General features: G+C 50.8%; 9 protein-coding genes and 3 pseudogenes across 18 annotated transcripts; 5 read left to right on the forward strand and 7 right to left on the reverse strand.

Moving 5' to 3' along the window:
* The first annotated feature begins 210 nt into the window (after positions 1-210).
* Positions 211-20612, forward strand: ATP1A3 (ATPase Na+/K+ transporting subunit alpha 3). Of its 2 annotated transcripts, none has more exons than XM_058529448.1 (23): positions 211-336; positions 4603-4731; positions 4838-4897; positions 5223-5426; positions 6604-6717; positions 6829-6963; positions 7364-7481; positions 7605-7873; positions 9620-9818; positions 9895-10004; positions 10086-10220; positions 12594-12786; positions 13056-13231; positions 13318-13454; positions 13926-14076; positions 14203-14371; positions 16965-17119; positions 17196-17319; positions 18085-18230; positions 18793-18923; positions 19320-19421; positions 19800-19891; positions 20232-20612. In XM_058529448.1, exons 1-23 carry the CDS (start codon positions 331-333, stop codon positions 20258-20260), a joined length of 3084 nt encoding a protein of 1027 aa, XP_058385431.1. In that variant the 5' UTR covers positions 211-330; the 3' UTR covers positions 20261-20612. The 2 variants fall into 2 exon arrangements, with proteins under 2 accessions (XP_058385431.1, XP_058385432.1); XM_058529449.1 differs by having other exon boundaries at positions 4642-4731.
* Positions 20613-24416: 3804 nt separating this feature from the next.
* On the forward strand, positions 24417-27083 carry RABAC1 (Rab acceptor 1). Its single transcript, XM_058529462.1, has 5 exons — positions 24417-24562; positions 24860-25072; positions 25373-25470; positions 26655-26756; positions 26831-27083. The coding sequence occupies exons 1-5, from the start codon at positions 24507-24509 to the stop codon at positions 26917-26919; spliced, it is 558 nt and encodes a 185-aa protein (XP_058385445.1). The 5' UTR covers positions 24417-24506; the 3' UTR covers positions 26920-27083.
* Positions 27084-63741: 36658 nt separating this feature from the next.
* On the forward strand, positions 63742-69068 carry ERFL (ETS repressor factor like). The gene is made up of 5 exons (XM_058529468.1): positions 63742-63808; positions 66768-67002; positions 67391-67586; positions 67708-67825; positions 68232-69068. Exons 1-5 carry the CDS (start codon positions 63742-63744, stop codon positions 68678-68680), a joined length of 1065 nt encoding a protein of 354 aa, XP_058385451.1. The 3' UTR covers positions 68681-69068.
* Positions 69069-69462: 394 nt separating this feature from the next.
* ARHGEF1 (Rho guanine nucleotide exchange factor 1) lies at positions 69463-88414 on the reverse strand. Of its 7 annotated transcripts, none has more exons than XM_058529450.1 (30): positions 88392-88414; positions 88210-88299; positions 83785-83827; positions 83614-83697; positions 82979-83092; positions 80929-81027; positions 80635-80677; positions 80194-80461; positions 79747-79776; positions 79365-79464; positions 79121-79217; positions 79000-79035; positions 78651-78788; positions 77738-77843; positions 76027-76172; positions 74407-74553; positions 74037-74119; positions 73698-73823; positions 73478-73592; positions 73258-73358; positions 72944-73021; positions 72643-72718; positions 72393-72560; positions 71700-71787; positions 71476-71562; positions 71092-71159; positions 70919-71005; positions 70304-70467; positions 70127-70228; positions 69724-69807 (listed from the first exon to the last, which is right to left on the reverse strand). In XM_058529450.1, exons 3-29 carry the CDS (start codon positions 83812-83814, stop codon positions 70145-70147), a joined length of 2763 nt encoding a protein of 920 aa, XP_058385433.1. In that variant the 5' UTR covers positions 83815-83827; positions 88210-88299; positions 88392-88414; the 3' UTR covers positions 69724-69807; positions 70127-70144. The 7 variants fall into 7 exon arrangements, with proteins under 7 accessions (XP_058385438.1, XP_058385437.1, XP_058385433.1 ...); XM_058529456.1 differs by lacking the exon at positions 88392-88414 and adding an exon at positions 76469-76636 and having other exon boundaries at positions 80194-80440; XM_058529452.1 differs by lacking the exon at positions 88392-88414 and adding an exon at positions 84930-85108.
* Positions 88415-89552: 1138 nt separating this feature from the next.
* On the reverse strand, positions 89553-94125 carry CD79A (CD79a molecule). The gene is made up of 5 exons (XM_058529461.1): positions 93224-94125; positions 91301-91615; positions 90931-91049; positions 90142-90210; positions 89553-90007 (listed from the first exon to the last, which is right to left on the reverse strand). Exons 1-5 carry the CDS (start codon positions 93300-93302, stop codon positions 89894-89896), a joined length of 696 nt encoding a protein of 231 aa, XP_058385444.1. The 5' UTR covers positions 93303-94125; the 3' UTR covers positions 89553-89893.
* A 2842-nt stretch (positions 94126-96967) lies between these two features.
* Positions 96968-105983, reverse strand: RPS19 (ribosomal protein S19). 2 transcript variants are annotated; one of them, XM_058529463.1, is made up of 7 exons: positions 105920-105983; positions 105390-105460; positions 105012-105112; positions 99752-99814; positions 98914-99097; positions 98342-98396; positions 96968-97032 (listed from the first exon to the last, which is right to left on the reverse strand). In XM_058529463.1, exons 2-7 carry the CDS (start codon positions 105458-105460, stop codon positions 97006-97008), a joined length of 501 nt encoding a protein of 166 aa, XP_058385446.1. In that variant the 5' UTR covers positions 105920-105983; the 3' UTR covers positions 96968-97005. The 2 variants fall into 2 exon arrangements, with proteins under 2 accessions (XP_058385446.1, XP_058385447.1); XM_058529464.1 differs by lacking the exon at positions 99752-99814 and having other exon boundaries at positions 105920-105954.
* Positions 105984-106056: 73 nt separating this feature from the next.
* LYPD4 (LY6/PLAUR domain containing 4) lies at positions 106057-123419 on the forward strand. Its single transcript, XM_058529458.1, has 6 exons — positions 106057-106541; positions 108650-108741; positions 121568-121754; positions 121949-122092; positions 122540-122866; positions 123137-123419. Exons 3-6 carry the CDS (start codon positions 121688-121690, stop codon positions 123337-123339), a joined length of 741 nt encoding a protein of 246 aa, XP_058385441.1. The 5' UTR covers positions 106057-106541; positions 108650-108741; positions 121568-121687; the 3' UTR covers positions 123340-123419.
* On the reverse strand, positions 112685-150381 carry DMRTC2 (DMRT like family C2). Its single transcript, XM_058529467.1, has 12 exons — positions 150352-150381; positions 149310-149362; positions 148972-149003; positions 148502-148543; positions 116495-116722; positions 116255-116412; positions 115897-115973; positions 115470-115650; positions 115188-115314; positions 114098-114158; positions 113766-113940; positions 112685-112818 (listed from the first exon to the last, which is right to left on the reverse strand). Exons 3-12 carry the CDS (start codon positions 148998-149000, stop codon positions 112706-112708), a joined length of 1191 nt encoding a protein of 396 aa, XP_058385450.1. The 5' UTR covers positions 149001-149003; positions 149310-149362; positions 150352-150381; the 3' UTR covers positions 112685-112705.
* Positions 149372-183590, reverse strand: LOC131396937 (carcinoembryonic antigen-related cell adhesion molecule 6-like). Of its 2 annotated transcripts, none has more exons than XM_058529460.1 (4): positions 158140-158308; positions 156843-157202; positions 151408-151686; positions 149372-149486 (listed from the first exon to the last, which is right to left on the reverse strand). In XM_058529460.1, exons 1-4 carry the CDS (start codon positions 158201-158203, stop codon positions 149419-149421), a joined length of 771 nt encoding a protein of 256 aa, XP_058385443.1. In that variant the 5' UTR covers positions 158204-158308; the 3' UTR covers positions 149372-149418. The 2 variants fall into 2 exon arrangements, with proteins under 2 accessions (XP_058385443.1, XP_058385442.1); XM_058529459.1 differs by lacking the exons at positions 149372-149486; positions 158140-158308 and adding exons at positions 150383-150469; positions 183341-183590.
* A 13077-nt stretch (positions 183591-196667) lies between these two features.
* On the reverse strand, positions 196668-202887 carry LOC131398000 (carcinoembryonic antigen-related cell adhesion molecule 21-like; annotated as a pseudogene).
* Positions 202888-222460: 19573 nt separating this feature from the next.
* LOC131396935 (CD177 antigen-like) lies at positions 222461-229838 on the forward strand (annotated as a pseudogene).
* Positions 229839-257771: 27933 nt separating this feature from the next.
* On the reverse strand, positions 257772-263773 carry LOC131396941 (carcinoembryonic antigen-related cell adhesion molecule 3-like; annotated as a pseudogene).
* Positions 263774-281051: the final 17278 nt, after the last annotated feature.

Here is a 281051-nt window from a genome sequence, read left to right on the forward strand (position 1 = left end):
CCCCCTCTCAGTGGCGCCGCCACTTTGCGGAGGCTGGGGGCCGGAGAGGACAGCTGCAGTACCGGGGGCGGGGCCACGGGCCATCCATCAGGACGGCGGCGCCTCTGATTGGCCGGCGCCGGCCCCCCCGCGGGCGCGGGCATATGAGGAGGCGGAGGCGGCGGCCGCCGCAGACTGTGCGGTAGGGCTGCCAGACCGACGGACGGACGCGCGGACCGAGGCGCGGGCGCTGCAGAGGCCCCCAGCTCCAGCCTGCGCCTGAGCCCGCCCTGAGGCCCCTGCCCCGGCCCCCGCCCCGCCTGCCTGCCCCTGTCCCCCGGAGCCGCCAAGATGGGGGTAGGTGTTCGGGCAGGCCGGGCCGTGCGTGTGTGTGACATTGTGGGTCCAGTGACATTGGTTGTTTGCGGAGCGCGGGGGTTCCGGGACCCGCGCGCTCCGGGGCTAGGTCTGCGGGACCCGTGAGCCGGCTGACCCGGCCGGTCTGTGTGGTTGTGTCGCTGGTTGAGTGTGTGCGCGGGGCCGCCTGGGTCGGCGGGGATCTGTGGCGCATGTCGGCGTGTCTTTGTGTGTAGGGTCCGCGGGGGCACGGACCGGCCCTCGGCATCTCTGCCTGGCCTAGTACGGTTGCTTGCTCGATCGTATGTGTGCATGTGTGCGTTGGTGAGCTCCTGGCTCCGTCAGGACCTGCCAGCACCATCTGCCTGCGCTCATGTGGCCCGGGTTATGTCTGCCTGTCTGCAACCATGTCTGGGTGTGTCTGAGAGCTGGTGTTTGTGTCTGGGGTGTTGAAGCCCCTCTGCTTCCCTGGCTGGGTGGGGACAGGTCCAGGCTATGGGATGAACGCCAGATGACCTCTCTTTCTCCTTCCAGGCCTGGATGAGGGGGCTCTGCAGTGCAGTGTGGCCTGGGGCTGTGTGTGTGTCCAGCCCCTAATCTGGGGGAGCAGGCATGGGGAGCTGGGAGGAGCACGAGAGCCATGGTGTGGAGACTGAGTGCCTGGCTGGGGTGCACATGTACGACTGTGTGTCGGGGGGGTGGTATCGTGCATGCTTGGATATGCCCTTGCCTCTGTGTCCGTGTGTCCTTGTCTGTCTGTGAGTCTCTCCAGCAGATGCCGCCTCCTTCCCTGGATGACCACCTGACCCCCTCACAGCCCTGGATTCCTCCTTTCATGTCTAGGGCGGGGCTATGGGGAGTGGGGGGGGGTGGCCTGGGTGGGATGAAGAGAGGGGTGGGGATGGAGAGGCTAATGGAGAGGGAATATGAGGGATGGGGAGAAACATGGCGGATGAAGGCTGATTGGCCCAGGGATGGAGGTGGGGGAGGAGGGATGAGGAAAAGAATTGGGTGGGGAGAGGACTGGGAGAGAGAAGTGGGGAGGTGGGAGTCAGTGATGGCTTCCAGGTAAGTGGAATGGAGGGAACAGAAGCTCTGGACAGATGGAAGGAGAGGACTGAGGCTAAATGCCTTAGAGAAGGTATGAGAGGGAGGGTCTTGGAGGGTCTTAGGAAAAGAAGTGAGGACAAGGGGAGAAGTGAGTTGCTTTAGATAGAGGAGGCAGAGACAGAGAGACAGACATATGGAAAGACAGAGAGAAATGGGCAGAGACAGGGAGAGACATAGATAGAGACAAAGAAAGAGACAGACACAGGCAGAGACATGGACCAGACATAGACATGGAGAGACATGGAGAAACAGAGAAACTGAGGCTGAGATGAGGAGACCCAAGGACAGACATTTCCTGTCCCGAGACAACCAAAGTCAGCCTGAATGATGTGAAGAGGAGGCAGAGGGTAAAAGGGGAGGTCAAGGGAGAGGTGGTCAGAGACGACAGCCCCAGAGACCCTGTGAGGGGGAGGGAGAGGCTGGCCAAGGTGCAAGGCTGCGGGAGCTGGCAGGCATCGGGGAGGCGGACAGCGCGGAAAATGGCAAGGAGCTGCAGAGGCGGGCTGCATCAAGACAAGCGTTATCTCCCACCGTCGGAGGTCCTCCCGCCCCGCAGTGCACCCATCTGGGCCTCCTGCCTTGACTGGGAAAGCCTCGGCTCCCCTCCAACAGATGGAAGCCCGCCCCCAAGGGAGTCTGGTCATAGCACGGGCAAGCAGGAGCCAAGGCTTGCCTGCCAGGGACTGGGGTGACCCAGCCCCCTCCTCCCTCAGACCCAGGAGTCCAGGCCCCAGCCCCTCCTCCCTCAGACCCAGGGGTCCAGGCCCCAGCCCCTCCTCCCTCAGACCCAGGAGTCCGGGCCCCCAGCCCCTCCTCCCTCAGACCCAGGGGTCCGGGCCCCCAGCCCCTCCTCCCTCAGACCCAGGGGTCCGGGCCCCCAGCCCCCTCCTCCCTCAGACCCAGGGGTCCGGGCCCCCAGCCCCTCCTCCCTCAGACCCAGGAGTCCGGGCCCCAGCCCCTCCTCCCTCAGACCCAGGAGTCCCAGCTCCTCCTCCCTCAGACCCAGGAGTACAGGCCCCCAGCCCTTCCTCCCTCAGACCCAGGAGTCCAGGCCCCCAGCTCCTCCTCCTCAGACCCAGCAGTCTGGGACCCAGGAGCCCAGGGGCCCGCCCCTAGGCCTCACAGGGACCCAAGCATCAGCTCCCCAGCCTTTCCTAAGGTTTCAGGGGCGAGCAGCTGATTTTCTCCCCCACTCCTGCTAGACCCCCGTTTCTCTACCTTGACCCCATGACCTTATTTCTCTACGTCTCTCTGTCCAGGGGTCCACTCCTTTGGGGAGGCTGAGACTGCTCCTGATGCAGGGGTTGGAGGAGTGTCCTCCCTGTCCCCCAAGCCTCCATGCTTCCGTGTCAGACGCAGTGCTGCTGCAGGGCTGGCCCAGGGCCAAGCCTCCCTCCCACCTGCTGCAACCCTCTTAGAGGTTCCCAGGCTTCCAGGCTGCAGCCCCTCCCAGTAGCCCCCAGGGCTCAGCCTCCAGGTCTGGGGGCAGCCAGCAGGCAGCTCAACCCTCCACAAGGTCACGAGGGGATTAGCGCTGAGCTGCGCTGAGCTGAGGATCTCTGCTTGGCCCTGGGCCCGCAGGATCTGTCAGCAGCCCTCCACCAGCACCAGGCCTCACCCCACCCCTCCTGCCAGCCTCCGAGGACACTGCCCTCCCCATGTGCCCAGGCCCCCAAACTGGAACTTCAGTCACTCCCCCTCACACCACATCCTGTTCCAGCCAGGCCCAGGGCCTCTGCCTCCTACTCTTCTGCACCCCAAATCCAGGCCAGCTCCTAGTCTGTCCTTCAGAGACCTGACCATGCCCACCCCTTATTCAAACCTGTCCCTGGCTCCTACCAGCCTCCAGGAGAGAGGCCAGGACCCACAGCTTGTTGGTCAAGGTCCTCAGGACTGGTTGCATGTCTACCATCCCTGTCCACAGCAGGCTGCCTCCTGGGCTTCTGTCCCAGCTGTGCCCAAAACCTAGAGTGCCCTTTCTTCTCCATGGCTGCCAGGCCTGAGGGGTCTTCCATGATTTGCTGGGTCCTTTGAGAGACAGAGACTGAGACATCCATGGGGCCGGCAAGAGAGGTCCAGGAAAAGAGCCAGGCAGAGAATACAGGGAGAGTGACATACAAGGAGATCTGGAGCTGGAAAGACAGAAATGTGAAGATGGACCCAAAGAGAAACAGACACAGGGATAGAGAGGAAGATCGCAGGGTGAGACAGTGAGAAATGGACAAACCAGATGGTTGAAACAGGAGAAACAGACAGGGAGAGACACCCCAAGCACTACAGAGAAGATAGCTTGACAGATGAAGACAGAGACTCAAGGACAGAGAGAGGCAGAGATAAGGATGGAGAAAAACATAGAGACAGAAAATACTGACACTTTTGAGGCCGTCTGAGATCCCAACACACTGACTCAGAGAGACACAGGAACCCAGAGAGACAGACTCAGGGAGAGAGAGTTCAGGAGGTGGAAACAGAGAGATGTAAAGAGCCAGAGATCAGAGAGAGACAAAATCATAGAGACACACACAGACAGACTCAGAGACAGAAAGAAAGAGAGACAACGTAAAGTGATAAAGGAGAGAGAGGTCAGGGAGAGAAATAGCCACAGAGAGAGACAGATACACACAGAGTACAGAGATGGAGAGGTGAAGAGGCAGAAGGGGACGGAGAGAGACAAAACAGAACAATAAGACACAGAGACCTGGACAGATTGAGAGAGAGAGACACAGACAGAAAAAGAGAGAGAGAAACAGAGACACTCAAGAAGGTTGGACAGGCCCAGGGAGAGGGAGAAAGAGACAGAAAGAGACACACAGAGATAAAAAGACATAAACTGAAGGGGAGAGACCTACCGAGATGGGCACAGAAGCAGAGAGAGAGACGCACAGACAGACCCTGACAGAGAGCCTCAGGGACAGAGACTCAGAGACACATGGAACCAGAGATGGTGAGGCCAATCAGAAGAGACGAGACTCATGGGTTCTGAGAGACCCAGAACCAGAGGGAAAATTCACCCAGAGGCACTGGGCAGAGACAGGGAGGCGCAGGTGAGCCCCAAGCCAGCCCCTGCCCAGAGACGCAGATATGCGCAGATGCAGGCCAGGGTGAGAGCGGGGCATAGAGGGCCGGTGTCCCCCTGTAACCCCTTCTCGCCCACAGTCTGGTGGCTCTGACAGCTATCGTGTCGCCACCTCGCAGGACAAGAAAGATGACAAGGGCTCGCCCAAGAAGAGCAAGGGCACTAAGGAGCGCCGGGACTTGGACGACCTCAAGAAGGAGGTGGCTATGGTAAGCCCTACCCTCTGCACCCACACACCCTCCCGGAGCAGGCCCCACCCCGCCCCCTGAAAGGCCTCCACACTCACCCGCCTCCCCTCAAATTCCTGTTCTTCAGACAGAGCACAAGATGTCAGTGGAAGAGGTCTGCCGGAAATACAACACAGACTGTGTGCAGGTGCGGCAGGGCCCGAGGGAGGAGGGGCTAAGGGAGGAGGGGCTGGGGGCCTGGACTCCTGGATCTGAGGGAGGAGGAGCTGGGGGTCTGGACTCCTGGGTCTGAGGGAGGAGGGGGCTGGGGGCCTAGACTCCTGGGTCTGAGGGAGGAGGGGCTGGGGGCCTGGACCCCTGGGTCTGAGGGAGGAGGGGCTGGATCCTGGACCCCTAGGTCTGAGGGAGGAAAGCCTGGGGGCTGGGACCCCTGGGTGCCTGGGGATGCTCGTGAAATGTTGGGGTGCCAGGGTTGTTGAGGGAGGGTTCTGTGTGAGTCCTTTGTCCCCCAGGGTCTGACCCACAGCAAAGCCCAGGAGATCCTGGCCCGAGATGGGCCTAACGCACTCACACCGCCGCCTACCACCCCAGAGTGGGTCAAGTTCTGCCGCCAGCTCTTCGGGGGCTTCTCAATCCTACTGTGGATTGGGGCCATCCTCTGTTTCCTGGCCTACGGCATCCAGGCAGGCACTGAAGACGATCCCTCTGGTGACAATGTGAGTGCCTTCCACCCTGCCCTACACAAAGTCCCTGCACATTTAGGGACACACATGCATGCCCCACTTTTTCCTGTCCCTTTAGACTTTTCAAAGGCCACTCCTGAACTTTTTCTCATCCCTCTTGCACAATAACCCAGTGAAAGAACCAGAGAAAGTACAGGGAAAACTGAGGCTCAGAAACACCAAGTAACTTGTCCAAGGTCACACAGCAGGACACGTGAGCTGTTATCCCAAGGCTATGTGACTTCAGTGACCTTGGGGACAGAAACCACCAGGTGGTCATGGCCTGAAAGATACCCGAAGAGTGAGTGCACTCATGTTGAGACCCAGGCACACCCTCCTGCTAATATGTTAGGACCCATCCACCCAACACAGGGGACACAGTCTCAGCAGACGCCATGCCTGTAGACACAGACCCACATGCTGACTACATAGAGATCCTTGCCTGCACGCACGCACACACACACACACACACACACAGAGGCATGCATGCACAGATACACGTGCAGAGCGTCAACGCACACAGTCACACTTGGACACAGATTCAAACACGGCCGTCTAGTTCAGACACAGGCACAGACAGACACAGACATGGACTCATAGACAGACGCAGGAACTCAAACACACAGAGTTGCAGGCCTAACCTGGTGACAGACGGACATGGGAATCGAGCACAGTGTTCTCAGAAATTAAAACCTAAACAGGCAGACAGACAGACGCAGAGTCTCAGACCCAGGCTGACCAACAGAGAGGGACAGAGATCCACATACAGAGACTCAAACACAAACAGTCCCATAAATTTAAAGCCAGGCATGCAGACAGACAGACAGATACACTGACCTAAGCATAGACAGACACATGGACAGACAATAGTATACACTCAGATTCTCTAACACAGGCAGAAGACAGACAGATAGACATGCAAAACAGAGATGGACAGACCAGAGCCACAAACACACCATGTTCAGAAAGAGGGACTCATACATGGACAGGCAGACAGACACACAGGCAAGAGAGACTCAGACACACAGACTCTCAAGTGGACACAACCTGGGATCAGACACACAAACACAGCCCCATTGACTCAAAGCTCCCTTCCCAGACTCCAGGAATCTCGGGGTGGGGCTGGTGGGGAGCAGCTCTGGGGCTGCCATGACCCTGCACCTCCCCGCAGCTGTACCTGGGCATCGTGCTGGCGGCCGTGGTCATCATCACCGGCTGCTTCTCTTACTACCAGGAGGCCAAGAGCTCCAAGATCATGGAGTCCTTCAAGAACATGGTTCCCCAGGTGAGGGGTGCCCAGGAAGGGCCAGGTGGGGGCACACAGGTGGGAGAGGCTGGGCCAAGTGACCCCAGGCAGAGGGGGTCAGGAAGTGACTCTTCTCCATCCCACCCTCAGCAAGCCCTGGTGATCCGGGAAGGTGAGAAGATGCAGGTGAACGCTGAGGAGGTGGTGGTCGGGGACCTAGTGGAGATCAAGGGCGGAGACCGAGTCCCGGCCGACCTGCGCATCATCTCAGCCCACGGCTGCAAGGTGGGCCTGGAGCCTGGGGCCCAGCTCTACCCTTCCTGGAGTGGCCCAGGAGTCCAGGCCCCCAGCCCCTCCTCCCCCGGGACCAGGAGTCCAGGCCCCCAGCCCCTCCTCCCCCAGGACCAGGAGTCCAGGCCCCCAGCGCCCAACCCTCAGACCTGCGGGTACCTTAGACCTGGGCAAGCTGTGTACCCTCCCCACCTTCAAGAGCCCAACCTCTGCCCTCCTAGACACCGCCCACCCACACAGGCACCCAGACTTCTAGCTGTGACCTCCAGGGACACAGGCTTCAGCTTCATGAACACAGGGCCTCATTATCTAGACGTTTTCTCTAGACAGATGCCCTCTAGTCCCAGGTCCCTGGCTGAGCCCTTTCTCCTTTGCACGCCCCCCCCCCCCACAGGTGGACAACTCCTCCCTGACCGGTGAATCCGAACCCCAGACCCGCTCTCCTGACTGCACGCATGACAACCCCTTGGAGACTCGGAACATCACCTTCTTCTCTACCAACTGCGTGGAAGGTGAGGCGGGGTGTGGTGGGGGCACCCAAGTTGGGGCAGAGCTGGTCTAGACAGAGGGACGTGCATCAGGGGCTCGGGTCCCTCGGAATGCCCACGACAGCCTGATCCCCTCTGGCCCCACAGGCACGGCTCGGGGCGTGGTGGTGGCCACGGGTGATCGCACTGTCATGGGCCGCATTGCCACCCTGGCTTCAGGCCTGGAGGTGGGCAAGACGCCCATCGCCATTGAGATTGAGCACTTTATCCAACTCATCACTGGCGTGGCTGTCTTCCTGGGTGTGTCTTTCTTCATCCTCTCCCTCATCCTCGGATACACCTGGCTCGAGGCTGTCATCTTCCTCATCGGCATCATCGTGGCCAATGTCCCAGAGGGCCTGCTGGCCACTGTCACGGTAAGGCCCTGGGTCTGAAGGAGGTGGGGGCTGGGGGCCTGGAGTCCTGGGTCTGACGGGGGAGGGGCTGGGGGCCTGGACTCCTGGGTCTGAAGGAGGAGGGGCTGGGGGCCCGGGTTGGAATGTTCTTTTTTTTTTTTTTTTTGTGAGGAAGATCAGCCCTGAGCTAACATCCATGCCAATCCTCTTTTTGCTGAGGAAGACCAGCCCTGAGCTAACATCTATTGCCAATCCTCCTCCTTTTTCTCCCCAAAGCCCCAGTGGATAGTTGTATGTCATAGTTGCACATCCTTCTAGTTGCTGTATGTGGGACGCGGCCTCAGCATGGCCGGACAAGTGGTGGTGGTGTGCGCCCAGGATCTGAACCCGGGCCGCCAGTAGCGGAGCGCACGCACTTAACCGCTGAGCCACGGGGCCGGCCCCTGGAATGTTCTTTTTTTTTTTTTAAAGATTTTATTTATTTATTTTTTTCCCCCCAAAGCCCCAGTAGATAGTTGTGTGTCATAGCTGCACATCCTTCTAGTTGCTGTATGTGGGATGCGGCCTCAGCGTGGCCGGAGAAGCAGCGCGTCGGTGCGAGCCCGGGATCCGAACCCGGGTCGCCAGCAGTGGAGCGCACGCACTTAACCACTAAGCCACGGGGCCGGCCCCTGGAGTGTTCTTGATGAAGGCAACTTGGGCATTGAGAGCTGAGCCTCCTGGATCTGGAATGAGGAAGGTTCTGGGACTCAGAAGGCCTCATTAACAAAACAAACAAACAAAAGTCTTGAGAAACACTGCAAGGCAGAAAGGAGTAACAATCCTATCACTTTTTAAGTTAACTTACAAACTTAAGAAGTACACCCTCATGGTAAAAAGTCTAAAGAACATGTGAAAATGGCTAAAAAATAAAATAATGGTCCCGCTCCTGTTGCCCAGCCATCAGTACTGCTCCAGAAGGACGCCCTCCACACTGTTCCCCCGGCAGAGGAGGGCGTAGTGCAGCCTGTATATGGAATGTTGTTTTCACGGTACCTAGAAGGGACCGTCCTAGGAATACCGTTTTGCTCATTGATCCTTTTACTTAATATATCCTGCACAGTTGCCCATATTAGCATATTCAAAGCTACTCTAGGTCAAAAGCTCTTTATTGACATACAACATACATAAAAAGGGTTGCACGTATGAATGTAAAGCCTGATGAGTGGGGTAAACTGAACATACCCCGTGTCAGCTGCACCCAGATCAAGTTCCCCAGAAGCCCCCTTAAGACCTTATCCAGCCCTGACCACCCAACCCAAGGGAACCCCTATCCTGGCTTCTAACAGTATATTCCATTGATAGGGAGTAATTCAGTATGGACTCTTGTTTCTGCTGATGCTTTTTGCTGAGTATCATGTTTTTGAACTTCGTCCATGCAGTTGTGGGCAGCAATAGCTTGTTCTTTTTCACCACTGTATAGTATTCCATTATTTATTCCACAATTTCTATATCCTTTCTGCTGTTAGTGGGCATTGGGTTGTTTCCAGTTTGGGACTATTATAAATGCCGCTGCTAAGAACATTCAAGCACATGTTTTTTGGGGTGCATCTGAACCCATTTCTGTTGGTTTGTACCTCTGGGTGGGATTGCTGGGTGACATTCTATTCATTGCAGGACACCAGGATTCTCTCTGGGCTGGGTAGTTGGGTTGTTGGCACTCATGTTGCTGGTCCAGCCCTGCCGTCAGGCTCTATCTGTCACTTGCCTGTCCTTGCATGCCCCCAGGTATGTCTGACGCTGACTGCCAAGCGCATGGCTCGGAAGAACTGCCTGGTGAAAAACCTGGAGGCTGTAGAGACCCTGGGCTCCACCTCCACCATCTGCTCGGACAAGACAGGGACCCTTACCCAGAACCGCATGACAGTCGCCCACATGTGGTTCGACAACCAGATCCACGAGGCCGACACCACTGAGGACCAGTCAGGTGAGGGTGGGGTCTGGGCAGGACCGAGGAGGCCTGGCCCCAAGGCGCCCCCGGCCGTGACACATGTCTCCTTCAGGAACCTCGTTCGACAAGAGCTCGCACACCTGGGTGGCCCTGTCCCACATCGCCGGACTCTGCAATCGTGCCGTCTTCAAGGGTGGCCAGGACAACATCCCTGTGCTCAAGGTGGGTCTGGCCGCCCGCCTTCCCTTGGCCCCGCCCATCCCACCCCCCGCGTCTCTGCTCTTGACAGCCCTCTCCCCCCAGAGGGATGTGGCCGGGGATGCCTCTGAGTCCGCCCTGCTCAAGTGCATCGAGTTGTCCTCCGGCTCCGTGAAGCTGATGCGCGAACGCAACAAGAAAGTGGCCGAGATTCCCTTCAACTCCACCAACAAATACCAGGTACTCTGGGCCCCCCGGGAGAGCCAGCCTGGACCTCAGTTTCTCTAGGGTGCCCGTAAGCGGTCACCTCGGCCCCACTGCCCTCCTGCTTTGGGCAAGTTACTACTCCTCCCAGAGCCTCAGTTTCCTCATCTGTAGAATGGGAATGAGAGTATCCACCCAGTGGGGAGAGGAAAAGGCAGATGGGGAGCGAAAGCAAGGTCTGTGATGGAGTGGGAGGCAGGGGAGTAAAGATCTTCCTGCAGCAGAGTGGACCAGCCAGAGATCTCTTTCGTTCGTTCAACAGGTATTTTTCTGAGCAGCCACTGTGTGTCAGGCATGTGTTTGAGGTGCCGGGGACACATATGGCAGTGAGCGAAACAGTGAAGTCCCTCCTCTCGTGGAACTTACTCTCTAGTGCTAAAAGACAGAGAGTGACAAAGGCAGGAGGAAATACGGAATATGTCGGCTGGTTATCATGCTGAGGGAGGAGCCCTGCAGGTGTCTAGGGGAAGAGTGTTCCAGACAGCGGGCACAGCATGTGCAAAGGTCCTGAGGCAGGAGTGTGTTGATGTGTCTGAAGAACAGCCAGGCAGCCAATGTGGTAAAGCAGTGAGCCAGGGAGTGTGGTGGGAGGTGAGGGCAGTGGACACTTGGCCAGGTCCCATTGAGCTCCTGGGTGACGGAGAGGACTTAGGTGTAACTCTGAGGGAGACATGAGGCATGGGAGTACTCTGAGCAGAGGAGAGATGGGACCTGACTCACATTTCTTTAAACAGCTTTATTAAGATATAATTCACATACCATAGATCACCCATTGAAAGTATATAAGTCAAGGGGCTGGCCCGGTGGCGCAGCGGTTAAGTTCGCACACTCCGCTTCAGCGGCCCAGGGTTCACAGGTTCGTATCCCAGGCGCACACCGACGCACTGCTTGTCCAGCGATGCTGTGGTGGCGTCCCATATAAAGTAGAGGAAGATGGGCATGGATGTTAGCCCAGGGCCAATCTTCCTCGGCAAAAAGAGGAGGATTGGCATCGGATGTTAGCTCAGGGCTGATCTTCCTCACAAAAAAAAAAGTATATAACTCAATAGTTTTAGTATATTCACAGATATGTGCAATAATCTACCCATTTTCATCATCTCAGAAAGAAACCCCAGGGGCCGGCCCTGTGGCATAGTGGTTAAGTTCACGCACTCTGCTTCAGTGGCCCGGGGTTCGCAGGTTAGGATTCTGGGTGTGGACCTACACACCACTTATTAAGCCATGTTGTGGCAGGTGTCCCACATGTAAAGTAGAGGAAGATGGGCACAGATGTTAGCCCAGGGCCAATCTTCCTCACCAAAAAACAAAACAAAAAAAAGACACCCCACACTCCTTAGCTTTTGTCCCCTTCCTCCCCCATCCCTGCTAGCCCTAAGCAACCACTAATCTGCTTTCTGTCTCTATGAATTTGCCTATTCTGGACATTTCTTATAAATGGAATCACACAATGTGTGGGGTTTTGTGGCCAGCTTCTTTCACTCAGAAGAATGTCTTAAGCTTCATCCATGTTGTGGCCTGAATCAGTACTCCATCCCTCTTCATGGCTGAATAATATTCCATTGTATAGGTAGTCCCCATTTTGTCTTTCCAGTCATCTGTCGATGGACATTTGGGCTGTTTATACCTTTTGGCTACTATAAATAATGCTGCCGTGAACATTCACATACAAGTTTTTGTGTAGACATAGTTTGCATGTCTCCTGGGTATAGACCTGGGAATTGCTAGGTCGTACGGTAACTCTAAATTTGATGTTTTAGGGAACTGCCAGACTGTTTTCCAAAGTGGCTGCACCACTTTCCACTGACTCACATATTTTGAGGAAGACCCTTGGCTGCCGTGGGGAGGAAATACTGTGGGTGGGGAGGGCAGAGACGGAGACTCAGTGTGGAGGCTGCTGCAATATCCTATATGAGAGATGGTGGTGGCCAGCTGGGGTGCAGGGGGGTGAGGGGAAGAGGGCGAAATCTGGGTGTATTTCAGAGGTGAGCTGACCAGATTCCGTGATGGGTCAGATGTGGGATGAGGAGGAAATGGGCGAGGCAGAGAGAGACACATATCGGAAGGACGGCCCAGATTTCTGTGAGCGACAAAGAGGGGCAAAAACATCTGTGACACAGAGAGACAGAAGCGGGCAGGGGATGAGCAGAAATCTCTGTGAGAGGGTCTGAGAAACAGATGAAGATCTCTCTGGTGGAGGTGTGGGCTGCGCCCTCTGGGGAGCCCGGGGGTGGTCTGTCCTGGCACCCACGGCTCTGGGTGGCGTGGGGGCGGTTCTCTCCCCCAGCCAGGTGCGGGCAGCCTCCAGGTCGCTGTGAGGCTCAGGCACGCCACCCTCTGCTCTGTCCACAGCTCTCCATCCACGAGACCGAGGACCCCAACGACAACCGGTACCTGCTGGTGATGAAGGGTGCCCCCGAGCGCATCCTGGACCGCTGCTCCACCATCCTGCTGCAGGGCAAGGAGCAGCCGCTGGACGAGGAGATGAAGGAGGCCTTCCAGAACGCCTACCTGGAGCTCGGTGGCCTGGGCGAGCGTGTGCTTGGTGCGCATCACGGTGGGGCAGAGTTGGGGCAGGGGCTGGGCCAGCTCTGGGGGCCCCTTGCGGGTAAGGAGGGGCATGATGCTGCGCAGAGCCTGGCTCAGAATACGGCCTCCCAGAATGCACTGTGAAAGAATGAATGAATGACTGAGCGAGAGAGGAAGGCATCTTTAGGAAATAAATTTTGGCCGACTGGGGAGATTGACTGCAGGGACCCGGACAGCCGGGAGCTGTGGGGATGGAGACATGCCCCACGCTGTCCCTGCCACCAGGTTTCTGCCACTATTACCTGCCTGAGGAGCAGTTCCCCAAGGGCTTTGCCTTCGACTGCGACGACGTGAACTTCACCACCGACAACCTCTGCTTCGTGGGCCTCATGTCCATGATTGACCCACCCCGGGCAGCCGTCCCCGATGCAGTGGGCAAGTGTCGCAGCGCAGGCATCAAGGTGTGGCCTGGGGCAGCTCAGGGAGGCAGGGCCAGGGCCCCAGGGGCCAGCGGTGAGGCTGGACCATCCTCAAACAATGCCCGCAGGTCATCATGGTCACGGGCGATCACCCCATCACAGCAAAGGCCATTGCCAAGGGCGTGGGCATCATCTCCGAGGGCAACGAGACTGTGGAGGACATCGCCGCCCGGCTCAACATTCCCGTCAGCCAGGTCAACCCCCGGTGAGCCCCGCCCGCCCGGCTCAGGGTTCTGTCCCCACCCGGCTTCCCTCTGGGACTGCTGGTCCCTGGGCCTTCGGGGCCTCTGCTGTTGACTTAGCACCTGGGTCCTGTTCCTCCTCCACGTGTGAGGATGGGCATCCTGGTGTAGGTTCTCGTCCCAGCTTAGCCACCCTCAGGCTGTGTGACCTCGGCCTCCTTGAGACTGCTTCCCCCTCTCTCTGTGTCTGTCTCCCTTTCCTGGTTGTCTGCATATCTGTCCTTCTACATCCACTATCCCAAAGTCCTTCCTAAGGTCTGCCCTTGCTCCCTCCTGCTGCAGCCCCCCTCCTCCCCAGTTTTGCTTTGTCTCTGACCCCTAGAGACCCCATCCCTCTCTCAGAGCCTGGTCCTCTGCCTCTCCTGGCTGTGAGTCTGTTCCTCAGGCATCGCTCACCTCTCCCCACATGTCCTGATCACTCTCTGCTCTTCCAGAGATGCCAAGGCCTGTGTGATCCATGGCACTGACCTCAAGGACTTCACTTCTGAGCAAATCGACGAGATCCTGCAAAACCACACTGAGATCGTCTTCGCCCGCACATCCCCTCAGCAGAAGCTCATCATTGTGGAAGGCTGTCAGAGACAGGTGGGCTTGGGCTGGGGTCCCTTGGAGGAGGGGGCCCAGGGCCTGGACTCCTGGTCCTTGATGAGGAGGGGGCTTGGGCCAGACTGCTGTCTTGTCAGACATCATCCACGCCCTGTCTCCCTCCAGGGAGCAATCGTGGCTGTGACTGGGGATGGTGTGAACGACTCCCCTGCTTTGAAAAAGGCCGACATCGGGGTGGCCATGGGCATTGCTGGCTCTGACGTCTCCAAGCAGGCAGCGGACATGATTTTGCTGGACGACAACTTTGCCTCCATCGTCACGGGTGTGGAGGAGGGTGAGTTGGCCAGGAGTGGCCCTGGAGACTGGGGTCCCAGCGTGAAGCCCAAGAAGGGCAAGGGGAACAGGCCAGGGCTGCAGCAGGATGCATGGCAGGGAGACCATGGAACCCCACTGGGCCCTGGGGGAGTCTGAACTTGTCCTTTCCGGTCTTTAGTCTCCCTCCCCCACGGGGCTGGGGCGCCCTGGGGACAGGACTGAGCTGACACACTTCCGAGTCCCAGCGTCACCCAGCGCAGGCCCAGTCTGGTGGGCGAAGCAGACTTGGAAGCATTTTTAAAATACTCATAAATGCAATGGGGAAACAGAGGGTCCTGCGGGAGCCCTCAGGAGGCCCCTCACCCAGCCTGGGGTCAGGGCCAGGGAAGCTTCCAGTGTTATCAAGGCTCATGCACCGAGTCCTGAGGGCCATGTTGGAATTTTCATGTATGTGGTGCCAGGGAAGGGAGTTACAGGCAGAGGAAACTGAGTGTGCAAAAGCAAGGCGATGTGAAGAAGCCAGTGTGTGAGGCGGGGATGCCAGGAGCCCAGGCCGCAGAGCCGACGGGCACTGCCACCTGATGGGCCTCGATGCGGCCACGGATGGGGCTTGTGCACATATAATTTTATTCCTTTTTTTGTGTGTGTGTGAGGAAGATAAGCCCTGAGCTAACATCCATGCCAATCCTCCTCTTTTTGCTGAGGAAGACTGGCCCTGGGCTAACATCTGTGCCCTTTTTCTTCCACTTTATATGGGACGTCACCACAGCATGGCCTGACAAGTGGTGTATCAGTGTGCGCCCGGGATCCGAACCGGGGCCACCAGCTGCGGAGCGCGTGCACTTAACTGCTACGCCTAATTTTGTTCTTATCATCAAAGTAATTCATGATAATTATAGAAAATGAAGAAAAGCATTCAGAAGAAAATTGGAATCACCCATAACCTCACCATCCAGAAATAATCACTGTTCATGCTGTGGTGCATTTTCTTCCAGTTTCTCTCTACCATTTGAAATGTCCCCAGTGTAAAAAATAATTCATGATATAAGAGAATTCAGACAGTAGAGCTAAGACTAAATTGTCAAATTAAATGCCCTTATCCCTTGTCTCTTGAGTCCCAGGACACCACGGTTAACCCTGTCTTACCCCCATGTCATCTTGTGTGCGTAAGCAATGTACACGCTCACAGACACATGCACTCATACCTTCCACACATGTGTTAGGCTTGCACATTATGCTGGGTGCTGGAGATAACAGCTGTGAGTAGAGTAGACATGGTCCCTGCTCTCAAGGAGCTGGGAGAGACAGCCTGAAACAAGTTAACAAACAAACTGTAACATAACAACATAATTACAAATTGTGACAAGTGATAAGAATAAACAAGCAAGGTGCTATGACAGATAATAACAGGGGTCCTTCCTAGACAGGTGGACAAGGAAGGCCTCTCTGAAGTGACAGACACAAAGTTTAACTTCCAGTGGGGGAAACTGCAGGCACACACAAAAGCAGAGCGAATGGCATAGTGAACCCCCATTTCACCATCACCCCGCTCTGACAGTTATCAGCTCACGGCTGATCTTGCTTCAACTCCACCCCCCACGCCCCCATCACACACACTGGATTATCTTGAAGCGTGTTTAAGTCATCATTTCACCCGTAAATATTTTAGGATGAGACACCACTGCAGGGAAAGGGAATAGCAGGAAGAAGACTTATTTTTACATAAAGGTGATCAAACCATCCATACCACCAAGCAGCTTGCCTTTCTGTTCCTTCTTAATAACATACCTTGTGCTCATGCCTCTCAGTACACAGGAGAAGGTGGAGGGAGGGGCTGGCTGGGTTCATCTTCAGTTTGTTTTCATTTTATACACACTGTACTGATTGCATTTTTATTGGGATGTAACATATACAGTAAGTTGGGCAACTTGATGACTTTTTACATGCGTACACACCCATGCAACCACAAGACCCCAATCAAGATAGAGAACATTTCCAGCCCCTCATGAGGGTTTTGTCAGGTTTCCTCCCAGAAATAACCACCATCCTGACTTTTAGTGCCATAGATTAGTTTTGAAACTCATCTATATGGACTATAGTATGAACTTTTTTATACAGTATGAAGCCAGTATGCCTGGCTTTTTTACTCAACATAACATCTGTGAGATTCATCCATGGAGGTGGGTGTGTCAGTAGCTTGTTCCTTTTTCTTGCTGAGCGGTGTTCCATTGTATGGACAGACTACAGTTTATTATCCACTCACCTGTTGATGGACATTGGGGTTGGTTCTGGTTTTGGTTATTATGACTAATGTGACAGTGAACATTCTGGTACTTGCTTTTTGGTGGACATAGCACTCATTCCTCTTGGGTATAAACCTAGGAGTAGGATGACTGGGTCAATAGGTAGGGGGACATTTAACTTTAATAGGAACGTCCCAACAGTCTTCCAGAGTGGTTGTATTTTGAGAATGCTTGAACAGGGGCGACATGGTCAGACGTTTGTGTGGAAAGGTGGCGGGTGGGGGAATGGACCAGAAAGGATGCATGGACGGGCAGGGAAGGGGCAGAGGGAGCGTGGGCACCCGAGGTCTGAGCCTGCCCCTGCTGCAGGCCGCCTGATCTTCGACAACCTGAAGAAGTCCATCGCCTACACCCTGACCAGCAATATCCCTGAGATCACGCCGTTCCTGCTGTTCATCATGGCCAACATCCCGCTGCCTCTGGGCACCATCACCATCCTCTGCATTGACCTTGGCACCGACATGGTGAGCCCCGACCACCCCCGGGCCCCAGGAGGGCAGGGTCCCTGCCTCCCCAGCTCACCTGGCCTCTGCTGTCCAGGTCCCCGCCATCTCATTGGCGTACGAGGCTGCCGAGAGTGACATCATGAAGAGACAGCCCAGGAACCCGCGCACTGACAAGCTGGTCAATGAGAGGCTCATCAGCATGGCCTACGGGCAGATTGGTGAGGATCTGGGGAGCCCCCCCTCGTTTATGGCCCGATGCCCTGGGCCTGCCCTGGGCCTGCAGCAGGGCCTGGCCCACAGTGGGCGCTCAAGAACTGTGTGTTGGATGAGTGGAATAGAAGGCGGGTGTAGTGCTAGAGGTTAGGAAGGAGTGTCTGGTAGATGGGTGCTGGTCACCAAGGTGGGGCTGGCAGAGGTGGACGAAAGGCCTGAGGGGCACATGGCACACTGAGCAGCAGATCAGGGTTGGCCCCAGGCCGCCGACTCCAGAGTCCACTGCTCCACCCGCCTTCATGATGGGGAGGACAAGCCCAGCCTGTGAGCTCTGAGGGCAGGAGTGAGCCCCACCCCTCTGCCTGCTCCTCAACCTGCTGCTGGAGATGAAGCAGAGGCTTCATGGCGGTGGTCAGAGGCCTGGGGAGGTCATTCCCGCATGGGGGGGCTGTCAGACTCAAGCCCGAGGTCCTCAGGGATTTCCTGATGTTCAGGTGGCCTGGCCGGGTGAGGGGAAGCCTCCAAGCTAGCCATCTCAGGAGAGCCCCTCCCTGAGGCTCCTGTCCCAGGTGGCCCATCTCAGGTGTTCACCACCAGGTGGCACCCTCAGGTGGCCCTCTGGGACCCCAGCCCCAGATGATGCTCAGGCAAGTGGATTGGGGTAGCCCACTGACCTCTGGGTGGGGGTCCCAAGGGGCCTCAGAGGGGCACTGGGCTGGCTGCTGGCCCCACCTGAGGCTCTCCTCATTTCCCTTCTCTCCTCCCCGCAGGAATGATCCAGGCTCTCGGCGGCTTCTTCTCCTACTTTGTGATCCTGGCAGAAAACGGCTTCTTGCCTAGCAACCTAGTGGGCATCCGGCTGAACTGGGACGACCGCACGGTCAATGACCTGGAGGACAGTTACGGGCAGCAGTGGGTGAGTGGAGCTGGGCCCCACAGCATGGCGGGGGCCTCCCAGGCAGTGTCCCAGGGCCAGCTGTCCCAGCCATGCACGGGCCGCTTCTACGTTGGCCGCTCTGCCCCAGGGGCGGCATCAAGACCCTGGCCAGGTGTGCAGGGCCTCCAGGCGCCCTTGGCCCAGCCCATTGCGGTCCTCGTGTCCATTGGCCGTGCTCTCTGCCCCGCCAGGTGAGTCGCCTTTGCTGCCTTCTTCCCCACCTCTGTCTGTCCCTTCAAAGCCTGGCTGGTATCCGTCCCCTCAGGAGGCCACGGGGTCCCTGGTCCCTGGCTGACGACTGAGGTCACTGTTAACCTCTCTCCTTCCTTGTACATCTCCTGACTCTCCCTGCGGAGCTATGAGCCAACGAGGGGAGACACGTCTGAGGCCCTGGGGACGCCATCTGGACAGAGTCCCCGCTTTGCCTTGGGGCCCGAAGCAGGGGCACCGACAAGGAGCACGTGGCCGGGGGGCTGGGCGCTGGGTGCTGGGCCGCGGCCTCGCTGACTGCTGACGTGCACGCCCGTCACCCCTCCTGCAGACGTACGAGCAGAGGAAGGTGGTGGAGTTCACGTGCCACACGGCCTTCTTTGTGAGCATAGTGGTCGTCCAGTGGGCCGACCTGATCATCTGCAAGACCCGCAGGAACTCCGTCTTCCAGCAGGGCATGAAGTGAGGGCCGCGGCCTGGCGCCGCTGTCTGTCCCGTCTGTGTGTCTGTCCCTCCCTCCCCTCGTTCTTCGGTTTCGGTTTTTGCCTCCGAGTTGGTGTTCTCTCGAGTGGTCACGTCTCTCTTGGATTCTCTCTCTGTCTCTCTACGTGTGTGGGGGGCGGGGGTGTCCCTGGGTCCCTCTCTAGATCTTTTTGTTCCTCTGCCTGCCTGTGTGTCTGTCAGTGTCTCTGTCTGGCTTTATCTTTCAGTGGCACCATCTCCCTGGATGTTTTTGCTTCTCTGTCTGTTTTTGTCTGTCTCTCTGCGTCTCTCCATCTACCCCTGGGTGTACCTCTGTCTCTGTGGGGCAGGGGTGCGGGGCGGGTTCTCTGGGTCCAGCCCTGCCTGTGCCTCCAGGAACAAGATCTTGATCTTCGGGTTGTTTGAGGAGACGGCCCTCGCCGCCTTCCTGTCCTACTGCCCTGGCATGGACGTGGCCCTGCGCATGTACCCTCTCAAGTGAGTGACCCTCGCTGCCCCCAGGACCTCCACTCCCAGCTCCAGATCCTCTGGGGAGCCTTCCCTGTGGGACGTCCTCCCAGGCCGGGGCCTCCGTCGTGGATCTCAGGCCCCACCGCTCCTGATGTCTCTCTGGTTGCCTCCTCTGTGTCCCCCATTGCAGTCCTTGTTCTGATGCCACCCAGCCTTCCCTGTGGGACATCCTCACAGTGGGGCACTCTGCAGACCCCAGCCCAGCCATGGCCAGGACGTCCCTCAGCTGTGGGCACAAAGGGTCAAGGGAGAGCCCCCTGGGTGCCTCTTCCTGCCCTCTGGGACTCTGCCTGTGTCCGTGTCACGGCCCCACACTGACGCCCTCCTGCTCCCCCGTCTCCGCAGGCCCAGCTGGTGGTTCTGTGCCTTCCCCTACAGCTTCCTCATCTTCGTCTACGATGAAATCCGCAAACTCATCCTGCGCAGGAACCCCGGGGGTGAGGGGGCTCCCGGGGCCGAGGGGGCAGGCTGGGGGGGCAGCGGGGGCAGCTGGAGAGGGAGGCGAGGGAAGCCCTGTGGTGATCGGTCCGAGCTGACCTCACTCTGTCTCCCCCCACATCCCTCTCCTGTGTTGTCGCCCCCTCCCCTTCCATCTCTCCTCTCTTCCTGTCTCTCTGGGCCTCCTCCCCTCTGTCTCCTGCGTGTTTCTGTCTCTGTCCCTTTTGGTTTCTTCCTGTGTCGCTGTCTCTCTCTAACTCTCTCTCTCTGCTGTGTTTCTTTCTCTCCGTGCCTGTCTCTGCCATCTCTGTGTCTTTCGTCCTTTGTCTCTCGCTCCAGGTTGGGTGGAGAAGGAAACCTACTACTGACCTCAACCCACCACATCGCCCGCCTCTTCCCTGCTCCCCCAGCCCAGGACAGCCCCCTCCAGTGTCCCCCATTTTGTATTCGGGGGGAGGGGCCCTCTCTCCCAGTGGCCCCACCTTTGCCTCACCCCTCAAATTATCTCCTGCCTCCCTTCCTCTCCCCCTCTGGCTGGCTTCTCCCTCCCACCCCACCCCCTGCCTCTCTCTTCTCTCTTTTCTGTGTCTCTGTTCCTCTCCCTCTCCTCACCCCTACCTCCCAGCCCCCTCCCTGGGCTCTTTTTTACTCCTTCTCAGCCCCTGGCTGATGCCATCTCTGGTTCTGGACAATTATCAAATATATCAGTGGGGAGAGAGAGGCGGTGTGTCGTGTTTGCTTTCTGAAGCGGGGGTGTGGGCAGGATGGCGTCCCCTGTGCTGGCACACACGGCCGGGTGATTCACACGATCCCAGGAATGTCGCCTGGCACGGGCTTGGCAGTCACAGAATCTCGGAGTCATCGAATCTTGGAATTTTAGACTCACGAAAGTTAGAGTGGAAGCAGCTTGAATTCGCCAGGTGATGGGATTATGGGATCAGAACAGGGGAGAGGGAGGGAGTCAGATCCTCTCACGTTGGAGTAGGACCCCAGGGAGACAATGACAGTGACCATGATGATGATGGTGAGTCACTGAGCGCCCAGTCTGTGCTCTGCTCTCTCTTGAACACTCTATGTGTATTAGCTCTTTTAATCGTTACAAGATGGGAGGCACAGAGAGGGAAAGTGACTTGCTCAAGGTCACACAGCTGAAAGGTGACAAATCCGGGATTTGAACCTAGGCTGTCCAAGCTCTAAGTCACTGTGTTATTCTCTCTTTCTATTGAGAAAAACTTTCATACAGTGAAGTGCACAAGTCTTAAGGGCACAGCTCAATGACTTTAAAAATTACATCCATGTAATCAGCACCCAGATCAAAGTAAAGAACATGTCCATCCATCCAGAAAGTTCCCTCCTGTCCCTTTCCAGTCAGCACCACCCCCCTCAGAGGGAACCACTGATATGATTTCTGTCACCATCCTTTAGTTGTGCCTGTTCTTGGACTTCACATAAATGAAATCTTACAGCATTTTGTCTCATGTGTCTGGCTTCTTGTCCTCAACATCACGTCTGTGATAGTCATTCATGTTACTGCATATATCAGTAACCCATTCTTTTTCATTGCTGCGTAGTATTCCATTGTGTGACTATAGCACAATTTGTTCATTCATTTTCCTGTTGGTGGACATTTAGGTTGTTTCCACTTTGGGGGCCATGACAATTGGTGCTGCTAGGAATAAGAACATTCTAGTAATGTCTTCTGATGATACGTGTATGCATCTCTGTTGGGTACATGCCTAGAAGTGGCATTGCTGGTCAGGGGATGGACTATGTTTAGCTTTAATAGAAACAGCCAGACTCTTTCCAAAGCTCTTGTGTCATTCTGCATTCCTACAGTGTATGAAAATTCCATTTGCTCCATATCCTCGCCAACACTTGGTATTATCAGTCTTTTGAATTTTAGCCATTCGGGTTGGGCAGCTATACCACTTCCCTTGAGGCAGCCTTTCTAACACAGCCCAGAGAAGTGAGTCAGAGGAAGGCCTGGGGCTGGACCTGGCCTGCCTACCTCCCTGCACAGATGTCTGGGATGCTGAGAGCTTGTGTGTGAATGAGTGTGTGCATATGCCCATTGCATTAGGGAGGAGCACCCAAACCTGAGGGGGGAAGGCTGTCAGAAGGCAGGAGCCACGTGCACCAGATATGCTCTTGATGCCCAGGACAGAGCCTGGTCCTAGTAGGGGTTTCATGAGCCTGGACCTCTCCTAGGGAGGCCACAGAAACTACTTTATCAGGTGCAGGGAAAGAAATACCATAGAGGTGGGCAAACTGAGGCCCAGAAACGGCAGAGACTTCCTTGAGGTCACATAGCAGGAATATAACCCAGGTTTCTGATTGTCTATGCTAAGGTCTTCCCACCCTTCCAGCTCCACTTCTCTGGGGATCCTCAAGCTGGAGGGACCACAGGGCCAGAGCTCATCTCCCACAGTCTTCTCAGGTGTCCCCTGCCACCATCCCCCCGTCTCAGGGATCCTCCTATCTCTCACAATATCTCTGCCTGAGGGTCCCCTCTCCCATAATCCCTGTTTCAAGGGGCTCCTCTCCCACAATGCCCTGTGCCAAGGCCCCACCTCCCAAAATCCCCTGAGTCAAAGTTCCCCCCATGTCCTTCTCAGAGGGACCCTCCCCACAATGTCCTTACCTCTGGACCCCACTGCCCACAACTCATGCTGTTCGACACCTCCAGCCCTTTGCCCATTATGTCCTCTGCTCGGAACAAGTCCTGGTAGGTTATGGAGTGAAACTGCTTTGATTGAGTTCCTATAAGGAAACCCAATGGCTCTCATAGCAAAAGTCAAACCCCCAATTTCCAAGGTTGGCCATGGAGGAGGCAAATGGACTTCTGCCTCCAACTCTCTGCTCCCCAAGATTTGTCTTCCTCTTGGGGCCTCTTCTGGTTCCCTCTGCTGCCCCCATCACTCTGAACTCAGTTAATGCTGCTCCCCCATTAACGCTCTGAGCTAACTGCACTCACCACCCTCCTTTGATTTCATGATGCCAGGCGAGACCCAAGAGGGAAACGTGAACAAGATTCTACTAAAAGGCTGACTCTGACAAAGGGGAAATAAAGAGTAACTCGCCAATCTGATCTTCAAAGTGTGGCTCATTCAGCTTCAGCTTGGGACCCCCACAGGGGGCCTCCCCGCCTATTGCTCCACCAGCCCCTTTGGCAGGGCCGTCTTCCCCACCTCCAGCAGGCCTCAAAGCCCAAACCCAAAAGGGATGTTGGGAGAGTTGGGGTTGAGTCATTTGGATATCCCATGTGGATATTCTCCTTCAGCCCCACTCAGCCTTGGAAAATTAGGACCTCAGTCCACGTAAGGGAGCCCAGGCTTCCCGACACTTCCACCCACATTCTTGGGGCCCTGTTCTGGTGCACTCCTTAAGAACTCCAGCTGTTTTCCCACAACTAACTCAGGGGCAGGGGCAAAGACTGAGAGAGAACTACAGCTGTGGGAAGTGGGGAAAAGAAAGCCCTAGGCCTGTGATGCCAGCCACTCTTTGGGACATCCAAGGGGCCAGCAGCTCCTAATATGTTACTGTTAAATTTGAGAAGCCTGAACTCTAGAAATAATCATAACATTCATGATTATGTAGTGGCAATAACATTGACTACCATTTATTGAGCAGTTATAAAGCATCAAGACTCTTTTAAACACTTTACATGGACCATTTAACTGAATCATCAACCTCATGAGTGTGGTACCATCAGGATCCATCCCCACTGTCCCGATGAAGATACTGAGGTTCAAGGAGGTGATGAGATCATCAGCCTGGATTTTCACCTGACTCCAGAGTCCCAGCTCTTTTAATTATAACAACTCTCTTCAAAAAATTCTCAATCCTTTCCGTTTCCCAACTTCCCTCCTTCCCATTCAAACGGGGGAGTCCCTAGGTCTTTAGTCCTAACCCATTCATCCTTGGCAGCCCAAGGGTTGTGCGGGCAGCTTTGCTCCCCACCTCAGATACCCGCTCCAGCAACCATGGCCCTCTCACAAGCCTCTGTCTCTTGAGGAAGAAAGGAAGGAACAGATTCTCGCGAATTCTCTACAGTCTCCCTTCTCAAAATGTGGTCCAGAGGTCAGCAGCTTCAGTATCACCTAGGAACTTGTTACAAATGCAGATTAATGGGCCCCACCCCAGACCTGCTGAATCAGAACATCTGTTTTATCAAACCTTCCAGCTGTTTTTATGCACTTTAGAGTCAGAACGACAGCTCTACACGGTTCCCATTGTATCCTGCACGGGAGAGAGTACACAACGTCTACTTCCGCCTTCAGAGTTCCCATAATGCCTCGATTCTGGACAATCCACCGTCCCCCTACTCCACATACGCCGCTTCTGCAACTACAATTCCCACAATGCCCAGAGGCGCTCACCGGCGCTTTATGCGACAGCATCTCCGAAGGTGTTTTGTGAGCCATCATGGCGCCCACCCTGCCGGACAGCATCAGGACTACAATTCCCACAATGCTCAACGCAGAACTACCGCCCCAAGCGGCTCCCGAGCGGCGCCACGTCGGCTCAGCTGGGTGAGGCCGGGCTCGGGCGGGGCCGGCAGGGTCCGCAGGGCCCGGGGCTCGTTACAGCGGTTCTACCCCTCACCACGCAGACATGGCGGCCGAGAGGGACCAGCAGAAGGATGCCGAGGCGGAAGGGCTGAGCGCCGCGTGAGCAAGCCGGCTGTAGCCCCCTGTAGCCCCCCTGACCGACACTCGGGAGTTCTGGCCCCCGCCCCCTCCTCCCTCGGGCCCCAGGAATCCCGGCCCCCAGACACAGGAGTCCAGGCCCCTGGTCTACTCTTCGGGGACTCTGAAGTCTGGGCCCTCAGCCCCCTTTTGCCCTAGGGTTTAGGAGTCTTAGACCCTTCGCCCGCAGGACCCCAGAGCCCGCCCCCCGCAGCCCCCATCTTGCTCATGAGTCCGGGCTCCCTCCCGGTCCGCCGCTGACCCGGTTCCGCCCACCAGGACCCTGCTGCCGAAACTGATCCCGTCCGGCGTAGGCCGTGAGTGGCTGGAGCGGCGCCGCGCGACCATCCGGCCCTGGGGCTCCTTCGTGGACCAGCGGCGCTTCTCGCGGCCCCGCAACCTGGGCGAGCTGTGCCAGCGCCTCGTGCGCAACGTGGAGTACTACCAGAGCAACTACGTCTTCGTGTTCCTGGGCCTCATCGTATACTGCGTGTGAGTGCCTCTCCGCCCCGCCCTCGCCCTCGCCCTCGCCCCCCGCCCGCCAGGCCCGCCCCACCGAGAGCTCTGGCCGCACTGCTCGGCCCCGCCCCCCGGACGGCTCCGCCAGACCTTTTCACCGAAGGGCCAGGTCCCTACTTCCCCATCAGCCTGGCTGGGACGCACTGTGACCTAACATGACCTAGACTTGCCTGGCCTCAAGGACATAGCCTGTCATCCGCTGGTGTAGACAATCGGGTTCCCTGGCTGGCCCAGCCCCAGCTGCCTGACCGATGCCTCCCTGCCCTTCTCCAGGGTGACGTCCCCTATGCTGCTGGTGGCTCTGGCCGTCTTCTTTGGCGCCTGTTACATCCTCTATCTGCGCACGTTGCAGTCCAAGTTTGTGCTTTTTGGTGAGAGCTCCCTTGCCCAGATGGATCCCTGACGCCTCAAATCCTGGTCTCTTGGAAGGAAAGCCTTAAACCCCAAACCTGTCTGCCCAAGCCTAGATCTACACTAGGTCCCCCAAACCCGATCCCTTAAAATCTCAGACACACCAGGTGCTCCCACCCAGTTTCAGCCCCCCAAATTGCTGTTCCCCAGACCCAGAATGAGATGCCCCAAAACTCACTCTGCACCTATCTCCTGTCCCTTAAAGCTAGCTTCCCCTCTCTCTCCTCCGTCACTTGTGGAAGGCATCAGCTGCAGGTACCCACGTTGGACACCAGGTGGTGATCTTACACTGGCCTAGATCTGTCCCCTGCCTCTGTCCTGCTTCTGGGATGAGACCAGAAAGATCTTGGGACTTCGCAGAGAGGGAAGCTGAGGCTTTTGGCTCTTGTGGTCCCAGACTAGCACCAAGCACCATTGGGAAGAAAGGCCTGAGTCCCCACGCAGGGGAAGCTCAAGGTTTAGAGTAAGGACAGGGAAGAGCTAGGATCAGACAAACAGGGAGACTTGAGACCGAGTTCTTCAGGGGCCTGCAAGTCATGCACATGACAAAGGTGGGCTGGGTGGAGGGACATGTGGGACAAGCACAGGGCATGGAAGGAGCGCCTGGAAAGCACAGCTGTGACTTGGCTTCAGCCACTGCTGCTGCTGGGGTGTGCAGACCTGTCTTCCAGTCTGCCACGAGAAGCCAGAAATCTGTATTGTTATGTGAAGTCATTCAGTTTCTCTGTCAGCCACAAATCAGATTCTTGTGGAACATTGTGCAGACTCAAAAAATACATCCACAGGTCAGACTTGGCCCTTGGGCCACCAGTTTGAGATTCCTGGTCTACCTGAGTGCAGGTTGGAGCAGGAGAGCTCTCATCTGGGGGAGTGGGAGGCTGGGAGCTTCCTAGCAGAAGTGGGGTTGCAGGGCAGAGGGCAGGGGGCTCAGGGAGGTGTGCTCTATGCTGGCAGACAGTGGGGACATTGGAGACGTGGGTGGGGCCAGGACTTCCTTGGCATAAGGAATTTGGATTAGATCCAAATTCTAATCCAGGATTAGCTCCTGGAGCTCGTGACACCAGCCTGTTTGGGGGGCATCAGGGGTGACTGGGAGAGGGCCCGAGTGCCGGAACAGCATGCCCCTATGCCGTCTGCCCCTCAGGCCGAGAGGTGAGCCCAGCCCATCAGTACGCTCTGGCAGGGGCCGTCTCCTTCCCCTTCTTCTGGCTGGCTGGCGCGGGCTCTGCCGTCTTCTGGGTCCTGGGTGAGTACAGGGTCTGGGTGGGCGGTGGGAGCCAGGTGAGAGAGCATGTCCCTAAACTGCCCACTTTCCTGCAGGAGCCACCCTCGTGGTCATTGGCTCCCATGCCGCCTTCCACCTGACGGAGGCCGTAGACGGGGAAGAGCTGCAGATGGAGCCTGTGTGAGGTGTCTTCGAGGATCTGCCAGCCTTCCAAGCCAGCCGCCCCATCCCTGTCCAGCCCTGTCCCGCGCGGCTCTTTTGCTCCGGCCAAAGGCCCCCTTCTCGTCACAAGCCCAGGGAGGGACTCCGGCTTTGGAAATAAAACCGTTACAGTTGTCATTCAGCAAATATTCTCCCAGGGTCCTCTGTGGGTGTGTGCGGAGTGATGCTGGGGATACTGCAGAGACTAAAAGAGAGGGGGCCTGGGTGGAGGAGGGGGGAGACAGTAAGCAAGATAAATAACTAAAATATCATAGGATGGCCGATGGTGATAAGTACCCCGGAGAAGAAAAGGTGTGTTGGGGGGTCCCTGAGACCACCCCCGTGTTCGATGATTTGCTGAGAGGACTCGGCTCAGTATACAGTTGTGCTCACAGCTGTCATTTATTAGCCTGAAAGGTTAGGAAGCAAAATCTGCCAAGAGAAGAGGCACGTTGGGAAGTCCAGAGGACCCAGGGGAGCTCCCCAGAGTCCTCCCACAGTGGACTCACACAGGACATGCTCCAATCCTCCACTGAATTGTGACAACGCATGTGAACTATCTGCCAGGGAAGCTCGTGAGAGACTCAGCGCCCAGGCTTCTTATTGGGGGGAGGCCACATAAGCACCCTCTGTTTAGCATGTACCAAAATTCCAGACTCCCAGAAGGAAAGCAGGTGTTCAGCACAAACAATATTGTTTGCACGCAGTTTAAACACAATGAACCACTCTTACCAGGGAACGGGGAGGACCCTCCAAGGGCCAGCTATGCCAGCAGGCCTCTCCAAGGACAGCAGTCTCGGGCCTGCTATGCTCACTCCTACACAGAGCAAGTTATGGAGGTGAGTTACAGGTTAAAGAAGGCCTCCCTGAGGGCGTTGAGTGAAGATATAAATTGAGTGAGGGAGCAGCCACAGACCCTTTGGAGGAAGAATGTTCTGGGCAGAGGAAGCAGTGGATGCAAAGGTCTGGAGATGTGAGCGGGCCTGGAGGTTTGAGGAACAGCGAGGAGGTGGTGTGGCTGGAGCGGAGGAGCCGAGGGAAAGGGGGAGACTTGCAGGCTTCGGTGAGTGCTCTGGTTTTACCCAGAGAGAGGCGAGAGTGACACCATTTGCTTTTCACTGTAAGGTGAAGACTGCCACATGGGACACTGACAACAGAGAAACATACCTGGGAGGAAAAGCACTAGGCGGCTATGACAACAGTGAGGTGACGGGGAGGGACTGGAAAGCTACTTAGATGGTGCTGGTCTGGGAGGGCTGTCTGAGGAGGTGACATTTCAGTGAGCCCTGAGGATGTGGAGCCAGCCACAGGAAGAGCCATGGGTGGAGTGGCCTCAGTGGGGGGACAGCAGGTGCCAAGGCCTTGCAGGGCAGTCTCCCAGCCTCTCCAGGCTCGTTTCTCGTCACCCAAACTCACCCACTCACCGTTCATTCAGCAAGTGTTTACCGAGCGCCCACGTGTACCCAGCGGTTTTCTGGATTCCTCCTGTCACGTATGGCAGCCCCCAGCCACATGTGGCAGCTGAGCACTTTTCAGCTGGTCCGAATCGAGATGTGCTGCGAGTATAAAGTGCACACCAGATTTCAGAGTCTTAGTAGGAAAACTGTGTGAAATATCTCCATAATTTTTATATTGGTTATGTGTTGGAGGGATATTTTGGACATACTGGGTTAAATGATGATATTCATGTTTTTTTCTTCACTTTTTAAAATGTGATTATGTAGAAAATTTAAAGTTACACCTGAGGCTCATATTCTGTTTGTACTGGACACACGGGCTTAGGTGCTGGGGAAACGGCAGCGCTGCAAACCGACGGGCCCAGCCTCCTCAGAGCTCACAGTCAGTGGCAGAGGCTCGCCAGACACCAGGCAAACAACAACAAACAGGAAACTCGCAGAGTGGTAAGCGCTCTGAAGCCGATAAAACAGGCCTGGGCGAGGCTAGAGAGTACTTGAGGAAGGGGAGTGGCTCGCTTAGAGCGGTGAGGCAGGGCCTTGCTGGGCAATGAAGAGGAGATTGCCCTTTGGATGTCCGGGGGAAGAGTATTCCAGCCAGAAGGAACAGCAAGTGCAAAGGACCTGAGGTCGGACCTGCTCCAAGACAAGGCGGCGCTGTGGCTGGGGTGAAGGGCGTGAGGGGGACAGCCGTAGGAGATGATGGTGGGGAGGATGTTGGGGGTCAGATCACACAGGACCTGCAAGCCATAGTGAAGTCTTTGGATTTTAGCTTAAGGTAATGTGGAACTATGGAAGGGTTTTGAGCAGAGGAGGGACAGGGTCAGGTGTGAATGTTAGAAATATCCCCTTGGGGTTGTATGGGGATGGGCTGGAGGGAATGAGACCAGGGAGGATGAGCCAAGCTGCAGAAGAGGAGGCAGGAACGTGGAATGGAGAGGAGGGACAGGGAAGACAGATTCAGGAGGAGGAGGGTCTGGGCTTGGTGACTGACGTGTGGGAGCTGAGTGGAAGGGAGCAGGCAAGGATGACCCCTAGGTTTCAGGCTTCTGGCAAGATGGGAAGACAGGGGGCCTGGGTGACTGGGTCCACACTGGTCCTGGACAGTCACCAGGGATGCACTTCCAGTGACTGCCACCAGAGGGCAGAAAAGTGCTTCTCTCACACTCGCCAGGGAGTGAGCCAGAGATGGATTGATCTTGGGAGATGGAACCTGGGGTACCTGAGGCCCAGAGTCAGGCACCTGGGTCTGCTCCAAGACCAAGGTCCCAACCCCAATTTTGGGGTGGCAGAGGGCATTTCGTCTGTTGATCCAGATGCCAGTGTTCCCAGGAGAGACTGAGTCTTCATGCCCAGATGGGTGGGTGGTCACTACAGCCAGTTTACGCTGCTGGGCCTGGAGTGAATGTGGTCAAGCTGCCTCTTTTGAGGGACTGAGGCTTGGAGCCAAGGACCTGGGACTGAGGTCCCTGAGGCAAGTGGTCAGCAGTCTGGGGCTGGGGTGGCAGCAGGAGGTTGAGACTCAGTCCAGAGGCCTAATCTGGGGGTGACCGAGTTAGCACAGACCTACTCCACTCACCACACTCACCTAATTCTGATGTTGAGTTATTGAGATGCCGAGACCAGAAGCTTCCATTGGGGGTGGTCAAGACTGGGGGCCCATTCCCCATCGGTCCCTTCCTGAATGACCTTGCGTTGAGAGGTTTGGATTGGCGTAACAGATACTGGGGGCCTTGGGGTCTCATTGAGGGGACAGAGGTCTGGTTGTCTATTTTGGTCACAGACCCTGGGGGTCCAGTTGGCTGGTTGGGAGTGACAGATGGGGAATCTGGTTGTCGACTTTATGATTAAAGAGCCTGTGGGTACAGGTTTGGGGTGATAGGGACAAGGGATCCAATTGTCCAGTGTGGAGTGACATAGCCAGGAGTGCCTGCACCTCATTCTGGGTGTCAGACTGGGCATCTGGTTGTCTCATCTGGGGTGACAGGGTCCAGTTTCTGGTTTGGGGTAATAGAAATTGGGGATCTGTTATCCACTTTGATGTGACAGGGACTGGTGGTCATTTATCTAGCTTGGGGTGACAGAGAAGGGGATTCCTGAGGCCTAGGTGTCTAGTTGGCAAACTTGGGGTGATGACATGGGAAATCCAAGGCCCTAGTTTGGGATGACAAGGTAGAGTGTCCCCTTGACTGGAGGCAACCTGATTGGGGTCTGGTTGTTTCCTTAAGGCAACAGAGACAGGCCACGCTGTCTAGTGGGTGGTGACAGAGCCTGGGGGTCCTGTTGCATAATTTGGGACAAAAGAGATTGGGGGGTTCTCTTTGCCTAGTGTGAAGTGACAGTGGCAGGGGGTCGCATTTTTTAGTTTGGAGAATGTATGCTTGTCTCGTTTTGGGTTAAAAACACAGTAGGTCTAGTTCTCAAATTTTAAGTGACAGATTGGGGACTCTTGTCTGGTTGGGAGTAACAGGGACCAGAGTTGTTTGAGGTGTCAGAGACTGGGGTTCCTTTTTTTTTTTTTTTGCTGAGGAACTCGCCCTGAGCTAACATCCGTTGGCAATCTTGTTCTTTTTTTGCTTGAGGAAGATTAGCCCGGAGCTAACATCTGTGCCAATCTTCCTCTATTTTTTTGTATGTGGGACACCACCACAGCATGGCTGGTGAGTAGAGTAGGTCTGTGCCTGGGATCCGAACCCGTGAACCCATGCCACTGAAGTGGAGCACGCGGAACTTTAACCACTCAGCCACGGGGCCAGGCCCAGAGACTGGGGTTCATGTCAAGGTTGGGGTGATGGGGTCTGGGATTCTAAAGTCTAGTTTGGGGTGACAGACTGGGGGTCTGATTGTTTAGTTTGGGTGACCAAGACTGTGAGTCCTGGAGCTTCCTTAGGGGGATCAGAATCAGGATCTACTCTCTTTTGGGGTGACAGAATGGTAGTCTAGTTGCTAGGTTGAGACAAAATTTTAAGGTTTGGGATGCCAGACTGAGCATTCACTTGCTAGTTTGGAGCAACAGAAATTGAGGGCCTGGTGGGCTCCATCGGGCTGTCTGAGACTTGTGGTCTGATTATCTCATTTGGGGTGCTGAAGACACAAAGCTAATTGTCTAACTCGGGGTTATAGAGATAAAGGACTGGTTATCTAGTTTGGGGTCATGACACTGGGGTTCAGGGCTTTGGTTTGGGGTGAGGGACATTGGGTGGCCACTTGGCTAGCTGAGGCGGCAGACACTACAGGTCCAGTTGCCAAGTTGGGGTGACAGGCTGACTGGGATCCTATTGTTTGGCTTGGAAGGCAGAGGTTAGGGACATGGTTGTCATGATTGGGATTTCAGAGGACCATGGAGTCTCTTTGTCTAGTGTAGTGTGCCAGAGCCTGGGGGTCCAGATGTCTTGTTTGGGACATAAGAAGTGGGGTTCATTTGTCTAGACTGGGGTGGCAGAACCTAGAGGTTCTGGGATTCAGGACCTGGCTTGGGGTGACGGAGACTAGGAAGTTGAGTTTGGAGGTTAGGTGTCTGGTTTGTGACGACAGAGATTAGGGATCAATTGTCCAGTTTGGGGTGAAATGCCTGGGGACCCAGGGTCTAGGGTAGGGTGACATAGAGTGGGAGTTTGCTTGTCTGGTCTGGCATGAGAGGGACCAGGGGTCTGGTCGTCCACTTTAGGATGACAGACTGGAATCTGGTTGACAAGATGGTTAAAGGGGCTGTGGGTCCAGGTCTCTGGTTTGAGGTGACATGTTATGCATCTTGCTCAATGTGGAGTGACAGAGCCTAGAGGCACCACTGTCTTGTTTGGGGTGGCAGTGTCTGGGGGTCAGTTGTCTAGTACTGTGGGACAGAGACTGGGTCCCAAGGTGTGTTTGGGGTGACAGAGACTGAGGGTTTGTTTGTATCCTTTCATGGAGAAGAAACTGGGGTCCTAGGGACCATTCAGGTTGACACACTGGAGGTCTGGTTGCTTAGTTTTGTGGGACAGATTAGCATCCCTGGGCATATTTGGGGTGACAGACTGGGGTCTGGTTGTCTAATGTTGAGTGACAAACTAGGGGCACCAAGGACTATTTGGGGCAAAGATATTGGAAGTTTGGCTGTCTAGTTTTATAGGACAGAGACTGGGGTCCCAGGACACATTTGGAGTGACAGACTGGGGGTCTGGTTGTCTAGTTTTCGGGAACAGAGACTGGGTTTATCTGGAGTGACAGAGAATGGGGGCCTGGTTGTCTAGTTTACCAGGAGAGTGACTGGGATCTCAGAGAGGATTTGGGGTGCAGAGATTGGGGTCTGGGTCTAATTTTGTGTGACAGACACTGAGGTCCTGGGGAGCATTTGGGGTGACAAAGACTGGGATATGGTTTTCTAGTTTTGTGTGTGTGTGTGTGTGTGTGTGTGTGTGTGTGAGGAAGACTGGCTCTGAGCTAACATCTGTTGCCAATCCTCCTCTTTTTGCTGAGGAAGATTGGCCCTGGGCTAACATCTATGCCCCTCTTCCTCCATTTTGTATGTGGGACACTGCCACAGCATGGCTTGATGAGCGGTGCATTGGTCCTCAGCTGGGATTTGAACCTGTGAACCCTGGGCTGCTGAAGCAGAGCGTGTGAACTTAAACACTGCGCCACCAGGCTGGCCCCAGGTTTTCTAGTTTAGTGGGACAGAGACCAGTGTCCCAGGAAGTTTGGGGGGGGTGACAGATTGGTTAAGACTGGAGGTTTGGTTTATAGTCTGGATGAGGGACAGGGTGCTCACTTTGCAAATTCATGGAGACAGTTTGAGTTCTGGTTGTCTGGTTTGATGTGGCACACTTTATTCATCCGCTATCGTGTTTGGGGGTGACAGAAACTATTGGTCTTCTAGTTTGGGGTGACAATGACTGAGGTCCTTTTGTCCAGTTTGAGTTGACAAGTGGGGTTCAGTTGTGCATCTGGAGGAGACAGAGACTGGAACCAGTTGTCTAGTTTGGGGTGATGAGAGCAGATGTCAAGGGCCCCGCTTTGGGGTGACATAGGTGGGGGGATATAGTCGCTCATTTCCAGGTGCAGAGACTGCCTGTCCCTGGGTCTGGGGCCAACTTGTCTGAACGTGGTTCAGTTTAGGGTGATGGAAACTAAGGCTAGTTATCTAGCATGAGATGACAGAGTTGGGGTTCTTGTGATCTAATTGGGGGTGATGGGATGGGGTAACAGAGATTGGGGGTGCTGATGAATAGTTTGAAGGAATTGAGATGGGCAGTTGGCTTGTCTCCTGTGGATGACAAAGACTAGGGCTACCTTTTCGGGGTCTCGGAGACTGGGGTTCTGGTAATCTACTTTGGGGTGACAGACTAGGAGCTCAGTTGTCTAGTTAGGGGAGACACAAAGGGGGTCCAATGGCCCATTTGAGATGACACACAGTGCTGTGGAGACTGGTTATGTTTTCATACCAAGGGTCTGGCGCTGTTTAGGGTGGTGTGACTGGGAGTGTGGGAGCCTAGTTTCATGTGACACAGATTAGGGTCCAGGGCCTAGTTTGGGGCACTAGGCCAGGAGTCCAACTGTGTAGTATGTGGCAACATGAGAGCCAATTGTCTAGCTTGGGGCACAGACACGGGGGTGTGGTTGTATGGAGATGGTGAGACTGAGAAGCACCTTTTTTAGCGTGAAGTGGCGGGAACTGTCATTCCAGTCCTATAGTTGGGGTGCAGATCTTGGGGTCCTGGTGCCTTCTAAATGTGCCTGAGTCTGAGAGCGCTGACGCCTGAGTGTTCCTGGCGTGACTGCGTCAGGGGTTCCCTGCGCCCAGGTGTGGGGAGGTCCCTGGATAAACGTGGACTTCTGACTAAGTGTGGCCAGGGGTGTGGAGCCCTATTTGGGGGTTACTGAAGCTGGAAGTCTGGGAAGACTTTGGGAACTGGGGAGTCAAGAGGTCAGGACCCCAGGGGCCAGCCTGGTGGCGCAAATGGTTAAGTGCATGCGCTCCGCTGCGGCGGCCCGGGGTTCGCCTGTTCGGATCCCAGGCGCGCACCGACGCACCGCTTGTCACACCATGCTGTAAAGTAGAGGAAGATGGGCACAGATGTTAGCTCAGGGCCAATCTTCCTCGGCAAAAAAGAGGAGGATCAGCATCGGATGTTAGCTCAGGACTGCTCTCCCTCACAAAAAAAAAAAAAAAAAAAAAGAGGTCAGGACCCCAGGTCCGAGGGTCCCCTTGAGGAATGCTTGATTGGGTTTGGGAACGTCTGTGACACGAATGGCCCTGGCTTTCAAGGCTGGGGGCATCTGCACACATGAGTGTGGAGGTGATAGACACTGGGAGGCTTGAGGATGGGGCCGAATGCTGGGCTGGGGGGTGTCTGAGGCTGGGGCACAACAAGCTGGGGGGCTTTCTGGCCCAGGGGTCTCGGCCATCTTTATCAGACACAACAGGGTCCCAAGGGCTTAAAGTCTAGTTCAGGGGCAAATGGTTATGGTGGTCAAGATGCGTTGTTGCAGGTGACAAAAACTGGGAACCCAGATCCCTACTTTGGGGAGGTGGATGCTGGGTTTCAGATACTGAATTTGGGGTGACTGGAGTCCCCCCTGCCAAGTTCTGGGTGTTTGTGAGCCCATGTTCCTCGTTTGGGGCGCCTAAAGCTGGGCTCCAGATCTGCAGTAGTGCAGGCCTACATGGGGTAGGAGAGGGGCCACTGAGGCGCGCATTAGTGATGACAGTGTGGGGGCCTGAATGTCCACGTTAGAGGGACCTCCTGCGGAACTTTACCTGTCAAATTTGGGGTGAGTCTGGAGGCTCAGCTGTCCAGTTGAGAGGGACTGGTTAGTAGTGACCATGTTTGGGAGCCCACATGTTCATTTTGGGCTCCTATTGATCACTTTAGGGCTGACTGAAGTTTGGGGCTCACACGCCTAGTTTGGGGATCTCTGAGCCTGGGTGTCCCACACCCTGGTTTTGGGGGTATCTGAACCGGGAGGCTAGAAGCCGAGCTTGTGGACAACTAGCTGTGGGGTTCGGATGCCTATTTTGAGAGTGACTTGCTGTGGCTTTACTGAACGTGGGGCCCTGAAGGTTAATTTAGGCGTGAGACTGTGGTCTGCATTCTAATTTGGGGACAACGCTAGGGCCCTAAATGCCAAATTAGAAGTGACTTACCCTGGCGTCCAGATGGGTATTCTGAGGCTGGGGGCTTAGAGCCCAAGTTTGGGGGTGGCTGAGGCAAGCCACTCAGATGTCTAGTTTAGGGGTGCCTAATCCAGGCTGCCCAGGTGCTGAGGTTGGGATGACCAACTGGGACTCCAAATGCCAGGTTGGTGTGACAGCTGGGGCCCAGACATTGGGTTTGGCAATGACCCCCTAGGTCACCTGTGGTTGACTGTGTCATCAGATGCCTTCCTGGGGCGGTTGTCATTCTTGTGTATCAGAAGCCTAGTTTGGGGGTGCATTTGAGAGGGGGGACCAGCTGCCTAGTTTAGGGGCTCCTGATTAAGAGTTCCTAATACTTACATACAATTTGGGGCTCACTGAGCCTCAAGGCCTAGTTGCTAATGTTTGAAGTGACTGTCACTGGGATCCTTGGACCTGATTCAGGGGTGATGGAATTTGGGGTGTTATTGCCCAGTATGGTGGTGTCTGAGGCTAATCACTTAGGTACCTAGTTAGGGGTGACTGACATAGAGGCTCAGACCTTGGGGAGCCTAGAGTCTTGGATTAGGGGTGGCTTAAGGTGGGGGTGGACTAACCTCGGGGCCCAGATACCAAGTTTAGGTTTCAACAACTAGAGGGGTTCTAACGCTTACTTTATTTTAGGGGTGCTGAGACTGGGGCCCAGCTGCCTCGTTTTGTGGTCAGGTGTCTGTTGAGGCTGTGGCGATGAAGAAGTTGGAGGTTACCACCTAGGGGATCTCAAGGCTCATTTTAATGGTGACGGTGGCTGTGAAGCCACATACGAGCCTTGGGGCTGAATGAGACTCGGGACCTAGTTAACAAATTTGGGGGCAACCGTGGGTCCCTGACGCCGCAATGGTGGGTAACTGGGCTGAGATCCAGAAGCCTGGTCTGGGGAATAGAGGCTAGTTTGGGGCACCTGACTGTGGGGGTCCACATCCCTAGTTTTGGGGGTCACTGAGTTTAGAGGTACAGAAGCTTGGTTTTGGGGGCTGTATTAGTTTCCTGTGGCTGGTAACAAACCCAGTGGCTTAAAACAGCAGAAATTTATTCTCTCGGAGTTCAGGAGGCCAGGAGTCCAAAATCAAGGTGTCAGCAGGACTGCACTCCTCTGAGGCCTCTGGGGAGGATCCTTCCCTGCCTCTTCCAGCTGCTGGTGGTTGCTCACATTCCTTAGTTGGTGGCCCTAGCACTCCTGTCTCTGTCTTCACGTGGCCTCCTCCTCTTCTGTCTGTGCCTCCTCTTCTGTCTCTTATAAAGACACTCATCACTGGATTTAGGGCCCGCCCAGGTAGTCCAGCATGATCTCATCTTGAGATCCTTCACTTGGTTACATCCGCAAAGACCCTTTTCCCAATTAAGGTCACGTTAGCAGGTTCTGGGGTTAACACATGGACATATCTTTTCTTGGGGTGTTTGAGGCAGGCACCCTAAATTCTGAGTTTGAATCTCTCTGATTATAGGGTTCCCAGAGTTTGGTTTAGGATGACTCACCTTGAGGGTCAGCTCCAGATGCCCGATTTGGGGGTTCTTGACTTGATTTGCCTACTTTGGGGCGGTAACAGCCTATGAGGTCCTAATGGTTAGTGTAGGGGTAACTGAAGTTTGGGGACCAGAGGTGTAATTTGGGGATCACTAAGCTTCAGTGTCACAGAATCCTATCTTTGGGGGGGGGTCTAAGGGTGGGAGGCTAGCTGCCTAGTTTGTGGATCAACTTACTGAAGAGTTCCTAACTGCTATCAAAGGGGGTGACTTAGGGGGGAAGCGCAGATGTGTATTTTAAGGGCAGCTGATGCTGGGGTTCTGGATGCCAAGTTGGGGAGCATCTGACCCTGCCTAGGTCAGGGTCACCAATGATCAGGTCCCGATGCAAGGTTTGGGGGTGACAGTAGAGACCTAGATGACTAATGTCAGGGTGACTTGCTGGGGAGTTCCTGATCTTGGTTTGGTGAAACTGAGTCTGGGAGCCAGGTGGCTAGTTTGGGGGAATCTTAAGCAGGGTGGGGCCCAGATCCCAAGTTTGGATTGATTGAGTCTGTGGATCAAGATATGGGTTGCTCAGTTTAGGGGTGACTGAGTTTCAGTCCCATTTCCTAGTGTGTGTTGAGAGTGGGGGTCACATGCTGAGTGAGGTGACAGCAGCTGGGGGTCCATTTGTCTAGATCCTGGGTGACTCATTTCAGGGTCCTGATGTTTCTTTAGGGTTCAATGAGGAAGTTTAGGTGTGCCAACTTTGGGGCCCCTGATGCCTAATTTTGGGGTGATGGAGTCTGGGGAAATAAATGCCTATTTTAGGGGTAACTTGTAGTTACTGGTGCTTATTTTGGGGTGACTGGGCTAAGGCCCATCTCCCTTATCCCATCAGTGTCTTGGGCTAGAGGTTTGGGGTGAATGGGGCTGGGGCCCAGAATCCTCATTTGCGGGTATCTGGGGCTGGGCTGGGGGTACAGTCCTTGGCGTTTCTGAGTCTGGGTTACTATTCAAGAGGCCTGGGGTGAACCAGCTCAAGGCAGACGTCTGATCCCAGGGGTCTCCAGTCTGCTTGGGGTTTCTGAGGGAGGGTGGGGGTTCACATGCCTGGTTTGTGGGTGTCTAGACGCCTCCTTTGGGGGAATGTGAGACTGGGGCCCAGAAGTGCTAGAGACCTAGTCCTCGGGTCTGGGGGGCTCCAGCCCCAGCGCTGCCCCCAAGCCTGGGCCCCTCCTGTGGGTCTTCAGGGGGATAGCCCATTTCAGAGGTGACTGATCTGGGGGTCACGCGCTTGGAATACGTGGTTCTGGTGGGGACTGCGGGGGCCCGGGAAGGGCGGGAGTGGGGGCGCCGCGGGCAGAGGCCGGCTGCGCCCCCAGGCTGGCTGCGGCGGGGGTTCCCGCGGGAAGCAGAGCGCGGCGGGGCAGCCGGCGGCGGGAGGGCGAGCGCCAGAGTGACAGGAGAGGAAGAAAAATGGGCCGAGAAATCAGAGTGGACGCGCGGGGGGCGCGAGTCCGGGAGCGGGCGGCGGCGGCGACGGGCGGGGGCCGCGCCTCTGCCTCGAGGGACGCCGCCCGCGCGCCTTCCCGGGCCCCGCCCTGGAGGCCGGCGATCCGCCCCCCTCCCCAAGTCCAGTCCTGCGCCCCCTACCCCGCGTTCCAGCCCCCCTTCCGCATTCCAGGCCCCCTCTCGCCTTCTAGATGCCCTCTCCCGAGTTCTTCCTTCCTCCAGGGAGTGCTATTTACTTTCTCCACGGCCTAACCCCTCACCACGGTGTTCTTCTCCCCCTCCGCCCGCTTTCTATCTGAGTTGCCCGCGTTCTAAACTCGGCCTCCGCTGCCTAACCCCCTTCCCTCCACGTCCTAGGCCCCCTCCTCCCTTCCTAACTCCGTCCCCGCATTCCAACTCCCTCTTTCTTCAATCTGCCCCCCTGCCCTCTTCCCTCCCCCCCATCCCTTCCGAAGGTTTGGGCGGAAATGGGGCGCGCGGCGGCGGCGGCGGCGGCGGCGGGGGAGGGGCGGGGCGGGGCGGGGGCGGCGGCCAATGGAGCGGGAAGCAGGACAAATGAGGCCCGGCCCGCGCGGCCGACAGGCCCCTCCATCTTCCCATTAGCGCCTAATGGCCCCCCCGCCGCCGCCTGATGAAGATTTATCGGCCCCGGAGCCCCCGCCCCCTCCGCCCCCGGCCTCCCCGCGCCCGGCCTCCCCGCACCGCCGCCCGGACACCTGATGAAGCCGTCAGCCGGCGGGCGGGGCGGCGGAGCGACCCCAGCCGGGCCTCGCGGGCACCGACGAGAGAGCAGAGACACGGGGACTGCGACGAGGAAGTTCTGGGGACGAGTCAGGGACCCAGGGAGGGAGTTGAGGGAAGGGTCTGATCAGCAGCCCAGGGGCCCCCAACAGTGACTCCGTCCTTAGTTCTGTGCCCAAGAGCCAGGGACCGGAGTGGGAGTGGGGGGCTCCAGCCAAGGCTGAACGAGTCACGGCCTTCAGGGGCCTGGGGGAAGATAAAGCTGGGGGGCTGGAAACCTGAGAGAGAAGTGGACTCGGGACCGAACTCTGGGTCCGAGGGAGGAGGAGGTCGGGGACAGGACTCCTGGGTCTGAGGGAGGAGGGGCTGGGGGCCTGGACTTCTGTGTCTGAGGGAGGAGGGGCTGGGGGCCTGGACCCCTGGGTCTGAGGGAGGAGGGGGCTGGGGGCCTGGACCCCTGGGTCTGAGGGAGGAGGGGCTGGGGGCCTGGACCCCTGGGTCTGAGGGAGGAGGGGCTGGGGGCCTGGACCCCTGGGTCCTGGGAGGCAGAGGGGGCTGGGGGCCTGGACCCCTGGGTCCTGGGAGGCAGAGGGGGCTGGGAGCGTGGACTCCTGGGCCCGAGGCTGGGAGCTTGGCATTGGGGGGGCTGGGTTGGGAGGCCCCTGATTGATTTCTGTTTACCGGCTGTCCCCGCAGGCGGAAGAGCGAATCGCGCCCCATCCATCAACAGGCTCGCAGCCTCCCTAATAAAAACATTTTACTCCTAAATGATCTCGAACTAATTAACTCAAAGTGTTAATTAAAGTTTGCGCAGACAGCATTGTCATCAGGGAGGGCGGTGGATCCATCTTCCTGAAAGAGAGACAGGATTTGGGGGGGTATCGGGAGAAGTAGGGAGAGCTGCCCCTCCCACACTGATCCCTGTCCACTATTTGGCCCCAGCTCCCCTGGCAGCCTCCCCTGGCTTCTCTCTTTGCATCTCTGTCTCTGAGTTTCTCTCTGTTGCTCTCTTTACCTCCCTGTGTCTTTTCCATCTCTGTCACTATGTCAGTCTCTGTCTCTGAGTTTCTGCATCTCTCTGTCCCTGTCTCTGGCTATCTCTTGCCAGAACAGTCTCCTCATGTTGCTCCCACCTCCCATTAATGTGGAGCCTTTATCCATGTGTCTGTGTGTGGGGCTATGTGTGTGGATGTGTGTGTCAGAGTTTGTGTGTGCACACGTGTGTTTGACCCCAAGGGCAGGTGTGTGGACATGTAAATGTTGGGGTTTCTGTGTGGGCACATGTGTCTGGATGTGTGTGACCAGAGCCAACAGGCTCTAGCAGGATGTCCCTGAGACAGTATTTGAGGACCTCTGGGGGTAGGGCCTGGGTCCCCCTCCTGTCTCCCTCTGGCACAGGCAGGAGCAGGTCTGCAGGTACACTAGGTAAGTGAGTGACCAGGCGTGAACTCAACTGTGAACCCAGGCGAACTCGTGCACATGTGCGTGTACAGCCCCTCCCTCTGCCCCTCTTCCTCCCCAGCCCTGCTCACCCATCTCCTCTTCCCCCTCTTCCGCACGCAGCCCGCAGCCAGCAGGGCAAGGAAGCTGGGGCCAGGACAGGCCACCAGGCCATGGGCATCCGTGGGGTGGCTGGCTGGGCGGCCCCGGTGTGAGCTCATACATCAGGGCTGACAGGCTCCGAAAGCCCCGGAATTAAAACCTAAATCGAATATTGATCACCCGCTCCGGCCGTGGCGCCCACTACACCCCCCCCAGCTCCCGCACGCTTGCTCCCTGCTCCCCTGCTCTCAGGCATCGCCACTGTCCTGTCTTTCTCCCTGTCTTTCTCGCCTCCTCTCTCCCCAGTTTCTCCCTACCTGGGGCCCACTTCTTCTGGTGTCTTGCCTCTGGCCCCAGCAGATGCCCTCTCAGCCAGAGACAGAGCAACACCGAGAGACTGGGAGAGATAAAGAGACACACAGTCACAGAGATATGTGGATGCACAAAACAGACCCACACATGAAACAGTTAAACGAATGCCTGCAGACAGACCTAGAGCAAGCAACACACAGACACAAACTCAGGCAGGCAGGCAGACACACACAGGGGCATAGGCATCCACAGATGAACACATAGGAAGTCACACATAGTCACGCCCTGAAAGTCACATAAACACAGACACACAAATACTACACATACAAGATGCACATAGTGAAAGTTACCCTCAGACATGGACAGACAGACAGATAGACATCCATAGGCCCAAGGAGTTATAGCCACACACACAGGATCACATAGGCACAGGGGTGGTGACACACAGAGAGACAGGCACAGCCATCAAGCAAATGACAACACAGGCTGAGCGAGACAGACAGACAGAAAGTACAGTCATCTATGCAAGACACACTGAGCTCTGGAGCGGCAGAGAACACACAGACACACTCCCTGTCCCCCCATTTCCACACATCTTGACATAATGGCCACATCCCTCTGAGTCACCCCCCAGATGCCACTGCCACTGCTGGATCCAGAACCCAGAAAGGCACCCTACACAGGGGAGAGGCTCTCAGACCTCATTCTCCCCGCCCCAAACCAACTGAGCAGCCCCTCCATGCCCCAAGATCCTAGGCTGGTCCAGGAGAGGTAGGCCCCAGAGGGGGCAAAAAGGGCTCCCCACCAGAGAGGGGCAGAGATAGGGCCAAGGTCATGCTGCCCAGGCTGGTCCAGGGATCTGGGGTCCCAGTGTCTGAGACCACCTGTGGGATGGAGGCCAGACAGTGGGAAGAACTTCCCTGGGCCATGAGGGCTGGGGCCCCACAGAGTGGGCAGGGGTGCTGCCCCAGCCCCCACCCCCACTCCATGGCTTGTCGGCTGGGGCGGGCAGTGATGGAGGCGGGTGGTGGCGGCTGCCGGGGAGAAGATGAATCTTTCATGAGTGATTTGCGGCCGCCTCTTCTCGTCCTGTGTTGTTTAATGTTTCAATTTGGGCGAAAGCAAAACATTCAATCAGGCGGATTAAGTGCGTAATGCGTCTCATCGCTCAATCTGTCGCCTCCGCCGGGCAGCCCGCCGGGTGGGGGGGGGATTAGGAGGGGGTGACGGGGAGAGACCCCGGCCAGGGGAGCCCCGTCCCCAGCTCCACTCCTAAGCTGTGCCTCAGGAAGCCCCTCAGCCTGGAACGCCCGCCAGACCACAGTCTCCCCCAACCGCAGATCCAGCCTCACCCCCACGTACCACTTTCTGTTCCAGTTCAGGGTGTCCACTTGGCTTTTGGGGACCTGGCTTCTCTGTACCCCTCTGTCTACCTGACTTGCTCTGTCTGCCTGTCTCTCCGTGTGTGTCCACCTGTCTTTCTCTGTCCACCTCTTGTCTTTCTGGGTGTGTCGCCTGTTTCTGTGTGTCCATCTGTCATTCCATGAGTGTCTACCCATCTCTGTCTCTGTCCTCTGTGTGTCCGCCTGTACCTCCTGTATCTCTCTGCTTATCTTCTCTCAGCCTGCTCCCTGGGTTTTCTCTTCTTCTTTACATGTCCCTTCTTTAGATCTATCAGCCATCCCCCTGTCACACTGTCCTGTCTGCACGGCTCCTGTCTCTGTGCAGGAGCCCCCTGTACTATCTGCCCCTGAGCCTTCTCACCAGCCCAGCCTCTCTCTGTCCAACAACAGTCTCTGTCACCCTTACTCTCTGCCCACTGCCTGTGGGCAGACCTCCCTCTGTCTCCCATCTTCCTCTGTCCCTCTCTAATTCGGCCCCTGTCTCCATGTCCTCTCTCTCCCTCTCTTTCTTTTTCAACCAGGTTCTCAATCTTCTGTCTGCCTGACCCTTGCCCCTCTGCCTACTTCTCTGTCCCCTAGTCATCTCTGTCCCTTAGTCATCTCTGTCCCTGTCTGTGTCCACTTGTTTCTCTGTCCATATCATTCTTTCTCTGTCTCTGCTCCCATTTGGGTCTGTCCCTCTGCCTTCCCTTCCCGGAGTTCCTTGACCCGTCAGCTCTCTGTCCCTTGGCTGGCCCAATCTCCATGTCCACTAGGGGGCAGCAGGTACAGGCTTTTCTGGTGGGGAGGCTGACAGGATGGCTGAGGAGCTTCCCAGTCAGCCCCACTGCTGTCTGCGGACCATCCCGTTCATGAGTATCCATGCCAATCAGGCCCCTCCTCCCTCAGACCCAGGGGTCCGGGCCCCAGCCCCTCCTCCCTCAGACCCAGGAGTCCGGGCCCCAGCCCCTCCTCCCTCAGACCCAGGAGTCTGGGCCCCCAGCCCCTCCTCCCTCAGACCCAGGAGTCCAGGCCCCCAACCTCCTCCTCCTTCAGACCCAGGAGTCTGGGTCCCTGGCTCCCTTCTCCCTTAGACCCAGGAGTTGGGGTCCTCAGCCACCTTCTCTCTCAGAACCCAGGGGTCCCATTCTCCAGCCCCTCTCTTTCCTCTTTTCCAGGCAGCCTGTGACCTGCTCAGGGATAAATGGAGATTTCAGCTGGGGGACTGACAGGCACTAACCAGAAATGTTGTCATCACTGCCTGCTGCTGAGGCCCAGGGGGCTGCAAGGCTGGGGACCCAAAGCGGGTGCAGGCGCAGGAACAGGGACACACACAGATGGATTTTAGGGAACACACAAGTAATCACATTCCGTCACAACATGCAAGGGCACACTCAGGCAGAAGTGAACACACGCACACCCCTGCCCGAAACACAACCCCCGTCACACCCCACGAGGCCTGGATCAGACCCCTCACCCCCCAGAGAAGCTCACAGACACACAACACACCCACTCACACTCTGCCTCAACCCAGCCTGCAGCTTGGACTGTGTCTCACACACAGACTCATGCACACACACTTCCCCCCATTCACAGTGACTTGGGGGACAGCACAGGCAGGGCAGGAGGCTCTCCCCAGACCCCCATCTCTGTGTGTGCCCTCAGCCTGGGCCCCTCAGCCTCTGCCCCTCCCCTGGGTGCCCTTGCCCTTGGCCACCCCTCTCCCTTCCTTCCATCTGGCCCCACCCCCCCTCTCATTTCCATTTTCTCTCCTCTTCTCTTGCTCAGCTCCCCTCAGTGTCTCTCTCCCCAGCTCCCTAAGATTCTCCCTCTCCGTCTCTCACTTTTTATGTCTCTTCCATCTCTCTGTCAGTTTCTCCTGCCTCTTTCCCCCTTTTTCTCTTTCTCTGAATTCATTGTCCATTTCTTTGCCCCTCTGTGGCAAGTCTCTAACATCTGCGTTTCTCTCTGAGACACTCTCAATTTGTCTCTCTGTCGCGCCTTCTTAGCCTCTCTCTCTCCGCCTCTCATCCTGTCTCTCTATCTCGGAGGCTCTCTAGGAATGTCTCTCTCAGTCTCTGTCTCCCTCTCTCTAACTCTAGGCTTTACAGTCTCTAAGTTACTCTCTCTGTGTCTCCGTGTCTCTGCATATCTCTGTCTCCTCCCCATCTCTCTGGGCCTCTCTCTCACTGTCTGTCCCTGTCTCTCTGTCTCTGTCTCTGTCTCTCTGTCCATCCATCTCTCTCCTCCCAGCCCCTCCCTCCCTCCCCCTCTCTCCCTCTCTGTCTCACTCTTCGCCTCTCTCTTTTCTCTCTCAAGTGTTTTCAATTTTATTCTGAGTGGAATTAACTACCCCTGATGTCAAATTGCCGCCGAAATCGATAATAATATCTTTACAAAAGAGGATATTCTTCTCTCGGAGAACGGCCTCTGAAAAATGGAAAATTTAGTCGAAATTGATTCATTACTTGACACTTTATAGAACGGCTGCGTATTGATCGCACCTGTCATGTCCCATCTCCCCTAATCGAAGCTGAAGGCCGGCTCCGATGCCTGCTATTTTTCATAATTCCACCGCAGCCGACAGCTCCACAAACACCGCCGCTCGCCCGGCCTCCGCCTCCCCGCTCCGGCCGCCACCGCGCGCGCCCTCGGCCTGGCCCCGGCCTCGCCGGCCGCGCCTGCACGGCCGTCCATCTGTCTGCCAGTTCCTGGGATGTCCTCTGTCTGTCCTCCCCTCACATATGGCCACTCTCCCCTGCTGTCTGTCTGTCCTCTCGGCCCCAACCTCAGGCCCTAAGTCTGTCCGCCGTTTTCCTGGGAACCCCCGGCCCATCTATACACCAGTCTTCTCAACACGCCCCCCGTTGTCTGTGTGTCTGACTCCCACCTCACGCGCACAGCCTAGCTGCCTGCCTCCCCCTGCTTCCCGTCTGCCTGCGTGGCAGTCTGTCTGTCTTTCCCATCATCCCATGCCTGCGTCCTTCCGCCAAGTCCAGAGAGGGTGGGATGGGGGAGGGAGTGGGGGAGGGGCGGGGATGCTGTGTCCGCCCCCCCCCCCCCCCCCCCCCCCCGCCTCCGCAGACTTCACTGCCCTGGCTCTGGATCCCCCTCAGCACTCCCCAACACCCTGGGTGTGGCCTGGCCCAGTGCCAGCCTGCTCCCTCCCTCCCCCGCCCTCCTTCAGCCACCCCCCTAGGAGCCCAGGGCTGCCTGCCCTCCTCCCTGAACCCCTCTTTACTGCTTCTCCCCTCTGCCCCTCCCTGCTCTCTTTAATTTCTTCCTCCTTCCTCCCTTCTCCCCTCCCTCCTTTCTTGGGTCTCCCCAGCTTCCTCTCCCAGTGCCAGGCTCTGCATTCAGTGGGGACTAAGATGAATCAAACACAGGCCCTGCCCTCAGGGAGCCTTGAGCCAGGCAGGGACCCTGGCTAGGGTGGACTCTGCTTGTGGGGGAGGGTGTCAGTCAGAGCTGGAGACTGGAGTCTAATATGTGTGCTGGGGGTAGGGGTGGGGTAGAGATGGGGGTGGGTGTATACTGGGGTGGTAGAACCTAATGGTTAGGAAGAACACAGACTCCCTCCCCCAGGGCCAGGCTGCTTTAGCTCAGATCCCACTTCCAACACTAACTAGCTGTGTAAGAATGGGCAAGTGACTTCGGTGCCTCAGTTTCCTCATCAGTAAAATGGGGATGATGCTAATAATAGCACCTACCTCATAGAGTTGTTGTTATGAGAATTAAATGAGTTAATCTATGTAGAGAGTTTAGAGCAAATACTATTAAAGTGTAAATTGTCATGGCTGTTGTAATTGTGCATGGATACTGTTCAGCCCCGCCCCCCCCCCGCCACACCCATGCATTTCTGGTTCAGGGAGGGCTGTGGTGGGGACTGGGTTAGGGGGATAGATTGTTGGGGTGAAGGGGTCAGCTTACACCCACCCTGGTTTCACCCTCTGTCACTTCAGCGGTGTTCGCTGCACCTGGAGGCCTCTTTCAAGGGTGTTACAAGCATCTAAAGGGCGGTGTTAGCCCTCACAGAGGGGTCCTCTCACTCTTTGGGGGTTTAAAAAGAGTCTAATGGATGTTACAGATCCCAGAGGTGTTCTCTGGGGTAATAAATTCAGTCTACTGGGTGTTACAGGCTGGTGAGCGGGTTCTCTCTCACTCTGTCTTTTTTCCAGGGGACACTAAACAGCCTGAGGGGGTTCCCTCCCAGTGGGGTGTTAACTACAGCCTTGTGCTATTGCAGCCTCCCTGGGGATGTTAACTACTGCTTAATGATCCCCCTCCTGTGAGATGCTTCCTTCAGTCAAGAAGGTGTTGGCAATACTGCTAACAAGTGACTACACAGCCCGTGTGGGTGTCCCCCCCCCCAACGCAGGAATGCTGTACGGCAAGAACACTCCCTTTTATTGAGCACCTACCATGTGCTTACAGGACGTGGCACCACCTTCTCACGAATCCTCCCAATCACCTGGGGCTCAGAGAGGGAACGTAGATTGCCCAAAGATGCACAGCCCAAAAGGCGTTACAGAAATCAAGAAGGTGTCTTCTTTGGGGGTGGGGTGTTCTGAGCAGTCAGATGAGTGTTTTTCACATGCCCATCAGCGTGATGGACAACCTATTAGGTCTTGGCCACTGAGAGCATCAGAGGTCTCCTTGAGGGTCTTCTATACCCTCTGATGGGGCATTGAAGCCCCTCACTGGTGTTACCTACAGTCTAATGGGTGTTTCTGACACCCTGAGACGCTGTCATCTCTCCTAGAGGCAGGGCTTAGGGATAAAGAGTGTGCAAATTCTCTTGGCTGACGCTCTTTGCTGTCTTATGGGTGTCACTAACATTCCAAGGTTGTTCTATTTTCCAGAGGGTGTTGCGTACAGTGTAATAAGCAGTATCTTCCCAGAGGGTGTGCTCTCTTACTGAAGGGTGTTACCTACACTCAACTGAGTTCTTTCTGCTCAGAAGGTGTTCTTTCTCTCTTTTGCACATTTAATGGTCATCAAATACATTCCAGCTGGTGTTCTGGAAGCCCTGATGGTGTTCTAGCTCTCTCCAAGGGTGTCATATCCACCTGGAGGGGGCTGTCTCTCTTCCAAAGGGTGTCACGTGCAGACAAAGGAGTCCTACCCCACAGAGGGTGTTCCAGAACCTCCTCCTTGGCATTCAGAGCCCCACACTGTGAAGGTGCTGGAGGATGTTCTCCACAGTGACGGGGTGTGTATCTCAGAGAGTGGCTGGTGAGCTATCTTCAAGGATGCTGTGTACAGTCCAAGGTTGTTCTAGACACCCAGAGGATCATGGCTCTCCTGAAGGGTCTCAAGTACAGCCTAACGAAGGGTAGAGTGCAAGGGCTTCCTGCCGGCTCCTTGAAAGAGTGTTGTTCCATGTAGAGACAAGTGAGGGGATTCTCGTTTGGAGCCGAGTGTTTTGTATTTTTAATCTAATTATGCTGAAGGAGTAATGCTCAAAGTAAGCGTTTATTTGGTGCTTGGCAGGGTGCCAAGGGCTCCGCACCTAACCACCCCCCCCAACAACCCTAAAAGGTAGTTGTCATTATTGCCCTGTTTTGCAGATGAGGAAACTGAGGCTCCGGAAGTTTAGCGACTTGCCCAAGTGAGTGGTGAGCGGTGGTGGAGCTGGAGCCTGTCTGAAGTTTTCTTCATCCCCCCAGCGCCTGGATCTCAGTCTCAGAGCCTAGGTGTCAGCCGGGCTGGTGAGATCCCCAGTGCATATCCACCTGGGGACTCTTGTCTTGCCCCAGGCCCTTCCCCCTGCTGAGACAGGCGATTCCAGGGGTGTTCCCCTGAGAAGGTGGTATTGGGGCTTAGGGGGCGGAGCCTGACCTGGGAACGAGAGAGAAGAGTGGGGGAGGGAAGCAATAGGGGGAGAAGGAGAAGGGGTGAGGGGAAGGCACAGGGAGGGAATAGGAGGGCAGAGAGTGCGAGTGAGGGCCAGGCTGGGCCAGGAGTCAGAGGGGAGCTGAACTCGGGCTGGGGACTGCTGCTCTCAGGGCCCGGAGGCCAGTGGCTGTTTACTTGTTATTTCAACAGGAGAAGATCCCCTGGGCCTTTCTCTGTCACTGCAGGTGTGAGTGTGTGCTCCTGTGACCACGTGGGCGTGCAAGGGGGAGTGTCAGTGTGCCCACCCTGTGTTCTCCCTTTGATTGTCTGTGTGTCTGTCCACATGCCCTGGGCTCCTGTGTCAGGGACAGTTTGTGTGTCGGGGTGGAGTGCAGCTGTATGTCACCAAAGATCTGTGTGTGTCCGTGTGTCCAGTGGATCAGGGCAGGCTGTGTGTGCAGGCTGTGTGTCCATCTGTCTGTGTATATGCTTCTCTGTGTGTGTCTCCGTGTTTAGGTTGTGCATTTCAACTTTTGGTATTACTGTATCCATGTATATTGCTGGTGCAGACGGTAAGTCTGTGTATCCGTGTGTGTGTGTCTCTGCCTACAGCTGTGTGTCCATGTGCCCACTAGGCTATGTGTCCTGTGTGTGTGTGTTTGTACTGTCTATTACTGTATCCGTGTGTCCCTACATCCGCGTGTCCCTATGTCCGTGTGTCTGTCTGTCTGCTATCCAGGTTGTGTGTGTGTGTCCAGGTCCAGTCTTGCGTGTCCAGCAGGGATCCTGCCCACGTCGTTGCTACCTCCACCTCACGCCTCCGTCCGTTTGTCCGCGCGTCCTCCTTGGGAGGGGCGGGGAGGGGAGGGAAGAGGAGAGGAGGGGGGTCTCTCCGCCTCTCCGCCCACCCCCGCCCCCACCCCCACTCCCTCAGTCCCGGGATCGAACCTTATTTAGAGTCGCGATTCGACATCTGTTTTCAAATTTGATCAGCTCTGAACTTTATTTTCCGAGTTTGAGGAAAATTATATTCCATCGATCGCGCTCCCGCCCCCTCCCCCGCACCGCCCGCCGCCGCCTCCATATATCTGCGCGCCGAGCCGGGCCGGGCGGCCGCGAGGGCGGGAGGCGCGCGGCGCGCCGCGGAGGAGCAGAGGGAGGAGGAGGAGGAGGAGGAAGAGCAGGAGGAGGCTAGGAGGCCGGCCGCCCCCGCGCCCCCCGCCCCGGCCCCGCGGCCCCGCGCCCGCCCGCGCCTCGCTCGCTGCGCTGTCGCCCGCCCGGAGCTCCGTCCCCAGCATCCCGCATCTCCGTCTCTCTTTGCGCATCTCTGTTTCGTGTCACTCTCTGCATCTCCCTGTCTCTGCTCGGCCCCCGTCTGTGTCTCTGGCTGTCTCTGTGTCTGGGTCTGTCTCTGTCCTGGTGTCTCAGTGACTCTCGCTCCCTGCTCGCGCCCCCCCCCCGCTCCGTCCTCCCGGGGCTCAGAGCATCTCCCCTACTACGCCCGCCCTCCACCCCGGTGCCCCCTCCCCAGGACGCCGCGGGGGCCATGGCTGCGGGATCTGAACTTTAAACACTTCTCCCCGGACCGGTGCGGATGCGCAAACCCCAGAAAGTGAGTGCGCGCCGCTGGCCGGCGCAGGGGCGGGGATGCGGGGCGGGGATTCCTGCCCGGGGCGGGGGCCGGGGTGCGGAGGTGCTCCCGAGAGACCTGGGGACTTGGGCTCCCCGAGCCCGAGGCGGGGAGGCGGGTGGGGTCGCCGGCCCCGGCAGTGCGGGCAGTGGGGCTGCGACCAACTTTGGGGAGGGGGAAGGGGAGAGGTTTGGAGATGCGCCCTCGCGGAGGGGGCCGGGGTGCAGGGGCAGGGGAGTGTGTGAGAGCGCGGCAGGAGGGGGGGCCGGGTCACTGGGGTCTGAATATTTGGGAATGGGGGCTAGTGGCCAACCTGAGGGTGGGTCTGGACATTTGGAGTTAGAGTCCTGGTGGGGTTTAGACGCCAGGACTGAGGGCTTGAAATTTGGGACCTGGGTGCTCAGAGCCAAGAGACTGGATATTTGGGGTTGAGAGCTGACTGTTTGGGGCTGGGGGTCAGGACTGGGCCATCGTTATTTGGGGCTAAGGTCAGCATGGGGATTTGGATTGCCGGGCCTGGGAAGTCTGGATTTGGAGCTGGAGTTCAAGGCTGAGGGTCTGCAAATTTGGCTCTGGATATTTGGGGTCTGGGTATTTGGTGTGAGGGGTCACAGGAGCTGTGGGAAGGAGATTTGGGCCAGTTCTGGGGTCTGCACACTTCTGGGCTGGGAGTGCAGGCCTGGCCCTGACCTTGGAGGGGCCGGGTCCTTCTGGGGACAGGTAGCCTACTATGCTGCACACCTTTTCTGTCCCAGTCATTCTGCAACCGTCCTGGGGACATGCTGGACCACCTCTGCCATCTCTTCCCTGACTGGGTCTCTCCGCACTGTCTCTCTGTGTCTGTCTCTTTCAGCACCCCTGTGTCCACCTCTTATTTTCCCAGGATCTATCTCTCTGTCTCTCTGTGACTATCTCTGTCTCTCGCAGCATCTCTCTCTACCTCTTTGGGTCCAACTCTTAGACCATCTCTCAGAATCTCTGTGCCTATCTCTCCCTTCCCATATCTTTCTCAGTATCTCTGTTTCTGTCTCTCTGTCTCTGCCTCTCTCGGTCTCTCACTGTCTCTCTGTCTCTGTCTCTCCCAGTGTCTCTGTCTCTGTCTCCCCCTCGCTGGTTTCCGCTCAGATTAAGCCGGGGACCTAATTCCAGGCCCAGGATCGAATTTTCTGGCAACAAAGGGAAATAGCGAATCGATCGGTCGCTCCGGAGATTAAGAGACAAGCGGCGCGCGGATCTATCACAGCTAAACGGCCCCCCCTCCTGCTCCCTCTGCCCGGCCGGCCCGCCGAGGCCCAGACGCGCTCCGCATCGCCAAGCAGCCTCAGGAGCCCCGGCTGCCTGGCAGGCCCAGCCTCCGAGCCCAGAGCTAACTGCGTGCCCTGCCCAGGGCTGAGCAGTGGGAGGGATGGGAGAGCTGGAACTGGCCCCTGGGGAGGGAAGGAAAGGATAGTGAGTGGGAGGGAGGCGGCGGACCACCCTGAAGAGTCAGGCTGCACACACCTGTGGCCTCAGGTAACACCTTTCACCCACACCTGTCTGTCAACACACCTGTCTCACCGATGTTCCCCCTTCAGTTTCCCACATCTGGACCTCCAGGTAACATTTGTCTTCTTATACCTGTCCCCTTCAGGTAACACCTGTCCCCTACCCCTGTTCCTTCATCTGCCCCTGTAAGTATCACCTATTTCCTCTCACCTGCCCTTCCAGGTAAACTTGTCCCCTTGGAACTTGCCCCAAAGATGCCCATGATCTCTCAGGTAACACATGTCCCCTCTTACCTGCCCCTCCAGGTAGGACCTGTTCTCCAAAATCTGCCCTTTCCACCTGAATCTCTGCATCTGTCTCATTTCATACCACATTGTCCCCTTCCTACCTGCCGCTGCACCATGTCACCTGTCCCCTCTAAACACTTGTTTCTCACATGTGCATATTTCTTCACCTCTGCTTCCCCTCAGGCAGTACCTGTTCCCTGTATCTTCACACACACACACACACACACACACACGCATACACACACCCCTTCCTTGCATGTCAGCGCTCACACGTGCATCCTCTTCATCTGTCCTCAGGTAGCACCTGCCCCCTCCCACTCTCCTAGCTCTCACCCATACTTCTCCCTTTCGATGCTAACTTCGTCCTCCCTCACACCTGGCCTTCCAGAAGAGCTTCCCACACATGTCACCTGAGCACACACCTGCCTCATACCACTCTCTCTGCCTGGACCTAACTCCCTCAGACTCCATTCCTATCATGTTACATGAATACACCTCTTACAGCTGCCTCCCCCATAGCTGTCTTTCTCACCTGTCATTTCAGGTAACTCATGAAACCTGTCTCCCACCTGTCTCCCAACCCCACCTGTCTCCCAACCCCAACACTGCCTGATTGCTCACACATGCCGTGGTTCCCACATATCATGTGTATCCTTCATCCTCGTGGCCTTCCCCTGCCACGATGTCTCCTATGAGCACTTGTCCTCTGAAAGTCACACATGCTGCTCACCTTGTGTCTGGCTGCTTCTCACGGTCTCTGTGCCTCTGCCTGTCTCACTGTCTCTTGCAACACACACCTCTGCACACATACACACGTGTAGACAGGGGATCTGTCCTTGGCCACAGGTATCTGCCTCCCCTATATACCTGTTTCCCCACACCTGTCCCTCAGGTACTATCTATCCACTTCTCTTCTTTTCCCACATACCTAATTTCCTGTGTTTCTCACTTCCGCTTTCCTTGCCACAAGGAAGGAAGGTCACACCAGTATCTCCACACACCTGCCCGTTCCTCACCTGACCTCAGGCACGAGCTGCTCAGGTACCACGTCCCCTCATCTTTTCAGCATAAAGGTACTGACGCATCCACACCCTCCTCCTTAATCTCTCTCTGCTTTACATCTCTTCAACCGGGTCTCTGCCATACCCCTGGCCTCCCCAATCTGTCCCCAAAGGGAACATCTACTCCTGGCTACACTCCTATCCCACAGATGTGCACCTGACTCCCACCACTGGGTCCCCCTCTATCCTTCTCCTCCTCCTGACATCCGGGTAACCCTGGTCCTTTCATAGCCTTTTCAGACATTGTGTACCCACCCCACACCTCTCAACCACCTTGTCTCAGCTGTGCTCATCTTCACCACCTGTTCAGGCCACCTGTCACCCCACACCTTTAGAGCCTAACCTTCAGATCCCTCACACCCGTCTCCAGCCTGCTCCCCTCTGGAAATACCTGTCCCTTTTCATAGAACATGTCACCAGCTCCTCAGGGAACACCTTTCTTGGAGAGCATGAGCAGCACCTGTAGCTTTCGTTAAACACACGTAACAGCTGTCCCCAGCCGCCCACATGCCTGCCCACAGCATCCTACAGAATCCCTTAAGTCAGAGGTTCTCAGATGTCGGTGAGCATCAGAAACACCTGGAGGGCTTGTGGCACCACAGAGGCCTGGGCCTCACTCCAGAGATTCTGGTGCAGCAGTCTGGGGTGCGGCCTGAGACTCTGCATTTCTAACAAGCCCCGGGTGCTTCTGCTGGTCCACGGACCACTCCTTGAGTAGCACCTTCTTATAATGTGTTCCCAGCTACCGCTTAGTCAACCTGTCTCTGTGACAGGCACTGTTCCCAGTTCTTCATATCCATTGTCTCGTTTCATCCTCATGAGACCCTTATGAGGCAGCTACTGACTCTGTCCCCATTTGAGAGAGAAGGAAACTGAGTCCAGAGAAATGGAGTAATTTCTTTGAGGTCTCAGAAACTGGTGGATATTGGAGATTTGAGTCAAACCGAGACCATCTGAACAGTCATCCAGGTGTCCTCGCCTCCCACTCCTGCCTATCAGGTGACCGCCTTCCTCCACAGACACATGTGCCCACCTAGCCACTTTGGCGACACTTGCTTCTCCATCACCTGCCAGCTCTCCCACAGCCCAGCCTCACGTTCTCCCTCGACCCCTGCCCTCAGACTTGCCCCACCTCCCTGCTCACACACCTGTCTCTCTCTGACACTGACTCCCCAGGCCAAGCTTGTCATCTGCATCCTCACTCCCACCTGCCCCCCAAGCCCATGGAGCCCGCACAGCCTGCTGCTGTCACAGACTTGTCTCCCCAGATGCACCTTGGTCTCCAGAACTACCCAAGATTACACACACCTCCTTCCCGGCTTGTGTTTCCTATCTGCTCACTTCTATTCCCTTTCTCTATCTCCATCTCTGCCTCCATCTGCCCATCTCCCCCCCTTACCTATCTCTGAGTCTCTTTGTCTCTCTCTGTCTCTATCTTTTTTCCTCCCTCCTTGTCTCTCTTTGTTCTCTGTATTTCTCCATTTCTGTCTCTCTTTCTCAGTGTCTCTGTATCTCTGCATATCTCTTTATCACTCTCTCTGTTTATTTCTCCCTGTCCTGCACTTTCTGTCTCTGTGTCATCTCTCTCCCTCTCTCCTCTTCTGTCTCTGTCCCTTGCACTCTCCTCTGACAGTGCAGATATTGGGCCTGAAGTCAGACTGACCCACATTTGTGTCCAGGCATCACCACTTCACTCCTGTGGGACTTTGGCCGAGTTACTTTCCCTGTCTGAGCTTCAGTTTCCACATCTGTGAAATGGGCCTCATGGCGGTTGCTGCCTTCCAGGGCATGGTGAGGATGGGGTGCTGAGGGAAGCCAGAGGACTGGGACAGATAGGGGCTGATCTTCCCCCCGTGGGTCCCTCTCTGTTCCTGTCTCTTCCCAAGGGCCGCAGCCCTTCCTGGCTGTCAGTGGGAGTGTGTGTGGTGGGGGAAATGGAGAGAGAGGTGGGCAGAGGCGTCCTGGCTGAGGTCTGGGCATGGGACCTGGTGTGGGGCTGGGGACAGGGATCGATCCGCCTCGGCGGCAGTGCGCGGGCCAGGATTGCATCTTGTCACAATAATTTATTGCTCTCATCCCGTCTGATCGATGGCGCTGAATTAGCACCGCGCGATGCCCCTGGAGCCCTGAGCCTCCCCCAAGCCTGTCCGGACCCTGGCCCGTCTCTGGCCCTTGTGGGATCACCGCAGCCCAGGCACCCAGCTCCAGCCGGCGCAGGCCCACCCCTGCCTGGGCACTGGGCCCTGCCCTCTGTCTCCTGTCCTCGTCCCCGTGTCTCTCTGCCCGCTGTCTGTCCCTCTTTGCCCTCGTGCCCTCGTGTTTGCTTTCTTGGGTCTTTGATCCCATTTCTCTGTTCCTCATTCTCTCTGACCCTTAGTCACCCACTTCTCCTCATTTCTGTTCCCGTTTCCTCACACATTTAATTCCCTGTCCCTCTCTTTTCCTTGTGCCTCAGTCCCCTCTCTCTCTGTCCCTCTGCCCACCTGGCCTCTGGTTCTCTGCTCCATTCCTATCTCCCTGTCTCTCACCCCAGGTCTGGCTGCCCCACTTCCATCTCTGTCCCTTGATCTCTGGCTTTCTGTCCCTTTGGCTCACCATCTCTTGGTCTCTCTGTTTCCCTGCCTTGCTCCGTTTAATCTGAAGCTTTTTTTGTGTGTGTGAGGAGATCAACCCTGTGCTAACATCTGCCAATCCTCCTCTTTTTTTTTTGCTGAGGAAGACTGGCCCTGGGCTAACATCCATGCCCATCTTCCTCCACTTTATATGGGATGCCACCACAGCATGGCCTGCCAAGCAGTGCGTCGGTGCGCGCCTGGGATCCGAACCGGAGAACCCCGGGCCACCACAGCGGAGCGCGCGCACTTAACCGCTTGCGCCACCTGGCTGGCCCCAGCTCCTTTTAATCTGGATTTCATTTAAACAGTATTTCCTTAGCACATACTTGGTGCCAAGCGCCATGAACAAGACACACAGCACTCCTGCCCCTGGGCCATGACAGTCCAGAGGGCTCTCTCCGTCTCTTGGCTCCTGGGATCAGCTGGCCACACTTGCTTTCAGCTGTCTGTCCCTCCACCCCTCCAGCACCACCACATCACAGTCATGGCCCCTCACGTCTGTCACTGTCTCTCTGAGAGAAGGCTTGGGGCCAAAAGGTCCAGCCAAGGCAGTCAGGCAGGGCCTGGGGTGTGGGGATGAGACAGGGGAGGGAGCTGGAAATGAAGAAGGATGTGGCATTGGGAAGAGGTTGGGGTTCAGGATGAGGCAGGAGTTGGGGATGGGGCCAGATGAGGTTGAGGTTGTAGTTGGGATTGGGGATGGGGCCAGCTGGAGGGGAGGAGGAGAAGGGGCGGGCTTTGGAGTTGAGGTGGCAGCCAGGAGCTAGTTCAGGCCCCCGGGGACACTGACCCGCAGGACTGCAGAGGGCTGAGGCGGGCTTCACGGTGGCCATGAACCTGCACTTGCGATCTGCCCGCACAGCAGGACTTCCTGTCCGCCCTAGAGCTCAGGCTCTCCCTCACCCACTCCTTTGCCTTTGCCCTAATCCCTCAATTTTCTGCATCTCTGCCCCCTCCTCTCCTTCCTCCCTGACCCGGGGTCTCCTCCAAGCAGCTCTCTCCCAGTGACCTCCAGCTCTCTAATTCACTTTGTCCAAGTCTCTCTGACTCACTCCCCGTTTCCGGGTTTCCCTAACTTGGATCTCCCCCCTCTGTCTCTTTGTCTCTGACTCTCTCACTCCATCTCTCTGTCTCTCCTCCCTCTCTGTTCTGATTTCTCTCCCTCTGTGTGTCACTGCTTCCCTCTTCTTCTCTCTGTCTCTCTGTTCCCCATCTGTCTCCGCCTCCCCCTTCTCTGTCTCTCTCTCTCTCTGTATCTCTCCCTTTCCCTGTCTCTGTCCCTCCCCGTGTGTCTCTCTCCCTCTCTGCATGTCTCTCCTTCTCTCTCCCCCCACTGCCCCACACACTGTGCTTCCTCCATCTCCCTGGGTCTCTGACAGGAGGGGCAGGGGGCCTCAGGCAGGGGTGGGGGAGTAGCCTGAGCTCTGGGTCGACATCTGCGGTTGTGCCTCCCGCGCTCCCTCTCCCCTCCCCCAGAGCTGTTTGGTAGGCGGGGTGCGTGGCATTGCGGCTCCCACCTCCCCAGGGACGCTCCCTCACCACCCCCCTACTGACACTGTTCCGCGTGCTGGCCGCAGCCCCAGGGACATCCATGCAGAGACCGGGACTCAGAGAGACAGAGACCCAGAGAGACACACTCGGCCCCAGACAGAGACGCCAGCCAGAGGGAGAGACAGGGAGAGGGTGGGTATGGGGTCTCCACCGCTGCCCTGGCTTGGTGCCTCCCAACCAACCCAAACCTGGTGTCACAGACACACCTTCTCCGGGCTGGGAAGCCAGTGCCCCGTTTGTCTACTGATCTGTCCCTCTGTCTGTCTTGCACAGTGTAGCTTCAGCAGAGGTTCCCGCATGCGCACGTGTGTGTGTGTGTATGTGTGTGTATGTGTGCACGAGCCTATCGTGACTGTGTGTGTGTCTGTGGTATGTGACACTGCGTGTGTGTTAGGGGGTTGGGGGTTGGCTGTCTTTTCATGTGACTGTGTGACTTGTGTCACAGCACATGTGAATGTGACATGTGGAGACGTGTGCATTCCTGACGCAGGGGACTAAGTATGGGTGAGACCGTGGGGCTGGGTAAAGCCACATGTGTCGTGTTTGTGAGCACGTCTGTGTGACTTGAGCTGTGAGCATCGGGTGTCACTGTCCAAAGCTCTGGAGTTGTGCCGTGTCTGGAGTTTCCACATCGGGTGGCCACGTGGGGGTGTCTGAGTGACCAGGACAAAACAGCCCTCACCCAAGGAGACCTGGTGGAAACACTGAGTGAGTGCCACCTCGATAGGACCCCAGGGATGGGCTGGTGAGTGTGGGTATGAGGAACATAGCGAAGGAACAGCTGTGGTCACAAAAATCCCCCCAAATCTGTGCATCGGAGACCAGCTGTGTGAGCTTGTGTGGCAGCGCATTTGGTTAAGGGGTTGCTGTTGTGTCTTTGAGCCTGTGGGCTTGTGTCTGAGTCTGGGATCAGAGGTGGATGGTGTTGTGTGTGTGTGTGTGTGTGCATGTGTGTAGTCATTTTGGGGAGCTGAATGTAACAGGCTGGATAAGGAGTATCGGTTTGTAACAATTAAGTGAATGATACTGTGTGTGACCAGCCCTAAAGAGTGGTGGAGGCTGTGTGTGTTTGTGGTTGTGTATTCACGTGTGATTGTTGGATGGTGCATGTGTGTGCTAATTGTGTGAACTGATGCCCAGTGATGTGTGGGGCTGTGTCTCTGTGATGATGTGTGAGCAGACGTGTTTGGTGCCGCTGTGTGTTCTTTGGGTCTGTGTGTTACGTTGACTGTGTGTTTCTGCCCCTGTGTTTTGTGTGCCTATGTGGGGATGAGTCAGCTCTCAAGTGAACCAGCCTGTTGTGGGGATGACACTGTGTGGCCTTGAGAGAAGTAGTGAGGGGTGTGTATGTGTGCGCGCGTGTGTGTGCACCCCAGGCACAGACACACCCCAACCCGAGGTCAGGCCCGGAGCATGAGGTTGATGTGGGCAGAGGTGGGAGTGGGGTGACCTTGGGGGTTGGAGGGCAAGTCCTGGTAGGAAAGCCCCCATCGCCTTCCTGACCCTGTCCTCCCCTGGACAGCCACGGGGTCTCCTCGCTGCCTGTGGTGGGACAGTCCCTGAGCCTGGGTTTGTGTACACACGGACGTGGCCAAAATCTGTATGGACAGGTGTGCGTGTGAGCACGAGCATGTATAGTGTGTGACAGCAAACAGCTGGGCAGTGTGCACCCAGATGGGACAGGGTGTGTGTGGTGTGTGAAGTGTGCCTCCTGGTGGGTTCCAGAGAGAGTGTGTGCGTGGGGGTCCACTGTGTGTCTCTACTGTGTGCATAGATGTGTCCCTACACAGGTGTGTGGCGTAGGGAGGGGTGTGTCCCCACGTCGTGTCTGAATGTGTGGGCACGAGTGGGTGCTGACAGAGTGTCAGGGTGTACGTGTGTGTGTCCGGGCGTGATGTGTGTGCATGTTGGTGTGTGTGTGCATGCGGGGGCGGTGGCAGGAGAAGGGTCTTGGGCCGCGTCTCTCTCCTCTTTAGACAGAGCCCTGGAGAAGATATGAAATTTAAAAAAAAAATCAATTTTCATTCCACTTGTGCAGATTGTGTTAAGGGGAGGTGGGGGGAGCTGGGTGAGGGATGAAGGGGCTGGGGGGGTGTGAGGCCCGAGGCAGCTCCCGAGGCGGCTGGCGCAGCTTAGAGAAATCAAAACAGCTGGTTAAACCCCAGCCCAGGGGGCCAGGGTGATGGGGGGTGAGGAGACAGGGGCGAAGAGACTTGGAGGGACAGAGACGGAGCGAGACAGAGACAAGAAACAGAGACTCTCAGAGACAGAGATATTTGGAGATAGAGGCATATAGAGAGATGGAGCAACAGAGATCCTGAGTGCAGGAGAGAGACACTGATACCCAGAGGGGCCTGAGAGAGGCTGGGACCTGGCCTGAGACACACGAGCACACACACGCAGAGACATGCTTGAGAAGCCCACAGATGGGTGGATGGACAGCCAGACAGCTGGACAGATGGCGGCAGGAGCAATGGGGCCCTGGGGTGGAGTTACCTCTGAGTGCCCACCCCTACCCGGACCCAGCCCCTCACCCAGTTGGCCTGTGGGTCTGAGTGTGCCACTGTGTGGGCTGGTCCGTGTGTGTGTATGACCATGTGCGTTTGCGGTCTGGCAGTGGCTGTCTGTGTTAGTGCAGTGTGTGATCTCTGTCTCCATGCATGATGGAGCACGTGTACACACAGGGTCTCTGGTGCTCGTATGTGTGACTGTGTGCTTTTGTGTTACTTGTGTGTGACTCGCTTGGCTGTGCTGGTGTGTGTATCTCTGTTTCTGTGTGGCATTGTGTCAGTGTGTGCTTGTGTGTCCCTGTGTGCTTGTAGGTCTGTGTGTCTGTATTTGATTGTAAGCCTCAGTGTGTAATTGTGTCTGTGTTAGTGTGTGTCTATAATTTGTGATTGTGTGCCTTTGTGTGGGGGACTGAATTGGTGTGTGTCTTGTGTATCTGTGTACAACTGTATGTTTATGTTTTTCTGTGTGATGATGTGTATGTGACAGTCAAGGTATATGTGACTATTTTGACATGGGTGTCTGTGTGTTGTGTGTGACCTGGTAGTATGTGTGCCTGGGTTGCTGTGTAGGTCTGTGTGTGTGTAGTATGTGTCAATTTGTTGACCTATGTCTGTGTGATGTGTTGTGTATGACAGTGTGGTGTGTGCAACTTTGATGACATGTATCTGTGTGTGACAGTGTGGTGTGTATTGCTTTGTTGACATGTGTCTATGTGATGTGTTGTGTGTGACAGTGTGGTGTGCGTCATTGCTTTGTTGATGTGTGTCTTTGTGACAATGTGATGTGTGTCCCTTTGTTGACGTGTGTCTGTGTGATGTGTGTGACAGTGTGGCATGTGTCGCTTTGTTGACGTGTGTCTGTGTGACAGTGTGGTGTGTGTTGTCGCTTTGTTGATGTGTGTCTCGTGTGCCATGCTGTGTGACAGTGTGGTGTGTGTGCCTGGGTTGGTGTGTGGGTCTGTATAACTGCTTGGCAAGGAGAGGAGGGAGGCAGCCTCTTGCCTGCCCAGCCCCTCTCCACAGTGCTGCGCGCACATGCACACGCGCACACACGTTCTGTGCCATGGCTGCGGGCGGTGGAGATGGGGGGCGGGGGGGGTGGAGGAAGCAAAATAAAATTAAAAATTAAAGCTTGCCCGGAGTCCCCATCCGCACCGCGTGGGCCAGCAGGGAGGGGCGGGGGTTGCAGCAACTCCCCCTCCGCAGCCAGGGGGGCTGGGGCCAGCGGTCTGTCTGTCCAGCCAACCTACCAGGCCCCTGCCCGCCCTGCAGCCCCGGCCCCTGCAGGCCCTGCTCCCTCCTTCAGGTCGATCAGTGATCGATGGGGCCTGGGGGGCGCTAGGGGCAGGGCAAGATCAAAGGGGCCCCAAGAGATGGACACTGGGACGGAAACAGACTCGGAGACGGAGATGTGGAGACAGAGACAGAGATGAGGAGACAGAGACAGAGACGCGGAGAGAGGGGTGGGGGAGGAGAGACATGGAGACCCAGAGACATAAAAACAGGTGTGGAGACATGGAGACGTGGGGACCCAGAAACAGGGAGACATGGGGACCCAGAAATGCGGCGCAGTGGACCCGGACAGTAGCGGCCGAAATGCAGGGAAGGGAGTGAACAGGAGGGAGCTGGGACCCAGTTCCTGGGGGCCTGCCAGGACAGAGGCAGGGGACAGAGCCGGGAGAAGTGGCAGGCAGAGATTGCGAGATGGCAGAGACGTGTGAGAGATGGTGGGGGGAGCGTGGGAGCAGGGCCCGGAGCGCCGATCCCACGGCTCCTCGTTATAACGTGTCCGGAGGAGGCGGCGGGGAGTTGAAAGCGTCGGGAAGAGAAATCAAAACCAACACGGAAATGAGAGGGGCCAAGGGGGGGGGCGGGGGAGGAGGGAGGGGGAACCCAGAGAGGCAGAGAGAGCCAGGGAGGGGGGAGAGGTGCGGGGAGAGGTGCGCGGAGCTGGGGTGATAGAGGGACGGGAGAGAGATGGGGAGACCGGAGGGAGATGAAGAGAGAGACTGAGGGGGGCGGGCTAGGGGCAGAGAGACAGAGAGATGGAGAGAGTAAGAGAGATGCAGAGGGAAGGAGTAAAAGAGACAGATGGTGGAGAGACAGGGAGCGAGAGAGACTGAGGGATGGAAGAACTGGGGAGACAGAGAGAGACAGGAGAAGGGATGGGGGGACAGGGAGAGACAGACAGGGATAAAAGATGGGGGTGGGCGTGGGTGACAGAGAAACAGGAAAAGAGACTGAGTGATGGAGGGAGAGAGACGGAGAGAGCTGGAGAGAGCTGGAGAGGGCCAGAGAGCTGGGGAGACAGCGGGGTGGGGACAGATGGGGAGAGAGACACTATGGGTTGAGGGGAGACAAGGAAAGAAGAGAGAAAAATGGAAAAAAGATGGTGGGAGGAGACCGAGAAGAGAAAAGAGAGACCGAGTGAGGAGAGAGAGACAGAGGTAAAGAGGAAGAGAGCCAGGGAGGGAGATAAACAGAGAAAGTTGGGGAGATGGGGTGAGAGAGATGGAGATGGAGACAGGTGTGGGAATAAAGTGGCCCCGGGCAGGGGAGACCATGGGGGGCAGCTGAGGTGGTGGAGGGGCCTGGGTGCTGGAGGGGAGAGGGTGGGAGAGACTAGACACCTGGCGGTAGGGGGTTGGGGCGAGGGTGTCTGGGGGAGACTGGACAAGTCTGAGGGGAAATGGGCTATCTGACGAATCTTGTCTAGTGTCCGAGGGGTGAGGTGGAGTTTGTGGGGGCACAGAGTGTCTGTGGGTTTCTGAAGGGTGTGGGATCTTTGGGGAGCAGTGGGGTGTCGGAGAGGAATGTGTTTAAGAGTATGTAATGGGGTGGGGTATCTGAGGGCGGTGTGTCTAAAGGAAGGAGTCTGAGGAAAGTGCTCTCTCTCAGAGGTGGGGTCTGAAGGTGTGGAGTGGTGAGGGGCTGAGGTATGGAAGGGGAGGGGTGTCCAAGGTGTGGTGTGTCTGGGGTGGGTGTCTGAGAAGACCAGATGTCTGAGGGTGCGGGTGTCTGAGGGCAGTGTCTGGGGTGGTGGGTTATCTGAGGGGGAGGGGCTGTCAGAAAGGGGAAAGGTTCTGAGAGACAGGGATGAAGAGGGGACGGGGCATCTTAGGGGGATGAAGTATCTGAGGAGAGGGGTATGTGAGGGAGTGGGGGTCTGAAAGGGAAGACTTGAGAGGGGAGCCAATCCAAGGGGGATGGGGTGTCTGAGGAGGGCTTTCTGAGGGGGGAGGCAGATCTGAGGGGGAAGGGGTGTCTGAGGGAGGCTGTCTAAGGGGGGAGGCAGATTTAAGGGGGAAAGAATGTCTGAGGGGGGCTAAGGGAGGAGGCAGATCTAAAGGGGAAAGGGTGTCTGAGGGGCGCTAAGGGGTGGAGGTAGATCTAAGGGGGAAGGGTGTCTGAGGGCGACTGTCTGAGAGAGGGGGCAGATCTAAGGGGGAAAGGGTGTCTGAGGGGGGTTGCCTGGAGGGGGAGGCAAATCTAAGGAGGCAGGGGTGTCTAAGGGGGGGCTACCTGGGGGGAGGCAGATCTAAGAGGAAGGGGGGTCTGAGGGGTGAGCAGTAGGCTTAGGAGGGGCGTCTGTGGGAGCACTCATGCAGGGCGCTGGGGGCTGCTCGGTGGGGTGAGGGAGAAGGGCAGGGGCCCGGCGTGGGGCGGGCGCCTGGTTCTGGCCCGCTCAGGGCCCACAGACGCGAGCAGGGGGCTGCGCAGGAGCTGGATGAGCCAGCCCGGGGGTCAGCTGGGCGGGCCGGCGGTGGGGGCGAGGTTCGGAGCGAGATAAATCCCGGGCAGCCAGAGAGAGAGAGACAGAGGGAGACCCAGAGACGCAGAGACAGACGGAGAGGTCAGGCACGAGCCGAGGGACGGAGAGACGGCGCAGAGACGGTGCGGGGTGGGCGGGCGGCGAGAGCCAGCGAGCGTGAGTGAGTGAGTGAGTGGCGAGGAGCGAGGCAGGAGGCTGGGAGCCCCGGTTAGTGATGATCGAGGAGGCACAGAGTAAGGGGGAGGCTGCGGGAGGAGAGGCTGGGAGGGAAGATTGGGGGCACAGGGCTGGGAGCGGGATGGGAAAGACGGGGACCAGCAGGGCAGAGGGGTCTGCGGGAGGAGGTGGGATGTGGGGGGAGATGGCAGTGGGCATCAGGCTGGGCGGGTCCTGGGTGGAGTGGGGAGCCCCTTGGGCAGCGCCCAACCCCCTGACCCCTGTCTGTCTCTCCCGCCTGCCCCATCCTGTCCCCGTGTGTCTGTCCCGGCCTTTCTGCAGGGCCGGCTCCGCCATGGACTGTAGCTGCGTCTCCGACCTTCTCTTCGCCCCACCCGCCCTGCCGGCTCTCTGGACCCCCGGTAACTGGCCTGACCTCCCACCCACACCTCGGGCCTCCCCAGCGAACTGGTCGCTCCTCTGCAGCTCTCTCTCTCTTCCCCCTGCCTCCCCGGCTCTGCCAGAGTCCCCCCCAAATATAACCCCTTAGTGAAAAACTTGGCTAAAACTTCACAGTCAGATGTCCCTGCCACCTGCCTGCTGGGACAGAGGGTCTTTTGGGGGGTGGGTGAGATATTGAGGTTGGAGAGGGACAAGGATCCGGGGCCTGAGGTCCAGAGGTCTCTACCGCATACATCTCAGCCTGCTCCCACCCAGGACCTGCAGGCAGAGAGAAGCAGGGAGACAAGACAGACAGGCACTAATGGAGCAGGGATGGACCCCGAGGGGGCACTAGGTGAGGCGCTAGTGGACAGATGGACAGATGTGACTACCCAGGCAGGGGGACATGGAGACACCACCCAGCCAGCCAGAGCCCTGGGAGAGAGGACGGCTTGGTTGGAAGTGGACACTCAGAGCTGGGGATGTGGACAATAAGACTGGCTTGGATGTGCATTTAAGTCCAAGTCACACGCCCCGTACATGGGTAGTGTGTGTGTGTGCGTGTGTGTGCGTGTGTGGACTGAGACTCTGTGCCTGGTTATTTGGGGTCTTGGAGTGTGTCTGTGTGTCACACTTCAGTGTTTCTGGAAGAAGGGGGTCACACTGGGAGAGTGTGTGTCTGCACAGCATCTGTCTCGCTGTGAGCTGGCGTGCCTGCTTGTACATGCACAGCGGAGGCTACCTGAATGTCTCTGGGCTGGGTGTGTCTACATTTTAGGAGTGGGGGGGTGTCTGTCAGCTCACCGAGAGTGTACCTGCCTCAGTGGGGTGAAGAGCCTTCGGCTGTCCCTTATGGGTCTGCTGTGTGGTGAGGCATTCCGAATGGATGTCTTGGTGCATTCTGGGCTGTGTGGGTGGGTGCCCCCTGGGCCCCTGTGTTGGGGGCTGTGTCTGTATTGGTGCGTGTGTGTGGGTTCTCACATCTGTGTGTCACTGAGTGTGACTGAGTATTGGGGGCTGTCTGTCACGTGTGTGTCTGTTGCTGAGGTTGCGGGTCCTCTCTCTAGTGGTGTGTGTGTTTCAGCAGGTACAACACATTTGAGGACATGCATCTGAGGACAGGTGGTGTTTCTGGGTTGGGTTGTGTGTCTGCATGTGTGTGCCCAGTTGCACATTGTCATCTTTGGGGTCCTGTGGATGTGTCTGTGATACAGTTGCTTCCCCACTAGGACGTGTTCTGGGTGTGGAATGGGCCAGAGCCCACGTGTTGATGGAGCCCTGTCATCCGAGGTACAACTGAGTTAAGAGAAAAATTCTCCCTTCAGGGAGGAAACTGCCTGGCCTTCTCCAACCTGCAGGCAGGCAGGCAGGCATTAGCACTGCCTTTTATACACCAAGCAGCCTGGACACATCCTGCTCCTCCTTGCCTCCCACTCCTGAAATTCTAATAAGCCAGAGAGGGCAAGGAACTGCTCTGGGATCACACAGCAAGTGGATATGGGGACCTGATCTCCTAGCTCAGCATCCTCCTCCTCCCCAACCTCCTTCCTTCTTGCAGGCTCTTTATAGGCTAATTCTGCCTTCTGTTTTCAAGCCTGGGTCTGGGGTCTCTGAGGTGGGAGAAGGGAACAGAGGATGTGGCACAGGAGTGAGCACAGAAACGGGACCCTAGGTCCAGGGCCTTCTGGATGGGAGGTGAGATTTAGGGGTGGGCAAGACCCCCCCCATTTCCACCCAGCTTCTGGGCATATTCGGACAATGGAGTGCAGGACACCCATGAGTGTGCAATGCGTAATGCTGAGTGAGCTGTGGGTGTTACAGAGTGTGGGTGCCTGCATGGGGTTTGGAAGGCTGTCCTACTGTCATGGTGTCACCCTGTGTGTGCCTTTCTTGGTTGCTTGTGTGTCTTGACAGGTTGACACGTGTGTCTTGATGCTGCACTCACTGTCTCCACCACACTGTGTGTCATTTGGGCCTTTGGGGTGCTGTGTATCTCGTGTCATGGTTGTGTTGTTAGTGGGTCCCAGTTCTGAGGGGCCTGAGATGTGTAATTGTGAGTGTCGGGATGGGTGTGTGATGCTGGGTGTCTGCCGTGTCCACTTTGGTGGCACATTGTGCATGGTGTGTTGTGTTCCAGCAGGAGTGTGGCACTCTGGTGCATCTGTGTCCCCCGGTGTAGCTGGGTGTCCCTCAAGGGTGAGTGGACATCTGTGTGACGTGTGCTGTGGGCATCTGCAGACACACACTGCTCTCAGACCGACACAGCATGGATGCAGGGAGGGGACATGGGGACGTGAAAGGCATGTACATGGAAAGGGCCAGAGACAGGTGCACACAGGCCGTCTCGTCTGGATGTGCCAGGCTGGGTCATCTGGGGGCTTTGGGAAGAGATGGAGCAGGGGGCCAGGGACAGGGAGGAGGGGAGACAGCAAGAGACAGGCATTTCAGAGTGCAGGAGAGACCAGAGACCTCCTGGGGCAGGGGACCTCCCCAGGATTGGGGCACAGTGGGGACAAGGGCTAACCCCTGGGGTTGGGGTGCAGTGGGAAGAAGGGCTAATGCTGTGGAGGGGGTGTCCTTCCCTGCAAGCTGCCCCCTCCCACAGTCAAGAATGCAGGAGACTTGTCCCTCCCACACTCCACCCCAGGACACTGAACCTGGGAGAGTTGTGCCAAGGTAGGGGATCAGGCTGGAAGTGCCAATCCAGGGGCCCCGATGACTGAGTTCTCTCTCACTATTTGGACAATTTGGGGACTAGACACCAAGTAGCGTACAGAGTGGGAACTGGGTCTCTAAAGATGCCTGAGGCTGGGTGGCTGCTCATCAGAGACTGGGTGTTGGGGGAGGGCTGGACGCCTCCTGGTTCCCAAGTCCAAGCAGGACCCAGAGCCCTGGACTTGGCATCCTGACCTGCGGCCACTCCCCTGCTCCTGTCCCCAGGGTTTGCCTTCCCAGATTGGGCCTACAAGCCGGAGTCGTCCCCTGGCTCGAGGCAGATCCAGCTGTGGCACTTTATCCTGGAGCTGCTGCAGAAGGAGGAGTACCAGGGTGTCATCGCCTGGCAGGGGGACTACGGGGAATTCGTCATCAAGGACCCCGACGAGGTGGCTCGGCTCTGGGGCATCCGAAAATGCAAGCCCCACATGAATTATGACAAGCTGAGCCGGGCCCTGCGGTGAGGAGGGGCTGGGGGCCTGGACTCCCACTTTGCCCCTTCTCCCCTCACTGTCCCTCTGGACCCTACTCCCAGGGACTTCCCCTCAACTCCCTGGGGCAGAATGCCAGTGGAACCCACCACACAGGGCGCACAGGGCCGTGGCTCCTCTAATTACTTCCTTGAGAGTAAAAGGAAGGCAACAAGGAGGAATGAGGGGAACCCCGGGCTTTGGAGCCACACAGGCCGGGATCCCAGCCCCGGCCTCACCCCTTCCTTACCCTGGGACCTTGGTCAAGGGACTTCTGCGAGCCTCAGTTGCCTCAGATTGTTGTGTTCTGTGCACTGTGCCTGGCACTGTGTTAGGGGCCCTCCCCAGCATCGCCCCCCATTCTCCCTCTCCCCACAGCTACTACTACAACAAGCGGATTCTCCACAAGACCAAAGGGAAGAGGTTCACCTACAAGTTCAACTTCAGCAAAGTCGTGCTTGTCAATTACCCACTGTTGGACGTGGCGGCAGCCACCACGGGCTCCCCACTCTTGCTGACACCTGGTCCCTTTGGGGGAGGCCCTGGGCCAGATGCTCCACCCCTCACCCCTGAGGTGAGTTAGTTAGGACACGAGGGTCCCAGAATTGGGGCGTTTGGTGCCCCCCCAGCCATGAACCCCCTGGGGAGCGGGCAGCCAGTCTAAGCGGCACTGCCTCCCTCACCTCCCTCTCCAGACCCTGCAGACGCTGTTCTCTGCCCCACGCCTGGGAGAGCCGGGGGCCCGGGCACCCCTGTTCACCCCCGAGACAGACAAGCTGCGTCTGGACAGCCCGTTCCCGTTCCTGGGCTCCGGTAAGGGCCTGGGGGTCCAGGGGTGCCGCCGGGGGGATGCTGCAGGTGTTTGAGGGAAGGGATGAGCAAAGACAGGGAGGACAGACAGGGTGAAGGAAGGAGGCTGCTCGTGTCTGTGTGTATATGTGTGTGTGTGTACATGTATGTGTTTAAAAGCCAGAGAAGGCACGGAGGAGGGAACTGGAGAGGGGGACGGCCTGGGATAAGGGCTCTCAGGGCCACTAAAAGAAAGGGGAGAAGAGTAGGGGAAGTGGAGGAGATAGGGGAAGCCACGTGAGGGTGCGGAGATGCTGTGGGGGGAGAATGGGATGGAACTTGGCAGGGAGGTGGCACCGTTACTAATGCCCAGGCAGGCCCCCCATGGTATAAGTGTGGTCCAGCCTGACCCACCCCCTGTGCCCCCCAGGTGCCACTGGCTACTCCAAGCCCCCTGGCCTGCTGGGTCCTTATGGCCGCGCCTTCCCAGAGTACCCCTGGAACTTTAACCCATACCTCACTGGCCCCTTCCCCAAGTTGCCCCCTTCTCTCTACCCCCCGCACTTCTACCCTAACCCTCTGGCCAGTTCCCTGGGCCACCTGCCCTCAGCAGGGGCAGGGGGAGGCCCCACAGCCCAGCCCCTACTGGCTGCAACAGGGGAGGGCCTGGGCCAGGAGCGTCCCTCAGGCCTGGCAGCAGCCCCCCGCCTGGCACTGCCGGGGGCGGGGGGTCCAGAGGCCACACTGGGCGGGAAGGAGGACAGCGACTCGGAGCTGGAGATTACCGACGTCAGTGGCTGCAGCTCTGACAGTGAGGGTGATGAGGGCCCCCCTGTGCCCCCCAAAGCCAAGGCGGGCAAAGGGGGCGTCGGCAGCTGAGCTGGCATGGGGTGATGGATTCTGCCGAGGGAGGGACCAGGGCAGCCGACTGTGCAGCCTCTTCTGTCTTCTGGACTGCCCTCGATGTCCCGCCCAAGGCCGAGGACCAGCCCTCAGCCCCTCCCAGGGCCGGGGCACATCACTGCCCCAGTCTCCTTCCCCAACCCCAGAATGAGGGTCTCACCTCCCTCTCCAGAGGAGAAGAGGGAATGTGATGGCCTCCAGCCTCCTCCCCAGGTTCCAGTTTGAGGGGGGTCCCTGCCTGGCCCCACTCCCGAAGTGCAATACGGCGCCCAGCCTCCCCTGCCCACACACCCCCTGTGCTGTAACCTGCGTGTTTGTGTGGCCGTGACCCCCCCCTGTGCCGGCTCCAGTCCTGATCCCCCATCACACAGGCCCCCTGGGGACAGGGAGCTCAGAGCAATAACCCCGCCCCCAGCCCCCACCCAGGAGGGCACCCCCCCACAAGCTCCCCACGACCCCCAACAGCCACTTCCAGAGAGTTTACTACAAAAATAAAAGAATGGAAAGGAGCGTGAGATGTGGGGCACCCAGCGTTGTGAGTGATCATGGGGCTTGGGGGTGGGAACTGGGGGGGGGTGTGTGTGGGGGTGCCCGGGGAGTAACTGCTAAAACACAAGAATGAACGAATGAACAACTGAAGAAAGGCAAGAGGCAAAGAGGCAACGTGGTGGGACAGACGCAGGAAGGCAATGCCAGACAGTAACGGAGGGTTCCAGACGCCACAGGGCCCCCGCCCCGCCCTCACAAACACAGACCTCTCCTTAGATAATATATATTAAAAAATAAACCTCCAATTCAGGGTATAAAAACAGAGCAAAGGCACTTGGGGGTGGGGGGTGGCCCCCCCAGGCAATACTGAGATGGCCCGGGAAACTGGGGTCACCGTGGTGCTCCCTCGGAATGAAGCCCTGAGTCTCCCAAGCAGAAGGCAGGAGAGAAGGCCAAGGTCCATGGGAGGTTGGCAGGGCAGTGATCCCAGCTGGGCCCGCCCAGGCGTGGCCCCGGCAGCCCGGCACCCTCTCCTCAGGCCCTTGGGGTTGGAGATGCTGCAGCAGCTGTGCGGTTGGGGGTGGCCCTCACGTCCTCTCCTTCTTGCAAAAGGCCTGGCGGGATGTAGGAGAAGAAGGGAGACAAGGAGAGAGAGACGGGGAGAGGGAGTTGGAGATGGAGAGAAACAAAGAGGGGAGAAGAGAAAAAAGAAAAAAAAAAGGGGGAGAGAAGGGGAGAGAAAGGGAGGGTAGGAGAGAGAGAGACAGCTCACAAGAGCAAGGAACTGACAGAGATGGAGAGACAGGAAGTGGAGTTGGGGAGATTCAGAAAGACAACGATGGAGGGAGAGAAACGGATGGGGCTGTGCAGAGCGGTGCCCATTCTGGTTCTTCCTCCCTGGGCAGCACTCGGACCCCCTGGTCCCTCACTCACCTGCCTGGGGCAGGAGCCTCAGGTACAGCCAGGCTGGGGGATGGTGTTCTCCCCAAGCTGAGACAGAAGGACTCGCAGGCGACAAAATTCCTCCTCCACCTCCTGGTTGGGGGGTCATCAATGAGAGGGGTCCCTCCATTGAGTCAGCCCCTTCCTTCCCCACCCCCAGGCCACCACCTCCAGCTGTTTAATGGTCTCCTCCAGGCTGAGTAGCTCCTCCCGAATTTCCTGGGTCTGTGCCGGGCTCAGGGGGCCACCCCCTGGGACCCCCTCTCCTTCACGGGGAGGCCCCGCCCCGCTGTCTTCCTCCACGGGAAACAGGAGTTGCTTCAGGGACAGCACTGGCCAGGGGCAAGGGGAGAGAGTCAGAGGTGGAGCTGGGGCTGGGATGGGGAATCCAGAGGGGGACAGGTGAGGGGTGAGGGCTGGGAAAGAGGCCAGGGGCCTGCGGGCAGGAGGGGAGGGTGGACGCTGGGCAAGGCTGAGCTTTGGGTTAGCCAGGCCTGCAGATGGGTCTGGGGGATTCAAAAAGTGGTGCAGAGATGAGGCTGGGGCTAGGGTTGGGGAGAGGTGAGAGGGCACCAAGGATAGAAATGGGTCCAGGGAGAGGCTGAACTGAAGGTCAAGGAAGGGACGGAGGCTGCAGAAGGAAAAGGGACTTGGGGCACCAAGGATGGTGGTGCAGCTGGGGCGGTGGGCACGGTGCATTTGTTTCTGGCAGTGGGGCGTGAGGCAAGTTGGAAAGCACCATTTGGGCAGGTGGCGGCCCTGGAGGGGGCGGGACTGGGTTACCTTTCCCAAGGGCCTTGGCAGCGAGCTGGCCCTCAGGGCCGAGTCTGCAGAAGGGCAGGAGGGCGCTGGGGATTCTCTCGATCCGGCCTGGGCGGAGGAGCAGGGAGGGTACTCAGATCCTGCTGGGCTTCCTGTGGACACTCCCGCCCCCACTCGGTGCCCCTCAGGCTCACCATCAGCTGGGGGCATCTCACGGCCACAGCTGCCATTTTCAGAGCTGCTAAGCAGGGGTTCACGGGTGCTGGGGGGAGGAAGAGCTAGGTGACATCACGGCTTGGCCCCGGGGGGCAGCAGGGGCCAGGAGACAGAGAGCTGGGGGTGGGGAGGCCCGGAGACAGAGAGAGAGGTTGAGGCTGGGAGACAGGGAGCCAGAGGCCTGGAGAGGAGCCAGACAGGCAGTGGTGGGGTGACACATGCGCACGTATGCACACGCATGCACTACACACACACGTGCGCGCGCACACACACAGAGACAGGGCTGGACTTCGGGTTCTGGGGATACACAAGGAAGCTGCCCCCGGCCCCCCGGCCCTCCAGTTCCCTCCCTGGCCCCTCACCTGCTTGGGCTGGGCCGGTGTTTGTGGCGGGAAGCAGGGGCAGGCACCTTCAGGGATCCGGCGGTCTCGGTGATGAGGGCACACCAGCTGGGGAGACAGGCCAGCCCCTGGGCAGTCAGAGCCCCTAGAGTCTGTGCCACAGCCCCCCCCCCCCCCCCAGTTCCCGGGGACCCAGGGGCCTGGGCTTCTTTCTCCACCCGCGTTCCAAACCCAGAATCCCTCACTTCTTCCGCTCCGACACTGTCTGTGCCACCAGCTCGTATATCTGAGCCTCCTGGTCCCAGGTAAAGATGACATAGAAGGCTTTGTGATCTGCAGTGGGAGGGAGAGGCGGGGCTCAGAGCCAGGGTCACCCAATGTGCGCCCTCTGTGAGCACCAGCTGGAGGCTGCAAAGCCCTCAGTGATGCTGGTGCCCTCAGGGCCCGCACAACTCAATTTGCCCCTCCTGTGCCCTCCTTCCGGGCCCTCCCTCTCTCACGCCACAAGTCTCCCACCGGCTCCACCTACAGAACCCCTCGAGCCACTCCCACCACCGTGGTCCTGGTGCAGTTTCTTGGCAGCACATTTGCAAATCCCTCCTCACTGGGCTCCCAGCTGCCACCCCTGCTCCCCTACAATCCCCAAGTGGCAGCCAGGGTGTCTTCAAAATACTGATCAGAGCTGGCTCCTCTGTGCAAAAACCTGGGGCAGTTTCCCATCTCACGTAATAAAGCTGACAACCCGGCCTGGACCCTGGTCCTGCCCAGCTCTCAGGCCTCTCTCTCATGGCCTCAGCCTCAGGCCTGCCAAGCCTTCCCGCTTCTCAACCTCTGCAGCGGCCTCCCCTTTGCCAGAACGCGCGTTCCCAGCTCTCAGAGGGTCCTGCTCCCCACTCCTCAGGCAGCTCTGCCCGGGGTCCCCCGGGGCCAGGCCTCACCAGTGGCCACCTCCCGGGTCATGGCGGAGGTGAGCCGCAGCACCGGCCGCAGCATGGTCTTGCCGTCAGGTGTGGGTGTCAGTGTCCGGCTGTGCGACTTGAGTAGCAGCCGCTCGTCCTGGCGCTGGAGCAGCAGCAGCAGGTCGTCCAGCAGCAGCACGTGGACCTCTGCGGGGGGCGAGGCCCGTGCTCAGCACTCCCCACCTGAGGCCCACCCCCTTCAGCCCCCGCTTGCTGCCCTGGCGCTCACCCACAGCCTTGTCCTTTGTCACCCGCCACGTCAGCGGGCCCTCGTGAACCAACTTCTTTTTGGTGATGTCCAGGTTCTGCAGGCAGGAAGGAGTGACGGTTGGCGCAGGCAAGGGCGGGGCAGGGGAGGGTGGGGGTGACCGTGAGGCCAGGTACTGCAGTCAGGGTCAGGATGGGTACCCCAGCTGGGAATGGGGAGGGGGTCAGAGCTGAGGGGACACTCTCCCTCCCTGGGCACATTCTCAGAGAATCCCCTGAGAAAGCAGGGCCAGAGCAAGAGAAGAGAAGAGAAGGGGGGCCACCTTGAACTCGCTCAGCATGGGGTCGCTGCTCTGCCGCAGGTGGGACAAGTCCAGGCGCCGCTGATAATCTTTGAGCCGCTGGAACAGGAAGGGAGTGTCAGGCAACAAGCCAAGGGCTGAGGTTGACCCACAGTGACACTGTGGGGGACAAGCCGAGGGCCGGGCCTGACCTCCAGTGACCCTGAGGGGGAAGAGCTGAGGGCCAGGCCAATCCCTGGACAGGCAATGACCCTGAGGCGGACAGCCCAGGGCCGGGCTGACCCTTGCACACACATGCCCCACTGCCCTAGGCCTCACGCCACACCCAGGCTCACCAGCAGGTCCTCCATGTCACGCACGGCTTGGTTGACATGGTGCAGAATTTCCCGGCAGCACTCAGCCGCCAGCTCCACTTTCTCCCGTTCCGCAGACTGTTCTGTGGGCGAGGGGGAGACCAGCCCCAGTGAACCCCAACCTTCGAAGCTCCTGGTCCTGCAGCCAAGGTTAGAGACAGGAGAGCCGGGGCCCAGCAGGGTGACCCGGGCCCGGCAGTACCTGTGTTCTGCCCGATGCTCTGCAGGAGCAGGGGGTACTTGGTCAGACGCTGCATCTCTGTGGGAATCATGTCCTTCAGCTGCAGGCGGCGGCACCGTGGCCGGCTCTCTGCCTCCTGAGGGGACAGCGGCGCTGAGGTGGCCCACGCTTGGGCTTGCCTTGGGGACCGGGACACCAGTCCCCTCCTCCCGGGGACTCCGGGGCCCACACCCGCGCTCACCTGCACAAAGGCACAGAAGCGAGGCTCCTTGCGCTGTTTAGCTTTGAGCTGCTCTAAGGCAAACGACTGGCGGCTGCAGAAGCGGGAGGAGATTTTCTGGAACCATTTGCCCTCAGCACCATCAAACTACAGCGAGATTCAGGCCAGGGAAGTGTCTCAGGTGGGATTGGGAAGAGCAGGGCCTTGGGGATGGCAGCCTAGACAGGAGGACAGGGCTAGGGGCCTGGACCCCCGGGTCTTGAGGGGGGAAAGGCCTGAGACCTGGCCTTCTGGGGCCTGGATTCCAGGTCCCTGGCTGGGAGGAGGGGATAGGGGCTGGGCTGGGCTGGGCGCCCTCACCCGGGCCAGCAGCACATCTCCGATCTCCTCAATGAGGTAGCCACTGTCCTGCCTCCGCTTCATCAGGTGGTCAAGGAACAGGGCTGCGGGAGCAGAGAGGAAAGGGAGAGCTCTGTCAGGGCCGAGAAGACTGTACATAGAGCTACTCAGGAGCTGGTGGGGTTTGGGCTGAGTCTGATCCAGTGGGCCTGCCCCCTGCCATGCACTTGTTGATGTACCCCCTAGAATGTGAGCTCTGGGGGTCTGGGGCGGGGTTGTCCCCAGTGCTAGAACAGAGGCTGCCCACGCTAGGCTCCAGGTCTAGTTGCCAAAGCCGCGAAGGAGGGAGCTGGCGGTGGGGTGTGCAGTGGGGCCGCGGCCTGGTACTCACAATGCACCTCGATGAGCTCGTCCAGGCTGGGGAAGATGTTCTGTAGCTCCTCCTGGGAGAAGAAGCCCCCTCCCGCCATGGGCTGGTAGAAGAGGTCGTGCAGCACCCGGAGCATGCGCACGTGGGCTGCCTCCGTCACCAGCAGCTCTGCAGGGTCACCAAGCAGGAAGCATGGTTGGGGAGGATGCAAACTAGTGGGGGGCGGGGGGGGGGCGTCTGAGGCAGGCTGAGGGAATGAGAAGGAGGGGACAGGATGGGGACAACTCTCTCTGGGTGGAGTTATTTGCCCCTGAAATAGCCATTGAGGATTCCCTGACGCACTGCTTTTCCCTTTTGGCCATGGCAGACAGCCAGGGTGACCAATGGTTCCAGCTTGCCTGGCACCAGCACTGGTGGGTTTCCCAGGACATGAGATTTTCAGTGCTAAAACTGGGCAAGTCCCAGGTGAGTTGGTCGCACCACCACTAGCAGGCCTGCAGTTGTGTTTATGTCTAACCTTCCAGGAAGTTTCTCAGCCTTGGTTTCTGGCAGAATGATTATTCCCTCTACACACAAGTTGATAGCCTCAGATCCAGAGGTCCCCAGAGGGTGCATGCCTGAGTTCCAGGGTCCCCAGAAGTCCCTGGAGACTAAATGCATGATTCTGTGTGTTATATGTATTTTTCTGGTCAGAGAAATTGCTATGCTGTCCGATGTGGTAGCCACTAGTCATTTGAAGAGCCACTAGCTCTTCAAGTTTTAATTAGTTAAAATGAAATGAAATACAAAATTCAGTTCTCAGTTGTACTCGGCACATTTCAAGCACTCAACAGCTATTAATTGGCTGGTGGTTACCATGTTGGAGAATGCAGATATTGCACATTTCCATCATTCCAGAAAGTTCTGTCCAATAGCACTGCTTATGTTTTGATCTTATCCTTAAAAGGACCTGTGACCCAAAAAGTATTCATCTACTGCCCAAAAAATTCTGAATGAGTACCCTCCTTGCTATTAAGTAATCTGTAAATAAACTTCCAAACAAGCTTCCAGAAAAGTGTTCTACTTTTGCCAAACATTCTCTACACACAATTTGAAATCACAGAAAAGAATCAACATGGGAATGATACTCCCATCATCTCTCTGCCCAAAAGCAAGCACTGCTAATAGATTATCTTCCCAAATGTTTCCCTGGGGAATCCATCTTTCCCTGGAGCAGTTAAGAGCATGGTAACAGCAGCGTTGCATTCAAACGCTCTTACTTTGTGCCCAACCCTTCACGCTAATCATCTCATCTTCATGACATCTTTTGAGGTGGGAACTATTACTGCCCACGTTTCACAAATAAAGAAACAAAGGCTACGCTGGAAATACAATTTTATATACTGTTTCCGGTTCTTAACATCAGCACTGTCCTGTACTACTAAAAATTCTCTGGAAATATCACTTTGCCACCACAAGCCCGTTTCATTGAGGGGCTGTTCTACAATTTAGTAACAAAGGGCCCTCTGTCAGACACAGGCTGTCTTCAAGTTCTGTCTGTTATAAGTGACACCCAGACGGACATCTCCCTGCATCTGCCTCTCTCTCTGCCACAGTGGATTGGGTCCTACGTCACAGTGGGTTGGAGGGGGTGGCACTCACCGCTGATGACCTCTTGCCGCTTCACCTGGCTCTTGGGCAGGCTGTGCAGGGTGTCTGGGGGGACGAGCTCCCGCCAGCCGGGGGGCTCCTCGGGTTCCAGCTCTAGTCCCGACCGCCCTGGCTCCCCCTCATCTCCAGGCTCGGGGCTGTGGGACAGAGGCCTTGTTAGGACCCCAGCTTGGGGTGTCCCAGAGAGGAGCCTTCAACTCCTTAGTGTCCAACCCCCTCTGTGGCCTCAGCATTCGATGCTCCCCAGGTGGCCCATGCTGCAAACCACCCCAAATTTCTAGAAAGAAGCGTCCCCCCCGCCCAGTGACCACAGTTGGCCCTCAGCATCCGATACCCAGTTCTCTTTGACTCTGGCAACAACAACTCCCACCCTGCCGCCATCCTCCCTGACTCTCCAGGCTGCCTCAGCAGATAGGGGGGAGGAGTGACGTACGTGGCTCGTCGGGCAGGGCCAAGCACGGCCGTGGCAGAGCTGGGGTCCATGTCCACGTCACTCCGGGAGCGGCCCCCACCCCGGCCCTTAGCCCCGAGGCTGCCCCGGGAAGGCCGGCGGCGGTCACTCACCCGCAGGCTCTCCGAGCGCCCCAGACGCCCCGATAGCCTGGACCCCGAGGCCAAGAACAGAGTCAGGCAGAGACCAGGACAGAGACAGACAGAGACCAAGACAGAGACAGAGACAGGGAGAGACCCGGACAGAGACAGAGACAGGGAGAGACCAGGACAGGGAGAGATGGGAAGAGACCAGGACAGGGAGAGACAGGGACCAGGACAGGGATACGGGAGACCAGGACAGGGATCAAACATGCAACAGAAGAGAGAGTCAGAAGGAGCAGTGGGATTTAGGGGTGCTGGGGCAGTGGGGGTGGTCAGGAGGGATACTGAAATTTGGTGGGGGAGGGGAGGGGAACCCAGTTTGAGCACAGGACTGACCCCTCCCTTCCCTGAGGCAGGGGGATGGGGCAGAGCTGGGAGTTGAGGTGGGGAAGAGGGATTCAATACTTAGCTCTTCAGCTGGGAGGGTGATGTCCCCACCCACCCCTCGCAGGGGTGAAGGGGAGGGGGTGGCCCATGGGGAGAGGGGAGGGGCTGGGAGAAATGGGGGAGGGGCTAGCCCTCCCCCCACCCAGGGCCCAGGCACCCACCTCTTCCACCTTCTGGGGAGAGAGGGGCACAGGGTCAGAGGTGAACCCAGATGGAACCCAAGTCACCTCCCCACACCCAACAAAGTGCCCCCAAAGCAGCGGCACAAGGACAGGCAGGGGGCAGAGCCTGCCCCCCAACTGTGAGGGGGACAGGGCCCCCAGGCAGGGAGCACAGAGGGTGGGGGATTGAGGGCAGGGGCACCAAGAGGCAGGAGCAAGGCAGCCGGGCTGGAGGCTTAAAAGAGAAGGGAGAACGGTTGCAAAAGTGAAGGGGTGCAGGGAGAGGGGCTGGGAGGAGCTGGGGCTGAAGACAGAGGAAGAGGAAGGAGGAGGAGGAGAAAGGGAGGAAGAAGGAGTGAAAGGGGAGGAAATGAGAAATGAAGAAGTAAAAGAAGGAAAAAGAAGGGAGAGAAGAGGGAGGAGCAGGGCAGAGTGGAGATGGCTCGGAGGCAGGCAAGTGCAAATGGCAGCGCAACCCCCAACACCCCCCACCTCTCACCCCGGCCCAGGAAGCTGGTTCCTGTGCCCAGACCCCCCTGCTGACCCCCGGCCCTGGGCACCTCTCTGTATCAGCACCCTCCTCGGTGCTCTCGGCGGGCGCTGGGAGCTCCAGGCTTGCTGGGCCCTGCGGGGGTGGGTCCCCCAGCTCCAGTGGGCCATCAACACCTGTGGGGGTGGCAGAGGAGAGCAAGGCTGGCTGGAAGGCCCCTGTGGTGGCGAGACCCACACTCTGGGGGCCTCAGTTTCCTCCGCCATGGAATGCAGGGGGGGGGGGGTGGCTAAAGCTGTCCCATGCCTGGCAGACACCAAGTAGCTGCTCTGTTGTTAAGTGGGGGTGATGGACAGATGGAAAGACCACTGAGAACATGGCAGCTGGGACCAGGTGGGTGAAGATGCCACAGAACTAGGGGAGGAGACTGGATGCTCTGCTTGACACCTCCACATCCATCCATTCTCTAGACCCTCAATGGTGACGTGCAGGAAGAGGATATACCCCATTTAGAGAAGAGGAGACAGGCTCAGAAAAGGGAGTGACTTCCAAGATGAAACACAAGTAAGGCACAGAGCCAGGCTTTGAACCCAGGCCTGGTCAAGTAGTTGTCTGAGATCCAAGGGGCTGAGGGCCACAAGGACTGTGAGAAGTGAAGTTAGCCGGGCTGGTGGGCTCATTATCTAAGGGACTCAGAGAGGGTTCTGGGAAATGAAGTCATAGGGGCTCATGGGAAATGCAGTTTAAGGAGGTGAGACACAGGTCACCAGGACAGAGGTCAGAGCCTGGGGGGAAAGCTGAGGAAAGGGTAAACTGAGGGAAGGGGGTGGTTATTAATAACACTGGTGATCAGGAGCAGGGAGGAGCAGATTTGGAGAACCTAGGGGGCAGTTTCGCTGGCCCCAAGTTGATATCTGAGGGGCTGGCAGCACCACTGCCCTGGGACCAGGTCTTCATAGAATCCTGGTCCAGGAAACTCTCACCTGGTTCCCGGTCGGGGCTGTCCCCAGACAGAGGGTGCAGAGAAACTCCGGGGGTGTCCTGCCCAGGAGCCCCGACATTCCGGTCCCGGGAGGGCACCCCCAGGCCTCCCTTCCGTTCTGTAAGGCCTGGCTTCTCAGCTGGGGAGACAGCGAGAAAGAAAGTGGGAAATGAGACTCCAGGGACTCTAATTCACAACGGCCTGGGGGATCCAAAACACTGTGCTCCAGCCCCATCCCCCTATCCCCCCATCATGCAGGAGACACCCCCCCACCTCCCTCAGACCCAGGAGGGCTCCCTCCCTCCCCTCTCAGGTTCCCAGGATGGAAGCTCTGGCTTCAAGATCATTACCATCAGTCTCGACTTTAAGGTGTCGAAAATCCGGGGCTGAAATGAGAGATGGGACTATGAGGTGGGGCTGGTGGGGGACGACATGGGGAAGTTGGGGTGCGGCTGAGGCTGGGCACCTCACCTTGTGGCTCTCCCCGGTTCCAGCGTGCGGCATCTAGCAAGCTGCTCAGTCCTTTCTTGGTCTTGGTCGGCTCGTCTGACCGCCGGTTCCCCATCACCTGCGGGAGGTGGGGGGAGAGGAGAAGGGGCTGGGCATTTCTGAGATGGCAACAAAGTGAAATCGGACCCCAGGGGTGCAGAGTCACGAGGCTCCCCAGGGGGTCTCTGGGGAAGAAAGGGCCAGGTTTGGACACTCAGGGAAGCACCTTTTTTCGGAAGAAATTCCTCCCTGACTTCTTGTCCCCGCTCTTGGTCCGCACTCCAAGGTGCCGCATGTACAGGCCGATGGCGTTGACCACAGCGGCACTGTGGGGAGGGGATGGTGAGGCCCCCAACACACACAGACGCGTACACTCCCATGGATGCACACACTGCTGCCCTCACAGCTTTCCCCTCCGTGCTCGCTTCCCACCCCAATCCCAGAACCACTTCCTGCTGAGTGTCTGAGGAAAGGAGAGAGGGCTCCAGAGGACTGGGCCGGGGATGTTGCTCAAAGCTCAGGCCCCCAAGCCCCTAGGCCCCCAGCCCCTCCTCCCTTGGGCCCAGGAGACTAAACCCCTCTCCCCCTGGCCTCTCTGTTTCCATCACCTCTTTTCTTCATCGGTAGAGATGGTGTGTCTGTAAAGAGAAGGAAGAAGCTTGTGACAAATTTGCTAAGCCTGGGGTCCCTGTCCACCCAGCACAAATATCCATGTTGCTGTTCCCTTCAAAGCTGGGACAGGGAGAGAGAAGAGGCAGAGAGGGGGTAGTGGAAGCAATGGGGAACGAGGATCACAGGAGGGAGGAGACCCTCTCAGCAGGGCAGACGGGGCCCAAGCGCCAGGCTTGAACACAAGACCATGGACAAGACCAGGAAACTACAAGGAAACCCCAAAGATAGAAAGGGAAGATGCAAACCAGATGAACTAAAGTGCCAGGGGGACCCGGAAGTCAGAGGACAAGCCCAAATGCTAGGAAATGAACCCTGAAGCTGCCGAGGGAGCCCAGAAATGGAATGGGGCAGCAGAGGGCACCCCGGCAGCTGGCCCCACTCACTGCATCTCCTCCAGGTGGGTCAGCAGCTGCTCGGCCACATGCCGCTCCCGGGCCTCAAAGCTGGCGCGGTCCCGCCCAACCCAGGCCTCCAGCTGGGCCAGCTCCTGCACCCAGGGAGTCATGCCCATGAGCCGCTTAGAACGGAAGTCCTCCAGCTGCCGGCTGACGGCTGCCTGCTGGCTCTGCACCACCTCCTGCACGAATTGCCGCTGGATGTCCTCAGAGAGGAATTCGGGCCGTGTGCGGTCTGCAGGGACATGGTGAGAGGCTACGGGCCAGTTCCCTGGGGCCCGGCTCCCCACCCACCCTTGGCCTCCAACAGGAAGGAAACTCTGCTGTCCAGGACAGCTTGGGGGTTTGGCCTTCCTCCCTGGGGCTCCTGGGAGGGCTGACCCCAGCTAGGGACCTCTCCCTCATCCTATTGTCCCCTCCTCTCCTTACCAAGTTCAAAGGCGACAGAAGCAGGGACTGGCACCCGCAGAACCTGCTCAGGGGAGAGAATGGAGTAAAAGAGAGGACTCAGGAGTGGTGGGATCAAGCCTGGTGGGAATGATGGTCTGAGGGGAGGGCGTGGTCTAGGGACACCAGGCTGGCCCAGCACAGGGTCTCCTCAAGCCAGCTGCCCTCCACACTGCCCTCCATGCTGCCCTTAGCGGGGCGGAAGCGGGGAGGAGCAGGGTGGCTCTCCAGGGCCAAGGGGAGGGGCGACTGGGGCCCCTCGAAGGTGTCTCTCACCGCGACCTTGTCCAGGAAGCTGTGGTAGAAGTCGAGGAAGGCCTTCTTGACCTCCTTTGGGCCCAGTGAGCCCAGTATGTCCGCGTGCAGGCAGCAGAGCTGGGGAGACAGAGTGGGACCTGTCCTCCCTCCCCTCCCACTCAAACCACACTCCTCCTTGGAAAGCCTCAGGGCTCAAATGCCACCTCCCCTGGGAAGTGCTCCCTGATCTCCATCATCCCCTTCCCGGGGCCACCATGACCATTTGCTAATTTTCTATCCCGTGAAATGGTTCTCTGTGGTTCTGTGTCCTCCCACTACCACCACCACCACCAGCTACGCTAAGAGGGCTAGGAGTATACTAGATGCTGTTCTAAACCCCCTACATGCATTAACCTGTTCATTCATAGAGACTACCGTTATCCAATTTTACAGATGAGAAAACTGAGTTCAAGAAACTTGCTCAAGGTCACACAGCTAGTAAGTGACCAAGTTAGGATGGGAACCCAGGGAGCCTGTCTCCACTATACTCCATTGCTTAGAAATACTGTGCATAGCCTGAGAGTTAATATGTGTGTACGAGGTTCTGATGCATCTAAGTCCCAGACAGGGTCCAGGACACAATGGGTTCTGGGGAAGTATACAAGTGGATAAGTGGGGCTCACTCCTTCACTCATCAAGCGTTGCCTGCGTGTCAGCCTTATGCTGGGTGACACTGGCAATGCAGTGGGGACTCCAACCTGTCCTGGCTCCTGGGTGGCTCTCGTCAGGTAAGGTCTCAGCGTGCTAAGGGCTCACATCAGTGAGGGTGGGACTCTTTCTCTACTGTAAACACTTTCAACAAATCTATGTCTGCCCTATCCTATAAAGGAAAACTCCACAAGAGCAATAGGAAGCAGCCCAGGGGACCACAACTATCTCTAGGCTACTCCCCAGGCCGATGAGGTGAGGGAGTGGCATGAGGACAAGTGTCAAAATACCAGAGGTCATCTGAGTCACTCCAGCCCAGCCCCTGGCCCTCAGTTTCCACATCTGTAAAAAGACACGACAGTCAGCACCATGGCCGAGTTCCAGGAGCCCGAGTTCTAGAAACTCCCAGGATCAGGAGGGGGACCCTCTTGCCCTGACGGCCAGAGCCTCCATGCACCATGGGAGGGGCAGCCACTTTACTGGAGAGAAGGCAATTTCCTATTTTCTTGCCAGTTTCTCTGAAGCTTTGGTGTCAGTCAATGTGCTCTTCTTTCTGTGCCTCCAGGCGTCCCTCCCTGGCATTTTCATCAGTCTCCTTGTTTTCTGGAGGGCTCTGCTATGCATTTCCAGTACAATGCCATGTACTGGGCTAACCCCCATTCGCGGCCTGTGTTGGGCTGCCCTGGGTCTTCTTGGGATAGGACCCTTGTCCACAGAGTCCCCCTCCAGCCAGCGCTGTGACTTCGTCCTTCCTAAAACACCTGCTGGATTCTCTAGACTCTGCAGGTGTGTCCAGCGGCACGGCTCTGCATCTGCACCTCCCAGGAGTTTTCTGCCTGATACAAGAGGTTTCTGGATCATCGATTACATTTTCTCTGCCTTGTGAGCTGCTTGCGGTGGTTCCTTGTTTCTGGACCAGGGCCTCCTGTGCCACCTAGACCTGGGAAGGCTAACTGGCTTTCTCCCAAGCACCAGCCCTAAATGAATGACTAGGGGCACCTGATGAGAATGCATGGAAAAGGATTTGATTTCCAGTCCGTGGGAAAGGGTACTGTCACTGATGGGTGATGCTGCCACAGGCAGGGAAAGGGGGCGGGGGGCGTGGTTTCTGCCAGGCTGCTGGATTCCCTGTTGCTCTCTGCATGGCCCTGCTGTGTGTACTCTCCCGGCCTGTACTCACTGCTCACTGAGATTTATATGGGGCACCTGCAATCTTGTCTAGACCACATGGCAGGCTTTCTGGCTATTTCCAGATCTCATGCTGTGCATTCTGGATCTGTTTTCCAGACGCTCTCGGCTCACCTTCAGTGGTCTCACTCATTGAACGCTGTGGCCTGTCCTAGCCCCAACCCTCCCTGTGCCTACCCAGCCCCGCCCTCACCAGGGGTCCCGGCTCGAACTGCAGGGCCACGTGCTGCAGGAGGGCCATGAGGTGGGCTGGGCGCCGCTTCACCTGCTCCAGGCTCTGGAACTGGCTGTTTTGCTCCTCTGCATTCTGGGGGTGAGGATGGGGGTGGGGGATGAGGTGAGACAGTGGGGAGCAGAGGAAGGGCTTTGGGCTTGACCCTCCCCCTCCGTGGCACTTCCCAAAGGATCCAAGCTGGGAGGAGGGGGATGATGATGTCTATGCTGTAATGGTGGCAGTCATGACAGGTACTGGGGACAGTGGATGAGATTTAATGTTATAAAGGTAGGTGATGAGGACAGACATTAGGAGAGATGAAATGGGGATCTGTGGTGTAATCTGTGCTGTAATTGGGGGGGCAGCGATAAAAATTGGGGTTCGAGTAAAAAGGCTGGGAGTCTGCTGTAATGGGGGGCAGCAAGAATGGGGTGAGGGGACAAGGAAGGAGGTACCGGGAAGGTAAGAGAGAGACAGGCAGGGAGAGGAGGCAGGGGGACAGCAGCTGAAGATGGAGAACTGGACCTAAGGCAGGAGGGGACACTGAGGAGGGGACTTAAGGGCTGGCTCCAGGGGCCTGAGACAGAAGGTATTCCACCCTCCTTCCGCCTCACCGTCTCCAGCTCATTCTCAAAATCCTCGTCCTCAGCCCCGATGATGCTGACGGGCACCAGGCCAGGCCGGGGGTGCCCTGGGGCCTGTGGGAGGGGAGGGGTGGCTTCAGCCAACAGAGCTCCCCACCTCATAGTCCCCCAGTCCCCTCACCCCTCAGCCTCTCCACTCACCGCCCCTCGGGCGACGTCTTCGGCCTCCATGGGCTGTGCAGGGCTGAGGGAAGAGGAGGGGCTGCGGTTAGCGGGGTGGGAGGAGGCAGCAGAGGGCGGTTACTCACAGATTCCTGGCTCAGGTGTGAAGGTGAGTAAACAGCCTCCCCCCACCCTGGCCTCCGCAGCTCAATGGGGCCTCTGTGTGGCGACAAAGAGCTCTTCAGAGCCCTTCAGAGGCCAGCCGGGGCGGGAACCCAAGGACAGGGAGCCTTGTTGGGGGGGAGCTGGAGGCCCAGGAGCCTGGGTCCATGAGAGCTGTGGCCATGAGAGCCTGCAATTTGGGGTCCCTAAGCAGGAGGGGGCTGGGGGCTCAGACTTTTGGATCTGAGGGAAGAGGGGGCTGGGGGCCCGGACTCCTGGGTCTGAGGGAGGAAGGGCTGGGGGCCCGGACTCCTGGGTCTGAGGAGGGAGGGGCTGCGGGCCAGGACTCCTGGGCCTGAGGGAGGAGGGGCTGGGGGCCCGGACTCCTGGGTCTGAGGGCTGGGTCCTGGGGAGACAGGGCATGGAGGAAAGCAGAGTTGGGAAGGTTAAAGGAGAGGTAGGAGGGAGATAAGTGGGGTGTAGGGGGATCTCCTCTGATCTCTGATAGGCTTGGGGCAGGATGTTGCCTCTGAACCCACCAGCCCCACTTCCTGTGACAGGAAATCACAATGGCAAATCCCCCAACCCCCAACTCTCTCCACATAAGAAAACAAAACTCTGAACCCTCCTCCCTCAGAGACCAAGAATCCCGGAACCCCGAAATTCTTTCCCTCAGGGACGTGGTATCTTTCCTGGCTTCCAGTCCCAGACAACAAGGGACTGTCCGCACCCTACATCCACCTATCTTGTCAGCTCTCCTTTCCTCAGACAGCTCTCCCTGGCTGTCTCTCCGTTGAATCTGCTTCATGTCTTTGCCTCTCGTCTCCCTGTTTCCTCATTTTTCTCTCTCCCTTCCTTCAGACTCGTCTCATTTTCCCCACCATCTCTGCTTCCCCTCCCTCCTCCTCCCCCCTCAGCTGCTACACCCCATCTCTGCTTCAGTTGCTCTGTCTTTCCCCCATCTCTCTTCTGTCTTTGCCTCTGTTTTCCCACATCTGGTTTCTGCAGCCACCTTCCTGCACCTCTCCGAGTCGCCGTCTCATGTGCTGTCTCTCATCTCTCTCTCTCTCTCCTCTCTTGCTGTCTCTCCCATCTTGTCTCCCTTAGAGTCTCCACTTCTCCCTGTGTCTTCCCACCAACATCTTCTGTGTCCTTAATCAGTCTGACTAATGCCACGCGAGCCCATGTAGGCAGGAAGGAGCTGTGGAAACAGGGGTGGGGTGGACTAGTGGGGGAGCTCTCCCCACAGCCCAAAGCTATTTATAACCCTAGTCGCCTGAGACCCACCCTTCCCTCTTCCACAGGCCTCCCTCTTCCACAGGCCTCCTCCCTAGCACTCAATAAATGGTAGCTGCGATTTTGATTATGATCATTAAACAATGATGTTCTGCAGTGTCCAAATGCCATCCTATGGGTTCACCCGAGCAGGCATCATTTTTATTCTTTTCCATAAAGTGTATTTGTCCAACATCCAAACTTGGGTAACTTAAGATTTGAGCATTGTTAAATGTTCACATAAATAAATTTGCAAACCAATGCAGAAAAATAACAGTAATTATTTATTATGAGAGCCGGACTTACATAGCACATGCAGGGTGCTGAGGATGGCTCTAAGTGCTTCTCACATAGTAACGCACTTAACCTCACAACCACAAGCACCCTATGCTATTACTATTCCCATCAGAGACGGAAACCTTCACCAGGCCACCAGCTGCAACTTCTGGGCTGGAAAACATGACCACGGACATGGAGGGTCCATGCTTGTCCCGCTCAGGGGTGGAAAGGTTCCACAGAGGTGGGGAGATTCCAAAAGGGCAAAGGAACACACGTTATCCAAGCGAATGCTCAGTGCCAGACAGGCCCCGAATAATGCACTTGACACTATTATCTCCTTTATTCCTCAACACAATAAGATGAAATACTAGCTAACACTTAATATGCCCTAGGTGCCACTTAAACGTATGTTCCAGGCACAGCATTACTGCTTTATAGGTATTAACTTGCTCAATCCTCTCAGTGACCCTGTGAAGTCAGTATTATTATTATTATCCCCATTTTACAGAGGAGGAAACTGAGGCACAGATTATAAGGGACAGAGCCAGGATTCAGACCCAGGCAGTATGGCTCCAGAGTTTACACATTTACCTACTGGAAAGTGCTGCTTCAGAGCATGGGGAACCCCCACCCAATGTTAGGAAACTAAAATCTGAATCAAAGCTGAGCCATATCTGGTCTCCTTATGAGGTCTGGGAAGTCAGGGATATGTGGGCACTGTGGTCTGGGCAGGACGGAAGCTTAGGCTCGGCTGCTCCACAGAGGCCTGCGGCTCAGAGAGGATTTGGAGGGGGAAGGGCGGCTGCTTAGGAGATAGATTCCCCACAAAGGCTGGGGAATTATAGGTTGAAGCTGTCAGATGGATCTATAGGCAACAAGGCCTGTGGTCCAGCAGAGGGGGTGCTGTGTGCATGGGGCTGTGGGGGGTCGGGGCAGGTTTAGAAGGTCGTTAGAGGTGGGGACTCCTAGAGCAAAGCAGGCACATGGGTGGCTGGGTTCCATGCAGGGCTCAGAGTCTATAAGATACTGGGAGGATGGCTCTGGTTTCCAAGAACCTCTGGAAGCCTTAACCTAAAATATAGAGTAGTCAAAGTGCGTCTATCAGGGGCCCTTGGAATGTATAAAGCCCCAAATTCTGGTTGACACATGGTAGGTCTCCAAGGATCCGGGGATCACACAGAACCAGGATTCCATAGGGAAAGTAGCCAGTCTATAGGACCTCTGGAGACTTAAAATGGGACCAGAATTCTATAGAAGCGTGTGGTGGTCCCCGAGACCCAGGATCTACAGGGTCTCGGATTCTAGGGATGCTACTGATCTATGGGGATCCTACGTGTGTAAGGAGCCGGGTCTCCATGGGGGGCTAGTAGGAACCTGGAGGGTCTACACGAGCCCCAAATCATACATGGGACATGGCGGGTCTACACGGGCCCCAAATCCTACAGGGGACGTGACAGTGTGCACGGCTAGGGATGCTGGGGCAGACGTGCGGAGTCAGGGTCTGACGCCCGCCGGGGGCCGCGTCCCTCACCTGCTTCAGGTCGGAGGAGAAGCCACCGCAGCCGCCAGAACCGAGGCCTCCGCGCGCCGGCTCCGGCCTCCCCCACCCCTGCCTGCGAGTCACTCTAGCCGCCCCAGAGTCCACCTTTGCTTCCAGCTCCACTCCTCCCGCCAGCCGCTCTAGCCCGGCCCCTGCCAGGCTCCTGCCCAGGCGACTCTACTCCTCCTGCTGGCCGCTCTAGCTCTCCACCGCGCCACGCTGGCCCGGTAGGGCCGCTCTGGCCTGTCTTGGAGGGCTGGCGTTTCCGTATCTCGACTGCCCCCGAGATTCTCCTGGGCCCCGCCCCCTGCCCCCTGTCCCCCGTCTGGAGGTGGGGATGCTTCCATCCCCTCCGCCAGGGCTCAATCCGAGATCTCGGAATCGCCCCGGCCCTTAGCCCCCGGACTGAGGTTCCCGCCCTATCTGACCTCCCTAACTCGAGGACCAGGTGAATTCCTAACTCTCGTACATTAATTCTCGCCGCACTCCGCACCCCCACCCCCGCACACTTTCCACTGCGGCCGGAAAGCAAAAGTCCTGGGTTCGAGCGTACCTTTCCCTCTGATATGCAGTGTAACCTGGGAAAAGTAATTACTTCTCCCCCGGCCTCAGTCTTCCCATCTGTACAATGGAGGAAGATCTCCAGCTCTGTCTCCTACAACCCATCTCCCAGGGTCTAATTAATGGTGTAGAAAAAGAGCTCTCCAAGAACGCGTTCAAACGCGTTCTGCAATTTGCAGCTTCACCGCGCCCTACGGCGTTGTTATGGTCGTTTTTATTTTTAGGTGGCCCTAAAGCATGCGGGATTGGAGGGCGGCGCTTAGCGGAAAGTACCTGCGAGTTCAAATCCCAGCTCCACTCGGTCTCAAGATGTGTGTGCCCTGTGTGAGTCGGTTCTGCTCCCTGGGCCTCAGTTTCCCCACCCGTATAATAGGGGTGATCATCTGTCCTCTGTTGGACAGTGGGAGGCGGCCTTGACCCCGGCCTCGCACCCCTCATCCCCACTGGGCACTCGGCAAGCATTACTTCTCCGGTCTTTGCCCCCTTTGACAGATGGGAAAACTGAGGCACAGGGAGGGGCGGTCGCGGCTCAGTGGGGCCGCCAGGAGGCCCCTCCGCGGCCGGCAGCGCCCCAGCCCCTCCCTCCTCCCCCCGCTTCCCCTGGCCGCCGAGGGGAGGGAGGCCGGGCGGGGCCGGGGCGGGTGTACCTGGTGTCCGCGCGGGGAGGTGACCGGCGGGGCGCCCGAGGTCGGGCTCGGCGATCCCGGGCCCTGGGTCCCGGCTCCCGCTTCCTGGCTCTGGCGGGGCAGGAAGTTGGGGCGTTTTTCCGGAGGCCCCCGCCCCGCCGCCCCTCCCCGCTTCCTGCCCGCGCCCCGCGCCCGCCCGGCACCTCCGCTTCCTTCCCCTTCTTGCCGGCCGCCCGCCCCTCTGTCCCAGCCCCGCCCGGGACCCGCGGGCACCGGCGCCGCCCCGCCCCGCCCCGCCCCGCCAGACCTCTCCCGGCCTGTCTGTCTGTCGGTCCGCAGGGCGCGGCTCCACGTTTCTCACATCTGCCCGGCGTCCGCCATCGCCTCCCTGGCGGGCCTGGGGGCGAGGCTCGCCCTGCGTCCGCCTCAGTCTGCGCAGCAGCCTCCCCTGCTCTCCGTCTGTGTCTCTTGGTCTTCCTTTCTCTTTGCCTCCCTGTGTGTGTTTCTGCCCGTGTCCGTCTCTCTGGCCCTGGCCCTGTCTCTCTTTCTCGCTCCCCCTTTCTCCGTTGGGGTCTTTCCCTCCCGCTCCCCCGTGTCGCTCCTCCTCTCTGTCACTTTCTGCCTCAGAACCCTTCTCTTCCCATCTCTGGGTCTCTGGGTCTTTCTGCATCTTGCTCACTCTCAGTCATTACCCCAACTGCTGCTTTCCCGAGATTCTCGGGAAAAGGGGGGTCAGCCTCTCCACATCCATTTTTCTATGGACCCTCCTTTCCTTTCTGTCTCTTCCTGCTGTCTCGCAGCATCACTGTCTCTCCGATTCCCTGTCCCCTCATTGTCTTTCTCTTGCTCTGTCTCTCTGTCACTGTATCTGTCTCAGTCTCTCTCCATTCTGTATCTCAGAAACTCCACATCTCTGTCATTGCCCCTGGGTCTCCCCACCGTCCCCAATTAGGGCCACAGACTTTCCAAATCGCTCTGCTAGGGGTCCACTCCCAGAGAACAGGTGTGGCCTGGCTGGAGTCAGAATTCCATACTAGCCCCACCAGACAATCCCCTGTGTTTGTACTTGTGTTTCTGGGACTTAAATACCAGTGAATAAATATGGTCGTCTTACTCCCTCCTGTCACGCCACCCCCCGCCCCCTGCTCAGGGACGTGGCCTGGGGCGGGGCCTTCCCCAAGACACTCCTGTTTCTCTCAGGAGGCAGCCAAGACTGGCTACCTGGTCCCAGGTGTGGGGAGTGGGCAGGGGCTGGGGACTCAGAATCCTGCGTCTGAGGGAGGAAGGGACTGGGGGCCGGGACTCCTGGGTCCCAGAGAAGGAGGGGGCCGATCCCAGTGAGATCCATGACTCCTGCCAAGGTCTGCAGTTGGGAAGGATTTATTATCACTAAGTGGCCATGACAGAGGAGGGAGGGGGAGGTGACACTAACGAGGCTGCTACAATCAGCTCCCCCAGAGGCAGCAATTAAGGGCTCATTACCCGCTGGGGGTTGGGGGGGAGGCTGGGAAAGGCAGCAGGGGGAGGATTGAGTTAGGGTGTGAGCTGGAGATGAGGACAGTCTAGAGGGAAGAAGAGTGGACACTCCTAAGCGGGAAGTTGAGTCAGGACACTCCCAGGAAAGATTGTGAAAAGAGAGCGGGTTCCAGGGATGTGGGGTCAGACACGAGTTGGAAGCACCGCAGACAGGGGCAGCCCAGCTGGGTCACGGCTTCTCCAGCTGGACGTCTCCGATGTGGAGGCTGCCCACGTCCTGGTAGGTGCCCTGGAGGCCCCTGGAGATGTCCTCGTACATGGAACAGTCATCAAGGTTCAGGCCCTGGGGTGGAAACGTGGTGATGGGCCTCAGTGTCCTGATGCCCAGGTCCCTGCCCCCAGCCAACACTGGGGAGGAACCCCATGTGACCTCCCCCCAATGCACCTGACCCTAACCTGTCCCTACCCTCCACTCACCTCATAAAGATTTTCATCTTCATAGTCATCCTGCATATCCGGCCCAAACTTCAAGTTCTGCCATCGTTTCTGTTGGGGGATTGGGAGCCTCAGTGAGGGGGGGATGGAATATGTTTGCAGACCTCTTGGATGCCAGGAGGTGCTTTACCAGAGAGGGTAAGGGACATGCCCAAAGCCACATATCCAGTGAGTGGCAGGTCTCTCTGAGGCCAAGCCAGTGTCCTTTCTGCTGTCTTCACTGCCTTACATGAATAACAACAACAATAATAGTAAACAGCAGTAGTTGCCCTGTGGCCTAAAGAGAGGCTGGTTCAGGTCAGAGACTCTGGGAGGACACCCAGCCACCATCTTCCCTGGCCTGGGCTACATCTGGAGGGCTACAGCACTCTTGGGGGTGGGGAGAGTGAGGCACCTGGCGGGGAAGAGTGAGGCACCTGGTGGGGGAGAGTGAGGCACCTGGAGGGGGAGAGTGAGGCACTCTGGGGGAGGAGAGTGAGGCACCTTTGGGGGGAGAGTGAGGCACCTAGGTGGGGAGAGTGAGGCACCTGGGGGGGGAGAGTGAGGCACCGGGGCGGGGGAGAGTGAGGCACTCTGGGTCGGGGGGAGAGTGTGTACAACCATGAGGGAAGACTGAGCAAGGACGTTCCTCTGGGCCCAGGACCATGTAAACTCCTGTCGTTGTATTAATTCATTTAGTCCTCACAGCCCCTGTGAGGTGAGTGCTGTCATTCTCTCGAGTTTTAAGTGGGGACCCTCAGACTCAGAGAGCTCTGGTCCCCAGTGGCTCACCCTGAACAGCAGCAGCGTCCCAGGCACCACAGCGCAGAACAGCAGGATGATCCCCTCGGCTGTGATGATGTTGTTCTTGGTGCCCTCCGCCATGTCCAGGAAGGGTCTGGGGAGCGGCTCTGTGAGGGGGGTGCTGCTCAGAGCCCTGGCACCTCCGGCCCTCCCTGGCCTCCTGGCCCTCCCCACCCACCGCCCAACCAGGCCCAGGACCACTGAAGCCCCCACTGGGCAGATGTGAAAATCGGTCAGTGTGTGCGAGCCGGAGGTGAGGATGCCCACTACGGCACTGGCCCCATCCCCACGTCACAGATGAGGATGCTGAGCGTCCCCAACTGCAGAGGGACCTCGGGGCCAGGGCCCAGGCACTCACCACGCACGCGGAGGTAGGTGCCGCAGGAGTGCTTCACCTTCTTGTTTTCTTCCACCTGGCACCTGTACATGCCCCCGTGGCTCTTGTTCACCTGTGGGATGATCAGCTCGCCGTTGGTGACCTTGCTGTGCTCCAGGAACACTGAGGGCCACGTGTGGTTCTTCTTTTCGAGGATGAGGATGCGCCACCAGGTGACGTTGACGGAGCTGCCTGGGCTGCTGCTGTTGTATGGGCACGGGAGGCGGGCGTCCTCCCCCACGCTCACTGTCACTGATGGCGGGCCCCCGTGCACCCACAGGGCCTGGCACCCGGGGCCTGCAGAGAGGAGGATGGGTCAGGGGCTGCAGGTAGGGACCAGGCCCAGCCCTGGCCTCTGCAGCTGCAGCACCCCTGGGTGTGTGTGTGTGGGGTGCATATGAGGACACTCCTGGGAGAGGAGAGAGAAGTGCGGGGGAGAGAGGGTGGTGTTAGGAGCAAGGAGTGAAGGTGCCTCTGTGGGGAGAATTAGGATAACGTACACTTGATGGGGGTGAGGAGGAACCTAGAGGAGGAGAGTGAGACACCCTGGGAGGAGAGAGGATGCAACTTGGGGAGAGGTGAGGACATCCTGGGGAGGAGAGTGAGACACGGGGGGGTGGTGACACACCCCTGAGGGTCCCCACTCGCCTCTCCAGTGCTACCACTTGCCACTCGCCCCACACCTGCTCTGTGCTTTGGCCCCACTGAACTCGCTGGTGTCTGGATATTTGGTTCCCTCGTGCTAGAAGTACCCTGCCTAGGCAGCTCCTTTTGGAATCATGGGCATCACCTCCTCCTGAAGGCCCTCCTGGTCTACCCAGCCTGGCCCTGCACCTGGCACTTGATCTTGTGTAATCTTCACAAAACCCTTAAAAGTAGGTTCTCTCACTATCCCCATTTTATAGGTGGGATGGCTGAGGCCCAGGGAGTTGGCTGCCCCGCATCACCAGGGCAGCAGGAGTGGCTGGGGGTTCAAACCCTGGGCCCCCTGGGCCTCTTCCTGCCAATCTTCGGCCTGCTGTGCCCTGTGACCCCAGGCCTGTCCCTTATTCTCTGTGACTTGCGTGTGTCGACCTGGGGGTCAGAGGTGAGTGCATTCAGTGGGCTGGGCAAGGGGTTAGGGGAGGGCTTCAGCAGGGTGGTTGGTGAGAGGCAGCCAGGGGTGGCCCAGGGTGGCTGCTCAGGGAAGCCCCAGCCTCAGCCCTCCCGGGCCTGTCCACATGGCTGGCTCTGCCTTTTCTGGAGGGAGGAGGAGGAGGAGAAGTGAGGTGAAGAAGAGAGGAGGAGGAAGAGGTGGGGAAAGAGGCAGTAACCTCAGGGTCGCGGGCTCCAATCTCAGCTCCTAGTGTGACCTTGAGTGACCGCCCCCCTCTCTGAACTTGTCAGCCAAACAGGGTGGTCACAGCCCCACCAGCTGGTACTGCAAAGGGAGAGGGGAGGGGGGCGGTGTCGATGAGGCGCCCCCTCCCCAGCACTGAGAAGGCGCTCCCTACACAGCAGGGACTGAAATTTAAGGCAGAAAAGGAGATAGCTTCTTCTGCCCTCTGAAGCTGAGTGCTACCGCCAGGTCCCCTTCCTGCCCCCAGCTCTGGAGCTCAGTCAAGGGTGACCTTAGTTCCTTATTTTGACCTGTGCGGATGAGGGGGTGGGGAAGGCGTCTCTCTTTCGCCCCTGCCTCCCTCCATGGGGCTGTGGATGTCCTTCCAACGTCGCTGAGCCCCCTCCAGCCTCTCCTCAGCCAGCTTGGGACAGTCAAGCAGACAGACGCGGCTTCTACAGGGCCTTTCCTGGCTACCCTTCCTGCTGTCCCCCCCCCCCCCAGCGCCCTTCCCTCTGCCTGTGCCCTCTCCAGGCTCCCTAGTCTCCCCACCACCTCCCCCCAGCACCCGCCTGTTAGCCACATACCTGGGCCAGCAGCGGAGAACAAGAAGAGGAGGAAGATGGTGGCAGGCGGGGCTTGGAGGACTCCGGGACCCCCAGGCATCTTCTCCAGTGGGTTGGTCCGTCTGGGTCGCAGCACTCCTGGGGTACCAGATCCCACCTCGGCGGGCCCCAAACCCCGCCCCACTTCCTGCCCAGCCCTGCCGGAGATGGGCTCCACTGGCCCCAATGCTGGGCCCTTCGGCTGCTGGGCAGACCCTGGCAGTACACCACTTCAAGTACGCCGCTTCAGGCCGTGAGTGGAGAGGAACCGCTCCCTGCACCTGCGGTGGCCACAATTCCCCTGAGGGGAGGCTGCTTGGGTGGGAGGAAGAGGCCGGTTCAAGGCCTGGCTCAGCTCAAGCTCATCACTGGCAGAGCCCTGGAAAGGAAGCCCGAGGGAGCCAGAGTTTGAGGTGCCTACCGCACACAGGTGGTCGGGGTGCTGGTTCCGAGCTTGGTTTCTGCCCCTCACTGGCCTTGGGCAAACCTTGTCCTGTCTCTGAGCCTCCATGTCCTCACTTCTTGGGGTTGGAAACGAGAATTTAAAGGAGCTGTGTTTGCACAGCACTGAACACAGGGCCCGGCACACAGTAGGTGCTCCGGAAACATTGGTTACTACTGATGCCCCCAAGGAATAAATGAGGCAGGCCAGCTAGCTCTATGACGAGGTGGTGGCTTCCGTTTCTGAGCCTTGGCATTTTTAATCCAAGAGATGAGGCTGAGAAGATCTCCCTGGTGTTGTGACATGAGATGATGTTTCTGGCCCCCAAGGAGTTAAAGACATGAGGGGCTCTTTCTTGGCGTTCTTTCACTTCCACCGCCCCACATGGAGGCAAGGTAGGCCACCCCCCATCTTACAGAGGAGGAAACTGATGCCCAGAGGAGGGATGCCACTTGCCTGGTTGTTAGGTGGAGCAGAGATTCAAAGTCACTTATGTGTGCCCACGTTCCTTTGAGTATCATTTCAGGTCAAGTGGGAGGGAAATGGGGTCCGTGGGGTGCGGGTGGGGAATGACATGAGGTTGTTGAGATGTTTGTGAGCAGTTAGGGGACCACCACACACAGTGGGGAGACATGTAGGAAAAAAATTTATCACAGGGAGAGTTTTGGTAGCAAAAGCTGGGAAACAAACGAAAAGCCCACTTACAGGAGATTGGATGCATAAATTGTGGTACAACCAGCCAGTGGAGCAATATACAGCAGGAGAACAGGCGGAGGAGCTTCACGTGTCAACAAGGCTGGATCTCAGGAATAACACGAAAATGAGAAAAAAAATATTTTAGCGTGATACAGTTGACTTGTTTTCAAAAGGCGAAACAACACCGTGTGCCGTTAGGGACACATGTGATTGTAGTAAAGGTGTAACCCCAGGCAGGGGAGTGACGCCCAATTCCTGAGAGGGGTTACCTCTAGGGGAAGACAGGGGGTATGACTGGGATGGTACCCAGAAGGCTTTGTCCTTCTTAGTTTTACGTCTTGTTTTACTTCTTAAGCTGGGTGGTGGGTTCATGGGTCTTTGTTACACTACTATGTATTCTGTTTTGCATGCTTGAAGTATTTCCTAATTTTTAAAAATGCAACTGTCACCCACACAGAAGAGCGTAGGCCTCGAGAGTTCAAGATTCCTGGGTTTGAATCTCAGCTCTGCCAACTGACTAGTCGTCTGAGCCTCAGTTTCTCCTCCTGTAATCTTGGCACAATCCCCCGGCCTTATGAGGCTGTAAAAGTATTACACAGTGTGCTTTGCACCGTTCCTAGGACACAGTTCCCCTTCTCTAGCCCCAGGGCCCTCCTCCCTTCCCTCCAGGGACGCAGGTGTTCTGTTGGGCCCTTCGCTATATAGCAGGTCATTAGCCCCTCTGTGCTTCAGTTCCTCCTTGGGACCCCCACCTAGGAAAAGCCTGGTTCCAGAGGCTGCAGCCCTAGGAATTCACCTCTTTTAGCATTCTTCAGTGGCTGAGCCGGTTTCCAGGCCCTCGACTGCCCCCTAGCGGCTGGAGAGGCGCTGCCAGCAGAATGCAGACCCTCTCAGGCGGGGCTGGCCAGTCTGGGCACCTCCACCTCCCTCTTACCCAGAACCGCTGATGTCTGGCTCTGTGCGTGGGAACCAGATGCTTGGTAGTGTTTTCTCATGACAACTCTGGGAAATGTGTTCATCCTCAATCGGCAAAAGAGGAAACTGGAGGCCAGAATGGGGAGTGACTGGCCGAAGGCTATGCCCAGAAGTATAACCCTTTGGGCCTCGTTTTCCTGTTTTCTCACTTCTGAGGGACAGAGCACCGTAGTGGCTAGAGCCTTGGGCTGGAGCCAGGTTGCCTGGGTACAAATGCTGGCTTTGCCACCCCTTAGCTGTGGCATCAGGGGGGCAAATTACCCAATGCACGGCTTACTTTCCCCATCGCCAAAATGCGGGTGCTTTTTGGCACCTACTTCATAGGGTGGTCAGGTGTATTACATGATGTAGTATTTATAAAGTGCCTTGCACGTGGTAGGCTCTAGGCGTTTATTCAGTACAAATCTTCCAGCACCGACAACTTCCGGCCAGCTGGTGGGATGACGCCTTCATTCCTCACCCAGTGTAGGACTCTTTGGTCTACATGGTATCTCCCCAAATCCTGACTCCCTCAGGAGTAAGCAGCATAGACAAGGAGCAGAAGGATCACAGGGGAAGTAAGTTGCTCAGGGTCGCACCGCATTAGGGACAGAGTTGGAATTGGAACCCCATTGTTTGGAGCTGAAAGCCCAGGCTTGGCACTGGAAGGAAATGGGTCTGATCTGAGGACTAATTTGAGCCGTGGGAACCTTGGCCAAGCCAACTCAAGCACAGCATCTTAGTTCTCCCGGACTGAGAAATGATTCTGGTCACGTGGGGCGGTAAGAGGGCCCTTTCGAAGCTCCTCTCTTTGGGGCTCGGCACGTGCCCACTGGGCGCCCTTCGCATCTCCCTCCCCGACTAGGGGTCCAATCACAGGCGGAGCTGCCGCGCCATTCGCGCCCAGAGCCAATCACCGTGCAATACCGTGGAAGCGGCGCCGCGAGCGCCAGGCGAGCTCAACCTCCGCGCCCCTCCCTCGGGGGTGTAGGCGGCCGCCCGGTGCCAGCCTGCTCCGTGCCGCCTCCAGCACTCCACCCCAACTCTGGGACGGTGCGACTGGCTCCATTTCACATTAGGGCCCAAGGCCACTGAAATCCCTCGAGAAGGCTTAGGCAGGACCACCCTGCCGGTGTAGGCCAGCAAGAGGAGGTGCATACTAGATCACCTGGGGCTGGAGGCACTTAAGGGGCCGCCTGGAATCAGGGATGTCTGCCCTTGTGCAGCTCCTTCCAGGGAAGAAGTATCTGAGCCCAGGTGCCCTCCTGCTTTGTTCCAGCAGGGGGCAGTGTCACCTCCGCAGTCAAGGCCCCAGCTGGGGCCACTGCCTAAAACAGCCACTCCTTTCAGTTTCTCATTTTCTGAAAATTGCAAAGGCAGGATGTGGGGGAGGTGCAAGGGCCCCTGGGGCCTGGGCCACCCACCCACCAGCCCAAGCAGGGCATTTTGCCCGCTTGGGGAGGAACTGTTTGAACCAGGAACGCTGGGCCTCAGGCTCTCGCAGCTGCTGGGTGCCACCGCCACCCAGGGACCCCTAGCCCTTCTCTTTCACAAAGGATGGGAAGTGCAGTGCTCCTTCCTCATGCCCCCAAACAGAAAAAGAGCAGCCAATCAAGAGAGATGAAGACCAGGACTACGAATGAGGCAATTTATTAACCCAGCATCATTTGTTCTAATGCTTCTTGTTGGCAGCTGCCACCTGTGGGAAAAGATGGACGAGTAATTAGATCAGTCACAGGGTCTGTGTTCAGGCACTTTGTAATAGCTACCCATGACCCACCAGGCATCCCGATTCATAGTTTCACATGTATTCATCTCATCTAATCCTCACAACCCTAGATGTGTCCCCATTTTACAGAAGCCTACATAAACTGCGACTCAAGGAAAGGGAGTGTTGGAGTGAGATTCCAACCTCTGCTCACTGCCCTTTGTCACCCACACTGATGTTTGTGCCAGGCCCTGCACTGCCCCGGAAGAGCTCACCTTTCTCCTTCCAGATCCACCCCCAACTCCCAGAGAGCTGACATATTCCACATTTTTTCCTGACAGCTAAGTGACTAAACACTCCAAGGCTCCTAGGAGGCCTGAGTGAATGATACAGAAAGAAGAAAACCAACCATGGGTTCATGCCTAACTCTGGGAGCTTTTGCTGCTGTAGCTCACTGAATCCTCACCACCACCCTGTGAGGCAGGCAAGTACAGATCATTCTAGACACAGGGAGACTGGCTCCAGGTGATTCGACTCTGCCCCAAGGTGTCCAGCCAGCCAGTCATCTGGATGGAGACCCAAGTTCTGTGCCAGCTTGCCTCTCCCGTCTCCCCAGCCCCCCATCTCAGGCTGAGTAAGCATGAAGACTAAGGAAACATTGCAGGGCCGGCCCCGTGGCTTGGTGGTTGAGTGCACATGCTCCGCTACTGGTGGCCTGGGTTCAGGTCCCAGGCGCGCACCGACGCACCGCTTCTCCGGCCATGCTGAGGCGGCATCCCACATACGGCAACTAGAAGGATGTGCAACTATGACATACAACTATCTACTGGGGCTTTGGGGGAAAAAAGGAGGAGGACTGGCAATAGATATTAGCTCAGAGCCGGTCTTCCTCAGAAAAAAGAGGAGGATTAGCACGGATGTTAGCTCAGGGCTGATCTTCCTCACAAAAAAAAAAAAAAAAAAAAAAAAAAAGAGGAAACATTGCAGCCAGAATCGGTAAGAAGGCTGACCTGGGAAGAGGGAGTTGTGTGCTGGAACACATTCTATACGAGAAGCTAGCTGAGCTGCACCCTGGGCCTGGGTTCCCCTCACCCTGACACATGCATTTCCAACTAGCTCCGGGAGGCAGTCAGTCAGAAATGTTCTTTCCTCTGCACACGGCCCCCCCCGCCCCCCGGCAGCTCTCTGACCCCCACCAGACTGGCTGCGCCCTCCAGGAAGGAACTCTGATCCGACAAAGCCTGGGCTCTGAAAACGCCCGGGCAGTGACTGAGGAACCCAGCTTGCACTCCCGCCTCACCTGTCCAGCGATTCTGTCTAGATCTCTCTGTCCCTGAGGTGTCAGTTTGCGGCCCCTGAGGAGAGAAGGGTCATGCAGCCCCCAGTGAGTGCTGGCTTTCAACTCCATCCCTGCCAGGCCCCTCCTTGATGTGAGCCAGGCTTCCCAAGAAGGCACCTGGTCACAGGACCACATGACGCCAGCCAAGTCCCATTGAGGGCCCCAGTCGGCTGCATTCTAACGAGCTGGGGGCAGGAGTGGGAGCCCCCCTGGGAGCTGACGGGGTGTCGTCTGTGCAAGGATTAGATCAAAAGCCCCGAAAAATCAATTGGGAAAAGTTAACGAGCAGGCTAATGAAAGCAGACAGTCGCTAAATTACCTTCCTGGAGCCCAGGGTAGTCAGCCAGAGAGGTCGGGGTGAGGCCCCTTGCTGTTTGCTTTTTTGCAGAATCCCTTGCCTGCCTGATGGGCAGGTGCAGCCCGTGCAGGACAAACCTAGCACCTCTGCATGGGGGGAGTGGGATCGCCCTTGACAACTTCATTGTAGGTTATCTGGCCCCAAGGCTCCTGCATCACCCCCCTCCCTTGCTTACCCATCTTGGTCCTTTTCCACCATTTTCAGCCCCTCCAGGGCTTGGAGGACCCTGCGGGCCACGCTCTTGGAGCCTCTGCTAAAGTGGCTGGGCATGACACCGTTTCTCTGACGTCCCCCATAGATCTTGGTCATGGAGCCAACTCCAGCGCCGCCCCGGAGGTACAGGTGCCGTGCTGTGGAAGCTGGGTGGGGCGCAAGGGAGAGACTTGAAGAACCTTCTCAGGCGGAGAAACTCCTCTCCACAGCTGAGGCAGGCTGAGCAAAGGGCCTGGCTCAAACTCACACACATACAATTCTCTGTGTGCCAGCTAATTCTCACCTTTTGATAGCCAGAGGGAATGAGCACACACACCAAGACGCAGTACCTGACCCCCACCTCCAGCTCTCTCACAAACTGCCCTGCACCCTAGGCCCAGCCTAGGAGACGGGACACACAGGCAGTGGAGGGACTGCCATAGCATGTGACTGGGCAGGGAACCCGCCTCCCCAGGATCGACTTTCTTAGCTGCTACAGCCCTAGCCGTGTTGCTGTGAGGCTGGACCTGAGGTTCTGCGGGTAGAGCCTAGCAAGTGTTTAAGCCACGACTGTCCGTCTCCATGTGCCCCGGCCTGAGAGGCAGGAGAGTGGAGAAGGGACCTACTGCCACCCAAGTGCAGAGGCCCCTCAGCCCCGGAGAGCTCGGGGTAACAGTGGTCCAGGACAGGGGCGATGCCTCACGCGGTGGATGTTCCCAACCCGGAACGTGCATTACCCCCTCTGTGATCACAAGGATTTTTGTCCCTAGACTGGCAAGTCCCTGGTCCATTTCGGCCAGCCTCTTTGGAAATGAGCTCACATTTCTGTTCACCTGGAGCACCCATGTGCCAGGCCCTGTGCCATCTGCTTTCCAGCTTTTCTCCTATGAGGTAATAAGATGGCCTTAGGAGCTGGCTTGACGGTGTGGCCTTGGCAAGTCACCTACATTCATCTGAGAACCAGGAGAAACAGTCCCTCAGATGAGGGTTACTGTGAGGATCCCATGGGTGTCTGTCAAGTGCTAGTCTTCTTCACAGAAAAGGAAACAGGCTCCAGGGGCCGGCCCCGTGGCGTAGCGGTTAAGTGCGTGCGCTCTGCTGCTGGCGGCCCGGGTTTGGATCCGGGTGCGCGCTGATGCACTGGCTTGTCAGGCCATGCTGTGACAGCGACCCACATAAAATAGAGGAAGATAGGCACAGATGTTAGCTCAGAGCTATCTTCCTCACAAAAAAGGAAAAAAAAAAAAAAAAAAAAGGAAACAGGCTCCAGAGGGTACTCACTGGCCTTACGTCACACAGCTCTGGACGGACAGCCCCTCCAGACTGCTCTGGTTTTTTACCTTAGGGGGCCACTGAGATTTGAAGGAATTGGAGCCCAAGGTACTTCAGCCATCACAGGCCCTACTTGGCTGGGAGCTCAAGGGCAGAGACTCCAGGTCACCCCAGGGCCCTGAGAAACCAGCACGTTAGGTTTTGCCCAAGTGACTACTCTTAGTCCTGAAGACCGGCAAGGCAATCAAGGATTCATTCCTTCAATAACTACTTACTGCTGAGAGCCGAGCACCCGGCCACATCCATGACCCTCCAGTGTTGTGAACCGGGGGTGGGTGGGACTGACCAGGTGAGGTGGGCTCCTCCTCCCCTCCAGCTGCTCCTCCCAGAGCAGTTCTTCCACACCACTTGTTCCCAGGACCCTCCTGCCCCTAAGATTGTCTCCTGATACAGCAATGGGCTTCTAGGGGCCAAAAGCACAGCCCAAACCCTCACCACCTGTCCAGGACCACTGTGCAGCCTCTCCCCGGTCTCACTGCCTCCAGCCTCTGCTCATTTTAAAACGACTCCTTGGGTCTTTTTGTCCTCCACCTACCCCCTACACCATTGCTCTGCCCCTCTTTCAGGCATCAAGCTGCCCACCCTCTGCCAGAAGCCACCCCCACAATCTTTGTGTCAGTAAAGTGACATCATTGGAAGATTCCACCCTTTAAGACCAGCTCAAATGCCTAATGGCGACTGCCATCCCTCCCGCACCTGTACCTGGCCATGCCCTGGCTCTGGGTGGAGCTCTGCTCTCCCACTCGGGCTGTACCCAGGGCTGGGGAAAGTAGGACAACCTCAGGAAAGGGGTAAGATGGACACCACGAAGCACGCAGATGTCCAGAAGTGCTTCGCACCAGACACAGGATGCCTAACCTCTGTCTTACCAAACCAGGACCAGTGCTCAGCCCAGTCCACCTGGGCTCGGGATGGAAAGGGGTGGCCAAGCCCTGAGCTGTCCGGTATTGAATCCCAACACTGCTCCCCATCAGCTGTGACAAAGTCCACCCCCACCTCAGGTAGTCCGTGCAGCGGCACTAAAGGGGACGGCTCACTTAAATCCTGAGCAGGGACTGGCAGAGAATACGCTCTGATGAAGTCCAACTATTAGTTTCTTCAAGGGGGGGATGGGTTTAAATTTTTTTTTTAACACCATGTAAAACCATCTGGTGTGGTGTCAAGATATTATAAGGTCCTCTCCGCCACCCTAGTGTGTGATAATTATTTTCCTGACCCATTAGAAGGAAGAAAAGTATTAACTTCACAAATCAGAAGTGGTTAACAGTTGAAATATTCAGTTGTACAAAATACTGACCTCTTTTTCACCCCCTCTCCTCAGCCCTTGAGAGGCAGGTCCCAGCTCCACCTTTTGAAGTGGAGTTGTAACCACGTAAATCCAGGTCATCCTAGCTGGTGTATATGAGGGCCACAGCGAGCCAGGTGCTTTCGCAAATGGCTTCTCCTTCAGTCCCTCCAAAGGTCTTCTCCTGCATCCTTGAGGTGGTGACCTGCTCGCTCCTCTTGGGAAACCCTGTCAAGGAGTCACTTCCCACCTTGAACTGTAAATGAGGGACCACGTAGCCCCTGCCCCCACTGTGAGCCCAGTCAAAGGAGAGCAGCTGCGTGTCCTGCTGGGCCACTAGGCGGACGAGGGCAGGGTCACACTGCACTTGAGCACATGGCAGACCAGGCAAGGCTTCTCAAGGATCTTGGCAACTCAGCATCTCAACAGCTGGTTTTAAGTTCAGATCCATGGCCCCATCCTGACCTACTGAGTCATAGTGAGGGAAGGAAGACTCCCAGATACACTTTGCCCTTCACCGTTCTCTGCCAAACTTCTAAGGAAAAAAAACCACTTCCCTGACCTTGATTCACCCCTTAACTAGCTCCTGCAATGCCTCCCAGGCCTCAGTCCTTCCACTAACACAGCGTGACTGGGTGCTCAGTCCTGTGCAGGGGTCAGAGATGACCAGCCTCCATCTTACAGTAAAACGCATTCAGGTGTCCCAATTCAGCAGTTGCTCACTGCTGGATGCCTAGCAAGACACACTGGATTCTCACCTCCCTCCCAGGCAGACCCTTCTGAGAACTGGAGGTCAAAAGGCATGTCCAGGGCCACACTGCACCACCCCCTTCACAAAGCCCTAAGGTGGTCTTCCGTTGAACGACACTGTCCTTCCCCTTAGAGGCCTCCACTTGCCAGACACAGGTTCTTTCTAGCCCCACCTCACTCTACCCCTTACACCACTACCTTGAGACTTCTGACTCCTACCGCTCTGTCCCTCTTCCAGACCAACCTGAGGAGGGCACTGCCCTCTGCCTCGGGCCTCTTTATCTCCCACCTGAGACCAAGACCTGTCCACCTCACATTGGCTCCTCCACGCTTCTAGAATTTGCCCTGTAGCCTCCACTGCCAGAACTCAGTGTTGTAGGCCAGGACACTGCCCTACCTGTGCTTTAGGCCCGACCCCCTTAGGGGGCTAAACAGGCCAAGCTCCACGACCCCAAGAAGGAAAAAAATAAATATGGCACAGACCCTGGTTTTCGAGTCAGCCCACCACACACTCCCAGGGTGGCTTCACCTGTCTGTACTTCAGTTCCCTCTTTGGTAAATGAGTATCTCCTAGGACAACAACTTGTCCAGACTATGAGCTGACCAAACTATGCAGCAGCACTCTAGACTCTAGAATAGAGGTTGGGAAACTCCCCATAAAGGATTAGATAGTAAGTATCCTAGGCTTTGTAAGCCACGTAGTCTGTCACAACTGCAACTCCACCTCTGCCACAAATGTAAACAAATGGGCGTGGCTATCTCCCAACAAAGATGTACATACCTTGGTCTAGAACCACCACCCTATGCCACTAGGGCAGCTAGGAAAATGAGGTCAAAAAGGGAGCTTTGGACACCCCAAGTAAGGGAGACCAGCAGGGCACGCAGAGGATGTACACCCACTGAGATGCTAGAGAAGGGGCATGGTGGGCGGAAAGGACCACAGCAACCGTAAAGATGACCAGCAGGCTCATCTAGGTGTGTTATCCAGGCTCTCAATCCCATTTCCCATCAATCTATCCCCATGTAGAAAATGCTGCCAAAGACAGCTGGAGCCCCTCACCTCCAAGCGATGACAAGGGTGGGGTGGACGGTGGCATCACCTGTGGGCAGACCCTGAGCATGTTACTTAACCTCCCTGACGTCAACTATGAAACAGACACCACCAGTCCTTCTTTGGAGGTTTGTGATAGGTGCAGATTAAGCAAAATATGTATGTTCACCTGACCAAATGGGAAAAGCTATTAGATTCTTTCTCCTAATATTAGATCCAAAGCTGCCTTGACCTACTGACTCTTGTGGCATTGCCAAAGAAATTGAGGACCACACAGCCTTGCTTCTCAAGATGGAGAATGCAGTGGTGGTGGTCTCATCCAGTCCCCATCACTGCTGTGTGCATAGGGAAGTCAAGTCAGCTTCCCTTCACCAGCCCCATTTTCCTTCTAAAAGCACAGAACTGAGTGGGTGGATATGCCACCCTCCTTACCCACCTCACAGAGACCTTGTAGTCCTCAAGGGTGAGAGGCATGGCTGAGGCAGGTTGGCCCCTTTGCCCAGCCTAGGGCCTGAAACAGAGTGGAGCACATGGGCATCTGATGGATGGGTGCACCACCAATCTACAAAATACCTTGTCTTCTCAGGTGCTGGGCAACTTGGACCAAGGCCAACTCTTCTCAAGGTCATTCTGGAGTTTTGTCAATTTCCAAACTCCGTTTCCCACCTACTTACTATCTGGATACAAGCTTTGGCCAGGACCGAGCCCTCACTTCACAGCATAGGAAGGTTGAAGATCTGAGAGGCTGAGGGCCCTTAGTGAAGGCCTGTGCAGAGGCTGCCACCTAGGCACAATACAGCATTAACCCCCTCATCCCCAACTTAAGCCTTCGGGAGGGGTGGGGGTAAAAACTTAGAGAAACTTGAAATGTCAAGGACAGATAAGAACTAGCACTGTGCAATTAGGGCCTACACTCAATTCTTCCAAGTTGTTATTACTGCAAGATTAAGAAAAAGATAAAAGAGGGTGCTGGCAAATGTCACAGGGTGATCATAGGTTTTCTTCTGGGCACTTGGGACTTCTCAAGATTTAGAGCAAGGAGCTACCTGGCCAGATCCCCAATCACTTAGTCAGGAACAACTTGTTAAAGACAGGGAGAAAACTAGCATGATCATCTGAGCAATAAAAATAAGACAGCTGACTTTTCTTGGACAATTACTTTGCAATAAGCATGTTTTAAAGCATTTTGACTGTGTTAAGCTTATTTGATCCTCACCATAATCCCACATTGGTATAATCATTAGCACCATTTTAGAGATGGAAAAACAAGAGGCACAGGCAGATAGAGATCACACAGTTGAGTGGTAGAGAAGGATTTGATCTCAGAGAGTCTAAACTCCACGGACCCATTGACATAGAGAGAATAATGCCTTTCTCTAAAACAAACCACCTCTAAACAATATATGAACACTCATTTGTCCCTGGATTTCCCTTGAGGCTCAGAGAAAACCAAGGGTCCTCATACAAAACTTTTACAAATGAATTAACAGATTCAGAGTACAAAATTACTGAATATCACACAAAGCATGCAGTGACAGAGTGAAAGCTCTCTCCTCTCTTGCAATCTTGAGGGAGCAAGTAAGAACTCAGGGAATAGGGAGGTATGGTCTGTGGCAGGCGTCACCCAGATCCCCACTACCCAGCCAAAGGCCCCAGTTCTCACCAGCTCGCGTGTAGAACCAGTTCTCATCGTAGGGAGCAAGCTCTTTATGCTTGGCTAGCTTGACAGTGTCCACCCATTCAGGGACTTTCAGCTTCCCGGACCTGAGACCAAGACAGTGAAAGGCAAAATTCAGAGTTCTCCACAAACTCCTTCATCCTCCAAATCCCCTCCCCTCAACACAACTGTAGCAGGAGCCCGATGTGTTCCAGAACACAAAGAAGCTGAAACTCAACCACAACCCGGCCCTCACGTATCAAGGATAGACTCCACACTGAGACTTCAAATCTCCCCCACCCGAAAAGAGAAACACTGCGGGCCCTGAGGGACCACGCAAAGACGACAGCCCCATCCCCTCCGAGCCCCAGTCCCCACACTCACTTCTTGAGGAAGGCTGCCAGAGCTCGGACGAACTCCTGCTGGTTCACGTCTTTTACAGTAACTCCAGGCATCTGAGGGAAGGACCAAGCACATGAACCCAGGACCGGCGGAGAGACTGACAGGGGCCGGAGGCCGGCCCCACGCGACCTACACTGCCACCCTGTTCCTTCCCAAGGCCCCACTTCAACTTCGCGCCCTGAAGGCCCCGGCGCCTGCGGGACGTACAGAGTTCACGGGCGCCCACGGCCTCCATAGGGCGCACGAACACAGCCTGCCCCGTTTGCGGAGACGCTGCAAACCCCGGCCCCTGACTCTGGGGGGCCCCCGCCTTCCCCGCGGCCCATCAGGTCCCCTCGGGTTCCGGACCGCGCCAACCAAATATGCCCGGGCCTGCCGCTCGCACGTGGCCGCGGCTGCAAGGGGCGGGGCAGCCCTGTGCGGCCGCCCCGGAGCCCCCAGGCACGCGCTCCGGGCCGAAGAGTCGGGCCCGGACACCCTGCACCCAAAGCGAACCGGAGCGCCCGCCTTACCGTGCGGCCTCCGCGCTGCCAGCCAGGGGAAAGGGAGCAACGGGGTTTCCCGGGCGCACAAGTCGGGCTTCGGGTCTCGCGAGAGTTGCGAGAGCTCGCGAGAACGGGGTTAGAAGAGACGGCTCCGCCTTTCTCAGGGCAAATGTGGCTTCGCCTTCCCCGAGAGGGGAGGGTGTGTAGTGAGGGGCCGGGAAGGCAAAGGGAAAAGCCAGGGGAACAGGCGTGGAGGCGTGTTTCCTCCCGCCCTTCCTTCTCCTGGACCGTAATAGGGAGAGGTGGAGAGAGCTCCTGTCTTGAGCTGAGGGGATCTGGCTTTGTTTGCGTGGATCGTGGCTGGAAGGAACAGCGGCGGAGGAGACTATGATGGCGGAAGTTATGGGGACGTTGGGTGGGCAAGAAAGACCTTGCGGGGCGCCCCCAGTGGGACAACCCCTTTCCGGGTGGAAGTGGCTTTTCTGGCCGGAAGTTGGGGTAGTAAGGGCGGAACTGTGACAAGGAACCCAGAGGAAGCGCGAGGAAGAAATGTGGCTACTACTTCCGTCCTTCGACGACCAGTACTCGCGAGAGCAGAAGTCGAAAGCCCCACCCTTGTTAGGGCGGAAATTGCTTCACCACGGCACAGGTGACCCTCTGGTGGGAATAAGGCACTGGAGGCGGGGAGGAGATAAGGGCAGGGACAGAGAGGCGGAGGCGGGACCTTCGGAGAACTGAGTTCAGCTCTGCCTCCTAGTGTCTGAATGTGTTCGCTGTGCACTTAGGCTTATCTTGCCGGCTTAGGTTTATCTACTTCACTAACCTGTGCAGCTTTAGCCTGTCCACTTGCTTTCTCAAGGCTTCAGTTTCTCCGTAAAAAAAGAAAAAAAAAAAAAGGAGACGCGGAGATCCCAATTATTTGCCCCTTTTAAGTGACTGCTCTGGTACATGATGCATCACATTCATTCTATCAACAAATATTTTTTGTGTGCCTACTCTCTGCCAGGCACAAGTAAACATTATGTAGTACTGTCGGCCCTCTGTGTCCGCGGGTTCCGCATCCGCTGATTCAACCAACCTCTGATCAGAAGGCCTACTATGTCGTGTCTGTACTGAACATGTACAGACTTTTTTTTCTTGGCATTATTCCCTAAACAATACACTGTAGCAACTATTTACATAGTATTTACATTGTATTAGGTATTATAAGTAATCTAGAGATGATTTTAAAATATACCGGAGGATGTGTGTAGCTTATATACAAATACTACACCATTTTATTTAAGGGACTGGAGCATCGTAGATTTTGGTATGGGGGGTTCTGGAACCAACTCCTTGTAGAGACCTATGGATGACTGTATTACATACATGATCTAGTTTAATCCTTATAAGGTCCAACAACCAATACTAGGGACACACCTATGGTCCAATAAAATTGTTAACTTGCTGCAAAAAGGAAACATTTAAATGTGTGTAGCTATTTTATGTTGAAAAGACTTTCAGAGTTTAAAACTTCAGAGGGAATGTTAATTTTTTTCCACAGTGAGATACTGTGTATGTGAAATGCGTTAATTATTAATAAGCCAATATGTTATGCCAATATCTGTTTTAAAAAATTAAAACCAACTGTCTTAGTTGGTTTGAGCCCCTCTAACAAAATACCATAGACTTAATGGCATGTAAACAACAGAAATTTATTTCTCACAGTTCTGGAGGCTGGAGGTCCAAAATCAAGGCGCCAGCAAATTTGGTGTCTGGTGAGGGCCTGCTTCCTGATTCATAGACAGCCATCTTTTTGCTGAGTTATCACATGGTGGAAAGGGGGCAAGGGAGCTCTCTGGGGCTCTCTTTTATAAGGGCAATAATCCCATTCATGAGGGCTCCACCTCATGACCTATTCACCTCCCAAAGGCACTACAGCCAGATACTATCACATTGGGGATTAAGTTTCAACATATGAATTTTGAAGGGACACAAAGATTCAGTCTATAACACCAACTATGCTTCTAGCATGATAATATCATGTATTTAAATTAGGGGCTTTACGTTCATGTGGAATGTTGTTGAAACCTATTTTACATTAAAACTTGTGAATAGTTTTAGTATCTCAGATTTTTTTTCTCCAGAATCAACATATGTGTGTTTGAATATGTGTTTGTATGCAGGTGTAACTGTAAATGTAGGTATACTTGGGTAATTAATATTCACCTTTTATACATTTCTGATGTACACTTCTAATATCAGTGCTGAATCATTTAAGCTTAATTCACTTGAGTCAATTAACTAAATATTTCTTTAAAAAAAAAAAAAAGGAGAGCTCTCCAGAGGAACTGCATAGTGCCTCAGCAAACAAATGAAGAGACAGGGTAAATATAGGATTTGGGAAAGGATGGAGCTTAGGTAAAATTTATTTTAAGCAGAATTTTGATGGACTCAAGGCAAAGCAGGCCCCATGTAATGGAGTCAATGTTATGCGTGGGCTGAGAAGCAGACACAGGCTCCTGTTTCCTTGGAAATTACAGGGTTAAGATAAACGTGCAATGTTATCTCCGGAAATCCCTCCTCTGAAGCTCTGCCTTGGGCTGGAAATCATGACTGCTTCTCTGTGACAAAGAGGCAGAGCCTCTATGCAAGAGTGAGATGTCCCATTCTCACTATTGCTGTGATTTCAAACAGCAAACTTTCTGACAGTCTATGATTTTAGATAACATGGATTCTCAGCAGTGGGTCCTCGCTATTAATTTCTATATGTGTTAGTTTTTACAGGTCCATAATCTTAACAACTCTGTGAGGTGGTTACAGACCAGGCAACTGCGGCTTAGAGAGTCAAGTCACTTGACTAAGGTCAGGTAAGCTGGGATTTGAATCCACAACTAATGACTGCTCAACCTTTTTCAATAACTCTATCAACAGAGACTTTAAAAATGGTTCGAGACTGTGATACATCCAGACAATGGAATGCTATTCAGTGCTAAAAAGAAAGGAGCTATCAGGCCATGAAAAGACATGCAGGAAACTTAGATGCATATTATTAAGCAAAAGAAGCCAAGCTGAAAAGGCAAAAGGTATAATTCCAACTGTATGCCATTCTGGAAAAAAGCAAAACTATGGAAACAATAAAAAGATGAGTGGTTTCCAGGTATTGAGGAGGGGAAGAAGGATGAAAAAGTGGAGCACAGAGAAACTTTAGGGTGGTGAAACTATTCTGTGTGATACTATAATGGTGGATACATGTCATTATATATTTGCCCAAACCCATAGAACGTACAATGCCAAGCATGAAGCCTAATGTGAACTATGGACTTTGGGTGATAATGTGTCAATGTAGGTTCATCAGTTGTAACAAATGTACCACTCTGGTGGGGGATGTTGGTGGTGGGGGAGGCTGTGCTTCTGTGGGGGCAGGTGGACTATGGGAACTCTTGCTTTCTGCTCAGTTTTGCTGTGAACCTAAAACTCTGTTAAAAAATAATGGTTTGAGGACAAGAAGTTGTTCATGTCTTGATGAGGGGAGAGGTGGCATTAGAGTGCATTAACTTTGTAGGAAAAAAAAAATTCCTAAGGAATCAGACAGAATGTGTTTAGTCATTTATTCTAAGCCCCAGAGAGGAATTGAATGCAGTCCCTGCCCCCTGAGAGTATTTATTCTTGGAGGAGGAGACACAGCTGGACAGAGATAGGCACAGCTCAGGGTGATCAGGCCTGTGAAATAGAGGCCAAGGGCCCCTAAGGAATGTAGGGAACTCAGCTTGAGGGGCATATCAGAGACATTATTTTAAATCAGATGAAAAGGATGAATCTTGCTTTTGGGAAGAGCTCAGGATCTCATGAGGGTCTATGCAGGGCATGGGTTATAGGACTGTGTCTATATGAACATACATATGTTGGGGGCTGCAGAGCCAATTATACAATGGGACAGGGGTGCAGAATGAGGCCTACATGGGTGAGGCAATGAGGGTCTGAGTAGAAACTGGATGGGGATGGGTGGTATGATGTCACTTCTACTTTGGACTAGGAGTGTGGTCAGGAGTGGACCAGGTTCACACAGGGCTGAAGTGAAGGGAGCCTGGATTCCCAAAGGGTAGAATGTGCTCCTCAAGTAAAACCTGGGTGGCTGTTGAGGAGGAATCTTGTTTGGAGAGAAAGGAGCAGGGATGGTGCTTCAAATTTGGAACCTCATTGGTTATTTCTGCAGAACATCAGGACGGTACACACAGGAAGCTTAGAAGGGGGATGATTTTCTCAATACCCTGTTGGACCCAGGCAACACCTTCCCTTGCTCTGCAATGGGAAGGAGGAAAGGGGGTCGCATATGAAACAGTGCTCACAGTCCACTGGCTGTAATCTCCAAGGGCTGGTCAGAGTCCAGGAGCCCACTGGCTCCCCACAACTGCAGGTGAAGCCTTTTGCACCCAAAAAGGCAGTGGCGTAGGAGCATGAGCAATTCTTAAATCCACCCTTTTCCCCAAGGCTGACCTCGGCAGAGCCTCTACCCCTCTCCCTCAGGCACCAGTGGGGAAGCCCTAATGATCTGATAGACGAAGTAGGCCTAGCCAGTGGTGTGAAAAGCCGTGCCAGGTCTGGCAAGAAGGGGAGGTGGGCTGTAGAGAAATGAGAAGGGCCTGTAAAGAGCGGCCTGCCCCCAGCTCCTTTCCTCAGTCTCCATCACTTTATTTCTCTATTCCTCCCCTTTCTCATGTCATCCTTTAACCCCAAAATATACTTTCTCTTTTACTCTTCCCAGCTGTGTGGCCTTGGTGTACTGGGGACCTTTGGTCAGCCCTGAGTAGAAGGGTCTTAGCCATGGTGCATGCTGCAACACTTCCCTCCTCCATGACTGTGTGGGCTTGGCCATCTGTCACTGGGAGAGCATGGCACAGCAAGGCTTAGGCAGATCTCTTAAAGGGCAATCATATTTCTAAGTTATAACAAGGGGAAGGAAGGAAGAGGTGAAGCCAACTTTTGTCCTTTGATTATCTTGTGCTGAGTCCTGACAAGTGTTGCAGATTTGTTACTCTATAATCTGTTAGGGAGTAGAAGAAGCCCATGTTCTCAAGGCCCCAAACAAGAAAGAACAAGCTGTAATTGGATGTCATCACCATCAAGCATCTTGAATAAAAAGAAGGGTGTTGGTAACATCAGGAAAAAGAATCAGTTATCAGGCACGTCCTTGAGCTTCCTGTCTGCCCCTTCTAAGGGTAGGGATGGGGATGGGGGTCTCCAGGTCTTCATATCTTTGGAATAGCTTAACAGGTCTTCACATGTTTGGAACGGTTCAAGGAGAAGGACTCGACAGCAGAGGACTAAGAAACAAATGCAGGTAATATCTTATTATTACTTAATGATATCTTGGGTAGAAAAAGAAAAGACTTTTTGAAAAACGCTTGGAACTCATGTCTGTCTCCTGGAGTCCTGAATTTTTCACTCTGTTTTATTAAAATTACCTACTAATTGACTTATGGCCTGGGAAAGAGAAAGAATTCCCCCAATACTTGCCTAGAAATTTTTCTTAAAATACTTGGGCAAGTCACTGTATCTCTTTAAGCTTATTCCTTTATTTGTAAAATGGAGTAATCATGCATAGCTTACAGAGTTGCTGTGAGGAGATATGTGAATCACATGTAGTGGGTACTCAATACATGGTAATAATTATCTCTAATCTTTTATAGGTCTTTCAAAATTTACACACATGAACCTCCCTAGTTTAGGAAAAATCCTCGATAAAGACTAACTTGATTCTGCCTGTCCTGATTGGCCTCAGTTTCCCCATTTGAAAACCGTTATGTTAGATTAGCATTAAATTGGCATTCCATTGGCCAAAGCTGGCCTGAAGACATGTTTTATTTGGCCCACATAGGATTTAAAGAATAAAACTGAGGCCATATTTGAAAATTAAGACATTTTACATAAAAATATAGTTTTCCAGCTTCTCTTGAAAAATCAGATGTGGCAATACTGAGCCCATTCCTGCTTGGCAGCAACACGCGAGGGCCAAAAGGAGGCTCTCCCTTAGGTAGGGGAGACAGTCTCAGTTTTCTAGGGCTCATCTGGCCTTCTTTACTCATTTATATGATCTCCTTGGCCCTGTAGGCATTTTAATTTGTGGCCCTCTGGACAGCTGGAAACTGCCTATGTCTGGCACAGAGCAGGAACTTAATTATTGAATCAGTGAATTTCCCCCTCTCTCCCTCTACCACTCTTTCTTATCTGGCCACAATAAGAAATCCAAGTTTGTATTCATTTGTGGTAGTTACTGAATAACTGATTTTCACTTTGAGAAGTGAATTGAACAAGTCCTTTCTGTCAGTCAGGATAGACTAGGTTAGGCCGAAGTAACGAACAATCCCCAAATTTCAGTGGCTTAAAGCAACAAAGGTTTATTTCTTGCTTACTCACACAAACCGAGACACAAAATGAAAATACTCTTCTGTTTTCACATGCATGGAGACAGACATGAGTCCATAGGTATGTACAGAATCATGTGTCAAATGAATACCCTGGAACATGAATTCATGCCAAAACCTATTTTGATATTGGTTAGCTTAAACTGCACAACTCTCTCTTTGTTGGGGATTTGAAAAGGTCCCAGGACCCAAGGGTGGGGGTAAGAGAATATCCACCTTTGGGCAAGGAAATGCCCCCACTACAAAAGGAACCAAAAGCTAACACCTACCTAAGCACCTGAAAGCTTAAAAAAAGCCCAAAGTTTGTACTATATTAAATTTGATGCATAAATCCATAAGTAAAATATTAAATATGCAGTGCCTGCAGGCTGTTGCCCCCTGCCCCAGCAAGGCCTCCACCTCTGGGCTTCTAGCTTAGGAGGGAGATGGACCCCAGATGCCCAATATGCAGAGCCACGGAGGGGGCTGGGCTGGGTCGGAGAGAGGCGCCAACAGGCTGGAATCCTCTTCCTCCAGCAGGAGCTACAGGCAGGAAGGAAGGGGGCAGGACCAGGTCACATCCATTTCCTCTCCCAGCAACCCCCTTTTTTTACCCCATCCAATCCAGGCCTCATCCTTGTTCACCTGGATTATAGCAAACACTTCCTCCTCACTGATTCTCCCACCTCCAGTCTTGCCTCCTCCAATCCCTCCATCACAGCCACCATACTTGTCTTTCTAAAGCTCAGGGTCTCTGAATATGTCCCTGCATAGCTCAGAGACATTCCCTAGTTCCCCTTCACGCACAGTTGCTGGTCTAGATTCCTAAGCCTGGCATGCCAGACCTCCATGATCAGAAGCCTCTCCAGCCTCATCTCCTGTTCCAGCAGTTCCTCTGGGCAGGTTTCCTCGCCCGCACACCATGCCCACTCCACCATTTTGGAGAGGAGAATTCTCAGCCTTCCCTCTCTGTCCCTATAGGTGTTTTGCATTCCTCAAGATTCCTCTAGTTCTCTCCAGGTTTGTAACTGAGCTTTGTGAAGGCATCCAGGTTCCCCAAGTAGAATGGAAGCTCCCTGAAGGAGATCTCAGATCTCCTTTCAGGCCAGACTCTTGTTACCTCTTCAGCCCCTCTCCAGACTTCAGCAGGCAGCTTGGGTCCAGAGAGAGAGCCTTGGGCTGGAGTCAGGAGACCAGGCTCTGCCACTGTCTTGCTATATGTCCTTGGGCAAGTCCCTACCCACTCAGGGCCTCCCTTTCCTTGACATCAGGGAGCTGGACATTTGCTTTTGAGCACAAAGCTGATAAAACTGATCCACTGAACAACTCTCAACTGCAACCCCAGGGGCTAGGTTGAGAAGCTTGGGGCCTGGGCCCGAGAATGTTCAACCTGTGGACCCCCGGATCTCCTTAGTTAGTCCCTGCTTACTCCAGTACCTCCATTTCCCAACCATCCCTATCCCATCCTCTCCTTTCAGGGAGCAAGTTACCTGGTGGGCCACAAGGGTGGAGCAGGGAGATCCAGGCAGGGTTTGGGGGGACAGAAGGGGTCAGGCGGGGAGCCTGGGACAAATCTTTCAGCCCCACAAGAGCCTCAGCTGCCTCCTGCTGCAGCTGCCGCTCTGAGGGGGCAGAGGTCCAGGCCAGGCGAGAGGCTCTGGGGGCCTACAAAGGAAAGGAAGAGAAGTAGACTGGGAACCCCCACTTCTGCCTACCCTCCAAGTGCTCCCTCAGGCCCTGGTTCCTTCACTATCCCCCACCCCTCTTTAACCCCACGCTCAACTTCCTCCCGGGGTCCTGGACCCCACTTTTTCCCCAGGACCTGTGGTTGCAGCAGAAGAGGGTCTAGGGTGCCACAGGGCTGGAGTATCAGAGTTGAGCATCTAGAAGCAAAGAGAGAAGATGCCAGGGGGATTAAACACATGGTCAGACATATACGCATGGAAAGAGGGGCAGGATTTTGCTATATTTTTTTTTTTTTGTTTTTTTTTTTTTGTTTTTTTTTAGGATTTTGCTATATTTTGATCTGGGAATCTGAGTGCCTGCTGGGTCATTAGGCTCTGTGGCCTTGGGCAAGTCCCTTCCCCTCTCTTGGTCTGCTTTGTTTTCCGTAAAATGAAAATCCCTGCCAGCTTCTTCCTCCCAGGACTACTGTGAGGATTATGGGAAATCATTGGTGTCCGTTTTTTCTTTTTCTGAGGAAGATTCACCCTGAGATAACATCTGTGCCAATCTCCTCTATTTTGTATGTGGGACGCCTCCACAGCATGGCTGATGAGTGGAGTAGGTCCACGCCCGGGATCCGAACCTGTGAACCTGGGCCGCTGAAGTGGAGTGCGCGGAACTTGAACCACTCGGGGCCAGCCTGTGTCAGTTTTTAAAAATGACAAATCATCTAGAGGGAATGGGATGACTGTTCCTACCCTATAAGAGTCTGATTTCCCTCCCTGTAGATCCCCAATCCCCCTGGAACTTGAGGAGCGGCTTGGCCCACCTTTAGGAAGCCTTCTGTAATGGCCTCTAGCCTCTCTCCTAGGCCTCTGAGGCTGTCACCATCACGCCCCACCCCCCCATTTCAGCAGGCAATTTGACCCCATCTTACCTGTTTAGGTGGATTTAATAGCCACTATTTGTTTAAGGCCAGGGCCTGTGCTAGGTGTACTCCATACACTATTGCTAATTCTCATGACAACCTGAGAGGTAAGTAATAGTGTCTCCAATTTACTGATAGAAAATCAGGCTCAGAGAGGTAAAGATACTTGTACAAAGGTTCACAGCTAGGCAATGGCAGAGCTGGGAGACCTCTGCCTCACCCATTAGTCTGAGACCTTTTTTCTTCTTTATTATCTACTATGGTGTCCAGCACAAGGTTAGGCACATGATAAACACATATCCCTTCTCTCCCTACTCACGTGCGGGGCAGGGCAGAGGGCTCTTGGGATTCTCCAGAAAGAGGAGCCATCAGTATCGGGTGAGATCCTGGGCAGGTTGGGAGGGGCCCAAGATTGGGCAGCCGGAGGGAGGTGCTGGGGTCAAACCCTAAAGAGGATAAGAGAATGCAGAGTGCACAGGGGTCAGAGGTCATGGCTTCTGTTGTCCATCTTCCTACCCTGTATCCTCTTCTTCTTGTTTTTCTGATACAATGATACACTGGCATTCAAATATCTGCTGAATGAATGTTGAATTCATCTTACCAGGGAAGGGACGTAGAGGGACAGCAGGTTCTTGGCATAGCAAGCGGCACACCATTGGGGGTGGCATGGCAAATCCTGGAGGCAGCCAGTGTCCAGGGGCCCTAGGGCCTGGAGGCACTGGAGTCCAGGGCAAAGGCAAGGCATTTGGGGGACGGCTGAGCAGCAGAGGTCCCTGGGAGGTCTGCAAGGGCAGAGGGCACAGGTTAGAGTCAGGTACAAGGCTGGGGAAGGAATGGGTATGTTCTAGGATAGGGGTAGAATCCCCAAAATTCAGAGCTTGGAAGGCTGTAAAATCCCACCCCCTCATTTTGCCTATGGAAGAGAAGTCAGGGCTGGACCTAGGACTCAGGAGTCCAGGGCATGGAGGAAGGGATCTGGGTTGGGGTTAGGATATGAGTCATTACCTCAGGGCCCAGGCTCTCCTTACCTTCCCAGGAGGTGTCAGTGCCTGTGGGACTGCCCCATGGGGGGTCTCAGCCTGGGGCACTACGTTCTCTTTTCCAGCTGTGAGGGACCAGGGGGAGCTTTGGTGAGCTCTTTCTCTTGACCCCCATTCCACTCCGACTCCAAACTGAGTTCTTATCTCCCCCTGGCTCCTTTCTATTCCAGATCTCAGTTTCCTCCCAATACTTGATCACATTCTAAAGTTGAGGAGGCTGAAACCCAGAGAGTAGGACACCTTGCACAAGGTCACACACCAATTCAGTGGCAGGACTGGGACTCTTTTCCCTACTTATGCTTTCTCTACCCAAATCCCTGCCCCATCCCTGGCGAGAGACACTCACGGCAGAGCCCTGGTCGAGTGGCTCCCTTCTTGACATGGCTGGGAGCTTTGGGAGGGGCTTCCCCTCTCCTTATCAGTCCCTGAGCCAGGTGCCGCTTTAGCTGTGCCTCCTGCTGCCTACGCAAGGCCACCTGAGCAGCCATGACCCTTCGGCGCTCCCTGAAAGAAGGGTCGAGAGTCAAAAGTCAGCCACCCTTTAGATGAGGCCCATCCTCCTCCCTTCCCTGGACCTCATACTCACAAGATGAGGACACATTTGTGACACTCGCAAGCCTGAAAGAGGCAGAGGCGCTTGTGGCCCTTGAGGTGGGCAGTAACACCGTGGTTGCGGCAGCGTGCACAGGTTGGAGAGCGACTGATGGCTCTCCTGGGGATAAGCTCCGTGCCCTGGGGGGCTCTGGTCTCACCCGCTGTGGCAGAGTCTGAGGGGCAGTGGTGGACAGCAGGCATTTCATTGGGTTCCATGGATCTAGGGGCAGGAGTGGAGGGTCAGGATGGCCATGTGGCCCTCTCCTGACCAGCCCTCCTGCCTCTGGGAGGCCACACCTGAGATGGTTCTCCATCCCGCCCACCTCTGGGCTCAGATTTCACCCTGGCTTCTCCCCTGCCTTTCTCTCTTCTTCACCCCACTGCCTTCCTCAGGCATCCTCCTTCCCAGGTGCACCTGCTTCCCAAGAACCCCTCTCCTCTTTCTGTTCTTCTGCACTCTTTCAATCCAAACATTGTTCTCTTCTGCCCACCTGCACAAATCCCAGTTTCAGGCATACTCATGCACTCTCATGCCCCCTTCAACAATTCCTACACCCTCCTTTTCACCAACACCCCATCCCAACAGTTCTTGGCATCATCTTCAACAATCATCATCCTTCCCTCCCGCATTTGTCCAACTCCTACAAATATTTTTATGCTCCCTCTTCAATTCTTATCCTCAGGTATGTGCTACAACTCAATTTCCCTCTTGCACCCCTTTTAACAGAACAGTCTCTTGCCCCCTGCCCCCCATTACATTATTCTCATGGACTCCTTGTCCCATCTTCAATAATTATTTTCCTTCACCCAGCAAATGTTTACTGAGCCGCTGAGATGTGCCAGGCCTTGATCTAGGCCGAAAGCTCCCTCCTCATGGCACGAATTTCTCTTGCAACCATACGCCCTCCACACATAGATGAGGACCCGTGCAGTCGCTAGGCCCAGCGCTTCATGTGCCATTGCCCACTCCCAACAATTGATCTCTCACAGCACCCGCCCCATCTCCCCGCAGTGCACCACCTCCTCCTCAGGCGGCCGTTACTCTTGTGCACCCCTTTCAGCAGCTGTCCCCTCAGAGGCTGGGCTGGTGGCCCGGCCTCGCTCCAAGGTGCCAGGGAGGGGGCATGGCCCGGAGAGCGCAGAGGGGCCCGCGGGGTGGGGGAGGGGAGAAGAGGGGCGCGAGGAGCGCGAGGGGAAGGCGGGGGGGGGGGATACCTGGGGGGAGGGGGTCGGTCCAGCGCAAGAGAGAGGGAGGAGAAGGGACAGGGAGAGGCGGGGTCGTGTTCCCGTCGTCAGCTAGCGATTACCACAGCCTCAAAAGAAGCCAGACTCAGTCAGGAAGAGGCGAAAGGACTGCCTGAGGAGCGCTGTGAGGAACGGTCGCGCTCACGCCGGTTTTCCCGCCCCTTCTTACAAGGACCAATGAGCTTCAAGTGCCGCCACCCTCCACCGAGACGAGTGACCAATGCACTTCAAGATCCTGCACTGATGGCCCGCCCCTTCCCCCTGGCCTGCTTCTTCTCGCGCGAGACTATGAGGCCAGCCAATAGCGCGTCGAGTTGACTCTCACATTCCTTCTTCCTCGCTCTGTGGCTCCCCTTCCCCTGAATAGTTGTTCTTCTTTCAGGGGCGGTGGCCAATGGGGCGTCGAGTACTACTTCCAGGACGAGGCTGGCCTTGCCCGCCAGCCCGGCCCCACCCCGCGGGCGTTGACCTGGACCCGCCTGCGCAGGCGCAGTTTCGCCCCCTGGCTTGTACTGCGCAGGTGGGCCTTTTGGGCTCTTAGCCTCGGCGTCCCTCTCTCGCTTCTCTTCGGTGTGTGGACGCTGGTGTCTTCTCCTCTCTCCCAGTGCCCCACCTCCCGGTCTATCCTTCTGCTTTTATGCGTTCCCCGCTCTGTGACTTCCCTGTTTTCTTCTCGAGTCCCGCCTTCTCAGGTTGGGCCCCTTTCCTTGTGTCTCTTCTCCATGTCTGTGCCCGTTTTCCCAACCTCGATTTTTCAGTTCTCTCGGAGTTTCTCTCTGCTTGTCCATCCTGCTGATTTTCGGATCCCCTTTCTCCTGGTGCCTCATTCCCTTATAGCCAAGCCCCCTCCCTCCCTTTCTTTGCTTCCCGAGATGCCTCTGTAATTTTTCTGTCTTTTCAGCCCTTTCCATCCTCTGTGTGCATCTCTCCAGATTTCCACCCAATTCGCGGGCTCCATGCTGTAATCGTCGCCTTCTCTGTGTATCTCTATTAGACCCATCTCACGGTTTCCCTCCCCATCCATCCACTCTTTGTTGTCTCCTCTTCTCTCTTTCACCTAAGATCCTCTCCTCTTTCCCCTGAGAAAGTGTCTTTGTGCCCTACTCCTCATTTTCCTGCCACTCCAATTGTGCTCTCTCTGCTAGTCCTCCTCTGTCTCCCTGCAAGTTTCCATTCCATTAGTTTGCTCCTCCTCCTGTGTATGGTTTCTCTTTTGTAGGGGTAGCATCCCCTCCCACCACTACTCCCTCCTTTTCTCCTTGAGGCTTTCTTTCCAGTCTTTTCTGGTTGCGTCCCCGCTTCTGCTCAGATTGTTAGGTCCTGTCGTTTGGCGTTCCAGGCTGGTATGTGCCATCTTCTTTGATTGGCCCAACCCCTTTGTGTGATCTTTGTCCGCCTTCACTTCCCCTTCCTCTGTCCCATGTTTTCTGCAGGGTTTGGCCCCTTTGTTTGCCACAGATTTCTGGGTTACGGAGCCTGAGTGTTCGGCCTTCTGGACAGAAAAGGGCAGAAGTGACCTCTAGCTGGACCGCTGTGCAAGGGAAGCAGTACTAGACAAAGTTGGAAAGGTTGTTTGGGGCCAATCTAGGGGCGGTGAGATGGGGGTGTGTGGGGGGCTTGAATGCCTACTAAAGAGGTTGAACTTGATCCTTTAGATAGTGGAGAGAGAGAGACAGGGTAACCAACATTTCTGGAGAGCTTTTCATTTTCCTGGCACTTTGTATTAATAATCTTATTAATTTTAACAGTAATCCTAGGAGATGAATTATTAATCCACTTTATAAATGAGTTCAACAAATTGCACAAGATCGTACAGCTAGTAAGTGGAGGGGTAAAGAGTCCAACCTTGGTCTATCTTTGAGTCCAAAGACTATGAACTTTCTACTACCTACATTGTTTTAGTTGTTTCCAGGAATCCGCATTCCCCTCTTTCGTTCCCTAACCCTCCCCTAGGGAGTCATTTCAGGTGGCCAATGCGTATCTTTTGATTTGTGTATGTTCTTGCAGGTGTGCAGTATTTTATGTGCATGAGGTTTTAATTTATGCAAGTGATATTGTGTTACTTACTATTTAAAATAATCAGCGCTATGCTTTTACAATCCATCCATGTACAGTTATGTGTACATCTAATTAGTTGCTTCTGACTGCTGCATGATATTCCATGGTGTGCATCCCTGCGTGTTTCAAGTTCACTAGGTCTCAGGGAGGGACGCTAACGTTGTCTTCAACTCACCATCACCACAATAGTGCTGCATCCTTGTATATATTGCTTTGTAGACGAAGGTGGAAATCCCTGTTATATGTATTAGGGTATACCAGAAGTGGGTATTTCTAAGCCTAATTTGACTAAGTATTTCCAGACCCCTCCCTGGAACACTGCTTTGGGCCTGAGACACTGATCCAAACCCTCAACTCCTCTGTTCCTCAGGGTCCAGAAGAAGGCCCTATACCCCGCTACCCCCACCTTTGCCACCATCAACCACCCTATGAGCAGCAGGGCACAAGGGTCCCCGTGTCCCCACATTTCTGCCAATGCTTGTCTTTTTCCAGCTTTCTGATCCTTTGCCAGTCTGATAGATGTACAGTTCAATAATTGCATTTCTCTGATTATTGTTGAGCTTGAGCATCTCTTCACATGTTTGTCAGCCTTTCTAGTTTGCTCTTCTGAGAATTGCCTCTTCCTATGGTTGGACCATTTTCCTCCTGGGGTTGCTCTTTTTTTCTTGTCAATTTGCCAGAGATCCTTGGCCATTCTCATTGGTTTAAGACAGTGCATATACTCTTTTTATGCCAATTTTGGCATTTCATATTATTCTAGAAATTTATCCATTTCATCTGGGTTTTCAAATTTATAAATGTAGAATTGTTAATGATACTTTTATTATTTTTAAAACATCTGATGTCTGTTATTTCCCATTTTTCATTCTGTATTTTATTTGCATCCTCTCTGTTTTCTCTTGATTGGATTTACTGGAGAATGATCTTAATCTTGTCAAAGAATGAGTGTTAGTTTTTTGTAATAATTTTTTTGTTGTTTTCTATTTTATTGATTTCTGCCATCATCTTTGTTTCTGTCCTTTTTTGGGGGAGGAGTGCTTTGTTGTTCCTTACACAACTTCTTGAGTTAATTCATGAACATATTTTTTAATGCTTCTTGTTTTATTGTACATTGATAAATGTATTTAAAGTATAAATTTACTTCTAAATACTGCTTTAGTTGTGTCCCAAATTTTGATGTGTAGTTTTAAAAAACCTTTTGATTTTGAAATGATTATTGCCTCACAGGAAGTTGCAAATATTGTATACGGAGTCCCTTAAACCTTTCTTTCATCTTCCCCACAGGGACATCTTATATAACTGGAGTATATATAAGCAGGAAATTGACATTGGTACAATGCTCTTAACTAGACCTCTGACCTTATACAGTTTTCATCAGATTTTACATGCATTTGTGTGTGTGTGCATGTAGTATGTTCATACTGTTCATTTCTAAATACTTTTTAATTTCCTTTTCAAACCAAGGGTTATTTAGTAATATGTCGGTTAACTTCCACACACACATTTGTTGTTCTGATCTCATTGTCTCTGGCTGGAAAACAGCTTGTATGATAAGTGATCCTTTGAATAAGGCAGAATCCTCTGCTCAGCACCATGTCCAATGGGAGGAGCTAAGCAGGAGGGTGAAAGTCATGATTTGAGAAGCTAATGTGGTGGGTTTGAGTGAGGTTGGAGAAGAAACTATGGAGATGGAAAGACCTGTGTCCCTGAAGGTCTCAGGGAGCCTATGTCGCAGAAACTGATAATCAGATTTCTGCTCCAGGAACAGTGACCCAGAGGCAGGTGGACAGAGAATTCAGGGACTGGCAAGAAGTGAGCTTGAGACCTAGGTTGAAGTTGATTCCAGACTGACCTCTGGCATCCAGCACCCAGACACAGGACCATGGGACCCCAGCATTTGAGCCTTGTGCAGCTGATCTGCCTCTTAGTGGCCATCTCCACTCTGCCTCGTAAGTGCTGTGGGGCTGCATGCTGTGAGACCCCCAGAGGCTGGGGGACGGGATTCACGTAACTCAGGGAAGGAGAGCTGGATGTCTGGGTTCCTCAGGGGACACAATCTGTGAAGGCTGAGCTCTTAGTTGACAGTACAGGGGCTGAGAAGGCAATGTGAGGGGCAGTGGCTGGAAGAACATTCTCTTTTTAGGAGCTGGGGCTCTTCTGTGCTATGAAGCAACATCTTCACTCTTCAGAGCTGTTAGTTTCCATAACTGGAGATGGCTTCTGTTGAGAAGTATGGTGTGTAAGCTGGCCGAGGGCTGTGAGGAGACGCTGGTGCTCATCGAGACAGGTGAAGGAGAGTGACTTTGATACACTTCTTTTTGCTTGCTCTTCTGACCCCCAGCTCCATTCCCAGCACCCAGGGACTATCGGCCTGAGTTCCATATATTTACCCCATTATGTCTTTGGAAATAATGTCAAGACACTGGCAGGAGAGGGGCAGGACCCAGCTGGTTGTGGTGTGGGCTGGATAAGAGAGTAGAATGGAGGTGGGTAGATCCCAGGAGGAGGGGGGCAATCTGGGAGAGAAAAAAAGGGTGGGACACAAGGGAGAGAGGAGTGAGGAGAGACAGATGGAGACCCAGGGATCTGAGCTCTGTGAAGCTGCAGTGAGTAGACACTGGGGGAGAGGCAAAGTTGGTGATGGGGCAGAGCGAGCAGGAAGCGCAGGGTGGAGGGTGGGAGCGTGGACTCTGGGTGTGGCCAACGACACTGATCTCTCTAATCTGCTCTTCAGGGACCAGAAGGGGAGTCGTGGGCTTTAAAGGCTGCAGCCCAGCCTCATCTCACCCCCAGCAAGTCTCCTACCTCGTTTCACCACCTGGATTGTCCATTGCCTCCTATAGCCGCGTCTGCAGGACATATCTCTGCAATAACCTCACCAGCTTGAATCCTTTTATAAAGCTCAAGGCCAACACTCTTAAGGCTGCAGCAGTTTCTTCCCATAGTTGCCCAACCTGTGTGGGCGTGCACTCTCAGGATTGCCTCCCAAGTTTTGTCACCGTGGATTCTTGCCCCTCCAATGCCCCTAAGTGTTACAGTTCCACCTTAAACTTTAAGGCAGGTGAGAGGAGAGACACTTTCTTTTTCAAATACCTACTCTATGCCAGGTGCTATCTGGTGCCTTCCCATCTCTGAGAGAGGCTGGTGGGATCCGAAGAGGGGATTAGGATTGTGCAGACCAGGCACATGAATTCCAAGGAGGAAGGAGGATGGTGCCTGGTGCCTGAGACTTTGATGGGAGAGCAGGTGCCCTCGTGAGGGGTGTCTGGAAGGAGAGGCAGGGCACTTGAGTCTTGAAAGTGTCCCTGACTCCTCTCTCTGTTCCTTACAGGGTTTCTCAATACCACCTTCCTCCTCATGGGCTGTGCTCGTGAACAGGCCAAACTTTTAGCACATTTTTACCAGATTGGGAGCATCAGTGTGACTGAGGTCCTCAACATTGTGGAGAAGGCCCAGATTGCTGGTGCGGAGCCCTCCAGTCGGGGTCCTGCTTGGGGCATCCTCTTAGGCCTCCTGCTTGCCTTCAGGAACTGATGATCTAGCTGGACCAGGCAAACACCCAGACCCCTTCGTGTAACCAAATAAAGTCAGAGTTGCCTTTATGTTTGGCTTGGAAAGTGTGAGGAGGGCCAGACATGTCCAGGGGGGTGGAAGGGAGGGGCAGGCAATGGGCAGTGTGCTTGGTGAAGTGAGCAGGGGAATGGGGAGGAGGGTCGCTGGCAAAGTGACAGTGTCATGCCCAACAACCAGGAGGAACTGGAATATTCTTTTTCTCCTCCCCCTTCCTCTGGTCTCCTCTGGAGATCTGAGCTCTAGCCTGGGTTCAGCCATTGACTTAGAGATCCTGGTCAAATCTCTCCCCTTTTCTGGGCCTCAGTTTCCTTCCCTTTAAAATGAAGAGCCTTACGAATTAGAGCTGAGTCTCATCAGGGTAATTTTAAAATACCATCACTTACTGAGTGTGTGTCAGATACTGTGCTAGGATCTGTGCTAGGATTTTACACACAGGAGCTCATTTCATCCTCACAAGACCTCACTGAGACAGGTTTTCTCCCTATTTTGCAAAGAAGAAACCGGCTCTAGGAGGTTAAATTGCCTGCTCAGGGTAGAATCCCTCTTGCCTCCCCTGCCGATCTCTGTCCCTGCTGAGGGAATTTTATTGAGAAATTTGGAGACCTGAGCTGCTTTCTTCTGCCCAGTAGTTGTTTCTTTGTGTAAGTTGGCAAATGAGGAAAGGGGAAGGAGCAGTGCTGGGGGTGGCGAGTTTCACTCAAAGTTCAGGTTCCAAGCTCCTAGGAGAGGAGGACAGTGTAATTCCTCTCTATGGCCATAAGGGAACAGCAGATATATGAACCTTGGAACTTCAGGCTTTCAAGTTGGGGTGTAGGTGTGTGTGTGTGCATGCGCGTGTGTGTAGGGGTTGGGAATGGGGAAGGGAGAGTCTCTGCGCTAGGCCATTTACGTGTGTGATCTCAGTTTAATTCTCTCCACTGTCTTGTGAAGTGGGGAGGCAGACACTTAGGGTACTTTTACTGTAGTTTAAGCATTTTCTGTGTATTACCTCATTCATTCTTACTACAACCTTATCAAACAGATATTGTCACTTCTGTATTTCCATTTTACAGGTGAAGAAACAGGCTTAACTACTTGAGGCCCCAGAGCCCATCTTTGTTAATAGCTTGGGCAAGTGGGATCTGAAGCCTCAGAAGGGGGACTGGCATGAAGACCTCGATTACTATGTACAGGTTTTGGAAGGGTGGTTGGGAAGCCAAAGGAGGTCATGGTAAGTGGAATAGGTCTGAGTGGAGACCAGAGAGCCTGTGGCAAGAGGCTGTTAGGTCATGGAGGGAAGGTTTTGTGGGTGAGTTTTATTGGTGGACTTCACCCACCCTGTACTTATGATCAGCTGGGCTAGTAGATAATTTTAGAGGGCTGAGCCGAGGCCTGGGTAGGCCAAGGCATATTTCCATAGATTCTCTTAATGCCACTAGCCAAGGTGGCAAGGACATTGATTAAAGGGAGTTGGCCGGTCAAAGGGGGTGGTATCCTTGGGTGTCCCAGTGGCCTAAAGGATGGCCTCAATTGTGATGCCAGAGACAGGACATGTTTACTATGTACAAAAGATTATGTGTAACCAAAATATTAGAGATGGAGTGTGATTTAATGAACCCCACAAACATATCACTCAACCTAAGAAATACGATATCAGGAGTAACTTGCATCTTACCTCTGGGTCTTCCCAGCCCATCTTCCTGCCTCCTCCCATGAGGTAACCACCACCTTACATTTTACTTGGCTTGGATTTTTATATGCTTTGATCACATATGTATAATATGTTTAAACAATAAATGTTGTTTAGATTTGCTTGCTTTTGATCTATGTAAAAATGGTATCATATGTAGTTTTCTGGAACTTGCTTTTTAAAAACTCATCATCCTATTTCTAATCTCCATCCATATTCCAGTATATGGTTTGGTTCTTCCATTTTCACTGATGTGTTATCTCCTATTGTGTTATTGTATCACAATACAATTCTTGTCAATTATGCTTGGATTTCCCTCACCCACTCCCCCCAGTTTTTTGATACTTGTGGTCATTGCTGCTATGAATATGCTGGTACGTGTCCCCTTGTGCTCATGTGTAGGAGTTTTTGCTGGGTACACACTCAGGAGCGGAATTGCTGGGCTGTAAGGTTCTTCAGCTTTGGGAGACAACGCCAAATTGTTTTCCAAAGTGGTTGTAGCAATTGTACATGGTGAGAGAGCAAGGAATTCTTGTTGATCCACATGCCCATCCACATTTGCCAATCAGTTGAGTGTAAAATGGCATCTCATTGTGGTCTGCATTTGCATCTCCCTGATTTACTAAGTAGCTTGAGCTTCTTTCCATGTGTGTATTGGCTGTGCTTCTTTTGTAAAATGTCTCTTTAGGGGGTTTTTGGGTCTCTTTTTCTGTAGGGTTGTTTATCTTTTTCTTATTGATATGTAGGAGTTCCTTATGTATGCTTGATTATTGTATACTAATCCTTTGTCAGTTAGATGATTTGTCTTCATTTCTTATAGTGTCTTTTGAAGAACAGAATTTTAATGTTGAATTAATCAATCTTCCAGTTTTATGATTGATTTTTCTTGTGCCTTGCTTAGGAGATCCTTCTCTACCCAGAAATCCTAAAGATACTCTCCTTTAAATCCTCCAAAAAATTAAGTTTGGCTTTTCACATTTAAGTTCTTAATTTGTTTAGAAATGATTTTTGTGCATCTTTGAGGTAGGAATCTATTTTCATACAGATAAGTAATTGCCCAGCCCCCTTTATTGAATAATTCCTTCTTCCCCCATTTATCTGCAATGGCATTTTGGTTGTATATCAAATTTCCCTATTTGGATGAGTCTGTTTCTGGGCTTCCTATTTTTCTATTGATCAGTTTATCTACTCCTGTGCCAACACTACACTGTCTTAATTTTTATAGCTTTGTAATAAATCTTTATACCCGATAAGGCAAGTCATTCACCTCCCCACTTGTTCTTCATCTTCAGAAGAATCTTGGCTATTCTTGGACTTTGCACTTCCATGTAAATTTAGGATCTTTTTGATCAACATCTCCCCATTTCCCCCACCCCTCAGTCCCTGGTAACCACCATTCTACTCTCTGTTTCTATGAATTTGGCTTTTTTAGATTCCCCATATAAATGATATCATAGGGTATTTGTCTTTTTCTGTCTGACCTATTTCACTTAGCCTAATACCCTCAAGGTCCACCCATGTTGTCGCAAATGGCAGAATTTCCTTCTTTCTCGTGGCTGAATAATATTTCATTGTATACAAACACCACGTCTTCTTTATTCGTTCATCCATTGATGGATACTTAGGTTGTTTCCATGTCTTGCCTGTTGTGAATAATGCTACAATGAACATGGGAATGAAGATATTGGTAGATGTTCTTTAGCAGATTAAGGAAGTTCTCTTCTATCCCTAGTGTAATAATTTTAAAAATATAAACTAATGGCAAATATTGTTATATGATTTTTTGCATCTATTGATATGATCATGAGTTTTCCCTTTAATCTGTTAATGTGGCAAATGATGTACATTTTTTTTTTTTCGAAGATTGGCCCTGAGCTAACATCTGTTGCCAATCTTTCTCTTTTTCTTTCTTCTCCCCAAAGCAACAGTACGTAGCTGTATGTCCTAGTTGTAGGCCCTTTTAATTCTTCTATGTGGGATGCCGCCTCAGCATGGCTTCATGAGTGGTGAATACGTCTGCACCCAGGATCCGAACTGGCAAACCCTGGGCTGCTGAAGCGGAATGCACAAACCCAACTGGTGTGCCATTGGGCCAGCCCCATGACATACATTTTTAAAACTTTAAAAATTGATATATTACTTACATGTAGAAAAATGTACACATCATAAGCGTATTGCCTAATGACTTTTCAAAAATTGAACACACATGTGTCTAGCAGCTAGATCAGGAAACAAAACATTGTGAGCACCCTAGAAGCCCCTGCCCCCTTCCATTTATAGATTTATAATGTTAGGGCCGGCCCCATGGCTTAGCGGTTAAGTGCGTGCGCTCTGCTGCTGGCGGCCTGGGTTCGGATCCCGGGCGCGCACCGACACACTGCTTCTCCGGCCGTGCTGAGGCCGTGTCCCACATACAGCAACTAGAAGGATGTGCAGCTATGACATACAACTATCTACTGGGGCTTTGGGGGAAAATAAATAAATAAATAAAATCTTAAAAAAAAAAAAAGATTTATAATGTTAAATCACCTTTTCTTTCCTGGAACAAACAAAACTTAGTCATGGTGTATCATCATACTGCTGGATTTGGTTTGCTAATACCTTGTTTGGGATTTTTGCATCTCTGTTCATGAGTGTGATTGGCCTGATATTTTTCTCTTTGGTCCCTGTCTTGTGGTTCTGGTTTCAATGTCAGGGTTATACTAACCTCAGAATGAGTTGGGGAATATTCTGTTTTTCTCTTCTGTGGAAGAATTTGTATAAGATTGATATGATCTGTCTTGAAAGTTCTGTAGAACTCACTGATAGAACTTCTGGGCTGGGTATTTTTTCTCTTTCCTTTAAAAACTTTTCATATGCAAAGTTTCAAATATATACAAGAGAGTTTGTATACAAACATACACAAATGAACTCTAGTTCATTATACTAGAGACAGTGGTATGGTGAATCCCCATGTACCCGTCTACAGCTTCAAAACTATCAACTTGTTCCAAACCTTGTTGTATCTATCCCCCTTCTACTCCTCCGCCCACTGGATTAAATATCAGAAATCATATAATATTGTTTTTAAACACATCATTATGTATACCTAAAACATAAGGCAACATTCCCCCAATTAAAAAAAGTCAAACTTAGTGAAAAGTTGCAAGAATATTACAGGGAATTCCCATATATCTTTTATGTTGATTTACCAATGCCATATTTGCATTCTATGTGTTTAGATGTAAATATATGCATGTGTATGCACACATATTTTTTAATCATTATATATGTATATATGATTTTTTTTTAAAGAATCCTTTGAAAGTTGCAGTCACTGTTATAGTTCACTCTAGCTACTTCAGCCAGAACCAGGACTTTCTCCTATGTATCCACAGTACTGTTATCAAGCCCAAGAAATTTAATATGAATACAAGAATATAATCTAATATAAAGTCTATGTTAGTCTATGTGGTAATTTGTTGGGTAACAATTTACCACAAACATGGTGGCTTAAAACAACAGAAATTGGACCGGCCCCATGGCTTAGCGGTTAAGTGTGCGCGCTCCGCTGCTGGCGGCCCGGGTTCAGATCCCGGCCGTGCACCGACGTACCGCTTCTCCTGCCATGTTGAGGCCGCGTCCCATATACAGCAACTAGAAGGATGTACAACTATGACATACAACTATCTACTGGGGCTTTGGGGGAAAAAAAAAAAAATAAATAAAATTAAAAAAAACCCAGAAATTTATCATACAGTTCTGGAGGTCAGAAGTCTGACATGAGTCTCATTGGGCTAAAATCCAGGTGTTGGCAGGGCTACATTCCTTTCTGGAAGTTCTAAAGGTGGATCCATTTTCTTGCGTTTTCCAGTTTCTAGAGGCTGTCCACATTCCCTGTCTTGTGGTCTCCTTCCATATTCAAAGCCAGCAACAATGGGTCAAGTTTTTCTTACATCCACTCGCTCTGACATTGACTCTTCTGCCTCTTTCTTCCACATTTAAGGACTCATGATAACACTGGGCCCACCCAGATAATCCAGAATAGTCACCCTTTTTTAAGGTCAGCTGGTTAGCAACCTTAGTTCTGTCAGTTACCTTACTTCCCCTTTGCCATGTAATGTATATTCACAGTTTCCGGGAATTAGGATGTGGACATCTTTGTAAGGACATTATTCTGCCTACTACACAGTCTTTATTTAAATCTACCCAATTATCCCAATAATGCCCATTATAGTTGTGTGTGTGTGATATTAGGGATTAAATCAAAGACCATTTGTTGCATTTAGTTTTCATATCTCTTTAGTCTCCTTTAATCCAGAGCAACTCCTACCCTCCACTGTATTTTTTTGTCTTTCACGACATTGATGTTTTTGAAGAGCCTAGGTCAGTGTCATATAGAATTCTTATAATATGGATTTGCCTGGATCATGATTTCCTCATGATTAAATTTATGTTCATCATTTTTGGCAAGAATACTAGCTGGATGATGTTGTATAGTACCCGCTACATACTATCTAGAGGCACATAATGTCAGTTTGTCCTGTTATTGGTGATGCTACTATACTAAATATAATCACTTAGTTAAGGTGGTGACTGGCAGGTTCCTCCAGGGTAAAGAAATTGTTTTTCCCCCATTGTAGTTAATAAGACATCTTTGGGATCATGCTTTGAGACCATGTGAATATCCTGTACCCCAACAAACTTTTACCCAATGCTTTTAGCATCCATTGATGATCTTTGCCTGAATCACTTAAGTGGTTGCAAAGTGGTGATTTTTAAATTCTGTCATTTGTTCTATTTTTATTACCTGGCATTTTTTCTTTGTAAAGAAGAGCTTCTCCCCTATAATAGGCCAAATAATACCCACCCTAAAGATTTCTATACTTCAATCCCCAGCACCTGTGAATATGTTACCTTACATAGCAATTGGACTTTGCAGATGTAATTTAAGGTTATGAACTTTAAGATAGGGAGGTTATTCTGGATTATCTAGGTGGGCCCAATCTATTCACACGAGCCCTTGAAAGCAGAGAACTTTCTCCAGCTGGAAGCAGAAGAGAGCTGTAACAGAAGGAGAAGTTGGAGAGAATTGAAGCAGGAGATGGATTCAAGGCTCTGTTGCTGGCTCTGAGATGCAGGGGCTCCCCTACAAGGACTGGAAAGAAGCCTCTAGGAGCTAAGGGTTGGCCCTGTTGACATCTAGCAAGGCAATGGTGACCTCAGCCTTACAACCACAAGGAACTGAATTCTGCCAATAACCCGAATAAGCTTGGAAGTAGATTCTTCCCAGAGCCTCCTGATAAGAACCCATCTGGCTGATGTCTTGATTTCAACCTAGTGAAACTTGGAGCAGAGAAACTGGCGGACCCAACCTGGCTTTCTGACCTCCAGAATTCTGAGATGATAAATTTGTGTTTTTTTAAGCTGCCAATTTTGTGGTAATTTGTTACAGCAGTAGCAGAAAACTAATCCCCCCCCTTTTTGAGTATCACTTACGGACTCATAGGTCCCTTTTGGATCCAACGTATTAAAATGCATTCCCATCATTATCCTTTTTTTGATGCTCAGTTGTCCCAAGTTTGGCGAGATGTTTTCTCTGAAGCACTCTTTAAAAAACATAACAATACCATTGCCTCACCTAAACATTTACCAATATTTCTTTAATATCAACTATCCACTTTGTGTTCCAATTTTTCCAGTTGCTTCATGATACTTATAAAAAATAATTTATTTGTTTGAATTGGGTTCTATATAAATTTGATGCCTTGCACTTAGTTTATATATTTCGTAAATCTCTTTACGTTTCCTTCCACCCCTTTCAGTCTCGCTACTTATTTGTTGAAGAAACTGGGCCGTGTGTCCTGTAGTTTAGATTTTGCTGATTCCAACCCTGTGGTGTCCTTTAGCATGTTTTCTGCTCCTTATATTTCCTTATTTGATAGTTGGATCCAGAGCCATGATTCTCGACCTTGGTTGTACATTAGAATCATTGATCCTAAAATCAGGACCAGGTATTGGTATTTTTGTGTAACTCTCCAAGTGATTCTAAATGGAAACCAAGGTGAGAGCCATAAATCTAGATTAATCAGATCCAGGTTCGATTCTGTGGGAAGAATTTTTCACGGGTAGTGGTACGTATTTGGAGCCACATTGTTTGGTTATGTCTTTGTATTGTCTTTGTGGGCAATTTTTCACCTACTACTGTTTCAATACCTTTACTAGTTATAGGACTACTCAGGTATTCTATTTATTTCTAAGTTAGTTTGGGGAAGTTATATTTATCTAGGAATGTTCTCATTTTGTCTGTTTCCAAATTTAGCGTAATCTGTGCTGTATCTATAGCTAAGGCCCCCTTTCCGTTCATATTATTGTTTATTCGTCTTTTCTCTTTTTTTGATCAAAATTTCTGGAAGTTTATCAGATTTATTTACTTTTGCATAGACAATCTTTTGACTTGGTTAAGTCTTTCATTGTGTTTATTTTCTATTTCATTGATGTCTGTTCTTTGTGATCTCTTTCCTTTTATCTCTAGGTTTATTCTGTTGTTCTTTAGATTTTTAAACTGCTTTAGTTGGACACTTAAATCATTGTTTTCCTGTCTTTCCTCTTTCCTAATCTAAGGTTTTATGGCTATAACTTTCCCTCTAAGTGTTATTTTGCTATATCTTACAAGTTTTCATATGTAAGGTTCCATTTGTTTTTCAATTTAAGTTCTTTGACCCATGAGTTGTATAGAAGTACATTATAAAATTTCCAAGTGTATGGGGATTTAAAACATCTTTTTGTCATAGATTTTAAATTTATATTCTTCATGGTCACAGAATGTGGACTGCATGATACTGTTTGAAATTTAATGAAACTTGCTTTAGAACCTAGCACATGATCAGTTTTTGTAAATGTTCTATATGTGCTTGAGAAGAACCTGCATTTTCTACTTGTTCAGGCGGATTTTCATATATGCCCATTAGATCAAGTTCATTAACTGTGCTGTTCAAATATTTTAGATGTTTAATTTTTTTTGGATGTGTTTTCTTGACCTCTTAGTAATAAAGAGATGCAAGGGAGATCAGACTTCTTAACAACAACACTGGTTATAAGAAGATGATAGCATCTTTTAGGGAATTGAAGGAAAATAACTTCGAACCCAAGTTTTTTATATTAGCCAAATTGTTATCAAAATATGAAGGCATTATAAAAATATTCTCACACAAAGACCCTTATTGAAAGCTTTGGAAGAAATGCTCAAAAAGAGAAACAAATAAAGAATATACTAAAGTAGAGATATGTGAAATAAGGGTGATCAAATGCCTTAAGTTTGTTGTTGTCTTAAAAAACTAAGACAAAAGAAAGAGAAAGTATATTCACAACAACTCAGAATTAAAGTCAACTAGATGGAGGTGTGCATGTGGAAGACCAAGTTAACACTAGCTCATGTGATAACTCCTAAATCTCAGTGGCTTAACTCAGTGCAAGTTTATTTCTCTTATCTAAGGTCCAAAACGATGCTCCTGACGAATGGCGATCGAGTGATGACTCTGGGCCTCAGGCTCCTTTGGTCCTGTAGCTGCTCCATCTTCGATGTGTGGGTCCCAAAGTCAGCACGGGGGGAAAAGGGAGCATGGAGGACAACATGTGATAGGTTTCTGTGGGCCAGCTATGTGGCTTTTGGTTCTCATGTGAGTTAAGAGTAGCTTCAGTGTTTATTAGGATAATTTTCCATACACAGCGTTTGATGGTGTCCAGATGCTCCATCTCATCATCTACCACATCACCCACTCTATGGACTGTCTTTTCTCCTGCAGGCCTCTCTCCTGGAGCCCTCCATCCTGCTCAGTCTGGATTCATTGTTCTCTAGGCCTTCTGTGCAGCAGTCTTTCTGGAACACTCTTCACTGCTTTTCTGATTTGGATCTCCTGTGTTCGGCATCATGTCTTTCCCTTTGTAGATTTCCCTGCTTGTTTTGCTCTAGGAGCACATCCTCCAGTAAATTCCTAGGAGAGGGCACGAGAAGGAGATTCTCTGAGATCTGTGTGTCTCAAATGTCTTCACTCTGCCCTCACATCTGACTGATCATTTGGCGGGGTATAGATTTCTAGGTTATTTTCTCTCAGAGTTTTGACATTATTGCTGTATTGTCTTTGGACATCTAGGGTTGTTTTGAGGAGTCTAGTGCCATTCTGACTTTCCCGTTTCACCGTGATATGTTTCTTCCCCTTGGGAGATTTCACAGTCTTTTCTTCGCCTCTGGAGTGCTAGAAGTCATCATGATGTGCCTTGGTGCGTGCCTTTTTATGCCTTTCAATTCTGGGAGTTTTTTTTTTGTTAATTTTGTCACCTCCATTTTCCCATTTGTTTCTTTCTAGCACTACCCTTATTCAGACGTTGGACTTCATGTCTTTTAATGTCCTTTACTTTTCTTTGTCTTTATGACTATTTTTTTTGGTGTGTGTGTGTGAGGAAGATTGGCCCAGAGCTAACATCTGTCCCCATGTTGCTCTATTTTGTATGTGGGTCATCACCATGGCATGGCTGATGAGTGGTGTATGTCTGCGCCCGGGATCTGAACCTGTGAACCCGGGCTGCCAAAGTGGAGCGTGCCAAACTTAACTGCTGCGTCGTGGGGCCAGCCCCACTGGGAGAAGGCACTGCCTGCTGACATTCTGTGAAAGGAAATGTAGGATGGTGCCTGACTTTGTATGGACTTTCTGCCTGTCTCTGTGTTTCCCCCTGTCTTGCCATGAGTACAGCCATGTTTGGCCGCTCCATTGACCTATAGCCACCAGCACACAAAGAAATACAAAGCTGCTTTCTGTGTGGTGGGAACTGGCCCTTCTCCCACAGAGAGAGTTGCAGGTTGTAACATTTCAAGGCTCTTGGAGCGTCGTAGCACGGGATGGACTGGCCATCTATGCCGGGCTGAGACGATAACCAAAGAGAACAATGCACGTACACAACTACTGGGCTGGGACGTTAGCCAGGGGGCTCAGTGCACGTACGCCACTGATAACCATTTTGTGCATGGAAACACTAAATGCTTGCTCTGCAAACTCTGTAATTGCTTACTCTGAAAATTACTGATGGTATAAAAACTGCTGGAAACTGAGACCCGGTGAGAGTTCCACCTGTGGAAGGGACACCTTGCCCAGGACGTGTGATCCTTGCCCAGCCGCGTCAATTGACAGGGCTCTCCTGGCAGTGGGGCGTGGATGTTGTGAGTAACTGATTTGATGTGAAGTAATTGATTTGATATGAAGTAATTGATTTGATGTGTTCTCTTTTCGGTCAACCTGGTGTTTCTCTTTCTGGTTGATTTGTGTCCTTTCTCTTCAGCCAATGTGGGTGTTTTCCCTTTCCAGTCGGGCTGATGTTTTTTCCCCTCTTAATATTTGACCTATTTGGATCTGTTTGCAGACTATCGCCTTTACTATCCTCTATATAATAAAATATACCTTCAGTCCATTTGTTTGGAGTGGAAAGTGTCTTTTACGTCTCCGATCGAATCCCCGAACCTCTCATAACACCCCCTCCCTCACCGTTTTTCCTGCCTGAGGCTTTCCAATTCCGAGCCTCTCTGCGTTTGGGGCCAGTTGGCCGTTTCTCACTGATATGCCCCTCTGACTGCACTCTAGGTTATAGTTTCCTCTGTGGGTGAGTTATCACTCCACCTGCTTTCTGTTTCCTTAAAGTGTGTTGAACTCTTGTCCACTGATATCACCTCATTTATTCTAATTTTTTTTTATTCCTTTGCTATCATTTTCATGGGGTCGTGGATAGAGACTATATAAAGTGTGTGATCAATTTACTATCTTTAACCAGAAGAACTGTCTTACTCTTTGTAATGACCACATGGTATTCCATTGTCTGGCTGACACTTTTTTTTTATCCATTTTCCTTTTCATGACCATGACCGATGTCTGTTCTCCTCTTCTTCTTTAGTAAATGAATACCCTGATTCTGGTTATGTGGCTGTCTAGGATTGGAGCTACACTTCCTAGCCTCTTTTGAAACTAGGTATAGCTTTATAACTAAGTTTTGACCACTGGGATGTAAGTGGAAATATCATATATGGCTTCCGAATTATATCCTAAAAGGGAGGAACGTGCCTTCCTTTCTTCTTCCATTCCTTCATCCTGCTGGCTAGAATGTGGAAGTGATGGCTACAGCTCAAGCAGTCATCTTGGGTTGTGAGATGTTAACCATGTGTTGAGAATGACAAGCAACCACACGGAAGGAGCCTGGGTCTCTGATCCCATGAGCCATCGTAACCTCTGTATTACTTTTCTAGGGCTACTATAGCAAAATACCACAGACTGAGTGGTTTAAACAATGGAAATTTATTTTTATTTCCCTACAGTTCTGGAGGCTGGAAGTCCAAAATCCAGGTGTCAGCAGGGTTGGTTTCTCCTGAGGCCTCTCTCCCTGACTTGCTGATGGCTGGCTTCTCATTGTGTCTTCACATGGCCTTTTCTCTGTGCACACATTCTGGGTCTCTCTCTGTCGTAACTGCCTCCTCTTATAAGGACACCAGTCAGATAGGATTAGAGCCCACCTTAACGGCCTCATTTTAACTTAATTACCTCTTTAAAGGCTCTCTCTACAAATGCAATCACATTCTGAGGTACAAAATTCAGCATATGAATTGTGTGTGGGGGGACATAATTCAGCCCATAAAAACCCCCATGTATCTATGTTTGTGTGAGAAAAAAGTAAGCTTCTAACTTGTTTAAGCCACAGTTATTGCTGTTGTTGTTGTTATTATTTGTTATATGTATTGGTCTATCCTAATGAATACTATGCTCACTCAGGTGGTTCTGTTTTGAGGGGCCCAAGGCCGTTAGGAGGAACTATGTGTGTGGAGGGGGAGGAAATCGTCTCATACTCTAATCTGTTCATTCATACTTTTCTCTGGAGGTGGGCTGCACATTTGGATCTGAGCTGTCTAGCAATCATGGCTGGAGGCCTTCTGTTCACCCACTTTACTGTGTTCATCTGTCTCAGAGAAGCACAGGTGGTCCTGGAACTGAGATGTGAGGGTCACTTTCTCATAAAGGGGCACCGCGAAGGTTGGTGGATGGTGTCCTCGACCACGTCCTTACAATAAATATTTAAAATGGCTCTTTACACAGAGTCCCTCAGTGTTGACAGACTGCAATATTGGGCTAAAAATTTCAAGAGAAAAATGTCAGAATGGAGTGACACAGCCTAAAGGTGTTCCTTTAGAGGTGGAAAGGGGGAAATCTTACCCCTTTAAACTTGATGTCACTTGCAGAGGAGTAAGTAACAACAACAACAGTAATGATGGAAGTAATAATACTGACAAATATTGAGCCTGACTATGTGCCTGACACTGCTCTGGGCACTTTAACTTTCTTAATTCTCACAGTGATGCCAAGGGGTGAGTACCGTTATCATCTCCCTCATTTTTCAGAAGAGAAGATGGAGAGTGACTTGCTAATGTAAGCGTGTATCCACAGTTCTTTTGGGACCCGTGAGCATCAGCACTCCAAACTTGTTTGCCCAAGTTGCTGCCTTATAACAATCCCCACCAGGGCCTGGTGTCCTGAAGTAATTTAGGCAAAGCTGTGACTAGATGGACTATTCCCGCATCAGTGGTCTCATAAGTTTGGTATTTTTTTTTTTGATGTCATAATAGTTTATAACATTGTGAAATTTCGGTTGTACATTATTGTTTGCCAGTCACCATATACATGCCTCCCTTCACCCTTCGTGCCCACCCACAAGCCCACTGGCCCCTGGTAACCACCATACAGTTCTCTCTGTCTGTGTGTTGGTTTATATTCCACATGTGAGTGAAATCATGTGGTGTTTGTCTTTCTCTCTCTGGCTTATTTCACTTAATGTAATATCCTCAGGTCCATACCTGCTGTTGCAAATGGGACAATTTTGTCTTCTTTTATGGGTGAGTAGTATTCCATTGTGTTGGAAGCACTTGGGTTGCTTCTACTTCTTGGCTATAGTGAATAATGCTGCAATGAACATAGGGGTGCATAAGCCTCTTTGGATTGTTGATTTCAGGTTTGTTGGATACATTCCCAGCAGTGGGGTAGCTGGATCATAGCGTATTTCTATTTTTAATTTTTCGAGGAATCTCCATACTGTTTTCCATAGAGGCTGCACCAGTTTACATTCCCACCAGCAGTGAATGAGGGTTCCTGTTTCTCCACATCCTCTCCAACATTTGTTGTTTTTTGTCTTGGTGATTATAGCCGTTCTAACAGGTGTAAGGTGAGGTCTTAGTGTTTTGATTTGCATTTCCCTGATGATTAGTGATATTGAACATCTTTTCATATGCTTATTGGCCATCTGTATATCTTCTTTGGAGAAGTGTCTGCTCATTTCCTCTGCCCAATTTTTGACCCATTTATTTGTTTTTTTCTTGTTCAGTTGTGTGAGTTCTTTATATATTATGGAGATTAACCCCTTGTCAGACACATGTTTTCCAAATATTTTCCCCCAGCTGGTGGGTTGTCTATTAATTTTGATCCCGGTTTCATTTGCCTCGTAGAAGCTCTTTAATCTGAGGAAGTCCCACTTGCTTATTTTTTCTTTAGTTCCCCTTGTCTAAGTAGACATGGCATCCAAAAAGATTCCTTTATGACCAATGTCAAATAGCATATTGCCTATATTTTCTTCTAGGAGCTTTATAGTTTCAGGTCTCACCTTCAGGTCTTTGATCCATTTTGAGTTAATTTTTGTGAATGGCGATAGCAGATGGTCTACTTTCATTCTTTTGCATGTGGCTGTCCAGTTTTCCCAGGACCATTTATTGAAGAGACTTTCCTTTTTCCATTGTATGTTCTTAGCTCCTTTGTGGAAGATTAGCTTTCTGTATATGTGTGGTTTTATTTCTGGGCTTTCAATTCTGTTCCATCGATCTGTGTGTCTGTTTTTGTACCAGTACCATGATGTTTGGATTACTATTGCTTTGTAGTATGTTTTGAAGTCAGGGATTGTGATGCTTCCAGCTTTGTTCTTTTTTCTCAGGATTGTTTTAGCTATTTGAGGTCTTTTGTTGTCCCCTATGAATTCTAGTATTCTTTGTTCTACTTCCGTGAAGAATGTCATTGGGATTCTGATTGGGATTGCATTGAATCTGTAGATTTCTTTAGGTAGTATGGACATTTTAACTATGTTTATTCTTCCAATCCATGTGCATAGGATATCTTTCCATTTCTTTATGTCATCATCGATTTCTTTCAATAATGTCTGATAGTTGTCATTGTATAGGTCTTTCACCTCCATAGTAAGATTTATTCGTAGATGTTTTATTCTTTCTGTTGTGATTGTAAATGGTATTATCTTTTTGAGTTCTCTTTCTGTTAGTTCATTATTAGCATACAGAAATGCAACTGATTTTTGTAGGTTGATTTTGTACCCTGCGGCTTTGCTATAGTTGTTGATTATTTCTAATAGTTTTCCAATGAATTCTTTAGGGTTTCTAGATATAAAATCACATCATCTGCAAATAGTGAGAGTTTCACTTCTTTGTTGCCTACTTGGATTCCTTTTCTTCCTTTTACTTGCCTAATTGCTCTGGCCCAAACTTGCAGTACTATGTTGAATAAGAGTGGCGAGATTTGGCACCCTTGTTTGTTCCTGTTCTCAGAGGAATGGCTTTAAGACTTTCTCTGTTGAGTATGATGTTGGCTGTGGGTTTGTCATAAATGGCCTTTATTATGTTGAGGTACTTTCCTTCTATACCCGTTTTGTTGAGAGCTTTTATCATAAATGGATGTTGGATCTTGTCGAATGTCTTCTCTGCATCTATTGAGATGATCATGTGGTTTTTATTCCTCGTTTTGTTAATGCAATGTATCACGTTGATTGATCTGTGGATGTCTAACCATCCCTGAGTCCCTGGTGTAAATCCCACTTGGTCATGTTGTATGATCTTTTTAACATATTGCTGTATTCATTTTGCCAATATTTGTTGAGGACTTTTGCATCTATGTTCATCAGTGATATTGGCCTGTAATTTTCCTTCTTTGTATTGTCCTTGTCTGGCTTTGGTATCAGGGTGATGTTGGCCTCATAGAATGTGTTAGGAAGTGTTCTATCTTCCTCTATTTTTTGGAACAGTTAGAGAAGGATGGGTATTAAGTCCTCTTTGAATGTTTGGTAAAATTCTCCAGAGAAGCCATCTGGTCCCAGACTTTTATTTTTTGGGAGGTTTTTGATTACTGTTTCAATCTCTTTACTCGTGATTGGTCTATTCAGATTCTCTATTTCTTTGTGGCTCAGTTTTGGGAGGTTGTATAAGTCTAAGAATTTATCCATTTCTTCTAGATTGTCCAATTTGTTGGCAAATAGTTTTTCATAGTATTCTCTTATAATCCTTTGTATTTCTGTGGTGTCCATTGTAATTTCTCCTCTTTCATTTCTAATTTTATTTATTGGAGACTTTTCTCTTTTTTTCTTAGTGAGTCTGGCTAAGAGTTTGTCTATTTTGTTTCTCTTCTCAAAGAACGAACTCTTTGTTTCATTAATCATTTCTACTGTTTTTATGGTTTCAATTTCATTTCTTTCTGCTCTAATTTTTATTATTTCTCTCCTTCTGCTGACTGTGGGCTTTGTTTGTTCTTCTATTTCTAGTTCTGTTAAGCATAATTAAGGTTGTTTATTTGAGATTTTTCTTGTTTGTTAAGATGGGCCTGTATTGCTATGAATTTCCCTCTTAGGACCACTTTTGCTGCATCCCATATGAGTTGGTATGGTGTACTTTCATCTTCATTTGTTTCCAGATATATTTGATTTCTCCTTTAATTTCATCAATGATCCATTGGTTGTTCAGTATCATATTGTTTAATCTCCACATCTTTGCCACTTTCCCAGTTATTTTCTTGTAGTTGATTTCTAGTTTCATAGCATTATGGTCTGAAACGATGCTTGTTATGATTTCAATCTTCTTAAATTTACTGAGGCTTGCCTTGTTTCCGAACACATGGTCTATCCTTGAGAATGTTCCATGCATGCTTGAGAAGAATGTGTAGTTAGCTGTTTTTGTGTGGAGTGCTCTGTATATGTCTATTAAGTCCATCTCGCCTAGTTTTTTATTTAAGTTCACTGTTTCCTTATTGACTTTTTGTCTGGATGATCTATCCATTGATGTAAGTGGGTTATTAAGATCCCCTACTATTATTATGATGTTGTTAATATCTCGTTTTCGGTTTTTTAATAGTTTCTTTATGTACTTTGGTGCTCCTATGATGGGTGCATATATATTTATAATTGATATGTCTTCTTGGTAGAGTGTCACTTTTATCATTATATATTGCCCCTCTTTTGTCTCTCATTACCTGTTTTGTCTTGAAGTCTGCTTTGTCTGATATAAGTATGGCAACAATTGCTTTCTTTTGTTTGCCATTAGCTTGGACTGTTGTCTTCCATCCTTTCACTCTGAGCTTGTGTTTGTCTTTAGAGCTGAGATGTGTTTCCTGGAGGCAGCATACTGTTGGGTCTTGCTTTTTAATCCATCCTGCCACTCTCTGTCTTTTGATTGGAGAGTTCAAACCATTTAGATTTAGAGTGATTACTGATACATGAGGGCTTAATGTTGCTGTTTTGTGTCTTATTTTCTGGTTCTTTTGCATTTGCTTTGTTTCTCATCCCGTGTGTTTCGGACTACCAATGCAGTTTGATAGTTCTGTCTGATGACTCTTTTAGTTTTCTCTTTATTTGTCATATGTGATTCTGTTATGATTATTTGTTTAGTGGTTACCTTGAGGTTTGTATAAAAAATCTCGTGGATGAGATAGTCCATTATCTGATGACCTTGTATTTCCTTAGACTAAGTTGATTCGATCCCTTTCCTCTTCCCCTTCTAAGTTATTCTTGTCACAACTTATTCCATCTTGTGTTGTGGGTGTGTGTTTAAAGTGATGAGGTTATATATATTTTTGGTGTTTTCCTTCCTCTGATCTTTGATTTTGGTATTTAAGTGGTTGTTAACCTCTTCTGATAAAGAGCTACTAGTTTTCTGATTCTGTCTACCTATTTTTCTCCTTGCTCGAAGCTTTGTATTCCCTTTCTCTTTTTTTTTCATGCATGACAGACTTCTTGAGCATTTCTTGTAGTGGGGATCTCGTGGCCATGAACTCCCTTAGCTTTTGTTTATCTGGGAAAGTTATTATTTCTCCATCATATTTGAAGCATATTTTCACTGGATAGAGTATTCTTGGCTGAAAGATTTTGTCTTTCAGGATTTTGAATATATCATTCCAGTCTCTCCTAGCCTGTAAAGTTTCTGTTAAGAAATCTGCTGAGAGCCTGATGGGAATTCCTTTGTATGCTATTTTTTGTTTTTGTCTAGCTGCCCTTAATATTGTTTCTTTGTCATTGACTTTTTCCAGCTTTACTACTATATGTCTTGGAGAGGGCCTTTTCCTGTTGATATATTTAGGTGACCCATTGGCTTCATTTACTGGAATTTCCAGCTGCTTCCCCTGATTTGGGAAGTTCTCAGCTATTATTTCCTTGAATAAGCTCTCTGTTTCTTTCTCTCTCTCTTCTCCCTCAGGAATACCTATAATTCTTATGTTGCATTTCCTAATTAAGTGGGACATTTCTCGGAGAATTTCTTTTTAGTCTTATTTCTCTTTCCTCCTCCATCTGGAGCTTGTCTGCATTCCTATCCTCAATAATGCTAATTCTTTCCTCCATATTGTCAGCTCTGTTTGCTAAAGATTCCAGGTTTTCCTTTATGTCCTCCATTGTGTTTTTCATCTCCAACAATACCGATTGGTTTTTCTTTATGGTTTCAATCTCTTTTGTGAAGAAATTCCTTATCTCATTGTAATTGTAATTCGTTGAGCTTTTTTTTTTTTAAGAGTTATTTATTAATTTATTTATTGTGAGGAAGATCAGCCCTGAGCTAACATCCATGCTAATCCTCCTCTTTTTGCAGAGGAAGACCGGCTCTGAGCTAACATCTATTGCCAATCCTCCTCCTTTTTTTTCCCCCAAAGCCCCGGTAGATAGTTGTATGTCATAGTTGCATATCCTTCTAGTTGCTATATGTGGGATGTGGCCTCAGTATGGCCGGAGAAGCGGTGCATCGGTGCGCGCCGAGGATGCGAACCCAGTCTGCCAGCAGCGGAGTGCCTGCACTTAACCACTAAGCCATGGGGCCAGCCCTCGTTGAGCTTATTTATGATAGCTATTTTGAATACCCTGTCATTAAGGTTATAAATTTCTGTGCCTTCAGGGTTGATTTCTGGGTGCTTGTCATTTTCCTTTTGGTTTGGTGATTTAAAGTATTTTTGCATCATGCCTGCTGTGTTTGGGTTGTGTTTCCTCATCCTAACAATATCTGCTTGCAGTTTCCACCTACCACCACTGGGTGGGGGGCAAGGGCTGTGTATTCTGAGCCAACTGTTTTCTGCGACTGCTCTGACTGACCAGCTGAAGTGCTGGGCGGCAGGGTGCTGGTCAGCAGGGCAGAGTGGCTCTCTCTTTTGCCTGCCCGATCCCAGAGGGCTTTGGTTTCTTCCCTTGCTATCTGCTCTCCAGGGTGCTCAGATGATGCCGGCAACCCTGCAGCAGTTCCGACTCCTCCATGTGGGAATTTCCAACAGGTTGTGAGAGAACTGGAGAGTTATGACTTTCCAGCAGAGGGCTGCCCCTCCCCCTTCTCTGGAAGCTGTGCAGACCCAGAGTTGCTGATCAGATGCGGAGGGGGAGGATTTCTCCTTACCTCTCCCCACTTCCTCTGAGGCCTCCAACACGTCCACTCTCAGATGTGTGGCTACATGGGTCTTTCAAACGTCCTTTTGTGTTGTGTAAGTGTCCTTTATTGATATGTGAATATCCTTTTTGTTGTATCTTCTCCAGAGAAAGTTTACGGAAAAGCTCACTCAACCATGATGCTGATGTCGCTCAGTCTGGTATTTTTTAAATGTATGCTTTTAGACAGCTTCCTTGAGGCATGAACTGATGAAATACATTGATGGAAATATCAAACGGTAGCTTAGGAGTGTGGTCAGAAGAGTAATGTCTCCCCAAAGATGTCTTAATCCCTGGCACCTGTGAATATGTTGCTTTACATGACAAAAAGGACTTTGCAGGTCTGACTAGGTAAGGACCTTGAGATGGAAAGATAATCCTGCATTATCTAGGTGGGCCCAGTCTAATCACATGAGTCCTTAAAAGCAGTAAACCTTTCCTGGTTGTGGTCAAAGGGAGAGATGATGATGGAAGAAGGGTCAGATAGATGCTACATTGCTGGCTTTGAAGATGGAAGAAGGGGACCATGAGCCAAGGAATGCGGGCAGCCTCTAGAAGTTAGAAAACGCAAAGAAATGGATTCCCTCTAAGAGCTTCCAGAAAGGAACACAGCCCTGCTGACATCTTGACTTTAGCCCAGTGAGACCAATGTCAGACTTCTGACTGCCAGAAGTGTAAGACAACAAATTTGCATTGTTTAAGCTGCTAAGTTTGTGGTGATCTGTTACAACTAATACAAGGAGATGACCCAGGCTTCCAATTCTGGAACAAGATGATTCCCCCCAACAGACTCACTTTTCCCTGCTCCTCTACTCCAAATACAACTAAATACTTGGGAATTACTCAACAGACATTGGTAAAAGAATTCTGAAAGCTGGAAAGAAGAAGGCAGATAGCTAGTGAGTTCCCTGGATTTTTTTTTAATCTCCCATATACCCCAGACTAGGTGCAGGAGAAGCCTGCAACTGGGAACTGCTAAGAGACATAGACAGAAAGCCCCTCAAAGCCTAGTGTCTTTGGCCAAAGGACTGGCAAAGGGGAAGTCTAACATAGACCTAGGGTGGAGCCCCAGCCTCTGCTCACAACTGAGCCTCCTGCAGAGTGGTGATGGGTTTGCAGCAGCTGCAGTAAGAAGCCCTGTTGGGCTATCCCAGCCCCCACCTGACAGACAGCTGAGTCACTGGCAGTGGTGTGATCCGTGGAGCCCTGTGTCTCTCAGTTCTCCTTCTTTGGCAAAAGGAATCTCAGGCCCAACAACTTCTGCTTCCCCACTTCCCCGCTGGCAAAAGGTGGCCCAGGCAGCCAAGGGAAACCCGTTCTGCCTTTTCAGGGAAGAAGCGGGAGCTACAGCAGTGCCAGAGAGCAAAGCAGACAGGATAGCAGAGCCGGGGCTCTAAAACTACCTGGTCATGAAAACCAAATCCCACAAATGTAGGCCAGAATCCCCCTAAATGCTGAACCAAAACAGGGCAACTGCCTGCTAAAACTGAAGATTTAGAAGTGATCAAGTCTCCTAACACAACTGCAAAAATGTCCAGGATACAATAAAAAATCACTCATCAGACCAAGATCCAGGAAAACCATAATTAGAATGAGAAAAGGCAATCAACTGACTCCAATTCCAAGATGAGTCAGATGTTGGAATTATCTGATAAGGGTTTTATAAAAGAATCATCATAGAAAATACTTTAATAATCAATTATGAACTCCTTTGAAAAAAGTAGAAAACCTCAGCCAAAAATAGGAGTTATAAGGAAGAACCAAATGAAAATTATAGAACTGAAAAAATACAGTAACTTATATGAAAAAACCTCACTGATGGACTCAGTAGTGAAATGGAGATGGTAAAAGATAGAATCAATGAATCTAAAGACAGATCAGTAGAATCTACTCCTTCTGAAGAATGGAGAGAAAATAGACTGAAAGGAAATGATCAGAATCCCAGCGGTCTGTGGGTCAGTAACAAAAGAATCTAAAATTTGTACCATGAGAGTACTGGAAGTAGAGGAAAAAAACATGGACTGAAAAAGTATTGAAGAAATAATGGCTGAAGAAGCTGAGTCAACCCCCAAGAGGATAAACTAAACAAATTCACACTAAGACATGTGGCAACCTTCTGAAAACCAAAGACAAAGGAAAAAATCTTAAAAACAGCCAGAGAAACAACCTTCTATCTATTAAGAAACACTAAATTGAATGACAGCAGATTTTGTGTCTATCTGAAAACACAGGGGCCAGAATGAAGTGGCACGTTTTTCAAGTGCTGAAAGAAAAGAGCTCTTAACTGTGAATTCTACATCTGGTGAAATTATTCTTCAGGAATGAAGGGGAAATAAGGACATTCCCTGATGAAGGAAGAGTATGAGAATTTGTTGCTAGCTGATCTACCCTTAAGAATGGCCAAAGGGAGGAATGTCCAATTCATCCTTTTTTATTGCTTATGCTTGGTGTCATATCTAAAATCTAACCAGATTTAAAATAATTGAAATCAAACAGAGAATGTTCTCTGACAGCAATACAATCAAACTAGAAATTAATAACAGAAAGATAACAGAAAAATCTCCAAAATAGTTGGAGAGTAAATAACATGTCTAAAAAATCTATGGCTCAAAGAGGAAGTCTCAAAGGAAATTAAAAAATACACAGAAGTAGGGGGCCAGCCCGGTGGCATAGTGGGCAGGTTCACATGCTCTGCTTCCCTGGCCTGGTGTTCACTGGTTCAGATCCTGGGTGTGGACCTACTCACCGCTCATCAAGCCATGCTGAGGTGACGTCCTGTATAGAAGAGATACAATGCTACAACTCTACAACTATGATACACAACTATGTACTGGGGCTTTGGGGAGAAAAAAGAAAAAAGAGGAAGATTTGCAAGAGATATTATCGCAGAGCCAATCTTAAAAAAAAAAAAATGGGTAAATTTATTAAAAAAATACACAGAATTAAATTCATGGAATAAAAAGGGAAAAAAAAGAAGACCCCACCATCTGTGGGATGCAGCTTATGCAATGTAGAGTGGGGAATTTATGGCACTAAATACTTACTTTAGAAAAGAGGAAATTTCTCAAGGCAATAATCTAAGTTCCTACCACAAGAAACTAGAAAAATGAGAGCAAAATGAGCCCAACTCAAAGCAGAAGGAAACAAATAATAAAGATAAGAACACCCAGGTAACCTTTACACTGAGCACCCTGAGAGGACAGACAGGACTGGAGCCCCTGGGAAGGGCAGGGCTGAGTCTGTAGGGTCAAACTTGGTTCTGTGTGTAGGATTTGGATGGGAAAGAGGAAGATGGGGGTGACTGTGAGGTCCCAGTCTTTTCTGTTCCCCTGCTGGTCACAAGCAGGTGGAGGAGCCGTCAGGTGTTGGTTCTATCCTGGGAGATTTGTTGTCATGCCCCATGTGTCCCTCAGGAGGAGGATTTGCTTGGCTGGAGAGGATGGGTGGATGGCCAAGGCCTCTGACATAGCCACGGGGCTCAGTCTAGAGGAGCTGGGAGAGTAGCCCGGGGCGTGGCTCAGCCCTGCTGTGCAGGGGGCTCAGCTGGGGCTTGGGGAAACAGGATGCTGTGCTGAGGGGGTGCTCCAGGCTGGATGATGGATGTGTTCCCAAGGTCAGGCACTGAGAGTCAGAAGTTAATCACAAAACCTTCCCTCCGGGTTGTAGGCAAGACAGTGGCTTGACTCTCCAGGATGAGATTCCTCAAGGCCACCCTCTGGGTGCAGCAATCTGCCATGTGGGGAGTTGTAACGATGTGCCAACAACTAACTTCCAGACACGTGCAAAGGGTTCACGATTTATAAATTAGAGCAGAATTGGGTTATCCCTGTAATAACATTCTCCCTCACATCTTTCTCATATAGAATAGAAATGGGGTGATCACCCTGCTGCAGCTCCTAGGATGAGCATTGCTGTGACACTGTCCATGGCACTGACAACCACAAAGTATCCAAGGCTTGGGAGTTGTGATCTTTGAGCTGCATCTGCTTTCCTTTTGTTCTTATCAACTGAGCATGAGTAACAAGGAAGAGGTGGAGAGGGCTGCAGGGAGTATGGACCAACCTCTGTCTCCATTGCTGGGGGGCAGTGGGGGTGCTGTGGGTATCGCTATAGGAACTGACTCCACAGTCAGGATGACCAAGTCCAGGCTGCCCATGGGCAGTTTGTGATGAAAGAAGAGAATGAACATGGCCTTGAGAGGTGTGGTAGTCAGAACAAGGACCCCTCAAAGATGTCCACATCCTTATCCCCAGAATCTGTGAATATGTCGCCTGATAAAGGGAATTTACAGATTAAATTCAGGATCATGTAACTGAGAGATTATGGTGGTTTATCTGGGTGGGTCCAATGTAATCAGAAGGGTCCTTTTTATAAGTGAAAGAAGGAGATAGGAGAGTCACAAGCAGAGAAGGAGATGTGATGATGGGAGCAGAGCACAGAGAGACTTCAAGATCCTACGCTGTTGGCTTTGAAGATATAGGAAGGGGCCACAGGCCAAGGAATGCAGGCAGCCTCTAACAGCCTGAAAAGGCAAGGAAATGGACTCCCCCTTAGAGCCTCCAGAAAGAACAGAGCCATGCTGACACCTTGGTTTGTTTTGTTTTATGCTGATAAGCTTGTGGTAGTCTCTTACAGCAGCCAAAGGAAACCAACAGGAGGCGCCACCTTGTCTAACCCAACACCGTGTGCAGGTGGGATAAGGAATAACTTAGAGCTAAATCATCCCGTGAAACTTTGTGGGTTTTGTAACTCTCTCTCATCTCATGACAAACAGCACACGGGTAATGGCAGAACATCCTTGTGAACTGTGGACTCCCTGTCTTGGTGATGGAGCACCTTTGTTTGTGTGAGCGTGGACACGCCGATCCAAGTAAACCTACATGGGAACATCACCCTTCCTGGGTGACGTCAGTCCTTCAGAGAAGGACTGAGAACTGATGGCCCAGGTGTGTGGAGGGGGCTGCAGGTGAGGCACAGGTGGGAGGAGGCCCGTGGGCCAGGTCGAGGAGGAGACACTTTGTCCTGTTGCCAGGGCTGTCTAGTGAGTTTAGGTGGGAGGAGCCCATGGGCAGAAAAAGAGCAAATGAGGGGAAGGTCCTCTTTATTCAGATCTCTCAGGTGGTCCACGGTGGGTTCCAAGCCCAGTCACTTTCTTTGGGAGCCCGCCACTTCCTGGAGCGATGGGAGCCTTTGTCCTGGGCTCAGGGCAACTTGTTGGGGTCTCCAGACATCCAAGAGGGAACCGAACCTCCGGGCCCAGGTCCCTGAATATCCTCAGGGCTCAGAACTGATTCTCTGGCTCATGCTGCAGCTCCTGACCCCACCCAGGGTCTGGGGGTGGTTCTCAGGAGGGCCCCTCCCTACGGCTCTTAAGGAGCGGTTCCTGGAGGAAACTAAGAAGCCACATCTGCTTTGTGGTCAATCCGGCAGTAAATGTTTGTGTGGGGATGTAGTAAATCCTGTAAAAGAGAGAAGAGGCCTCCAAGCCCCTGTAACATTCTCAGAACATGTCTCAGCCTGTCCCAGGCCGTGGGCCCACGCAAGCTGCTCTATGGGGTCCTGACTGTCCTGGGGGTTTCTGGCCCTAGGCCCTTCCCTCCTTTCACCACCCCCTGTTCTCCTTTTTGCTGCTGTTTCCTGAACCTCAAAGCACAGCCAGGGGTGGGCTGGGGGACAGATCTTGGTCCCCCTTGGGCCTGTGGCACCAGAACATTCATGGCCCACACTCACCTGGTAGATGGGAACAGCTGTCCTGGGGCCGGGTAGGGGGGCCTGGGAAGGGGAGAGAGCAGGTGTCAGGGGACAGGGAGGGAGGGTCAATTCTCCTCAGGGGTGACCAGCTCTGTCTCTGGAGCAGCAGTCTCCAAACCTGTAGCCCTGCACCCCAATCCCAGTGCATGCTACCCCCACCCTTGTTAGCCCAGGACCCCCGACCTGATGCTCCTGGTGCCCACTCTGCTCCTGGCTAGTCTACAGGATTCTCTTCAGGCTGACTGAGGGGGCCAGGGAGGGTGCAGGATAGGTTGGGGGTGGTCCTGCCCCTGAAATGGGGCCCACTCTTGGCCAGGGCGGGGCTCACTTTTCCTGAATGTTCTGGGGGACAGGGGTCTGCATTGTGCTTCAAGATGGAGCAGTCCCCTTGCCCTGAGCCTGTACAGCTGGAATCCCGAGGTAAAGGGATGGGGACAGGATGGGCTTACCGGGCATGTGGAGCTACTGGAGGAACCATGGCCTGGGAGCAGAGACAGGGGTTAGCAACAGGGGAGTGAGAAAGTTTCAGCCCATCCTCCCAGGAGGTGCTGGGGACCTCAGCTCCCAGAGAACTAGGGGAGATACCCTCTGGCCTTTTTAGGGTCCAGTGAGGGCAAGGTGGTGAGCCATGATCAGACCCCACAGGTGAGGGCTGACTAGCCAGTTGGGGTCCCCTGTGCTGAAGCCCCAGGGAAAGAGTCAGATGCCCCAGGGATGACTGGCAGCAGTGGACACAGTGGGCAGACCCAGGGGCTCCCAGCTGCTCCTGGGCTGAACGGACACTCACCGGGGGTGGACGCTGGGGACCTGTGCTCTTTGAGGTCACGCTGGCCACTGGCCCTAGGAAAGGTCAGGCTTATTTGTGAGAGTTGCAGGGAGAGGTCACAGCTTTGGTGTCAGAACAGGGGACAAGGGGGGTCCTCATTTCTAAGCAGGGGGTGGAGACCTCCTTTCTCCACCAATGCTGTTTAGGAGGGGAGGGCCCGGGAGAGGCGAACTGAGGAAAGGCCTTAAAGCCACGTCTGTCCTGGGCCCCGAGGGAAAGGACCCTCAGGCCGATGGCGGTCTAGGAGTAAGTTTCCAAGAAGGGACTAAGGAATGATACCACCAGGGTCTGACTGAGTGGAAGGATCGAGACCCTCAGAGGAAAAGCAGGGCCACTTGTGCAGGCCAGTTGGGGACCCCCGAGGATCTTGGATCTCACGAAATGTGGAGCCCCTGCTGTTGCCAGACCCGCCCCTGAGGCCGGGAGATGCTGAGATGTGACCGTGGCCACGTCCTTTATCTCCATCTGCCTGGACAGAGGCCTAAGGACATCCCGGGACCTGCTGTCCTGACCGGCCCAGTTACTCCTTCTCACCCGTCAGGGGCTGTGGTTACCGCATCTGCCACATGGGGACATTTGACCCCCACCCGGCCTGTCCAGGCTCTTCCACTCTCCACTGTGTGACCTGGGCCAGGGCAACCCTCAGATCCAGGCTGTAAATTCCCCTCACCAGGTGGGCAGGGTGAAATAAAGAACAGGAGGTACCGTTCACTGAGCTGTTACTACGGGCCAGCACTGCTGTGGGTTTGCTGAGTGAACAGGGACAACACTAAGGGGATGTTTTCTTCATTGTGCCTAATTTGTAGGTGAGGAAGGTGTTGAGGAAGCAGCACCAGGTGAGTGGCTGGTGTGGAAGGAGCTGGATGGAAGGAGAGGGGAAAATACACGGAGAAATTGGGCAGCCGTGGAGAGCCAGGCCCAGAATCCGAGAATGGGGTCTCCTTCCTCCTGGCCTGGGGTCAGCCTGGGGGACTGGAGCAGCGTGCCAGCAATGCCATCATACCTGCTAGTCCTTGTGAGGAACAGGAAACATCCCAGGGCAGCCGCCAGTGCCACGCCAACCAGGACCCCAAGCACGATGCCCACAATGGCTCCCACAGGGAGGCCTGTAGTGGTTTCTTCTGCTGAAAGCAGAAGAGAAAGGGGGAGAGGGTGAAGGCCCAAGTCCATTCCAGGGGAAACCACAAGGGGCCCTGCAGGGGAAGGGCCTGGTGGGAGGAAGGAAATGCTCCCGAGGTCTGTGTGCGGTCTGTGTGCGTGGTCATCACAACGTCCTCCCGACACCCCCACAGCCAGCGGTTGCATCCTGTTCTGTGTCTCACATTTGAAACCTTGGACTTGCTCTAACTCCTCACATTCTCCCACAGGTAGCCAGTCCCATGTCCTGTTCATTTTCTTTTTAAGGCCTCTTCTCCTCTCACGTGACGCCTTTTCCCTCTGCTTCTTCTTTCCGTCATTATTGACCGTCTTAGAGGGCAGGCCCTATAGGTCAGCCTGACGCTGATTAATAATAGTAATGATGTGAGCTGACTGTTTTCCAGTGCCTCCTGTGTGCCAGGCACAGTGGAAAATACTTTACCTCCCTCTCATCGGTCCTTCCATCCCCAGCAGGAGAGGGGGTGTCGTCCCCACTGTGCATCAATAGAACTGAGACGCAAATGCTCTATAGAGGTCATGGAACTGGGAAGTGATTTTTACAGCTAACGACAACATTAATAAAATAACAGCTGCCAGCTTTGATTGAGCCCTGACTCTGTGTGTGACCCTAAGGGCTTTAATCATAAACATCCTCACAACAGCCCTAAGATTCAGCTGTTCTATTCCAGTTTTATAGGTGAGGAAACTGAGGCTCAGGTGCTTGAGAGTCTTGCTCAAGGTCAAACATCTGGTGCCTATCCGAACCAAGACAACAAGAAGATTAGCCTCATTCTGGGGTTCTTATCCATTTTGTTCTACAGGATCTGAAGGAAGCTCCCACCTCCTCAGGGCTTGCATCATTTCACACCCCCGCCAGTGAAATATATGAGAGAGGAAGTGGGAGAGGTTGAGGGTCACTCACAGCTCACGGCCAGGCTGAGGAGGTCACTTTTGCTGGAACTGACCAGGTTGGAGACCTCACACTGATATTCCCCGGCATCCTCCCTCCTGACAGAGTCTATGGTGAGGGTGCTGTTGTCCTGGGCCAGCTTCATCCGCTCTGTGAGCCAGAGACTCTGGTTATTGAAGAACCACTGGATGGAGATGCCAGCGTCACGTGTGAGGCAGGTCAGGACCACAGCGTCCTTATATTCTGTGACTATGGTGTTGCTGGCTTGGATGGAGGGCTGTGCCACTGAGTCTGTGGAGACACAGAGGAGGCGACTGACTGAGAGTGGGCCTGGGCCTGGGGCCACGCTCCTTCCTCAGAAATCTCAGCCAGTTCTCAGATCCCACAGTGGGCTGTGTAAGGTGACCCAGAGGATGACCCTGACCCTGTGAATAAGGTTGTGAGTATTTATTCAGGTGACAGTCTGTAAGGAGAGGGCTGTACCTCCCCTCTGACCCCCAGATCACCCCAGGATGACCCTTGACCAGTTCCCCTGGACATCTCTGTAGTGTCAGTACCAGGAACCTCTTCTCTACCTTCGTGTCCTATAACTTCATCATCAAGTGGAATTTTTGTCCCATGGACTTTCATGTGACTCTTTTCTAGAAGTTTTGTGGCTTTAAAAGGTCGGGCCCTGCGCCTCATGTAAACTTGCCTGTGTTTTGGGGAAGGCAGGTCTGCCAGCCCCGTCCATCTCTGGGGCCAAGGGAACTTTACACGAAGTAGGTATGTAGTAAATACATATAAAGGTATTTCCTTCTTGTTAAATAATTTGTTAGGGAATGAGGATGGCCCCACCCAGGTTTCCTGACCTTAGGATCTGGAGAGCTTCTAATCTAAAGGATTTCTCACTCTGAAAAGGACTTTTACTTCCAGGTCTGTGGATTGAATATCACAGTGAAGGAAATCTCTGGAGAATTGGTTACCAATTTAACAAAATACGGGCACTCTTAGGAAGAGAGGGAAATTACTGCAACATAGTGAAGGCCTTACATGACAGGCCCACAGCCAGCAGCATACTCAGTGGGGAAACACTGAAAGCTTTTCCACTAAGATCAGGAAGAGGACAAGGATTCCACTTTCACCACCCTATTCAACATAATCTAGAGGTCCAAGCCAGAACAATTAGGCAAGAAAAAGAAATAGAATGCATCCAAATTGGAAAGGAAGAAGTACCATTACATCTGTTTGCAGATGGCATGAACTTATGTGTAGAAAACCATGAAGATTCTAAAAAAAACTTGTAGAACTAATAAATGAATTTATCAAAATTGCAGGGTATAAAATCAACATACAAAAATCAGTTATGTTTTGATACACTAATAATGAATATCTGAAAAGAAAATCAAGAAAACGATTGCATTTACAGGAACATCAAAAAGAATAAAGTACTTAGGAATTAACCAACGAGGCAATAGCCTTGTGCTCGGAAATCTACAAAATGTTGCTGAAAGGAATTAAAGAAGACACAAATAAATGGAATGACATCAGTATTCATGGATGGAAGGGCTTAATATTGTTAATATGACAGTACTACCCAAAGAGACCCCCAGATTCAATGCAATCCCTATCAAAATCCCAACAAAATATTTTGCAGAAATTGACATTCCCAAATAGTCACATGGACTCTCAAGGGACCCCAAATAGGCAAAATAATCTAGAAAAAGAACAAAGTTGGAGGACTCACACTTCCTGATTTCAAAATTGATTCCAAAGCCACAGTAACCAACATCGTGTGAGTTGGGCATAAAGACAAACATATAGCCCAATAGAATAGAACAGAAACCCCAGAAATAAACTCTGTCATATATGGTCACATGATTTTTTGACAAGCTTGCCAAGACGTTTCAATGGGGAATAAATCTGTTCTATTCAAGAACTGGTTCTGGGAAAGCTGGATATCCACATGCAAAGGAATGAAGCTGAACCCTTACCTTACACCATGTACAGAAATTAACTTAAAATGGATCAAAAATCTAAACGTGAGTCAAAACTATAAAAGTCTTAGAAGAAAACAGAGAAAACACTTCTTGAAATTGGATTTGTCAAGATTTTATAGATATGACACCAAAAGCACAAACAATAAAAGAAAAAATAGATAAATTGGATTACATCAAAAGAGAAAATTTCTGTGCGTCAAAGGATACAATCAAGAGAGTGATGGCAACCCACAGATTGGGAGAAAACATTTGCAAATCGTCTCTGGTAAGAGAGAAATATCTAGAATATATAAAGAACCTTTTCAACTCAACAAGAACAAAAAGGAAGTTGACCCCAAGGGCTCTTCTTCCTTCTCCATCTGCAAACCCCCTCCACTGTATGGGCTTTCTGGGGCTGAGAGAACCCCCTCCCCACATTCCAGGCTGGACCCACATCTGCCCTGGGAAATCAGAGAGCAAGGGGGGGAAGTGTCTGCAGAGATGTGGTGGGAGGATTCAGGGACAGATTTGAGATTTGCTGGTGTCCGTGGAAACAGGCTGGGAAATAGCTTCTTTCAGACTCTTTTCTGAAAACCAACAGCCTCCACCCCAGAGCCTGGTGCCGATGGTCCAGGGAGCCACTACCAGAGACCGTGATGGTCTTGACTGTGGTCCCAGTGAGGCCAGGGACAGAGTTATGGACGAGGCAGGGATAGGATCCACTGTCATTCACAGTGATGATGGGGATGAAGAGCTCCTGTGTGGATTGCTGGGGCCTCCCATTGATAAGCCAGGAATACCGTGCAGGCGGGTTAGAGGCCGTGTGGCAGGAGAGGCTGAGGTTTGCCCCTGGATGGTAATAGGAGTCTGAGGGGGAAATGGTGGGGGCATCTGGGCCATCCAGAGCAAACAGAGTAAAGCCATTTGTGATGTAATCAGAGGGAAGGGGAAGCTCCTTGTCTGTACAAGGGCCACAGTGTTCCTCTGAGCCGGATCACACCCTTGTTTTAACGAGTCCCAACCATGACCCCTCTGCGTTCACTCATGCTGAGTCTGAGACATTAACCTGTTTCTCGCATCACAGGTTATTAACCCCAAGCCTCTCAAGACAGCAGCAGCCCGTCCTCTCCTATTCTTAGCTCAAGGCTGGGCCTGCCCAGATTTGCCTGAGACAGGAAGTCATGGCCAGCCTGGTGTCCAGGGGTGACAGTCTGTGTACTTGAATCTGAGAGGGATGGATGTGGCCTGGCCTCTGGTAGTGTGGATTTGGGCAGACACGCTGGGCCAGGTAGGGACAGGAGTTATTTACAGAGAACATTGAGGTAGAATGGGTCGCTACGACGGGCACTCACTGGGTTCCGGGTTTCACACTCATAGGGTCCTGTGTCATTCCTTGTGACACGGAGTAAAGTGAGAGTCCTGTTCCAGGGACAGCTCCAGCCAGGTGCTGTCCGGGAGGCTCTGATTGTTGATCAACCACAGGTAGGTGGTGTCCTGAGTGTCAGGTTCACATGTTAACACTACAGGGTCCTCATGCTCCACGGGGCTGGAGATGTTGCTTGTGATGGTGGGTGTGGGTAACTCCGTGTGCAGGTAACAGAGAGAATGTTTCCCTGTGTAGTACCTTTGATTCAATCAGAGTTGGCATCTCTCACCTCTTAAGTCCTTGAAAGAATAATGCAAGAGGATCCGAGTGCTCAGAGATCTAAGGCCACTTGCTCTATATCTGTGAGAAAGCGCAGACTTTCTGAGGTATCCATTCTGCAGCAGTGTTTGGTCATGGAAAGACACAGGACAGGAGTCAGAGACCCCCTGGCGCCTCTCCTGGTTCTTTCCTGACCAGCTGACTGCCTGGCCTGGGGACTGGGAGTCTGAGCAGAAATGAACGTGAGGAGACCAGGAGCAAGCCCTGAGGTCAGTTCAGTGCTCAGGCTGCATGCCCTGGAGGTGGGGCAGTTCTGTCCCGGTGTATGATAACAACTGACAGGAGACAGCGACCCCCTAAATGGTAGAGCAGAGTCCAACTAATCCAGAAAAGAGTGATGGGGGTGGAAGGAAGGAAAGAATGGTGAGTAAACGAATGAATGATCCGTAGTCTCTTCAGAGACTGCATCCTGAGTGCTGGGTCCTGGGTAGTTTTGGTCACACATGTTCCCTGTCCCTCCAGGGGAGAGACACCCACACCATCCGCTCCTTCCTCCTTCATCAGAAGCAATCGAGAGTGTGTTACACGCGGGCCCTGTGCTGGCTGCAGGTGTAGAGTGGGGAGAGAGATGGCAAAGTCTTTCCTTTCTACTCCAGTGGGAGTGACCCCAACATGTCCGGAAAGAAATCAGTGATGTCAAGTCCAGTGCAGGGAGGTTGAACAACAACCGAGGGGGCGGCCTGGACATTCCCTGCACTGACTGATTGTTGATGCAGGTAATTTAGTTCTAGAGTAAATGGTGATGAATTCTCCATTTGCTCTCACTCCCTAGACCAGAACTTCTCCCTCTGAGCTGAGGACACCTAAGAAGAAAGGATCTCAACCGACGGCTGGTCTTGGGTCCACAGACACCTTATAAGGCCCCGGGTGGAGGAGAGGACGGGGCTGTTGCTGCAGACAGATCTCGTGTCTGCCGCGCATGGTCTGTGAGACCCTTGTTCAGAGACTGTATCTCCCTGTGCCTCAGTTTCCCCTCAATAAAATAAGATAAATGGTAAGTGGTCTCTATTTGCCATGTTGTCTATGAATTAACCTTAATACATCCCCAAATACCTGACCTAAATCTTGGTAAGGTGCAGATGCCCAAATAATCATCATCTGTTATTGTTTGCCTCCACGGGAGAGGGCCCCCTGGGTTGATCGCGGGTCCTTGAGGAACTGCCAGGAGCATCTTCTCTGCTTTGTTCCTCCTCTGGGGGCACTGACCTTCCTCTGGAGTCTCCTAAGTCTCCCAGGGCACTCAGATAATACCCTGGGGACCTTACACATCTGCGCTCCCCACGCTGAGTCTCAGGTGAAGGATCAGGCTCCGCCCCTGCCCAGGTGTGGCTCTTGGGGCTGAGCCCTGGCTGGTGACCAGCTCAGGAGCCTTAAGACTCAGGCAGCCAGGAAATCCTTGCTCCCGGTCAGCGCTGCCCACAAGGCCAAAATCTAACCCTGGCACAGTCTCCCCAGCGTCACTGGAGTCAGGGTCCCTGGGACAGGGGTTTGTGCAGGGACTTCCCAGGGCTCAGCTTCTCTGTGAGAATCCCAGGTGGTCCCTCAGGTCAGCCCCTGACCAAGCTCTGCAGGGTCTTCCTCAGATTGTTGGAGTCTGGATGCTGGGAAAGGAATTCTGATCTTATGAAGTTTGTCTCCACTGTGTGTGTCCTGCACTAAATGCTCAAACTCCAACATGGGATGTAATGCAGAGGGGGATGCAGGCACAGTCCAGGCCTGTCAATCCTGTGTGTGAAGTAGAATTCGCCCCACCCAACACCAGAGGTCAGAGAGGAATCACTCACAGTATACGCGGAGCTGTCCAGTTCCTACTTCACTTAGCAAAATTTTCGTTATGACTTGTAGGGTGTAGTATCCTGTGTCCTTCTGGGTGACATTCTGGAACAGCAGGGATCCGTTGGGGTATATTGTCTCTCGACCACTGTACACAGGCCCTGGGGTAATTTCTTTTCTGCGTATCACATATGTTGCAATTTGTTGACTGGAATCTACTCTGTCCCCTTTGTACCAGGCATAGCCAGAAAGCCTCCCAGGCAGATTGTGGACAAGTAGAAGAACATCCTTTCCTTCAGCAGCTTTGGGCGGCACCGATTCGATAGTGAGTCGGGCAGTGGTGGGCGGGTTCCAGAAGGTTAAGAGTGAGACTAGAAGGGAAGAGAGAGAGATCAATCAATATTCGGACCTATGTATTGGGATGGAAAGATGAGGCCCTGGGTCCTGAGCAGGTCTCTTCATCTCTGAGACTTGGAGTGTGTGTGAGTGTGAGTGTGTGTGTGTGTGTGTGTGTGTGTGTGTGTCTACTGGTCAAGGTCAGCAGCATGACCACCATTACTTCAGCCCCCCTGAGCTTGTTATTTCCTCTGTTCATAACACTCTTCCCAGGTGTCTGCCCGGCTCACTCCCTCACTGCCCTCAGAGCCCTGCTCACTCTCAGGGGCGTCCTTGGGAGATGCCTTCCCTGACCTCCTGCTCTAAAGACTCTCTGTGTTCACTGTCTGACCTTTCCTGCTCTGTTCCCTTCATGGCACTTGTCAGTCCCTGACATCACATTCTAAATCTCTTTGCTCATCTGTCCTCCTCCCCAAGGAATGAGAGCTCAGTGAGGGCAGGGACTTGTGTGATCTAGTTGTACCCCCAGTGCCTGGAACAGGCTGCAAACACCTGTGGATGAGTGAATAAGTGTCTCCAGGACCCTCCACGTCCTGGTGTTTATTTGCCAATTTCTGAGGTTGGTGGATAAGGATAATTTTAGTGCCACTGGTTAAGTGTTTTTTTTCGGTGTCACCTCACATAAATTATTATTATCATCAGTTTTCAAAATTCAGTAGTCAGCGATGAATAACTTGGGAAACGAATAGTAAGTGAGATTTTCCTGCCCCTCACCAATTCCAGTTCACTGAGAATTTCCTGTTGCTGCGTCCCCTCCCCCATCCTACTCTGCTCCCGTGTCCTTTCCCCTTAGGTTCAAACAGAGGTTTTGTCCTCTCTCAGAGCCCTGTCCTCCCCAGGAGACCCCACCCAGTCTCTGTCCTCCCATCCTCCCTCCCTCCCACCCACCCTGAGGGAATGGTCCCCTCTCACCAGCCAGCAGGAGCCTCTGCCAGTGGCCGTGCCCTCTGTGGGCAGGGGATGAGGGGGGCTCCATGGTGTCTGCTGCCTGCTCTGTCCCTCCCTCTGTGAGGAGAGCTTGGGCTCCAGAAATGCTCACAAGGGCTGTGGCTCCTGATGCCTCAGCTCTGCTGTCCTTCCTCCCTCTGTGCTGAGCCTCCTGCTGTGGCAGGAGCACTTTGCCGGTCATGTGGGCCAGGGGCGGGGTCTGTGCCCAGTACTGTCCCTCTCCCTCCCCTCACTCCTGCCTCCCTCTTCCCCTTCTTGCCCTTTCACATCTGTCTCTATTTCTGTTCCCTGGGAGCTGCTGAAGCCTCTGCCTTCTTCAGCAGTGATTCTCATCACTACATACACACACACACACACACACACACACACACACACACTCACCCTTGTTTGGACAAGCATGAGCGTGGGGCATGGTGTCCTGGTCAGTCCCTACAGCTTCGGATGGGGGTGCACAGTCAGCCACCTCCCCCCATTCACATCTGGCTTTGTTCTTTTGAGCAGGAGCCTGGGGGCTACATCAGGAACTCTTGTCATAGGGATGTCACCCCCATTGTGCTTTGGAATCCACTTGTGAACTTTATGAAGCTTGTGAATGTCCAGGTGACAGGTTAGAAATGCTACTTTAGCAGGTGCTCTGGTAACATGGATGCCCTGCCATGCTGAGACCCCATGATGTGAGGGTGGGGCAGCCTCTCCCCATCTCCTGTGCACAGGGAGGGTCTGCAGATCTGTTAAGATGCAGATTCTGACCCGGCAGGTGTGGGGTGGACCCGAGAGTCTGCATCTAACAAGCTCTCAGGTGATGCTGATCACACTGGCCTGTGGAGCACACTTTCAATAGCAAGGCTGATGGGGACCCCTGTCCCCTGAGAAGATGACCCACCTGCCCCAGCATTGGCCTCTGCTGTGTCCTGGCCTTGGGGTCTGTCAGCACCACACAGAGACCCAGGGGTCTCCAAACCCAGGGGATTATTTCCATTTGTGACACAGAAACCCAGCTGGACGCCAGGGTCTTCCCAGTGTCCTCAAATGCTCTTGGAAGGTTGGATTTACTCTCAGCAGGAAGGTCACAGAGATGGCTCTGGGGATGAGAAAGGGGCAAGCTGAGTGACGACTGGTGAGGGGATCCACCCTCCGTCTCCAGTGTCATCAACCTGGCCTTTGCTTTCCGGGACAGACACCCAGTATGGGTGTGTCATAAGGAGCTGCAGTTCCCGGGTGTGAAGGGGGAGGTTTCCTGTGTGTCCTGGTGAGAGGAAGGTGGTGGTGGGAGGTGGTGGCTGTGGGCTCCCTTGTCCTCAGGGGAAGATTTCAGGGAGACCACCCCCCTTCCCCGTGTCTGTTGGTTGAGCTGTGGCTCAGAGCCTGTCCATGTGCTCCCTGACCATCCTGGGGCCTCTGTCCTCTGCCTGGCTGACTATCCTGTGGTCATTCCAACTTCCCTATGGTTGGTGCCAGGCGGAGAGTGGGGACCTGCAAAGGACCCCAAACAGAGCAGGGTGCTCTGAGTACCTTAGAGGGGCGGGTGGGACAGAGCAGGCATTTAGGAGGGGCCCAGAAGGATCTGTTGGACCAAGGGATGGAAATCAGGCTCCTTCTCCACCTCAGCCAAAACCATGTTCATGTGTTAATTTCCTGCTAATTGTGTGTCCCAATTTCACCCCCTGGAGTACATGAGGAGACCTGCAGCCAAGGTCAGGGGCTGAGCCAGGGATACTAACCAGGCTGCAAAGGCTGTGAGCTGACCCTGATCCTTGGACAGAGGTGGGCTCTGAACTCCAGGATGAGGGGCCTCTCAGCCTGGGCCCTGTCACTGGGGATCCCGGGCTGCCTGACTCCATCCCAGCGCAGGGTGAGCCCAGGGAGAGGCGAGGCGATGTCCAGTGGACTCCTGATCCAGTGTCCTGTGCTGCCTGGTGGGTTTTCTGCCTCAGCAGGAGCTCTTTGCCCCCAGAATTCAAAGGAAGGGCCCAGTGAATGGTCTCTTGAGGTCTCAAGGCACCCTGGGAGGTCTCAAGGCCTGGGAGTCTGGTCTCCATAATGCCCTGTGTTTCCCCATCACAGCACTGGACATTGTATCTGACTTATTTTATCCCTGTTTGTCATCTGCTATAGATCTCCACATAGGGTCCAGGACCTGGAGCAACACCACATGGAGACTCAGCCAGGGGATCCCCTGGGTTCTTCTCTTACAGGAGGGGAGGCCCCTGTGGGACCCTCAGCCCTTCTGAGATGGAAGCAAATGCAGATCCTGGTTCTCCTGTCCCATCCTGGGTGAGAATTTCCCCTTGTTTCCCCTGACACTTTGGGCTGGTGCGATGTCTTCCTGGGTCCACAGCCAGGTGTCCCCACTGACCAGGGATCCTGGGGATGGGGAGTCGCACCCTGGTTCCTTTGTGATCAGGGTAGGGCTGTGACCCACCCTGGTGGTAACTCCACCTTGGGTGGAGGATCCAGAGTTTGTGTCAGGTCAGGTCTGTGTGAGTAGAGGAAGGACCCAGGACTTCTCTCGGGGGAGAGAAGTCACTCACAAGGAAGAGATGGGGAGGGGGTGTGATATTCTGGGAGGAATGAGAATCTGACCCCTCAGTGTCAGGAGGCCCTTGTCCTCCCTCCGGACTCTACAAGGGGTAAAGACCCATCCCCAGGACAGCTGTGGGCACTTGCTGGCCTCCTCCCATGCTGACGCCAGTGCTCCTGTGTCTACACAGAACGTGTTCTGACACCCCCAGTGTCACGGGGGTGACATACTTCCACTGTGTGGTTTCCCTCATTTGTTTAACGAGTGTTTATTCAGCAGCTGTTCCTGGGTACAGACAGGGATGGCTGGGTATCTGGTCTGGCTTAGATCTCACCCTCATAGACGTTGTTGCTGGAGTGGAGGCTTCTGTTCAGAGTCCACCCTGGCACAAGGAAGGGATTGATCCTGGTGGCCCATGACCCGGCTCCGCCTCCTGCTCTCACTGCAGCTTCCTTGTCAAACCTCCGTCTCCCATTCTGGCACCAACTGAGGCCTCAGTAGCCCCTTCCTGGCACCGGGGTCTGGATGCTATTGGGTGCCAAGCCGACTAAACCCTCCACCTCACCTGACTCTCCTGGCTTAGGAGAAAAAGGCCAGGTGACGGGATCGGGGTGTCTCGTGGGAAAGCACCTCCAAGCCTCGGGGACCGCCTCTTGTGGGGACTGGCAGGTGGCATCTTGGTGGGTGGTCGCAGAGCTGCCTGTGAGAGCTGAGTGTGGGGTCGGTGCTTTCCAGTAGGTATTTGGCTTCCAGAACTTCCCCATGTCCCTGGACTCAGCTGAGGCGAAGAGCACAGGGTTCTGGTGATGGTTGGGATGGAGCCACAAAGAGAGCGCAGGGCTCGCTGGCCTCAACACACATCCACCCATCAGCACCCCGCCAACACATGGACATCAGGTCGCAGGGAGAGCCTGGGCGTCCGCAATGTCTTGAGGACCAGGGGAGCTGGAGCCTGGGCTCCTTCTGTTGCTGGTTGCAGGCGGCGGGATCTGGGAGAGGGCCCAGGAGCCACCTGTAGTTTTGTGTTTGAGATTTAAAGGGAAAAGGGGAGGGGGCCGGCCGGCTGGTGCAAGCAGTAAAGTGTGTGCACTCCGCTGCGCTGGCCCGGGGTACGCAGGTTCGGATCGCGGGCGCGCACTGATGCACTGCATGTCAAGGCATGCTGTGGTGGCGTGCCATATTAAAAAAGTGGAGGAAGATGGGCATGGATGTTAGCCCAGGGCCAGTCTTCCTCAGCAAAAAGAGGAGGATTGACAGATGTTAGCTCAGGGCCGATCTTCCTCTCACACACACACAAATAAATGAAGGGAAAAGGGGAGTCATTTCTACCAGGTCACAAAATTGTAGGTAGCCTGTTGACAGAAGGACACTCTTACATCATTGTAAAACTAACAGAATGCACTGGATGCTCTTTTAAGGAAAAACAAATGTCTGTTTTAGTTTTATCAGTAACTGTGATGCATGTTTTATTCTTCTAGTTCGTTATTAATGTCGCTTTTTGTAGTTTATCTCTTAAGGAAATGGTGAAAGCCGAGCAGGGTCCATGTTTTAGCACAGGAATGCGGATTTTATGTGGACTCTCCTATGATTTTAATGCCTTCCTATAATCTTCTGTGAACTCTAATGTGATTTGTCTTTGTCCATTTCTACCGGTCATCCCTGTGGAGAGAGTCGCATTTCTCCCTAAGAGTTGGAAAGCCTCCGATACTAAAAAAAAGTGTCCAAATCCTTCTGGGTGATGATGATGGCACTCAAGTGGAGGTCTGCTCAGGGTGGGAGTAGACATCTGTTTTTGAGAACTTTTCCCTGAAAATCACGAGCAGAAGGCACCTCTTGGACCTGTCACAATGTTGGGATGGAGGATGGACAGAAATAGAGGTTGGTAATCGAAGCATCAAATCGAAGATGGACAACACATTCTGCCCAGAGTTTGGGGATGGGTGAATGGCAAGGACACTAACAAGACCCCTCCTCAGTGAGGGTGCATCAAAGGCTCTTGTGATTAAGAGAGGAGCCTCGAGCTGGGGAGCAGGGTGCTGTCAGCCCACAGGTGCTGGGAATGAGACCCCAACACTGGCCAGTCTGTGACAAAGTCCACTTTTTGGGTGTAGATTCATCCTTAAGGAATGATGCCAAGATATATGATTCTGAAAATAATGAGATATTCCTTTGATATTATTTTCTTCTTAATGAGATATTTTTTCCTAATGATACAATGACTTTGCATTCATTGCTAAGCTGCGTCTTAAGATGGTAAGAACATCAGACTAGGCAGTCTAATGACATTGCATCTAGATTTGTTATCGTGTATTTTTTCATCTCAACATCTATAGTATTTCCCTCATCTCACGTTGCTGTATAACCCAGTGGTGTCATTCTGACTTGTGGTTACACCCTTTGAAACACCACAGGGGCCAGCCCAGTGGTGTAGTGGTTAAGTTTGCGTGCTCCGCTTCGGTTGCCTGGGGTTCACAGGTCCGAATCCTGGGCGTGGACAGACACATCACTCATCATGCTGTGGCAGGTGTCCCACATATAAAATAGAGGAAGATTCGCACAGATGTTAGCTCAGGGCCAATCTTCCTCACCAAAAAAAAAAAAAAGAAACACCAGTCTTCCAGCTGGTGAGCTACAAGCAGTCATAAGTGAATCACCCCTAAATATACCTCCTTCTGAACCTGAATGTGCCCTTTCTCCAAGGTCAGCCCTAACCTCTCAGCTCTCCTGGCCCTTCTTTGCTCTTCTTCCAGCAGGAACCATCCACTAGAGGGCACTCACGCTCCTCCTTGAGTCTGGGGACCTTTTCCATCACGTGGGACAAATGCAAATATTTTTACTGCCACAACCTCCAGCCCTCAAATACTCTTTAGATTTGTTCTGAGTGAAGCTCCTGGGACAGACGCCAGGGATCCCAGGGAAGAGCCCCCCATTGGAGGAGGTGGCAGCCTGGACTGCTGACCTGGAACCAAGCCCCGGGCCCAAGTCATTGGGGAGGGAGATGGTTCCAGGTGCAGTGGGCAGTGAAAGCTGGAGACTCAGGCCCCAGATTCCCCTGCCACGATGTAGACAATGGTGGAAATGGCCATGACCCTGCGGCCCTGAAGGCCCTGTCGCTTGGGATTTGTGCACATGGGCCTTGGCTGGGCTGCTGCGGAATATTCCAGACTGGGCCTTCCATGGCAGGAGACTGCCTCCCAGGTGTTTCAAGAACCTTCCTACTGTGAAGAATCAGGAGAGATGCATCATTCACCATGGCACAGCCTCTCTCAGGGCCTGAGGGAGCAGGTGGTGTCACGGCTTCACCATTGACACCAGATCAGGACCCAGGATGTGGGGAATGTGAGGTCCTGCTGACCCCACCTCTCAGGACACCACTGCTAGGCTGTCTGTGGGGAACTGGGCCTCCCTTCCCCATCCCTGCAGTGCAGGAAAGGGACCCCAGAGTCTCTTCATGTAGAGATGGACAGTGAAGGGGCACAGGCGAGTTTGGGCAGGTGGACGTGAGGAGAGGCCATTACTCCTGGAGGGAGGAGCTGTAGATGGTGGGCAGACAGGAGCGCACAGCCCTCAGAGCTGCTGCAGCTGAGTCATTTCCTTTGGAGAATCCAGCCTTTGCCCTGCAAACATTCTAGAACTTCCTAGTTCAGAGCTTCTGGCTGAGGCCCCTCAGTTCTGTTCCCCAACCCCGTCCTACATCAACTCTCTGTCCCCATCACACTTGGGCAGCTCTGTTTGACTGCTCAAGTTTCCTGATACCCCCAGGTCTTCAGAATGGTCAGTGCCACCCTGTGCCCACCAGTCTGGAGGCCGAGTCCTGCCTTCCTGGTCAGCTGTGGGACCAGGCTCTCAGGCTCTATCATCCTGATTATCCATAGTCTGCCAGGAGGTGGCAGCGGCTTAACAAAGGAGAGATGCCGGGAGAACTGTGAGCCACCTTGTGTGTCTGCAAGTGGACCTGTGGGGAAGGAAGCCAGGAAATGACTGAACTTCCTGCTAGTTTAGATGTGGGCAGTGTGTGCCCTGGGGACTTAATAGAGAATCCATGGGTATTTTCTCTCTTTTTTTTGCATGTGTGTGTGAGGAAGATCAGCTCTGAGCTAACATCCATGCCAATCCTCCTCTTTTTGCTGAGGAAGACTGGCCCTGGACTAATATCTGTGCCTATCTTCCTCTACTTTATATGGGATGCCGCCACATTATGGCCCGACAAGCAGTGCATCAGTGCACGCCCGGGATCCGAACCCGGGCAGCCAGCAGTGGAGTGCGTGAACTTAACGGCTACGCCATGAGGCCGACCCTGTATTTTCTTATTTTGTAGGACAGGCTTTTAAGTTTGGAATTATAGATTTCCCTTGATGTCACAGTCAACCTCACTCCCACTCACGTGGGGCACAGAGTGCTAATTCCGCACCCTGGAGCAGGGTTGGTGTTGGGGCCAAGGCACTGGTGGCCTGGCCCGGGGACCCTCTGTATATGCAGCTGCTGCCGAGAGGTGTGTTCTGGGTAGGGAACAGTGAGCCTTCCTCCCTTGAGCCCTCCCTACTCCGGGCAGCACCCCACCCTCTGAGACCAATACCCCCATCCCCAGCCTCATCTCAGCCCTCCCGGCAGGCTCTGAGCTGACGGCCCCAGGGCCGTCATGGGGGTCACTCACTCTCTTTGCTCTGCTCCTGATGCCTGCCTGGTGCTGTCCAGGATCCTGTAGGTTCCCTGTGGGTTGTTTGTGTGTGTGAGTGTGTGTGTGTGACAGGCCCTTGCACACACGTGAAATCTCAAGGTGGGGGAATTTGATTGTCATTTAACAAACATTTATTTTGAATGCAAGGATTCATGATTAGGACTTCCACATCTAATAAACGAGGGTTCATGTTATAGATTGGATCCCTCTTCTTAATCTTCCTGTCTTCCCGATGTTAGAATGACACATCCATGCCCTTTGCCTGCACCTTGCAGCTCCTCCCACTAGAAGGAGAGAATATCCTCAGCCTCATTTATCTCAGGCTTGGCCATAAGAACATGGAGTCCAGGGGTCTCCACTCTCAAAGATCACCCCCAGATAATTCTCAAGAACACTGAGAATATGAGAAACATTCCCCTAAATAGTATAATTTGAGAGATTCCACCAGTAGGACAGATCATTGCCATATTGTAGGTTACAGGAGATTTGCAAATAGCGTCTCCTTATCCTAATCTATAAAACTAAACCAAAATACTCAAGAAATTATGTAATGAAATACGTAGGAGTACCAGGAGTCTTAGGAGATAAAAATATTACCTGTGGCTCTGAACCCCTTTCAATAAATAGCAGAAAAGGATGATAGTTAAGTAACTATTCCCCATTCTCCCACACTTCAGACAAGCATGTATCACAGACTCCGTCACTGTCTGGGGCAGCTGGACCAACAGCTTTGGACTAAAGTGAGGACCTGGTTCTTAAGGCTGTTGGAACGGGCCCTGTAAATGATCCTGGCAGGGCTGGCGTGTGTCAATAGCTACACCAAGGGAGTCTTCCTGGGGAAAACGCTCAGGAGATTTCAGTCTTCATGATCTTACCACAAAATTAACAGAAATGGGGATGTAGTCCAAGCAATAAAAGGACCTGGAGACCCACCCTCCCTGCTCACACCCACGCCACCTCCCCTCAAAAGTGGGAGCAGCCAGTGTGCCTGAAGCCTGGGGGGCAGATCGTGCAGGGCCTGGGGTGCAGCCCATCCAGAGTGACATGATTCTTACAGTATGAAGAGTCTGCGCTATAGTCCGAGTGTGGTAGGAAGTCACTGAGGGGTTTGTGTATTTGTTGTTTGATTGATTTGTTTTCTGATAGTGACAGATGTGTCCTCACAACCCTCAGCAGGAACCGACCCTGTTGACACCTTGATCTCAGACTTCAGTATCCAAGACTGTAAGGTAATAAAATTCTGTTTGTTCTAAGTCACCTGATTTGTGGGACTTTGTTACGGCAGCCATAGCAAACTAAGACACCACACTTAAAAAGTAAAAATAAGCAGACGAATTTAATTTTGTTCTATTTTATCGAAATATTATAATTCCACATGTAATCAATATAAAATTATTAATGAGATATTTTACACTCTTTTTTTCATTCTGAGTTTTGAAATCCAGTGTGTGTTTGGCACTTACAGCCCATGTCCCCTTGGACTCGCCCCATTTCAAGTGATCAGTAGCCACAGGTGGGCCGTGGCTCCCGGCTTGGACAGTGATGAACTGAAGGGTCACCTGCCAGAACTCTCAGCTGCAGGGTCTCACCTTGACATGCATCTTGGGAGGATTCTCTCTCCATCACGCAAAGCTGTTCTGGCTCCAACTGGAATATAATATCTGCTATAAAGGGTTAATCCCAGAGAATGGGGAAAGCCATAAGGGCCTGGAAAAACATGCAGGAGTCAAAATTACCCCCAAATTCGGTACTAGCTACACACGATTTTTGAAATCTCTCAAAGACAGATAAGATAAGGCTTCAGAAGGGACCCAGTGAAACTACCCCTTTACAACTTTAAAAATTAAAATCTTTTACCCAAATGTGAAAGAATGTCTCTTTCTCTGTGTGGTAGGGTTTCAGGCACTCTGGTCCCTGAATTTTAGACTCAAATTTTATGAGCTTGTGTCTTTGTGAGCTTTCTGGGCATTTCCAGAACCCCACAGCCTCTGACATCTGAGGAGATAAAGACCCACCACAATGGGCTGCATGAGAATTTGGAACATTGCTCTGAGCTACTGAGAGAAGGTTCCTGTGGTTCTCCAGCATCATGTCTCTATGTAGGTTTCTCTGAGAGGCATCCAGGATCCAAGTCCATGGCCACATCCTTGAAGGTCACTCGTCCCCCAAATTTAAGCTCATTCCTCAGTCAACCATCATCAACATCTATGTCTCTAGGATGAAGTGCATGAGCCCTGAGAATAGAGGTCAGGCCTGAAACAAAACGTGTTGATCAACTCCTTCCGGATAAAAATTTTCAGAAAAATTGTATTTCTCAGCTGCTTTTGGTTGAAAAGGAAGGGGTCCATGCCTGTAGCTTTAAAATCTCAGGGGAGTAGTATCCTGATTGTGGTCAGTTGGATGAAAACAGTGTTTTGTGTGCACTGATGTTGTCCTTTTGGTTGAAATTCTTCAGTGTGCATTTTCTAATGACCAGAACATTCTCTCACATAACCCGAATAAATCCAACAATAACAGGAAATGAACACTGATGCGATATCACAATCTAATGCAAAGACTCCCTTCGAATTTTGATAATTTTTCAAATAATATTTTTATAGTAAAAATTAAACAAAACTAAAAAAAAACTAAAGAAAACAAACTCCTTTTCCCTTTCCTTACTGTCCCAGGACCAGGTCCAGGCTGGCACGCTGCCTTGAGGTGTCAGGTCTCTGGATCTCCCTCTGTTTTTGTTTCATGACATTGACGTTTTTGAAGAGCTCCCGGACAAGATTTTGTTGAACACCCCTCAGTTGGGTTTGTCAATTATTTCCTCATGAAGAGAATCAGTTTATGTATTTTTGGCAGAAATGCCACAGAAGTGATGCTCTGTTTTCTCTATTACATCAAGAGATGCATAAAAGTTATTTACCCCATTATCATTTGATTGAGATGGTATCTGCCAGGTCTCTGCACCACGAATGTAATTAATAAGTCTTCTGTACTTAGCACTTACTAAGCATAAAGCATTCACATGTATTTTGGCGGAGATATTTAGAGGCTGTGCTGTGTGAACGTCCTGTTCTCTCAGACTTGCACCCACTGGAGCAACATTCACCAGTGTTCTCACCTAAACTGGTTACTACCGTGATTCTTGTCAGGCGGTTGTTCTCTAATTATGTCGTTTCTTCTGTATTTACTAGCTGGCATTTCACTGTAGAGTCCAGCTTTCTCTTCACTCTGTTTGTTTGTCTACATCTATAAATCTTGTTTATTAAAAAGCAGACAATCTTTCCTGTTACTTTACAGATAGAAGGAATACTTGGATTTTATTTGTCTTAAGTTTTTTTTTTTTTTTTTTTTTTAGTTGCTCAGCTAACATCTGCCACCAGGTGGCAGTCACAGCTCCCAGATGAAATTGTCTCTCCCTTTGATCTTCCCCCCCACCCCCTTGACTCTTTTTTTTTTTTTATAATTTTATTTATTTATTTTTCCCCCAAAGCCCCAGTAGATAGTTGTATGTCATAGCTGCACATCCTTCTAGTTGCTGTATGTGGGACCCGGCCTCAGCATGGCCGGAGAAGCGGTGCGTCAGTGCGTGCCCAGGATCCGAACCCGGGGCCGCCAGCAGCGGAGCGCGCGCACTTAACCGCTAAGCCACGGGACCGGCCCTAACTTAAGTTTTTTTTACCTGTGTCAACTTGGCCTTGTGGGTTAAAAATAAGAGAAATGGGCACCAACCCACCCTGTTTGTTTAAATTTATCAACAATTATCCACATCTAGTTATTTGCTTAAAAAGAAATGAAAATGTGATCTGGCATGATTGGCTTCACAAATTTTAAGTGTCTAGATCAGACTCTATGTGGTAAATGAGTTATAGGTAGCTTAAGAGGAAAGAGAAAGGGCTTCCTTCTCTCCAGAAAATACAACATTCGAGTATAACCAACACTCCAAACACAGGCCATAGTCATCCTTCACCAATTCATTCAATGCTATGGAATCCATTCTGGTTCTGCTCCAACTTGGGTGGGGAGTCTCATCCCCACATCTGAAATACTGATCTGGTCCACCGGGAGGATCTCAAAGTCATGGAAGGGATGTAATCAGAAGCCTGTGCCCGTGAGGATCTGGCAAAGCCCTTGTCCACGTGTCTCTGAGACAGTCCTCTTTGGTGGTAGAGGGGGCACTCTGGCTCTTGAGAAACACAGTAATATAAAAAACTATCAAGACACTTAAAATGGCTGTGTTTAACTTATTTAAAATTTTCAAAAGTGAAAAATCTGATGACGGTTCGTTACCAAATGATGCAATTGACAGAGAAATGTGGTTGATTAAGTAACATACAAAACAGTAAAAGATTTTAATAGTCAACAATGGAAGGAACATGATATTAGAACTTAACCCTTTGAAGAGTGAGAAGAATTGATTTGTTAAAAATCAAGGATGTGGGGCTGGCCGGTGGCCCAAGCAGTTAAGTGCACGCACTCCGTTGCGGCGGCCCGGGGTTCGCCGGTTCGGATCCCCGGCGTGCACAGTCACACAGTTTGTCAAGCCATGCTGTGGCGGCGTCCCATATAAAGTGGAGGAAGATGGGCGTGGATGTTAACCCAGGGCCAGTCTTCCTCAGCAAAAAGAGGAGGATTGGCAGATGTTAGCTCAGGGCTGATGTTCCTCACAAAAAAAAAAAAAAAAAAAAAAATCAAGGATGTGATAAAGTCAACATACAGCACAGAGAACTGTTCTGACATGACGCAGAATCTCGCCTTCTAGGGAGAGTCAAGAGAAGGCAGAGAATACTTTTTAAAACTTCTCCGTAAGAGCCAACTAGTAATCCAGGGAAATTTTGTCCTCCTCGCAGAGAGATAACCAAATTCTAGTTTTATATCAGTACAATACTGGTCATCAAAGCCCTCTTTAAAAATATTCTTATACATAAGCCCATTAAAGATGGGCCGGCTATGACCAAGACAAACAAAATTCACTGTCTGTGAACCCTTTGCCACTGTCTACATCCATTCGGGTTTTGTCCTACACTTTCCTCTTCCCTATTCTGGAACAATCCATCATTTCATGTTAGGACAAAACGACTCTCTTTTTTCCTTAACAAAATCTCATCCTGCATATTTTCCATGCACTATTGTTCTCTGTCATATTTCCTCCTATGAGAGTCTCATTCACATGGATGGGTTCTAATCTTAACCACAGAAACATCTACTTCACAGAGAAAACTAGGAGGTGGGTCATGGTGAACTGTCTGTCCTGTCCTAGCATTTTGCAGCAGAGCATATGCATATACATCCCACGTATGGTTATAACCATAGAAGTCCTTCCAGTAACATTCTCAATGTGACAGAATGAACACAGTCATTAACACACACAAAGATACTTATAGCCTGAAAATTATCCCTTGTAATTAATATTTCAGTGTGTTAACTTACTTAGGATTGATCTAGGTATTTAATGAATAGCCAATAATTAACTTAATTTAGCATCAGATAAGGTTGGAAGTTCCCGAAAGATTTTGAAAATTATTTTCATGGTGACATACTACAAAGATATAATTACTGCTGAAATAAAGTGTCATCAGAATGAATTCACTTTCCTTAATTTATGGGCATTTTAGAAATATTCAGTTACTTTTCTCTAGATCCCTGAACTAAAGCTCCCTGAAGGGATTTTATAATCTAATTAGTAACACCACTGGAAGGTGGGAAAATATTGCACATACGTACCTCCATAAACATCCAGACAGACACAAAGAGAGAGCTTCTTGCTTCAATTAAAGTTTTAGCTCCTGGTTTGTAGACAAGAGGGGTGCTTGTCCTTGCTCTATCTTGGGGTTCTTACCAGGACTGTGTTTCTGGCGGAAGCGGCAGGTTGAGGTCACCTGCTCAGTATGAGGCCTAAAGTGTCCCACCAGTATTTGAGGAGGAGGCCCTTTTAGGATGTCCTTTCCCAGAGTGTGTCATCCTGCGGGAGCTGTGGATAAAATTTCAGGCTGGGGGCCCAGGAGAGACTAGGTGGCCATCTGGGTGTCTCCAAAATGCATCCGAGTGGATAAAACATCCTGCCTGTTTCCAATGAGCTTTTTCAGCCTCAGGCAGCTCTGGGGGTCCCTGAGCCCCTTGAGAACCCACTTTGGGGGAAGAGGCCTGAATTCCCAGTGACTCTAGCACATTGAGGGGCAGGAGTAGGAAGAGAGAGGTTTGGGAGGGGTGTATAGAGGGAGAGAGGAGTGGAGGAGGGACAGGTGCTGAAGGGGGACAGATCAGAGGATGCCAGGGAGCTGACGGGAAGGCCTAAGGTGGGAAAAAGGAGGAAGGAGGAAGAGGGGGTGTCTCAGTCCATTGGGGCTGCCGTAACAGAATACCATGGACTGGGTGGCTTAAACAACAAAGTTTATTTCTCACAGCCCTGGTGGCTGGGAAGTCCAAGAACAAGGCACTGGCACATTTGCTGTCTGGTGAGGACCCTCTTCCTGGTTCAGAGATGGCCATTTTCTTTCTGTGTCCTCACACGAAGGGAAGGGTGAGGGTTCTCTCTGGGGTCTCTGTATAAGAGCACTAAACCGCATTCATGTGGGCTGTAATCTCTTGACCTATCACCTCTCAAAGTCCCCACCTCCTAATACCATCACATTGCCGATTAGGATTTCAGCATGTGAGTATTGGGCGGACACAAACATTCATTCCGTATCAGGGGGTCAGGGGAAGAGAGAGGTCTTGGAAGTTCCCAAGTGGCCTACAGTGGCCACTGAAACTCCCAACTGTCATTAGGACATGTTTGCATTTTTCTGAAGATATTGCTCTGAATCGATGCCATCCTGGTGAAGAACATAGTCAGTGGGAGAGGAGGAAGGAGAATGCGAGTTGTCCATGATATTGACAAATGATTAAGCCAAAGGGGAAAAAAAACTTTAAAGGAGCCAGGATAGAGTCCCCTTGATTAATTTCCTCACATAATCCCCTGGTCCAAGATGTGAGGGATCCTAGGAAATGGAATCAGAGCAGCTGCCCCTCAGGAAATCAACCACAGTAGCACCAAAACAGAAAGACTGTGGTCTGAGACTCTCTGAACATGGAAAGCCAGCAGTAGTGTCTGGATTCATATTAAGGGACTGGATTACTTAACCAGATTTTTGGAACTCACATCTCTCCCTGGGCACTGCTCCCCTCCTGCTCCATGCTGAACTGACCCACCCTGGGCTGGTGGAACTCATTTTACCTTCCCAGGAATCTCTGCACCTTGCGTCTCTCTAATCCCCAGCCTCTCTCGCAGCCCCTGGTCTGAGAGATGTTCGCACCAGGGCCTGCCCTCCGGGTGCACAATGGACCGGAGTTAACACCAGCAACTCTGACTAGTGCCTGAACAGTCCCTCTGAGGGCCCCTCCCACAGAGTCACCACCTCCTGCTGGCTCGAGGTACCTCCCTCCCTTTAGTGCTGGGCGTGTGGCACAGGCTCATTGGCCAGGACACTTCCTCTGTGTGTGGAGTAAGAGACAAGTCATACCCTTGTCTCCATTACTGCTCTCAGAGGCAGTCAGGTTCTACTGTGTTGTCTTAGATTCTGTATTTGTCCATTGGCATCCGTTCATCGCAGGGCCATTTACGTTAACTACATTTTCTTACTTTATATATTCTTGATACTTCTAAACAAAAAAGAAGAAAAACAGTTTAGGCTCCCTGAGACATAAGCCATTCTAAAATATTTTGTTTAAGAAAAAAAAGGGGGAGGGGACGGAAGGACTGATCATACTGCAGATAGAGCACTGGGCCCTTCCTCCACCCCCTGTGCCTCTAACCTGCTGGAGACGCAACAACCACAGCCGACACCTCTGCTTGCAGCTGCGAAAAGCCTAAAACACAACAAACAAAACAACACAAAGGGAAAAAGCGAAAAAGAAAAAGACCCCTAGATACAGGGGGAGAAAATACAAGCTAATTAAGTAAATTATGTATACCTATATAAATTTTAATGTAAATAGAATTTGTGTATATGTATATGCAATATAAAACTAAATGAAAACAAATTTTCATATTTTTATTCAATTGGAAATTCAACATTTATATACTAGATTTATATACAGAGGAATTCATACAACACGGTTAGAGCAGGCCACCAACAGGCTTTTGTGCCTCTCCACGGTAGGTTCTGAATTCATGTGAGCACTTGCTAAGATGCATCAACTGACAGCACTGCATGGAATTAATCAATACTGGAGCTCAGATTATAGCTATACCTGGAGCTCTCACCAAATTTAAGCATTGTACCCCTCTAATCCTAGGACGGTAACCACATATAAAATAGAGCGATAATATGTATGTCTCACTTTAACTGTAGCCTCATCTAAATTTCCCAAATTCATAAGACCCGTGGTCCTAAAATACCCCATACTGTGCATAAACACTCTAACATAATGAATATTAAAATTAAATTATTGTGTCTATAAATTGGTTTAATAAAAAGGGATCCCACAGACCTCTCAGTTGAAAGAGTTAATATGACGCAGTGCAAAATAAACACGGCCCTCGAGGCTAAAAATTTACATAAAAACCTCATTACAAAAGGGCTGATTGTCCCCACTCCTTCTCCATTTGACAGCCCAATCTTGTCTGTTCTTAAACCTGGAAGAAATAAAGGGTGCCTCATGGTGGATTAGTATAAGGTTAATACTGTGGTTCCATTCATTGGGCCCCCAGGCCCAATATCCAACTTTATGAACGTTACTAATTATATCAACATCCAACAAATATTTTGCTCTGATTGATGTGGCTAACACGTTCCGTTCAGCGCCTGTGTCACTGCCTGTCAACTACAGATTGCCTCTACCTCCAAAGGGACACAAGACACGTTTTCCAGGCTGCCCATGGGGCACCTCCATGGCTAGCCATCCCACACCATCTTTGCAGACAAGATCTTACCTGCATCCACCGTCCTCCAGAAGCACAGGTATGATGTAGCATGACATCCTCCAAGGAGATTCATTTGACACATTTCATTCATTAAGAACACATAAGTGCAACATCTTTTATTCCTTTTTGGGTTCTTTTTTTTTTTGTCCTGAGGAAGATTCACCCTGAGCTAACATCTACTGCCAATCTTCCTCTTTTTGCTTGAGGAAGATTCGTCCTGAGCAAACATCTGTGCCCATCTTCCTCTATTTTGTATGCCTTTTTGGGTTCTGATGGCAACATTATTCATTTACAAATTTTACTTCCATATTAAAATCAACAGGCAATCCCATTAGTGCCCTCAGAGACTCTTGCGCTAAAGAAACTTTAACAACCTCTTCTCATGCCTCCTGGAGTCTCTGGACCACTTGTGATGCCATAAGTTGCCCGAGGGTTTCTGCTGCAAGACGCTGCCCTTCTTGGCCTTGGACTGTACGTTGAAAAAATAAATGACTAGCTACCAGCTGGGCTCTCCTGGAAACAAAAGCTCTTACAGACCCTGAGCCTGTGACGCTGCATCTCCAGGTGCCCATTATGCTTTGGGTCATGGAAACAGCACCCTGCAAGCTTGGCATGGCTACCGAGGCCTCCTTAAGACAGGAGGGAGGCATACCTGGGCCCTCTGGTATGTGCCACCTGTGAGAGGGAGTAGCTTTCTCTGTCCTCAGTTCCTTGTCAGATATCAAGGGAGGTCACCCCTCTCCCAGCCCCTTGGCCACACGGGGAGCCCCTTGGGATGAACTGAGTGAACAGCAGTGGGAGACCACAGACTATGTGGATGACACTACACCACCATTTGTCATGGAATTCAGTGAAATGCTGCTGCTTTCCATCCCTTAGCCAGGGTGTCCCACATAAAGGATGGGACCCCAGCATCATCATGCTTGGCCAAACTTCAGGCAGTGGTGTTAGTGCTGGATGCCCTGGCCAATGAATGGTCCCATTTTCACATTTCTTATAAACCATTGGACCATTACCTAAAAATTACCTCTAGGATAAAGGACTCTGGGACTGTCCTGCCTCACATGTACCAAAATATACTTAAAAATCACACATCTTGGGCTGGCTCCGTGGCATAGTGGTTAAGGTCAGCTGGCTCCACTTTAGCGGCCCAGGTTCACGGGTTCAGATCCTGAGCGTGGAACTACACCACTTATCAGTCATGCTGTGGCAGTGACCCACATACAAAATAGAGGAAGATTGGCACAGATGTTAGCTCAGGGCAAATCTTTCTCAGCAAAAAAAAATCACACATGCCCACGTCCACTAAGGCCACAATACAAGGCCTCACCACATATTCTTTATTTCCTTTGATGCTACGGACATTACTGGTAGTAAACAAGACTCATTTCACTTCTCAAAATACACAATGCTGGGCTCTTGACAGAGACACTCAATAGAACTTTCTGGCCCTGTTAGGCCCCAGATAACTGGTTTAATTAAGAGACATAATGGTCTCCTCAAACAACTCCTTTTAAAATTCCAATCTGACACTTCCTTGATGAGTGTCTGTCTTGCCCCAGGCCTTAACCTGTCTTGATAAATTTTCCATGTTGCCCCCCTCCTATAAGGGCTAGAGGCCAGATCGAAGGCCATGCTCTCCTGTCACCCATTAACCACAGATGGCTCCGCAGGCCAGACAGTTGCTCAAGTAAGATGGGACTCATCTGAACCTAAACTTCCACCAGAAAACAGAGACAAAAGCCCTGTTCCTTTACAGCTACTGCCTTCCGTGACTGCTGGTTTCATTGCCACTGGCCTGGCTGCTTTCACTGCTTATGATCCAGACACTCACACCGTCCAAGAGAGCCATGGTTTCAGTGAAACACAGCAAACGCCGAGACCCACAGCAGCCCCAGTGGATACCCACTTGGAGAGGACACGCCAGTCTCATGTCCCAGATGACATCATCCCAGCCCAAGACCTCACCTTTGGAGGTGACTTGAGCCCCTGTGCCAGAGACCCCTGCAGTTTGGGCATAAAATTTCCACTCCAGCGACGTCCATGGACACCTCTCCTAAGACACAAATTAGACCTGGGACATTCATTGCTTTGCTTCCTTTGGTATTAGGAATTCTATTATGTTTCTGAGCCCCTGTCTGCTGAGCCCTTCATCCTGGTGTCCTCTTTGCTCCCTGCCTGAACCTCTAGCCTACAGTCACATGCCTGAAGGAAGTATGGGAGAGCTGCCCACTTGTGCTATTCTAAAAACTAACACAGATTACTGCTCACCCCAGGGGTACCTACTCCCAGTGCCTCTTCCTACTCTCTAGAGATCTCCATTATCATCTCTATAAGTCTCCCTAAAATTATGCCAAATAGCCACTGGCCGCATTGTTCTGTGTTGTCTGAGATTCTTTATTGGTCTATTTGACATCTGTTCATCCCAGGGCCAATTCTGTTAACTATATTTTCTTACTCTCTATATCCTTGAACCTTTGACATTTGGGGGCCTTACAGATGACGGGCGAGACTGCCCTTCCCAGGGCTAGCCAATTCCTAAAGACAGTAAAGAACTTTCTTGGGAGCAGGTCTCTCATATGTCAGACAGCTATTTCCTTATTTTTTTGAAATCTTTACTACACCGTATTGTCTCAATTGTCTAAAATTAACATCTACGTTTTTATGATTAAAATAGTCAAATATTATTTTTCCAGCTTTATTGAGACACAACTACCTCCTTATCTAACTCTCACACGTGAAGCCAATATTTCCCCTGCCCTCAATTGTCCCAGTGCTGCGTCCCAGGCAACTAGAGAGCACCCCTGTAGCCCAAGCCTCCAGAATCGTTCAATTAGACAGTAGTAAACTGTTTGCTCTGCCCGCCAGGGAGCCATTACTGGAAACCACAATAAGGGCTCTGACGTAGGCCCTCCCCTCTCATGATCTTCCACCACCTTCCTCACACCCGGCACTTCTCCTGGGTTTCTGCGTGGTGTGCAGTGCCTCTCTTGTCTACGGTAACGGTGCGTAAGTTTAAACTTTCTTTTAACGGCGTTGGCCTCTCTATATTGCCAGTCTGTCACCTTTATAAATTAGGACCCAGGCTCCAGGTTTGAAGTCGTAGCCGAGACTGAAGGAGATATTCATTATGTGTTCGATAATTTCACTTATAAAACGCATAATCATGGAATTTGTAGTGTGTAGCCTGGCGAAATTTCTCATGAGTGAGATGATGCTACATTTACCCGTGAAATTAGCAACGTATCTAGAGAAGTTACCAACGTTCATAAAATCGACGTGCATGTCTGCAGCTGAGAATATTCTTATGTGTGGAATCAGAAAGATTGTGGCTGCTATTAAAAACCTGTTGGATGTTAACTTTGCGAAAATTACCACGTATTTATGTAAGAAGAAGAAGCTTCATGAACCAATATGTGCAAATACCGTTTAATGAAAAAATTATACATACATATGGAAAACGAATGTTTTGCCTTCCTCAATGGATCATAATGGGCACCGTGAATTGGATTATTATCAGAAACAGAAAATATCTGTTATTGGAAATATGTCTGCTCTGATTAAATAAAGGTGCTTTATTTACCGAGTTGTTTTCTTTAAATCAGTGATCCGCTTTCACCATTTTTTTTGTTTTGTGAGGCAGATCAGCCCTGAGCTAACATCTGCCCATCCTCCTCTTTTTTGCTGAGTGAGACTGGCCCTGGGCTAACACCCATGTCCATCTTCCTCTACTTTATACGGGATGCCGCCACAGCACGGCTTGACAAGCGGTGCGTCTGTGTGTGCCGGGACCGGAACCTGCAAATCTGGGCGCCAAAGCTGAGCGCGCGCACTGAACGGCTACACCAGTGGGCCGGCCCCCCCCCCCCCCCCGCCCCGGCTTTCCTCATTTTATCAAATCTGCTTGCCTGACCAAGAAGGCATATTTGAACAACGGATAAAAATAAAATTTTATCAAATGGAATGCAGTCTATGGCCTGTTTCTGTGGGGAGGTCTGTCTGGGGTCCAGCCCAGGGACTCTGTCCTGGACACTCCAGGGCGGCTAGTCAGTGGAATGGAGTCCTGGGATGGGGGTGGGGAGGAGGTCTCTCTGGGGACTGGGGCGGCCTGCCCAGGGGCTTGAGCCTGGATGCAGTTCAGAGAATGGGGGAGGGGAGCCCCAAAGTCTAAAACTGTGGAGTTCAGAGTCCTGAGGGGCTTTGAGAAACTCCTGCCCCAGTAGGAGACTCTCCAGGGAGGCTGAGTCCCACTGCGGTGGTTTGAGGGGCAATTCCCGACCTGAGAGGAGGTGTAGAAACCAGGGCCAGAGTAGAAGTGGCAGCCTGGAGGATAAAGTGCGGGAATGAATGGACGTGGGAAAACGTTCCAGAGGCTTCCTGATATAATCTTTTTGGTCATTGGGTCCCAGGAGGCCAGATCTGCCTCTTTTTAGAATATCATTGGCACCTTCTCAGATGGCGGGAAGAGCCCTGCCCTACAAGCCTGTGCTTGTTATAAGTCTTGAAAACTGCACTGATCTGTGCATCTTCCATTGAAAACACAATTTTTGAATCCCTGTGCAAATAGCTGACCTCTGGAGAGGTGCCCCTCCCCCGATGTCTGCCTCAGTCATCTACGGTCCCACGGCCCCACCCTCACACCTTTCCTCACTCCCTTGGGCTTAACAAGTTCCAAGAACACCCCGCCCTCAACCCCTTCCACTTGGCACCCCAACACCCCACTGCCCTTCCCCACCCCCACCAGGCTACTCCTCAGCCTCTGCTCGGTGCACTTGCACTGAGCAGACCCTCGTGTGCACTTGCACTCAATTCCCTGGGGAGCTTGCTACCTTGCAGGCTCAGGAGAAGAGGTCTTGAGGGAGTGGGGAGGCAACATTTTGCTCTTTCAAGGTGCTCCCTGGTGATGCTGAAACCGCCCTACCCACAGCCTGCTTGGGCAACAAGCTGCACTGTCTCACCCTGGTCAGAGCTGACACTGGAAAACCCTGGCCCTCTCTCTGGAAACTGGGATCCCTGACTCTATCTCCCCCACACTCAGCCCCCCTGCCCCACTTTCCCACCCTTGCCCCAGGCGGGAGTTCAGAACCCTCTTCTGATCTGACACGTTGCACTCTGACTCCTTCCCTCCCTGGAATGGCCTCCTGGCTTCAGCTCCAGCTGTCTACCCCCACGCAGTCCCCTTATGCTCCCATCACTCCTCACTCCTTGGACTCTGGTCCTCACTGGACTCTAATCTCCCTCTCAGCCAGGACCCCTCTCCCAGCGTCCCCTTTAGCCCCTTCCCCTGGGCCACCCAGCCATAAACCACACACTTCTGTGCCCCGGGGATGTGTGTCTGCCTGTCCTTCGCTCTACCTCTCTTGAGGGACACTCTCCTCCCTCTGGTTTGTTGATGTTTTACTTCATTTTTTTTCATCCTTATGACCGCTCACCCCGGGATTCCCCAAATGAAGTGTTTGGTGCCAGTGTCAAGGGTGCTCATCTGAGTCTTCAAGTATCTTATTCTTTCCTCTAAACTCCATCCCTCCTCTCAAGATCACACCCAAGTCTGAAACAATGGCTCCCTCATCTTCACTCCCGCCCAGTTCCAGTGACTTTCTCCTCCATTGGGAATCCTCAGGCTCTCCTGAAGACCCACTCCCCCTCCCTATTCCTCCTACATTCTCCTCACCCTAAACCATGACTACACGCCGTACTCTTCCTTTTCTCCCTCCTTCCTGGTCCTTACAATTCCGCGTCCTCAGTCTGTCAGGACCCCATCCCTCCATGCCACCCCTCACTCCTCTTTGGTTTCCAAGCTCTGCCTGGACCACAGGTCTCTAGAATTCAGCCCAATGCTCCGAGGCCAACCTCAGCAGACAAAACCCAACAGAACGCAGGGGGTAGACTCTCTTTCCGATTTCCCAGGATCCTATTTCTGGACTGTCTTTTAGACAGGCACACTGTGTTTGTGAAAACAACAAAGAAAGCAAAGAGATGAGGACATGAATGTCTGCCCTGAAGTGGATGCCGCCCGAGGGCGCCAGTGATCATAGGGCAGTGAGGGCCATGGGGCCCACTGATCAGGGTGGCATTTATTTGTTTGCTAGAGCCCAACGCTCCCACCTGCTGCCTTTTTAAGGCATCCTTAGATACCACACACCGCTTCCATTCTATAAAAGAATATCTTTGAAACATCTGTGTGAGCTGCTCCCTCACATGTGAAGTGAAAATGTCTGTGGAATTGGAACAATGTTGGTGGTGAGGGGCTCGTACAGCTCTCTATCAAGTCATTGGTTATTTACCAAACATGTAATTTGTGCAGTGTCCCCCCAGATTCAATGAGGAGACCTTGAAAGATGTCCTCTGCCTGATGTGCCGTCCTGTGGAGTCTGTGGAGGAAATTTCAGACAAGGGACTAAGGAGTGAGCAGGGGGTCGCCTGAATGCCTCCAAAGCACATCTGAGTGGACAAAACATCCAGCCTGTTTCCAAATTCTCTAACAGTCCTGTAGGCCGGAATCCCAAAATGTGTTTCACTGTCCTGGAATCGAGGTGTCTGTCTGCAGGACTCTGCTCCCGCCTGGCACTCTGGGAAAGCTGTCTTCTTGCCTTTTGCAGCTTCTGGAGGCTGTCATCACTCTTGACTCATGGTCCCCCATCCAATACACCTTCCCTTCCCCTGCTACCACAGTCACGCCTGCTCTTCTCCTTCTGTAGTCCAGCCTCCCTCTGACTCTCTCTCTCATAAGAACAGTTGAAATTACATGGAGGGATCACGCAGGTAATCCAGAGTGATCTTTCCATCTCACCATCTATAACTTCATCGCATGTGCAAACTTTCTTTAGCCAGGCCATGTAACATTCACAGGTTCCAGGGATAAAACTCAGGATCTCTCTGGGGGCAATTATTAGCCCTACCCCAGTCTTAAAAGAACTTCAGAATGTCTTATCTTCACATCTTAAAAAGCTTTAAAAAACTGTCCTCTTCCAGTCCTGTATACTTGACTGTGGTAAAGTGTTGTCCCCACAGTTGTACCTCCTCATGCCCCCAGCCCTGGAGGGCAGTCACATTGAATTTCACACTCTTGGACATTTGCATGGTCAGGCATTCTTCCCAATAATCTGGTTGGGGGATGGTGACCTTGGAATGAAAATAAGGCTGGCACCTGTGCACTTGATCATGGGCCAGGAGCACTCCCCCTGGCGGTGAGGCAAGCTCAAGGCAGCTCTGTGATTCTAGAAGAGATAGACTCTCCAGGTCTGAAGTCTCAAGACTGAAACTAACTGACACACTTCATTCCTGAGACTGAAGCTAAAAGACACACTCATTATGTCTTCCAGAGATCCAGTAATTTCATTTATGAAAGACAAAGCTTTAGAATTTCTAATGGACAATTTGGTTACATCTCTCATGGATGAATTACAAATATTTCTGCCACACAAATTAGTGATGTGTGCAATGAACCAATCACCAAGATTCTTAAATCAGACGTCTAATCTTCCATTGAAGGAGGTTTTTATTTCTACTGGGCAAGATTGCTGTAGTTGAGCTTGTGTTAGCAGAAGAAAAGAGAGGACAAACTACGGAAGGAGAATTACCCATAGAATTGACAGAAAGTTAAACCAGAGAGAAAAAAATGAAAGCAGCAGGGAAAAGGTCCAGCTTAAACTCCTCCCTCAAACCCGTGATCTGAAGCCTTGGAATCCCAGTCCTGTTCTCACCTCAGGTCATCCCAGAGTGGGGCAGGAGAGGTTAGTGAACCCCTTTGGAGGAATGAGTTCAAGGAGATTTCAGGAAAGAGAATGAGAGTAACTGCTTCTTTGAAAGTCCATCCTCGTTAGCAACAGAACCATGGATTGGAAGACTTAAGGTTGTTAAAATGTCTGCACTACCAAAGTGATCTACCGATTCAATGCGATCCAATTTAAAATTCCAATGACATATTTCACAGAAATAGGAAAAAATCATCTCAAGTGTACATGGTATCTCAAGGGACCCTGAAGAGCCAAAAACTTTGAAAGAGAGCAAAGGTGGAGGCTTGCGCTTCCTGATTTCAAAACACAGTTCAAAGCTAAAGTAACAATAGTGTGCTACTGGCATCAAGACAGACTTACAGACCAATGGAACAGAACAGAGATCCCAGAAATAAACCCCCCTGTATATGGTCAAATGGTCTTCGAGAAAAGTGCCAAGACCCCTCAATGGGGAAAGGACGGTCTCTTTAACAAAAGGAGTTGGGAATATTGGATATCCACATAGAAAAGAGTGAAAGTGGACCCTTGTCTTATATCATGTACTAAAATTAAGTCAAAAAGGATTAAAGATCTGGACTTAATTCCCAAAACTGTAACATTCAGAGAAGAAAACACACGGAGAAAGCTCATGACATTGGATTTGGCAGTGATGTTTTAGGTTTGACCCCAAAACCTCAAGGAACAAAATCAAAATGGACAAATGTGACTACATCAAGGTTAAAAACTATCGGTCATCAAAAGAAACAATCAACTGAGTGAAAAGGGAGCCAACAGAATGGGAAAAAGTCTTTGCAAATCATAAATCCGTTAAGGGGTTAGTTAACATCTAGAATATATAAGGAAAACCTACAATTTAACAACAACAAAAAAACCCAAACTACCCAATTAAAAAATGGTCAAAACCAGAGAAAACTATATTGTGGTTACCAGGGGCAATGGGGGTGGGGGATGGGCACAAGGGGTGAAGGGAGACATATATGTGGTGATGGACAAACAAAAATGTACAACCCCAAATTTCCCAATGTTAAAAACTATTAAAACATCGTTAAAAAAATAAATAAAAAAAAAATGGTGAAAACACATGAATAGACAGCTCTCCAAAGAAGATATATGAACGGCTAACAAACTTGTGAAAAGATGCTTATCATCACTAATCATTAGAGAAATGCAAATCAAAACAACAATGGGATATCACCTCATACCCAGTAGGTTGGCCAGTATCCAAAAAAAAAAAAAAAAAAAAAATTGAAAACGACTTGTGTTGGCAAGGATGTGGAGAAATTGGAACTCTCTAGCACTGTTGTTGGAAATGTAAAATGGCACAGAAATAGACTTACCATATGATCCAGCAAACTGACTTCTACTTTTATAATCAGAAGAATGAAAAGCAGGACTTTGCAGAGGTATTTGTATATCCGTTATCATTGCAGCATTTTCCAAAATAGCCAAGAAGTGGAAACAACCCAAACGTCCACAGACAGAGGAATGAAAAAAGAAAACGTGGTCTATCCACACAATGGAATATTATTCAGCCTTAACGAGAAAGACATCCTGGACTTTACGCTGAGTGAAATAAGCCAGCCACAAAAAGACAAATACTGTATGTTTCTGCTTATATGGGGTATCTGAGGCAGTCACATTTATCGAAACAGAAAGAAGAACGGTGGTTGTCAGAGGCTAGGGGGAGGAGGAAACGGGGAGATGTGCAATGTGTATAGATTTTCATGTTTACTGGTGAAAAAGTGCTAGAGATCTGTTGTCCAACAATGAGAACATATACATACTACTGAACTGTACAATGATGGTAAATTTAATGTTATGTGATTTTTACTGTAATTCAATAAATATATTCTTTTAAGGGAGAATTTTGTTGTAAGAACCCTAGCCTTTGAGAACTTCCTGCCTCCACAGGTGGTGCTCTGTGTGTGATAAGTACAAAGTGTGGGTGGCTTGTGGGTTCATTTCCTGTTTGCAATCAGCCTGTTTCAGCCTTAGACGGTTGCTCTTGGAGTCTCTGAGCCTCTCAAGAGCCCAGGATGGGGGAGGAGGCCCCAAGCCCCAGGGACTATGGGAGCTGAGGCGCTAAGGTGGGAGAGGAAAGGTCTGGCAGGGGTGGAGAGAAGGGCAGAGGACGTAGGAGTGTAGAGGGGACAGATCCAAGGATTCAAGAGAGCTGAAGAGTCTAAGGTGTAAACAAAGGACAAATGAGGACAGGGGATGAGAAGGAGGAGACATCTGAGAGGAGCCAGGTTGGGGAGTTCCCACGTCAGTCCCCCAGGGTGGCCATTGAAGTTCCCCTTGTGTTTAAGAAACATTTGCCTTTTCTGAAGACATTAAACTGAGTCAATGACTTAACGGTGAAGCATGTAGTCAGGCGCAGAAGAGGAGGGAGCGTTGCCCGGAACATTAACAAATGGTCAAGGCAAAGAGAACATTTTTCAAAGGGCACAAAAAATGTCTCCCTTGATTACCCTCCTGCCACAAAGAAGACCCAGGTTAGGGCAAGGAGGGAACCCACTCAGGGCATCTAAGAGCTGCAGGGAGGGGACCAGAGCAATTGCTTCTCAGAAATTGACCATCCTTAGCACCAAAAGAGCCAGATCATGCACTTGAGACTGTCTTCATTCTGTATTCAAGGGTTCCATTGAGATTCACATTAAGAGACATGATTTCTTTCTTTTTTCTTTTTATTATTGTGATAAAATGCTTGTAACAACATTTGCCACCTTAACCATTTTTAAGTGCATAGTTCTGTGGTATTAGATACATTCAGATTGTTGTGCAACTGTCACCACCATCCATCTCCGCGAGTCTTTTCACCTTGTAAAACTGAAACAAAACTATTAAACACTAACTCCCCATCCTTCCCTCCCCAGCCCCTGGCAACCACTATTACACTTTTTGTCTCTATGACTTTGACTAAGTACCTCATACAAGTGGAATTATACAGTATTTTTCTTTTTGTCACAAGATTATTTCACTTAGCCTAATGTACTCAAGGTTAATCCATGTTGCAGTGTATTCCAAGATTTCTTTCCTTTTTAAGGCTGAATAATATTCCATTGTACGGAGCTACCACCTTTGGCTCATCCATTCACCCATCGATGGACACTTGGGTTGCTTTTAGATTTTAGCTGTTGTGAATAATGCCCTATGAACATGGGTGTACAAACGTCTCTTTGAGTCCCTGCTTTTAATTCTTGTAGGTATATTTATCCAGAAGTGAAATTGGTGGATCATATTCTATTTCTATGTGTAATTTTTCGAGGAACCATTCTACTCTTTTCCACAGCAGCTGTACATTTTACATTCCCACCAACAACACACAAAGGTTCCAATTTCTCCACGTTCCAGCCAGCACTTGTTATTTTCTGTTTTTTGATACCAGCTGTCCTGATGGGTGTGAGGTGGTATCTCACTGTAGTTTTGACTTGCACTTCCCTAAGAGACATGATTTCTCACCACGGCTTCTGACCCTCATGCACAGCTCTAGACACAAGTCCCCCTGCTGGATACACCTGCCCTGGGCGTGTTGAACTGACCTTCTCTCTCCCTGCGAGTCATTACAGATTGTGTCTTGCCTATGCCCAGCATCACCGCCTGCCAGTGGTCTGAGCGACCAGCCTTGCAGGGCTGCCCTTCCAGGCACACACGGGCGGGGGTGCAGGGTGGTGATGGAACTGAAGTTGCAGAGGAAGGAGCCCCTGCAGGGTTCAAGAGGAGATGTGAGGGGAAAGGGCACGAGAGGAACCACAGCCCAGTGGGGACACCTCTCCTGAGCTGACCTGGAAATGCGCGGCCTGCGCTGCTCTGGCTCTGTAGCCTCCTCATTCAAAACGGAGCATGGGAACACCAACCTCTACAGCAGCAATAGGAAGCCCTGTCACTTCAGACAAAAACAGAGGGAACGGGTCCTGAAGGTCCTTTTGCTGTCCTGGATCCACTGCCAGATCGTCCCTGTCCTCTGAAAATATCCTCAGCCCCTTGTTTTGTGCTGTAAGAGGAGAACCCTCCATGCTCCTGAGGGAGACAATCCTAAAGCCAACTAATTTGGGCACGTTGACTTCATACACAATTAGGATTCTGAATCCTAGTATGTTTAACATCAAATGAACCATTGGTGGAAAAAAAACGTCCTAACGGGCAAGTTTTGATTAGTGTTTGAAGGGGCACATTACGCTATAGAGCCCTTTAACATATGAAGAAGGAAAACTGTGTGGAAACAGCTCTGACCCTGGAGAGTTAACCTTCCCTCCAAGCTCATCCTCAATCCTCCAGGTCTTCTCTCCTTTTCTTAGCTTTTGGGACTAACTCCACACCCCGCTTTGAAAGCCAGTCCCACCCGTCTCACTCGGTCAGAAGTGGACATTGGAAACCCTGGCCTCACTCCGCAAACCTGGTCCCTCCACCATGGTCCCTCCACCCCAGGCCTGCTGTCCTTCCTGTTCCCAGGCTGAGGTCTGGAACCCTCTCCAGGTCACCACCCCCAGGCTCATAGTCAAGCCCTCACCTCCAGCCTCTGCCTCCCCGGTATCCAGACACCCCCAACCCCTCTCACACTGGACTCCTAATCCTTACTGGATTCTGTCTCCCTCTTGGCCTGTCCTTGGTCCCTTGTTCTGTGTGGGTCTGCTCAACTGGCCCGCACTCCTCATGCATAGCATCTGCACCTCCCTCCATCCACCTGCCTTGGGAACATTCCGCCACGCTCTACAGGCCACCCCTTACCCCACCACCTCCCCCTGCCTTCGCCCGACCGCATCCCCAAGGGCTGCCCTCCCAGGTACTCGCAGGAAGCCATTCACGCCCCAGGCCTTGAGCCCTGCTCTGAGGGGCACTGACTGGTAATCAGGGGGCCCACCTCCTCTGGTTGGTTCTGAGCCCCCGCGTCCTTGAACTACCCCTGACACTCTCTGTGCCTCAGAGTCTTTATTTTTATTTTATCTGAAGTGACTGCTCAGGCTCTATTGCTTGAAAATGAAAATACTGCTGTGTGCCTGCTGTAGGAGGAAGCTTTGAAACAGCAGTTTCTGTCTTTGTGTGGAAACATGTAGGAATGTGTATGTTCTGATTTTGTCATTGGCATTTGTATGAGTTCCCCATGCATGCACTGGGTTCCTGGGCCGACATCAAGGTGTCTGCAGTCGCTGCTCTCTCTGGAGGCTCTGGGGGAGAATCCTGTCCCTGACTTCCAGCCTCCAGAGACTGTCCTCGTTCCTTGCATCAGGACAGCATCACAGGCCTTTCCTTCTCTGCTTCCCTCCTGACTCCACTTCTCACTCTGGCCTTCTGCCCGGCTCTTAGAAGGACCCTGGGATTCCGTGTAGGATGGTCCAGAATATTCTCCCAATCTCAAGATTGTTAACTTTATCACATCTGCAAAGTCCCTTGTGCCATGTACAGGGACAATCACAGGTTCTGGGGATGAGACTCTGGATACCTTTTGCAGCCACTAGTCAACCTACCAAGTGTAAAAAGAACTTCAAAATGTTCACAATTTATATTAAAAAGCTTTTGCATAAACCATCCTTTTCAAAAGCTGTTTACTTGATGGTGGTAAAGTGCTGTTTCCTTATTTGCACCTCCTTGTGCGGCCCCAGCTCTCACTGTGGGAGGGTCCCTGCTGCCTCTCACCCCCTGGACATTTGCACTGTTGGTGTCACACCTGCCAGTCTGGTTGGAGCTGGTGACTGTGGACGGCCCATGGTGCTGGGCGCCGGGGCACAGGCTCCTTGGCCAGGAGCATCTCAGCAGTGTGGGAGGAGCAGAGGTCATATCCTTTACTTCTTTCATGGCCGACTCTCCAGGGATGAAATCATAACCGGGACTGAAGCAGGAAGACACAGTGTGTATTCCAAGTATTCGATTATTCCATGTGCAGAGGACTGGGCTACGCCAGTTCTAGTGGATATTGTGGCTGCATTTCTCATGGACGAGGTACGGACAACTCTCGCAGACTAATGACATGGTCAAAGAAAGAGTGAGTGCTGTTCCTAAACCAGGTGTCTAATTTCTAATTGAGAGGCTGCCTGAATTTGTAGTGGGCAAGAGAGTTCCAGTTTTTATAACCGGTTGGTCATGAAATGTTTAAAAACAATATGATTTTTTAAAAGATGTGTCACAAACCAACAGCAATGATTGTGAGTTTTTACTGCTTACCAATTGAGCCCAGTATCTACATACCAAGGTCTTCCTGAAATGTTTAAAAGAAAAAGTCACATCTGGAAATAGTGTTTATAGTTCCACAACATTCTGAATGTACTTGATGCCAATGAATTGTATGCTGAAAAAGGGTTAAAATGGCCAATTTTACTTAGATGTATTTTACCACAGTGAAAAATAAAGTTAAGGGAAGTCCAAAAAGGAATGACACCCCTGTTTGCTGCAATAGACTTGAAACTTACAACCTAATAGAGAGTAAAAGATTCAAGAGAAAGTGGCAGTTGGAGTGTGATGTGGGTAAACGGAGGTTTGAGAAGACAAACTCTAACCCCGATCTCCAGATTCAGGTGTAGTTGGGAAAACTGGGGAAATAATGGGAATGACCATGAATTCAGGGAATGGTCACTTCTAGGTTCAAGGGAGTAGCTTGGGGCCGGGACTGGACCCAGAGGCACTTCTGAAGCTGGCAATGAAGGAGTTTCTGACTTGGGTGGTTACCCAGGCGGCAGCTGTTACGTTTTGTTAGTTTATGCCAACGTGGTATGAACTTTCTCGTACTTTCTAAATAAACTAGCTTATAAAGAAATGCTCTTGGTTTGGTTTCATAATCATCTTGTCTTTAGATACATAATTGCTTTATCTTTAGTATGAACATTTATACAAAAATATAATGACTCATTTTAGATAAACGATATTATGTTGCCATTTATCGTTAATGTAGTCATCTATTAAAATAAGATTATACGGTCCTTTCAAAAGATAGAAGATTCATATCTCTTTAAAAATACAATACTCAGGGTTTTAAGAGTAGTGAGATTGTCCTTATAGAAAATAAAATGATTATATCTTCTTATTAACAGTAAAGATACTTCCCTTTGAAAAGTATAATATACTTTTAAAAGTATGATGACCTTTTCCTTTGAAAACATCCAGACCGTGTCCCGCAGACATTCAATGATCCTGCCTTTAATAAATGCGTCATTTCATTTAGAGAAAGTGTAAAAACCTTGTAGCGACAACAATGAGAGAAACACGACCACATGTGTCAACTTGGATGTGGCTCAAAGACACGTTCAGTAAAAAGAAGCCAGACACTAATCCATGGGTCTAATGTACGTAGTGTGTGTGTGTGTGTGTGTGTGTGTGTGTGTGTGTGTGTGTGTGTGCGCGCGCGCGTGCGCAGATAGGAGAGGGAAGAGTCTTACTGTTTCACATGGACGTGGTTAAGTGACAACACCAGCGTGAGTCTCTGTTTTCTCTCTGTAGAAGCAGCGTGAGAACTGTGTGACTCTCTCAGCGTTGTCACAGACATGACGTGCGGAAAGACATGAAGAGCCAGGGGGTGAGCCCTCCACAGGGACCCCCAGTGTCCCTCCTGCTGAGAGCGTCACCCAAGATTTTGGTTCTTCTCTCTCCCTGGTGCACAAGTTTATCGTCTCTCAGCATGGCGGAGTTTATAAAGTTTTCAGGTCCCTCATCATTTCTGACATGGTACAATGTTAGGTTTGGGGTGTTTTGTTACATAGGAACAGATATCAGGAATGAGGCCCAACCTTCCCTGATTCCTACATGTTAACAGGGCTGGAATCATCCACATTTTACAGACAGTGAAATTGAAGGGACTGCACTCACTTCCCAGTGTGCAATTATGAACAGGTGAGTGAATCCACTGTCTGAACACCGAGCACACATCTGCGCAGGCTTGTAGTGGTTGTAGGGACACAAAAGTGAACGTGACAGACGGTCACTGGCCTTGGGGAGCTGATGTTTTGGTGAAGAAGGAAAAGTAATCCAGATAAACAAATAAGCAGTAGTTCACACGGTGACAAGTCCTCTAAAGGAAAACAAAGTGGGTGAAGGAGACAGGGAGTGGCCAGGTTGTGGGGCGTCTTTCTATTTTACATAAGATGGTCAGGAAATCCTCCATGACAAGGTGACAATTGTGCAGGATCTGAAGGAAAGGAGGAAGGGATCACGTAGGTCACTTGAGGAAGATTATTCCATGGAGAGGGAACAGCTAGTGCAAAGGCCCTGGGGCAGGAGCGTACTCGGCACGTTTGAAGGTCAGGAAGCCACTGTGACCACAACAGATGGGATGAGGAGGATGACATGAGAGTGTAGGCAGGGATTAGCTTGTATAGGAGAGTGCTACCCAGAGGGTGATCTGCAAGGAGCCAAGGAGCTTGGGCCAGAAAGTAGACCAACCACATCACTAAGTGCCCTGTTTATTTCAGCTGACATTTCCTTCCTTGCAAGATGTTCTCCACCAGAGCACTGAGTTGATCGACCTTCCAGTGGAAACTCCCTGTCTTGCTGCAGACCAGCACTGTGAGTAGGACCAACCTGAGCCTCTGGGCTGGCGAGGACATTGGATTTTGGGGTGCTTGAAATGTGAGCAACAGGAAGGCTTTGAGCTGAGAAAGGATGACCCGAGTAAGTTTTGAAAGAATTCGCCTCTGTGGATTCAGAGATCCTACTGTGAGGAGACAGCTGTAAGGCAGCGAGGAGAAGGAGGCGGCAGAAGGACCAGATAGGAGACTAGTGCAATAACCCACGTAGGGGTGGTGGTGGTTTGGACCTGAGAGTTTGGATTCTATTTATATTCTGTAGATGGATGGCAGGGTGTGCATGTGGATTAGAGATTAGTGTGAGAGCACAGAGGCCTCAAGGATAACACCAAGATTCTCAACCTTAGCTCCTGGAAAGATGGAGTAGACCTTGACTGAGAAGAGGAAGACTCTGGGAGGGTCAGGCTGGGAGGTGGGGGAATAAAGGTCTTGGTCGTGGACGTGTTATGTTGGAGGTCCCCATGACGTCCAGGATAGACACCCCAGACTGACCTAACTCATTCTCCTCCAACCCCCTCCAAAAACACAAGAAAGCCTCAGAAGCTGAAGACAGCAGCTCCCGGGATCTCTGACAGCAGGCTCATGCTGTGGAAGAAGGAAGCGCTCCTCGTGAGATGCAGGTGGAGTTTATCCCAGAACTCAGGGCCATGGAGCCAGTGGGGCTCTAGCTTGTCTTTACCCAGAGACTGCAGAGGGGCAGCAGCACAGGGTCTTGATTTCCCAGTTTTTTCATCAAGGCAGTAGGGAGAGCTTCCTTAGTGAGCTGAACTTCCATTCCTGCCCTTGGAGATCTTCTGGAAGCTGCAACTAGAGCCTGATTCTAAATATATGAGTAAAAAAACAAAACTAAGTTCCATAAGTAACAGTTCTCTAAAAAAAGGAAAGCAGGTGATGTATGGACGGGTGATGATTCTGGGTCATGAACCAAGGATTCTAATTTTTCAATTCTATGCTCCTGATGTCAAAAAAACAGAGAGAACGTGTCAGTCCCTATCATATGTCATATGGACAAAGACTTAAGAGGTTTGGGCTTCTAGGAAGAATCTTGATCAGGTGTGTAAGGTTTGCCCCGGGCGGGGGGGATATTGTTTTGATGTGAACCACCGGCAACTCCAAGGAGATTTCAGCTTGTCATGCATGCATTGTAGCCAGAACAATGAAATTATTATTGCATTCCAGGTATTCACACTGTGAGCAAAACCAGTCTTGGCTCCCTTCTGTTGGATGTTCTCTGTCTTGTATTCGTGACAACACTGGACTTGGCTGTGATGAGCCCAGTGTCTCTGTGTCCTGTTCAGTGATCACAGGAAGGTCCTGGCTTCTCCTGTCCAGGCCACATGGAGGAGATCTGCCCCACACAGCAGCAGCTCCTCCAGACGGAACCAGAGTCATCTCTGAATAACATGTTCTGAGGCTACTTACTGATTTTTCACTTTCAGACATTATGTAAGGTCTTCCCTCTTGGAAGATGAGGATTTAGCTCCTTTCTTCCCCATCACCATCACACACCCCCTGCCCATGTCTCTCGTATTTTCCTAAGACCAACACTCAGTGTGGACCTTATGATGTCTATTTAACAGTTTTCACCTTTGAGCCAACTAGTTCAATGGACTAATGATTTCTTCCTGCCTCCACCCCTGTCTTGGATGTGGAGTCTAAAATTTGAACCTCTGAAGTCCATCGGGCCTGGAGAACCTTACCTCTGTGAGCTACAGATGTGGAGGGTGGTGGTGGTGGGGGCAGTTAGGGACTTATAACCACACAGATAGAGTAGAAAAAGCCAAACTCCTCCACATCTCTCTTCACAACCCTCCAGGTTACCCTGTGGTGGTGCCACCCTCTTGTGGCCAAATTTCAAAGTGCACCTCCCAATGGGGTCAAACTTTTTTTTTCAAAGGGAGCTCATCAGCCCATGGTCACTCCTAGGGACAGAAGCAGCAACATACATTGCAGGACTAGGTGTAAAGCAAAAATCAGGGCTCTTTGTTCAAAAATCACGAAGAATGTCGAGATGGTGAAAGCAAAGCATTAAACCTACCACAGGCTTTCTAAGTGACTGCACAGATGCGAGCCCACGAAGCTGGCCCTACCTAGCAGAGCAAATGGATGTGTTCGTCTAGCAAGCCAATTCCACACCAAACTCAAGTCATAAAAAACCTACAGACCTACAGCCGCTATCATACTGAATGGTGAGAACTGGAAGATTTCCTGCTAATGATGAACAAGAAACGGCAAATATTCTGAACGCCTTGGTGAGAAACGTGTGCTCCAAAGGGTGGAAGTGGATGTCTGCTAATACTGAAGACAGAAGACAATGACATCAGTGTTGACAGTGTTGTCAGTGACAGGCTCAGCTCTGGTTGTCAACACTGTAGACCAAGTGTGAGAGTTCCATGGGCTGTAGGGTCATCCACATCTGGGACCATTCAGGGACCTGCTCCATCTGTGAAGGTGTTAGGGCTCCAATAGTCTGGGGCATGCTGGACACACCCTCCAGAGGAAAGGACAAGTCCCTGCACCTGTACCTCCATCCAACCCACGTGAGAAGGATCAAAGGTGCTTCGTGGAGCCTCTGGCAGGACATAATGAGTTAGTTCCACGCAGACTCCTAGGGTTCCGAGCAAGGCCATGCCTTCTGCAGCAATAGAAAAACAGCTCCTGGCCTGTTTCTAGGCCTCGGAAGACACAGAGCTTCTGAACATGGGACAGAATGTGTCCAGGGACCCAGAACTTCTCATCATGGCCTGGGTTCTATCACACCCACCAATGTAAGGTCAGGTGAGGAGAGCAGAAGCATCACAAATGGAAGTGGTACGTCCTGGGTTAGAGGAGGACAGGTGCCCAGACCGTCATGGCACCTCCCACTCCTCACTGACACCTGTCACACAGCTCTCGCCTGTGCACTCATGGGCAGTTCACTCTGACTAGTCGACAAAGGAGGAGAAGGCTCCACACTCTCCAACTTCATTCTGCCCCCAATCCCCACCCCACATTTGCCCTCCCCTGCCTGTCCCCAGCTGCTATTCAGCCTTACTCACTCACACACAAATCCCCTGGGGACGTGGCTCACTTGCTGACTCAGCTGAAGTAGGTCTCAGGGTACAAGGGTGAGATCTGGCTTTTCTACAGTGCTCCAGGCTTTGAGAACAACCTGCACATGTCTCAACCGGTCAGAACTGGAGACTGGAAAACTCTGCCCCTCAGTTCGGTCTTCACTGCCACCCCTGCCCTGCATTCCCCACCTTCCCCCAGGCTCCATCCCAGATCCCTTTTCTAGTCTGAATATCTCACGCTCAAATTCCCTTCTTGACTTGATTCCCCACATGCCCTCAGCTCAGGTCTTCTGTGTTCATGGTGCCCTCTGTCCTCAAATCCTTCATGGCTCTCCAGACTCTTAGCCCCCAGGGGATGCTCATTTCACTCTCCCCGTTGTCACCTGTCCCATGTTCCCTTCAGCCTATATATCTGGTGCTCCGCCCTTGTCCCCAGTGTCAGGGCACTAATCTGCACCTTCCAGATTCTTTCGTTTTCCCCAGTCACATGTCTCACCCCACACGTCATCCAAGTCTGGAAGGATGGCGCCCCACCTTCACCGAACCAGCTCCAGTAGCTCCTCCCTCAACAGGGGGTCAGCTGCTCACTCAGAATTCTCAGCCCCAGCCTGGGGTCCCCCCAAAAAGAGCCCTCCCGCGTGTCCCCACTAGATCCCAAATCATGCCTGACACCCTGAAACCCCACCCAGGATTTACTATTCCTCATCCAGACTCCGTGTGGTCCCCATCCCTCTCTGCCCCCCATCAACGCCCACCTCTGCTTACCCACACTCCACCTCACTGCCGGATCTCCAAGGATTCAGCCAAACACCCCAGAGATCAAAAGGAGCAACAGGACAGAGAACCAGAGGACAGATTCTATTTACCATTTCCCAGGTACCATCTGTGGACTCTCCTTAGAATAGGCATGTGGAGATTGTGAAAACAACAAAGAAAGCCAAGAATTGAGGACACAGATGTCTGGTCTGAGCCCGAGGCTGGAGAGGGCCCTGGACAGGGTGGTCCTATGCAGGCATGTGGGTGGCTGACGTGGCAGGGACCTGATTGTCCACTGGAGTGGTTGGGTTTTTTGACAGAATAGTTTAAAAATCTGTGATCTTGTTTCCTGAAGGTGAGGTGAAAATGTGCATGGAATGAGAACACTGTTGGGGTCAGGGCCTCTGTGGCGGGTGCCTTCCATGTCTCTGTGAAGATGTTGGACTTCAGCTCACAGGGCTTCTCAGATTCTGGGGATGGAGAATGGGTAGGAGGCAACCTGGGACCCCAGAAGGTTCTGGGCAGTCAGGTCATCTCCTCCTCTGGATGCCAAGTCAGAAGGCATGGAGAAAAATTGAAAATATTCCTTTGGAGGGTTGTAGCCAGATAAGGAAAGAAATTAGAGGATTTGAAAATATGGTGAGGATTGACACTGTGTGCAAGATGCCAGGATCAGCTAAGTGCAGGTAGGTAATGTCCAAGCAAAAATTGCACCAGACAAAGTTACAGGGGCAGAAGGACTTTATCCAAGACCAGGGCAATAGGGGAGAGAGACTGAACTCAGCTCCGGAAACAAAAGTCTGGAGAGTTTTTAAGAACAGGTAGAGGGACTTGTAGGCACTTGTGTTGCTAATCAGCATTACTCAACAGAAAAGTAAAACTTCTCATTTATTCCTGACAGGAGGTAGTTTTACATCCTGGTGGTAAAGGGAGCCCAAGTTAGGCTCCTGCTCTCCCTCAGAGACTGGAAGGTGGGGGCAGGATTTTCCAGGAGGATTACATTTCAAAGGGATGGGCCCAGAACCTTGAGAAAGACATTCCCTGGATCCTAAAACCGGCAAGACAATTTTAAGGAGACATATATGCATTTCGAAAGGACAGAGAAAGAATCTGCATTTATAGATTTCAATTACATTTCTAACAGAAACCTTCTAAGAAAATGGAGGCCAGGGGCCTGCAGTCAGGAAGAACTGCCTAAAGTTTAGTGAGTCTGAAGGGAACGTGAGGCCTCTAGGTCATGACAAAACTGCTTTCTGCAGAGTGGGAGGGAACCTCAACTCCATCTCGAGCCAAGACCCAACCTGCATCTCCATCAGTTCCCTGCAATTTATAAACGTGCAAAAGAGCAGAGAGACAGTGAACAGGGCCAGAATCTGACCATCAGAAGGCTCCGTTTGCTGGACGTTCCATGGAAACACAACACTTCTCCAACAGTCACTTTCCGTTTGAACAAAGTTCGTCTCTAAGGAAGAGTGTTCTTGATCCCAAAGCAAGGTTGCTCTCACTTGATTTGGCCTGATTATTTACACAGGTGCAGCAGGATTGCACACTCACCACAGAGTTTCTCCTCTGATGCAGGTTTTCCTAAGGAGCCTCAGATGGGACTTTTAACAGCCTCTTGACGTTAGGAAGCCTAGACATCAGGACCCACCTGCAGTCTCTAGAGCTTTGAATGAGGCGCTCTCTTCTCCAGATCCCCAAAATACCCATCAAGTCAACCTTAGCTCCTTAAAGTGTGGATCATGTCTGATCCCATGGGCATCGTTCTAAACTAGGACAATCAAGTCAAAGCCGTGGTTGTACGGCTTGTACCGTACGGTTGCACGGTATCAATGTTTCCAACGATATCCAAGTAACAAGGAGGACAGAGTCTTACTGAACCTACGCAAATAACTCTATTGCCATGGAAATAAGAATGCTCAAGAAGACTTTAGGACTTCCTTGAGAGGAATCAGACAGGGAGAAAAAGACCAGTGTTGATACCCGCATGGCTGTCCTCCTGTCTTTTCCCGTTGTTCGTGTCACAGTCCATCCACACCTCCCTCAGAGGATGGTTGGAACTGAGATTCCTAAGAGCTTATCATGTGCTCCCACCCCTCATTGCACAACCACTGCCCGCCCTTCCACTGGGGAGATTGTGCAACTGAGACCAACAGGAGCTGGGGACTGGAGTGGAATGTGACCTTAAGCCAACAATAATGAGAATGCCTGTTCACATTGCTGTGCATTTATTAGCTCAATGCAAGTCTTCTAAGGACTTTCCACCTTCATTATTGACTATCACAGCAACTCTATGCAAAAAGTACATCAGATCATCATTTTACAGATAAGAAAAAAAAAATCTATCAGAGTTTAATAACAGAGGAGGGTGAGAGAGCCAAAGGGCCAGACTCATCTTGCACATTGAGCCTGGGGAGGTCACTTTTGCTGGAACTGACCAGGTTGGAGGCCTCACACTGATAATCCCCAGCATCCTCCATCCTGACGGGGTCTATGGCGAGGGTGCTGTTGTCCGGGGACAGCTTCAATGTCTCTGTGAGCCGCAGACTCTGGTCATTGAAGAATCACTGGATGAAGATGCCGGTGTCATTTGTCAGCCAGGTCAGGACCACGGGCTCCTTGTGTTCCATGACTGGGGTTGTTCTGTCCTCTGCGGACTCTGGTGGAGGGCTTTGCGACTGGCTCTGTGGAGAAACAGAGGAGGTGACTGATTCATAGTGGGCCTGGGGCCTGGGACCATGCTCCTTCCTCAGATCTTATCTGCTCTGTAGGTGACCCAGATGATGGCCCTGAACCCTGCAGAAGGATGAGCATCTTTGCTCAGGTGACCATCTGTAAGGAGAGGGCTGCACCACCCCTTTTGATCTCCAGATCACCCCAGGGTGACCCTTGATCAGTCCCCCGGGACATCTCTGTAGTGTCAGCACCAGGAACGTCTTCTCATCCCATGGGTCCTACAATCTCATCATCAGGTGAAATTTTTCTCTCATGAACTTTCATTGATTCTTTCTTAGAACTTTCCTTGACTTGAGAAAAGATCAGGCCATATTCCCTATATACACTTCCGTGTGTGTTGGGGAAGGCAGGCTTGCCAGCCCTGTCCATCTCTGCGGCCAAGGGAACATTACATAAAGTGGGAAGGCATTTACTTCTTGTGAAATCATTTATTATGGGTTGAGGATGGCCCCACCCACTCTTCACAACCTTAGGATCTGGAGAATTTCTAATCTAACCGATTTCTCACTCTAAGGAGGACTTTTACATCCTGGTCTGTGGATTAATTATCACAGTGAAGGAAATCTCAAGAGAGAAGTGGTTAGGGTTTTAACAAAAGACAGGCCTGTTAGGAATAGAAGGAAATTGCTCAATATAACAAAGGTCATAAATGAAAAGCCCACAGCTAACATCATACTCAATGGTGAAACACTGAACACTTTCTACAAAGATCCTGAACAAGACAAGGATGCTGCTTTCACCACTCTATTCAACATAGTACAGAAGCCCTAGCAGAACAACGAGGCAAGAAGAAGAAATAAAAGGCATCCAAAGTGGAAAGGAAGAAGAGAAATTATCTCTTTTAGCAGAAGACATAATCTTACATGTAGAAAACCCTAACGATTTCACCCACACACAAACTGTTAGAACTAAATAAGCAAATTCAGCATAGTTGCAGGAAATAAAATCAGCACTCAAAATCAGTTGCCTTTATATACAATAACAATGAACAACCCAAAAGGAAATTAAGAAAACAATTCCATTTACAATAGCATCAAAAAGAATAAAATACTTAAAAATAAACTTAACCAAGGAGGTGAAAGATGTGTGCACTGAAAACCACTAAACGTTCTGAAAGAGATTAAAGAAGACACAAATAATGGAAAGACATCCATGTTCATGGATGGGAAGAATTAATATTGTGAAGATGCCAAGATACCCCAAACTGCCTACATATTTGATACAATCCCTATCAAAATCCCAATGAAATTTTTACACAAATAGAAAAATCCAACCTAAAACCCAAGGGACCCTGAATAGTTAAAAGTCTCAAAAAGTTGAAAAAAATTGGAGGACTCACACTTCCTGATTTCAAAACTTACCACAAAGCTAAAGAATCAAAATAGTGTGGCACTGACATAAAGACAGACATATTGACGATGGAATACAATAGAGATCCAGAAATGAAGTCTTGATAATGTGATCAGATGATTTCAACAAGGGTACCAAGACCATTCAACGTAGAAAGGATAGTCTTTTCAACGAACAGTGTTGGAAAACTGGATATCCACATGCAGAAGAATGAAGTTGGACCATTGCCTCCACCATATACAAAAATTCACTCCAAATGGATCAAATCCTAAAGTAAGACCTAAAACTATAAAATTCTGAGAAGAAAATATAGGGTGAAATCTTCATGACATTGGATTTGGCAATGATTTCTTGAATATGACACTAAGAACACAGGCAAAAAAAGGAAAATACAGATAAACTGGACATGGTCAAAATGAAGACTTTGAGTTCGTTCAAGCACACAGTCAACAGAGTGAAAGGTGACCTATGGAATGGGAGAAAATAATTTGCAAATTATACATCAATAAGGGGTCAATATCCAGAATATACAAAGAACTCCTAAACTCAACAACAACGACAATAACAACAACAAAACCAAATAGTCTGACTGAAAAATGGGCAAATCAGAGTTGGCATCTCTTACTTCTCAGCCAGCCCGAGTCCTTGAAAGAATAAGGCAGGTTTGTGGACCTCAAGACAAATGCATGAGGCTCAGAGTGCTCAGACAAGGTAAGGCCGCCTGCTCTATGTCTGGGAGAAAGCACCGACTTCCTCAGGTGTCAGTGTTAGCAGGATCTGGTCTTGAAAAGACACAAGATGAGAGTCAGAGACCCCTCCACCCCTAGTCTTCTCTGGTTCTTCGCTGTCCAGCTGACTGCCTGGCCACTCAGGGGTGATTCCTGCCCACTGCACTCACCTCCATCACTGAGAGAGGTGTGTTTTCTCTGAGGCACCATGTTGCAGGTTCTCCTAGAGATGGGTAATGGTGATTCTGGGACATGAGGACCAGGAGCAAACAGAGCAGTCAGGTGAGTGTTCAGGCCTCAGGGCAAATATGTGGATCAGATCCTCCCACGTGAGTGTGACTGACATGGGCCAGTGACCCAATAAATGATAGAGGGAGTCTAAGGGATGATCCAGAACAGAGTGAAAGGACAGGCAGGAGCTGCCTGGCTTTGGCAGCAGAAGCTGATCTCTCCCTTGGTCTTTAACGTTTCTTGTGTCTCTTCTGAGGGCAGGTGTGGACGTGTGTAAATGCAGAAGGGCTGACTGATGGAAAGGGGGGAGCCTGAACTGCCTGATAATCTGGTCCCTGTGGACCATCTGTGTTTGGTGGTTATGAGATAGAAAATTAAGGAGAAGTTTAAATTCTCTCATATGGGAAAATTATGATTAATATCCCAGGGCCTCAGACCAATAGTGGGAAGGAAATTTCTCTAGAGAGCAGTAAAAGGTCTGACACGTGGGCCTCAGCTCCTGGAGGGTCAGAGAACCTGTCCTGTGTGGCCAGAATTCCAAGGACTCTGCATCCAGGTTCCAATATCTAAAGAGATTTGAATCATTCATTCATTCATCCATTCACCATTCCTTCCTTCCTTCCTTCATCAGAAGCAATTGAGAGTTTGTTACATGCAGGCCCTGTGCTGGCTGCAGGGGTAGAGTGGGGAGTGAGATGGCAAAGTCTTTCCTTTCTACTCCAGTGGGAGTGACCCCAAGACATCAGGAAACAAAGAAGTGATGTCAAGTCCAGTGCAGGGAGGTTGATCATCTACCTGAGGGGGCGGCCTGAACATTCCCGGCACTGACTCTGATTGTTGATGCAGGTGATGTAGCTCTAGAGTAAATGTCTCTTTCTGAGCTGGAGACACGTAGGAAGAAAGGATCTGGACTGATAATTTGGTCTAGGGGTCCACAGACACCTGATAAGGCCCCTGGTGGAGGAGAGGATGGGGCTGTGGCTGCGGACAGTCCTTGTGTGACTTATCTGTCCTTACGGTCTGTGTGACCATCATTTAGAGACTGTATCTTCCTGTGGCTCAGTTTCCCCTCAACGAAGTAGGATAAGTATTTGGCACCCAGGTTGTGAGTGTTTTAACCAGAACTATTCATAGTACCTGACCTAAATCTTGGGAGAGAGGAGCTGCCCAAATAAATGGCATCTGTTATTGTATGATTGCAAGAGAGAATGCCCCTGGGCCTGATCCCTGGTGGATGAGGAGCTGCTAGGAGCATCTTCTCTCCTCTGTACCTCCCCTGGAGACACTGACCTTCCTCTGGAGTCTCCTAAGTCCCCCAGTGGCCTGGGGACCTTGTCCATCTGTGTTCTCCATGCTGAGTCTCAGGTGAAGGATCAGGCTCTGCCCCTGCCCAGATGTGGCTCTTGGGGCTGAGCCCTGGCTGGCGACCAGCTCAGCGACCAGCTCAGAGGCCTCGGGACTCAGGAAGCCAAGAAATCATTGCTCCCAGTTGACTCTGCCCAGGAGGCCAAAACCCAACCCTGGCACGGGCTCTCCAGGGTCACTGGAGTCGGGAGCCCTGAGACAGAGGTTTATGCAGGGGCCTTCCGGGCTGGGCTTCTCTGTGAGGATCCCAGGGATCCCCAAGCCCTGCAGGGTCTTTCTCAGGGTCATGGCCCCAGGGTGGGGCTCCAGGGGGTGGGACTGAGACTGATCTCCTTCTGCTGAGTTACTCCCATCAGCCTGGTCCTTCTCTCTGCAGGGAATGTTTGCAGGGTCTTGATTCCGGGAAAGGAATTCCAATCTTATTATTATTTTCTTTTTTGGTGAGGAAGATCAGCCCTGAGCTAACATCTGTGCCCATCTTCCTCTACTTTATATGGGACGCTGCCACAGCGTGGTTTGACAAGTGGTGCGTTGGTGTGCGCCCGGGATCTGAACCTGCGAACCCTGGGCTGCCGAAGCAGGGTGCACGCACTTAAACACTACGCCACAGGGCCGGTCCAGGAATTCCAATCTTTTGAAGTTTGTCTCCACTGTGTGTGTCCTGAACTCAATGCTCAAACCCCGACAATGGATGTAATGCAGAGGCGGATGTAGGCACAGTCCAGGCCTGTCAATCCTGTGTGTGTGAAGTAGAATTCACCCCACCCAACACCCAGAGTTCAGAGAGGAATCACTCACAGTTTACACGGAGCTGTCCAGTTCCTATATCACTAACCAAATTTCTCTTAAAGGCTTGTATGGTGTAGTATCCTGTGTCCTCCTGAGTGGCGTTCTGGAGCAGCAGGGATCCATCATCATATGTTATCTCTCGACCACTGTAAAGGGTCCCTGGGCTAATTTCCGATGTGTTCATTACATAGGATACAATTTGACGTTTGGGATCTACTCTATCCCCTTTGTACCAGACATAGCCTATAAGATTCCCAGGCAGATTGGAGACAAGGAGAATAACATCCTTCCCTTGGATACCATTGAGCTGCAGTGATGTAACGGTGAGCCGGGCAGTGGTGGGCGGGTTCCAGAAGGTTAACAGTGAGACTAGGAGGGAAGAGAGAGAGATCAATCAACATTTGGAGCTATGTATTGGGATGGAAAGATGAGATCGTGGGTCCTCAGCAGGTCTCTTCATCTCTTAGACTTGGAGTGTGTGTGAGTGTGTGTGTGTATGTGTGTGTGTGTCTGTGTCTATGTCTACTGGTCAAGGTCAGCAGCATGACCACCATTACTTCAGCCCCTCTGAACTTGTTATTTCCTCTGTTCCCAACACTCTTCCCAGGTGTCTGCCCGGCTCACTCCCTCACTGCCCTCAGAGCCCTGCTCACTCTCAGGGGCGTCCTAGGGAGATGCCTTCCCTGACCTCCCCTCTAAAGACTCCCTCTGTCTTCACTGTCTGATCTTTCCCTGCTCTGTTCCCTTCATGGCACTTGTCTGTCCCTGACATCACATTCAGATCTCTTTGCTTGTCTGTCCTCCTCCCCATGGAATGTGAGCTCCTGAGGGCAGGGACTTGTGTGATCTAGTTGTACCCGCAGTGCCTGGAACAGGCCGCAAACACCCGTGGATGAGTGCATGAGTGTTCCCAGGCCCCTCCATGTCCTGCTGTTTATTTGTCAATTTCTAAAGTGTAGTGGGTAAAGACAATGTTTAGTGTCCCTAATTAAGATATTTCTGGTGTCATCCTCAAATAAATTAATATTATTACCATCAATTTTCAAAAATGATTGCTCAGTGATAACTAACTTGGAAGGGTACAGCAGTTGAGATATTCCTGCCCCTCACCTCTTCTAGATTGTGAAATTTTCCATTTGCTGAGCCCCTCTACCCCCATCCTACTCTGCTCCCATGTTCTGTCCCCTCAAGTCCAAACAGAAGTCCTCTGTCGTCTCTCAGAGCCCCATCCTCCCAGGAGACCCCAGCCAGTCTCTGTTCTCCCATCCTCCCGCCCACCCTCAGGGAATGGTCCCCTCTCACCTGCCAGCAGGAGCCCCTGCCAGCGGACACGCCCTCTGTGGGCAGTGGTTGAGGGCGATTGCATGGTGGCTGCTGTCTTCTCTGTCCTTCGGTCTATGAGAAGAGCTTGGGCTCCAGAAATGCTCACAAGCACTGCTGTCCAGATGCTTCGGCTCTGCTGTCCTTCCTCCCTCAGTGCTGGGCCTCCACCCTGGGCAAGAGCACTTTACCTGGTCACGTGGGCCAGGGGTGGGGCCTCTGCCCAGGACCCTCCTCCTCCCTCCCCTCATTCCTGCCTGCCTTGTCCCTTCTTTCTATCTCCTTTCTATCTATGTTTCTGTTCCTGGGAACTACGGACTCCTCTGCCTTCTTCAGCAGTCATTCCCCACCACACACACACACACACACAGACACACACACACACACACAGACACACACACACACGCCTTTGTTGGGACAAGCACAAGTCTGGGGCATCGTGTCCCGGGCTGACCCCACAGCTCTGGGTCTGGGTGCAGCATCACCCTCCCCCTCTCTCATCTCCTTCTGACTTTTCCATTCAGAGCAGGAACCCAGGAGGCCCCATCAGGAGCTATTGTCACAGGGATGTCACCCCCGCTGTGCATTGGAATCACCTGTGGAACTTTATAAAGATTGCGAAGTGCAGGTGACACCTTAGAAATGCTACTTTAGCAGCTGCCCAGGTTTCTGGATACTCAGCCAGGCTGAGACCCCATTTTGTGGGGTGGGGCAGCCTCTCCCCTTCTCCTGTTCAGAGTCAGAAGATTCTGTTAAGAGGCAGATTGTCACCCCGCAGTTGTGGGGTGGACCCGAGAGTCTGCATCTAACGAGCTCTCGGGTGATGCTGATCACAGTGGCCTGTGGGGCACACTTTCAATAGCAAGGCTGATGGAGACCCCTGTGCCCTGAGAAGATGACCCACCTGCCCCAGCATTGGCCTCTGCTGCGTCTTGGCCTTGGGGTCTGTCAGCACCACACAGAGACTCAGGGGTCCCCAAACCCAGGAGATTATTTCTGTTTGTGACACAGAAACCCATCTGGGCACCAGGGTCTTCCCAGTGTCCTCAACCTTCCTCTGGGAAGGTTGGATTTACTCCCAGCAGGAAGGTCACAGAGATGACTCTGGGGATGAGAAAGGGGCAAACTGAGTGATGACTGGTGAGGGGACCCACCCTCCATCTCCAGGTGTCACTAGCCTGGCCTCTGCTTGCAGGGACAGAAACCGAATACTGATGTCTCAGAAGGAGCTGCAGTTCTTGGGTGTGAAGGGGGAGGTTTCCTGCATGTCCTGGGTGAGAGGACGGTGGTGGTAGGAGGTCAGGTGGCTGTGGGCTTCCTGGTCCTCAGAGGAAAGTTTCAGGGAGACCACCCCCCTTCCCCGTGTCTGTTGGTTGAGCTGTGGCTCGGAGCCTGTCCATGTGCTCCCTGACCATCCTGGGGCCTCTGTCCTCTGTCTGGCTGACTTTCCTGTGGTCACTCTGCCTTCCCCATGGGTGGTGCCACGCAGGGAGTGCAGAGCTGCACAGGGACCCGTGACAGAGCAGGGTGCTCTGAGGCACGTAGAAGGGGCAGGCATGGCAGAGCAGACACATAAGAGGGGCCCAGAAGGATCAGTTGGACCAAGGGATGGAAATCCTGCTCCTTCTCCACCTCCTCAGCCAAAGCCACATGATGCATTAATTTCCCGCAAGTTGTCTGTTTGTTGCAATGTCGCCCCCTGGAGGGCATGAGGAGACCTGCAGCCAATGTCAGGGGCTGCACGAGGGATGCTGACCAGGCTCCAGGAGGTGTGAGCAATCTTGAGGCCTGGACGGAGGTGGGCTCTGACCTCCAGGCTGAGGGGCCTGTCAGCCCAGGTCTTTGTCACTCCAGGTCCCCAGGCTTCCTGACTCCATCCTGGTGCAGGGTGAGCCCAGGGAGAGGACAGGCGATGTCCAGTGGACTCCTGATCCAGTGTCCTGTGCTGCCTGGTGGAGGCGCTGCCTCAGCAGGAGCTCTCTGGCCCTGAGGTTTCAAGGGAAGGGCCCAGTGAGTGGTCTCTTGAGGTCTCAAGGAACCCTAGGTAGTTCTAAGACCTGGGAGGCTGGTCCCCAGAATGGCCTGTGTTTCCCCCGTCACAGCACTGGGGCATTGCATCCGACTTGTCTGTGTCCCTGTCTCTCACCTGCTCTAGGCCTCCCCATAGGGCCCAGGACCTGGAGCAACACCACATGGGAGACTCAGACAGGGGATCCTGTGGGTCCTCTGTTAGGAGAGGGGAGGCCTCTGTGGGACTCTCAGCCCCTCTGAGAGGGAAGCAAATGCAGATCCTAGTTCTCCTGTCACATCCCAAGTGGGAGATTCCCCTTGTACCCTGGACATCTTGGGCTGACGAGATGTCTTCAGGGGACGACAGCCAGGTATCCCCACAGGCCAGTGATCCTGGAGACATGGAGTCTCCCCCTGGTTCCTTTGAGGTCAAGGTGGGGCTCTCCCCTCTCCTGGTGGTATCTTCACCTGGTGCTGAGAATTCAGAGTTTGTACCAGGTCAGGTCTCTGTGAGAAGGGTAGAAACACAGGCTGCTGGCCCAGGCTCTCAGGGGAGAGGAGAAGTCACTCATAAGGTAGAGATGGGGAGGGGGGTGGCGGCCCCGTGGTTTAGTGGTTAAGTGTGCGCACTCCGCTGCTGGTGGCCCGGGTTCGGATCCAGGGCGCGCACCGACGCGCTGCTTCTCCGGCCATGCTGGGGCCGCGTCCCACATACAGCAACTAGAAGGATGTGCAACTTTGACGTACAAGTATCTACTGGGGCTTTGGGGAAAAAAAAGAAGGAGGAGGATTGGCAATAGATGTGAGCTCAGAGCCGGTCTTCCTCAGCAAAAAGAAGAGGATTAGCGTGGACGTTAGCTCAGGGCTGATCTTCCTCACAAAAAAAAAAAAAAAAGAGACGGGGAGGGGGTATGATTTTCTGGGAATCAATGGGGATCTGACCCCTCACTGTTAGGAGGCCCCTGTCCTCCCTGCTGAGTCTACAAGGGGTAAAGGCCCATCCCTGGGACAGCCACAGGCACTTGCTGGCCTCCTCCCATGCTGGTACCAGTGCCCCCATGTCTACACAAAACATGCTCTGACCCCCAGGTGTCACAAGCGATGACAAGCTTCTGTTGTGTGGTTCCCCTCATCTATTTAATGAGTATTTACTGAGCATCTGTGACGTGTCAGGCCTTGGTCTGGGCCCTGGGAACTCCACAGACAACAGGACACACGTGGGCCCTGGGGTCACAGAGTTTACCTTGTGACAGGGAGAGACAGGCACTAAGAGAAAATCATGGAACTAAGGAGTTAATTGTAATTGAGAGAAGGGCTGAGAAGGGAAAGTGTCTAGTGCATCTGGAGCATGTAATGGAGTCTCAGCTGGTCTGGGGATCACCGAGAGCACTCCTGAGAAAGTGACCTTTGCTGAGACCTGACGTGTGGGTAGACATTCACCCCATGAAGGACGAAGGGTGTGGAGAGAGGAGCTGTCTGCAGAGGGACCGGCCCTTAGGAGGGCAGATGCCTGGCTGATGGAGGGGCTGAGAGGGTCAGTGTGGGGAGCTTGGAGAGCGAGGAGGACGGTGGACTGAGTGAGGCTGGTGAGGGACAGACCCTGCTGGGCTGTGGGCGATGCTGAGGGAGGTCAGCAGCCCCCTGGGGAGGCTCCAGACAGTGGGATAGCTCTGCTGCCCTCTGCTGGACAAACAGGAACATGTGCAAGAAAAAATGCTGCTCAGTTTTGCATTTTTAATTTAACTTAAACTTCAAGCAATATTTCATATGTCTATATATGATTTGTAACAGCTTTATGGAGTTATAGTTGACATACAATAAACTTAGCATATGGAAAGCATATATTTATTCTTTTTCCCCATATGCACGCACAGAGACGTTAGTACTACAGTGAAGGAGGAGAATATGTCCCTTCCTCTCAAAGTCCCTTGTGCCCCCTTGTAGTCTCTTCATTCTGCCCCTCTGACCCCCTCCCCAGTGTTCCCAGGGAATCTCCATCTCCATTCTGTATTATAGATTAGTTTGCATTTTCTGGAATTTTTAGAAAGAGGACAAGTGAGTAAGAAGGCTGTACTCACTCAGGGAAGGGAGAGTTGGGACCCTACAGCTGCAGCACATCCCTTGGGATGACCCTGCTTCCTGCCGACTCTGCACCTGGCTTTATCCACACCTGTTGTTCCAGGATGATGAATGGTTGGGCGGAGTTGCACAGTCTGAGCTAACGTTTACTTTCTCAGGGGCATGGTGGATGGGGAGAATGCCAAACTTGGAGCTGGGAGGTCCGGGTCGAGGCACACTTCTTTATCCTCTAAGAGAACAGCCCTTCAGATCCCAGCTCTGGCTCAGACACATGGGCACAAAAGGGGTTCTGCCACTGACCATCAAGGAGACTTCAGACAAATGACTCATTCTCTTCGGGCCTCAGTTTCTTCGGCTGTAAAATTGGACAAGGACAGCATCTACCTCATAGGGTTGGTTTTATAATTAATTGAGTAAATATACACAAAATGCGTGGGGTGTCTGGCATGTAACAGAGTTAGTGGTTAGTGTGAGAAGAGTCCTTGGAATCATCCACTCCAGTCCCTGCTCACGGGGAAAGGCAGTGTGTGTAGGGGTCAAGTGCATGGGCTCAGGAGCCACAGTGCCTGGTTTGAACTCAGATCTGCCTTTTCCTGGCTGTGTGACCTTGTGCAAGTTACTTGACCTCTCTGAGCTTCAGTTTCCTCATCTGCACAATACAGACAATAAACTATAACTACTTGATATGGTTGTTGAGAGGATGAAATGAGTTAACATCTGTAAGATTCTTGGAGCTGAGCATGGGACACAGTAAATCCTTGAAAATATTACCTGTTGTTATTAAGATTCCAGTATCTGGGCTTATGGGAAGAACTGAGAGACTGGATCCCAGGGTCCTAGTGCCTGGCTCTCCAGGGAGCCTGTGAGACCTTGGGCAAGTGGGTTCCCCACCCAGGGCCTCTGTTTCCCACTGGGACCTGGATGAAGTTCCCACCTCTGTTCCCTCTGTGTCTTCTCAGTTCTCCAACCCTGGGCAATGGCTCTTATCCTTAATTCTCACTGTTAAAATACTTGGAGCAGCTTTTGGATTCTGACTGACATGTTCTCCATCCCTTAGAACCAGTGGGGGCTGGGGAATTGGGAGGTGGGCACTGCCTTCTTCCACCAACAAGTCAGAGCCAGCAAACACCAACGACTCTGAGGCCCCCATTCTTCACACATGGAATCTGGCATTTAACGAACACCCACATGTGCCAGGCAAAGGGTGGGGATTTTACCCATGTCTAAACTTCCTTATCCTATGCCTCTGAGGTAGGTATTTATGTCAGATGAGCAAGGCCATGATCCTTGGAGTCCCTGACGCCTACAGCATGCAGGACCCTCTGAGCTCTCAGCTTTCCCATCTGTAAGATGGGGATGATGATTCCCATTTCCTAGCGTCATTGTTGGGGTCAAGTGATATAGTGAACATAAAGTGTGTTTTGTGCAGTGTGGCACATAGTAGGTCTTGCTTGGTAAAAGGAAGTGGGTTTGATCTGAAGGTAATGATAATATCAGCCCCTGATGTCTTCAGCCCTTTGTACATTTCAGACACTCGTGTGTATTCCCTCATTCTCACTCAGACATTCTACCCATTTCCAGAGGCCTTGGGATACTTACAACACAGACCCACGTGGCATGACAAGGACACCCACAGAGTGTGTGGGACTCAGACAAGGGCAACCAAACAAGGGTCAATCCAGTCTGGAAACATCTGAGGAGGCTTCCTGGAGGAGGTGACATTGGAACTGAGTCTAGAAAGGAACAGAGGATGTTGGCAGGGAGAATTGCATGGGGAAAGACCTGGAGGAGACAGAATGCTTGATTCATCAGGGGATAGATAAGATGGGTAAACATGGAAATGCATAAGGAAAAGGGAGTTCACGGAAAAGGAAGTGCAAATGACCCTTGTTGCCGCCCTCCACACCCTTACTAAGAGAAAGGCAAAGTCCAATGATGCTGAGATGTGTTTCCTCAATCAGCTTGGCAGAAATTCAAACACGTGCTTGCACACCACGTGCTGAGTGTGTGGGCGACAGTCGCTGTCAGTCTCAGCAGGTTGGAGTGCAAAGGGGAACAACCTGGAGGAGGGCAGTTTTGCGATTTCCATCAAAATCACAAGTGTACTTACTTTCTGACTAACCAGTCCCCTTCTGGGAAATGCAAAACGTGAAATGACATCCGTGCAAGGCAAGTCACTGCAGAATTGTTAGAAATGGCAATAGACTGAAATGACTCAATTGCTCATTAAGGGGGGCTGGTTGAATAAGCCGTGGTCCATATCATGGAATACTGTGCAGCTGTTAGAGGAATGAGGGATGCTCTCTGTCTGCTGATATGGACAGTCGTCCAGGATAAACTGTAACGTGAGAAAAACAAGCGATAGAACAGGGTATAGCGTGCTACCTTTTGCATACAAAGGGGCAAATGTAAAAATAATTCGTAAATGGCCAATAAGCACATGAAAGATGATCAATGTCGCTAATCATTAGGGAAATGCAAATCAAAACCACAATGAGATACCCCCTCACACCCATTAGGATGGCTACTATCAAATAACAGAAAATAGCAAGTGTTGGCGATAATGTGCAGAAATTAGAACACTTGTGCTTTGCTGGTGGGAATGTAAAATGTTACAGCATTATAGAAAACAGTATGGTGGTTTCTCAAAAAAATTAGACATAGAAATATGATATGACCCAGCAATCCACGTCTGGGTATATACTCAAAAGAGCTGAAAACAGGGAATAAAACAGATATTTGTATACCCACGTTCATAGGAATGTTATTCACAATAGCCAAAGAGTGGAAACAACACGAATGTCCATAAATGGATGAGTGGATAGACGAAATGTGGTGTGTTCATACAATGGAATACTATGCAGCCTTAAAAGGAAGGAAATTCTGACACATGCTACAACATAGATGGACCTTGAAGACATTATGCTAAGTGAAATAAGCCAGACACCAAAGGACAAATACTGTATGATTCCTCTTCTATGAGATTGCTACAGTAGTCAGATTCATAAAGACAGAAAGTAGAAAGGTGGTTGTCAGGGGTTGGGGGGAGGAGGAATGAGGAGTTAGTGTTTAACGGGTACAGAGTTTTCAGATTTAAAATTTCTAAAGATGGATGTTGATGATGATTGCACAGCAATGTGGGTATACCTATTGCCACTGAACTTAAAAATGGTTAAAATGATAAATTTTGTGTAACGTGTATTTTACTACAATGTTTAAAAATTCTTGTTTGATTTGCATAAAGAAACTGTAGAAAGCTTTGTAAGTCGCTAATAGCAGAGGTCACCACTGGGGACCTGGATAGATAAAAAATAGGGATGGGACAAAGACTTTTCATGTTTAGACACATATACACACTTATGTTACATGTGACCATGTAAATATAATATGTATTCACAAAATTAAGTTAAAAAAAATGTAATATAGCTCAAGGCTGGGGTTAGGCGGGGCCCCTGTTAAGGAGGACTTCAGAGGCCAAATCATGCAGATCCTTGTATGCCTCCCTCAGCCGTGTGGATCTTGTGGACTTGGGGAACTCTGGAAACGTAACCAGACCAGAGGTGGACCTGAGAAAGATGATCTCAGCCAAAGAGAAAAGAAGGGACTGGAGGCTGGTGGGAACCAGTGGAGACAGAGAGACGGGGGAGGCCATTGCATAAATTCATAGAATTGATGGTGGACTGAACTTAGGCGATGGCCAAAGTGTGGAGAAGAGGAAATAGAAGAAAGAGAGATTTAGGACACAGAAAGGCCAAGAATGAGTGACCACTGGATGTCGAGGGCAAGAAGAGTGCGGGACTGGGTGCGCACAGTGGTACCTTTCCCCAAGAGGGCAAACCAGGGACAAGAGCTGATTTGGGAGAAAACAACCCAGCTCACTCCTACTAGTGGACACAGAAAAGGAATTGATCGAAGCACACTGTGGGCAGACCGCAGAGCTCCAAGGGATCAGAGAAGCGGGTTTGGAGGCCACACGGCCCAAGACGGTGCCCAGACTGTAGGCACAGGGCAACTCGGATCAAGATCTTCTGCCCCACTGCTGGGCATTGAAACCACAATGGACACTGCACTGCTGAAGCTGGCCCTGGAGTCCAGAAGCTCCTGCATCACCACCACCACCAATCCTCACTCACGACGATCAGTGTCATGTGCTCTCTGCTTTGTGCTGCTCCTTGCTTCCGGGCCTGTGTCTTGTGTGGGTGCATCTGATTGACAGAGCCTGGGTCCCATGTCTGTGTCATTCCTGCAGTGGATGCTGGGAAAATGAGCTTTCTGCCTTGGAAAGGCAGAAAACTCCCAAAAGATAGTGAAAGTGTTTAAAATGTGCTGGGCAGCCAGAACACGAACTGTGTCCATCACAAGAGTTTCCAATGTGACATCCCAGTGGAGATGCCCAATGGACGTTGGATACTGGAGCCTGGAGTTCAGGAGCGAGGTCCTGCCTAGAGTCAGGGATTTGAGAGGCACCAGCTTAAGGAAGAGAAGCGAAGCCATGAATGAAGATAGGAGAGGGTGTGAACAGTGAAAGGAGGGGGACCTTGGGGAACAGCCGCATTGAAAAGCTGGGTGAAACAGCTGAAAAAGGAGGAAGAGTGGCTAGCAGGGAGATGTCTTAGAAATTCTGAAGTCGGGGGTGTCAGGAAAAGGTCATTAAAAACAAATCTAGCAATTTCACATCTGTGTATAAAACCAAAGGAAATGAGAACAGGATATTGAAGAGATATCTGCACTCCCAGGTTTATTGTATCATTATTCACAAAAGCCAAGATATGGAGACAATCTGTGTGTCCATCAACAGACAATGGATAAAGAAGATGTGGTACATGTAAACAGTGGAATATTATTCAGCCATGAAAAAGGAGGAAATCCTGCCATTTGGGAGAACATGGATGGACCTTGAGCTCATTACGATAAGTGAGATAAGTCAGACAGAGAAAGACAAACACTGTATGACATCGCTTATATGTGGAATCTAAAAAAACCAAATGTGTAAAATTAGAAAGTAAAATAGTGGTTACCAGGGAATGGGGTGGGAGGGGATAAGACAGATGGTGTTTAAGGGTACAAACTCACAAAGAGAGTAAAGAAGCCCTAGAGATCTAATGCACAGTATGTATAATGAATATAGACAACAGTATTGTACTATCATCATCAAACTTGCTAAGGGACTAGCAAGGACTTAATTACTCCAACCACTAAAAAGAAAGGATAATTATGTAATGTGATAGAGGTGCTAAATAGCGCTACATATTACGATATATAAATGTATCTAATTAATATATTGTACACTTTAAATTTACACAATATTTTATATCAAATATATTCAACAAAAAAGGAAAAAATTTAAAAACACAGAGGCTCCTCCCAACCCTGAAAACCTCCCCACACAGCTAGAAGAGAAAAAAAACAGTCTTATTATTGAATAAGCATTAAACTAGAATGTGATTGCACCACAGGCAATCTGCTAAGAAACTGCAAAGACAGAAGGAACGCTCACCCTTAACTTGCCAGGCAGATACAACCCCTTACACACATGTTCTCAAGACAAACAATACAAGTTCTCAAGAAGGAGAACTTGATGGCACCGTTGGTCACACAGAGTTCATCCTAAGTACTCCTGGTAATTGGGGTGACCATCTGTGTTAGTTAATTGGCTTTATCCAAATGAAGAATAACCTTCTCATATCTTTATGAATGGAGGTCATTTTGCACCATGAGTGAGATGCCCACCTCAGTTAGGCTCCTATCCTCCCCCAGAAACTGGGAGACAGGGTGCTATCTTTGCTGATTCAAAGAGATGGCTCCTGTGTCCTTAAGAAAGTCATCCCTGGGTTGTAAAGCGGGAGAGTCTTATTTAGATTTTTTAAAGATTTATATATATATCAAAGGGACAAAGAAAGAGTTTACAATTATACATTTTTCTAAAGAAAATGCTCTGGAAGAAAGGGGGATCGCTTTCCTTTTTCGCACCAGGAAAATTAATTTCTCTTTCTTTTTAAATTCGTATTTACCTTTACACGGGTTATTCTAGAACAGAAGTGGGGTATCGAGTCAAATGCTGCAAAACTAGCCTGTGGGGCCCCTGGCAGGTTTAGCAATAAAAGTCTCTACAAAGAAACAAAACAAAAAAATATCTAAATTCCAATGCGTTCTACTTCTGGAGTAGCCTACAGTTGATTTTTTGCAATGGATCAGTAACTTGCAATCTATTTTTAAAATCTTGTAACCTGGTTTCACCAATACAATTGGGCAAAACCCTTCCTTGCTGTAAGAGGAACTCACACTTGACTAATCCTCATGCTGGCTCTGAAGAAGCAAATCCAGTGCTCATAAATGCAGATACATTTTAATACCAACTAGTGGGGATGGGAAACCATAGGTCAGATGGGCAATAGCCATAAATCATAAAAAGGACAAACCATTTAAACCACAAAAAAAAAAAATACCAGAAATTAACCCTAGCATCCTCTTACCAAAATCTTTCAGTTGGACATATTAGAATATTCTTTTAAATAACTCTTGGGTGATTATATTTAGATGTTAATGACAATAAGTAAGTCTATGTTTCCAATCCAGCGTATTTTTTTAATGGAACATCTTATAAGCTCCAATAGGAGAATCACAGTGCAGACTCCAGGTTTTGGAGGAAACCTGTGCCTCTTTCCGCAGGCAGTGATCCGACATTTGAAAGGGCTCCTGACTTGTCACTGGGCCCCAGTGGGGTCTGGGTGCCTGGTGCACTGGACTGAATGTCTGTGTCCCTCCAGAATTCATATGCCGAAACCCTAATCCCAGGGTGAAGGTGTTTGGAGCTGGGACGATTGGGAGGTAATTAGATCATAGGTGTGGAGCCTCATGAATGGGATTAGAGCCCTGTATTAGTCAGGGTTCTCCAGAGAAACAGAACCAATAGGATATGTAGAGACATATAGAAAGATTTATGATGAGGAATTGGTTCATGCAATTATGGAGGCTAAGAAGTCCCAGGATCTGCTGTCAGGAAGGCTGGTGGTGGAGTTCCAGTCCAAACCTCAGGCCTGAGAACCGGGGGAGCCAATGGTCCATGTTCGAAGGCCAAAGAACAAGAGGGCCAATGACTGAGGGCAGGAGAAGATGGAAGTCCCAGCTCAAGCAGAGAGCAAATTCCTCCTTCCTCCACATTTTTGTTCTATTCAGACTCTCAGCGGATTGGAAGAAGCCCACTGGCACTGGGGAGGACCATCTTTACTCAGTCCACCAGTTCAATTTCTATTCTCTTCTGGAAACACCCTCCCAGAAATAATGTTTTACCAGCTATCTGGGCATCCCTTAGTATCCCCAGTCAAGTTGAGCTTAAAATTAACCATCACAGCACCATTATGTGAAGAATCCAGACTACTCAGCTCTCTTTCGTGTGTGTGAAGATACAATGAGAAGTCTGCCATTTGCAGCCCAGAGGAGGGCCCTCTCCAGAAGCTGATCATGCAGGCAACCCATCTTGGACGTCCAACCTCCAAAACTGTGAGAAATAATTTTCTGTTGTTGATAACCATGGTATTTTGTTAGAGAAGACCAAACTGACAAAGACACCTGGCCACAAACAAGAAGGGCATTGTGACCTGAACTGCACGTCACATACTGGGTGCAGTCAAGCTCCCAAACCACGACATTGCGCATGCAGACCACCATCCGTCACCATGGAAAAGGTGTGTGCGGGATCAGGCTCAAGCAGGAACGGAGGGCACAGGTGAAAACCCCAGCAGGTGGCTCAGATGCCCGTGGCAACTGATCCTCCTGCCTCTTCCTTTAACCACATCTGTGGGCTCAAGGGTCCCTGTGATCTGTTTACAGAGGAGGAAAGTACAGACCAGGTGTACAGACGGATATGCATGGGGGTCTGGCACCAGGCACAAGTGGATGGCTGCTGGGTTAGCACTTCACTCACATGTCCCTGAAAGAGTAGGAAATCCTTTAGGTGGCAAAAGTTCAGGGGTCCACCTTGTGGGAGGGAGGGATGTCCTTGTGTCCACTTCTGCATGGATCCATGGTGAGCCAGCTGGTCAAGGACTTGGAAAGAATAAAAGGATAAAATTAAGACAGGGAGGATATGTGGATGGTCCCGTGGGATGGGCACAGAGTGTGAAGCTGTTCATGTCTTACATGAATGTTCATGGGACCCGTGCACCAAAGAGGAGCCTCTTGGTATGTAGTGGACAGTGCCAGGCAGCTTCTTTCCCCATCAGGGTTTGCTCACTGGGCCCATGGGCAAAGTGGGCATGTGGGCCGGGGTGGAGGCTCTGAATGGTTACAACAAACGGGCTCACTCTCCCCAAGGCTGATGACTGTACTCGGTGCCCAAACCAACAGAGGTAGAGGCCAACACTAACCTGTTATGGCAGCATTCTATGGTGGGACTACGCATGACATGGTCCACCATGGAGGGGACTGTATTTTATCCCTCTGTCTTGCAACCTCTCCATGTTCCAGTAGGATGGTAACAGAAACCCAGTGCTATCAGCACCAGAGAACTGCTCTAACCCTTGTGTTTCTCCACAATAGGTGCACACTTTTGTCAATTATCTTGGTTTTAATCTCTTCTCCAGTCACTCTGATGGGTCAGAGCCCTTTTGTGCTGGGGCCCTAACTGTTAAGTATGAATCCCATCTTCACCTCCCAGGTCATGGTGATGCCCAAATACCTTCGTCTGCAGCATCCTGAAGGCTCTGCTGCTACTCAAGGTGGAATGGAGACATGCCCCAGACCAGTGAAGGATGGGCCTAAGATGGGGAATCTCTCTTTGATTTCTTTTCCTCCTCATGCCAGATCTCTGGGTGTCCTTGCCTCCACTGCACATAGAGAAAGCCTGTCTCTGAGGAAAAAGATGGTGTCTTTATCATCAGACACAGGTGACCACTCCCTAATAGTTTCTTCTCCTACAGGGTGAATTTAGCTGCTCCTGAATCCTCTCATGAAGTGTCACGATGTGATAAAGTGTGTGTCTGTGTGATGGGTGATATATGGAAGGGATGGAGAAATACTTAGGTTCAGAGGCCATTAGGTCATATGCTCCTAGAGAAGGTTGGATTTGGGGGAATCATTGGGAGCTTGAGAAGCAGAGGTCATGCAATCAGTATGCCAAAGGCCAGGACGGCCGTATAGGAGAGTTCCAGTAGCTCTTCCTCAACATCTGATATTGTCAGTTCCTTTGATTTTAGCCACCTTCCTTAGTGCGCTTTCCCAACCTCTTTTGTGTAAAGTCTTTCCATTCCCCTAGGAGCCTATACACTTGAATCATAAAAGCTGAGAGCAGACACCCTTTTCTCTGCTAGTATCATATATCCCTTCTCTGAGAGAATAAGGATTCTGGGGGATGAGCACTGTGTCCCTGATGACATCATCACTGAGGGAATAGGGATCTAGTTTTCTGAGGGGAGGGGATTGTTATGGGCTGAATTGTGTCCCCAGTGCCTCAGAATGTGACTGTATTTGGAGATAGGGCTTCTATGGAGGTGATTAAATTAAAATGAGACCGTTATGCTGGGCTGTCATCCAATCTGAGTGGTGTCCTTATCAGAAGAGGAGATTTGAACACACAGAGAGACACTGGGATTCGCGTGCACAGAGGAAAAACACGAGAGGACACAGGGAGAAGGAAGCCACTTGCCAGCCTAAGAGAGAGGCCTCAGGAGAAACCAAACCTGCTGACAACTTGATCCTGACTTCTAGCCTCCAGAACTGTAGGAAAATAAATGTCTGCTGTCTAAGCCACCTAGTGTGGTATTTTGTTATGGGAGCTCCAGCATGCCAACACAGGGACTGTGGGGGTTGAGAGGACAGTGGGGATAGATGACACCAAGCACCAAGTTCCACTCCTGCCCCCACCTCTGACACTATTACACAGCCCCTGAGTGACAAGACAGACCTCAAACTCAGGTCTGCCTGGCTTGGTGAGGGGCACTTTGTACACACTATTTCTAAACCTCATCACTTGCCTGCAAGGCAAGAATTACTACCATTTTGAAATGAGGACACTGAGGCTCAGAAATGTGAAGTCATTTCCTGAAGGCTGGGAGATAATATATATTGCACCTTGGGCCGGCTCTGCAGCCCCAAACTGTAGACTTGAGAATCAACCTGGCGGTCCTTTCTTCCTCAGCACTCAGCAAAGGCTCTTCTTTAATTTTAGAAGACTTCCCAGATAGGTAGTCCTGGTGGGTTCTAAAACAGAACTCTCGCAAGGAGCAAGCAATATGATTGGGGGATCCCTCATCCAGGGCTGTGCCTTCTCTGTCCACACCTCTGGGCAAGAGAATCTCTAGATAGACCCCCCTCCACTCCCCCACACCAGTCATGGGACTAATACCAAGGACCCAGGCACCCTCACTCCCATTCTCAGGTCTCTCTCTGATCCCCACTACTCCTTTTTCTCTCACTTCAACTCCTGGCCCCCAGATTTACAGTGTATTGGTAAAACCACCATAGACGTTGGTAAAAGCTTAACTAGTGTACTATTCAAGGTTTCACCTGGAAAACAGAAACCCCTCTAGGTATTTCTAACAGAAAGTCTTTAACACAGGGAATTAGGTGCTTATAAAACAACTGAAACACTAGAGCAATGGAGGTTAGGGAGTTGCCATCGAAAATCTGATTTCAAGGTCACACTGCCACAGCCCCCACCCAGAGGAATAAAACACCTGCCTTTTCCCATAAAGCTTGTGTCTGCTGCCCATCACCCAACTCCATAGCAGAAACAATGGCTTCCATCTCCCTTCCACCTTTCACATCCCACACAAGTGTGTCTGAGGGGCAGAATCTAAATTATATCTGGAAACTCATTTTCTGGGAGGTGGTAACAAAGGCAGTATTTAGCCTTTCAGTCCCTCTGATATTGGGGGGTGGAATATAGATGCCAAGTGCCCACAGACAACGCATGACATGTCTGGGTCCGAGTCCCAGCTCTGCCACTTGCAGGTTGTGTGACTCTGGGCGAGTGATCCCACCTGCTGAAGCCTCAGTTTCCCCAGGTGCTATCACAAAAAAATATTTGTTCTTTGTCCCTGGTCCCTGGCACAGAGCTCCTAACACCCTTGGAATTTTCTGAGTGATAAGGGTGATAGTGTCTTTTGTTCTAATGAGATAACTCCTGGTGGGCCTCTACATAGCTTAGGATGGGAGCTGGTCACTATGAAGACCGAGTCTGGATTAGAAGCTTAGAACTTTTGGCCCCACCTCCCAACCTCTGGGGAAGGGAGAGGGGCTGGAGATTGAATCAATCACCAATCAATCGTACCTACGTAATGAAACCTCCACAGACCCCTAACTGATGGGGTTCAGAGAGCTTCCATGTGGGGAACACATAGACACGTGGGAGTGTGGTGCACCCAGGGAAGACATGGAAGCTCCTTGCCGCTTCCCCCATATGTGCCCTACGCATCTCTTCCATTTGGCTGTTCCTGAGTTGTGTCCTTATAAGAAACCAATAGTCAGATAGTAAGTAAAGCCCTTTCCTGAGTACTGTGAGTCATCAAAGAGAATTATAAAACCTAATGGGAGTCGTGGGAACTCCCAGATTTATAGCTGGCCAGGCAGAAATGTGGGGGGCCTCGGCCCTCCATTTGTGATTGGCATTGGAAGGGGGCAGTCTTGTGGGACTGATCCTTTAACCTGTGGGGTCTGCACTGACTCTGGGTAGTTGTGTCAGAACTGAATTGAATTGCCAGATACCTGGTTGGAGATGGAAGAAAAAACCCTTTTATCTCGTGAAAAATGACCCGGTGGGTGGGATGCTAGAAGTGATGATGATCACGTATGCGATCTGCACAGATCAGGTGCTCAGGGAGTTTCAGAAGACTTTCTTTCCACTCTCCTCTTTCCCTAAGACCTCTCACACCTTGACAGGTACCCTTCACCCCTTTCCCTGCTCTCTCTTCTCACAGAGCTAGGCCTTATGCGGCATTTCTCATCCCAGGAGCAGTGGAGGGACCAACCTGTAAATCTATATGTATCACCCAAACCCTTTCAGGTTTAACTTAATTTACTTTCACAAGTGCACACAGCGTGAATAGTCTGTGGAGGTCCTGATGTAATTCGCAAAAACAAATGAGTTTATCAGGGCCCCTGAGTCCTGGTAACTTTTTGCGTCTCTGTATTTTCTTAGTCAGCAAGAACTATTGTGTTTGGGTGTCCAGGAAACTGATTGTCCATCCCTTCTTCATTTGTTGATCCCGGAAACACGTAATGGGCTCCTGCTATGTACCAGACACAGTCCTGGCCCTGGGAGCACAGCAGTGAACCAGAGAGACAAAATGCACATTATTGCTGACATCTGACTATGACTTGACACCTGATTTCTAAAAGGCATTTCAAGATGCCCTCAGATTCTTGATCCCAAGCCAAATTTCTGATCTCAGTTTGCTGCCCCAAAGTTTCCCCCATCTCAGGAGGGGCCACGTTGGAGTTTTCCCAGCCCCTCTCTCTCTCTCACACGCCACGTCCAATCCGTCAGCAAATCCTCTGGACTGCACTTTCAGAACATATCCAGAAACTGGCTCCTTCTTCCCATGTAGTTGGGCCACCGTCTCCTCTCACCTGGATTACTGCAGTCGCCTCCTCACTGGGCTCCCTGCTCTCAACCCAGCAGCCACAGGGATCCTGACAGAGCACAGATCACTCACATCCCTCCTCTGCTCCGAACCTCAGTGGCTCCCCAGCCCACTCAGAGTAAAGCCACAGTCCTGGCCACAGGGGCTGGGAGGCCCTCACCATCCAGGCCCTCCCTCTCTAACTTCATCTCCTCTCATCTCTCCCTCTCTCTGCTCCAGCTGGGCCTCCTCCTTGCTGCTCAGACACGCCCACAGAGCCCCAGAGCTCATTCCTTCACCTCCTTGATGTCTTTGCTTAAATGTCACCTTTTCAGTGAGAATTTCCCTGACCACCATTTTTTAAAGAAAAAGGAAAAGCAAAACAAAACAAAACAAAACCCCAAGCATACCTTATTTCATTCTAACACACTGCAGTACGTTATTATTATTGTTGTTGTTTGGTGTATTGTGTGACACCCTCAGTACATGTCAGGCCTATGAGGTCTGGGAGTCTTCCATGTGGCTCTAGGGTCACCCTTGACCCAATGTAGATGGAGGAAGGAGAAGGCACTCCTGCCTCTTAAGCACTCAGGCTCAGAAGTGACACCAGTTATTTCTGCCCACATTTCATTGGTGGGAATTAGTCACATGGTCACCTAGAGATGGGGGTGCTGGGAGATGTAGTCACTGGCTGTGCCGTCACCACTTGTAACATCTTTACAATCTGAAGGGATCATGGATCTTTGGTGGGCAGTTATCTCTGCCACATTGTGTGACCTTGGGCAAGTCATTTAAGTCCTCTGGGGCTCAGTTTCTTTACCTATAAACTTGGGCTGTTAATAGGACCTCTTCATAGTCATGGTCATGATTCAGTGAGTTGCTAATCACAAAGTGCTTAGACTAGAGTTTGGAACAGAGTCAGAGGTCATCATATTAACCATTTTTATCATTTGTTGAGAATCTACTTTGGGTCATATATGGATCTCATTCCTCAAGACAACCCATGGGGTGCAGATAACCATCACACCTACTTTACAGAAGAGGATGATGACATTCAGAGAGAGGAGGTGAATGACCCGAGGCTACACAATCAAGGAGCAGCAGAATCAGCCTGGCAGCAGACAGAGTGTTACACCAAGGACTGTCAGATGTTTTGCTAAACAGCCCCACCCCTAGCCTCTGCATTTGCCGCTTGAAATACGGGAACTCCCAGGAAGGTTTCCTTAATGTCCTGACTTAGTACTGCATTGCTGGCTCCAACACCCTTTCCACTCTCATCTCCTATCACTCTCCCTCTTCCCCACGACAGTCCAGCCACCTAGTGCCTTCTAATCCTCACACCTCAGGGCCTTTGCACCTGCTCTTCCCTCTGCCTGGAATGCTCTTCCTGCATATGTTTCCATGGCTGGCTCTTTCTTTTCATTCTGCTCTCAGCTCAAGTGTCACCTCCTCAGGGAGGTCCTCCCTGATCCCAGCTCAGTCACTTATTTTCACTTATGACTCTATGTACCTCTTTGCACACCCTTTTTCCCCCTCTGTCTCCAGGGACACTGTTTGAGGCCACACACAACTCCAGAGGGCGCCTTTCCAGACAGCAGCAATGTAAACTGTTGGGGAAGCATGGCGTTTCTACAGTGCACAACTCACACAAATGTACTGATGGCTCTGTTCCCATCTTTCTCTCTCCATCAGTTAATTCATTTGTTCAATAAATAAACTTTTATTGAGTATATACTATACGCCACAGTAGTGGTGTAGATGCAGCGGGAGATGAGAGAAACATGTCTCTGCCTGGGTGGCAAACTTTAAAGTTGCAACACAAATAAAAATAGAACATATAAAGGTGTCAAAAATAGATATACAATGGGGAGGTACACAGTCGTTGCTCTTTCTCCTCTATATTTTTCTTGTCCTCTCTTTTCTCCCTTTCCTCTCTCCTTTGCCAACACCCACATCGAGCCTCTGCAGTCACTGACAGATACCCCTCAATCTCTCCTGTCTCTCTCCTACCCAGTGTGCTAGAGCTGGTTGGCACAGGCTTGCAAAAGCCAATTGTTAAATAATTAGGAATTGTGTGAGCTGTTTGTCAAACTGTTGGTAGCTTAAAATCAGAGGTGGAGAAGTATTTATGTCATAGACACAGGCTAACAGTACAAGGCAGGGTGTGTTGATGCTGTTTTTCTGAGAAGCTGGTTTTCTAGCACACCACTGTTCCCATCTGTTTCTAGCAAAGAAACTTTGCTTTGGCAAAGAATATCCTAATTCCCCCATAGATTTCAGTCTCCACCACGAATCCCTCCCCCTGCCATACCTCAGCTCCCACTTGGGTGACAAGAAGTGGAGACTCAAGGTCGCCTGCTGTGCTGGGAGGGGAGAGAATAGAAGAGGAAGAAAAGCATGAGGGAAGGTTGTGAAAAAGGGAATAAAAAGTAAAGCAACGTAGGAAGGAAAGAGAAAGAAAAGAGAAGTAGGAATCCATGGGCGCAGAGGTTAGGATAGAGAGAACATGGGACTGGTCAATACCCACTGCACAATGTCCTCACATGCAGTTGGGCCATTTCCCCCCCTGGGACCTGAAGGTGACCAGGTTGCCATGAGAGATGAGGAAACCACCTTCCCAAACTACCCTGAAACAGGGTGGGGGTGGAGACCCACATAGCTGGGTTCAGGAGGAAAGAGCTGGACCAGTGGGGCCTATGGGCCAGCGTGCCTCAGTCTCTAACTTTTGACGGGGTTGGGGGCCTGGACTCCTGGGTCTGAGCGAGGCAGGTCTGGGTCTGAGAGGGAGGAGGGAGGTTTCAGATTTCCAGGCCTTTAAGCCTTGAGACTCAGAGGGTGGGCCCAGGCCTCCTTCAGCAAGGCCATCCCCTCCCCACCCACTTCCTGCCTGCCTTGGACAGGGTAAGATATAAAAGGTCTCAGTTTCCTGGGAGAAAGAGCAGGAGCAGGAGAGTTCCAGCCATCCCGATTATGAGCCCCGCTCTCCTGCTGGCCCTCCAGGGCATCACCTTCATGCTGCCTGGTGAGTGAGGGCCCCTACCTGTGTGTGTGTGTGGGTTTACCTGGAGGACAGGCTGAGATGGATTTGCTTTTCCCATCTCAGGAGCGCTGCCCCTGACCTGTCAGTCAGTGAGAGCTCAGGGTGTGAAGACTGTATCGGAACTGCCGCTTGTGTGGACCAATGTTCAACAGTGAGTCTGTGAGGACGGCTGGGGTTGCCAAGACACACTGATACTCACTGTTAACGGTGAGAAGGGCCCCGTAGGCCCAAAGCCCGAATCCCACCCTCTCCTGTGCAGAGACATCCCTCTCCCTGCCCAGTCCTACCTGCATTCTGTCTGGGAACTCAGAAGACCCCTCCCGTCATACCAGAAGCAGACCCCACCCCAGCAGAGGCAAACTCTTAATTGTCCACTGGCCTATTCTCCAGTCCCTCACCCCAGGCCACGATGCAGATCCTCCCTCTAGGACTTGGAGTCCTGACCCCACCCCGGCCTCCCTCTCACTCTTGGTCCAGAACCCCAAGTGCATCTGGTGGTCAGCAAGGGCTGCACCCCGGAGGCAGATCAGGAGGCCCGCGTCACCCAGCACAGCGCAGGCCCCGGCCTCTCTATCGTCTCCTACATCCACGTGTGTCGCGACAGGGACTTATGCAATGACGTCAACGACACCGAACCTCTCTGGGACTCACCTCCGCCAGCAGGTAGGTGAGGGAGGAGGGAGAGGAGGAGGAGGGGAAAGGGGTGTGGGGAGGAGGGGAGCAACAGAGCTGAGGGGATTTAGGTGAGCACAGAGGGACTGTCCCTAATTCCCCCCACTCTTGGCCTGCATAGGAGGAGATCAAGGAGGGCATGTCTGGGGGAGACAGGGGAGGTTGATTTCTGGGGGGAGGAAAAGTGGGGCAGAGAGAAGGCACCTGATCTGAAGGCAGAGCCCTCTCATCCTCCCTCCCCCTCTCTCTCACCTCCCAGCCCTAGGGTCCCAGTGGTGCCCAGTCTGCTTGTCCACAGAAGGCTGTCTGTCAGCAACAGAGCTGCCCTGCCCTGAGGGGAGCACGAATTGTTACAATGGGATCCTCCAGATCAGGGGAGGTGAGCTGGGACAGCAGGGTCCCTGTGGGGCACTGAATGGGCAGGTCTGAGGACCAAGGTCTGGGTCTCTGGGGAGGGAGGGTAGCAGAGGCCTGGGACAAGAGGAGGGTGGGCCTGGCTTCCCAGAGCTGCACCTCCCCCTGAAGCTTGGATGGTCCCAGTGGCAGCGTCTCCCTCTCTCCCTCTCTCCTCCTTTCCACAGCAGACTTCTACTACAATCTGAGAGTCCAGGGGTGCACATCCCAAGCAGGCTGCAACCTGCTTAACGACACTCAAAAAATTGGGACCCTGACTGTGAGAGAGAACTGCGATCCTAAAGGTGAGTCCCTGGTGCGGAAGACGAGACTGTGCCCTGCAATGCCGCCATGGGGCACAGTGACCTTGTGAAAGTCGGACATCCGAACACAACCCACCCAAGCCAGCACCCACAAGTCATTCAGAAGTTTATTACTCACTCAGGGTGTGCAAAGGGAGGGATTCACCTGGAGGGCGCATTGGTGGGGATGCCAGTAAGAGCTGTGCAGCCGCAGGGGGGAGAGAGGATGCGCTGCCCTGGGAACAGATAAACAGGGCCGGAGCCCACCAGTAGGTGTTTTAATTGATGCCAGGCCAGGCTGACTAGGTCAAGGTGGCCTGTCCAGGCGGGAGGGGAACCAGAGAGCAGAGAGGAAGGTCAGAGGGGCAGAGAGGGCGGCTGCTTTGCATTCCACTTTCCCCACTGGGTGTGGAAGTGAGGGCAGGAGCGCCTGCTGGTTTTCACCCTGGGAGGGACTCAGTGCTTCCAACTCCATAGCTCCACACCCCTGACCTGGGGTCACCCTGGGTCTCCCACTTCCCCTTGACCACCTCACCCCTCTCTCACCCACCCCCACCCATGGTCCTGGAGCACCCAGCAGCCCTGCTGCCTAGGAAAGAAGACCAGAGAACACTGAGGGTGCTCCAGGTGAGACAGGGCAAGCAGGAGCCAAACGGGGACACTGGGAGTGTCCCCACTTCCCCACGGAAACAACACGCTGGGCAGACTGAGAGCTGCCTGGAGTGTCAAAATGAGAAGGGCAGGGAGGGGAGAAGGGAACTTGGAGAGTGAGGGAAGGGCCGTCACTGTCTGAGCCTCAGTTTCCTCGTCTCTCTACGGCACCCTGACCCCTAAAGCTTCAAGAGAGAGTTGAGTGAGTTCAGCACACGTTCCTCTTTGTGCGTGGATCCCTCTGGCTGGACCGGGAGCCTGAGGACAGGGCCCGATGTCACTGACACCGAGGTTTACAGCCTTGGGCAGCACAAGGGCAGGCTCAGGTGGGGTGCCCGGGATTTGTATGTTGAAGTGAGTTCACACAGGATTCCAAGGTCTCCCTGGGGACCCCAGGGGACTCAGACCCCGCCCCTGCCCTAAGGGCCTCCAGGACCAGGAGGGGAGACATCACAGAGCAGAGGGAACAGGGCTGTGGGGGAGGGCTCTGGGGTCTCAGAGGAGGGAAGATACTGATGTCCTGGGGGGTGGGTGTCAAGGAGGGCACCCCGAGGAGGTGACTGTGAGCGGTGTCTTCAGGATGAGTTGCGGTTTATTTGTAGAAGAGGAAAAGGACACGAGCAGGCAGAGGGAACAGCGTGTGCAAAGGCCTGGAGGTGGGTGAGCCTGCTGTTGTCAAGAAGGCTTCCTGGGCTCTGCCTGAGACGGCTGATGAGGAGGATGGGCTACAGCCGGGACTGGGGGTGATTACAGGTTTTCCAGGTAGACGAGGGGGGTGTGGGCCATGAAGGGAGAGCCACTCCAGGCAGAAGGAACAGCTGGGGCAAGGCCACGGAGGCAGCAAACGACCTGGCGTGTCTGGGGAATGGATATTGGTGGGGACGGGAGAGGTGGGGGGGGCTGGTGATGTCCCCGCAAAGCCAGACTGAGGGCTTGGCCTTTCTCCTGAGGGCAGGGGAGTCCTGGCCGGGGGCTGAGCAGGGAGAGTCAGAGTCTCAGTCTCTCCTTCTCATTAAGGCTGGTTTAATTGTCTGGCCCTCCTCTCTGGGACCAGGCAACATTCGTAACCCAGAAGACGTTTCAGAAACAAATCAGATGCAACACATGCCACACACACACACACACACACTCACACAACATACACACACTCACACAACACACACCCCCCATGCCACATACACACCACACATCCATACCACACACTCGTCTCCTTACAGCTCACATGTTCCACACACACCCCAACCCTAAAAAGCACACACAACCCACAGACCATACACCACACACACCATATATTACATGCAAACAACACACAGACACACAGAACACACACCATGCCACACCCGCACAACCAGGACATACCAAGTCCGTCACACACACACTGTATCACTGCATAGACACACCACATATCACATCACATAACACACACACATATGCTACACACACCGTACAAACATACCATAAACATATCACACACCCGATACAACTCCATATCTCCCCCACGCATACTACACCCTCACACACATACCATACACATACGCTACACGAACCACTCATGTACCACATAAAACATCGGTTTTACACCACAAATGAATATTCCTAACATATATCCATATTCTGTTAGCTTTCGACATTGGAATCAGATCTTGGAGGGTGTGTTTGGCTTCCCTGGTTCAGTTCAGATCAGCAGTTTAGCAAGAATTTCCTAAGCATCAGCGAGACCAAGCATCAGAAGCTGGGAACCACAAGAGGTCAGGGAATAAGGGGAGGAGAGAAGCGCATTCCCGGTGACAGAACAGCTCCTGCGAAAGCATGGGACCTGGAGAGGGCTGGGGGCAAGAGCACACACTGCCCACCATGGGCCATGGCAGGAGCCCAGGCTGAGGAAGAACCAAAGGGCTGGAGCGTGAACAGACTTGACTGCCCCCTAAGCAATTGTTTGGTGGTCCCAGTGAGAGTGGTGGGTCGACCAAGTCAGGAGAGCATAGCAGTTAAGATCTTAATGTCCGATTCAAAGAGATGTGGACTCCTGTCTAGGCTCTGCCACTGAATCAGCTTTTGAGGATCACCACATCTTTGAGCCTCTTTCACCCAGTTCAGGAAGGAGGCGGTGATTGCAGACAGTCAGGAGCAGGGGAGCATATGCAAAGGCCCTGGGGTGAGCATATGCTTGCTGTGTGTTGAAGGAGGAGCCTGGAGGCCAATGTGGCTACAGCAGTGTGATCAAGGGAGAGCAGAGTAGGACCTGTAGACAGAGGGGGAGGGGGAGGGAGAGGCCAGATCATGTAGAGCTGGTGGGGCCAATTTAAGGACTGAGAATTGTATTCTGAGTGGGATGGGGACCTATTGGAGTCTTCTGAGCAGAGGAGTGACATGAATTGACTTACCTTTATGGGGATCCTCTGCCTGCTGGGTGGAGAATAGAGTGAGGGGGAGGTGGGAGTGGGGGAGGGGCCCCCAGGGAGACTCAGGAGGAAGGAGGCGAGACCCAAGGGCGTCCTGGAAGCAGTAGAGCTGGTGAGACGTGGTCAGGGTCTGGAGGGATTTTGCAGCTTAAGCCAACAGGATTTCCTGATGGGCGCAACACGGGGCGTAAGAGAAAGGGGATTGTCAAGAATGACTTGAGCAACCGCTGAAAGGAGCTGCCATTGACCAAGGCGGGGAAGATGGGTGGGGAGAGCGGGGGCCAGGCTGGGAGGAGGGAGCAGGAGCCGCGATTTTGTCATCTGTGAAGGGACATGAGTGGTCCTCCTTCGTGAGGGCTGCTGTGAAGGTTACCCGTGTCTGCGGATGCTACGTGGTCAGCCCAGGAGTTTCTGCCTCAAGGAACATGTCACTGCTGATCATGTGATGGCCTTAAGAGAAGGTCTAGGCTTACGGTTTTCGCACTGACTCCTGAGGGCCACAGGGGCCGAGGAAGCCATGGACGGTCACCGATCCCTGTCTTTCCCACCATCTAAGGTGATCCAAGCACAGTAAACCCCTTGGGAGGCATCAGTGGGCTAATCCAAGGAAAGCAACATCACAGCCAGGCTCATAGTAAATAATCACTGCATGCCAGGTATTTGAGTCTTTTTGTTTAGAACATGTGGTTTCTCAGTGAAAAGAAATATATGATGTCATGCTACCCTGCTCATTATCCAGATGAGGACCTTGAGGCCCAGAGAGGGAAGCAGAGATTGGCTCAGGCTGAGGAAGAACCCTCCATCTCTCTCCCTCCCAAAGGGAGGAGCAGCCTTCCTCTGGGGTGTTGAGAGAGGTCCCTGCAGGTATTCGAGCAAAAACACGGTAAAGAAAGGACGTGGGGCTGACTTCCCAGGTCCCTTCTAAATCTGAGATTGAGGGACTCTGTGGCCAGGTCGCCAGGAGTGTGACTCAAGGATTATATCACCTTCCCAATCTTGGGACCTGGAAGGACAGACATGGCTGGTTCCCTGGCTTACCCAGACCCTGGTAATTCCTTCTCCCCAGCTCCTCTGACCTGTCAACGGGGGATCATGTTCAGGATACAGCGAAACTCGGCTCAGACACCCATCGAATGGACCGGGAGTGGCTACCAGACATGTAATGTTGGAGAGATCTGTCAGGAGACGCTTCTGCTCATAGACGTAGGTGCGTGGTCTGCGCAAGAGGGTAAGGCCCCTGAGCTGGGTCCTGGGCCTCCCAACCCTGGATTCTGTCCCTGAATTTCCTGCCTGGTTCCCTTCACACCTGGATTTCTAAACCCAACTCTTCTTCTTTCCGTGCCTTGGTTTCCCCTTCTGTAAACTGAGGGCAATTACAGTACCTACCTTGCTGGGTGGTCGTGAGGATATACTCGATAGCCCGTGCAAAGGGCTTAGAACAGAGCTGGCACAGAGGAACCCAATGGCTTCATTCGAGGTTTACTGAGCATCTGCTGTGTGCCAGGCACCGTGGGTTCCATTGTGTCTGCCTTCGTGCAGGTTTACACGCGAGGGGTGAAACAGAAAAAAACCAACAAGAAAGAGGAAGATATGAGTGTGGAGATAAGTGCTATGGAGAGAAATCCCAACGAGAAACATAGTGAGGGGAAGGTTGCAACGTGAAAATGAGTGCTCCGGGGAGGCTGTGCTAAGAACGTGATGTTGGCGCAAGAACTGAGTGGTGGCAGCGCTGGGGGAGGACCCAGCCTCTGGCCCCAGTCTTCGCCTACATTCAAGGTGACCTGTGCTCTTATTAGTACTCAGGGAACCTGTGCTCACCCTCTGCCTGCTGAGCATCAGGGAACCACTGCCTCCTGCCTCCCTCGAAGCCTCCCCTCCCTCAGCCCAGCTCTCACTCTCTCACCCCTCAGGACCCAGATCACTCATAGTGGGGAGCAAAGGCTGCAGCAATATCAGCACACAGGATTCCAGATCTATCAACATCTACTCGGAGCCCCCTGGAATGCTCGTTGCCTCTTATGCCCAGTTCTGCTCCTACGATGGGTGCAACAGAGCTGACAGCAGCAGTGTCCTGTTGGACGCCCTGCCTCGTCCAGGTGTGGATCCCAGCGGGCTCGGTGGGACCAGGGACACGGACAGATGGGGTCTCAGAGACAAGAGCCTCTGGGGCTCAGGGAGGGTGGCTGCAGCGAGGAGTAGAGCTGTACCCCCAACCTTCTCTCTGCTCCCCAGCTCCCCCTGTCCCAGGAGACCTGCAGTGTCCTGTCTGTGTGAATTTGTTTGGATCCTGCTCACAAAACTCTGAAGTTGTGACCTGCCCTAAGGGCACCATTCATTGTTACCAAGGTTACTTTAATCTCAGGGGAGGTGAGTGCGGAGGGTAGCAAGGGTGAAGGGGTTAGGGGCCTGGATTCACTGGTCCTGAGGTTGGAGGGTGCTTGAGGCCCTGACTCATGGGTTTGTGGGTAGAGGGAGCCGGGGACCCAGCTGTCTAGGTCTACGGGAAGAGGGGACTAAGAGGCTGATTTCCTGGTCTGAGGGGTGAGAGGGCGCATCTGGGATTTCTGGGTCTTAGGAATTTAGTGTGCTGTGCTTTGAGTCCTCTCTGACTTAGCCTTCACTCTCTAGGTGGACTGTCCTCCTCACTGAACCTTCAGGGATGCATGGCCACACCTTCCAGATATTTGTTGTATGGTGACCGCAATATTGGGGTCTTCTCTGTGACTGAGTATGCGAATGAGAATTAGCTTCTTCTTCAAGATGGAGCTGCCCCTGCCTCCTACGTGGCTTTGGTGGTGGGGCTGGGGCTATGCCTAGCCCTTTGGTGTGGGGTGCCCTCCCTGCTGACCCCATTTCCCCTTGATTCTTAGCCTCTGCTGACCCCCTAAAGCCAACCTTCCCCCGATCTCATAACCAAACACCGAATTATTTTTCCATCCTCTCCATGAGTTACCATCCACACACACCCACACACGCTTGGTGACCTGATGAGAACATATGGAAGGGCCTGGAGCAGCTGAACTTGCCCTGTGGGAGAGTAGACATTCAAGCAGTGGCCACATGTGTCTGATAATAAATACATCGTGCTTTATCCCAGTGCTGGGCTCTCTCTATGTGAGGGGAGGGCAGGACACACAGAAATCTGGCACAGGGGAGGAGAGGAATCTGTGAGAGATGCCCCATCTCAGGCCCGTCCTTCGCTGGTCTGGAGCACGTCTCCATTCCAGCTTGAGTGGCAGCAGAGCCTTCAGGATGCTGCAGACAGAGGTATCTGGGCATCACCACGACCTGGGTGGTGAAGGTGCACTCCCACCAATGAGGCTTCTACTTAGCATTTGGAGACCCAGCTCAAACAGAAGGTCGTCCCACGTGAATAACTTGACGTAAGGGTTTCTGTGAAGTAGAGAAACAAGAGGGTTTGCACAGTCTCCTGAGGCTGATATCATTGGGTCTGTCATCTTCCAGGCCTGAAAGACTGAGAAGTTATTACGATTCTAGAATCTGGAGGGGGTGGATGGGAGAGGTCTGGAGTTGGCTGACCGGAGCAGTGATCTCAGGCTGAATAATCTGTCTACCCCCCCTGTGACACTGTAGGGAGGGAGCTGGAGAATTAATACCCCAACCTCACTCCATGTCCTCCCTCTGGTCTCCTGTTGGGGCTCCCCAGTGCCTGAACCCGGATGGAAGCTAGGAGATCCCGTTAACACAGTTCTCATAATTCTGCCACCCACAGAGCAGAGCAGAGGGGAGAAGGGGAGAGAGTGAATCTGGAGAAGGAAACAGAAAGTGTCCAGCACAGTCCACCCTCTTCCTCCTCAGCAACGACCCTTTTCCTTTGTCCAGATGAAAATAGAGTACTCAATATTGAAGGCACACAATTCCCATCTGTCACTTAATCATAGGAACATGGTGTGCTAATGACAATGAGTCAGACTCCCACAGTGTTAGACAACTAGTTCTTCATACACCACAGTGAGAGGAGGATGGAGGAGAAACTCCCATAAACAAAGCTGTGAGGGTCCTGGGTGTGTAGCTGGTGGTCATCAGAGCCGCCTTCTTCCACCACCCAATCCACAGTCAGTACCATCTGCCAACACCCAGTTAAACGACTGTGGTTGACAGAAATCTTCATTCTGATGGGAAGGGAGTGTTCCATGGTCTTGTCTTTATGGAGTTTCTGCAGTTTTCCACTGAGCAAGGACTCTGATCAATAAAATATGAAAATGTACCCTCGACACGTTGCCTGGCTTCAAACAGAGTCCTCCTTGACCCAGCAGCGCAACCTGCCTCTGGTCGTCGGGTCCCCTCTGGCAATCAGCACAGTGACCCTCTTCTCTGCCTGTTGTTTCAGCAGCATGAGGAGCACAAGATGGCTAGGGGACAGTCATTGGGCTCAACTGATTAGAAGTATGATGGGATTCCTCCCCCACAACAACATAGAGACAAAAACAAAAGTCCTTTGAGAGGGCTGTGAGCTGCACTAGTGGGAGGGGGCACTCCCTTATCCCTCCCTTGTTTCATGGACCCCTGCATTCTGTCTATGGGGGAAGTGACATGATAGACTGGCCACTGTTTTAAGAGACACAGCATTTCCTGTTGGATGGGTGGGTGCTGTCTCTCACCTGGTGCCCTTATAAGCCATCATGGGCCATTCCACTCCTGAAAGGCCAACTGTCTCTGTGTCGTGGGGCTCCTGGAAGATCAGTGAGCTCCATGGGTATGAGATCATTGCCTCACTTCCTTTGCTTTAAAATGTATCCCTTCATTTGACCATACTTCATGGGATACCGTAGCAGTAGAAAACACGTTTCCTGGTTGTCACATGACAATGTTGACAGAAGCCTCGAGTACGAGGAGGGCAAATCAGAGACCGCGGTTTCTATCCATCCCTGTGAGGTAAAGCTCAATCTCCTCCATGATGGGTCATGTCCTGTGTGGTCCTACTGTCAAATGACGCTGTAACAGATTACTGTTGGCCTCTACCTCTGTAGCTTTGAGCACTGAGTACAGTCAACAGCCAGGTCAGCCTCTGGGAGAGTGAGCCCGTTTGTTGTAACCATGCAGAACCTCCACCCCTGCCCACATGTCCACTTTGCACATGGCCCAGGGAGCAAACCCTGATGGGGAAAGAAGCTACCTGACACTGTCCACTATATACTCAGAGCCTCCTCCTTGGTGCACGCATCTGGTGTGATTCGTGTGGGACGTCAACATCTTCACACTCGGTGCCCATCCCCAGAGGACCATACACATATCCTCCTTGTCTTAATTTTATTCTTTTATTCATTCCAAGTCCTTGATCAGGTAGCTCACCATGGTTTCCTGCCAAAGTGAGCCTAAGGACATCCGTCCCTCCTACAAGGTGGACCCCTGAAGGATTTCGCCACCTGAAGGATTTCCCTACGTCACTCCTTCAGGGCCATATATACAGAGTCTTAATGCAGCAGCCATCCACTTCTGCCTGGTGCCATTCACCATGCACATCCATCCATAAACCTGGTCTGTGCTTTCTCTCCTCTGTAAACAGATCACAGGGAGTTCCCTTCAGCCCATAGTGTGGGTGGAGGAAGACGCAGAAGAAGCAGGTACCATGGACATCTAGCCAACTGCTGGGACGTTTCCCTGTGCCCTTCATTCCTGCTTGATCTGATGCCATACACACCTTTTCAATAGATGACGGATGCTGCTGTGCACGCCCAATGTCATGGTTTGATAGCTGAGACAGCTCCCAGTATGTGATGTGCAGTTAAGCTCACAGCTCCCTTGGTGTCCAGTCGTCAAGTATTGAGATTTCACTGGGACCTAATAATAAGCCAGGGATGCTTTCCAAATGGAGGATAGTTATTTGCAGAAGGAGACATACCTTTGCTCCAAAACCCTGAGGTTCTGCACTATGGTTATCCCATGATCTCTTTATGTTACAAAAACTTTCAATGACATTGGTCCTGTTGGGTCATATGGACCAAAGTTCATGGGAGCTGGGTTTCCAGCATGAACTTTCATCAGAGTCCTCTCTTGCTCTACGATCCACACAAAACTGGCAACTTAATTTATGGGTTCCGTCACAAATGAGTAGGAGTAGTGTATCAAAATGTGTTACAGTCCCCCCCTAAATCCTAAGGGACCTATCTCTTTGGATTAAGGCAGCCACACAAGGTGTAGCAAATTGTCCCTCAGTTTAGAAGGAATATTGGGACATGCCCCAGACCTACAGGCCCCTAGGAATTACACCAGTGTGATGTAGGGCTGGATGTTGCACAGTTTATCTCCCACCCTCTGGCATACAGATGTCTTATTCCTGAATCGTCAAGGATTCTTGCTACTTCCTGTTCACTGTGTCTGATTAAATAACACAAATTCATCAATGACGTGGACCAGTGTGGGGTTCTGCCGAAAATCAGATGACCAAGGTCCCTCTGGACTATATTATAGGAGAGAGCAGAAGAGCTGACCAAGTCCACAGGTGAGTCTGCATGCTCAGTGTCACCCTTGGCCATTTCAGGATCCTCTTTTCCAGCATTTTCCATCAGCATCGTCTGTCTCAGAAGTGAGTCACCACAGAGCTCTCGATGTCCCCTCCTCTGTGTATTTCTTATTGCCTTCCCAGGGGATATGGTAAGGAGGGGACTGAGGAACCTGCACGCGACAGACTCATTCTAGCTTCCCCAAGTGCCCCAAATTGGGACTGTATTTCTCTCCAACATGCCAGAGAAGGTCTAGCACTGACTCCAGATGTTAACTCACTACCAGCAGACTAGTAATGAAGTTCCCAGATGTTTCAGCCAACACCTTATAGCCTACATGCCATGAGAAAGAATCGGCCCCATCAAGCCTTCCCCTTGGTCCTATTTGGTCTCACACCCTTGGAATCTCTATCAGTCAGGGTCCAGGCAGGAGTCAGAAACCACATACTAACTTTAACAGGTACCTTTAATATAAAGAACGGGTACATTTAATATAAAGAACCATTAACTAGTAACAGGGGATTGGGGTTAACCGGGGTTTGTTACTAAAGGGTGAAGAGAACTCTAAAGAAGAAGGGAATAGCAGACACAGGGAGCAACCGCTACCACTGCCTAGGCCTGGAGAGAAGCCCTTCCTCCTGCAATGTCCCTCTGGTGCCCTCTTCTGACAAAGTCTAGAGTCGTGCCAGGAGGAGGATGAAAGATGCCTGCAAGATCCAGCAGGGCGGTGGAGAGTGGATGTGGAGCAGAGAGGCAATAAATGGATCACTGGCACAGAATCTGTTCACACCCATGCTCTGGGACTCCTGCCAGTGCAGGTTGCTGAGGTCCTGTAACTCACTCTCAGTGCATGGCGTACTTGTCCCCGACCAGGCCCTGTGCTCCACTGGCCCCTGTTGAACCTCACTCTTGTTGTGGGTCAGGAGGAGAACAAGCATTTCCTTGTGAGAAGATGGCCTCAGGGGCATGATTGGCATGCTTTTATGCAAGGAAGGTTGGTTCTCCCAGATGAGAGTGGGGGATGTCTTCACTGGCAGTCACGTGCAGCAGATTTCGTCTGCCCCAGGTCTCCATTCCATGTCTGAGGGTCACACTCCCTTCTCCACTGGTGTCTTCACCTTAGCACAGCCTGGCCGGGTGGAACGCCTACCTGGAAGTGCAACTCTGCCACCTTTTCTCTCAGGCTCTGGGCTTGGTCCTCAGTCATAGCTGCCCTGGGGTACAGAAGACAAGGGACACAGCACACTCAAGTCTAAAAAACCTACAGACATACAGCTTCTGTCATACAGAATGGTGAGAACTAGAAAGCTCTCCTGCTAATGATGAACAAGAAATGGCAAGTATTCTGAATGCCTTAGTAAGACACATGTGCTCCAAAGGGTGGAAGTGGATGCCTGCTAATACTGAAGATAGAAGACAATGACATCAGTGTTGACAATGACATCACTGACAGGGTTTGGTCTAGTAATCAACAATTTCAACAAATGTGAGAGTACCACAGGCTGTGGGGCCATCCACATCTGGGACCATTGAGCGACCTGTTCCATCTATGAACGTGTTAGGGCTCCAGTAGTCTGGGGCATGCTGGACACACCCTCCAGAGGAAAACACAAGTCCCTTCACCTGTACCTCCTTCCAACCCACATGAGAAGGATGAAAGGTGCTTTGTGGAACCTCTGGCAGGCTCCAATGAGAGAGTTCCATGAAGATTCCTAGGGTTCTGAGAAAGGCCATGCCTTCTGCAGCAATAGAAAAATAGCTCCTGGCCTGTTTCTAGGCCTCGGGAGAGACAGAGTGTCTGAACATGTGACGTGAAGTGACCAGGGAGCCAGAACTCCTCATCCTGACCTCGGTTCTATCATACCAAGCAACGTAAGGTCAGGTGGGGAGAGCAGATGAATCATAAATGAAAGTTGTACGTCCTGGATTAGAGGAGGACAGGTGCCCCGACCGTCACGGCACCTACCACTCCTCACTGACACCTGTCACACATCTCTCACCTGTGGACTCATGGGCAGTTCACTCTGACTATTCAACAAAGGAGGAAAAGGCTCCACACTCTCCAACTTCATTCTGCCCTCTATCCCCACCCCAACACTTACCTTCCCCTGCCTGTCGCCAGGCTCCTATTCAGGCTTCCTCACACACAAATCCTCTGGGGACATGGCTCACTAGGTGACTCAGCTAAAGTGGCTCTCAGAGTACAAGGGTGAGATCTGGCTTTTCTACAGTTCTTCAGGCTTGGCGACAACCTGCACATGTCTCAACTGGTCAGAACGGGAGACTGGAAAACTGTGCCCCTCAATTTGGTCCTCACTGCCACCACTGCCCTGCATTCCCCACCTTCCCCCAGGCTCCATCCCAGATCCCTTTTCTAGTCTGAATATCTCACACTCAAATTCCCATCTTGACTTGAGTTCCCACGTGCCCTCAGCTCAGGTCTTCTGCGTTCATGGTGCCCTCCGTCCTCAAAGACTTCATCGCTCTCCAGGCTCTTAACCCCCAAGGGATGCTCATTTCACTCTCTCCATTGTACCTTGTCCCATGTCCCCTTCAGCCTGAACATCTGATGCTCCCTCTTGTCCCCAATGTCAGGGCACCAATCTGAGTCCTCAAGAATATTATCCTTCTCCCTGACCGTATATCTCACCCCTCATGTCATTCAAGTCTGGAAGGATGGTGCCCCCACTTCACTGCACCAGCTCCAGTTGCTCCTCCCCCAATACGTAGGTCAGCCTCTCATTCAGAATCTTCACCCTACCCTGGGACCTCCCCAAGAAAGAGCCCTCCTGCATGGCCCCATTTCACCCCAAATCATACCTAACATCCCAAAATCCCACCCAGGCTTTACTATTTCTCATCCAGACTCTGCACAGACCCCATCCCTCCACACCATCCCATGATGCTCACCTCTGCTTACCCACACTCCACCACACTGCTGGGTCTCCAAGGTTCAGCCATATACGCCAGAGACCAAAAGGAGCGAAAGGACAGAGAACCAGAGGACAGATTCTATTGATCATTTTCCAGGTTCTGTCTACAGACTCACCTTAGAATAGGCAAGTGGCATTTGTAAAAACAACAAAGAGAATAATAGTAGGGAATCTTAACACCCCACTTACATCAATGGATAGATCATCCAGACAAAAAGTCAATAAAGAAATAGTAGACTTAAAAGAAAAACTGGACGAGATGGACCTAGTAGACATATACAGAGCACTCCATCCAAAAACAGCTGACTACACATTCTTCTCAAGTGCTCATGGAACATTCTCTAGGATAGACCATGTGTTGGGAAACAAAGCAAGCCTCAATAAATTTAAGAAGATTGAAATCATAACAAGCATCTTTTCAGACCATAAGGCTATGAAACTGGAAATGAACTATGAAAAAAAAAACTGGGAAAGTGACAAAAATGTGGAGATTAAACAACATGCTACTGCACAACCAATGGATCATTGATGAAATTAAAGGAGAAATCAAAAATATCTGGAAACAAACAAAAATGATAATATGCCATATCAAACCATATGGGATGCAGCAAAAGCGATCTTGAGAGGGAAAATCATAGCGATATAAGCCCACCTTAACAAACAAGAAAAAGCCCAAATAGGCAACCTTAAATTACACCTAACAGAACTAGAAAAAGAAGAACAAACCAAGCCCAAAGCCAGCAGAAGGAGAGAAATAATAAAAATCAGAGCAGAAATAAATGAAATTGAGACCAAAAAAACAATAGAAAGGATTAATGAAACAAAGAGTTGGTTCTTCGAGAAGATAAACAAAATCGACAAACCCTTAGCCCGGCTCACTAAGAAAAAAAGAGAAAAGGCTCAAGTAAATAAAATTAGAAATGAAAGAGGAGAAATTACAATGGATACTACGGAAATACAGAGGATTATAAGAGAATACTATGAGAAATTATATGCCAACAAATTGGACAATCTAGAAGAAATGGATAAATTCTTAGACTTATACAACCTCCCGAAACTGAACCAAGAAGAAATGGAGAATCTGAATAGACCAATAACAAGTAAAGAGATTGAAATAGTAATCAAAAACCTCCCAAAAAATAAAAGTCCAGGACCAGATGGCTTCTCCAGTGAATTTTACCAAACATTCAAAGAAGATTTAATACCCATCCTTCTCAAACTATTCCAAAAAATAGAGGAAGATGGAACACTTCCTAAATCATTCTACGAGGCCAACATCACCCTGATACCAAAGCCAGACAAAGACAATACAAAGAAGGAAAATTACAGGCCAATATCACTGATGAACATTGATGCAAAAATCCTCAATAAAATATTGGCAAACTGAATACAACAATACATTAAAAAGATCATACACCAAGATCAAGTGGGATTTACATCAGGGACACAGGGATGGTTCAACATCCGCAAATCAATCAATGTGATACATCACATCAACAAAACAAAGAATAAAAACCACATGATCATCTCAATAGACGCAGAGAAGGCATTTGACAAGATACAACATCCATTTATGATAAAAACTCTCAATAAAATGGGAATAGCAGGAAAGTACCTCAACATAATAAAGGCCATATATGACAAACCCACAGCCAACATCATACTCAACGGGGAAAGACTGAAAGCCATTCCTCTGAGAACAGGAACGAGGCAGGGCTGCCCACTCTCACCACTCCTGTTCAACATAGTACTGGAGGTTTTGGCCAGAGCAATTAGGCAAGAAAAAGGAATAAAAGAAATCCAAATAGGTAACGAAGAAGTGAAACTCTCACTATTTGCAGATGACATGATTGTATACATAGAAAACCCTAAAGAATCTGTTGGAAAACTATTAGAAACAATCAACAGCTACAGCAAAGTTGCAGGGTACAAAATCAATCTACAAAAATCAGTTGCATTTCTGTATGCTAATAATGAACTAACAGAAAGAGACCTCAAAAAGATAATACCATTTACAATTGCATCAAAAAGAATAAAATACCTAGGAATAAATCTTACCAAGGAGGTGAAGGACCTATACAATGAGAACTACAAGACATTATTGAAAGAAATCCATGATGACATAAAGAAATGGAAAGATATCCCATGCACGTGGATTGGAAGAATAAACATAGTTACAATGTCTATATTACCTAGAGCAATCTACAGATTCAATGCAATCCCAATCAGAATCCCAATCAGAATCCCAATGACATTCTTCACAGAAATAGAAAAAAGAATACTAAAATTTATATGGGGCAACAAAAGACCCCGAATAGCTAAAGAAATCCTAAGAAAAAAGAACAAAGCAGGAGGCATCACAATCCCTGACTTCAAAACGTACTACAAAGCAATAGTAATCAAAACAGCATGGTACTGGTACAAAAACAGACACACAGATCAATGGAACAGAATTGAAAGCCCAGAAATAAAACCACACATATACGGACAGCTAATTTTCGACAAAGGTGCTAAGAACATACAATGGAGAAAGGAAAGTCTCTTCAACAAATGGTGTCGGGAAAACTGGACAGCCACATGCAAAAGAATGAAACTGGACCATGTGCTATCGCCATTCACAAAAATTAACTCAAAATGGATCAAAGACCTGAAGGTGAGACCTGAAACTATAAAACTCATAGAAGAAAATATGGGCAACACACTATTTGACATTGGTTTTAGAGGAATCTTTTCAGATGACATGCCTACCCAGACTAGGGAAACTAAAGAAAAAATAAACAAGTGGGACTTTATCAGATTAAAGAGTGTCTATAAGACAAATGAAACCAGAATCAAGATGAACAGACAACCAACCAGCTGGGAGAGAATATTTGCAAAACATACATCTGACAAGGGGTTGATCTCCATAATATATAAAGAATTCACACAACTGAACAAGAAAACAAAACAAACAACCCGATCAAAAAAATGGGCAGAGGAAATGAACAGACACTTCTCCAAAGAAGATATACAAATGGCCAATAGGAACATGAAAAGATGTTCAACATCACTAATCATCAGGGAAATGCAAATCAAAACAACACTAAGATACCACCTCACGCCCGTTAGAATGGCTATAATCACCAAGACAAAAAACAACAAGTGTTGGAGAGGATGTGGAGAAACAGGAACCCTCATACACAGCTGGTGGGAATGCAAACTGGTGCAGCTTCTGTGGAAAACGGTATGGAGATTCCTCAAAGAATTAAAAATAGAGATGCCCTATGTCCCAGCCATCCCACTACTGGGAATCTATCCAACGAACCTGAAATCAACAATCCAAAGAGGCTTATGCACCCCTATGTTCATTGCAGCATTATTCACCATAGCCAAGAAGTGGAAGCAACCTAAGTGTCCCTCGACTGACGATTGGATTAAGAAAATGTGGTATATATATACAATGGAATACTACTCAGCCACGAAAAAAGACAAAATCGTCCCATTTGCAACAACATGGATGGGCCTGGAGCGTATTATGTTAAGTGAAATAAGCCAGAAAGAGAAAGACAAACACTGTATGATCTCACTCATATGTGGAATATAAACCAACACATGGACAGAGAAAACTGTACTGTGGTTACCAGGGGCAGTGGGGGTGGGGGGGTGGGCACAAGGGGTGAAGGGAGTCATATATATGGTGATGGACAAACAAAAATGCACAACCCAAAATTTCACAATGTTACAAACCATTAAAACATCAATAAACAACAACAACAACAACAACAACAACAACAACAAAGAGAGCAAAGAAATGAGAACAGAGATATACGGCCTAAACCCAAGGCTGGGGAGGGCCCCGGACAGGGAGGTCCTGGGCAGGCGGGTGGGTGGCTGTTAAGGGAGGGACCTGCTTGTCCACTGGAGTTGTTGGGTTTTATGACAGAATATCTTTGAAAATATGTGTGATCTTGTTCCCTGATGGTGAGGTGAACATGTGTGTGGAATGAGAACACTGTTGGGGTCAGGGCCACTGTGGTGGGGGCGCCTTGCTCGTCTCTCTCATGTTGTTGGACTCTAGCTCCCGGGGATTCTCAGATCCTGAGGACAAAGGCCAGGTAGGAGGCAACTTGGGACCCCAGAAGGCTCTGAGCAGTCAGGTCGTCTCCTGCTGTGGATGCCAAGTCAGAAGGGAGGGAGGAAAATTGGAAATGTTCATTTGGAGGATAATAGCCAGATAAGAAAAGAAATTAGGGGATTTGAAATTATGGTGGGGATGTATGCTGTGGGCAAGATGCCAGGATCAGCTAATTGCAGGTAGGTAATGTCCAAGTAGAAATTGCACCAGACAAAGTTAAACAGGCAGAAAGACTTTATTTAAGACCAGAGCAATAGGGAAGAGGGAATGAACTCAACCCCTGACACAAAAGAACACATACATTTTAAGAGCAAACAGAGGCAACTGTAGGACAACTGCGTTTGATATTCGTCCTTACTCAACAGAAAAGTAAAACTTCCCCTAAAATCCTTTCAGGAGGTAGTTTTACATCTTGGTTGTAAGGGCACCCACCCAAGTTAGGCTCCTGCCCTCCCTCAGAGACTGGGAGGTGGGGGCAGGATCTTCCAGGAGGATTACATTTCAAAGGGATGGGCCCAGGCCCTTGAGACAGACATTCTCTAGATCCTAAAACTCCTAAAACAAGAAAATTTTAAGCAGACATATATGCATTTCAAAAGGGCAGAGAAAGAATCAGCAATTAAAGATTTCAATTACATTTCTAAAGGAAATGCTCTGAGAAAATGGAGGCCAGGGGCCTACAGTGGGAAGAATTGTCTAAAGTTTAGTGAGTCTGAGGGGAACATTAGGCCTCTAAGTCATAACAAACCTGCTTCCTACACAGTAGGAGGGAAACACAACTACATCTCCATCAGCCAAGACCCAGTCTGCATCTCCATCAGCTCCCTGTGATAAACAAATGGCAAGCAATAGGTATATTGGAGCATGTGAGGAAGCCATTTGGTGTAAAACTAATTCGGCCTGACCTTGTTTTTCCAAAAGGGCCTGTGGCCTTTGAACTTGCATTGTATATCTGCTTTAAGCATTAATCATGTCCCAAAGACAAGAACAAATGCTCTTAATATAAGGATGCAACTTCCCTGGCATTGACATTTCCTTAAGGATGAGCATTTCTCCCTAGGCCAGGATTTGATTGCTGCACTCATCCTATGACCACCCAACTGGAGGCAACAGACCCGCTACCTGCTGTGCCCATCAAGACAGCAGACTTGATACCTGCTGTGTCCATCAATAGCAGTGGTGACAGAACAATCTCGTGACTATTGTAAAAGGGACATTGTAATCAAATGTGATACATGCTGTTTGATGGTACATAACCGCTCTGTACACCCCACTTCTTTGGTGCCCTCCCTTTCTTGGGGAAGGAAGGCCCTGGGCTATATGGTCCTCAAATTTAGATCATAATAAACTCTCTCCAATATTTATTTATAGATTGATTGTGGATTATTTGCGTCAACACTTGCAACTTATAAAGAGGTGCAAAATAGCTGAGAGACAGTAAACAGGGCCAGAATCTAATCATCAGAACACTCTGATTGCTGGACTTTTCCATGGAAACACAACATTTCTCTCACAGTCACTTCCCTTTTGATCACAGATCATCTCCAAGGAAGAGTGTTCTTGATCCCAAAACAAGACTGCTCTCACTCAATTTGGCCTGATTATTTATACAGGTGCAGCAGGATTACACACTAACACACACTTTCCTCTGATGCAGGTTTTCCCAAGGATCCTCAGATGGGACTTTTAACAGCCAGTTGACCTTAGGAAGCCTAGACATCAGGATTCACCTGCAGTCTCTAGAGCTTTGAGTGAGGCCCTCTCTTCTCCAGATCCCCAAAATACCCATCAAGTCCACCTTAGCTCCTTAAAGTGTGGGTCATATCCGATCCTATGTGCATCAGTCTCAACTAGGACAATCGAGTCAAAGCCATGGTTGTACCATCAGTGTTTCCAATGAAATCCTAGTAACAGGGAGGACAGAGTCTTACTGAACCCACGCAAATAAATCTATTGTCAGGAACATCAGAATACTCAAGAATATTTTAGGAATTCTTTGAGAGGAATCAGATGGGAAGAAAAAGATCAGTATTGTTACCCACACGGGTGTCCACCTGTCTATTCCCGTTGTTCATGTCACAGTTCTGGCTCCATCCACACCTCCCCCAGAGGAGGGATAGAACTGAGATTCCTAAGGGCTTATCATGGGCTCCCACCCCTCATTGCACAACCACTGCCCATCCTTCCACCATGGACATGGTGCAATAGACCAACAAGAGCTGGGAACTGGAGTGGAATGTGACCTGACGCCAACAATAATGACAATGTCAGTTCACATTTATGAGCGTTTATTGACTCAATGAAAGTCTTCTAAGGAATTTCCACCTTCATCATTGATTATCACAACAACTCTACTCGAAAAGTGCATCAGATCATAATTTTACAGATAAGAAAAAAAATCTATTCATAGTTGAGTAAGATAGAGGAGGGTAAGAGAGCCAGAGGGCCACACTCGTACTTCACATCCAGCCTGGGGAGGTCACTTTTGCTGGAACTGACCGAGTTGGAGGGCTCACACTGATAATCCCCAGGATCCTCCCTCCTGATGGGGTCTATGGTGAGGGTGCTGTTGTCCTGGGACAGCATCTTCCTCTCTGTGAGCCTCAGACTCTGGTCATTGAAGAATCACTGGATGGAGATCCTGGTGTCACTTGTGAGGCAGGTCAGGACCACGGGGTCTTTATGTTCTGTGACTGGGATCCTTATGTCCTCTGTGGACTCCGTTGGAGGGCTTTGTCACTGGCTCTGTGGAGAAACAGGGGAGGTGACTGAGAGTGGGACTGGGGCTTAGGGCCTCGCTCCTTCCTCAGAGATCTCAGCCCCTCACAGGGCCCCACTGAGCTCTGTAAAAGTGACCCAGATGATGGCCCTGGCCCCTGCAGAATGATGAGTGTCTTTGTTCAAGTGACCATCTGTGAGGAGAGGGATTCACCTCTCTCTTTGATCCCCAGGTCACCCAGGCTGACCCCTGATTAGTCCTCCTGGATATCTCTACAGTATCCGCACCAGGAAGCTCTTCTCACCCCACGTGTCCCTCAACCTCATCATCAGGTGGAAATTTTCTCTCATGAACTTTCACTGAATTTTTCCTAGGTTCTCCTGGAGATGGGTAATGGTGGGTCTGGGGTTTGAACAGAAACAACACATGAGGACCAGGAGCACACGAGGCCGTCAGGTGAGTACTCAGGCCTCAGGGTGAAGATGTGGATCACATCCTCCCAGTTAAGTGTGACTGACATGAGCCAGTGACCCAATAAATGATAGAGAGTGTCCAAGGAATGATCCAGAAAAGAGTGAGGGGTTAGGCAGGAGCTGCCTGGCTTTGGCCACAGAACCTGATCTCTCCTTTGGTTTTTAATGTCTTTTCTGTGTCTGCTGAGGGCAGGTGTGGATGTGTGCAAATACAGAAGGGGTGACTGATGGAAAGGGGGGAGCCTGAACTGGCTGCAAATCTGGCCCTCGTGGACCACCTGTGTTTGGTGGTTATAAGATAGACATTTGAGGAGAAGATTAAATTCTTCCATATGGGAAAATTAGGATGACTACCCCAAGGACTCAGACCAATTGCAGGAAGGAATATTTCTCTAGAGAGCAGTGAAAGGTCTGACACATGGGCCTCAGCTCCTGGAGGGTCAGAAAACCTGTCCCGTTTGACCAGAATTCCAAGGCTCTGCATCCAGGTTCTGGTCTCTGAAGAAAATTTGGATTATTCATTCATTCATTCACGATTCATTCTTCTCTCCTTCATGAAAAGCAATTGAGAGTTTGTTACACATGGGCCCTGTGCTGGCTGCAGGGGTAGAGTGGGGAGTGAGATGGCAAAGTCTTTCCTTTCTACTCCAGTGGGAGTGACCTCAACACGTCAGGAACAAATAAGTGATGTCAAGTCCAGTGCAGGGAGGTTGATCATCTACCTGAGGGGGCGGCCTCAACATTCCCGGCGCTGACTCTGATTGTTGATGCAGGTGATGTAGCTCTAGAGTAAATGGTGATGAATTCCCCATTTGCTCTCACTCCCCAGTGAGAATCTCTCCCTCTGAGCTGGGGATGCCTAAGAAGAAAGGATCTGAACCGACAGTTGGTCTTGGGGTCCACAGACACCTAATAGAGCCCCTGGTTGGAGGAGAGCATGGGGCTGTGCCTGCAGACAGACCTCATGTGACTGTTCTGCTGCTTATGATCTGTGTGACCCTGATTCAGTGACTATATCTCCCTGTGCCTCAGTTTCCCCTCAGTGAAGTAGGATAAATATTTGGCTGCCAGCTTGTCAGGATATTAATCTTAAAATATTCATAGTACCTGACCTAAATCAGTAGTGAAGAGCTGCCCATATATATGGCATCTGTTATTGTTTGATTCCAAAGAGATAATAACCCTGGGCCTGATCCTTGGTGGATGAGGACCTGCCAGAAGCTTCTTCTCTCCTTTGTTCCTCCTCTGGGGACACTGATCTTCCTCTGGAGTCTCCTAAGTTCCCCAGGGCAGTCAGCTAATGTCCTGGGGACCTTGTCCATCTGTGCTCTCCATGCTGAGTCTCAGGTGAAGGATCAGGCTCCACTCTTGCCCAGATGTGGCTCTTGGGACTGAGCCCTGGCTGGTGACCTGGGAAGGTTGGATTTACTTCCAGCAGGAAGGATACAGAGATGACTCTGGGGGTGAGAAGGGGACAAGCTGAGTGATGACTGGGGAGGGGACCTGCCCTCCATCTACAGTGTCACCAGCCTGGTCTCTGCTTCTGGGGACAGAAACCCAATATGGGTGTCTCAGAAGTAGCCGCAGTAACCAGGTGTGAAACGGGAGGTTTCCTGTGTGTCCTGGGTGAGAAGACGGTGGTGATGGGAGGTCAGGTGGCTGTGGGCTCCCTGGTCCTCAGGGGAAGGTTTCAGGGAGACCCTCCCTCTCCCTGTGTGTCGGCTGAACTGTGGCTCAGAGCCTGTCCATGTGCTCCCTGACTATCTTGGGGCCTCTGTCCTCTGCCTGGCTGACTTTCCTGTGGTCACCCACCTTCCCCATGGGTGGTGCCAGAAATGGAGTGGGGAACTCCACAGGGATCCCTGAGAGAACAGAGTGCTTTGAGGCCTCTGGAAGAAGTGGGTGGGACATTCCAGGAAGGTAGGAAGGACCCAGAAGGGTCTGTTAGAGGGAGGGATGGAAATCAGTCTCCTCTTCCACCTCCTCAGGCAAAGCCACATTCATGTGCTAATTTCCTGTGTGTTGTCTGTGAGTCCCAATGTCCTTCCCTGGAGGACACGAGGAGACCGCAGCCACTGTCAGGGGCTGCACCACGCATGCTGACCAGGCTCCAAAAGGTGTGAGCTGCCCCTGAGCCCTGGGCAGAGGTGGGTTCTGACCTCTAGGCTGCAGGGTTGGTCAACCCAGATCCTGGGCAGTGTGCATCCCCGGGCTGCCCGACTCCATCCCAGTGCAGGCTGAGCCCAGGCAGAGGACAGAGGATGTCCAGACGACACCTGATCCAGTGTCTTGTGCTGCCTGATGTATGTGCTGCCTCAAGAGGAGCTCTCTGATCCTGAGGTTCAAAGGAAGGACCTGGTGAGGGGTCTTTTGAGGATTTCAGATGAGGGTGCCAGCCTCAGTGGCTGGTCCCAGAATGCCCTGCATTTCCCCCATCACAGCACTGGGGCACTGCACCAAAGTCATCTGTGTCCCTCTCTGATGTCTGCTCTAGGCCTCCCAACGGGGCCCAGCAGCTGGGGCAGCTCCACATGGAACTCAAGCTGGGGATCCCATGGATTACTCTGTTTGGGAAAGGAAGGCCCCTGTGGGACCCTCAGCCCCTGTGAGATGGAAGCAAACACAGATCCTGGTTCTCCTCTCCCATCCTGGGTGGGAAGCTCCTCTTGTTCCCTGGGATGTTTGAGCTGGTGAGATGTCTTCAGGGGACCACAGCCAGGTGTGCCCACAGAGCAGGGCTTCCTCCCACACTGATGCCAGTCCCCTGTGTCTACACAGAACGTGCTCTGACCCCCAAGTCTTACACGGGAGTGTCGGTCGTTTGTTGTGTGGTTTCCCTCATCCATCTGATAAGTATTTACTGAGCATCTGTGACATGTCAGGTCCTGGTCTGGGCCCTGGGAACCCCACAGACAACAAGACACACATGGGCCCTGGCCACACAGTTTACCTTGTGACAGGGAGACAGGCACTCAGAGAAAATCATGGAACTAAGGAGTTAATTGTAATTGAGAGAAGGGCCATGAAGGGAAAGCGTCTGGTGCATCTGGAGCATGTAATGGAATCTCAGCTGGTCTGGGGATCACTGAGAGCACCCTGAGAAAGTGACCTTTGTGAGACCTAGAGCGTGAGTGGGCATTCATCGCGTGGAGGATGAAGGGCGCAGAGGGAGGAGCTGCCCGCAGAGAGACCAGGCTTTAGGGGGCAGACACCTGGCTGGATGGAGGGGCTGAGAGAGTCTAGTGTGGGGAGCTTGGAGAGCGAGGAGGACGGTGGACTGAGTGAGGCTGGTGAGGGACAGACCCTGCTGGGCTGTGGGGGATGCTCAGGGAGCTCAGCAGCCCCCTGGGGAGGCTCCAGGCTGTGAAGTAGCTCTGCTGTCCTCTGTTGGACAGGAAGGAAAATGTGCAAGAAAAAGTCTTGCTGCAGAGTTTTGTATTTTTAATTCAACTTATACTTTAAGGAATGTTTTGTATGTCTATATATGATTTGTAACATATGATATGATTGTATTGAGTTATAGTTGACATGAAATAAACTTAGCATATTGAAAGCATATGTTTATTCCTTTTGCCCTTATGCACACACCAGAGACGTTAGTACTACAGTGAAGGTGATGAAAATGTCCCTTCCTCTCAAAGACCCTCTTGCCCTCTTGTAGTCTCTTCATTCTGCCCCTCTGGCTCCCCGCCCCAGTGTTCCCAGGGAACCTCTGTCTGCTTTCCGTCATTTTAGATTACTTTGCATTTTCTATAACTTTTAGAAACAAGATGCAGGGGAGGAAGTCTTATCCCCTACCCACTCTGGGTCCTTTCTTGCTGGGCTATGAATTAAATTGCCATGAGACAGAACAAAGGGAGAAAATCAAACAAAGCTAGCCAGGATTGCTGAAGTGCCAGGTTAAATAGCATCTTCAGCTAAAGGCAAAGGAGGATGTTGGGGGTAGTGGTTTGGGATGAAAGGGGAGGAAGACAATTCACATGGAAATGGAAAAGCAAATGTTTGTTAGGCAACTGTTTACTGGGCCACCTATAGAGAATGTGGCCCAAGAGACAGAATTTGATACGATGGGCTTGTTGGTGCCTTTCTTATCATACATTTTACATTATACTATAGTTATCTCATGATATTAGCTCCTTCCTGGGACAGGCCTTCTATCTTAAATTCTTTTAGGCAGTTAGGGGGAAGGCCAACGTTTCTTTCAGACTCTTTTGCTCTTAAAAGTAATAAACCAAGGCAAAATGACACATTCTCTGGTGGGCAATTCTGATCCCCCACAGTCCCGTCTTTGAAACTTGAAGAAGTTTCACAGTCCTTTGAAACTTGAAGAAGTTTCGTAGTCCAGAAGCTGAGTTGGTAGATTGTTCCATCTCACTGGACACATTTTTTAGTCCTGGTAATAGATCAGTCCAGCGAAATTCATTTTAGGAGGTGGTGATGCAGGTGGGCTCCCAAAGTTAGACCTATATTGTGTAAGCAAGCAATCCTGTATTTAATAAGAAGTATTTCTATGGAAAGAAAAAGAAAAACAAGGTTAATGTTTCGCGCAAATTATAAACAGTTTTCTGAGTTCAGAGGACAGCCAGTTAAGAATACTTCTAGGTGTCAGCATCAAAGCATCTTTTGCAGCTTAAAATGTCTCTGATGATGTCATCAAGTATTCAGCTATCCTTCTGAGTGGCTTACACAGCAACATGCATGCTATCGTGATAATTTCTATAAAGTTTATATCAAGTTATCTGCTTCAGTTTGCAAGGATTCAGGAAAAAGTGCAGGTTCAGTTCTCAATGATTCCGAATGAAAATGATGAGAACAATTGAAAATGTTAGTTCAGAGATTTGTAGCCAGATATTTCAGGAGACTAGAAGAATTCAGGATCCAGTCCAGTCAACAGACATAAAACAAAAACCTCAAAGACAATTAACAAAACTATGATATAATATCCACAAATGTGTACTGTAGATTTTAGTGAAAAATAATTTTTCCCTCTAAAATCAACCTCGTTTTTATGAAAGATAGCCAAATTAAGACTAACTAGTTTGTAAAATAAGTCTAATTTCAATAAATTTGGCCCAATTATTTACATAAGTGCAGCAAGAATAGCAACTATCATATAGGCTCTTTTAAATCTGCTTTGCTGGAACTTTTTATAAGGAATCTCAGATTGAACTTTAAAGGCCTCTCAAGGCCAGGAAAGCCAAGCTAAGGACTTTGTCATCAGACTTGGCCTGCAATACCTACAGATTTGGGTGAATTCCTCTCTTTTCAAGGTGCCCCCAAATATTCTGAGGTTCCTTGCACCTGCCAGATAAGTGACATTCCTTACTTACCCAGTAAGGTTGCTGGGAACACTGTACACAAGGTACCAGGCCAATATTTCCAAGTGGCTTTATTCCATAAAGCCCAATCTTTGTCTCTCAAAAGCTGTCTGGTCATATCTGAGTCAATGCATGTTTCTCTCATATATGATATTCCAGTCAAAACTTTGGCAATATAACCAGTGTTTCCAATTGTGTCCTGTTATAAGGAGAACAGATGCTTATTGAACTTATGCAAATAACTATATTGTCATGAAATAAGAATATTCACTTACTAAGAGTTTCCAAATTCTGGAGGGATCAGTCGAGAGAAAAAGATAAATGCCTCAATTCTGTTTACAAAAGTATAATTTACCAAATTGCTATAAGTCATAGTTAGCTTAAGAGAAAAGAGAAAAAGTTTTCCTTATGTCTAAAAAAACAAAACATTTTTAAAAATAAGCAATATTTCAAACAAAAGTCATAAAAATTATAATCGTCCTCATCAGTTCATTCAGTCTTGTGTAATTGATTTTTGATCTTCATCTTCTGTTAGCAGTGTTATGGGGCCATCAGTTTCTCCGTTAGAGTTCTATGATTTCTTACCCAGTTCAGTTTTATAATCTGAAAGTTTGTCAGAAACCTGCATTCCAGAGTAAATGTCAGAGTCCTTTCCATGAATCTCTCTGAAGATGAAAACATTTGCAAAAGCATCAGAGCAAGACAATAACTGTCTGTAAACACCAAAAGACTCAAAAATGACAATTGACAAAGAAACTTGGTTATTTCTGTGACATGCAACACTTTAAGATAATAACTAGAATTATGACTGATGACCAGGACAGATCAGAATTCTAGGAATGTTATATAATTTTTAGAACACTTACATCAAGAACATTTACCCACACAATATTATAGGTCCCTATGAAGCAATGCTTAGTTATCCGTTAACCATGGTGACAATTAAAGATTTTCAGGAAAATGCAGAAAATTAAATAGCTGTAAGAAAAACCTTAGCACCTGTGATTAAAGGCCTGATAAAAACTATGTAGGAAATGTATTTTGATAAAACACAAAATTCCTACGCTTCCTGTAGACTATTCAAAGAAAAAACCTTTGAAAAGTATAATATACCTTTAACAGTATGATGACCTTTCCCTTTGAAAACATCCAGACCCTGTCCCGCAGACATTCAATGATCCTGCCTTTAATAAATGCGTCATTTCATTTAGAGAAAGTGTAAAAACCTTGTAGTGACGACAATGAGAGAAACACGACCACATGTGTCAACTTGGATGTGTCTCAAAGACACGTTGTTCAGTAAAAAGAAGCCAGACACTAATCCATGGGTCTAATGTACGTAGTGTGTGTGTGTGTGTGTGTGTGTGCGCGCAGATAGGAGAGGGAACAGTTTACTGTTTCACATGGACGTGGTTAAGTGACAACACCAGCGTGAGTCTCTGTTTTCTCTCTGTAGAAGCAGCGTGAGAACAGTGTGACTCTCTCAGCGTTGTCACAGACATGACGTGCGGAAAGACATGAAGAGCCAGGGGGTGAGCCCTCCACAGGGACCCCCAGTGTTCCTCCTGCTGAGAGCGTCACCCAAGATTTTGGTTCTTCTGTCTCCCTGGTGCACAAGTTTATCGTCTCTCAGCATGATGGAGTTTATAAAGTTTTCAGGTCCCTCATCATTTCTGACATGGTACAATGTTAGGTTTGGGGTGTTTTGTTACATAGGAACAGATATCAGGAATGAGGCCCATCCTTCCCTGATTCCTACATGTTAACAGGGCTGGAATCATCCACATTTTACAGATAGTGAAATTGAAGGGACTGCACTCACTTCCCAGTGTGCAATTATGAACAGGTGAGTGAATCCACTGTCTGAACACCGAGCACACATTCTGCGCAGGCTCGTAGCAGTTGTAGGGACACAAAAGTGAACGTGACAGACGGTCACTGGCCTTGGGGAGCTGATGTTTTGGTGAAGAAGGAGAAGTAATCCAGATAAACAAATAAGCAGTAGTTCACACGGTGACAAGTCCTCTAAAGGAAAACAAAGTGGGTGAAGGAGACAGGGAGTGGCCAGGTTGTGGGGCGTCTTTCTATTTTACATAAGATGGTCAGGAAATCCTCCATGACAAGGTGACAATTGTGCAGGATCTGAAGGAAAGGAGGGAGGGATCACGTAGGTCACTTGAGGAAGATTATTCCATGGAGAGGGAACAGCCAGTGCAAAGGCCCAGGGGCAGGAGCTTACTTGGCATGTTTGAAGGTCAGGAAGCCACTGTGACCACGACAGATGGGATGAGGAGGATGACATGAGAGTGTAGGCAGGGACTAGCTTGTATAGGACAGTGCTACCCAGAGGGTGATCTGCAAAGCCAAGGAGCTTGGGCCAGAAAGTAGACCAAGCACATCACTAAGTGCCCTGTTTATTTCAGCTGACATTTCCTTCCTTGCAAGACGTTCTCCACCGAAGCACTGAGTTGATTGACCTTCCAGCGGAAACTCCCTGTCTTGCTGCAGACCAGCACTGTGAGTAGGACTAACCTGGGCCTCTGGGCTGGCGAGGACATTGGATTTTGGGGTGCTTGAAACGTGAGCAACAGGAAGGCTTTGAGCTGAGAAAGGATGACCCGAGTAAGTTTTGAAAGAATTTGCCTCTGTGGATTCAGATATCCTGCAGTGAGGAGACAGCTATAAGGAGAAAGGAGAAGGAGGCAGCAGAAGGATCACATAGGAGACTAGTGCAATAACCCACGTAGGGGTCCTGGTGGTTTGGACCTGAGAGTTTGGATTCTATTTATATTCTGTAGATGGATGGCAGTGTGTGCATGTGGATTAGAGATTAGTGTGAGAGCACAGAGGCCTCAAGGATAACACCAAGATTCTCACCCTTAGCTCCTGGAAAGATGGATTAGACCTTGACTGAGAAGAGGAAGACTCTGGGAGGGTCAGGCTGGGAGGTGGGGGAATAAAGGTCTTGGTCGTGGATGTGTTATGTTGGAGGTCCCCATGAAGTTCAGGACAGACACCCCAGACTGACCTAACTCATTCTCCTCCAACCCCCTCCAAAAACACAAGAAAGCCTCAGAAGCTGAAGACAGCAGCTCCCGGGATCTCTGACAGTAGGCTCATGCTGTGGAAGAGGGAAGCGCTTCTTGTGAGATGCAGGTGGAGTTTCTCCCATAACTCAGGGCCGTGGAGCAAGTGGGGCCCTAGCTTGTCTCTACCCAGAGACTGCAGAGGGGCAGCAGCACAGGGTCTTGATTTCCCAGTTTTTTCATCAAGGCAGTAGGGAGAGCTTCCTTAGTGAGCTGAACTTCCATTCCTGCCCTTGGAGATCTTCTGGAAGCTGCAACTAGAGCCTGATTCTAAATATATGAGTAAAAAAACAAAACGAAGTTCCATAAGTAACAGTTCTCTAAAAAAAGGAAAGCAGGTGATGTATGGACGGGTGATGATTCTGGGTCATGAACCAAGGATTCTAATTTTTCAATTCTATGATCCTGATGTCAAAAAAACAGAGAGAATGTGTCAGTCCCCGTCATATGTCATATGGACAAAGACCTAAGAGGCTTGGGCTTCTAGGAAGATTCTTAATCAGGTGTGTAAGGCTTGCCCAGAGGGGGAATATTGTTTTATTGTGAACCACCTGCCACTCCAAGGAGATTTCAGCTTGTCATGCATGCATTGTAGCCAGAACAATGAAATTATTATTGCATTCCAGATATTCACACTGTGAGCAAAACCAGCCTTGCTCCTTTCTGTTGGATGTTCTCGGTCTTGTATTTGTGACAACACTGGACTTGGCCGTGATGAGCCCAGTGTCTCTGTGTCCTGTTCAGTGATCACAGGAAAGTCCTGGCTTCTCCTGTCTGGGCCACATGGAGGAGATCTGCCCCACACAGCAGCAGCTCCTCAGGACGGAACCAGAGTCATCTCTGTGTAACATGTTCTGAGGCTACTTACTGATTTTTCACTTTCAGACATTATGTAAGGTCTTCCCTCTTGGAAGATGAGGATTCAGCTCCTTTCTTCCCCACCACCATCACACACCCGCTGCCCATCCCCTCCTCTCTCCTATTTTCCTAAGACCAACACTCAGTGTGGACCTTATGATGTCTATTTAATAGTTTTCACCTTTGAGCCAACTAGTTCAATGGACTAATGATTTCTTCCTGCCTCCACCCCTGTCTTGGATGTGGAGTCTAAAACTTGAACCTCTGAAGTCCATCGGGCCTGGAGAACCTTACCTCTGTGAGCTACAGATGTGGAGGGTGGTGGCAGTGGGGGCAGTTAGGGACTTATAACGACACAGATAGAGTAGAAAAAGCCAAACTCCTCCACATCTACCTTCATAACCCTCCAGGTTACCACGTGGTGGTGCCGCCCTCTAGTGGCCAAATTTCAAAGTGCGCCTCCCAATGGGGTCAAACTTTTTTTCAAAGGGAGCTCATCAACCCATGGTCACTCCTAGGGACAGAAGCAGCAACATACATTGCAGGACTAGGTGTAAAGCAAAAATCAAGGCTCTTTGTTCAAAAATCACGAAGAATGTCGAGATGGTGAAAGCAAAGCATTAAACCTACCACAGGCCTTTCTAAGTGACTGCACAGATGCGAGCCCACGAAGCTGGCCCTACCTAGCAGAGCAAATGGATGTGTTCATCCAGCAAGCCAATTCCACACCAAACTCAAGTCATAAAAAACCTACAAACCTACGGCAACTATCGTACTGAATGGTGAGAACTAGAAGCTTTCCTGCCAATGATGAACAAGAAACGGCAAGTATTCTGAACGCCTTGGTGAGAAACGTGTGCTCCGAAGAGTGGAAGTGGATGTCTGCTAATACTGAAGACAGAAGACAATGACATCAGTGTTGACAGTGACATCAGTGTCAGGGTCAGCTCTGGTTATCAACACTGTAGGCCAAGTGTGCGAGTTCCATGGGCTGCAGGACCATCCACATCTGGGACCATTCAGGGACCTGCTCCATCTATGAAGGATTTAGGGCTCCAATAGTCTGGGGCAGGCTGGACACACCCTCCAGAGGAAAGGACAAGTTCCTGCACTTGTACCTCCATCCAACCCACGTGAGAAGGATCAAAGGTGCTTCGTGGAGCCTCTGGCAGGACCTAATGAGAGAGCTCCATGCAGACTCCTAGGGTTCCGAGCAAGGCCATGCCTTCTGCAGCAATAGAAAAACAGCTCCTGGCCTGTTTCTAGGCCTCGGAAGACACAGAGCTTCTGAACATGGGACAGAATGTGTCCAGGGGCCCAGAACTTCTCATCATGGCCTGGGTTCTATCACACCCACCAATGTAAGGTCAGGTGGGGAGAGCAGATGAATCACAAATGGAAGTGGTACGTCCTGGATTAGAGGACGACAGGTGCCCAGACCGTCATAGCACACTCTCCAACTTCATTCTGCCCCCAATCCCCACCCCACATTTGGCCTCCCCTGCCTGTCCCCAGCTGCTATTCAGCCTTCCTCACTCACACACAAATCCCCTGGGGACGTGGCTCACTTGCTGACTCAGCTGAAGTAGGTCTCAGGGTACAAGGGTGAGATCTGGCTTTTCTACAGTGCTCCAGGCTTTGAGAACAACCTGCACATGTCTCAACTTGTCAGAACTGGAGACTGGAAAACTTTGCCCCTCAGTTCGGTCTTCACTGCCACCCCTGCCCTGCATTCCCCACCTTCCCCCAGGCTCCATCCCAGATCCCTTTTCTAGTCTGAATATCTCACACTCAAATTCCCTTCTTGACTTGATTCCCCACGTGCACTCAGCTCGGGTCTTCTGCGTTCATGGTGCCCTCTGTCCTCAAATCCTTCATGACTCTCCAGACTCTTAGCCCCCAGGGGATGCTCACATCACTCTCCTCGTTGTCACCTGTCCCATGTCCCCTTCAGCCTATACATCTGGTGCTCCCCCTTGTCCCCAGTGTCAGGGCACTAATCTGAGTCTTCCAGATTCTTTCCTTTTCCCCAGTCATACGTCTCACCCCTCACATCATCCAAGTCTGGAAGGATGGCGCCCCACCTTCACCACACCAGCTACAGTTGTTCCTCCCTCAACAGGGGGTCAGCTGCTCACTCAGAATTCTCAGCCCCAGCCTGGGGTCCCCCCAAAAAGTGCCCTCCCGCGTGTCCCCACTAGATCCCAAATCATGCCTGACACCCTGAAACCCCACCCAGGATTTACTATTCCTCATCCAGACTCTGTGTGGTCCCCATCCCTCTCTGCCCCCCTTCAACGCCCACCTCTGCTTACCCACACTCCACCTCACTGCCGGGTCTCCAAGGATTCAGCCAAACACCCCAGAGACCAAAAGGAGCAACAGGACAGAGAACCAGAGGACAGATTCCATTTACCATTTCCCAGGTTCCGTCTGTGGACTCTCCTTAGAATAGGCACGTGGAGATTGTGAAAACAACAAAGAGCCAAGAAATGAGGACACAGATGTCTGGCCTGAGCCCGAGGCTGGAGAGGGCCCTGGACAGGGTGGTCCTGTGCGGGCATGCGGGTGGCTGACGTGGCAGGGACGTGATTGTCCACTGGAGTGGTTGGGTTACTGACAGAATAGTTTAAAGATCTGTGATCTTGCTTCTTGAAGGTGAGGTGAAAATGTGCATGGAATGAGAACACTGTTGGGGTCAGGGCCTCTGTGGCGGGTGCCTTCCATGTCTCTGTGAAGATGTTGGACTTCAGCTCACAGGGCTTCTCAGATTCTGGGGATGGAGAATGTGTAGGAGACAACCTGGGAATCCAGAAGGTTCTGGGCAGTCAGGTCATCTCCTCCTCTGGATGCCAAGTCAGAAGGCAGGAAGAAAAATTGGCAATATTCATTTGGAGGGTTGTAGACAGAGAAGGAAAGAAATTAGAGGATTTGAAAATATGGTGAGGATTGACACTGTGTGCAAGATGCCAGGATCAGCTAAGTGCAGGTAGGTAATGTCCAAGCAAAAATTGCACCAGACAAAGTTACAGGGGCAGAAGGACTTTATCCAAGACCAGGGCAATAGGGGAGAGAGACTCAACTCAACTCCGAAAGAAAAGTCTGGAGAGTTTTTAAGAGCAGGTAGAGGGACTTGTAGGCACTTGTGTTGCTAATCAGCATTACTCAACAGAAAAGTAAAACTTCTCATTTATTCCTGACAGGAGGTAGTTTTACATCCTGGTGGTAAAGGGAGCCCAAGTTAGGCTCCTGCTCTCCCTCAGAGACTGGAAGGTGGGGGCAGGATTTTCCAGGAGGATTACATTTCAAAGGGATGGGCCCAGAACCTTGAGAAAGACATTCCCTGGATCCTAAAACCAGCAAGAAAATTTTAAGGAGACATATATGCATTTCAAAAGGACAGAGAAAGAATCTGCATTTATAGATTTCAATTACATTTCTAACAGAAACCTTCTAAGAAAATGGAGGCCAGGGGCCTGCAGTCAGGAAGAACTGCCTAAAGTTTAGTGAGTCTGAGGGGAACATGAGGCCTCTAGGTCATGACAAAACTGCTTTCTGCAGAATGGGAGGGAAACTCAACTCCATCTCTAGCCAAGACCCAACCTGCATCTCCATCAGTTCCCTGCAATTTATAAACGTGTGCAAAAGAGCAGAGAGACAGTGAACAGGGCCACAATCTGACCATCAGAAGGCTCTGTTTGCTGGACGTTCCATGGAAACACAACACTTCTCCAACAGTCACTTTCCGTTTGAACAAAGTTCGTCTCTAAGGAAGAGTGTTCTTGATCCCAAAGCAAGGTTGCTCTCACTTGATTTGGCCCGATTATTTACACAGGTGCAGCCGGATTGCACACTCACCACAGAGTTTCTCCTCTGATGCAGGTTTTCCTAAGGAGCCTCAGATGGGACTTTTAACAGCCTCTTGACGTTAGGAAGCCTAGACATCAGGACTCACCTGCAGTCTCTAGAGCTTTGAGTGAGGCCCTCTCTTCTCCAGATCCCCCAAATACCCATCAAGTCAACCTTAGCTCCTTAAAGTGTGGATCATGTCTGATCCCATGGGCATTGTTCTAAACTAGGACAATCAATTCAAAGCCGTGGTTGTGCGGCTTGTACCGTACGGTTGCACGGTATCAATGTTTCCAACGATATCCAAGTAACAAGGAGGACAGAGTCTTACTGAACCTACGCAAATAACTCTATTGCCATGGAAATAAGAATGCTCAAGAAGACTTTAGGACTTCCTTGAGAGGAATCAGACAGGGAGAAAAGACCAGTGTTGATACCCGCATGGCTGTCCTCCTGTCTTTTCCCGTTGTTCGTGTCACAGTCCATCCACACCTCCCTCAGAGGATGGTTGGAACTGAGATTCCTAAGAGCTTATAATGTGCTCCCACCCCTCATTGCACAACCACTGCCCGCCCTTCCACTGGGGAGATGGTGCAACTGAGACCAACAGGAGATGGGGACTGGAGTGGAATGTGACCTTAAGCCAACAATAATGAGAATGCCTGTTCACATTGCTGTGCATTTATTAGCTCAAGGCAAGTCTTCTAACGACTTTCCACCTTCATTATTGACTATCACAGCAACTCTACGCAAAAAGTACATCAGATCATCATTTTACAGATAAGAAAAAAAAAATCTATCAGAGTTTAATAACAGAGGAGGGTGAGAGAGCCAAAGGGCCAGACTCATCTTGCACATTGAGCCTGGGGAGGTCACTTTTGCTGGAACTGACCGGGTTGGAGGCCTCACACTGATAATCCCCAGCATCCTCCATCCTGACGGGGTCTATGGCGAGGGTGCTGTTGTCCGGGGACGGCTTCAATGTCTCTGTGAGCCGCAGACTCTGGTCATTGAAGAATCACTGGATGAAGATGCCGGTGTCATTTGTCAGCCAGGTCAGGACCACGGGCTCCTTGTGTTCCATGACTGGGGTTGTTCTGTCCTCTGCGGACTCTGGTGGAGGGCTTTGCGACTGGCTCTGTGGAGAAACAGAGGAGGTGACTGATTAAGAGTGGGCCTGGGGCCTGGGACCATGCTCCTTCCTCAGATCTTAGCTGCTCTGTAGGTGACCCAGATGATGGCCCAGAACCCCGCAGAAAGATGAGCATCTTTGCTTAGGTGACCATCTGTAAGGAGAGGGCGGCACCACCCCTTTTGATCTCCAGATCACCCCAGGGTGACCCTTGATTAGTCCCCCGGGACATCTCTGTAGTGTCAGCACCAGGAACGTCTTCTCATCCCATGGGTCCTACAATCTCATCATCAGGTGAAATTTTTCTCTCATGAACTTTCATTGATTCTTTCTTAGAACTTTCCTTGACTTGAGAAAAGATCAGGCCATATTCCCTATATACACTTCCGTGTGTGTTGGGGAAGGCAGGCTTGCCAGCCCTGTCCATCTCTGCGGCCAAGGGAACATTACATAAAGTGGGAAGGCATTTACTTCTTGTGAAATCATTTATTATGGGTTGAGGATGGCCCCACCCACTCTTCACAACCTTAGGACCTGGAGAATTTCTAATCTAACCGATTTCTCACTCTAAGGAGGACTTTTACATCCTGGTCTGTGGATTAATTATCACAGTGAAGGAAATCTCAAGAGAGAAGTGGTTAGGGTTTTAACAAAAGACAGGCCTGTTAGGAATAGAAGGAAATTGCTCAATATAACAAAGGTCATAAATGAAAAGCCCACAGCTAACATCATACTCAATGGTGAAACACTGAACACTCTCTACAAAGATCATGAACAAGACAAGGATGCTGCTTTCCACCACTCTATTCAACATAGTACAGAAGCCCTAGCCAGAACAACTAGGCAAGAAGAAGAAATAAAAGGCATCCAAAATGGAAAGGAAGAAGAGAAATTATCTCTTTTAGCAGAAGACATAATCTTACATGTAGAAAACCCTAAAGATTTCACCCGCACACAAACTGTTAGAACTAAATAAGCAAATTCAGCAAAGTTGCAGGAAATAAAATCAGCACTCAAAATCAGTTGCCTTTATACACAATAACAATGAACCACCCAAAAGGAAATTAAGAAAACAATTCCATTTACAATAGCATCAAAAAGAATAAAATACTTAAGAATAAACTTAACCAAGGAGGTGAAAGATGTGTGCACTGAAAACCACCAAACGTTCTGAAAGAGATTAAAGAAGACACAAATAGTGGAAGGACATCCATGTTCATGAATGGGAAAAATTAATATTGTGAAGATGCCAATATACCCCAAACTGCCTACATATTTGATACAATCCCTATCAAAATCCCAATGAAATTTTTACACAAATAGAAAAATCCAACCTAAAACCCAAGGGACCCTGAATAGTTAAAAGTTTCAAAAAGTTGAAAAAAATTGGAGGACTCACACTTCCTGATTTCAAAACTTACCACAAAGCTAAAGAATCAAAATAGTGTGGCACTGACATAAAGACAGACATATTGACGATGGAATACAATAGAGATCCAGAAATGAAGTCTTGATAATGTGATCAGATGATTTTAACAAGGGTACCAAGACCATTCAACGTAGAAAGGATAGTCTTTTCAACGAACAGTGTTGGAAAACTGGATATCCACATGCAGAAGAATGAAGTTGGACCATTGCCTCCACCATATACAAAAATTCACTCCAAATGGATCAAATCCTAAAGTAAGACCTAAAACTATAAAATTCTGAGAAGAAAATATAGGGTGAAATCTTCATGACATTGGATTTGGCAATGATTTCTTGAACATGACACTAAGAACACAGGCAAAAAAAGGAAAATACAGATAAACTGGACATGGTCAAAATGAAGACTTTGAGTTCAATCAAGCACACAATCAACAGAGTGAAAGGTGACCTATGGAATGGGAGAAAATAATTTGCAAATTATACATCAATAAGGGGCCAATATCCAGAATATACAAAGAACTCCTAAACTCAACAACAACAACAACAACAACAAAACCAAATAGTCTGACTGAAAAATGGGCAAATGAGAGTTGGCATCTCTTACTTCTCAGCCAACCCAAGTCCTTGAAAGAATAAGGCAGGTTTGTGGACCTCAAGACAAATGCATGAGGCTCAGAGTGCTCAGACAAGGTAAGGCCGCCTGCTCTATGTCTGGGAGAAAGCACTGACTTCCTCAGGTGTCAGTGTTAGCAGGATCTGGTCTTGAAAAGACACAAGATGAGAGTCAGAGACCCCTCCACCCCCAGTCTTCTCTGGTTCTTCACTGTCCAGCTGACTGCCTGGCCACTCAGGGGTGATTCCTGCCCACTGCACACACCTCCATCACCGAGAGAGGTGTGTTTTCTCTGAGGTACCATGTTGCAGGTTCTCCTAGAGATGGGTAATGGTGATTCTGGGACATGAGGACCAGGAGCAAACAGAGCAGTCAGGTGAGTGTTCAGGCCTCAGGGCAAATATGTGGATCAGATCCTCCCGCGTGAGTGTGACTGACATGGGCCAGTGACCCAATAAATGATAGAGGGAGTCTAAGGGATGATCCAGAACAGAGTGAAAGGACAGGCAGGAGCTGCCTGGCTTTGGCAGCAGAATCTGATCTCTCCCTTGCTCTTTAACGTTTCTTGTGTCTCTTCTGAGGGCAGGTGTGGACGTGTGTAAATGCAGAAGGGCTGACTGATGGAAAGGGGGGAGCCTGAACTGCCTGAAAATCTGGTCCCTGTGGACCATCTGTGTTTGGTGGTTATGAGATAGAAAATTAAGGAGAAGTTTAAATTCTCCCATATGGGAAAATTATGATTAATATCCCAGGGCCTCAGACCAATAGTGGGAAGGAAATTTCTCTAGAGAGCAGTCAAAGGTCTGACACGTGGGCCTCAGCTCCTGGAGGGTCAGAGAACCTGTCCTGTGTGGCCAGAATTCCAAGGACTCTGCATCCAGGTTCCAATATCTAAAGAGATTTGAATCATTCATTCATTCATCCATTCACCATTCCTTCCTTCCTTCCTTCATCAGAAGCAATTGAGAGTTTGTTACATGCAGACCCTGTGCTGGCTGCAGGGGTAGAGTGGGGAGTGAGATGGCAAAGTCTTTCCTTTCTACTCCAGTGGGAGTGACCCCAAGACATCAGGAAACAAAGAAGTGATGTCAAGTCCAGTGCAGGGAGGTTGATCATCTACCTGAGGGGGCGGCCTGAACATTCCCGGCACTGACTCTGATTGTTGATGCAGGTGATGTAGCTCTAGAGTAAATGTCTCTTTCTGAGCTGGAGACACGTAGGAAGAAAGGATCTGGACTGATAATTTGGTCTAGGGGTCTACAGACACCTGATAAGGCCCCTGGTGGAGGAGAGGATGGGGCTGTGGCTGCGGCCAGTCCTCGTGTGACTTATCTGTCCTTACGGTCTGTGTGACCATCATTTAGAGACTGTATCTTCCTGTGGCTCAGTTTCCCCTCAACGAAGTAGGACAAGTATTTGGCACCCAGGTTGTGAGTGAATTAACCAGAACTATTCATAGTACCTAAATCTTGGGAGAGAGGAGCTGCCCAAATAAATGGCATCTGTTATTGTATGATTGCAAGAGAGAATGCCCCTGGGCCTGATCCCTGGTGGATGAGGAGCTGCTAGGAGCATCTTCTCTCCTCTGTACCTCCCCTGGAGGCACTGACCTTCCTCTGGAGTCTCCTAAGTCCCCCAGTGGCCTGGGCACCTTGTCCATCTGTGCTCTCCATGCTGAGTCTCAGGTGAAGGATCAGGCTCTGCCCCTGCCCAGATGTGGCTCTTGGGGCTGAGCCCTGGCTGGCGACCAGCTCAGCGACCAGCTCAGAGGCCTCGGGACTCAGGAAGCCAAGAAATCATTGCTCCCAGTTGACTCTGCCCAGGAGGCCAAAACCCAACCCTGGCACGGGCTCTCCAGGGTCACTGGAGTCGGGAGCCCTGAGACAGAGGTTTATGCAGGGGCCTTCCGGGCTGGGCTTCTCTGTGAGGATCCCAGGGATCCCCAAGCCCTGCAGGGTCTTTCTCAGGGTCATGGCCCCAGGGTGGGGCTCCAGGGGGTGGGACTGAGACTGATCTCCTTCTGCTGAGTTACTCCCATCAGCCTGGTCCTTCTCTCTGCAGGGAATGTTTGCAGGGTCTTGATTCCGGGAAAGGAATTCCAATCTTATTATTATTTTCTTTTTTGGTGAGGAAGATCAGCCCTGAGCTAACATCTGTGCCCATCTTCCTCTACTTTATATGGGACGCTGCCACAGCGTGGTTTGACAAGTGGTGCGTTGGTGTGCGCCCGGGATCTGAACCTGCGAACCCTGGGCTGCCGAAGCAGGGTGCACGCACTTAAACACTACGCCACAGGGCCGGTCCAGGAATTCCAATCTTTTGAAGTTTGTCTCCACTGTGTGTGTCCTGAACTCAATCCTCAAACCCCGACAATGGATGTAATGCAGAGGCGGATGTAGGCACAGTCCAGGCCTGTCAATCCTGTGTGTGTGAAGTAGAATTCACCCCACCCAACACCCAGAGTTCAGAGAGGAATCACTCACAGTTTACACGGAGCTGTCCAGTTCCTATATCACTAACCAAATTTCTCTTAAAGGCTTGTATGGTGTAGTATCCTGTGTCCTCCTGAGTGGCGTTCTGGAGCAGCAGGGATCCATCATCATATGTTATCTCTCGACCACTGTAAAGGGTCCCTGGGCTAATTTCCGATGTGTTCATTACATAGGATACAATTTGACGTTTGGGATCTACTCTATCCCCTTTGTACCAGACATAGCCTATAAGATTCCCAGGCAGATTGGAGACAAGGAGAATAACATCCTTCCCTTGGATACCATTGAGCTGCAGTGATGTAACGGTGAGCCGGGCAGTGGTGGGCGGGTTCCAGAAGGTTAGCAGTGAGACTAGGAGGGAAGAGAGAGAGATCAATCAACATTTGGAGCTATGTATTGGGATGGAAAGATGAGATCGTGGGTCCTCAGCAGGTCTCTTCATCTCTTAGACTTGGAGTGTGTGTGAGTGTGTGTGTGTGTGTGCGTGTGTGTGTCTGTGTCCACTGGTCAAGGTCAGCAGCATGACCACCATTACTTCAGCCCCTCTGAACTTGTTATTTCCTCTGTTCCCAACACTCTTCCCAGGTGTCTGCCCGGCTCACTCCCTCACTGCCCTCAGAGCCCTGCTCACTCTCAGGGGCGTCCTAGGGAGATGCCTTCCCTGACCTCCCCTCTAAAGACTCCCTCTGTCTTCACTGTCTGACCTTTCCCTGCTCTGTTCCCTTCATGGCACTTGTCTGTCCCTGACATCACATTCAGATCTCTTTGCTTGTCTGTCCTCCTCCCCATGGAATGTGAGCTCCTGAGGGCAGGGACTTGTGTGATCTAGTTGTACCCGCAGTGCCTGGAACAGGCCGCAAACACCCGTGGATGAGTGCATGAGTGTTCCCAGGGCCCTCCATGTCCTGCTGTTTATTTGTCAATTTCTAAAGTGTAGTGTGTAAAGACAATGTTTAGTGTCCCTTATTAAGATATTTCTGGTGTCATCCTCAAATAAATTAATATTATTACCATCAATTTTCAAAAATGATTGCTCAGTGATAACTAACTTGGAAGGGTACAGCAATTGAGATATTCCTGCCGCTCACCTGTTCTAGATTGTGAAATTTTCCATTTGCAGAGCCCCCCTCCCCCCATCCTACTCTGCTCCCATGTTCTGTCCCCTCAAGTCCAAACAGAAGTCCTCTGTCGTCTCTCAGAGCCCCATCCTCCCAGGAGAACCCAGCCAGTCTCTGTTCTCCCATCCTCCCGCCCACCCTCAGGGAATGGTCCCCTCTCACCTGCCAGCAGGAGCCCCTGCCAGCGGACACGCCCTCTGAGGGCAGTGGCTGAGGGCGATTGCATGGTGGCTGCTGTCTTCTCTGTCCTTCTGTCTATGAGAAGAGCTTGGGCTCCAGAAATGCTCACAAGCACTGCTGTCCAGATGCTTTGGCTCTGCTGTCCTTCCTCCCTCAGTGCTGGGCCTCCACCCTGGGCAGGAGCACTTTACCTGGTCACGTGGGCCAAGGGTGGGGCCTCTGCCCAGGACCCTCCTCCTCCCTCCCCTCATTCCTACCTGCCTTGTCCCTTCTTTCTATCTCCTTTCTATCTATGTTTCTGTTCCTGGGAACTACGGACTCCTCTGCCTTCTTCAGCAGTCATTCCCCACCACACACACACACACACACACACACACACACACACACACACACACAGACACACACACACACACGCCTTTGTTGGGACAAGCACAAGTCTGGGGCATCGTATCCCGGGCTGACCCCACAGCTCTGGGTCTGGGTGCAGCATCACCCTCCCTCTCTCTCATCTCCTTCTGACTTTTCCATTCAGAGCAGGAACCCAGGAGGCCCCATCAGGAGCTATTGTCACAGGGGTGTCACCCCCGCTGTGCATTGGAATCACCTGTGGAACTTTATAAAGATTGCGAAGTGCAGGTGACACCTTAGAAATGCTACTTTAGCAGCTGCCCAGGTTTCTGGATACTCAGCCAGGCTGAGACCCCATTTTGTGGGGTGGGGCAGCCTCTCCCGTTCTCCTGTTCAGAGTCAGAAGATTCTGTTAAGAGGCAGATTGTGACCCCGCAGTTGTGGGGTGGACCCGAGAGTCTGCATCTAACGAGCTCTCGAGTGATGCTGATCACAGTGGCCTGTGGGGCACACTTTCAATAGCAAGGCTGATGGAGACCCCTGTGCCCTGAGAGTATGACCCACCTGCCCCAGCATTGGCCTCTGCTGCATCTTGGCCTTGGGGTCTGTCAGCACCACACAGAGACCCAGGGGTCCCCAAACCCAGGAGATTATTTCTGTTTGTGACACAGAAACCCATCTGGGCACCAGGGTCTTCCCAGTGTCCTCAAATGCTCTGGGAAGGTTGGATTTACTCCCAGCAGGAAGGTCACAGAGATGACTCTGGGGATGAGAAAGGGGCAAGCTGAGTGATGACTGGTGAGGGGACCCACCCTCCATTTCCAGGTGTCACTAGCCTGGCCTCTGCTTGCAGGGACAGAAACCGAATACTGATGTCTCAGAAGGAGCTGCAGTTCTTGGGTGTGAAGGGGGAGGTTTCCTGCATGTCCTGGGTGAGAGGACGGTGGTGGTAGGAGGTCAGATGGCTGTGGGCTTCCTGGTCCGGAGGGGAAGGTTTCAGGGAGACCACCCCCCTTCCCCGTGTCTGTTGGTTGAGCTGTGGCTCAGAGCCTGTCCATGTGCTCCCTGACCATCCTGGGGCCTCTGTCCTCTGTCTGGCTGACTTTCCTGTGGTCACTCTGCCTTCCCCATGGGTGGTGCCACGCGGGGAGTGCAGAGCTGCACAGGGACCCGTGACAGAGCAGGGTGCTCTGAGGCACTTAGAAGGGGCAGGCATGGCAGAGCAGACACATAAGAGGGGCCCAGAAGGATCAGTTGGACCAAGGGATGGAAATCCTGCTCCTTCTCCACCTCCTCAGCCAAAGCCACATGATGCATTAATTTCCCGCAAGTTGTCTGTTTGTTGCAATGTCGCCCCCTGGAGGGCATGAGGAGACCTGCAGCCAATGTCAGGGGCTGCACCAGGGATGCTGACCAGGCTCCAGGAGGTGTGAGCAATCTTGAGGCCTGGACGGAGGTGGGCTCTGACCTCCAGGCTGAGGGGCCTGTCAGCCCAGGTCTTTGTCACTCCAGGTCCCCAGGCTTCCTGACTCCATCCTGGTGCAGGGTGAGCCCAGGGAGAGGACAGGCGATGTCCAGTGGACTCCTGATCCAGTGTCCTGTGCTGCCTGGTGGAGGCGCTGCCTCAGCAGGAGCTCTCTGCCCCTGAGGTTTCAAGGGAAGGGCCCAGTGAGTTGTCTCTTGAGGTCTCAAGGAACCCTAGGTAGTTCTAAGACCTGGGAGGCTGGTCCCCAGAATGGCCTGTATTTCCCCCGTCACAGCACTGGGGCATTGCATCCGACTTGTCTGTGTCCCTGTCTCTCACCTGCTCTAGGCCTCCCCATAGGGCCCAGGACCTGGAGCAACACCACATGGGAGACTCAGACAGGGGATCCTGTGGGTCCTCTGTTAGGAGAGGGGAGGCCTCTGTGGGACTCTCAGCCCCTCTGAGAGGGAAGCAAATGCAGATCCTAGTTCTCCTGTCATATCCCAAGTGGGAGATTCCCCTTGTACCCTGGACATCTTGGGCTGATGAGATGTCTTCAGGGGACGACAGCCAGGTATCCCCACAAGCCAGCGATCCTGGAGACATGGAGTCTCCCCCTGATTCCTTTGAGGGCAAGGTGGGGCTCTCCCCTCTCCTGGTGGTATCTTCACCTGGTGCTGAGAATTCAGAGTTTGTACCAGGTCAGGTCTCTGTGAGAAGCGTAGAAACACAGGCTGCTGGCCCAGGCTCTCAGGGGAGAGGAGAAGTCACTCATAAGGTAGAGATGGGGAGGAGGGTGGCGGCCCCGTGGTTTAGTGGTTAAATGCACGCACTCCGCTGCTGGCGGCCCGGGTTCGGATCCCGGGCGCGCACCGACGCGCTGCTTCTCCGGCCATGCTGAGGCCGCGTCCCACATACAGCAACTAGAAGGATGTGCAACTTTGACGTACAAGTATCTACTGGGGCTTTGGGGAAAAAAAAGAAGGAGGAGGATTGGCAATAGATGTTAGCTCAGAGCCGGTCTTCCTCAGCAAAAAGAAGAGGATTAGCGTGGACGTTAGCTCAGGGCTGATCTTCCTCACAAAAAAAAAAAAAAGAGATGGGGAGGGGGTGTGATTTTTCTGGGAATCAATGGGGATCTGACCCCTCACTGTTAGGAGGCCCCTGTCCTCCCTGCTGAGTCTACAAGGGGTAAAGGCCCATCCCTGGGACAGCCACAGGCACTTGCTGGCCTCCTCCCATGCTGGTACCAGTGCCCCCATGTCTACACAAAACATGCTCTGACCCCCAGGTGTCACACGGCGATGACAGGCTTCTGTTGTGTGGTTCCCCTCATCTATTTAATGAGTATTTACTGAGCATCTGTGACGTGTCAGGCCTTGGTCTGGGCCCTGGGAACTCCACAGACAACAGGACACATGTGGGCCCTGGGGTCACAGAGTTTACCTTGTGACAGGGAGAGACAGGCACTCAGAGAAAATCATGGAACTAAGGAGTTAATTGTAATTGAGAGAAGGGCTGAGAAGGGAAAGTGTCTAGTGCATCTGGAGCATGTAATGGAGTCTCAGCTGGTCTGGGGATCACCAAGAGCACTTCTGAGAGTGACCTTTGCTGAGACCTGACGTGTGGATAGACATTCACCCCATGAAGGACGAAGGGTGTGGAGAGAGGAGCTGTCTGCAGAGGGACCGGCCCTTAGGAGGGCAGATGCCTGGCTGATGGAGGGGCTGAGAGGGTCCAGTGTGGGGAGCTTGGAGAGCGAGGAGGACGGTGGACTGAGTGAGGCTGGTGAGGGACAGACCCTGCTGGGCTGTGGGCGATGCTGAGGGAGATCAGCAGCCCCCTGGGGAGGCTCCAGACAGTGGGATAGCTCTGCTGCCTTCTGCTGGACAAGCAGGAACATGTGCAAGAAAAAATGCTGCTCAGTTTTGCATTTTTAATTTAACTTAAACTTCAAGCAATATTTCATATGTCTATATATGATTTGTAACAGCTTTATGGAGTTACAGTTGACATACAATAAACTTAGCATATGGAAAGCATATATTTATTCTTTTTCCCCATATGCACGCACAGAGACGTTAGTACTACAGTGAAGGTGGAGAATATGTCCCTTCCTCTCAAAGTCCCTTGTGCCCCCTTGTAGTCTCTTCATTCTGCCCCTCTGACCCCCTCCCCAGTGTTCCCAGGGAACCTCCATCTTCATTCTGTATTATAGATTAGTTTGCATTTTCTGGAATTTTTAGAAAGAGGACAAGTGAGTAAGAAGGCCGTACTCACTCAGGGAAGGGAGAGTTGGGACCCTACAGCTGCAGCACATCACTTGGGATGACCCTGCTTCCTGCCGACTCTGCACCTGGCTTTATCCACACCTGTTGTTCCAGGGTGATGAATGGTTGGGCGGAGTTGCACAGTCTGAGCTAACGTTTACTTTCTCAGGGGCATGGTGGATGGGGAGAATGCCAAACTTGGAGCTGGGAGGTCCGGGTCAGGGACACTTCTTTATTCTCTAAGAGAACAGCCCTTCAGATCCCAGCTCTGGCTCAGACACATGGGCACAAAAGGGGTTCTGCCACTGACCATCAAGGAGACTTCAGACAAATGACTCATTCTCTTCGGGCCTCAGTTTCTTCGGCTGTAAAATTGGACAAGGACAGCATCTACCTCATAGGGTTGGTTTTATAATTAATTGAGTAAATATACACAAAATGCGTGGGGTGTCTGGCATGTAACAGAGTTAGTGGTTAGTGTGAGAAGAGTCCTTGGAATCATCCACTCCAGTCCCTGCTCATGGGGAAAGGCAGTGTGTGTAGGGGTCAAGTGCATGGGCTCAGGAGCCACAGTGCCTGGTTTGAACTCAGATCTGCCTTTTCCTGGCTGTGTGACCTTGTGCAAGTTACTTGACCTCTGAGCTTCAGTTTCCTCATCTGCACAATACAGACAATAAACTATAACTACTTGATATGGTTGTTGAGAGGATGAAATGAGTTAACATCTGTAAGATTCTCAGAGCTGAGCATGGCACACAGTAAATCCTTGAAAATATTACCTGTTGTTATTAAGATTCCAGGATCTGGGCTTATGGGAAGAACTGAGAGACTGGATCCCAGCATCCTAGTGCCAGGCTCTCCAGGGAGCCCATGAGACCTTGGGCAAATGGATTCCCCACCCAGGGCCTCTACTTCCCACTGGGACCTGCATGAGGTTCCCATGTCCATCCCCACTGTGTCTTCTCAGTTCTCCCACCCTGGCAATGGCTCTTATCCTTAATTCTCTCTGTTAAAATACTTGGAACAGCTTTGGGACTCTGACTGACATGTTCTCCATCCATTAGAACCAGTGGGGGCTGGGGAATTGAGAGGTGGGCACCGCCTTCTTCCACCAACAAGTCAGAGCCAGCAAACACCAACGACTCTGAGGCCCCCATTCTTCACACATGGAATCTGGCATTTAATGAACACCCATGTGCTCCAGGCAAAGGATGGGGATTTTACCCAAATCTAACCTTCTTTATTCTATGCTTCTGAGGCAGGTATTTATGTCAGATGAGCAAGACCATGATCCTTTGAGTCCCTGCCTCCTACAACATACAGGACTCCTCTGAGTTTTCAGCATTCATAACTGTGAGATGGGGATGATGATTCCCATTTCCTAGAATCATTGCCAGGGTCAAGTGAGATAGTGAACAAAAAGTACATGTTGTACAGTGTGGCACACAGTAGGTATTGCTTGGTAAAGGGAACTGGGTTTGATCTGAAGGTAATGATAATATCAGCCCCTAATGTCTTGAGCCCTTTGTACATTTCAGACAGTTCATGGGCATTCTTTCATTCTCCTTCAGAGATCTGACCCATTTCCAGAGGCCTTGGGATACTTACAACACAGACCCACGTGGCATGACAAGGATGCCCAAAGTGTGTGGGACTCAGACAAGGACAACCAAACAAGGGTCAATCCAGTCTGGAAACATCTGAGGTGGCTTCCTGGAGGAGGTGACATTGGAACTGAGTCTAGAAAGGAACAGAGGATGCTGGCAGGAAAGATTGCATGGGAAAGACCTGGAGGAGACAATGCTTGATTCATTAGGGGATAGATAAGATGGGTAAATATGGAAATGCATAAGGAAAAAGGGACTTCACAGATAAAAGGAAGTGCAAATGACCCTTGATGCCCCCTCCCCAAACTTACTAAGAGAAAGGCACCCTTAGTAAGAGAAAGGTAAAGTCCAATGACCCTGAGTTGTGTTTCCTCAATCAGCTTGGTAGAAATTCAAACACGTGCTTGCACAGCACGTGCTGAGTGTGTGGGAACAGCCGCTGTCAGTCTCAGCAGGTTGGAGTGCCTTGGGAACAACCTGGAAGAGGGCAATTTGGTAATTTCCATCAAAATCGCAAATGTACTTACCTTCTGACTAACCAGCCCCCTTCTGGGAATTTCAAAACGTGAAATGATACCCGTGCAAGGCAAGTCACTGCAGAATTGTTAGAAATGGCAAAAGACTGGAAATGACTCAGTTGTTCAGTAAAGGGGGCTGGTTAGATAAGCCTTGGTCCATATCACGGAATACTGTGCAGCTGTTACAAGAATGAGGACTGCTCTCTGTCTGCTGATATGGAAAGTTGTCCCAGATATACTGTAACATGAGAAAAACAAGAGGCAGAACAGGGTATGGTGTGCTATCTTTTGCTTTATGAAGGGAGAAATGTAAAAATAATCTTTTTTAATTGAGGTTATATTGGCTTATAATATTGTGTAAATTTCAGGTGTATATTATTATATTTCAGTTCTGTATAGACTGCATCATGTTCACCACCAATAGTCTCCTTGTTTTTATTCGTCACTATACATGTGTGCCCCTTTATCCCTTTTGCCCTTCCCCAACCCTTCTTCCTCTGGTAACCACTAATCTGCTCTCCTCATCTGTATGTTTATCTTTCACATATGAGTGAAATTATACAGTGTTTGTCTTTCTCTGGTGGACTTATTTCGCTTAACATATACTCTCAAGGTCCATCCACATTGTTGTAAATGGCATGGTTTAATCTTTTTTATGGCTCAGTAGTATCCCATTGTATATATACCCCACATCTTCTTTATCCAACATAGTTGATGGGCACTTGGGTTGCTTCCACATCTTGGCTATTGTGAATAATGCTACGATGAACATAGGGATGCATAAATCTCTTTGAATTGTTGATTTCATGTTCTTTGGGTAAGTACTCAGTAGTGGGATAGCTGGATCATATGGTATTTCCATTTTTAATTTTTTGAGAACTCTCCATAGGGTTTTCTGTTCCCATCAGCAGTGTATGAGGGCTCCTTTTTCTCCACATCCTCTCCAACACTTATTTCTTGTCTTGTTAAATATGGCAATTCTGACAGGGGTGAGGTGATATCTCATTGTACTTTTGATTTGCACTTCCCTAATAATTAGTGACGTTGAACATCTTTTCATGCACATATTGGCCACATGTATGTCTTCTTTGTAAAAATGTCTGTTCATATCATCTGCCCATTTTTTGCTCAGGCTGTTCATTTTTTTATTGCTGAGTTGTATGTGTTCTTTATATATTTTGGAAATTAACCCCCTGTCAGATATGTGATTTGCAAATATTTTCTCCCAGTCGGTGGGTTGTCTTTTCATTTTGTTGATGGTTTCCTTGGCTGTGCAGAAGCTTTATAATCTGATGTAGTCCTATTTTTTTTTCTTTTGTTTCCCTTTCATGAGTAGACACAGTATTCAAAAAGATACTGCTAAAACTGATCTCAAAGAGTGTACTGCCTATATTTTCTTCTGAGAGTTTTATGGCTTCGGGTCTTACATTCAAGTCTTTCATCCATTTTGAGTTAATTTTCGTATATGGCATAAGATAATGGTCTACTGTCATTCTTTTGCATGTGACTGTCCAATTTTGCCAGCACCACTTATTGAAGAGATTTTCCTTTCTCCACTGTATGTTCTCGGCTTCTTTGTCAAAGATTAGCTGTCCATAGACGTGTAGTTTTATTTCTGGGCTGTCAGTTCTGTTCCATTCATGTGTGTGTCTCTTTTTGTACAAGTACCATGCTGTTTTGATAACTAAAGCTTTGATATATGTTTTGAAATAGGGGATGGGGATACCTCCAGCCTTGTTCTTTTTTCTCGGGATTGCTTTGGCTATTCAGGGTCTTCTGTTGTTCCCCATGAATTTTAGGATTCTTAGTTCTATTTTCATGAAGAATGTCATTGGGATTCTCATTGGGATTGCATTGAATCTGTAGAATGCTTTAGGTAATATGGACATTTTACCTATGTTTATTCTTCCAATTCATGAGCAGGGAATATCATTCCATTGCTTTATGTCTTCTTTGATTTCTTTCAATCATGTCTTATAGTTTTCAGTGTATAAATCTTTCACCTTCTTGGTTAAATTTATTGCTAGGTATTTTATTCTTTTTTGTTGCAATTGTCAATGGGACTGTATTCTCAACTTCACTTTCTGCTAGTTTGTTATTAGTGTATAGAAATGCAACTTATTTTTGTATGCAGATTTTGTATCCTGCAACTTTACTGTATTTCTTGGTTATTTCTAGTATTTTTCTGGTGATTTCTTTAGAGTTTTCTATATGTAGAAACATGTCATCTGCAAATAGTGAGATTTTCACTTCTTCCTTTCAAATTTGGATACCGTTTATTTCTTTTTCTTGCCTAATTGCTCTGGCTAAAACCTCCAGTACTGTGTTGAATAAGAATGGTAAGAGTGGGTATCCTTGTTTTTTTTCCTCTTCTCAGAGGAATGGCTTTCAATTTTTCACCATGGAGTATGATTTTAGCTGTGGGTTTGTCATATATGGCCTGTATTATGTTGAGGTGCTTTCCTTCTATACCCATTTTATTGAGAGTTTTTGTTATAAATGGATGTTGGATCTTGTCAAATGCTTCTCTGCATCTGTTGAGATGACCATGTGATTTTTATTCTTCATTTTGTTAATGTGGTGTATCACATTGATTGATTTGCAGATATTGAACCATCCTGGCATCAGTGGAATAAATCCCACTTGATCATGGTGTATGATCATTTTCACGTATTGTTGTACTCTATTTGTTAATATCTCATTGAGGATTTTTGCATCTATATTCATCAGCGATATTGGCCTGTAATTTTCTTTTTTTGTGTTGTCCTTGTGTGGTTTTGGTATCAGGGTAATGTTGGCCTCATAGAAGGAGTTAGGAAGTGTCTCATCTTCTCCAATTTTTTGGAATAGTTTGAGAAGGATAAGTATTAAAGCTTCTTTGCATGTTAGGTAGTTTTCTCCAGAGAAGGCATCTAGTCCTGGACTTTTGTTTTGGGAGGTTTTTGGTTATTGTTTCTATCTCTTTGCTTTTGATTGATCTATTCAGATTCTCTATTTCTTCTTGATTCAGTTTTTGAGGTTGTGTGATTCTAAGAATTTATCCATTTCTTTCAGGTTGTCAAGTTTGTTGGACTATAGCTTTTATAGTATTCTCTTATGATCCTTTGTGTTTCTGTGGTGCCTGTTGTAACTTCTCCTGTTTCATTTTTGATTTTATTTCTCGGAGTCTTCTCTCTTTTTTTCTTAGTGAATCTGGCTAAAGGTTTGTCAACTTTGTTTATCATCTCAAAGAACCAGCTCTTAGTTTCATTGATCTTTTCTGTTGTCTTTTTAGTCTCTATTTCATTTATTTCTGCTCTGATTTTTATTATTCCCTTCCTTCTACTGAGTTTTGGCCTTGTTTGTTCTTCTCTTTCTAGTTCTTTTAGGTATAGGGTAAAGTTGTTTATTTGAGATTTTTCTTGTTTGGTGAGGTAAGCCTGTATTGCTATAAATTTCCCTCTTAGTATCACTTTTGCTGCATCTAATAAGAGTTATTATGTTGTGTTTACATTTTCATTTGTCTCCAAGTTTTTTTGATCTCTCTTTTGATTGCTTCATTGATCCAATGCTTGTTCAGTAGCGTGTTCTTTAGTCTCTACATATTTGTGACTTTCCTAGCTTTTTTCTTGTAGTCGATTTCTAGTTTCATAGCACTGTGATCGGAAAAGATGCTTGATATGATTTCAATCTTTTTAAACGTATGGAAGCTTGCCTTCTTTCCCAACATATGGCCTATCTTTGAGAATGTTTCATGTGCACTTGAGAAGAATGTGGACTCTGCTGTTTTGGGATGGAATGATCTGTAGATCTCTATTAAGTCCATCTGGTTTAGTGCTTCATTTAAGGGCGCTGTTTCCTTGTTCATTTTCTGTCTGGATGACCTATCCATTGATGTCAGTTGGGTGTTGAGTTCCCCTACTGTTATTGTGTTGCTGTCAATTTCTTCTTTTAGGTCTGTTAATAGTTGCTTTATATACTTTGGTGCTCCTGTGTTAGGTGCATATATATTAATATGTGTTATGTCTTCTTGGTGCAATGTCCTGTTTTTCGTTACATAATGCCCCTCTTTGTCTCTCATTATCTTTTTTATCTTGAAGTCAGCTTTGTCTGATATAAGTATGGCTACCTCCACTTTCTTTTGCTTGCCTTTTACTTAGAGTATCATATTCCATCCCTTCCCTCTGAGCCTCTGTTAGTCTTTAGAGCTGAGCTGTGTTTCCTGGAGGCAGCATATCATTGGGTCTTGTTTTTTAATCCTTCTAGCCACTCTTGTGTCTTTTGTTTGGGCAATTCACTCGATTTGCATTTAGAGTGTTGATATATAAGGGCTTAATACTGCCTTTTTATCTGTTGTTTTCTGGTTTTTCCATTTCCATTGTTTCTTTTCCCTTGTATTCATGACTGCCATTTCAGTTTGGTGGTTTTCCGCTATTGTTTTCTCAGTTTTCTCTTTATTTATGATTTCTGTCTCTGCTCTGATTTTTTTTTTTTGTAATGGTTACCATGAGCTTTGTAAAAAAGATCTCATAGATGAGATAGTCCATTTTCTGATGGTCTCTTATCTCCATTGTCTAAGCAGGCTCCATCTCTTTCCTCTTCCTCTTCTGAGTTATTGTTTTCACCAGTTATTCTTTTTTGTGTTGTGAGTTTGTGACTAAATTGAAGTTTTTATAGTTACTTTTGATGCTTTCTTTCCCTTTCTCTTTTATGTTATAATTGTTTGCTAACCTATTCTGATAGAGAGCTGCAATTTTCTGATTTTGTCTGTCTATTAATCTCCTTATTCAAAGCTTTGTAAACCTTTACTTTTTTTCTTCAGGTAGGAGGGTTCCCTTCATAATTTCTTGTAGGGCAGGTCTAGTGGTGAACTAGACCTAGTGATGAACTCTCTCAGCTTTTGTTTATTTGGGAAAGCTTTTATTTCTCCATCATCTCTGAAGGATAATTTCACTGGATAGAGTATTCTTGGTTGATAGTTTTTGTATTTCAGTATTTTGAATATATCATTCTATTCTCTCCTAACCTGTAAGGTTTCTACTGAGAAATCCATGGAAAGCCTGGTGGGTGTTCCTTTGTAGGTTATTTTCTTCTCTCTTACTGCCCTTAATATTTTTTCTTTGTGATTGACATTTGCCAGTTTTAATATTATGTGCCTTGGAGAAGGTCTTTTTGTATTGATATATGTAGGAGTTCTATTGGCTTCATGTACTTGTATGTCCCAGTTCCTTCCCCAGGTTTGGGAATTTCTCAGCTATTATTTCTTAGAACAAACACTCTGCTCCCTCTCCCTCTGGGATAGCTATAATCCTTCTGTTACTTTTCCTAATTGAGTCAGATATTTCGTGAAGAATTTCTTCAGTTTATCAAAGTCTTAGTTCTCTCTCCTCCTCCACCTGAAGTATTTCTAGGTTTCTATCTTCAAGCTCACTAATTCTCTCCTCCAAAAGTTCTGCTCTATTTTTTATGATTTCTACATTATTTTTTATCTCATTAATTTGTTCTTCATCTCCAGAATTTCTGTTTGTTTTTTTTTGGGGCTTCAATCTCTTTGGTGTAGTGTTCCTTCTGTTCATGAATTTTATTCCTGAGCTCATTGAACTGTCTTTCTGTGTTTTCTTGTTTCTCATTGAGTTTCTTTATGACAGGTATTTTGAATTCTCTGTCAGTTAGATTATAATCTCCTGTGACTTCAGGTTTGGTTTCTGGAGAGTTGTCATTTTCCTTCTGTTCTGCCATGTTAGTGTAGTTCTTCATGGTGTTTAAAGAATTGACCCTCTGCTGGTGCATTTGTGGTAGTAATCTCCTTCTCTTATTTGGGTACAGCTTTGGTTACTTTGGTTCTGGCCACCTGGGTCTCTTGTTCCTCCACTGGCTTTCCATAGGCTCAGATGCTGCTGTTGGTCCCATGCGCCAACTGTGCTGCTGTTCCTGGGTTGTCTTGGGGTGCTGGATGCACAGCTGTCAGGGGTGCAGGGTACACAGTTGTCACTGTCACTGGTGGGCACCTGGGGACCCAGGAACTTGTGTGCAGCCCCCAGTGCTAGTGGAGCTGGTGTTGGGGTTGCTGCCACTGGTGGCTGGGTCCCCAGTTCTGCTGTGGCTCCTGATGCTTCTGGTCACAGATGCCAACTGCCACTGCTGGAGGGGGGTCAGGAGCCGTTTTCTCTGTTCCTGCTCTGTCTGCTCATAGTTGCGCCAATCAGGCCACTCTCCATTCATGCAGGGTTGGTTGTCACCACTCAGTGTGGCACTTTCATGCTAGCCGGGCCATGGCCAATCTGTGGAGAGTGTTCATGTGGGCAGGGCCACCGCAGCTCAGTGAGCACTCCCGCAGGCTGGGCTACTGACACTTTGCAAGTGTCCACGCATCGGCCAGGCTGCCCCCACTCCACTCTCAGTCGCATTGGCTGCTTTTTGAGGATCTGCATCCTAGATTACTACCACTGGGAGGGTCGAGGGGGCTGCTCCCCTAGTTCCACTGCTTCCTGGGGGTCCAGTTCACCCACCTTCAGATATACAGCTGCATGGATCTCTCTGGCGTCCTGTCATGCTGTGTAGGGCATCCTCTGTTGGGGTTAATGGATGTCTGTTTTGAAGTAACTTAGAGGGGCGAGGCAAAGGGAGCAACTGACTCCACTATAATGCTGACATCACTCAGACCACAAAAATAATTCTTAAATGGCCAATAAGCACATGAAACGATGATCAACATCATTAATCATTAGGTTAATGCAAATCCAAGCCACATGAGATACTGCCTCACACCTATTAGGATAACTAATATCTAAAAGGAACACAAAATAACATGTGTTGGCGAGAATGTAGAGAAATTGGAACCCTGGTGCTTTGCTGGTGAGAATCTAAAGCATTACAGTCACTGTAGAAAACAGTATGGTGGTTTCCCTAAAAGTAAAACATAGAAATACCATATGAGCCCACAATCCCGCTTCTGGGTATATGGACAAAGGAACTACAAGCAGAGACTTGAACAGATATTTGTACACTCATGTACATAGGAACATTATTCACAATAGCTAAACTGTGGAAACAACCCTAGTATCCATCAATGGATGAGTGGATAAACAAAATGTGGTGTATACCTACAATGGAATATTATTCAGCCTTACAAAGGAAGGAAATTCTGACACATACTACAACATATATAGACCTTGAAGACATTGTGCTAAGTGAAATTAGCCATACACCAAAGGACAAATACTGTATGATTCCTCTTCTATGAGTTTCCTAGAGTAGTCAGATTCGTAGAGACGGAAAGTAGAAAGGTGGTTGTCAGGGGCTGGGGGCTGGAGGAATGAGGAGTTAGTGTTTCCTGGGTACAGAGTATTCAGATGAAAAATTTCTAAAGATAGATGTTGATGATGATTGCACAGCAATGTGAGTGTACCTAATGCCACTGAACTTCAAAATGGTTAAATGGTAAATTTTGTTATGTATATTTTACTGCAATGTTTAAAAATTCTTATTCTATTTGCATAAAGAAATGGTAGAAAGTTTCTACATAGCAGAGGTTACCATTGAGGACCTGGGTAGATTAGAAATAGGGGTAAGACAAAGACTTTTCATGTTATACGCTTGTACATAAAAACAAACATATATATAATTTTTGAGCCAGGTAAATTTAATACCTATTCAAAACATTAAGTTGAATAAAATAAATGTAATATAGCTGAAGGATGGTGTTAGACAGGGCCCCCGTTGAGGAGGACTGCAGAGGCCAAATCAGGCAAAGCCTTGTATGCCTCACTCAGCCGTGTGGATCTTGTGGACTTGGGGAACTCTGGAAAGGTAATCAGACCAGAGATGGACCTGAGAAAGATCATTTCAGCCGAAGAGAAAATAGTGGACTGGAGGCTACCTGGAACTAGTGGAGACAGAGAGACAGGGGAGGCCATTGCATAAATCCAGAGAAAAATTTATGGTGGTCTAAACTTAGACGGTGGCCAAAGGGTGGAGAAAAGATTTAGGACACAGAATGGCCAGGAGTGAGTGACCATTGGATGTTGAGGGCAAGAAGAGTGGGGTGACCTGGTACACAGTGGCACCCTTCCCTAAGAGGGGGAACCAGGGACAAAAGCTGATTTTGGAGGAAACAACCCAACTCACTCCCGCTAGTGGAAGCAGAAAAGGAATTGATTGAAGGACACTGTAGGCAGATCGCAGAGCTCCGAGGGACCAGGGAAGCAGGCTTGGAGGCCACACAGTCCAGGACGGTGCCCAAACTGTAGGCACAGGGCAGCTCCAATCAAGATTTTCTACCCCACTGCTGGGGCAGGAAACACAGAAACCACAATGGACACTGCACTGCTGAAGTTGGCCTTGAAGTCTGGAGGCTGCTGCATCACCACCACCACCAATCCTCTCAAGACAATCAGTGTCATGTGCTCTCAGCTTTGTGGTGCTCCTTCCTTACAATCTTATGTCTTGCGTGGGTACATCTGATTGAGAAAGACTGGGTCCCATATCTGTGTCATTCCTGCAAAGGATGCTGGGAAAATGAGCTTTCTGGCTTTTTGTCTTGGAAAGGTAGAAAAGCCCCAAAAGACAGAAAAAGTGCCCAACCAGATGTTCTGGACAGGGAGAACATGAGCTGTGTCCACCACAAGAATTTCCAGTGGGACATCCCCGTGGAGATGCCCAATGGGAAGTTGGATACCGGAGCCTGGAGTTCAGGAGCGAGGTCTTGCCTAGAGTCAGGGATTTGAGAGGCACCAGCTTAAGGAAGGGAAGGGAAGCCATGAACAAAGATAAGAGATGGTGTGAACGGTGAGAAGGAGCCAGCACAGACCCTGGGGAACAGCCACATTGAGAGGCTGGGTGAAACAACCGGAAAAGGAGGAGTGACTAACAGGGTAATGTCTTAGAAATTCACAAGGTTGGGGTGTCAGGAGAAGGTAATTAAAAACAAATTTAACAATTTCAATTCTGAGTATATTCCTAAAGGAAATGAAAACAGGATATTGAAGAGATATCTGCAATCCCATGTTTATTGCAGCATTATTCACAATAGCCAAGATATTGAGACAACCTATGTGTCCATCAACAGATGATGGATAAAGAAGATGCAGCACATGTACACAATGGACTATTATTCAGCCATAAGAAAGGAAGACATTCTGTCATTTGGGACAATATGAATGGATGTTGAGCACATTATGCTAAGTGAGATAAGTCAGAGAGAGAAAGACAAATACCATATGATATCACGTATATGGGAATCTAAAAAAGCCAAACTCATAAAATCAGAGAGTAAAATAGTGGTTACCAGGGGATCGGGTGGGAGGGGATAAGATAGATAGTGTTTAAGGGTACAAACTTGCAAAAAGAGTAAAGAAGCCCTAGAGATCTAATGCACAGTATGTATAATGAATACAGACAACAGTATTGTACTATCATCATCAAACTTGTTAAGGGACTAGCAAGGACATAATTATTCCAACTACTAAAAAGAAAGGATAATTATGTAATGTGATAGAGGTGCTAAATATCACTAGAATGATAATCATATTATAATATCTAAATATATCAAATTAATATATTGTACACCTTAAATTTACACAATGTCATATCTCAAATATATTTTTTAAAAATGACAAAATTAAAAAATAAAAACAAGTTCTCTCCTCAATCTAGAAAACATCTCCACACAGCTAGTAGAGAAAAAAAGACAGTTTTATTATTGAATAAGCATTAATCCAGAAAGTCATGATCAACGCAGGCAATCTGCTAAGCAACCACAAAGACAAAAGGAAAACCCACGCCTTAACTAGCCAGGCAGATACAACCCCTTACATACATGTTCCCAAGATAAACAATACAAGTCCTCAAGTAGGAGGACTTGATGGCACCGTTGGTCACACAGAGTTCATCCTAAATGCACCTGGTAATTGGGATGACCGTCGGCGTTAGTTAATTGAATTTATCCAAAGGAAAATTAACCTTCTCATATCTTTATGACTGGAGGTAGTTTTGCACCAGGAGTGAGGTGCCCACCTCAGTTCGGGTCCTACCCTCCCCTAGACACTGGGAGACAGGGCGCTATCTTCTTTGCTGATGACATTTGAAACAGATGGCTCCCATGTCCTTGAGAAAGACATCCCTGGGTTGCAAAGCTGGCAAGAGGCTTATTTAGATTTTCTAAAGGTTTAGACACATCTCAAAGGGACAGAGAAAGAATTTACAATTTTACATTTTCTAAAAAAATTGCTCGGGGCCAGCCCAGGGACATAGTGGTTAAGATTGAGCACTCTGCTTTGGCGGCCACAAAAATAGAGGAAGATGAGCACAGATGTTAGCTCAGGGTTGATCTTGCTCATCAAAAAAAGGAAAAAAGAATAAAAATTTTTTAAAAAAGTTAAATTAAATGTGCTTGTAAGAAAGGGGGATCCCTTTCCCTTTTTGCACCAGGGAAAATTAATTTTTCTTTCTTTTTAAACTTGTATTGACCCTTACAGGTGTTGTTTATTCCAGGACAGAAGTGGTGTATTGGGTCAAATGCTGCAAAACGAGACTGAGGGGCCCCTGGCAGATTCAGCGATAAAAGTCTCTGCAAATAAACAAACAAAATCTAAATTCCAATGCTTTTTTCTTCTGGAGTAGCCAACAGTTGGTTTTTTTGCAATGGATCAGTCACTCGTATCTATTTTTAAAATCTTGTAACCTGGTTTCACCAATACAATTGGGCAAAAACCTTCCTTCCTATAAGAGGAACTCACACTCGACTAATCCTCATGCTGGCTCTGAGGAAGCAAATCCTGTGCTCATAAATGCAGATACATTTTAATACCAACTAGAGGGGCTGGGAAACGATAGGTCATACGGGCAATAGCCATAAATCATAAAAAGGACAAACCATTTAAACCACACACACACACAAAAATACCAGAAATTAACCCTAGCCTCCTCTTACCAAAATCTTTCAGTTGGAAATATTAAAATATTCTTTTAAATAACTCTTGGGTGATTATACTTAGATGTTAATGACAAGTAAGTCTGTGTTTCCAACCCAGCGTACTTTTTTAATGGAACATCTTACAGGCTCCAATAGGAGAATCACAGTGCAGACTCCAGGTTTTGGAGGAAACCCGTGCCTCTTTCCACAGGTAGTGATCCGACA

The sequence above is a fragment of the Diceros bicornis genome, chromosome 34 (assembly GCF_020826845.1).
Source record: "Diceros bicornis minor isolate mBicDic1 chromosome 34, mDicBic1.mat.cur, whole genome shotgun sequence".
NCBI lineage: Eukaryota > Metazoa > Chordata > Mammalia > Perissodactyla > Rhinocerotidae > Diceros > Diceros bicornis.

What these genes read in the sequence shown, in the direction of transcription:
- ATP1A3 (XM_058529448.1), top strand. An exon ending in TCTCAGCCCACGGCTGCAAG is followed by an intron (nt 6,964 to 7,363) that starts GTGGGCCTGGAG and finishes CCCCCCCCACAG; the next exon opens with GTGGACAACTCCTCCCTGAC. An exon ending in CTGCGCATGTACCCTCTCAA is followed by an intron (nt 19,422 to 19,799) that starts GTGAGTGACCCT and finishes CCGTCTCCGCAG; the next exon opens with GCCCAGCTGGTGGTTCTGTG.
- RABAC1 (XM_058529462.1), top strand. Translation starts at nt 24,507, where the DNA reads ATGGCGGCCGAGAGGGACCAGCAGAAGGATGCCGAGGCGGAAGGGCTG. An exon ending in GTCCAAGTTTGTGCTTTTTG is followed by an intron (nt 25,471 to 26,654) that starts GTGAGAGCTCCC and finishes TCTGCCCCTCAG; the next exon opens with GCCGAGAGGTGAGCCCAGCC. An exon ending in TGCCGTCTTCTGGGTCCTGG is followed by an intron (nt 26,757 to 26,830) that starts GTGAGTACAGGG and finishes ACTTTCCTGCAG; the next exon opens with GAGCCACCCTCGTGGTCATT.
- ERFL (XM_058529468.1), top strand. Translation starts at nt 63,742, where the DNA reads ATGGACTGTAGCTGCGTCTCCGACCTTCTCTTCGCCCCACCCGCCCTG. An exon ending in AAGCTGAGCCGGGCCCTGCG is followed by an intron (nt 67,003 to 67,390) that starts GTGAGGAGGGGC and finishes CTCTCCCCACAG; the next exon opens with CTACTACTACAACAAGCGGA. An exon ending in GTTCCCGTTCCTGGGCTCCG is followed by an intron (nt 67,826 to 68,231) that starts GTAAGGGCCTGG and finishes TGTGCCCCCCAG; the next exon opens with GTGCCACTGGCTACTCCAAG.
- ARHGEF1 (XM_058529456.1), bottom strand. Translation starts at nt 83,814, where the DNA reads ATGGAGGCCGAAGACGTCGCCCGAGGGGCG. An exon ending in ACCCACCTGGAGGAGATGCA is followed by an intron (nt 79,777 to 80,193) that starts GTGAGTGGGGCC and finishes TTCTCTTTACAG; the next exon opens with ACACACCATCTCTACCGATG. An exon ending in ACAGTGTCGGAGCGGAAGAA is followed by an intron (nt 71,563 to 71,699) that starts GTGAGGGATTCT and finishes CTGTCTCCCCAG; the next exon opens with CTGGTGTGCCCTCATCACCG.
- CD79A (XM_058529461.1), bottom strand. Translation starts at nt 93,302, where the DNA reads ATGCCTGGGGGTCCCGGAGTCCTCCAAGCCCCGCCTGCCACCATCTTC. An exon ending in GTTCTCCGCTGCTGGCCCAG is followed by an intron (nt 91,616 to 93,223) that starts GTATGTGGCTAA and finishes TCCTCTCTGCAG; the next exon opens with GCCCCGGGTGCCAGGCCCTG. An exon ending in CACCTACCTCCGCGTGCGTG is followed by an intron (nt 91,050 to 91,300) that starts GTGAGTGCCTGG and finishes CCCCCCTCACAG; the next exon opens with AGCCGCTCCCCAGACCCTTC.
- RPS19 (XM_058529463.1), bottom strand. Translation starts at nt 105,460, where the DNA reads ATGCCTGGAGTTACTGTAAAAGACGTGAACCAGCAGGAGTTCGTCCGA. An exon ending in CTGGTTCTACACGCGAGCTG is followed by an intron (nt 99,815 to 105,011) that starts GTGAGAACTGGG and finishes ATTACCTCATAG; the next exon opens with GAGAAAAGCTGGAAAGCAGA. An exon ending in GTGGAAAAGGACCAAGATGG is followed by an intron (nt 98,397 to 98,913) that starts GTAAGCAAGGGA and finishes TTCTCTCCTCAG; the next exon opens with GGGCCGCAAACTGACACCTC.
- LYPD4 (XM_058529458.1), top strand. Translation starts at nt 121,688, where the DNA reads ATGGGACCCCAGCATTTGAGCCTTGTGCAGCTGATCTGCCTCTTAGTG. An exon ending in GGCCATCTCCACTCTGCCTC is followed by an intron (nt 121,755 to 121,948) that starts GTAAGTGCTGTG and finishes TTCTCTTTTTAG; the next exon opens with GAGCTGGGGCTCTTCTGTGC. An exon ending in GCTGGTGCTCATCGAGACAG is followed by an intron (nt 122,093 to 122,539) that starts GTGAAGGAGAGT and finishes TCTGCTCTTCAG; the next exon opens with GGACCAGAAGGGGAGTCGTG.
- DMRTC2 (XM_058529467.1), bottom strand. Translation starts at nt 149,000, where the DNA reads ATGGTTCCTCCAGTAGCTCCACATGCCCG. An exon ending in CTCTTCTGCTGCAACCACAG is followed by an intron (nt 113,941 to 114,097) that starts GTCCTGGGGAAA and finishes TTTCCTTTGTAG; the next exon opens with GCCCCCAGAGCCTCTCGCCT. An exon ending in CCACCCTTGTGGCCCACCAG is followed by an intron (nt 112,819 to 113,765) that starts GTAACTTGCTCC and finishes TCCTGCCTGTAG; the next exon opens with CTCCTGCTGGAGGAAGAGGA.
- LOC131396937 (XM_058529460.1), bottom strand. Translation starts at nt 158,203, where the DNA reads ATGGAGCCCCCCTCATCCCCTGCCCACAGAGGGCACGGCCACTGGCAG. An exon ending in GCAGAGGCTCCTGCTGGCTG is followed by an intron (nt 157,203 to 158,139) that starts GTGAGAGGGGAC and finishes CTTCCCTTCTAG; the next exon opens with TCTCACTCTTAACCTTCTGG. An exon ending in CCTCAGCCTGGCCGTGAGCT is followed by an intron (nt 149,487 to 151,407) that starts GTGAGTGACCCT and finishes CCTCCTAAACAG; the next exon opens with CATTGGTGGAGAAAGGAGGT.